Source organism: Balaenoptera ricei, chromosome 18 (genome assembly GCF_028023285.1).
Source record: "Balaenoptera ricei isolate mBalRic1 chromosome 18, mBalRic1.hap2, whole genome shotgun sequence".
In the NCBI taxonomy this organism is placed as follows: domain Eukaryota; kingdom Metazoa; phylum Chordata; class Mammalia; order Artiodactyla; family Balaenopteridae; genus Balaenoptera; species Balaenoptera ricei.
Window position 1 is genome coordinate 118,534 of NC_082656.1, and position 203,826 is coordinate 322,359.

The window sequence follows — 203,826 nt, forward strand, 5'->3', positions numbered from 1 at the left end:
CACCAGGGAGCTCTGAGCAGACGCCCCGCGGTGCGCCCTGCACCCCACTCCTCGCTGCCCCCCGGACCCCACAGAGGCACTTCCAAACAAGCTCATGTCGTGTTAATCGAATATGTCCCACGATAGTTCTAATATACGTAAATCCAGAAGAAAATTTTTAGCACTTAGAATCGTACAGTCACAGGAAAAACATACTTTCAATTTGTATATATACAGACTGTATATATATATTTATGTGTATATATGTATCTTCCTCAAAGAAATATGATAGGATGATTGATATACTACAACTCTTTAAACCTAAAAATGAAAAAGTTTACACGTCATCTGAAATGGGAAAGCCGGTACATAGTTTTACAGAATTCTGTCAGGGGGTACGTGAGCTCAGAAGTCTAGAAAACCTTCCCCTGGGGGAAGGGTCCAGGCATGCGTGTCCTTTCCCTGGTCCTGCCTCTCATTCGCTGTGGGACTCTTGGGCCGGGAGCTGAACCAACCCAGACAGGCAGCACCAGACCAAGACAAAGGGAGCAGGGACCCCATTTTTCCAAAGGAAGCCATACAAGTGCGCACAGCAAAAGTGCTCTATGCACGGTGCACCTACAGCGGAAACATACAGTATTCTTCACATCAAACTTGGGATTTGTCAGTATTTCAGTCGTCCTGAGTCTATCTTCCATCAACAAACTGAGCGAAACCCCTCTTGCCTTCTAATTTGTATTGTAGACAGATTTTCGCCAGCCTGGAAACAGCCACCTCTCCAGTTATGAAGGGGAATAATAAGAATGATGCTTTTGTTTGCTGCACTCTGATCCCTCCTGCAAACAGGCAGTTGGTTAAGGACATGTGTAATGTACGTGCAAAAGCCCAGGAGCAGCTATAAACTCCACAAGAGGGAGACAGGCTTTTCCCTGAACGGAGCAAGGGCGATCTCAGCACGATGTCCTGGCCTTACTTGGCAGACACATTAGAGCCCAGGGACCGGGCACAAGTCTGGAGAACCAAGAAAAGGCCAGGCCCTGATGGTGGCATCGGATCCGGCTCCTCCTGGGCTGCCCTTCCCTGTGCTGTTTGTACTTATTCACGCCGGCCCACCTGTGCTTCTGTGCAGCTCAGTTGAGCATGCGTCCTGCTAGAGAAGAAGACCAGCACAGAGCCAACTCCATTCTCCTGGGGGCTGCAAAGGAAGACAAACTTGGGCAAAAGCATTTGTTTAGTTGGTAACGATGCCATAGCACGATTTAGAATAAACACACGCAGACCTGCTGACAGCCTAAAAGATGCACAAACGCTATCAATCCCTCATTACCTACATGTGGCTTGTCTGCTTTATTAATTTTTACCTAATGTTTTCAACTTTAAAATTGTATAGAAATTTTATTGTATAATACTGTCTACCTAAACTTCTTTACACAGAATTAAATTTCATAATTTCAAAGAGCTCACGGGACTTCCCTAGTGGTCCACTGGTTAAGAATCCTCACTTCCAATGCAGGGGACGCAGGTTCAATCCCTGGTCGAGGAACTAAGATCCCGCATGCTGTATGGTGCGGCCAAAGAAACAAAGAGGTCACCGTTCACATCTTGTGTTGTCTCCTCCGGGGCCATGCATAGGTACTAAAAATTGTGATCAGCATTTTCATATCTTGAGTTCTGCTTTTTTATACTTATTTTATCTGTAATACTCTTTTCCTATATCTGAACAGGACAATGTCAGGGTTCACTTCGATTTTTTACCTATGTGGTATTGGAGCAATGTACCATAATTTGTTGAGCCATTCTCCTATTACTCTCTGTTTACTTCTCTAGTTTTCTACTTGTGAATAGTGCTATGATGAATATCTTTACAAAGATTAGATTTTTTTTCTTCTCAGTTATTGTATTGTAATATGTTTTTTTGAGGTGACATTATTCGGTCAAAGGGTTTGAGTGGTTTTTTGAGTTTTAGCTATATTATCAGGTTGCCTTATTATGTCTGATCCTTGAACCTAGATGGGCCCCCAACCCCGAGACAGAACACAGCTGAGATGATGCTCCAAAGAGACCACGGTGCCTGAACACCTCGCCAGCCAGGCCCTCTCCCCTCTGTGAATAACCTCCGCACTGGTCGTCAGACACTCAGCATGAGCTTGTTCTATTCTGTTTCTCTGTGTGTATCTTCTCAACCTAGCTCTTTGATGAAAGAAGGAAAATAAAATTGATTAAGTGTCTATAAGGCTCAAGGCGGTGTTTCATACTCACAAAACCCTACAAGGAAGTCATTCTTGGCCCCATTTCTGAAGATGAAAACACTGGGGAATTCCCTGGCGGTCCAGTGGTTAGGACTTCACGCTCTCACTGCCGAGGGCCCGGGTTCATTCCCTGGTCAGGGAACTAAGATCCTGCAAGCCACAGGGCGCGGCCAGAAAGAAAACAAAAATGAAGATGAAAACACTGAGCTTCATGGAGATTTAATAAGTTGCCCCAGCCCCAGAGGCAGCAGAGGACTGTGTGGAAACAGGCCTTCCGCACCCATGCCAACACCCCGTCACCCCACAAAGCTCTGAAAAGAACAATGCTGGTGCTGGAGATGACGACAGGAGGGACACGCAGTGGTGTCGGTGGTGTCAGGCACCCTTAGCTGCAGGGGCAGCGGGAGGCGTGCCTCCCAGTTGTGAATCGCTGGCGGTAGCACTGGCCAGGAAGAAGAAGGTGGAGGTCTGGCTTGTCTGGCCTCGTGGCTCCCTGGATGTGGGGACGGCAACACTTGACCGCATTCCCAGCACGGTCTCTTCCCTTTCTTCCACACTGATCGCTCCAGAGAGATCGTCCTCCCTTTTCAGACTCCTCTGGGCTGAGGACAGGGTGACTGTCACCCTTCCACAGAGTTGCTGCCCGTCTCTGGCCAAAACAGAACCAGCAAAGGTGCTGCCGCAATTCAGCTGATTCTGGAGCCAAGGCTTCTTTCTTGTGGAAGGAAATAAATATATAGCTCTTAGGGCTCAGGGACCGTCCCCGCCGTACAGGCAGTGGGAAAAGAGGCTCCAACCCGGCTCCAGCCCTAATTAGCTGTGTGACCCAGGACAAGACACTGGCCCTCCTCGCCTCCAAGACATGGGCAGTGATGGGACCTACCTCTAGGGCTGGGTTAAGGACTCCTTGAGACACGCAAAGCCTTCAGAACAGTGCGTGGCTTGCAGAAAGTGCCGACAGATGTTAAGTGTTACTATTTTACTTGGTCCATAGGAAGAATTCAATTGGGTAAGCGTTTTTATTGAGAACCTGCTGTATATAAGGTATTCTTCTAGGCAGTGGTCCTGCCCTCTGTAGACCACGAGGCTGACACGAATGTAGTAATTAGAACACTCAGCAGGTTTTAGCTTTTTTTTTTTATAAGTTACAGGAAAGGGCCGGGGAAATACAGGGAGGGGGAGTCCAGGAAGGATCTGGAAAACCTTTGTGGACAAGTTGACACTTAAGCTGGGCCTTGAAGCTGGGATTCTGCCGTCAGAGGTGGTGGAAGGAGATGGAATTTTCTAGGCAGAGGGAGGGCAAGAGCCAAGGTCTGGAAGCTGGGAAGGGAGCATGACCCAGAATCGTGGCTGGTGTAGGTACAACACAATCCCTGGACAGACTCGGCGGGACGCCCAGAGGTGTGCTGACAGAGCCGGACCGTGTCCGAGGGGCTGGTTTGAGAGTGGGTTTTGCTATTTCCTGGGAGATCTTTGGTGAGTTAGCTAACATCTGACCTTCTGACCCCTCAGATGTAAGGGGGTGACGTTAACACCCTCACCTCACCAGCTTATCGCAAAGACTGGTTGTTCACTGTGCTTGAGAAGAGCTGTGTACACTGCAGAGCATTAGGCGAATACCAGCAGTCTCCCTGCTGCGGGCCTCCCCGGAGTGTGAGACGACGGGCCGGGGGGCCTTCTGGGCGTCCCTGGAACATGGCGGAGAGGCGTGCGTCCGCCTCCGTGGACGTTCCCTGCTGCTGGGTCGCCCTGCTTCACTGTCCTCCGAGCCGCGGGACCACATTCATCCAGTTTCCAGGCTGGTTTGGAGTTCTCCAGCTCCAAACCAGCGCACATTCGTGTAGAAGAGCGCAAAACCCTGCAAGACACTTGGGTCAGGTGCTTTGCAGACAAATGGATTTTGTTTCTTCTCATCCTTGGAACATATTTATTTTTTTCATACTCGTCTGTAGCAAAAGACATTACTCTAGAGAAGCAAAAGCCTTTCTCTTACAACTGCTCTGCGTGTCTGATTTGATTTGCACAGGTGGGTTGGCAAAGGGAAGACTGAGGCTCCAAAATAGATTCAGAATTGAAACCTGGCTCTATCAAATAACTTTCTTTCCCAACCCCTTGGCTCCCACTTGCCAGGGTTCCAGTATTAGGGGTTTTTAATAGAAAATCAATAAAGTACATAAAATAATAGAAAAAAAAGCATAGGATTTGAAGGCAGAAGACTTGCATTCAGAGCTTGTTCTTTCCACTCCCTGACCTGCAATTATAACCCTCTAATCTGTAGGAAGCCCCAGTTTGGCACCGAGCATCTGAAAGTGTGTTTGCGGTAACATATGTGAATGCACAATAAATAAAACGTTTGGTCAATGATGGATACTAAACAAACTTTAGCAGCAGCCATCATATTTTAAATAAGTAACCAGCAAGTCTATCTATCGTTAGGTGCTCTGGGGATACAGTGGAGAAACCACTCTCCCCAGCTCTGGCTGAAGTAGAGTCCTGGCATTCCGTCAGAAAGACGCCAACACGGGCAAAGAATGAATCCTCCCGATTCTTCCCTGGGTCTGGACCTTCTGCCTTCAGCCTGCAGTTACTCGCCTCCACAGCCAGATGGCGGCCGAGGGTGAATAGGACGCCGCGTGCACCCCGGCTCTTTTCAGAAGGGGAAGGGGAGCACCCTTGGAGCAGAGGGGTCCCCTCGGGTTCCGAGGCAAGGCAGCGACTGATGAAAGTGCATCTGGGGACAACAGTCGAGGCCTGAACCAATATCCTTTAGGCTCCAGCCTGGCTGGGGGTTGGGAGGGGGGAGGGGGATGATGACGATATCGATCCCGCGTCAGCCTGAACTTTCAGACCGGCTCCTATAGGAACGGCCCCTGTAGTGCAGGTGTTCGTGCCAGAGCAGGAGAGGAAGGGTGGGGACGTGTGCGGGGAGGGGAGGGGTGAGGAGGGACGGCGGGGCCGGTGAGGCGAGCGGGGAGGGGCGGAGGGATGGCGGGGCCGCGGGAGTCCTCACCGCCGCCCACGCCCACCCTGGAGGCAGCCCCCGCGGGGTCGCGTCCCCTGCAGAATGAAGGGCAGCTGCTGGGAAGCGTCCGCCCAGCCAGGGGCTTCGTTTCCCAGGCCCCTTGCGCAGGGTGAAGCGTGTGCGTCTGGGCCACCAAGAGTGGGCCGGGTGGCTGGTCCGTGGCCGCCCCCGGAGGGGTCCCTCGCTCTCTCCCTCCTTCCCCTGCTGGGTGTGGACACGCGGGCAAGGCAGAGCTTCCCGCCGCCTGGCTCCCGGACTCTGAGGAAATACCCCCGCCACCCTGCCGCTTGCCTCCCCTCCAGACCTCGTGCGAGAAATAAACTTCACTTGTGCTAAAACACTGAAAAACTCTGGGGTTTATCGCATACAGTAGCAAGGGTTTGAGCAATCTGTTGAATTGATGTGAATTTAACTGAATTTTTTATGCCCAGCAGTTGTACATATCCTAGGTCTAGCTGGAAGGAGGGGCTGAAGCATCACCCCTGAGAGCATCTCAATGAAAGGAGCACTTGGAAGGGTCCCAGCTACCACCAGGGGATCACCCCGCATGAGAGGGTTTGGCCCCTTCAAGGAATTTCTTGTAATTGTATTAAAGTCTGGTCTCTAAGCCTTTTTACAAAACTTCAGGCAGATAAATCATGTGGGAGGAGATTTTGAACTGCCAATGGCCTGCAAAGCGTTTACAGGCCAAGGGCAAAGTCTTCTCAGATCCTTCTCTACCCAGTATTCTTCTGGAGGGAACAGGTCACCCACAAATCCTAACCCTGAATTCAGCATTAAAAGTAATCATTGAGCAAGACATTCCCACACAGCACAGAGGTTCCCGGGAAGTCATAGAAAGAAGCAAAAAAGATTTTTTTATCCCTTTTCACAAAAAAGAATCAAGGTTTCATGACCTCGGTCCCCAAGTGGTCCAGATTAATAAGTCAGAGAACCATGTCCAGCCCTTTACAGGGGAATCATCCCTACTCATTCTTTTTAAGCCAGTCTTTCTACCCGGACTTCTTTCTGCAGCTCTTTACCAAAACATCAACACAGCAGGGTATTCTTGCAGGGTGCCACCCGAAGTAAATTATTCTAGCTTGAGTGGCGGGGAGCAGGTGAGAAGAATGCATTCTAGATGCGGAGGAGTAGAAAGACCCCGAATCATAGAAATGATAAAGAGTTTGTAAATACCAGGACTCCCTCTAAAGGACGGTAGTATCACACCTAATGAAAACCAGGAACTTTAGCTAACAGCACCCAGCACAACTCTGGCACAAACTCAGCTCTTTGTAAGTGTTAGTCCCTTTCCTCACCTTTCTGTCTTCTGATTCATGGGGCTTTCAGGTGAGGGTTTATGGGGTGAAGAGACACAGGAGGTGGCCTGGCAGAAATCTGAGTTCTCCTAAAATTTGGGTCAGGAGAATCATAGAAGCTGGAGCTGGAAGGTGCCCTAGAGTTCATCCAACCCTTCGCTTTACAGATGAAGAAGCCAAGCTCCCAGGTGGAAGTGACTTCCCTGAGTTTACACAGCTTGTGAGTCAAGGGGAAGAGGAGGCCCTGGACCACAGGTCCCCACTGGACTTTCCAGGCTGACAAGGAGCAGGACGCAGTGAACCGGGAGCCGTGTGAGACGAGGGACAAAGCCACCTCCGGAGCCGAGGCCTCCCGCACGTTGCTGTCTCCTCCTCCTGGCCGAATCCCTTGGATCCTCTGGCCCTCAGCTTCCCATCTGTAAACATGTGTATGCTAATACGTGTGGGGTGGAGAAGTTGGGAGGATGAGAGGGGCCGCAGGCTGCCACAGCTCGTGCACAGAGGCTGTCACGAGGGAGAGGAGAGGACGGTGGCCAGTAGACGGAGGCAGACTTGGCGAAGCTGGGGGTCTGAGCAACCAACTGTTGTGGCTCCAAACCCACATCCAAGTGAGTCTGTCCTGACTTAACGCGACTGCTTCCTCTACTGCCCAAGGGAAACTCTTGAGCCCTTGAGAAGGAAGAATTGCTTTCATCTGTGATAATTCTCCAGTACCTTCCCTCCTATTGAAGTGGAAATGTCAAGTTCAAGATTCTTACGTAAAGTAGAAAGAGAATTACGTCAGTCTTTCAAGGTCTCCACACCCTTTGCCAGCTCCTCAGAACTTTTCCATCTTCAGCCCAGTGACTCAGCTTCCTTCTGGGCCTCTCCACCCACCGCGGGGCGGGCCTGAGTCAGGGCTTCAGCGTGACTGACAGGTCACTGGTGCCGGCTTCTCCTGGGACAGGGGAAAGATAAAGAAGATGGAAACAATGTCCCCATTCCTGTGGCCACACACAAAATCAGTTCCTGCAGACTTTGCCACTGTCTCCTACTGCCCTGTGTCTCATTTCTCCTTCCTGGTTTCATCCCTGGTTCCATCCATTCAGCCCGGTGTTCACCAGACTGGGGTGGCACCGGAAGGTGTGAAGGGTCCCGGGCTCTGTTGCCGAGGGCGTGCAGTCCTGTGCTTGGCCCAGACTTGGCAGAGAACCGTGCGGGCCCCTCCACACGCGTCCTGCAGAGTCACCCCGAAAGCAAGAGGCTCCGTCCCCAGGGTGCAGCGAAGGAAGGCGAGGCCTGGGGAGGCTGTCCCGTACCACAGCCGGCACGCAGCCGAGCAAGGCTCTGAACCTAAAGCCTGTGACCTCCTCATCGCCCACACTTACCTTGCATGACTCGGAAGACAGATAAAGCAGAGGAGAGTCAGAAAGTTGGACTATAAAACTGAGACATTATTGAGCTTAGAGACGGTTTTATCACCGGTCTTAGTCTCAAGGGAGGAGAGGGGATAATGGCAAGAATACTTACCATTTATTGGTGGCAGTTACTATATCCAGGCACCATATATCCTTTTTTTTTATTGAAGTAAAGTTGATTTACAATGTTGTGTTAATTACTGCTTTACAGCAAAGTGATTCAGTTATACATATAGATACATTCTTTTTTTTTATATTCTTTTCCACTTTGGTTTATAGGATATGGAATATAGTTCCCTGTGCTATACAGTAGGACCTTGTTGTTTATCCATTCTCTATATAAAAGCTCACATCTGCTCACCCCAACCTCCCAATCCACCCCTCCTCCAACCCCTCCCCCTCGGCAACCACCAGTCTGTTCTCTATGTCCATGATTCTGTTTCTGTTTCATAGATAGGTTCATGTGTGTCATATTTTAGATTCCACATATAAGTGATATCCTGTTGTAACAGGGAAGAGCTAAATCGGACTCCATGTTCTATCTGTTTCTTTGACTTTAACCTTTGCTTTTTGTTGCTTTTGTTATTATAATCATACAAAATGGCCTGCCTCAGGGAACCCTGGCCACCTGTGAATGGCTGCAAGAAAAAAGAAACTAACACATCCCCTCACAGAGGCTGGTCATTCCAGGAGATGTTTTGCAAGACTGATGGCCCTTTTACTTTACTTCCTCATCACCTCTCCCTCTCTGAGTCTATAAAAGAAAATGGCATCCAGACCCCAATAAGGTGGTTTTTCAGAGACACTAGTCTGCCATCTCCTCGGTCAGCCGGCTTTCCGAACAAAGTCGTCTTCCTTGCCTCAGCACCTTGTCTCCGACTCATTGGCCTGTCGTGTGGCGAGCAGAGCGGGTAACAATATAGTATTTGTCTTTCTCTTTCTGACTTCACTTAGTATGATAATCTCTAGTTCCATCCATGTTGCTGCAGATGGCATTATTTTGATCTTTTCTATGGCTGAGTAGTATTTCATTGACCACATCTTCTTTATCCATTCATCTGTCAATGGACAACTAGGTTATTTCCATGTCTTGGCTCTTGTGAATAGTGCTGCTATGAACATAGGGGGTGCATGTATTTTTTGAATTATAGTTTTGTCCAGTTATATGCCCAGGAGTGGGATTGCTGGATCATATGGTAGTTCTATTTTTAGTTTTCTGAGGAAGCTCCATACTGTTTTTCACAGTGGCTGCACCAGCTTACATTCCCAACAACAGTGCAGGAGGGTTCCTTTTTCTCCACACCCTCTCCAGCGTTTGTTATTTGTAGGCTTTTTGATGATGGCCATGCTGACCTGTGTGAAGGCACCATGTGTTCTAAGCACTTTATACGCAGGATCGCATTTCATCCTCACCATGACCAGGTGAGGCAGGTGTTATTGTCCCAATTTCATATCTGGGAAGACCAAAGTTCAGAAAACAGTCAGCCCACAATCTCAAGCAAGATTAGTGACAGACCTGGGGCTGAGACCCGGAGGTGAGGAACACCAGCACCTCTGCTCTGAGCTGCTGTGGCACCCGGCCACCTCCCCAGGGCACGGCAGGAGCACAGGGGAGGGCGTCCTCACACTTCCTGAAAGCTGGCTTGTGTATCAGCATCTCGACCCGAATAGATACAGACGTGCAGCATTTATAGCGTAGAATGATGCAAAACATGATTTTAAAACACCGGCAGCTCAATCCAATCACCTGGATTGGCCCGTCAATCCGATCACCCCTGATAAGCAGAAACAGCCATAATACATACACTTTATCCAACTTTATTGGTGAGGTTTCTATGTCTGGCGATACAGCTGACTTAAATTGCCTAAAATTCTTAGGACTGCTAAAAATAGAGCAACCTTTAAGCAAGGCTGATCTTGAAACAGGGAAGTGCGGGGCAGGGTGGGGCAGGGTAATTCCCAGGTGCCATAAACTAGGAAGGAACTGAGAACTGGAGCAGGCAGTGTGTGAACTGAGCTGTGGCCACCCTCAGGGCAGCGTGGTCCCAGTCCCCTCAGAGCTGGAACAGAAAACAAGATTTAAATTCTCACGAGGAGGGATCCCCTGGTGGCGCAGTGGTTGAGAATCTGCCTGCCAATGCAGGGGACACGGGTTCGAGCCCTGGTCCGGGAAGATCCCACATGCCGCGGAGCATCTAAGCCCGTGAGCCACAACTACTGAGCCTGCGCTCTAGAGCCCGCGAGCCACAACTACTGAAGCCTGTCCACCTGGAGCCCGTGCTCCGCAACAAGAGAAGCCACCGCAATGAGAAGCCCGCACACTACAGCAAAGAGTAGCCCCCGCTCGCCGCAACTAGAGAAAGCCCGCGTGCAGCAACGAAGACCCAACGCAGCCAAAAATAAATTAAAAAAAAAAAATTCTCGCAAGAAAGGTAACTGGAGCTGAGAACACAGCCTATACAATACTTAGTTCCAAAACCCCTCCTCACATCAGAGGAAAAACTCACGTGCTTAGGAACAGGCTGCTGGAAAGAAGTGTATCTGCTCTAGGCACTGGGTGAAAGAAATGTTTCCCTGAGAATTCAGGACCCCAGGCCTTCTCCTCAAAAAGAGGTGGAACTTGAATGTATGTTACCCTGGGATCCCCAAGCCATGATATTATCATAAAACTGGTTGCAAAACTGGTCTGGGAGGACTTTCACAACAAAGCTTCAAGGGATTTTCATGGTGGAAACAAGCCCCACTAAAACAAGCTCATGACCAAAAATGAAAAGACACACGAGGAAACAGCCGATGTGAGTGACAGCACACAAAATGAACAGCAAGATTAGGGCAGTAAATATTGGAGGTAATAGAATGGCAGTAAATACTGGAGGTAATAGAATGGCAGCGTGGAAGAGAATGTAAAAATGTGTTGAACCATTAAAAATCAAGTTTCTAAAAAAGAGTAAGGTCCTATTTAAAAATAAGGGGGGAGGGGGACTTGAAAAAATACCAAATAGAACTTTCAGAAATGAAAAACATAGGGTCAAATAACAGAATATACACAGCTGAAGAGAGATTTGGTAGAACTGATAGGTGCCTTTAGGGAAACTGCAGCAGAGAAAAGCAAAGAGATCAAAAATCTGCAAGTGATGGGACAGACGTGGGAACCAGAGTGAGAAAGCCCGTCACACTCACAGGTACCTCCCTGGAGAACAGGGAAGGGGCCACGTACAAAGAGACAGTAGCAGACAAGTTTCTTAAATCTTCAGATTCAAGAACTTCAAGTCCAAAACAGTATAAATAAGTAGAAATCCTAACTGACGAAGTGAAGAAAAAAGGAAGCACACTTCAAAACTGCAGTCCTGCTGTTGATCAGGTGTATCTCTGTTCACTGAGGATGAATTTCCGTTTTGTCATCAGCAGGACAGACCTTGAGAGCAGAACTGGGAGGGAGAAGGGAATTGGAGTAAAAGGAGCTTCAGGAAGGCAACCAGGTGGAAGAAGGGAGGAAGCAAAGGAAGGTGGGAAAGGGGTCAGGAAAGGAAAGGAGTGGAGGAGGGGCTTTCTCTGCAGGAGCCGCTGAGTCTGGGTGTCAGGAAAGAATAAAGCAATGTGCACGGGAGAAGAGGCTGGGAAAAGTAGCATGGCTTAATGAAAATAACATTTTCATTAGCATTTACCAAATCTTTATTACTGGGAAGGTGGTTCTCCTCTTTGCCATACTCGCTGGGCTCCTACTGTGATTATTTATTTTTTTTTTTTTTTAAAGTTTTTTTTGATGAAACTAAGCCCATTTGTTTTTTTTTTAATTTATTTATTTATTTATTTATTTATGGCTGTGTTGGGTCTTCGTTTCTGCTTGAGGGCTTTCTCCAGTTGTGGCAAGTGGGGGCCACTCTTCATCGCAGTGCGCGGGCCTCTCACTATCGCGGCCTCTCTTGTTGCGGAGCACAGGCTCCAGACGCGCAGGCTCAGCAGCTGTGGCTCACGGGCCCAGTCGCTCCGTGGCATGTGGGATCTTCCGGGACCAGGGCTCGAACCCGTGTCCCCTGCATTGGCAGGCGGATTCTCAACCACTGTGCCACCAGGGAAGCCCCCTCCTACTGTGATTATTAATGGTCTTTATTCCTGCAAGTCTGGACACATTGCTGCTGACAGGTTTTTAGGGTTTTTTTGTTTGTTTTTGTTTTTGTTTTTGTTGTGTCTGTGTCCAGTCTTAGTTGCGGCATGTGGATCTTTGTTGCAGCGGGAGGGCTCTTCATTGCAGCACGTGAACTTCTCTCTAGTTGTGGCGCACAGAGAAGCCACAACTTCTCCAAACAGGAGAAATTATGTAACGATGACAAATAATTGTGCCTACAAGCCCTTTCTGTGGGAAAATGCACTGGTTACTTTTATTAATAAAAAAGCTTGAGTGAAAACGGCTACACTTTCTCTACTATGAAGTGGGGGTCAGACACGGATTCGAGCCCTGGTCTGGGAAGATCCCACATGCCACAGAGCAACTAGGCCTATGCACTACAACTACTGAGCCCACGCGCCACAACTACTGAAGCCTGTGTGCCTAGAGCCCATGCTCTGCAGCAAGAGAAGCCACCACAAGGAGAAGCCCACGCACCGCAACAAAGAGTAGCCCCCGCTCGCCGCAACGAAGACCCAACGCAGCCAAAAATAAATAAATAAAATAAATAAATTTTTTTAAAAACTAGACTATAAATATGTAATTGTCCCCAAACTGGCCTCTAAAGAGTGCTTTAGTCATGTTTAAATGACTGCACATAAATGTGTTTCCATTTATATGACTAGGATTCCAGTAAGAGAAAGCATTTCTTTCTGAAGTCAATTAACAAACTGATAAGATCACTATCATATATAAAGTAACTGCTGCCATTTAACACACAAATCTTCTGAGATGGACATATTCCCAGTGATACCTCTTTTGTATCAGATATTGGAGTATGTTTAACAGAGGTTACTAGTCTAGAAAGGACACAATAATAGCTACATTGACGAGCGCTCACTACCTCCCAGACCGTGTGCTGACACATTCCAGGGAGGTGAGTACGTTGGCCCCTGTGCAGGTGAGGACGTTAGGTTGTGAAAGAGCCGTCTCCGCTGGGCACGGCACACGACCATCTGGGGCTGGAAAGAATGTATACACGGCAAAACACAAAGACTCCAGAAAACGCTTGATTCCCATCTCACTCGGGCTAGATGAGCATCTCAGCTCATCTAGTGAGCCATCTCAGCCCACAGCCCCAGGGACTGTGGGCTTCTCCCTCATCCGCCCGAGTCTTCAAGGGTCAGAGGACTGAGTGGGAGGGGGTGATGTCCAGCCTCGCAGAACTGTCTGCATCAGGGAGAACGGCCCGCAGGAAGGCAATGCTGCAGATCAGAGGTCGCTGTTGCCTAAATGAAGCCTGAAGCAGGTGGGCCAGGAAGCACTGCCATTCCTGCGCGATCGTCCGCTGGTTCTACTCTGTTCAGTCAACAGTGCGTCACGACACAGTCACGAAGCCGACCTAGAGGGTGGGCAGCCCAGCACCGTCCGTCTACACAGCTCCCCCGCCAGGAGCGCAGACCGGACCAACTCAGACAGCAGGACAGGCTGAAGCATAAATCAGCTTCTATTCGCTGGCCATTCCTCGGGTTTGAAGCTATTTTTATAAAAACTGAGGGTAGAGCAGTTAAATCTGCTGTGGATTTAACTGGGTGAGAACTGGAGAGGAAAAACACTGCCGGTAAATAATTATTTGTGAACATTACGCAAATGTTTAATCTCTTGAGCCCTGAAGTGGGTGGACAGGGAAGCGAAGGGAGGTGAGGTGCCTGGAGGCCTGTCCGTGGCACGAGGAGGCCCCGGACCGGTTTGCGCTGGCCTGTGTCCCCGGGTGGGTGTGGGTGTTTGCTCGTGTGGACTCTCCCCATGCCTGAAACAGCCAGCTCTCAGAGAGCGGCTTTTTTCACTTCGGGGGTCACCACTGAGCACTTACAGCACGCACCCTCAGTCTCTCTGCAAACCCACGACTTTGGCCGCCGGAGAGCTGGGGAGGGGAGAGTGGAGGCTGGGTCCCAGGACTGGCGTGGCGCACCGGTGCGCCACGGGGGCGTTGGTTGCCACCCCTTCTGTTCTGCTCCGTATCTTACTATCAACCCTGAAGCAGGCGACCCCATCGTCCCACACCAGCACCATCCGCCAAGTGACAGAGGCTCGCCACCCGCTGGGGTGCAGGGGTCCTGCCCCGTTTCCCTCCGCCTCCGCACAGAGCACCCCTGGAGGCCCTGCCTAGCCGCTGCTCAGCCCTCACCTCCCCACGCCCCGTCCTGAGAACCGCCCGCACCTGCCCGCGCTGCAGGGTCCCCCTCAGCCTGGTCCTGGTGCCCCCAGGCTCCTTTGGGGACAAGCAGTGCGGACGTCCTTCGAGCACCATCACAGCCGCAGGTTCAAATCCACCGAGGCTGTCATTGTGCCGGCTTGCCGTCCTCCTCCTGGCGCATAACGGGGCCTGTTCCAGATTCTCCAACTCAATCAAGGAGAGACCCGGGTTTATTCTGAGGCCACTTTCCACTTGCTCTTTGGGCCCACTAGCCTGGTTTCCACATTCTCAAGAAAAAACAGGACACAATTTACAGATAACTTTAATAATGTGTTCTAGCACATTCCCTTCTAATGTTTGACAGTGGAAGTTTTAAAATTTGTATAGACAAATCTATTGATGTTTTCTTTTTGTGGTCTCTTCCATTGCTTATCCCATCCTTCCCTACCCCAAGGTTAGTCCTATTGTCTATTTTTTTGTTTCTTTGTTCGTGTAAGGTATGAGGTAGGAATCTAATTTCATTTTTTTACATGTAATATTATTCCTCTACTTTTAACACCTTCCCTATCTTACATCAAGTTCTTATATAAACACATATGTTTTCTATTCCATTGATCTCTTTTTGATCTCTTGTCTTTCATTTGCCTACTTTGATTCAATACCACTGTGTTTTAAAAACTGTAGCTTAATGATAATTTCTTACATCCAATAATTCAAGCTGTTCCTCTTAATTCTTCTTTTTTTTTTTTCAGAAACATTTTAGCTATTCTTAGATATTTTACTCTTTCATTGGTGACATTCCACCAAAAATTTGTTGGAATTTTTGTTGGAATTGCATTGGATCCACAGATCAATTTCTGTAGAATCTACATTTCTCGGATATTGATCTCTACATTCATGAAACCTGGCCTATTTCTCTATTTATTTGGATCTTCCATGTCTTTCAATAATATTTAATAATTGATTCCATAAAGTTTTTGCACATTTTTGTTTGTTTTAATTTGAAGTACCTTGTAGTTTGTTGCTATTGTCTTTTTTTTTTTTTTTTTTACTATATTTTCTATTTGGTTATTGCATTAAGGTGTTATTAATTTTTTAAAACCAACTTCATTAAAGTATAATTTACACAAAATAAAATGCACACACTTTAAGTGTACAGTTAGATGAGTTTTGACAAACATACACACTCATGTAATCGATATCTCAATCATGATACAGAATGTTTCCATCACCTCATAATGGTTCCCAATCTTTACCCATAACCCGGAGCACCACAGATTCACTGATCTGCTTTGTAGCACTACAGATCAGATTTGTCTTTGCTAGAATTCTACACAAATGAAATAATACAGCATATACCTTTTGTCTCTGGCTTCCTTTGCTCAGCATAATGGGTTTTTTTGTTTGTTTTTTGGGGTTGTTTTGGCTGCATTGGATCTTCATTGCTGCACGTGGGCTTTCTCTACCTGTGGCGAGCGGGGGCTACTCTTTGTTGCAGGGCGCAGGCTTCTCATTGCGGTGGCTTTTCTTGTTGCGGAGCACAGGCTTTAGGCGCACGGGCTTCAGTAGTTGTGGCAATTGAGCTCTAGAGCGCAAGCTCAGTAGTTGTGGCGCATGGGCTTAGTTGCTCCGCGGCATGTGGGATCTTCCCCCACCAGGGCTCAAACCCGTTTTCCCCGCATTGGCAGGTGGATTCTTAACCACTGCGCCACCAGGGAAGTCCCAACATAATGTTTTTAAAAGCCATCCAGATTGTGTGTATCAGTAGTTAATTCCTTTACATTGCTTCTGCTGTGTAGATGTACTGTAAATTGTGTATCCACTTACCTATTGAGGGACTTTTGGGTTGTTTCCATTTTTAGGCTATTTTAAATAAAGCTGCCTTGAACATTCATGTACAAGTCTTTTTGTATAAGCAAACATTTTCATTTCTCCTGACTAAATATCTAGAAGTGGAATTGCTAGGCAATATGCTTAACTTACAAAAAGTTGCCAAACTGTTTTCCAAAACAGTTGTCGTATCTTACATTCCACCTGTAATGCCATTTAGCTGCTCCACATCTTTGCTAACAGTTGGCAATTTGAATCTTTAGTGATTTGATTTGAATCTTTCAGGAAATTTATCCACTGCATTTAAGTTTTCAAAAGTATTAAATTTTAATATCTATCATCCTTTTCTTTTTTCTTAACCAGTCTAGCTAGATTTACCCATTTTTATCAATTAAAAACAGCTTTATGTTTTATTTTCTGTATTGCTTGTCTGTTTTGTATTTCAGATTTCTATTCCTGTCTTCACTTTTCCCTTCCTACTTACTTTGGGTTTAACTTATTCTCCTAGCACCTCAAATTGGAAGGTTAGAGAGTGACTTTACACCTTTTTTTTCTTTTCTAATATAAACATTTAAAGCTAAAAATTTTCTGCTTTTATGCTGCACCCCATAAATGATACCTTGTGATTTTAATTTTCATTTTTATTCATTTCAAAGTATTTTCCTAATTTCCCTTGTGACTTTATTTACCCATGGGTCATTTAGAAGCTTGTTGCTTGGGGGGGGGGGGGTGGTGGTGGGATGAATTGGGAGATTGGACTGACATACATACAATATGTATAAAATAGATATCTAATAAGAACCTGCTGTATAAAAATAAAATAAAATAAAATTCAAAAAAGAAGGAAGTATGTTGCTTAATTTCAAAATATTTGGGGGATTTTCCAAATATCTTTCTGTTATTCAATTCATAAAATATCTATCCAACAAATTGTTGAACTCACTTATTAGTAGCCATGGTTCATAACCAGATTTTCTTAGATTTTCCCTATGGGTAAGTATTTCATATGACAGTACAAATTTTACACTGGCCAGATCCTCCAGTGTCATGTTAAATTGCAGAGGCGATAAAAGGGGTGTCACGTCTCTGATTTTTCTGAGACTCTTCTAAGATTTCACCATTCAGTATGATGTTTGCTATAGGTTTAGAGGCATTACTGTTTAACAGATTATTTATATGAGCAAAAATTGGATATTTGAGTGCATTTTCTACATCCTCTGATATAACACTATGGTTTTTTTTTTCTCTTTTAATTTGCCAAAGTGATGACTTACACTGAAGATTTTCTGACATTGTATCACTTTTGTAACTTTATTGCTCATTTTTAAAAATACAATTCTGAGTTCATTTTTGCTTGCTTTTTGTTATTGCATTTTGATAGTGATTTTAATATACCTGAAATGTATTTGGGCATATAGTGTGAGGTGAAAACCAAAATATAGTTTGTTTGTTTGTTTATTTATTTTAATATAAAGCTTTTATGGTGACTTAAGGAAGCACAGAGTGAGCCTGTGGCCTTCGCTTCACGCGTCCTCGGCTCCCTGGTTCGGGGCCTCTGTCCTCAGGTCCAGCGGTTCCCACGTGGATGCGGCCTTCCAGCTGACCGCGGGCCCGCGCGTCCAGCGGGGGCGCCCAGCCGGGGTCTCCCCGCGACCAGAGCGGACCGCCGGACCTTCGGCCGGAACCGGACCGGCTCCTCGGCCCCGCTGTGCAGGGCGGCCGGGCGGCCCGCCCTGAACCAGCCGCCGCTCAGCGGAGGGATCCCCGCCGCCTCCAGGCACCGCTCCGAGTAGGACGGGACGCGCCGGACACGGGGGCTCCTGGGGCACCGGCTCTTGGGCCCCTGCGGCCCTCTGCTCCCGGGGTCCCCGTCCCCCGATCCCCCCAGCTCGGCCTCGCCGAGCCGCCGCTGCCTCCAGGGCGGCGGGGGCGAGGGCCGCCCCGAGCAGGACCTTCGTCGTGAGGCAGTTCTCAGTGACGTGGACACTTTTCCTTCTTCGTCTTTCGCGTGCAAGTGTCCAGAAGGTAGGAAACAATTCCCGCACCGCCGGCGCCGATGGAAGGGCTCGCCCTGGCTGGGCGGAAAAGCTAAACGCATCCCAGCTGGGTGGGTACCAGCCGCCTCGAAACACCGCACCGGAAGTGGTGGAACCTTCCGTTCCCCGAGGAGGGGCCCGAGCAGCTCCGGGGGCTCTGCTGCTCCGCGGGGCGGTCGCGGGCGTCGTCGGGGGCCCCTGGGCTCCGGCCGGACCGGGCCGGGCCGCCCCACCCGCTTGGCCACCTGTCGCCTCTGGGCCGCAGATGGACCTGGACGTGGCCTCTCGCTGTGAGTAAGCGCGCCCACTAGCAAGTGTTCCTCCATTAGAGCGGTGACCCGGGAATGTTTCCAGTCACCCTTGGGTACACGCGGGAGGGAGACCCTTCAAGGCTGCCGTGTCTGGTTTAGAATCATCCTCATGAAGACCATCCAGAGAAGCGGGTCATATGCACACCTCACTGGCTTTTTTTTTTTTTTTAGTAAATTTATTTATTTATTTGTTTGTTTATTTTTGGCTTCATTGGGTCTTCGTTGCTGCGCGCAGGCTTCTCATTGTGATGGCTTGCTTCGGAGCACAGGCTCTAGGCGCGCGGGCTTCAGTAGTTGTGGCTCACGGGCTCAGTAGTTGTGGCTCGTGGGCTCAGTAGTTGTGTCTCGTGGGCTCAGTAGTTGTGGCTCGTGGGCTCTAGAGCACAGGCTCAGTAGTTGTGGCGCACAGGCTTAGTTGCTCCGCGGCATATGGGATCTTCCCCCACCAGGGCTTGAACCCGTGTCCCCTGCAACGGCAGGCGGATTCTTAATCACTGCACCACCAGGGAAGCCCCTCGTTGGCTCTTTGGTTACTTCATCACCCATGTCTGTAACTCCCATCACGGTGATGAGGTTGCCCAAAACCCTGGTGAGGATCCTCTGAATCAAATCCAATCCAGCACACGAGCAGGTACGGTCCAGGTGTGTGTGCTCCAGACTGCTGGTCCACGGCTGCACCGGTGGGCAGCGTCATGCTGCCCTCCGTCCGAGGGTCTTCCCTCTGGGCGAGGCTGTCGTGCACCAGGAAGCCTGTGTCACAGCCCGCAGGCTGCAGCAGCCGGGCCGGCGCCCCCAGCCCCCGGCCCGAGGAGCCAGGAGTCCCGGCTGGCCGCCAGCCCCACTGAGCAAAATATAGTTTATCCTATAGCTAATTTTTCCTGTATCATCTATTGAATAATTCGTGTGTTTCCCATTGGTGTGTGATCTAAATATTTTTTGTCTTTCTTTTAAAATATTTTAATTATCCTGTGGTTTTAATTAATGTATTTTAATGTTATTGTCCACTTCAGATTTTTCTTGAAAATCGGTTATAAACAAGATATCAAAGATTTTCTCATATAGGAAAACAAAACTATCACTCTCATAAGAGTGTTTCTTGACCAGAAATACTTTTCCTCAGTATAAAGGTAATTTTAGGTAAAAGGGAGCTCTGCGTATCTCTCTCTGCAAGAATATTTACTGCCTCCTATTACCATAAATGCATTTTAATTGACGGGAAGGAAAGCAAGTCCAGTCTGGTCCACCTAAATGATAACACCGGTTGAAATCCAGCTTGAGCTGGGTCTGGGTAAGTGATCTCGTTAGGAAAAACTCTTGCAAGGACAAGGCTCTGACCCTCCAGAGCAGGCAGGATTTTGGCCAGTCCCAGGCCTTTGCCAGGACGTGACCACTGTTCTCAGTTTGTGTGTATCCTTCCAGAACCAGGATGCATTCGCTTACATCTGTGTGTGTTGATCACACATACCTTCAAGAGTACAGAGGAGTGCTGCGGGGACGGGCATGGCCCACTTTACACAGTGGCGTTACTTATTCTTTTTTTGTTTGTAAAGCATTCCCTTTATTTTATTTTATTTATTTATTTATTTTTAAATTTGGTCGTGCCGGGTCTTAATTGCAGCATGTGGGATCTTCGTTGCTGCATGCAGGATCTTTAGTTGTGGCCTGTGAACTCTTAGCTGCGGCACGCGTGCGGGATCTAGTTCCCCAACCAGGGATCAAACCCAGGCCCCCTGCATTGGGAACGCGGAGTCTCACCCACTGGACCACCAGGGAAGTCCCTGGCGTTACTTACTCCGGATGGTTTTACTCAACAATGCCTTGGAGATCTTTCCATGTGAGCTCACCTAGGTCCAAGTCAATCTGCACAGCTGAGGAATGGTGTGCCATCGATGGCCAGCATCCTAACTTATTTAACCACCCCTGATTGACAGCCGTCTGGGTTGTCGCCAGTTCTTCACTGTGACACTGAAAGAGCAATCTCTCAAGATAAAGTTGAAAGGTATCCCATGGCATTTGAGGTTCTCTACCATGTGTCCTCCATCTGTCTCTGAAGTCTCACCTCCCAGTCATGCAGCATTCCCGGAATAGTACACTCCAAACTAGTCTAACACGATTTTCTGGCCTCACAAGTTTTGTGCACATCAATCCTTCCCCCAGAAGGCCCACTCTCTTCTCCCCTTCTTTCTAAATTCGGCCTATGTTATGAAACCGTCTCACATCCCCACTCTTTGTGAAGTCTTCCCTCTTCCTGGCCTCCCAGCCTACAATAATCTCTCCTTTTACAAATATCTGCTACATTCTGTACCACTCAGTCAATATTTGCACAGTCGCTTGAATTGTATTTCATGAGGTTAATAATCCTGGTTAATCCTGATGTCTCCAACTAGAAGTACTTGAAGTCAGAGAAATCCTCTCCCCTTTAACTGACCTGCCTGGCTCTATTTCCTTTCCTCTCCAGGAATCCTTTTCTCTAAATCCAGACAAATCTGTCCCCGTTATTCCTCTGCTCACAAACTGACAATGATGCTGTCATTCTCCTAAGGGACATTCCCAGCCTTCCTCAGATTAAGTGTCACAACAAGGTGACCTGACTTGGGCCCACAGAAGCCCTTGCCGTTTCCATTTCTCCACCCCCAGTAGATCCCACGCCCCATCGTCTGTGCACCCGAATCATCGATCTGGACAAGCTCTACCACGTGGAAACAACGAGTTCCCAGCTAGCACCACAAAGGGTTTTCCACGTCATGCCACGCCAGGTGTGGGTCCGGCGGCCTCTTCGGCAGCTCCTCCAGCGCCTCTGCTGCCCCAGGTCCTCACATGCAGCCACTCAGATGAAAGAAGGAGCGTGCTGAAGGCTCACACTTGCTCCTAACTGCTCTACCCAGCGGCCCCCGGCCTCCACGCAGCCCAGCAGCACTGCCTGTCACATGGGCAACGTGACTGGAAAGAGACTGGGGGCACGGGGCACAGGTAGGATGTGGGAAGGGTACCGGCCGCCTCTCAAGGCAAAAGAGCCTCAAGAAATTGCTCGGGAGACAGTCTCCCGTGTAAGCCTGGGGTGGGACCTCTGACCCAAAATATCTCCCCCACCCGATGGGAGAACCTTGACCACGTCCGTCACTCTGCCCAAGATCCTACCAATGACAGAGGCGTTTGGCTTAACGAATTTTCTTCTTGTAATCTGCAGCAACTTTGAGGAATCTAAGTGGTTGCGTTCTCTCTCTCTCGGAATTAATTCAAATAAGGTTTTCCCCACAAGCCCTAAGTGCGGTCAGTGAGAGAAGAGGCACTTTGTTGGGAAACATGAAGAGGTCATTTTGGAGAGGGATTATGAGAAAGCAGGCACTGCTGGGCAAGGCGCCAGCGGCCCAGAGGCCTGTAGGGAAACGGGAGGGAAGAGCCCGCAATGGGAAACAGCAGGACCCAGATTTCCACGTTTCCACTCCTGCTGCTTCTCCTTCAGTCACTCACTTCCCACTTCTACCTCGTCCTCCTTCTCCTGGAGCAGATTTCAGGCCGCTCCATAGGGAGACGGAAATCCCTTTGAGAAACATGGCAGAGCTAATAACTAGATTAGCCTTATATTCTCAATTACTTTGTAGATTATATAGAATTTTATGGTCTTGCCTGGGGATCCAAACAGCAATTTTAACTGTTTCTAGAGAAAAAAATAATAACGATCTAAGTTCCAAACACCTGGATTACTTTTTTTTATTTCTTAATTCTTTTACAGTTTTATTGCAATATAATTGATACACAGCACTGTGTAAGTTTAAGGTGCACAACATAATGATGTGACTTAACAAACATCATGACATGATGACCACAATAAGTTCAGGGCACATCCATTATCTCATATAGATACATATAGATATGTCTCATATAGATACAAAATAAAAGAAATAAAGAAAAAACATGTTTTCCTTGTGTGGATTACATTTTTTAACTGAGATGTCTTGCTTGTTTTCTGATTAAAAAGTAATACATGTAATAATAAACTGAAAATATAGGAAAATATAAAGAAGCTAATTTAAATCATCCATAGTTTCACTTTAGAAACACAACCCATGGGGGACTTCCCTGGCGGCCCAGTGATTGCGACTCTGCACTTCCACTGCAGGGGGCACGGGTTCAATCCATGGTCGGGGAACTAGGATCCCGCATGCGCAGTGCAGGCAAATAAATAAGTAAATAAATAAATAACATGTCATATCATTAAAAAAAAAGAGCAAAACAAATGTGCAAAAGCTCTTTCATCTAAAAGAAATCAATAAAAGTGTAAAACACAACATTGTAAATCAACTGTAGCTCAATTAAAAAATTAAAATTTAAATTAAAAAAAAAAAAGAAAGAAAAACAACCCATGCTTTCACTGGGGCAGCACACACTGCCAGCCGCCAGCCAAAAGTCATGGTTTTTGCCTCCCGGGCCACACAGCTGGAACTCATTTCATCTGTTGCTGTCAAATGTGGCCACGTAACTAAATTCTAGCCGACGAGCATAAAACTACACGTGCCACCTCTGGGCCTGGCCTGCACATCAGTGTGCCCTTCCTGTCCAGCTGGCTGGAATGGACACGGTCTCCGCGGCAGCCTTGGATGCCACACGTTCAGGGTAGAAGTACCCCTATCAGCCTCAGTCCTCTGAGAGCTTTATAGAGGAGGGGCCCATGCCAACCTGCACATCCACCCACTAGCGCTAAGTAAGAAAACGTAATCTCCCGTAGTACAGTCTTCATACTTTCCTACAGCTCACCGGCCCTAGTAATATACCTGAAGATTGCCTGGATCTCTCTAGTAACCTGTAAACTCTCTACCACAGGCCTAGCGTATATAATAGGCCCTCAGCAAAACTTCTTGTTTGATTACTGATCAACTGGTCGACTGGGCATAGATTCTCAATGAAACGATTCCTATAGGATCCCTTTCTTTCTACAGCTGCAAATTTTTAAATACGAGAGTTGAGGCCTTGCTATCCAAGAGCCCCATTGCCAGCCTGGCTGGGAAGCCTTTGGTGGACTATGCAGTTCTCCAGTTCTTCATTTCCTCCACTGAGAAACATGACCGTAAACCTTTCAAAACACAGTGAGCTCTAACAAGGAAAGAGTTTAATACTTATTTTACAAATCTGGAGTGTCCAGGGGGAATGTCATATCATCACATCTAAATTCTAACAAGTATCTCCCAGTAGCAGTTTCGTACAACATGCATGGATTGATGGATCGATCTGGATACAATTTTCCCTGCTAAAGCACATGTCTGTTCCAAGCATGCAGACAGGTGGCTTTTTTTTTTTTTTTTCTGGTTGCGCTGGGTCTTAATTGCGGCAGGCGGGCTGCTTAGTTGCAGCTCACAGGATCCTTAGTTGTGGCTTGCCTGCTCCTTAGTTGCAGCTTGTGGGCTCCTTTGTTGTGGCATGAGAGCTCTTAGTTGCAGCTCCCCTGCATTGGGAGCTCAGAGTCTTAACCACTACGCCACGAGGGAAGTCCCGACAGGTGCCTTTGAGAATACAGACAATAAGCAAATGTACCCCACAAGTAAAGGAAAAAACAATGGGGGGACTTCCCTGGAGGTCCAATGGTTAAGACTCCACGCTTCCACTGCAGGGGACACGGGTTCGATCCCTGGTCGCGGAACTAAGATTCCACATGCCGCGTGGTGTGGCCAAAAAAAAAAAAAAGGGAAAATGAAATTAGAGGACTGAAAATGAGGAGCAAGAAAATGTAAGAAAGAAAATGCTGAAACTGAAAAAATAAAGATAAAAATGAACAAATGTATATTAAAAAAGAATTAAAAGATGGGACAAAAAAAAGAAAGCCAAAGATCCAGGTAAAAGTCCTGAGATTTTCCATCTTCCCAGTGACCACCGGCTGGGCGAGGCTGGATGGAGCCTGGTTCAGGTCAGCAGGGGCGGGTCTTTCCACAGTTGCTAGATTTAATGGGCATCCCAAGACCTTTCACCCGCTTTCTCCTCCATAAACATACCTCAGTGTGGAATTATGCTAACTATTCTGGAATTGCCTCTCCAGACCAGTTTAACAGTTTGTTTAAGTCAGAGAGATGCAGGACTGAGATTCATGGAAACAGGAAGTGGTCCAGGATCACCACTCCTGCGGTGTTACCCCCTCTGCCACTGAACAAACATGAAGGGCATCTTCCAAGACAACTCATGGCAACCCTACGCTGCCACTATATGCGTTTGTACCAGCAGCTTGGCATTCCAAGGTCTTTCCAGAAGCCCACATCACGGCAAGGGTGAGTCTCATGCCTGCCACACCACGAGTCTTTGAGCACAGAAGCGGGCTTGCTCCTGCCCTGATCCCAACTCTGTGTGTCTCAGTGCTGTTTTGTGTGGACATAGTGGGAAGTACCTTACATCAGCAGTCCCCAACCTTTTTGGCACCAGGGGCCAGTTTCGTGGAAGACAATTTTTCCACAGAGCGGGGGTGGGGGGATGGTTTTGGGATGATTCAAGCGCATTACATTTATTGTGCACTTTATTTCTATTATTATTACATTGTAACATATAATGAAATAATTGTACAACTCACCATAATGCAGAATCAGTGGGAGCCCTGAGCTTGTTTTCACTTGCCACTCACTGATAGGGTTTTGATATGAGTCTGCAAGCAACTGATTTATTATGGGCTCTGTGCAGTCAAACCTCTCTGCCAGTGATAATCTGTGTTTGCAGCTGCTCCGCAGTGCTAAGCCTCACCGCCTCAGCTCCACCTCAGATCATCAGGCATTAGACTCTCACGTGGAGCGCACAACCTAGATCCCTCACATGCACAGTTCACAGTAGGGTTCGCGCTCCTATGAGAATCTAATGCCGCTGCTGATCTGACAGGAGACAGAGCTCAGGCGGTAATGCGAGCAATGGGGAGCGGCTGTAAATACAGATGGAGCTTCGCTCGCTCGCCTGCCGTGCGGCCTGGTTCCTAACAGGCCATGGACCAGTACTGGTCCGTGACCCAGGGATGGGGGACCCCTGCCTAACATGATACAAACTAAGACCAGGACCAGCCTTCAACAAAATTGGGAAGCAAGCAAAGTTTATCTTGCCCGTTCTCCCCACTTCTGTGCCCCATGACCCCACCTTCACCCTTCCTGTCACGGTCTTGTCTTCAGCTGACTGGCGTCCCTCTAAAATGACCAGCTGATAAACGCTGAAGGATATGTATGTTTCAAATAAGGCTCTAAGAAATCAAAAAGCCTTCAAGGTCCATGAAGAGGAAACTATAATGATAGGATTTCAAGCCCTTCACAGATATTGGAGAGGAATGGAGAGCTGCAGAGCCTTCCCAAACCACACCCCGTGGGTACTAATAACTCAGTAAATGTTTTAGACCATTTGTGCCCCAGGACACGAGTCCCTAGAGCCAGCCTTTTCCTGACCCCAGATCATCTGGCCAGTCTCGCTGTGGAAGTGGTGGCCATGCAGTAGCCCTAGGAGTGCAAGCTGTTGGCTCCTTCTCCTCCCAGCTGACAAGAGAGGGCATGTGTAACACAACTGACTCTGAATGCTCCATGCAAAGAGTTGCTTGGTGAAACCGTAAGGTGACTGAGCTCAAAGAAAATGCGAGCAATTTTTATTATGGCTTCCACTCCCTCTTCCCCCTGGTCAGCCACTCCCAGAGTTATCCCAGCAGAGCACCGTGAACAGGCCCTTCCAGGTCTCGAGCCTTGCTACACTCTACAGGAGACTCACAACAGGAGAGTGACAATCAAAGAGGAAAAGCAGGAGGAGAAGCCAAGGGCTGGTGATAGATGTGTGCGCAGCCAGCCTTGAGGACCACGGATCCACCCACCAGGTACAAGCTCTTGCAGAACACAAAGCATTCCATCCTTGTCTCATCTGATCCTCAGGCAATCCTGTGAACTAGGCAAGGCAGGTATTATTCCAGAAGGAAACGGGGTGAGTCACACAGCTACTAACTGACAGAAGAACGCAGGTTTCCCAGTTTCTTATCCAGTGTTCTTTTCTCTATATTAAACTACCCCTTGGGCAAATATGTTTGACTCTGGACAACTATTTTCCCAAATGAACTATAAAGATGCCTGTTGAGAGGGTGATTCCTAGCCCCAGCTCTAGCCAGAAAAAGGCCATGGACCCAAAGGCCAGGTGGGAAGGAGCCATCATCCCACCTCTTCCTCCTCGTTGCCTGTTTCTTGGGAAAGATGTATCCATCAGCACAGTTCCCGCGTGTCTGAGTCTGCAGTGATTCAGGACAGGGTGCAGTTCCAAAGTAAGAAGGTAGATGTAAGTAGCCAAAATAAGTTGGACAAAATAAAATGGACTAGAGGACTTCCGTGGTGGTCCAGTGGTTAAGACTCCACGCTTCCACTGTGGCGGGTACAGGTTTGATCCCTGGAAGGGGAACTGGGATCCCGCATGCCGTGCAGCGTGGCCAAAAAATAAAAATAAAGTAAAATGAATAAAATGGGCTAAACTCACCTATAAAAATCAAACACTATCAGTCTGTGTTGTTTTTTAAACCCACCTATGTATCACTTACGAGGCAAAACTTAAAAGAGATTGACAATGATTGAAAATAAATTAATGGAAAAAGATCTACCAAATACCAACCAAAAGAAAAAGTGTGTCACAATATTAATACCAGAAAAATAGAATATAAGGCAAAAATTATTAATAAAGATAGAAGATGCCTACCTAATGATGAGAGGGAAAATTCATTGGGAAGATATAATAGCGCTATTGAGACTCTAAGCCATATAGCAAAAACTGGCATAAATTACTAGAAGCATAAACAAATCCACAATCATAATGGGAGATTTTAAGACACCTCTAAATCAGAAACTGAGAGATCAAACATGTAAAAATAATAATAAAATTATAGAATGACTGAGCAACACAATTAATGAGCCTAATCCCAAGGTTCCCAAACTCTACACCAAGGCACCCCAGGGTTTGAGAACTCATGCAGGCCCAACAGGCAGCTGCATCCCATTCCTAAGCTACATGGTGATTGAAGTTAAAAAAATTTTTTTTTCTTTCAATTATATGTATTATTTTTTCCAACAGCTACATGTTGTTAGAACACAAATACTTATTAAGTCATTTGGATCTAACTACTTAAACAGACCTAGTAGGCATTTCTTTTGGTCTAGGGGTGCTGCAAGGAAATTACCAAGACACCAGGTGCTGAGAAGTTTCGGAAGTCTCTGGCCTAATCTAGTAATATATGTAGAAACCTATACCCCAACGTCAGGAATACGGGAATATACATTCTTTTCAAGCGTACAAGAAATGTTTTAGAAAATCTGATTCTGTGTTAGGTCACAAAGGAAGTCTGCAGCTAGTTTAAAAAATTTTTGATACTCCACAAACCATATGTCTGATCATAATATCTTTAAATTAGAAATCAATAATAAAAATGGTTTTAAAAAGCACCTATATCTAGAAATTGTAAAGCACACTTCTAAATATCATTGGCTCAACAGAAAAACACAATGAAAGTTTTGAAATATTTCTAACTTAAAAAAGCCTGCATTTTAAGAACCTGTGGATAATACCTAAGGCAAGCTATAGAGAGAATTTAAACTTTATATGCATTTATGTGAAAACATGAAAAACTGAAAACAAACACAGTGAACTGGGGAAAGAACAACAATGTAAAGAAAGTAGTAGGAAGAAAATAAATAATACAGATAAGAGTAAAAAGTAATGAAATTTAAAAATACAAAAATAATAGAGGAAATCAACAAAACCAAAGCTGGTCCTTCACAATGAGTATTAAAATATACAAACCCTTTGCAAGATTACAGATCTCACAAATTTAGAATGAAAAGGGTGACACACTTACATATTCAGTAGAGTTTTAAAAATCATAAATGAATACTACAAATGACTTTTATGTCAATAAATCTAGAAACTTCAATGAAATAAAAAATTCCTAATAAAGTATAACTTACCAAAACTAACCAAAAAATGAATAGAAAGAAAAATAAAAGAATAGAAAGAAATTGATTCAGTACTGAAAATATTGAAAAAAAAAAAAAAGATACCAGGAAATAAATGAATAAATGGGGGAAATAGACAAATCTCTCATGCAGAAGAATCCCAAATCATTTATTTAGCTACTCCACCATCAGGGAAGTGAATTATAACTCCCCACTCCTCTCGTGTGTGCTGCACACAATGATTTCCTTTTAAAGAGTACAGAATGGATGGCAGGGGTGGGAGAGTAACCTTACAGTGGAGAAACCTGAAAGCACGACCTCAGCCATGTGGTCAAGGTCAATATCATCAGTGATAAACCATATTGACAGTGTGTACTTTTGATATGATGTGATGAGGATGGCACTTCACCTTTATGGTCTTCTCCCCCCAGACCCATACTCCCAATCTAATAATAAGAAAAAGCATCAAAGGGAACCCTTGTGCACTGTTGGTGAGAATATAAATTAGCGCAGCAACTATGGAAAAAAGTATAGAGGTTCCTCCAAAAATTTTTGGAAGAACTACCATATGATCCAGCAATTCCACTTCTGGGTATTTATCTGAAGGAAACATAAACACTAACTTGAAAAGAGATCTACACAACCTGGGTTTATAGCAGCATTTACAATAGCCAAGCCATGGAAACAACCTAAGTGTCCAACAGCAGAGGAATGGATAAAGAAGGTGTAGTCTGTATTCACAATGGAATGTTACTCAGCCATAAAAAACAAGGAAATCCTGCCATTTGCAACAACATGGATGGACTTCGAAGGCATTATGCTAAGTGAAATACGTCAGAGAAAGACAAATACTGTGTGATCTCACTTATATGTGGAAGCTTAAACAACTGAACTCATAGAAACAGAAAACAGATGGGTGGGTGCCAGAGTCAGAGGGGGGTGAGGATGAGGGAAAGGGATGAAGAGGGTCAAAAGGTACAAACTTCCAGTTATAAGATAAATAAGTCATGGGGCTGTAATGTACAGCACAGTGACTATAGTTAATAATACTGTATTGTATATTTGAGAATTGCTTAAAAAGTAGATCTTAAAAGTTCTCATCACACACACACAAAAATGTGTAACTATGTTTGGTGATGAATGTTAACTAGACTTGTCATGGTGATCATTTCACAATATATACAAATATCAAATCAGAATGTTATACATCTGAAACTAATATAATGCTATATGTCAACTATATCACAATTCATTTTTTTAAATGAATAATTTTTAAAAAAGAAAGGAAAAACTTCAGATAAATTCCAACTGAGGGATAGTCTACAAAATACCTGACTACTGCACCTCAAAACTGCCAAGGTCATCAAAAACAAGGGAAGTCTGAGGAACTGTCACAGCCAGAGGAGCCGACAAAGACCTGACAGGTAAGTATAGTGTGGTGGCCTGGAAGGGATCCTGGAACAGTAAAAGGACATTGAGAAAAAACTAAGGAAATTCAAGTGCAGTATGAACTTCAGTGAATAACGATGTATCAATATTGGTTCATTAATTGTAACAAATGTACCACACTAATGTGAGATGTTAATAATAGGGCAAAATGTATGTGTGGGGTAGAGGGTAAAGGGAATTTTCTGTACTGTACTACCTGCTCAATTTCTCTGTAAATCCTTAATCTCCAAAATACAAACAGCTCGTGCAGCTCAATATCACAAAAACAAACAACCCAATCCAAAAATGGGCAGGAGGCCTAAACAGACATTTCTCCAAAGAAGACATACAGCTGGCCAACAAATACATGAAAAGATGCTCAACGTCACTAATCATTAGAGAAATGCAAATCAAAACCACAATGAGGTATCACCTCACACCCGTCAGAATGGCCATCATCAAAAAATCTACAAACAATAAATGCTGGAGAGGGTGTGGAGAAAAGGGCACCCTCTTGCACTGTTGGTGGGAATGTAAATTGATACAGCCACTATGGAGAAGAGTATGGAGGTTCCTTAAAAAACTAAAAATAGAACTACCATATGACCCAGCAATCCCACTACTGGGCATATACCCTGAGAAAACCATAATTCAAAAAGAGTCATGTACCACAATGTTCATTGCAGCTCTATTTACAATAGCCAGGACATGGAAGCAACCTAAATGTCCATCGACAGATGAATGGATAAAGAAGATATGGCACATATATACAATGGAATATTACTCAGCCATAAAAAGGAATGAAATTGAGTTATTTGTAGTGAGGTGGATGGACCTAGAGTCTGTCATACAGAGTGAAGTAAGTCAGAAAGAGGAAAACAAATACCGTATGCTAACGCATATATGTGGAATTTTTAAAAGCGGTACTGATGAACCTAGTGGCAGGGCAGGAATAAAGACACAGACATAGAGAAGGGACTTGAGGGCATGGCTGGGGCAGAGGGGAAGAGTAAGCTGGGACGAAGTGAGAGAATGGCCTGGACATATATACACTACCAAATGTAAAATAGATAGCTAGTGGGAAGCAGCTGCATAGCACAGGGAGATCAGCTCGGTGCTTTGTGACCACCTAGAGGGGTGGAATAGGGAGGGTGGGAAGGAGGCTCAAGAGGGAGGGGTTATGGGGATATATGTATACATATAGCTGATTCACTTTGTTATAAAGCAGAAACTAACACCGTTGTAAAGCAATTATACTCCAATAAAGATGTGGGGAAAAAAAATTTCTCTGTAAATCTAAAACTATTCTAAAAAGTAGCATAGTCACAAAAAGCCACATAAATAATCAAAATTCAACAATTATTCATTATTTGTTAGATAGTACTTTCTATTTACTGAACTATTGCTGAATAAATAAATGAATTATTTTTATTAAAGCTCTTGGCAAATATGGAATAAAAAAGAATTTCTTTAACCCGATTAAGGACATGTGCTAAACACATCAAACCTAACTGTGAACATTAGAAGTAGTGCATTTAGGGCAGCGGTCCCCAGCCTTTTTGGCACCAGAGACAGATTTCGTGGAAGACAATTTTTCCACGGATGGCGGGGTGAGGGGGGAATGGTTCAGGCGGTGAGGTAAGGGGAGCGATGGGGTGCTGCAGCTGAAGCTCCGCTCTCTCACCCGCTGCTCACCTCCTGCTGTGTAGCCCGGTTCCTAACAGCCCAAGGACCGGTACCGGTCCGGTCCGTGGCCTGGAGGTTGGGGCCTCTGATTTAGGGAATTCCCTGGCGGTCCAGTGGTTAGGACTCAGCGCTTTCACTGCCTGGGCCTGGGTTCAGTCCATGGTCAGGGAACTAAGATCCCACGAGTCACATGGCACAGCCAAAAAAAAAAAAAAGAAAGAAAGAAAGAAAGACAGAGAAGCAAAAGCTATTAGGATCAGAGGTTTACATCTCCTTCCACCATGAGACCATCAAGGTCACGACTCCAGGACCATCCAGGCCAGGAGAGCAGTTGTGCGGCAGCCTCATGTCCCCAGGTGCCTCCCCACCAAGCCCGTAACCCTAACGATTCAAACTCAGGGCTTCCCGTCTCCCACCTCAAGCAACAGCAGGTGTCCCTCTAGGAGGACCGAAAACTCCAGGAACAGAACCTGGAGCTACACAGACCCAACACCAGGGATAGTTGGGATAACCCCATCATAACAAAACTGACTTTCCACCACCTGGCAAATGGATCTTGAAAGAGAAATTATACCTTAGTTATAGAAAATAAAGTTCTTTTTCTCACATGCCCAAGTTTGTGATCTGAGTCTCATTCCCACCACCTGAACACTATTGGTGCTCAATGAGTATTCAGGGGTCACGAGCCTTACCCTCAGTCACAGACGCCGCAGCTTGGGTGATCTCCATGAGTGGCAGAAATCTGTGGCCTCTTGAAACTGTCTTCCCCAGCGATGTCAAGGTGATGATTTCTGAGAACAAGGATGGAGGGGGGTGGCACTTTATACAGTGCTATGTTACTTTTGTAATTTAAAATTTTTGATTAAAAAAGAGCTTTATGTCAATTATACCTCAATTCAAAAAATTTTAATAAAGTTATATTTATAGTATACCTATCGCATAAGAGCACTCACTAAATGATAGCTACCAGTGGAAAGATCAATGTGAAGCAATGATTCTTACAAGACAGGAAATTATGTCCTTTCCAATGAAGATTCGCTTTTATTATTATTGTTGTTTATTCTGCCCAATCTTTAGAGTATTGTGACTCACCAATCATGTATTTCATCAATTAATTAATGTAAATATTAACAACTTCTAAACAACAGAACATAATACATAAATTCAAATAAAATCTGATACTTAAGTGGGTGCTTCCAAAGATTACAAGTGTATCTCTTTTTTTATTTTGAGAACATTTTTTAAAATATTTTATTTATTTATTTATTTATTTATTTATCTATTTGGTTGCGCAAGTCTTATTTGAGGCAGGTGGACTCCTTAGTTGAGGTGGGCAAGCTCCTTAGTGTGGCATGCATGTGGGATCTAGCTCCCTGACCAGAGATCGAACCCGGGCCCCCTGCATTGGGAGCGTGGAGTCTAAACCACTGCGCCATCAGGGAAATCCCTATGTATCTTACTTTATGGAAGAATGAATTTTTTTAATAAAGTGATTCCTAAAATTATTTTCTTACTAATTTCCCATAGTTTTCTATCGTAAATGGCAAGGAGTAGGAGAAATAATATGCTAGTCTGAAAATTTTTTGTCTAAGGCTATTAACATGCTTGTCATGGAAATCAAACAACTGAACACTAACCAATGATTCCAGTCGCCTCTTCACAGTTAGAGTTTCCCACAAACATCTTTGTCCCGAGCATCTTTGTTCGCTCTCAGCTACCTGTTTTCCTTCTTGAACCACAGAATTTCCCACGATCCCCAACTTTACACCCACTGCTTCCATCTTTGTGGCTTTGCCCTCCTTCATTACCTAACAAGGCTGCGTAGTGCTCTCACACCTTACAGTCTAACACATGGCATTTTAATTTTCAGGGTGGAGAATACATAAATTATTTCCCTGCTTTATTAAGCATAGAGTATTGTATGTTGTGTTTACTTAAAAAGAGAATTACTCATATTACATATAACATGCAAAAATGTTGTACAAAGGCCAAGCTTTCCTTATACAGTCAGGGCCATCATAAAATTCATTTCTATCTTTCCATCTTTCCTGGTTCTTTGCTCCCCAAGTGAGAGGATTACTAGAGGAAACTGAATCTTCCTTGCAAATCATACATCTGGCCTTGAAGATATAATTTTCCAACCTATGTTAGAATCCATATTTACACAGACTTTACGAGAATACAGATGGAAATTCTATTTTAAGGATACGATGAACTCATAAGGAAACTACAAAGTTTAATCCTAAGTATGTATACTTGGGGCGTCCTCTCCCTTCTTACTCACGCCCAGGGTTTTTACCTGGTTTGAGAGGAACTATATCCCTCTGATGTGGAAGGATAAATTTAGTGCCTCATTACATACAAACTCATTTTTCCTGGAGGGAATTTTCCAAGACTTTCCAATCTATCTCCCTGCCTCTAGAGTTAATGAGCTTTCCGGGTTTCTGAGAACAGAATGCTGCGTGTTGCCTGTGAGAACACGGCTTCCACTCCTCTCTGCCTTGTTCTTCCACCACCTGCAATCCAGTCAAGTCTGGGGACTGTGGGCGCTGACTTTCCCGTGTGGCTACAAGGCGGGAAGCGAGCTTTCGCAGCTGTAACCGCCAGCCCCCCTTGGAATCCCTCTTTGCCACCTTTCCCTGGGACGCTGCCTGTCCGGTCCTGGGACCCCGCGGTGTGGCTTCCTGCCTTCACCAAGGTGAGCAGCAGTGAAACGGGTCCCTCGAGAGCCTGTGCTCTTCTCCGAGCGTGGAGCAGGGAGGGTGCTGGACACATAGTTTCTAGCATTTCAAAGGCAGTTCTATCAGCTCTCATAAAGCTTTCTGTGGAACTTTACAAAGAAGGTTCAACAAGGCCACCCTTCCCTTTTGCGCCAAGTCAGAAAAATGAAGAAGAGGCTGCAGGTCTGGAACGTCCTCACCGTCACTCACGTGCTCTGGGCTCCCCACTGAGTTTCCATTTGCCACCTCTAAAGTGCTTCTAGCAACTTAGTCCAAATTCAACCGCAGGAGTAAAACCAGTAAGAGACAGGTAAGTAAGAGACCTGGCTCGCGACATCGTGCGGGCTGGAAGGGCAAGCCTGAAGGCCGTCAGGGCGCAGGCTGGGGGCCACGAGAGCTGCTCTCAAGGCCTTCGCTCTGCTTGGACGGGACCCACCCAGATAACCCAGGACCACCTCCCTAAAGTCAACTGACTCTCGACGTCAGTCCCTGCTTCCAAATGCCTCACAACAGCACCGACAAGGGCGTTAGATTGAATAACCCGAGACTGCAGTTTTGCCAATTGGACACATCAAGCTGACCCCGGCGTGAACGTCTGTCCTTGCCCAGCCCCAGGTACGTGAAATGACGGCCCCCACTTCACATACTTGGGAGGCTTTCCACTTGCTCTCTTTTAGAAACTTGAGTAGTTGGGTAAAAAAAGCCCAATGAATATTGCATTCCAAACCAGCAACCTCATTCAAATTCTCTCATGTTTGCTAACATACATACATATAATTCCACATAACGGTAATCATTGTACACATAACCTATTTTCTGCTATTTTCACCTAACTTTATTTCATTTAAGCATGTCCTCATATTGATGTTTTCTACATGATAGCCATATTTTCCAATTAATTCATAACATTCATTCATGTTACTATGCTATAATTTTAAGTCATAGCCCCTTTTTTGACATTTGAATAGTTCCAAATGTTTGCCACTTAAAAATCACAACTGTGGGGCTTCCCTGGTGGCGCAGTGGTTAAGAATCCGCCTGCCAATGCAGGGGACACGGGTTCGAGCCCTGGTCTGGGAAGATCCCACATGCCGCGGAGCAACTAGGCCCGTGAGCCACAACTACTGAGCCTGCGCGTCTGGAGCCTGTGCTCCGCAACAGGAGAGGCCGCGATAGTGAGAGGCCCGCGCACCGCGATGAAGAGTGACCCCCACTTGCCGCAACGAGAGAAAGCCCTCACACAGAAACGAAGACCCAACACAGCCATAAATAAATAAATAAATAAATAAATAAATAAATAAAATGGAGATTTCTTTAAAAAAAAAAAAACCAGCTTAAAGTAAGTAATACGCCCAAGAGACATATTGGGGAGGCAAATTCTGCTCCCCTACACTATGAAAGCATTCGCCCCTTGGAGAAGGTGGCGGGTGAGGTGGGCTGCTCCTCAGAGAATGCCTCAGGGAAGAAGCAAGTCTTGGAAGGTTGAATGTGATGTTTCCAAATCCCATCCAGCCGTAGGAGTAGGGAAACCATGACAGTTTGCTTTTTCTGGTAACGGTGTAGTTCACTGTTTCTTTGTGGTAATTATCACTGGAGTTTTATTGTTGCTTCTTTTCTTTTACTGGTGTTCTTTTTTTAATGGTTCGTTTGGGACTTGTCTTTTACCAAGTTGTCCTTTGCTCCATCAGAAATGAAGTATTTGGCACGAAGTAGCCAAGCCTGCGAGTGTTCTGTAAATTCTTGGTGCCTGAGCGACTGCAGGTGGCCTGGTGGTAGGTGATGAGCTCACCAGGGATGCCGAGACCAGGTGTGGTGGTGGGATGTGCGCCCTCTGCTGGTCGCTTCTAGAATTGACAGTTGGTCTTGAGACGGCACCGAATTCCCTCAGTTCCAAGAATGTGACCCCTGCACAGTGGTAAGAATTTTCTGGCTAAAGAGATAGGTGATTAAAGAAAAAAAAAAAAAAAAACTTACTTCCACACCTATTCTAGTTGACCATCTTAAGACGAATCCAGGACTGGCACGACAAAAAGAGAAAGTCTGAATGTTTTTATTTTTTATTTTCCTATCTGGTGGAGAAACGGAAGACAGGAGAGCTTGGACCAGGGTCCCCGTTGTGCCTGTTGATGAGCAGTAAGGGGCCTCACGGCATCCAGAGGGAGCCAGTTGTCAACGTTTGCAAACAACATCTGATTATATTTGCACTTTAGCTCACCAATGAATAATTGTAGTATAAGTATGTCGTATGTGATATTTGAGACATACTAAAAAAGTATTCACTGTTTATCTGAAAGGCAACACTAACAGGTGCCTGCGTTTTATCTGGCAACCCTAAGAGGGAGGAGAGAGAGACTAAGATGAGGAGAAAGGTCAGTCCAGAGTCTCAGAAGGCTGGAAGCTGGTGAAGGCTGAGCCATCAGACCCGAGGAGGTTCCCCCGCCGTCACGCTGGTCGCAGGTTCATTCACACAAGCTGTGCGTCGGCAGCCGGTGGCCTCCTTTCTTCAGGGGACACTTTGGCAGCAGCAGTAGGACGTCCTTAAACGTGCTCCTGTTCCTCCTGGCTTTCCACCTCTCCCCGGGGCCCAGCGGCACGTTACCCAGCAGGTCCGACCCCTTCCCGCGTGACGGCAGACACAACTTCAGAACCTCAGTTGCCCACTCGCCGCTTCGGGGACCTTCCCAGTAGGACATGCAGCCAAGCAGCTGCCCGTTTCCTCACGCTTGTCCCTGGAAAGCAGTTTCTCAGTTCCTTCACTTGCTTTCCTTTCCTCAGGCTTGTGTACGAAACGCCCAGCCTAGCCACGTTGCGGAGTCTGTGCCACATTGTGGACGGCCCATTCCTGTGCACCTTTCTGCATCAGCAAGGGCTAAGTCGGGCCCTGGTGTGAATGAAGCCGGGCATTTGGGCTGTCTTCCTTCTCTTTTATTCCCGTTTGCTTCTAGAGTAAACTTTTGGAATTTTGAAGCGCTGATCCCAGGAGAGATGCGTTCATAGAGCTAGGCCAGCTTACTTCAGGCTGACTTAAGGTGCTGGGTTATCACAGACAGTTATTTAAAGTATATCAGAGAGGACGAGAGGTAACCAAGACGAGGAAGCGACTGTCCTCTGTGCCTGGCTTACGTGGAACCCTGACCCCATAAGGGTCAGGTCGTTCTTCCCACCCCAAAACCGAGCCTGGCATCTCACAGGGACAGATCAGGCATGAAAACTGGGGGAGATGAACACAGTTCTGTTAACATCCCTGGGGAAAGGTCACACTCTTTTTTAATTAACTGAGATCTTTGTAAAGGATGACAGCCCCTCATCACTGTTATGAGGTTGGAGCTGATCTCTGTGGATGAGACAGAGCATGCCTCTTATGATATTCTTTACTCCCATAGCTCCCCTCCCCCCAGACCTTAGAACAGCTCAGTTCACCCTGGAAACACAGGATACATGTACATTTATGGGGGGTACCCAGAGGGGAGAGCCTAGAAACTCCTCTAACTTAGATTGGGTGACCATCGTTTGCCCTTCCTTCCCTTGTTTCATTTCAAAGACTCTTGACAGAACAAACAAATTATATCTGAAATAACGGTTGCTTAGGGCCTAGACGTGTTCAGGGCGTCAGGGTGCCAACACTCAAACCTCGCTGACGCTCTGCTGGCTGACGGGAGCCTACGATGGGGGCAGCTGGGCTCAGGTCTCATGTCGTCGGGGCAGCTGCAAGCCCGGCCCTCCGCTTTTGCTGCAGAACCTCTCATCTTCCCAAAACGTCGTTTCCTTTATGCCATCTCATCGTCAAGCGTTCCCCAAGGCACACGGATGGAGCCCACCCTGACAGCCGGGCCTCCTGCTACTCCCTGAAACGCTCTCAGTCATGTCTGTGCAGGAGCCAGTGCCCTCCCCTGCCCCCCTTGAGTCAGGTGGCCCAGCCTTCAAAATGCACTGGCCCTCAACCCACTTCAGGAAGTGCCCATCATTCCACTGCACAGTTCACTCCTTCCTCGGCTGTTCTGGAGTCTGGCTTCTGCCCACCGACTCAGTGCTGGACCTCGTCAGGCCTTTGACTGTCATGTGTGAATATTCTACCTGGGGTGATGTAGCTTGCCTCCCCAACCAGGTGGAAAGCTCTTTCCCAGGAAGGACCTGGTGTGATGCGACATACATATCACAAACCTCCAGCAAATATTCCAGGAATAAATAAATATCAAGTGTCTGCGTTTGGTTCCCTAACTCTGAAGAATGCGGGAGCTGGTGGCCAAGAGAGCATCACCTCACTCATCAGAAGAGGCAAATTCCTGCAAAGTTAGCCCAACATATTTGTATGAATGATATCCTCCATATCATACATATTATGCGTCTTATATGTTACATATGTATATATGTTATAACTTCCTTGACAAAGATGAAGATGGTTCAAGTGGGGAAAATCTGTGTTCCCCCTAAGATTAAAAAACAAAAATCAAAGACTTCAGAATGCAATCAGTATTTTTCAACCACTTATTAAAAGGAAAATGGTAATTTTCTGAAAAAGGCTCTTATTACTCAAAATTAGTCACAGAAAACGAATGCTGTAGTGCCCTAACATTTGGGGGAGCGTATCCACGAGGAGAAAGGTGAGTGTGGCTGACCCCAGCCCGCCTGAGCCCCCGCAGGAGGTTTAAGGAGCATCTTGCCCACCTGGCCCTGGGCTTCGCAGGCAGGGCGATAACCACAGCACAGGTGCTGATTTCTGGAAGCCAGTTTCCTTTCTGCAGGATGTTCATACGCCCATATAAATGAAGAAATGAGGAAACAGTGCAGAAGCCTGCTTGACGGAAGGTTTGTTTGTTTTTGTTTTTTCATTCTGACTGCAACTCCAGGAGGCCCTCACAGGTGGAGAAATGCTGTCCAGTCATAACCTGGCAGGGCGGGTGGACACAGGTGTGTGGGGCTGCCGTGTGCATGGGAGACGAGGGTGGTGGGTGTGAGGCCGGAAGGGAATCTTCCTCGTCCCATTGTCGCCTGGATCCTCTTCCTCCACCTCGGGAGCCAGAGGGTGACGTCCATCCCCCAGGACTGCAGCAGGAGGATCCTCTCAGGGACCAGGAGTAACTGACACACACAGGCCCACCTGCCTCTCTCCCACCTCTCATGGAGGCTGCTAAGGGAGAGAAAAAATCTGGATAACTAATTCTAAGTAATGAGATCTTCCCATCTTTAAACGCCTAAAGCACTTAGAACCTATACCATTTAGTGCTAAATTCCGTTCTTTCTGGGATCACTTACAGTCGTTTATTTGTTAAGTTTGGGTCTTCAACTCAAGTGTAACTTTCTCCAGGGCAGAGAATAACACAATTTTAGGACCATTTCTCCCAACCACCCCCTATGTCTAGTGCAATTTCAAATACATTAAGCTCATTAATTGATTAAAATGAGCTAGGAATAGTTACATATATTATGACAGCCTGTCCCAATATGTAATATCTGTCACTCAGAAAAGTCCTAGAAGAGACCCAGCGTGGATATGCTTCTTTTCAAAGACAGGAGAACCCAGCTTCAGTAGAAGCTGCTACCGCAGGCTCGGGCTGAGAAGGTGTTCCAGGCTGTACCTTGGCCTTTCCGGCCAGCCCAGGAGAGGTCACCAGACTGGGTGGAGGTCAGGGTCGCTAGGCCCTGGGGCCTGAGAGAGGTGAGTCTGCGTCTCTCTCAGGTGAGGACTACTCCAGGTGCCTGCATCACACACAGCCGGAGGCCATTTCCTCGCGGGACTCTGGGGCAAGGTGACTGGCAACGGCAAAGCAGTACCTCTGGAGTCAGGGTGGGTGTGGGGCAGTGGCAAAGGTCACACCCAGGACACCTGACGGCATCAGAGGCTGCCACAGGGGCCACAGCAGCAGTGGCTGAGACAGACACCTGGCGGAAGCCGGGATCTCTGCGGGACCATAGAGTGTAGGACAGGGTTCTCTGCCGTGCAGCTGGTGGGAACTGAGATCTTCTCCAAACTTGACACCAACAAGGTTAACAGCAGTCTTCTCCGAGGGGGTTGCTTCCACTTATTATTTATTTATTTATTTGTTTGCTTATTTGGCTGCGCGGGGTCTTCGTTGCCGCGAGCGAGATCTTCATCGCAGCATGCGGGATCTTTTTAGTTGCGGCATGCGGGCTCTTAGCTGCAGCGTGCATGTGGGATCTAGTTCCCTGACCAGGGATGGAACCCGGCCTGCCTGCACTGGGAGTGCGGAGTCTTAACCACTGGACCACCGGGGAAGTCCTCAACTTACTCATTTTTAAACCTGCGCCACCTCCTCTCCCCACCTCCCTCTCTCCTGGCCCCCTCATCAAGTCAGTGTGAATCGGGTTTGCTCTAGGAGCGTGCACTCCACTGGAGCCCAGGGGCCTCTCTCTAGGCGTCCTCTACTCTGCGTGTCCCAGAACATAGAGCAGGAGCAGCCCCTGTGTGCCTGCGGGACCCCTTCTCCCGGGTTCCCAGCAAAGTGGGAACAAGTTTCATACCAAGTTTGCATCTCCTTACACGGACCTCCCCAGCAGTACACTGCTGCTTGAGGTGCGACGCTGGAGAACCTGTGATGTGTATCTGTAACCAGATGTCGCCGGAGTCTTCCCGTCCCTTAGGACTCAGTGACTCACTGCTGTTGCCCTGCTGCACGGGGGCGGGGGGAGTGGGAGGCTGAGGGGGTGGGATTTGAGTTCAAACTCTGCCCTTTCGGTTAGAAGGGAAGGGGGTTGATGGCGACTGTGGGGCAGCCCTTGCGGAGGACGGGAGGCTCCGTCCCCACGGGGCGCCTCGTCCGGAGCCCTCGGGCCTCACAGCGCCTCCATCCCCGTCTGGACCCTGCAGAGGAACGGGGCTGCCCCTCGGAGGGTCTCCAGGTTATCCCCCGGTTCGCTCTGACCCCATACCGCCCCCTGAAGCCGATTCTCCGATCGTCCGGGGCTTCTTACTGCCGGGACACCGGGAGCTGCAATCCCCACCTGCGAGCAATTAGGTCTCAGAGAGACGGGCGGGCGGGGGCTCTCCCCGGGGCGGGGCGCACGGCAGGTCGGGGCGCGGAACCGCACTGCCCACCGGGCCCACGCTCGCCGGGCGCGCAGCCCGCTGGAGGGGCGGGGCGGGCCGGGCCGCACATTTAAGGCCGCACCGCCGCCCGAGCCAGACAGGCAGGCGCTCGGCTGCCGCAGGAGCGAGGAGCGCGCCGCCGGCCTCGGCCCCCGCCCCCGCCCCCGCCCCCGCCCCCGGGGCCCCCGCCCGCGCCATGAGGCCGGTGCGCGCAGCCGGGGCGCGAACGCGCGGGGCGGGAGGAGAGGGCGGGCGGGCTCCGCGCGGCTCCCTCCGCTGCGCGGAGACCCAGGGCTGCCGGCGTGAAGACGCGACGCCAGACGCGGGGCAGGGGCCGCGGGGGTCCTGATGCGCAGGCGGCGCGGGGCTGGGGACTCCGCCGGGGCGCTGTGGCCCGGAAGCCGCCCCGGCCTCTGAGGCCCAGGAGTTCAGTGGGCGCCCCCGCCGAGGAACGGCGCGCTGGCGTGTCCCGTGGGGACCAGGCACGAGGGAGGCCCTGCCCTCCTGCGGGAAATAACTTGCCCAGCCCTGCGCACCGCAGCAGAGGCGGGAGGCGGCGCGGGGGGCGCTGCTCGCGGGGCGGGGAGGGAGCAGCTCCCGGGAGGAGCGGCCGGAGGGAGGGCGGCGCGTGTTCCCTGCAGGTCCCGCCGGGGAGGCCTCAGCTCCGCTTCGGAGACCCCACCTCGGGCCAGCACCGCACCTCTGCTTCTCTTTCAGAAAACAGAAATTTACTCTGTGGAGCTCAGTGGAACCGGAGACATTGGGAAAACGGAGAAGGGGGACGGCGAGAAGTACGGGGGCCTGAAAAAGAACTGCTTGGAACGCAAAAAGCATCAGCCGAAAGAGGAGCTTAAGAAAGAACTCGATCTGGTCAGTTGAGCCAAACGGGTGCCCCTGGGCACTGCCCTCCCCGCTGAGAGCTCGCCCCTATAACCCACCTCCCACAGAAGAAAATTCAGTCTCAAGAATTTGAAAAGCCCTGAGACTTGTTTCCTTGTTTTTAAAAAAAATGGTGTGATAATATCTGCCCGGGGGTCAGGCCTCTGAAAGCTCCGTGCTTTCAGGCTGTAGGCGCGCCCAGGTGGGACTCTCAGAGCGGAGTCTCTGATTCCAGTCTCCACCGGCATGGATGGCCCAGACCGCTCTTCTTCCCGGCGGCTTCGCTGAGATGATTTAAGCAGCCAGCTGCCACATTCTAGCTGATAAGATTGAACTATGTGAGGCAGAACCACCCAGGAGGAAAACCAAAGGCCCTGCGCTTGCTAGGTTTCTGGGTATGTTTGCCTCACGAGGAAGAATTTCAGCGGTAAGAGAGTTGGGCTTGGCTTCAGACACCCTGAGGCTCAGCTGAGGTCCAGTTCTCCGTGGCTGGTCTGTGACTCGGAGCAAACTTCTCCGCTTCGCTGACGCTCCATTTTCTTTACGTAAAGTGGGAAATAAACAATTTTTGTGGGTCTGTCGGAGAAAAAGTGAGATAAGAATGAGAGTGTTCTTAATGCAAGTGTTTTGTGGACGTGCAACCCTGTTTCTAGTAAAGCTGGCTGCCCTGGAAAAGAGCTGCCCTGGAACTGAAATGTGACACTGCATCTCAGGACTGCCAAAGGGGAAACTTCTACCCTGAGTTTGAGATTATGCTAGGTTGTCCCTGCGCTTCACTGCAGACCTTAAAGCTGTGAGTCTTTGAGCAGCTGGTAGTAGTGTGTGCTCATGTGTGCTCTTGAGCCAGTTGTTAAACACTCAGGAATTCGGCAAGCTGACTGATACTGTATTAGTAGCCTGAAGCGTGACTGGGGTGAGAAATCAGTAAATGCTACAAATCGGAGCTCTTTATTGATTTTTCCTGGAGAGCTCATTAAACAGCACACACCACTAGGCATTTGTCCATGTATCTTCTGAAGACACTTAAGACCACAGCCCTGGAACTGGACTGACCTGAATAGAAATCCCAGTTTGACTGAAATTCAGTTCCCTGTTTTGAAAAATTGGAATTAAAAATGGTACCTACCTCTTGGAGTTGTTAAGAGGGTTACAGAGAAAGCAGGAGAAAGACTGAGATAGTCATTCTTATTTCCCACGTATCTCTAGCAGTTAGGGGTGAAGACATAACTAGTCTTACTTGAAATTGCTAATCATAACGTGAATATATATCCATTGTATCATATGCCTGTAAATTACAATGATAACCTCCCTTGAGATTGGAGCATTTTGTGGAGATGTATAATACAGAAAAATAATTTCCATAGTATTGGCCAAAGTGCTCCCTTGCTTCCTTGCTGAGATACGTCTTTCTTTCCCTCTTTTTTCACAACCTTCTCACAAGAATCCTATGATTTGTGACTGCATACTTGGACGCCCTTGCATCCCGACCCCTCCAGCAAGTTAGAACCTTGATGAGAACTATAGCATCCCTGGCTTCTGAAGGCCCAGGCGGATAGTGACTCAGGCCTGAGCCACCTGTTCCAGCAGAGTTCACTCCCGCACCCTGCCCTGCTCTCATCCCCAGAGCCGGGCTAGCAGGAGAGGATAGTGCAGTACAGCCCCTTAAATAAAGTCTGAGGTCCATCCATGGAACCAATGGCTCTAATCATCCTTTAACTTTTCTCTGCCCAGGACTTGGTGTACTGTGCACAGAACTGTGTCTTAATCCTTTGACTCCCCAGCAATGTCATATTCAGTTGATATTGGTACAATGAATGAATGAGCAAGGCAGATCTGGCTGAGGAGAGAGCAAAAAGTCTCTTTTGTAACATGAAACTTTTTTGCATATACTTGAGAAAAGAGATGGTTCTGGTACCAGTCACAGTATAAATTTTTGTTTCAGACAATCAGAGTTTTAGAATCCTGAATGTTGGGTTTTCTAGGTGGGGTGAGGAAGACTTAGCCCTGGGTTTTCCGCCACAGGAAGAGGCTTCTAGTCCTTTAGCCCAGAGATTCTCAAAGGGAGAGGAGAGGGGGACTTTGCTCCCCAGGGAACATTCAGCAATGTCTGGAGACATTTATGGTTATCACTTCTTAAGGGAGGGCGCTAGTGGCTAGAAGCCTCTACAACAGAGTTATTGGCCCAAAATGTCAATAATGCCAAGGTTGAGAAACTCTGCTTTAGCCTAATGATTCTGTGACAAAATTAGCAAGTGTGGGCCACCCCCCCGGCCCCGGTATTTTATTTGGCAGGTTTTTATTTTTTATTTTTTTAAATTTATTTATTATTTATTTATTATTTATTTTTGGCTGTGTTGGGTCTTCGTTTCTATGCAAGGGCTTTCGGCAAGTGGGGGCCACTCTTCATCGCAATGCATGGGCCTTTTCACTACCGCGGCCTCTCTTGTTGCGGAGCACAGGCTCCAGATGCGCAGGCTCAGTAGTTGTGGCTCACGGGCCCAGTTGCTCCGCGGCATGTGGGATCTTCCCAGACCAGGGCTCGAACCCGTGTCCCCTGCATTGGCAGGCAGATTCTCAACCACTGCGCCACTGGGGAAGCCCCTTGGCAGGTTTTTAATCTGAGGGCTTCTCTGACAGTGAACTGAGTCTCAAGTACTGGAATAAGGAAAGGCATGCGTCTCTCTACCAGACCGCCTGCCCAGTGAGGGCTGCGTGGGTAACAGCTGTCAGGACATGAAGTGGTTTGGCACTGCTCATAGCCCTCCACTGATCCCACAGTTCAGGTCTGAGTTAAGTGTCCAGATCACTGGTGCCTGGACAACAGGTGTGCTAGGATTTGCATGTGCTGGAGACCAGACTAAGGTGAAATGCATTGCTTTGCTCAGAAAAACTAAGGACAGCTACTTTGTGGTAAATGGCAAGCTAAGTCTGAACTATTCAGGGGTGGCCCGAAAATCCCCTGGCCAGTGACCGCTCCTGCAGTGAGGTTCTCTTCTCTCACTGCAGTAGCCCCTGGGACAAAGGTTCCTTCTTTTCATCCCACACTCCCTGGCCCCTCTGCCTTCCTCAGTGCTACTCCCAGCTTTCATGGGCTTGTCAAGGCTTAGGGTTTGAGTCTCGGAATTATCTAATTCACTCTGTTCTTCTTTTCATGGGCTTCAGGATGACCACAAACTCAGCAATGAGGAATTGGAAACAAAATATGGTACAAACATCATTACGGTAAGTCATCAGAGAACCAGTGACAGGGGAGAGAATCCCGGGACTGTGCTCAAGGTTTGTGGAGAAGAATGAGTGACCTAAAGCTGCAACTTTGAGAATGCCAGCCCCCCACATGCCCACCATGTGAGACAGGGCTGGTTCCCCTCAGGAGCTGGCCCGTCTGAACCATAGCCCTGGCCAAGCCCTCCGCTGAGCTGTGCGCTTGGTCACAGACAGTTCTTTGACTGTGACCGCAGTGAAGCTGTGGTGACCCCAGGAAGGTTTGGATGCTTCCTCGTTGTCATGGTCAGGGGTTGCTTTTAAACCCTGTGCCCAGGATGTATTAGGGTCTTATCAAGGCCTCCTTCCGGAAAGGGACAAGGCTGCAGGACACACCATGTGCCTCATAAAATCTCCCACCGCAGAAGTAGGGCTTCCTTCTGTGAATTCAAATCTCAGATCTCAAAAGTTTTGGTGTCTTAACATCAGGAGATTTGGGTACACCTGTTCAAGTCAACAAGAACACCTGCAGTGTGAGGAGCAGGCGATGCCTGGGTTTCAGGAGTTCGCAGTGGGCGGGGGAGGCAGACGTGTAGGAAAGCACGCAGCAGCCACGCTGCTCCCCGAGGCAGCATGTGAGAGGCCGAAGGGCACGCTGAGGGAACGGCGGAGTCTGACAAGCGAGGCTCCCTGGGTGGCGCAGTGATTGAGCTGGGACATAGTAACCCTTACCCACCCTCTGCAGAAATGTGACATCCAACCCAAGGGGGGGGAAACGTCTGATTTCCGTTTCTTTTGGCTCTGCTTTCTCAGGGTCTCTCCAGCACCCGGGCTGCTGAGCTCCTGGCTCGGGATGGGCCCAACACCCTGACCCCCCCGAAGGAAACCCCGGAGATTATCAAGTTCCTCAAGCAGATGGTGGGGGGGTTCTCCATCCTCCTGTGGATAGGAGCCATCCTGTGCTGGATCGCATATGGGATTCAGTACTCCAACGATAAGTCCTCCTCCCTGGACAGCGTAAGGCCCTGGGGCTCCTCCTGGGTTTGCTGGTAACGGGGCGGGGGGCGGTGAGGGGTCAGCACCGTAACACAAGGGCAGAGCATTGGGCTGGGGTCAGGGGTCCACCACTGATCAGTCACCACATGAGTTTGAGAAAGTCAGTCATTTTCCCAAGTGTAAAACAGAAATTATATCTGACTTTCTGGTGTCTCAGAGGCAGTATGAGCATGAATTTTTCAGAGAGAGAGAAACACAAAAGTTCCTACGTGGAAAAAAAAAATCGATATCCACGTGAAGTGTTTTTGGGCTTTCTCTCCTCAAAGCTAATTCTCTCCCTTTACTGTGGAGAGTTTCTGTGCCTGCTGATAACGGAGGACTGAAACACAAAACTGTATTGGCCGACATGATGCTGAGAGAAGGAAGCCAGATGCGAAAGGCCGCATACTGTACGATTCCATTGATGCAAAATGTTCAGAGCAGACCCGCCCTGGATTCAGAAAGCAGATCAGTCAGTGGCTGCCAGGGCTGGGCTGGAGTGGGGAATGATGGCCAGTGGGCTCAAGGGGACTTATGGGATGATGGATTGTGGTGATTGTCGCACAACTGTGTACATTATTAACGATCACTTAATTATATACTTCAAATGGGTAAATTGTGTGGCCTGCGCATCACACCAGGACACTACTGCCATCTCTCTCACTGGTGTGGAGCACCCTGGCCCTAGGATCTGGCCCATTCCTGATGCTTGTTTTTCTGATTGACGCCTGTCCTCCTCACCCAGGTGTACCTGGGCTCCGTGCTTGCCCTGGTCGTTATTTTAACCGGGGTCTTTGCCTATTACCAAGAGGCGAAAAGCACCAACATCATGGCCAGCTTCCACCAGATGATTCCACAGGTGGGTGTGGCACCCTCCGTGGTGTCTTCGAGACTCGAGATAAGCGAGCATCAGGCTGGGGGAGTGGAGGAGCTTGGAGGCCTGGGCCCCCTCCCTGCTGTCTGCAAAGTCTTGGGCAAGTGACCTAATCTCTGTGGAGCCCCTGTTTCCTCCCAGGGTTTTGAGATGATCAGTGAGATAAGATAGAGAAAAGTGCTTAGTCGAGAGCAAAGCGGGGCAGGAACATGAGTCGTTGCACAGCCTCTCCTGTGACTGCGCCTCAGCGCTGGTGAACTGTTTAGACAAAAGCAGTTCAGGTGGTTCTGAGCGTGAACCGAGGAGGCCGACCTATGATTCTTTAAGTGTCACCCTCTTTGCTCCCATTTCTGAGCCTCCCCGCGTGTTGCCCCAAAGTGCCCTCAGTATGGGAGGCCCCCCATCCCTCCGCCCACAGGAACCCGGGAGGGGTCCCCTGGGGAGACTGCACACTGCTGTCGGCACGGCGGGAAAACCGCAGCCTCGCTGGTCTGCAGGGCTGCTGGACAGAGGGGACTCCGGGTGGGATCCTTTGTGCTCGGAAGTGGAGACCCTTCTCTCACTCACTCCATTAAAGTTTTCCCGACCTGAGCAAGATGATTAAACCCTTTGGCTCAACCTTCAGGAGTCTTCCTGGACCTCCCAGCAGGATCGTTCATCCTTAATGGTCTCCCTTTCCGCCAGGCCCAGGGCTGTCGCTCTGCTGGGCCCTCCCATGGCAGAATTTTCTGGGTCGAAGAATATCTCCATGAGCTCCTACTCAAGAAAAAATAGTCTTAGGGTCTTCAGGCCCCAAGTAAAAGTCTTCGTTTCATTTTCTGCTCTTCTGACAGCTGTGGATCCTAGCGCCTCCCTTCCTGAGGTTTGGGGAGGGTGCAGGAGGGCCAGCATCATTCCAGGAGGCAATCTGAGGCCTGGGTCGTGATTTTCTTTCACAGCAAGCGCTTGTCATTCGAGATTCAGAGAAGAAGACAGTTCCTGCAGACCAGCTGGTGGTGGGGGATATAGTGGAGATTAAAGGAGGAGACCGGATCCCTGCGGACATCAGGTTGCTGTCTGCTCAGGGGTGTAAGGTGAGTGTCACAGGCGCCCAGAGGATCGTGCTCGTGACCAGCTGGCTTGCTGTGGTCTTTCCAGGTCTCGGTGTAACTGGGGAAGGGACAAGGTGCCTGATCCTGAGCTTGTTTCAAAACTTCTAGGTAGATAACTCATCTCTCACTGGGGAGTCTGAGCCCCAGCCCCGCTCCTGTGAGTTTACCCATGACAACCCCCTGGAGACAAAGAATATCAGCTTCTTCTCCACAACCTGTCTGGAAGGTAAGTCCAGCTGCTTGCGGGGCCGCATGTTCCACTCATAGCACTTCTCCGTCTTCAGGCTTTGTTTTTCTCTCTTTACCATCACTTGCTGCAAAGGCTTCTGCAAGAGAAAACGAGGAATTGAAGAACCCAGAGAGCTGGTGTTCGGCCTTAGTCATGTCATGTGCTGACTGGCCACGTAAGCCACCAAAGAGAGGTCCGTGAGGCTGTGGTCCCTCCTAGCTGAGGACCCCTGGAATAAAATGTCTGCTCCACCTGTAGGCACAGCGACGGGCATGGTCATCACCACGGGCGACCGCACCATCATGGGGCAGATCGCCTCGCTGGCTTCGGGGGTCCAGAACGCGAAGACGCCCATTGGCATCGAGATCGAGCACTTCGTTCACATCGTGGCAGGAGTGGCGGTCTCCATCGGCGTCCTTTTCTTCATCATCGCGGTGTCCATGAAGTATTATGTCCTGGACTCCATCATCTTCCTCATCGGCATCATCGTGGCCAATGTGCCTGAGGGTCTCCTGGCCACTGTCACTGTGAGTCCGCGCTACTAGTGGTCGCACCCTGACCCTGCTAACGTGCCATTCTGCTGTGCTGGGTGGGCGCCCGCCACGGCTGAGTCTGCTCCGTCAGGGGCGACCGTGGTACATTCTGAACAGACTGTTTCTTAGAGGGACAAAAAGCATTGTGGTTTGTTAATATTTGAATGCATTGTCCTTGAAAACTTATATTTTCATTTTCAGGAGATCTGTCTGCAAATCCCTTAAGATCTAGATAAGACAGTCTTGAACCACGATTTACGGATTTTCTAGAAGCCGGATACCTTCCCCCACATTTCCACTGTTCTTAAAAGGAAAACAAACAAACAAACAAACTCCTTTGGCAGTTTCTACAGCTGAGGGACTTGAGCACACTTTTTACCTCGCTTCTCTTCCCTCTCAGATTCCACGGACACACGCAAATGCCTTCCGTGTGTTCCTGCAGAGCAGTTCAGCCCTTTCCTGTGCTTACGTCCAGGTTCAGCTTTGGTTCTCCCTGCTTAGCTCACCCTTGAACAAGGCCCTTCTCTGCGGTGCAGGCCCTACAGGCGGGGAAGAGGGCTTCGTATCTTCAGTCCTGTGTGAGGGTGGCCTGGCGCCATCCTGAGCAAAGACAGAAGTTTTTGATTCCAGGTCTCCTCTGACTCCAGCAGAGAGTAATTTGACAGAATTGGAGGCAAACAGAACCCTTTGAGATCTGCAGGGTTCAGAGAGAGCAAAGAATGTTTACATATGGAGCTCTTAAAGTGAAACAAATGCTTCTTGATTCCCCAAAGCAACAAGGTAGCCCTTTGGGACAAGCCCATTGGCAAATAGCGGCCGAAGTCCGTCTCACGCGTTCTTGCTTGTGAATGACAGCCAAGGCCCCCTTTGTAATTACACGTGACTTGCCTGGCTCTGCGACCTGTGGGTGCTTTAGGATCATTTTCCTCAAGGGGCAAAGGGACATAAGAGTGTTCCACATTTAATAGAAGAAAGGACTGTGGCATATCCATGTATAGGGCTTTGTATGCTTTCTCAGTCACTGGGGCTGATGCAGCTTTACTGCATCTGTAACCATACCTGACACTAGTCCAGCTCTACCTGTTTCTACGTTATTGAACCCGAGTTCAAAAGGGTGGTTTTTCTCCCAGCTTCTCCCTCTCTCCTCCGTCTAGGTGGCTCTGTCACTGACGGCAAAACGAATGGCCAAGAAGAACTGCCTGGTGAAGGGCCTCGAGGCAGTGGAGACCCTTGGCTCCACCTCCATCATCTGCTCAGACAAGACGGGGACCCTGACCCAGAACAGGATGACCGTGGCCCATCTGTGGTTCGACAACCAGGTCTTCGTGGCGGACACTAGTGAAGACCACTCAAGTGAGTCTTCGGGCGCATCCAGCCGGGCCCTGTGTTGCGGACTCAGCAGCGGGGCTGGTCTGCAGCCTTGGGGTGAATAGTGCTGTTCGGGGTGCGAGCCCAGCACCCTTGACATCCACTGTTCTTCTTTCCAGATCAAGTCTTTGATCAAAGCTCTGCAACCTGGGCCTCCCTGTCAAAGATCATCACGCTGTGTAACCGCGCTGAGTTCAGACCAGGACAGGAGAGCGTCCCCATCATGAAGGTGAAGGCCCTGCGCACGGTCTCAGTTGCAGCCAGAGCCAAGGCACTTTCTCTCTTCTGATTTGGTGCTTGACTTAATCTCTCCAGCTGAGTAGGGTTTATACTGTAAGAGCAAGTCTAATCACAAGACCTGTAGAAAATTTTTTTCGCTGTAACTAGCTTCGAGAAATCTAAAAGTTCTCAGAATATTCACGTGGGCCTTTTGAAAATTCTGTCTCTTTCCAGAAAATGAATGTGCCTTTAAGTTACTCTCCTAACTTCTTTACCAGCTAAGAAGATATAATCAAAGGTTCCTTATTACATAAATGCCATTCACTGATGGTTAAAATGTAATCGGCTAGAAATAGAAGGAGGGGTCTTAGAGCGTATTCCTCTGGGCTGCGTGGAGCTCTTGTATAATTGCAATATACGAAACTTCTCTTTCTCCTCCCCTCCTTTCCTCCCTCTCCCTCTCAGGAGTCACTGAATCTGTGTTCTCCTGGCTTTTCTGTTTGCCATCTGTTTCCTTCATTGACTCTTACTTATATTTTTTGTTCGCTTTTCTTTATCAGCCAGCTCATTAATAGGCCAATCACTTCTCTGTATCTTTCAAGTCCTTATCTCCAGTTCTAATTTCTCACCCAAACTCCATGCATCTCCAGCTAGCTGTGTGTTTCCACTTAGAGGTTTTGCATGCTAGACACTCAACAAATTATGTTTTTCACCTTCCACCTGTACCCAAACTTGCTCCAAATTAATATCCCAAATTTTCTATTTTTCTATGCCATAACCATTTTACTTGTCATCCTTTTGGAAGTCATCTTTAACTTTCTCCTTCCCAAATATCTAGTGAGTCACCAAGGCCTATTACTCTTGTTTCAGAATATCTAACTTTACATTTCTGTTATCACTAATACCTTGCATTGGAACAATTGTACCAACCTCTTAATTGGCCTCCATGATTCTGGTTTATCCCTCCCCTGTCTTTCTTGCATGCCACTAATTTTCCTTAGATACTTCATTAGTTAGATGGACTACTTCATCTAACTTTGCTCAAGAACTTTCCATGCGTCTCTATTTTCTGCTTCTCGAGTGTAGGTCTCCGCTTGCCTTTTGGGGTTCTTTACATCTGCCACATCCTCCATGTCCACCTGTGTTTCAGCACTCACGATAGAGTTTCCCCAACACGTGCCTTCCTTCATGGCTTTCTGGTTTCTAGAAGGCTTTCTTCTGCTTCTCTCTCTGTAGGTAACCCACCTGTCTTTCTTTCTCTTTTTTTTTTTTTTTTTTTTTGTGGCTTGCGGGATCTTAGTTCCCCGACCAGGGATTGAACCCGGGCCCTGGCAGTGAAAGCGCTGAGTCCTAACCACTGGACCGCCAGGGAAGTCTCCCCGCCTGTCTTTCAAGATCTAGTTCATAAGTGCTTTTTTCATGGAAACTTCCTGCTCTCAGAGCTCTCACTTTTCTGAACTCCCCTAATGCCAGCAGGTGGCGCCCTGCAGTTAACAGTCCTAAGTCAGTCACCAATTGTGGGGTAACTTTTCTCTCTCCAGTAGACAGGAAGCTTAGGTTACGTGTTGGTTTGTTGCAAATGATCAGAGAAGAACCAGATTATGTGCTGCAACTATTTATCTCTTGATTCGCAGAAAGCTGTGGTTGGAGACGCCTCAGAAACTGCTCTTTTGAAATTCTCAGAGGTCATCTTGGGTAACGTGATGGAAATTAGGAAAAGAAACCGCAAAGTAGCTGAAATACCTTTTAACTCGACCAACAAATTTCAGGTGAGTGTTTCGTCACAACTGAATCTTTATCATCACTAGAATGGCATTTCCACCTGTGTAAGTATCCTTTGGTTAATATGTATTGTGAATGACACTTGACTTCAAAAATAGTCCTCAGAGATGCAGGGCCTGGACGTCTGGTAAACCCAGAACAGGTTTCCCTGAAGTAAGTACAGAAAAAGAACGGTGAAGGTCCTGCCGTTCCCACGCGTGATCCGTCTGTGTGACGTGCACACTCACATGCGCACAGACGCACCAGCACCCGCGCTGGGTAATTTCGGCCAAGGAGGGGCAGCGGCCACATCCCAAAGGACGAGAGAAGGGTGGGGCGTGGGGAGAAGCGGCGCTGCCCCTTGTCTGTGTCAGGCACTTTACGTGCTTTGTCTCATTTAATCCTCATGATAAGCCTGTGAGGTGGGACCAAGTAACCCCAACTGAAGGGTGAGGAAACAGGCCTTAGAAAGCGCTGAGGTGACAGAGTCACACAAGCATCTAAGTGGCGCAAGCAGTTTTCACACCTCTGACTCCTGAGTCTATGCCTTTTCTACCACAACACAGAGTGTGGGCAGTTCAGTTCAGGCCATGTTGGTAAGCCTTGCCCTTCGTGAAGACCCCTGAGCACCCGCCACACTGCTTTCCCCTTCTGCCCCACGGGCAGTGCATAGGCATCTCCTCTCCCCCGTGGCTCAGGAAGAGAAGGGCGATCCTTGCCTAGTTGTCACCCCTCATGCCAGGGGTGCCCAGCACTCAGGTTAGGACAAAGGACAGTTTCTAGCCCAACGTGCTGGCACAGGTGGGATTCCCTGTAGACTCCAAAGCTGAGAGTGGGGCATCGTGACTTGGTCTTTGCATAACAGTAAATTATATAAATAGGATAACCATGTTTGTGTACAAGTTTCTGGTGATTACCCACACATTTTCTTTTTTTTTTTTTAATTAATTTATTTATTTTTGGCTGCGTTGGGTCTTTGTTGCTGCTCGCGAGCTTTCTGTACTTGCAGCAAGTGGGGGCCACTCTTTGTTGCAGTGCACGGGCTTCTCATTGCGGTGGCTTCTTTCATTGCGGAGCATAGGCTCTAGGCGCGCGGGCTTCAGTAGTTGTGGCTCGCGGGCTCAGTAGTTGTGGCTCGCGGGCTCTAGAGTGCAGGCTCAGTAGTTGTGGCCCACGGGCTTAATTGCTCCGCAGCATGTGGGATCTCCCCGGACCAGGGCTCGAACCCGTGTCCCCTGCATTGGCAGGTGGATTCTTAACCACTGAGCCACCAGGGAAGTCCCACTCACCCACACATTTTCTTTGGAAGGAATTTAGGACTGGAAAATAACTGTGGAGCAAACATCTTTGTGGATGATTGACCAGTAAAAAATCATGGTTAGCAAAACAGACAACTAACAAAATGTATGATGTAAAATGTAGAGGAAATTCGATCTCTGTTCAAAACATAGTGAAAATAGAATGAGTAGCAATTCTAAAATAATAATTGTAACAATACCTATCATGTGCTAATTTCCACACTTCTCACAACAATTCCGTTAGGCAGTAGAGAAGGAGGAAACAGGACACAGCCAGCAAGGGCCAGAGCCAGGACTCAGGCAGACCCAGGGGACCATGCTCTTAGGACTAGGCAGGATGGCCTTCCAACCATGACCGAGACTCAGAGTCGCCCCGGGGCTCCGTCTCCTGCAGGGAAGGCTTCCTCGTCGTGTGAGATGTGAGGAAAAGCGGGTTCTGTGAGGCCTCGTGTGCAGAATGATGAGGGAGAAGTGGGCTCCCAGAGTTGGTCTAGAAAGGAGAGGGTCCTTCAGAAGCGGCCAAAGAGCCTCTGGGATGCTATTAGTGCCATTTTATATCCACACATGAGCAACACTCAGCACTAAGCAAGGTGGTTGGGGGTCATGACCTTGGAGGGTCTCTGGGGCATCGTTCAACCCAAGGAAACAAAGTGGACAGTCTTAGAATAGCAGTTCCCCAAACTGAGACTGGTCCATTAAAATATTTTCCATAGTTTATGGCAAATTGGAAAATTAGGACAATATTTTATAAAATTTTATATGGAGATGAAAGTATTGAATTTAGAAGATTATCCTTTATGTCCTGCACGGTTAGGGCAGGGACTCTGGGGCCTGCTGGCCAGAATTCAGGTCCCAGCTCAGCCCCCTGCTAGCGGTCACTGAACTCTCTACACCTCAGATTCCTCCCTTGTAAAAGGCAGTGATCATGGTACCCACGGCCATAGTTTTGAGGGCAGTTTTGAGAATTAAATGAGTCCATTTAATTTCTGGGCACTCAGAACAGTATACACAGTAAAAGTATTTATTATTCCTACTTTAAATGTTAAAATGCCCTACCTTTCAGAAAATGATAGTGACAATAGATGGAGGTTTTTGGTTTGGTTGGTTAGTTGGTTTTTTTAATGTCGCTACTTGGCCATGTGAAAAAAGCTGCAACCTTACGTTTGCCCTCTATGGTTTGTTTGTTTTTTTTTTTTAACTCATCTCTGATATCCGAAAGTCTATAAACGACTGGTTTAGAATCAACTGGTAGACCCAAAATGATAGAATTTTTCTTTGTAACTTACTCATTCTCTCCCAAACACTACAGCTTCCTAAAATTTTTTCCAGGGCTTAGAAGGGTACCTGGTATAAAATAAGGTCTAGACTTAGCCACTTTATTATTGTCTATAAATTTTTTCACATTTTTCCCAATTATCTTATTAGGGTGCATCTAGAAGTAGAATTGTGAGGTCAAAGGGTAACGATGATAAAGTTGTGATTCCTTTTACTTAGTTGTCCCCCCCGGAGGCCCGTGCATGAGAGGCCGTCCTCACAGCCCTCGCGTCCTCTGTCACATCCAGGCAGTGACACTGCCCACGTGCCTGCCTGAGTGCAGGACGGCTCGGGTCTGCAGGGAGGGCAGTCAAGGCAGGAGGTGAGACAAGGCAGCTCCCAGCCCTCTGACCCCACGGTCGCCCCAGGAGATCGTGTTCAAGGCAGAAGGTTTCACAGGATGACAGCACATCTGGCCTCCCTAAAGCAGCCAGTTTCTGTTTGAGAGACAGACTGAGTTTCCCCCTGCGAGACACCCTGATTCAAATTCAGGGGGTCCCCCTGGGCTGGGACAGAGTCTAGCTCTCTGCATATTGCTTGCGTACAAAGTAGAAAGGACAGAATGTGCCTGCAGAGAACACTCGTTCTTTATATATCAAGGACCACTAGCCAACAGAGAAAGGGGTGTTTTTAATCTTGTCGTGTTGCTCATTTAAAGATCTGTCCAGTTCAGGCCCTCAGTAGTAAAGACGGTGTCATTGCCCGACGCCACACTGAACATGCTCGACCCCTTTCCCCCGCAGCTCTCCATACACGAGACAGACGACCCCAGTGACAAGCGTTTCCTCGTGGTGATGAAAGGGGCCCCCGAGCGGGTCCTGGAGAAGTGCAGCACCATCATGGTCAACGGCCAGGAGCAGCCTCTGGACAGGAGCACGGCCAAGGCCTTCCACACGGCGTACATGGAGCTGGGCGGCCTGGGGGAGCGCGTGCTGGGTGAGCAGAACCCTGATCCCGCCCGTGAGGCCCGCGGCTCTCTGCCGGCCCCCGGCACACGAGGAGACAGGCCTGTGATGTAGCGGAGTAGCTCTGGCGTCCACTTGAGTCATAAAGGAGAAATGGTCAACGTACAAGAGACACTGTGTGATGGATAGTGTGCGGGGCGGTCCCTTCCAGGTCAGGGAGATCTGGGAAGTTACCGTGGGAGGGGTTGCATTTCATTCTGGACCTTGAGTGAGGGAACTTGGAGGGAGGTAGGGAGCGCACTCACGCAGAGGGAACCTCGCGGGCCAGAGCACAGCGGTGGGAACGGATGGAGTGGCGCGCGCCTTGTCGAGGCTGCAGGTGGACGAGGTACCACGGTCCTGGGAAACAGGGCTAGAAGGGTCGTGTGGAGGTCGGCTTGCAGCGCCCTTCTTGGCGGGGACAGGAGCGGAGTGGGTCTCAGCAGGAGGTGCTGCCCTCACTCAGGCGAAAAGCGATTTGATCCCAGACAATGGGAACATGAAGGTCACACACAGAGACTTTGTGGAGGCAGAATTGGTAAGACTTAGCAGCTAATTAGAGGGGAAAAGTAAGTTTAAAAAAAATGTTGACGTTTCCCACTGAGCAGTTAGGGGGAAAGTACTGCCAGTAACTGAGAGAAGGGGGCGTTAGAGGTGGAAGGAACCTTAGAAGCACAGCCACCGTGGCAGAAGCCTGTCAGTGGCAACGTAAGGGGTATCACAGGACATGTTCTGCTGGGAGAATCGGGGGCCGACGAAACAGCAGCTCTGAACTACAGGGTTATGGATGGGCTCAAGGCAGCAGAAGTTCACACTGACGATAAGGCTCATTAAACATCGTGAAAGCTCTTGCCAGTAGAGATGGAATCTGTGGAATGTGTGTTTCTACAGGACATTTGAGTCTGTAAAGCAAATAAAATACATAAATGAGTTGATAATGCTTGAAGAGTGCCCCACAGCACCAGGTAGTCTTTCAAGGCGGGATTGCTGCCCGTCTGAGTTGCTCTAGGACCGTCACGTTTGACCTCTCCCTCACACCTGACTGAAGGCTGAACACCATGCCCTTCCCCTGATGCCCCAGTTCCTTCCCTGGTTTGTGCAGGAGCACACGCTGTTTTCTCTGCCGAAAAGGGCCTTCCCACCGCCCGTCCCCCGTTCCTTCCCCGGAAAACAGCCGGCTCCTTGCTCAAGAGTGAGCTCACATGACCTCCTTGGCGCAGTCTTTCCTGTTCTCGGGTGGTTGAGTGTAGCCCTGCTCTGTGATGCTTGCCGCGCTCCGGGCTCTTCATCTCTTTATGTCTGTCCCCCACTAAACTGCAACCTCTTGAGAAGTAAAGGCTGTCCGCTTCTGGGCTTTCTGTTTCCAGAACATAACAGAGAACCTGATGCGCACAGAGTAAATTATTTGGGGATGAAACATGTCTTTCCTAAAAACAACATGTGTTATGGAACTGAAGGAATTAAACAGTTCTGGTTAAACTCTAAAGTATTGGTAAAATACAAGGACTGAGGACTGAGGACAAAGGACTGAGAGTGTATGAAAATGTTCCTTCTTTCTTTCTTTTTTTTTTTTTGTTCCTTCTTTCTTGTGTCATTTCTTATCCTAGTTTCATTGACTCCCAAATTTATACCCATTTCAGGTTTCTGTCATCTCTACCTGCCAGCAGACGAGTTTCCAGCAACCTATTCATTTGATGTAGACACAATGAACTTTCCCACTTCCAACTTCTGTTTTGTGGGCCTCTTATCGATGATCGATCCGCCTCGGTCCACGGTCCCTGATGCGGTCACCAAGTGCCGGAGTGCAGGGATCAAGGTGGGACTTACACATTCCTGAATTAACAAGTCCTCCATTGATGTTGGATCCCTTTCTAGGAACATTTGTCATGGGAGAGTCAGTATTTAGGTCTCTTCAACTAAATGTCATAATTCCCCTTTTTTTAGTCTCCACTTTCACTGTACTAAGATTTCAGTAACTGTCCCATAAAAGCAAGGTGATTGTGTCTGTGTGGCATAAACCACAAGAGTAACTGCAGTGAGCAGAAAGATGTGTCCCTGTGCCATGAGGTGGTCACATCTTGCCCTAGACTGTGATAGACAGTAATAGGTTTTATTACTTAATCTCGAGGTCCAGCTTCCATACTCCATTTCCCTCATGATATAAAAGCCAAAATATGAATTCCATTACCGTGTGAATTCCAGGGCTGTGGAGCGTCGTGAAGCTGCCCAAGGAGACATCCTGTCAGCCCTTTCACAGATAAAGTTATGTCCAAAGGAAAGGCTGGATGTCAGAGGAGGAAACGTAAGAAGCTTAGGAGCAAGGGCAGATCTAGTGGGATCAGTGTGCCCTTCAAAGACAGCTGTTTCTTTGACCTAAAGATCAAGGACGGCTCATTAGGGCAAACCATAGTCACCCCTAGCCGTGCTGCACGGGGCCGTGGTGGAGCAGGCGATAGCGAGCTGTCCCTGCTCGGGTACCTGAGTCCCTCACCGTCCACATGCCCTTCTCGTTGTTTGTGTCCTAGATCATCATGGTTACAGGCGATCATCCAATCACAGCCAAAGCTATTGCCAAGAGTGTAGGTATCATTTCCGCCAACAGTGAGACAGTGGAAGACATTGCAAAACGCCTCAACGTTGCTGTGGAGCAGGTTAACAGGCGGTGAGCTCGGAACCACCCCCCAGCAGAACTCGGGTTCTTAGCCACGGGGCCCTGTTGCCTCTAAAGAGCTGTGCTGTGGGTGCAAAACCCCCTTCCTGCCAGACATCCTCTCAGGGTTATGCGAGGCTGCTTTACTCTCTAATGTATGCATCCATTCCTTCCTCAAAATTTGATTGAGCACCGAACACGTGCCAGGCATGGTACTGATACCCCGAGGGTAACCTGGATGCATGTCTTGTGTGAAATTTCAACCCAATGAAGTAGATCTGAAAACTTCAGTGCCTAACTTAACGTGAAGAAACTGGAGCAAAGACTTTACAGGAAACTACCAGCCACTGATGCAGTTGTATAATCAGGGATATTGAGAACCCTTTGCGTTCCATGTGCCCTCCTAGTCTGCATCTTGCGTATTTATTCCTTTGGCTTCATAATGTGTAGCTATGGAAACATACTTCTCTTTGCTTTTTTACTTGGTAGTAAATAGAATGGAAGCTTCGTAAGGAAAGACTGTTCTTCTTGTGTCTCCTAATTCTTTAAATCATGTTCATCCTTTAGTCCAGTCATCTGTCCATTTATTCTGTATTCTTTCAACAAATGATTGTTGAGTGCCTAGCGTGTACCAGGCACTGTGCCAGACACTGGAGCTATAGCAGAAACAGACCAGACACTCTCCCCACACTTGGGGAGCTTTCCATTGAGCCAGAGGGGAAGAAAAATAAATTAATTGTGATGTGGTAAGTTCAGTGAAGGACGCACAGGGACAAAGGAGCTGGCAGTGGGAGCCTGGACTGTTGATCATTTAAATGAGTCCAAGGCTCCAAAGTCTTAGTTTGAAAATTAGTGTCATTGGCTTTATTATACTTTCATGCATGTGGGGAAAAAAGGGAAAAACCAAAGAACCTCTTCTAGTTTACCCAAGCATTTATGCCTTTTAGGAACACAGAGCTGTCAGGTAGTGAGTTACTACCAGGGCAACAAATTCCCAGTTAAGACAACCAAACAGTTGAACAGCCTCTGGGCACAGCAGCAATATCTGAAGTCTAAGGGTCTTCCACTGCTCCTTTGTGTAAATAGCATTCATCTATGAAGACAGGTTTGGAGCTTTTGTTTATCTGTTTGGATTTTTTAAATAGTAGGATTATACTTTTTCCTACAAGTTACCACACAGGAGAGAGGGGTGGATGCTTTGTGAATGTTTTCAATTGTCCACTTTATCAACTCCAGCTTCATGATCATAGAATAACTCTTTTTGCAGCTCTGGGGGGAAAGGAAACACCCTTTGTTTCTTAACTTACTTTTATTTATATATATATATTTTTTTTAATAAATTTATTTATTTACTTATTTATTTATTTATTTTTGGCTGCATCAGGTCTTCATTGCTGTGCGCGGGCTTTCTCTAGTTGTGGCGAGCAGGGGCTACTCTTTGTCGCGGTGCATGGGCTTCTCATTGCGGTGGCTTCTCTTGTTGCAGAGCACGGGCTCTAGCGGTGCGGGCTTCAGTAGTTGTGGCACACGAGCTCAGTAGTTGTGGCTTGCAGGCTCTAGAGCGCAGGCTCAGTAATTGTGGCTCGCGGGCTTAGTTGCTCCGCGGCATGTGGGATCTTCCCGTACCAGGGCTTGAACCTGTGTCCCCTGCACTGGCAGGCGGATTCTTAACCACTGTGCCACCAGGGAAGCCCCATATATATACGTTTTCTTACCAGAATATAGGAAGACCTGTGGTTTGAGTCAAGTGCCAGAATTCCAATATTTAGCACCGATAGGAAAGAACAGACCTAAAAAAAAAGAAGAAAAGCTCAGAACTTTAAGAATGAAAAAGGCATGCAGTGTTTTGTACTTAAGGATGTTTAAGCTGAGATTAGAAGGCTGAAATGTGGAGTGTTCGCCAAGGGAAGGGAAGTCGATGTAGCAGGACATGTGAGGCCTTTGCATGGAGAGTCGGGGGGCTCAGAACTGAGAAGCCCAGTGGGCTGCGGGCAAGAGTCAGAGGGGACAGACAGCACGGGCTGCACCCAGCCCTGCAGACCGAGTAGGGATTCCAGGGTCTGCTCAAAGCACAGCGGAAGCCTCGGGAGAGTGTTCACAGGGGACAGCACAGTCAGATCTGCACACTCAATAGTTTCTAGAACCTCACTTTTATAGTCAGCAGATAAAAGCTTTCCTCAGAGAAGACCTCAATAAACTTTTCTCCCTGCATAGCTCATGGCATAGCAGACACTATAAATAGGAAATAAACAACAATAAAGAATTGTTACCCATGTGTTTAGGCATACGCTGGATTCTAGGACCCAAAACGTACAAACAGGCAGTTTTTTTTTACCCTCCTTTTACTTGTTGAGTAAAGCATTGCCCCAGGAAGTACCACCTCTCACACATTCCTGGAAGGAAATGGCTAATTGGCTTTTTCCTACTGTTGAGTGGCGCAAGGAAATGCCTTATTTGTCAGCCTTAGTTCACTGTCTTGAAATGAGACCAAAGTATCCCCAGTACCCACACGCCCGGTTATCCCACCAGAGGACTGGGTGTCAGGACTTTGGGTTCCAGGTGAAATCAAAGAGGTTCAGCCCACCTCCCGCCCAGAACAGTGTTTCAACCTTGGGCCTCAGCCGGTTCCTGCTGCCTTTCTAGGGACGCTAAGGCCGCTGTGGTGACCGGCATGGAGCTGAAGGACATGAGCCCGGCGCAGCTGGACGAGCTCTTAGCCAACCACTCGGAGATCGTCTTTGCCCGGACGTCCCCCCAGCAGAAGCTGATCATCGTGGAGGGCTGTCAGAGGCAGGTGGGTGGACGCAGCGCCGGGGGAACCTTCCAGGTCTGTCACCGTCCCGCGGGGGGCATGCAGCGCTGAGCACTGGGCCCCCATCCTCACCACCCCACATCTCCACCCGTCGGGGCTGGCTGGCTGCTCACTTTGGGGCCTTGCTGCAGGCTCCCCAAGGGCCTTGCGACAGGGAAGTTTGGAGCTATGGGGGATGTGAGTGGACGCAGGACAGAAAGCTCAAAGCCGTAAGACAGGGTGCCCACTGTCGCCTGCACACACACTGGGTTGTTTCCTTCCAGTTTTGTCGAGATCTAATCGACACACAGCACTGTATAAGTTTAAGGGGTGCAGCATAGTGATCTGACTTGCGTATGTCATGAAATGATTATCACAGTAAGTTTAATGAACAGCCGTCTCATATAGATACAAAATTAAAAAGAAAAAAAAAATTTTTCCTGTGATGGGGACTCTTAGGATGAATTCTCAACAGCTTTCCTGTAATGTTGTTATGTTACATCCCCAGCACTCCTTGTAACTGGGAGTTCGTACCTTTGACCCCCCTTCCTCCAGTTCCACCTCCCCTCACCCCCCCACCTCTGGTAACCACAAATCTGATCTCTTTTTTTATGTGTTTGTTTGTTTGTTTTTATGTATAATTGACCTACAACACTGTTAGTTCCTGGTGTGCAACATAATGATTTGATATTTCTTTACAATTCAAAATGATCACAACAATTTATTCGATTACCACCTGTCACCTTACAAAGATGTTACATATTGACTGTGTCTCCCATGATGTACATTTCACCCCTGCGACTCATTTATTTTGTAACTGAAAGTGTGTCTTCATCCCGCATGCTTGTTTCACTCAACCCCCCCACCCTCCCCTCTGGCAACCACCTGTTCTCTGTATCTATGACTGTTTCTGTTTTGTCATGTTTGTTCATTTGTTTTGTTTTGTAGATTCCGAATATAAGTAAAATCATACGCTATCTGTCTTTCTCTGACTTATGTCACTGAGCATAACACCCTCTAGGTCCATCCACGTTGTTGCAACTGACAAGATTTCATTCCTTTTTTTTATGGCCAGCATATTTACACACCACATCCTCTTTATCCATTCACCTGTTCATGGGCATTTGGGTTCCTTCCATATCTTGACTATTGTAAATAATACTGCAATGAGCATTGGGGTGCATGTATCTTATCTAATTGGTGCTTCTGTTTTCTTCAGAAAAATACCCAGAAGTGGAATTGCTGGATCCACTGGTAGTTCTATCTTTAAATTTCTGAGGAACCTCCATACTGGTTTCCACAGTGTCTGCACCAATTTACAGTCCCATCAACAGTGCACAAGGGTTCCCTTTCTTCCATATCCTCGCCAACACTTGCTATTGGTTGTCTTTTTTTTTTTTTTAAGTCTTTATTGAATTTGTTACAATATTGCTTCTGTTTTATGTTTTGGTTTTTTGGCCACGAGACACGTGGGCTCTTACTTCCCCAACCAGGGATCGAACCCGCACCCCGTGCACTGGAAGGCGAAGTCTTAACCACTGGACCGCCAGGGACGTCCCTGGTTGTCATTTTGATAATAGCCATTCTCACAGGTGTGAGATGGTACATCACTGTGGCTTTGATTTGCATTTTCCTTATGGTTAGTGGTATGTAGCATCTTTTCATGTGCCTGTTGCCCACCTGTATGTCTTCTTTGGAGAAATGTCTATTCAGGTTCTCTGTCCATTTTTTAATTGGATTATTTATTTTTTTAATGTCAGGTTGTATGAGCTCTTTGTATAGTTTGGATATTAACCCCTTGTTGGATATATCATTTGCAAATATCTTCTCCCATTCAGTAGGTTGCCTTTTTGTTTTGCCGATAATTGCCTTTGCTGTGCAAAAGCTTTCTAGTTTGATATAGTCACACTTGTTCACTTTTGCTCTTGTTTCCCCTGCCTGAGAAGAGAGATCCAAAAAAATATTGCTAAGACTGATGTCAAAGGTGTACTGCCTATGTATCCTTCTAGGAGTTTTACGGTTTCATATCTTATATTTACATTTAAGTCTTTAATCCATTTTGAGTTTATTTTTGTATATGGTGTGAGAAAGTGGTCCAGTTTCATTCTTCTGCATGTAGCTGTCCAGTTTTCCCAACATCATATATTAAAGAGGCTGTCTTTCCTCCATTGTATATTCTTGCCTCATTTGTTGTAGATTAATTGCCCACATTAGTGTGGGTTTGTTTCTGGGCTCTCTGTTCTGTTCCGTTGATCCATGTGTCTGTTTTTTGTGCCAGTACCATACTGTTTTGATTACTGTAGCTTTGTGGTATAGTTTGAAATCAGGCCGTGTGATACCTCCAGCTTTGGTGTTTTTTCTCAAGATGGTTTTGCCTATTTGGGGTCTTCTGTGGTTCCATACAAATTTTATAATTACTTATTCTACTTCTGTGAAAAATGCCATTGATATTTTGATAGAGATGGCATTGAGTCTGTAGATTGCCTTGGGTAGTATGGTCATCTTAACAATATTATTCCAGTCCAGGAACACAGTATATCTTTTTATCTGTTTGTGTCATCTTCAGTATCTTTCATCAGTGTCTTATAGTTTTCCGAGTACAGGTCTTTTACCTCCTCAGTTAAATTTATTCCTAGGTATTTTATTCTTTTTGATGCAATTGTAAGTGGGATTGTTTTCTTCGTTTCTCCTGAGAGCTCGTTGTTAGTGTATAGAAATGCAACAGATTTCTATTTACTAATTTTGTATTTATTAGTTCTAATAGTTTTCTGGTGGAGTCTAGGATTTTCTTTGCTTAGTCTCAGGTCATCTGCAAACAGTGACAGTTTCACTTCTTCCTTTACAATTTGGATTCACATTGGTTTTAATTATTCACACACATCTTGTTTGGAGCTTGTTGCTCTTGCTTCTGGGATTTCCTGCCTTAATCTTTCCCCCCAAACCTAATGCGGGCCTTCATTTTGGCTCTGGCTGACCTCTCAGCCTCAAGACAAAGGGAGTGGGTGGCCCCTGCCCAGGCTGCTCACTCACTTCCTCTTGGTGTCCCCACAGGATGCTATTGTCGCTGTGACAGGGGACGGAGTTAACGACTCCCCGGCTCTAAAGAAGGCAGACATCGGGATCGCCATGGGGATAACGGGTTCTGATGCAGCCAAAAGTGCAGCCGACATGGTCTTGCTGGATGACAACTTCGCGTCCATCGTCACAGGGGTGGAGGAAGGTGAGTGGGGTCTCAAGGGGTCTTAGCGAGGGCTGGGGCCACCTGCGAAATCAGAAGCGAGTCCTATAAGGAGAAACGTAACGTCTTTGCCTAGGTCGCCTGATCTTTGACAACCTAAAGAAGACTATTGCGTACACCCTGACCAAGAACATCGCTGAGCTCTGCCCCTTTCTGATCTACATCATTGCTGGGCTTCCCCTGCCCATTGGCACCATTACTATCTTGTTCATCAACTTGGGCACAGACATAGTAAGTAGCCCTAAAGGGAACAGCATCTGATAACTTCCCCAGGTGATGGAAACTTCAGAGTCATTACCTTCAAGAGCAAGAGATGCTCTAAATCCATGCTTCTCAAACCTCGACGTGATGGGGCCTGAAGTTCTGCCTTTCTGACAAGCTCTTAAGTGATGCCGAGTCTGCAAGTCCACCAACCACACTTCAAAGCAAAGGACTAGAGAGATCTGTCATATGTTTGAACGTTAAAACCACTGCACTCCATATGAGAACTTTTCAAGACATAAGTTCTTCGCCATTCCAAAAAAGCATGCCATTGGTCAGTTTCGGCTCACATGCCTCCCTTTTCTTTTGAGAAGATGCAGATGTCACCAAAGTAGTCCCTGTACTGCTGGGGGGCCCAGTGACTGAAGTGATAACCCACAGCCGCCCCTTGTTAAGTAAAGGAATCTGTGACCTGGAAGCCCCTCACCAAACACAGTAAGAAGTAGCCATGATTAACACTCTGTAAAGCTGCACACTGACCTACAGTCATGTCACCTAAACCCTCTCCCCTTCTAGGACGAATCCCTTTAAGAAAGCTTTGTGGCGGTTATTCCCGTGGCTCTGGCTTACACAGGGAACAGGCCGCGAGCAGAACTCATAGCCCTGCAAGTTGCCGCCCCTCCCTCGTCTCATAGGACACCAGCAGGGCACCTCCACGCTGCAGGGGGCTGGGGGTATCTTTACCTTAGTGGGGAGCTGAGGCCCCAGAGCCTGCAGTCAGATCACTTTCCAGGCCGTTGAACTTTGCTCATTTTCTCCACTCTAGTGGTTCTTCCAGACATCACCGGGGAACTGGTTAGAAATGCAGATTCTCTGCCCTCCAGGGGGGAGGACCTGTGAGAGAACCGCTGGTCAGTGGCGGGGCGAAGCGGGAGAGGACAGAAGCAGAGGAAAGTGCTTTATAACTAGCATTGTTTAGAGCTGGAAGCGCAAGGCGATGGTCAGAAGCAGACTGATTCTGAAATTCTCTACGGACGCCGCACCCCGTGGCCTGCACCCTGGAGAGACCAGTTCCCTAACCCCACTGCCACGCCCCGGCCCCTGGCTGTGCTGCCCACGTTCCCTTCTGTCATAGTGTTTCAGGGCCGGGCCTCATGGGGTCTCTCTCCCTCTAGATTCCCTCCATCGCCCTGGCTTATGAGAAAGCTGAAAGTGACATTATGAACAGGAAGCCTCGCCACAAGAAGAAGGACAGACTGGTGAACAAGCCACTTGCCGTGTACTCCTACCTGCACATTGGTGCGAGGAGGGGCCTCCCAGAGAATTCTTTTTGCCTTGTGGGGCGGGGTTGGGACGTGAGGAGGAACCCAGAGGAGAATGAGGTCGGGGCAATTCTGCAGTCATTACAGAACCTCTTCTGTTCTTTCAGGCCTCATGCAGGCCCTGGGAGCTTTTGTTGTATATTTCACCGTGTACGCACAGGAGGGCTTTCGACCCAGCACTCTCCTTAACCTCCGGGTGGAGTGGGAAAAGGGCTACGTCAACGACTTGGAAGACAGCTACGGACAAGAGTGGGTAAGGGCGGGGCCTCCAGCAGTGTCCTCCCGGGAAGGCCGGAAGGGGACAGAGCAGGTGACAGCTTTCTCGGTTGACAGGGCTTGCGGGCCCCTTGGTCACAGCGGTTTGCCTCTTTCGGGGCTCAGCTCATCTCTCGAGTTAGGTGCCTAGAGCTCACCTTTTCACATTAGCTTTGCGATAGGTGTGTAAGAGTGACCAGCCGACAGTGCCACAGTTGGGCCAAATCCATTAAGTTAGCGTCTTTTCCTACCCACCAGGTTAAAGGAAAGAAGGGTTTCTTTCCAAACACAAGGAGGTGATCCTCCCTCAGTCTTGGTGAGGGGGGAAAGAGAGTAGAGGCTTACAGAAATGGGCTGATGCCTCCCTGAAGTTTCCATCTGGGGCCTCCTGGTCTTCTCTTTCTCTGGCCGTTGACAGACAAGCTACCAGAGGAGATACCTAGAGTGGACGGGCTACACTGCATTCTTTGTTGGCATCATGATCCAGCAAATAGCAGATCTGATCATCAGGAAAACCCGGAGGAATTCCATCTTCCAGCAGGGTCTCTTCAGGTACCGCCGGCATCCACCCTCGTGGTTCAGCCCGGGCCTCTGCTGCCGGCATGGCGAGGCGTTGACTGCGCTGGGTGCATGGGGCTGAGCCTGGGAGTTCAGAATCTGTTCGCCTTTGTGTCTTACAGAAATAAAGTCATCTGGGTGGGGATTGCCTCGCAGGTTATCATCGCGTTAATCCTCTCCTACGGCCTCGGGAGTATCGTGGCCCTGAACTTCACGACGCTCCGGTGAGGTTCCCTTCAACAGTGGGGAGGGAGGAGCGAGCCCCGACCTGCTGTCACGGCCTAAATAATCACTAGGGTTCCAGAGGCTCTTTCCCCTCAAGTCTTTCGAAGGAGGTAAAATGGAACCGGTTTTATATTCAGTCTGAGTCTTTGACCTGCTAGTTTTTTCCAGAAGAGGAGGTGGGTTTTCCATCCCTCACCATCCCATCTCTACCCTCGTCCGGCGGATCACTTCCCAGGCAGGCGTTGTTTCTAGTGGCCGCAGTCCAGTGCGGTTTCACGTTGTGTGACACAGTGGAGTCGTTCTCCCCAGTGAGGCAGGGAAGTGAACGGGCAGCTCGGCCGCCTGTGGGGCGGGCCCCCCTCTGGGTGCGTGGGTCTCACCTCCCTCCCTCTGCCCCCTCCCAGGCCTCAGTACTGGTTCGTGGCTGTACCACACGCTGTTCTGATCTGGGTGTATGACGAGGTGCGGAAACTTGCCATCAGACTCTACCCTGGAAGTAAGTAGTAGTATGATTTGGGGGACTCTGCCTAGTGCAACAGAATCCCCTCCGTTTCTAGCTTACTGTTTTCTACCTCTACAGGCTGGTGGGATAAGAACATGTACTATTAAGACCACCTTACTTCCCGAGCCCCCAGCTGCACGTCAGAATGTTCTTCATCTTCCGGCCTCCAGCTGGGCGATTGCAGCCGTGGGGACATCGTCAGAACGCGTTTAAGAAATGACAGAACTGTAGGAAAGATACTCACTAATGTTTTGTAATTTAAAGCAGAGATTTAACTGTTTATACATGATTTTAATTTATATATCTGTCTCCTTATTTTAAAATATGTGAATTTCAAGGTAACGGTGTAGGGAAGCATGGCGTGTTTATATGTATGTAAAGGTCAGTCGTGTTAGATAATCTCGGGTAATCCAGACATCTGCTGGGGTCTCGCTGTCCCTTAATTCTAGACAGGACTGCTCAAACCTCCATTCCACACTCTATTAGAAGTCCAGCGACCTCCCTAAGATTCCTGTGAATTCCCAGGGAATTTATTACTTCACAGTCACCTTGCTCAGAAAAGGCTAATTCAGCTAGAGGTTTGCAAGGGATGAAGTGATGGCACGTTTACATCACAGCAACTTGGACGACCTCAGTTTGACCCTGAGGCATGCTGAAAGGTCCGCATCCCACCTCTCAGCTCCTGGCGGTCCTTTGATGCCCTCCCTCCTCCCGAGCTGACCACCCTGACCACCAGCTCCAAAAGGGAGCTCCCGGGGCATTGGCATAGGCTAGTTCCAGGGGCTCCCCTGGCCCAAAGGGGTTTTCATTTACCAGGACTCATCCTCGGTGGAGGACCATGGTGACTTAACACGTAATATTTATTTCTTGTAAGACAGTCGCAAAGCACTCTGCAGCACTAATTTTATGTTTCATGCTTTAATTTAGGTTTATTCATGTGTAACATGTGTGCTCACACCCATATTGACACCCCAGAGAGGCCTCGTTTTTAAGTAAAAGATGTTTTATAAAACTAGGCCTGAGAGTGGTGTTCTAATTAATTTGAGTTTGTCTAAAATGCACAGCATAGGACAGAAAAAAATGAGATGTGATTTCAATTTTCTTTTTTTTTTACTTCTTCTGGTCATTTTACTTTTCCATGGAAGGTCTGAATTCCCTCACCAACATCGCTGCTTTGTCCCCTCTCTGATGTGCGCACACTTTTAAGGCAGAATTTCTGTGGAAGGGTCTGTCTATCAGCAGCAGCGCGCGAGAGAAAGCTGTTTTCACAGCCTTTCTGTCATCAGCTGCACGCCCAGCACAAACTGATTTGACAGGATGACACTTGGTAAGCTTTTCCCATTCAGTAGCTGCCCCTCCACCTCTTCTCCATCATTCACGCAGGCAAGGACATTCCGCTGCTCACGGCGCTAGGTGGTGTCTCTGGAGCAGGAAAAGGGAGTCTGGGAGCCATGGTTCTCTGCCGTGTTCTCAGGGCCATCATTGTGACTTCATGTAAATAGATTATAATGTACTGTGTCACTGTGTATATTTAAGTTAAAATAATGTATTTAATCTCGAGGGTTTTAATCTCTGTCTTCAGTCACAATTATCACTAGACTAACCTGACGTTAGTCATTCAGTGAACCGGAACCCTTTCCAGGCAGCGTCATGACGGCCTTCTCTTTCCAGTCCTGGCAGGGCAGTAATGCTTCCTAAACTTCAACTAAGAATAATCTGTCCTCACTCTTTTCCCTGCCAGGCTGTCCAAGTGCCCCTAGCTGTGATGGCTGGCAGCTCATGGTCCTGCCAGAGCCAGTGGGAGAAGGCTGTAAATAGAGCACAAAGCTGTAAGGGGTTTATGGTGGGTTGGATTACACTTGAAAGGAGTTAAATTTGAAGTAGAAGTCTCTTCACAGCAGGAACCCTGTCTGTAATAACTTTCATATTGTACGTACCTACCCTCACAAAAAGCTGACACTCAAATGTTTGTAAAATGAATAAATAACAAATTTAAGGAATCACAGAAATTATATCAAGTAGCTTGATTAAGTTTTAGACAGAAAAGAGGCAATAAAATCTCATATCAGAGGGTTTTTGTTTTGTGTTGTTTTAGAGAGACTGCTTCATTGACCCACTAAGGCCTAGACACTTTTTAGAAAAAATAACAGTTAATTTAAATCTAATTGGTGTGGCAGAGTAACTCAGAGATATAGAGATGAGGCTGGATTTATAGAGCATTTTTTAAAACAATCTGTTTTATTCTGATTATAAAATTGTAACTCATTTTAGAAAATTTGGAATATCCAAGAGTAAAAAGAAAATTAAAACCACCGAGAATCTCACTACCTAGTTATATACCTAAACAAGAGTAGTTATTTCTTTAGGGTTTTTCTATATATATATTTATTTTTAGGCAGAATTGAAATATAAAGTTTTCCATTCTGCCTTTTTATTTAACATGGAGGGGCTATGGTTCTAATGACTACACATTATTCCATGTTGAGAGTGCTTTTACCATATCCCCACTGTAGGATGGCTCATCTATTTCCTACTGGTCATCCTTTTCTTTTTTTTTTTTAAGGTTGCATCTTGTCACTAAATCGTATACCACATCTCTCTTTTTCTTTTCCATAAATTTATTTATTTTTGTTTATGATTTTTGGCTGTGTTGGGTCCTCGTTGCTGCGCACAGGCTTCTCTAGTTGTGGCGAGCAGGGGCTGCTCTTCATTTGCTGTGTGCGGGCTTCTCATTGTGGTGGCTTCTCTTGTCGCGGAGCACGGGCTCTAGAGCACACGGGCTTCAGTAGATGCGGTGCGTGGGCTCAGTAGTTGTGGCTCACAGGCTCTAGAGCGCAGACTCAGTAGTTGTGGCGCACGGGCTTCTCATTGTGGTGGCTTCTCGTCGCGGAGCATGGGCTCTGGAGCGCACAGGCTTCAGTAGATGCGGCACGTGAGCTCAGTAGTTGTGGCTCACAGGCTCTTGAACGCAGGCTCAGTAGTTGTGGTGCACGGGCTTAGTTGCTCCGCCGCATGTGTGATCTTCCCGGACCAGGGCTCAAACCCGTGTCCCCTGCATTGGCAGGCGGATTCTTAACCACTGCGCCACCAGGGAAGCCCTATACCACATCTCTTATTATTTTATAATAGATTCCTCGAAATGGAATTAAGGGGTTAAGAGTATTTTTAAGGCTCTTGATAAATAGTGCCAAATTTATTTTCAGATAAGCTGTAGCAATTTATATTCCTGCCAGCAATAATGAAGTGAATATCTTGCCTGTCAGTAGGATATGAAAGATCTGTCAACTATAAGAGATTTTTATTCATTCAGTGTCTGCCGTGCAGTCTGAGGAAACAGCAGGGACAAGACAGACTCATGGAACTGGTGCTCCAGGGGAGGGGCAGAAAAAGTATCATAACTTGCGATCAGGGTTTTAATAGGTGGAAAGAGGCTTAGACAGTTATCGGATGGGGCAGTGGGTGAGCCCCCTTTAAAGGGGTGGTCAGGAAAGTCCTTTCCAAGGTGAATGAGCACAGAGCAGAATTCCAGGAGGTGTGGCAGGAACAGGGATGCAGCAGGAAGACTGGTTCACCAGGCAGCTGGAGAAGCAGGCGGGAATCTTAGAGCACAGGGTCTCCCAGGGTTTCGTTGCAAACACAACACCAGGCTGCTGAAGATTATTAACAAAGGCAGGGACTTGCTCCAGTTCACATGTTCAGGTCACTTTGGCTTCTGTGAGGAGGGTGGGAGCATGTCCAGGCAAGAATGGACACGAGCAGGTGAGTTAGGAGCAAGGGAAACGATGATTAGACTGCACAGGTGTGACAGGTGTGAGGCCCACACGTGAAGCCCTGGGCCCGTGTGTGTGTGTGTGTGTGTGTGTGTGAGATTGTGTGTGAGATGTCTCCTAACAGGACAGTGTCAGCAGCTGGTAGTTATCAGATACCTATTATGCCCCGGGTGCTGTGATAACCTAAAAGCACCGTCTCCTTAATGCTCACAACAACCCCATCAGTTAGTAGTGCCAACCTTGCACGACTGTCCAGCACTGTCAGTTTCCCTCCACTAAAGCAGATCAGCTTTAGAATCTGTGAGGTCATGTCAGGAGAATCTGTGCTTGGACAGAAAACTGCACACTGCACAAAGCACACCCTTCAGGCACGCTTTGCAGATCCGAGGTTATGGAGAACTGATAGCAGCTCAGAATAGTCCGTGTCTGTGATATGCAAACACAAGGGACAGCCCTCCTTCCTCTGGAAAAGCCAGTTTTGCTGCACTTGCACAATCCTCTGGCATCTTCGACTCCAGATGAACGTGCGCCTCTCTGCTCCCTTGAACCACTTCTAGCAACTGCCTAGTTCCCACATGCGACTATGAGCGGAATAAATTTAACACTTGTTCATTTTATACCTGGATGGGAGCCATGATTTTACCTTTTCTTTGAAAATTATCCTTTCACACTGAAAAGAGAGGCAGAAAACCAGTATTTACTCCTTTCAGGGGCGCTGCGCCTCGACACAGACACCTGCCCGCTCCAGCTGCTGTGCAGGATCGGGGCTCCGCCGGCCGGCACCCGCGCGGGCTCCGGGGCCGGCTCTGTCCTGCACTTTCGCTTCAGTGGTGCTGCTTGTTCCGCTTCAGACCAGATCTCTGGGCGGGCCCCCTCTCCTCTGTCCCCATTCCTGGGTCCCGGCCCTCCCCGCGACATACCAGAACCCAACTCAGGGGATTTTATCTTTTTGGTCCAGAGGTTCTAAGATAAAGTGTAATGGAAATTCAAGGCAAAAGCCTGATTCATTTTAAAGGGATAGAAACTCCCTTCTACGGACTTGTGAAGATAAACTGAGATACTGTGGAGAAAAGTATTTTGTAAGCCCGAAAGTACTAGAATTTATTAGTTGGTGTTTTTGCCTACATTTTATATTTGCAACGTGGGATTTCTTCCTCTTGCTTTCACTTCTCGACAAAGGAAGCACCTGCAGGACAGGGCACGAAGCTGCAGGGTGCGAGCGGCGCTGAGGATGAGCAACGTGGTGCCGCCTCGGAGGAGGAACGGTGAGCCGGGAAAGGCAGACTGTAAATAAACTGGAGACGACTGGAGGCCACAGCAGAGGCACGGAGGGTTGTGGAGTTCAGGGGCCACACTCAGGGGCCCAGCTCAGGTTTTACGAGGTGGGATTTCAGCGGCAGAGATGAGGGAGAGCCTCACAGGCACCGGGAAGGGAAGGGGCAGGGACCAGAGGTGCACACACGGGGGGCTGTGGTCACTGGCCCTGGAAGCTGGCGCCCTCGGGGCAGCTTCAAGCTCCGGGGGGAAGTGACGGTAGGGTGGAGACAGCTCCGCCCTCAGAGCCCCCGTGAGCCTGGGCCCATTACTGCCCCCTGTCGTCCCTGGGGGGCTGCGGTATCTGTGACCCAAACCCCTGAGAGGCAGAAATGAGCTTCCCTGTGCGGTTAACACCCTAACCCACGCACCCAGAGCCGGAGCAGGGATGGTAGAGCGTCCCCATAAATCGGGAGGCTGATGGCAAAGCCTGTCGGTCAGAAAGTGGCCATCCTCAGTGGCCTCCAGCCCTGCGGTGAGCCTCTGACCCCTCCTGACCTGTCCACACAGGCCCTGGTCGCCCAGCTCGGGGGCCTTGAGCTGGCTGCTTGCTCCACTGAGACGCCTTCTCCCAGACGCCCCCCGACCCCCGGCTCCTTCCCCTCCCACCCCTCCCGGGTCTCCTGACCAGCACGCCTTCTCCCCGACACTCCCCTCCCCTTCCCGTCTTCCCTTTTCTCCATAGCAGATCCCAGCATCTGTCCTCACATGTTACAGCTGATCTGCTTTTAGCCTGGAGTGTAAGCTCCAGGAGGGCAGGGCCCGCTCAGAAGAGGGCCTGCCTGGCACACAGTACAAGCTCAGGGAATGTCTGGTGAATGAATGGCTGGGAGAGCAAGGGACAGACCGTCAACAAGAGAAAGAGGCAAGGGACTTCCCTGGTGGTCCAGTGGGTAAGGCTCTGCGCTTCCACCCAAGGGGGCTCGGGTTCGATCCCTGGTCAGGGAACTGGATCCTGCATGCCGCACGGTGCAGCCAGAAAAGAAAAAGAGAATGAGGCATGAAAAGAGGCTGAGAAACAGAAACAGGTAAAGACCTACACTCAGAAGGCAAAGGAAAGAGGGGGCGGACTGATCCCACAATTTGCGAGCAATTTTTCACAGAGTAAAGTGTCCTGGGCACTGGCGCCAGATAGAGCTGGTTTGAACACTCTTTGTCACGTATGTAGTTCTGACGCTCTCCTTGGAGTGTTGTCAGCTCCAGGAGAGGGATAATAATACCTGCCTCATGGGGCAGTTGAGGGAATTAACCGTGAACACAATACCTACTCGGCACCCCACCCAGTATCTGTCCTCTGCTCCTCCTTTTTTCACTCTAAGTCATCAGATATAGATTTATTTTTTCATTAATGCTCATATACACATATAACTTTAATAAATGGGGTCATGTTATACTACGCATATTATACTTTTTATATATGATCTTCTTCTCTTTTTTGCTTTCCTCTCCCTGCCGCTCCTCCCCAAGTAACCTATATTAACAAATTTGTGTGCAATCTTCCTCACTTTCCTTCATGCTCGTATAATCACAAAGAAATAAAATTCCAAGAGTAGTAGTAACACAGCATTAACTTGAAAGCACTCAGAATGGAGTAAAACTTAACTTAGCAAATATGTAGAAAGTAGCAAATACAGGTAATGCCCTAACTTCCTCATTCACCCAACTCCGGACTTTGAGGAAAATCTACTCTAGGCCATCCCAGGGGTGGCAGCCTGTGCATGCTTTCCTTCAAGGGGATAGAGAACAGATTTATTCAACTACTTGACTAGCAGGCATAGTGCCTTCAGGGAGTTCCCTTGTGGTCTAGTGGTTAGGATTTGGCACTGTCACACTGTCACTGCTGGAGGCCCGCGTTCAATTCCTGGTGGGGGAACTGAGATCCCCCAAGAGGTGCGGCCAAAAGAAAAGAAAAAAGGAATAGTGGGTTTAGTTCTTTCACCATCCTCATGTAGCTCAGCCTACTTTTAGACAAATAATAGGCTCTCAATAGTCATCAAGAGAAAGTGAACAAATCAGAAAGTACACTGAGCCCAGACTGGGGGTGACAACAGGAAGGGTGTCAGCATTACATTGCAGGGGATAACGTATATGCTGGCTATCTTTAGGAAAATGCAGTTTGCCTCAAAAAGCAAGGCTAATCATGTGAAACAAAGACCAGAAAAAAAGAGAGTAATTGAACGCTAAAATGGATGGTGCAGAAAAAGAGATTTGAAAAGAGTGTTTGGTGCTGCTGGGAATACATCACCCGGGTTCGGCCCTGGTGGGGAAGGTTTGTGTGCAAAAGGAAGCGGCTTTATGTATAAAAACCATGCTGAAATATGACATTTAATATACTGTTTTCACTAAAATGAGATGGGCCAGTGAATATAGGAATGAGTGTACTGGTTTCCAGAAAATTCCTGTCAATTCAGATGTGAGTTTTATTTGCCATTCAGATAAAAGGTGAGGAGGTGGGAGAAGGTAAGAGGAGAGCGTCTGAGACAGGCTGAGAATTAAATTTCCCTGGTGAGCCTCCATTCCTCGTAGCTCTCAAATCCCCCTTCACCACAGCGAGCTTAATTAAACACACCTCCATTGTTTGTTCATCTTCTCCCAGAAGCCATCATCCAAATGGAGGCCATCCCGTTAGAATCATAACCAGAGTTTGTGAACCGCATTTAATGGCATATCTGACTAGAGTGTGGGGAGTAAGGGTGCATTTACAACCAAAAGTGGCAGCTAGAAAATACCATGGCGGGACCACATCCGCCTGAAGAGGTGACTGTACTTCTCGAGCTTTGCGTGAAGGGTTTTTATTCCATCGAGAGCCTCTGCCCGTGAGAAAAGGGCAGGTCAGAGTTCGGAAAGGTCGAGGGCACCCCTCTGGCCAGGTGCCTTATGACTAACAGCACAGCAGTGCCCTCAGGGACTGTTAGAGCCTGAAACAAGGGGCTGTCGACCCCAGCGCACTCCCCTTGGCCTGCCTCACCACTGAGGGATCGCAGAGCCTGGGCTTGTTGCTGACTCTGCCCCCTGGGGATTTCCTAATCATAATTCCTTGCCTCAACGCAAGTGAGCTAAATCTCTGAAAATATGAGTGTTGTTTCTTCCTTGGTGTCTACAGCTTTACGTTTCCAAAAGAAGAAAATCTGATAGCAGTGAATGTATGTCTTGGAATGGGAGTCACTAGAGAAGTGCACATGGGCCACAGAGGAGTCAGGAGAGACCTCAAGAGTGTAAGGCGAGGCGAGTGAGAAAATGTCGCTGCCACGTCAGGAAACCAAGCGTGCTGCAGCCATCAGGCCGTCACAGTACAGCGGCCCAGCGGTGAACCCTGAGGGAACCAGGATGGGCCACTGCGGCCCTCCCACACAGCGAACCATGAGGAGTTTCCAGATGGGAAAACATAGGGTACTGGCCCCAGGTAGCCGAGGAATGATTTCAGGGAGCCCAGACTTCTGCATCTTCCCATACATAGAAAAGCACCAAATTCATTACCTTGAGGTGTCTGGTTTTCTTCAACTCATAGTTATCGTTTGATGTTCCACCTACCTAGTCTTTGTGGCAAAAACGCCCCGACCCCTTCAGGGCTGCCTGACACCTGCCTCCCCCCAGGCTGAAGCCCTCAGGTTTGTTTTTTGTATTTTTGAATTAATAATCTAATCTATTATACATTTTAGAAGAACTCATAAGGCTTGTATTGTACTTTATAGTTTACAAGTCCGTTCATCTATTATCTTGTTTAATCGTCACAGTACCGATATCGGCCCCATTTAGCAGCGAAGGAAGCTGACTCTCAAAGATGCGGAAATCTTCCTCCAGGTTGCACTGAGAAGGGAGGATTTGAATACAGCCCCCAGCCCTCAGGTGCCAGGGTTGTGACCAACTGATGAGGTCTCTTGATAAATTTTTTGCATATCTGGGAGCTTTGTTTTAAAAAAATGAAAAAAATATCTTCTTATCTTTATTTAGCAAGTGCCCTGCATTGGTCTGAATGGTTTTTGTACTCTAGTCTCATTAGAGTTGGGTGATTTAGTTTCTTTTGCTGACCCTTGATATAGTCCTTTAGGGAATTAATTTCTCTGGCATTGTGAACTTGAAGCCCTCAGTTTTGTCCACCGAATAGAACATAACTCTCAACTTTTAGGTTGTGCTTTTTTTTTTTCCCGTCGACAGCAATCTGTCTCTCAGTGTGGGACTCGGTCCAATTACAGCCAGCCGCAGGACGGCTATTAGATAGCACAGGCCTGGGCTTCACCCTGACCTTCTGAGTCAGAACCTCTAGGTCCTAGGCCTCTGCATTCTCATAACCTCTCAAGGAATTCCTAAGCGCACCAAAGTCTGGGACCCACAAGTCAAGCTCTGCTGGTTAAGTTGAGGCCAGAAGTGTCTTGAGCTCTGCAACTGAGGGCCCACACGCAACTCACCCAGGCAGGCGGCCACCTGCCCTGACGGTGACGAATGCAGGTGGAGACCGCTCCCAATTAACAGACTCCTGAAGACAGCAGGGGAGGCGCTCTGGGGGCCGCTAACACCTTGCTGCCCTATAGGGAGGCTCACGGGGGTACATTTCCTCAACTTTTAGGGCCCCAGAGCTCTCCTTGGGACTGTTTTTCAAGAAAGGACACTGCAGACCCCATCCTGTCCCCTGACTCTTCATAGCAGCAAGGTTGAAGCTTGCTCATCCCTACAAGGGCCCCCAAATCTGGCCTGGAGCAGCACAGGTCATCTGTCCATTGGTCTAAAATTTCATGTCTATGCAGTGCATCTCTGTTATAATTCCCAAAGTAGAGTTTTCTGAAGGTGGACATGGGAATTGGTGTAGTAAAATCCAGGAGCGTGGTCCAAAAATCAAAACACTGGAACTCTAGCTCTATCCAGGAAGGTCAGAGCCTTGGCTTCCCCGTCCTCAATGAGGATGTGGGATTCAGTGATCGCTAAAGGTCCTTCCTGCCCCATTGCCCTGTAATTTCTCGGGACAAAGCCAGAGTCACTTCCTGAAAGAGGGGTATTCTGCCCCCTCCAGAATATGCATGGAAGACAGCTTATACCTTCTCACTGCACACCTCTGCTAGCAGTGACTCAGAACGGAAAGGTCAGAGGCAAAGTAGCAGAAGACCTGAAAACCACCTCCAAAGGTAAGAAAGGCACCAAACTGCAAACGCTGTTTGTCATGGGCCTGACGCCATCTGGTGCACTTGGAGACCGTGTCACGCTGGCTGGCGTGTCCTCCCTACTGCCGGGTTTTGACACCAAGTGAGCATTCACAACTACATTTCTACTGGGTGCATACCGTGTACCAGCCTCTGTGAATGTTGTATAATCAGTTATTTTCATGACAACCTGATACTTTTAGTGAATCTAGAAGGAAAATGGTAAACCCAAGGTTTTATCGAAACAAAAGCAGAATCGAAGTTAAAATATACTTGATCCTTTTTTAAAAATCATAATAAAATGCCATCGTGGAATATCTGTCTCTATGTTCTGAGGTGGCACGACACCAACAGTGTACAGGAAAAGGGTAAATCAAGGTTCATGACCCTGCCTATCCAAATTACTGGGTTCCATCGCACCCCACTTCCTCCCACTCCTATGCATATACCACCACCAACAAAACTGAATTTTAAAGTAGAAGGGAAGGTAATACAGCTCATGGAAGATAATGAATCATATGAATGTTTAGCTTGGGGAAAGACTTCTTAAACAATATGCAAATATTGAAAGTCAATGAAAATACCATAGTGAAATAAAACACCTTGGGACAACAAGAGATATCAAAGTGAAAGAACAAGTCACAACCTGAAAAGGATGTTTGCAATGGAATCCAGAATAAATAAGGAATTGCTACAAATCAATAAGAAATAGACAAACATGTCCCCCCACCAAACAAATATGAAAGCCTGAGTGACCAATAAATATGACATGATGCCAGCCTTATCAGTCTTTAGAGAAATGCAAATTAAAGCCACAAGGAGATATCAAAGTACAGCCATGAATTAGCAAAAAATAAAACCGATGCTAATCCAAGCATTTGCTAGAAGGTTCATACACTGCTGGTGGGCGTGAACAAGTTGGCTAAAAGCCAAAGAAGTTTGTCTATCTTGTATATTTTTGGGTGGGGAAAATACCTCCCCAGGTAATCTAGAATACACACCTGCCTTCAGGAGGGCTTGGGATTCAAAATATGCTATTGGAGTAGTCTAGGAAAACACAAGCCAAGAAATTAAAGTGGTCCTAGATTCATAGTTCTTTGGGAACTATGTTCTACAAGAAGCAAAAACATAATCTGGAGAAATATATCCTTAATGCTGGCTTCAAAGGGTTCCCTGGGAATTCCCTGGCAGTCCAGTGGTTAGGGCTCCGAACTCTCACTGCCAAGCGCCTGGGTACAATTCCTGGTCAGAGACCTAAAATCCCACAAGCTGCACGGTGTGGCCAAAAAAAAAAAAAAAAAAAAAGGATTCCCACAGATAAACACTCCCAAACGTGAGTTTAAAATCCAAAATTACCAAACACATGAGGAAACAAATCACCATGAATGAAAATCAGTAGAAATAATAAATTGCAGAATTAGACCCCTCAAAAATGTCAGAGAAAGAAATTTGGAGGTACATAATGAAATAAGTGTTTAAAATACTAAATTAATAAAAGATAGAATCAAAAACATGAGAAAGGTACACAATACTATCCAAAAAGATCAGGCAAATTTGGAAATTTAGAAAAAAAGAACGTCTAGAATTAGATTAGTCGTTGAAAATTTAACTCAATGGTCAGATTAAATGCAGATTAAATCCAGGTGAAGAGAGAACTGATTAACTGGGAGATGCATCTGGAAAAAACTATGCAGAATGCAGCACAGAGAGATAAAGAGTGGAAAATATGAAAGAGAGGTTAAGAGAAATAAAGGATAGAAAGAGAAGGTCCTGTTATTGTCTAAAAGGAGTTCCAGAAGAAAACAATAAGGAAGAGGTAGTATTCAAAAAGACAAATGGGGCTTCCCTGGTGGCGCAGTGGTTAAGAGTCCACCTGCCAATGCAGGGGACACGGGTTCGAGCCCTGGTCTGGGAAGATCCCACATGCCGTGGAGCAACTAAGCCCGTGCGCCACAACTACTGAGGCTGTGCTCTAGAGCCCGCGAGCCACAACGACTGAAGCCTGTGTGCCTAGAGCCCATGCTCCACAACAAGAGAAGCCACCTCAGTGAGAAGCCCACGCACCACAACAAAGAGTAGCCCCCGCTCGCCACAAGTAGAGGAAGCCCGCGCGCAGCAACAAAGACCCAATGCAGCCAAAAATAAACAAATAAATTAATTAATTAAAAACAACAACAGCTGTCACTTGAAAAACCTTCTAAAAAAAAAAATGACAAATGACTGAGAATTTTCCAGACCAGTATGATAGGAATGAATTCCTCAGATTGAAGAATTGCAATCAATCTCAGGGAGGGCAAATAAATATCCACACCTTGATATTATAACGAATATATAGAACACCAAAGAAAAACAACAACTTACCTATAAAGAATGACAATTGGGGGCTTCCCTGGTGGCGCAGTGGTTGAGAATCTGCCTGCTAATGCAGGGGACACGGGTTCGAGCCCTGGCCTGGGAAGATCCCACATGCCACGGAGCAGCTGGGCCCGTGAGCCACAACTACTGAGCCTGCGCGTCTGGAGCCTGTGCCCCGCGACGGGAGGGGCCGCGATAGTGAAAGGCCCGCGCACCGCGATGAAGAGCGGTCCCTGCACCGCGATGAAGAGTGGCCCCCACTTGCCTCAACTAGAGAAAGCCCTCGCATGAACCGAAGACCCAACACAGCCAAAAATAAAATAAAATAAATAAATAAAGTAGCTATAAAAAAAAAAAAAAGAAAAGTGCTTTAAAAAAAAAAAAAAAAAGGAAAAAAAAAAAAAAAAAAAGAATGACAATTGGATTTACAGTAAACTTCTCAATAGCAAAAATAAAGGTCAGAGATCAGTATGATGCTATCTCCAAAGTCTGAAAAAAAAAAAACTGTCAATTTAGAATGTTATGTTACTAAATGATCATTCAAGAATGAAGATGAAATCAAAGTATCTTCATTCAAATAAAAGCTGAGAGCATTCACCGTTAAGATACTTCCACTAAAGACATTTCTTCAGGGTGTCCTTGAAGGAGAAAAATTATCCTAAAAGGAAGGTATGAGACACAGGAGGAATAAAGAATTGGCCAGTATGTGAGTAAATGGCCAGACATTATAAAACTAGATTACCTGAATAAAATTAGATTATTTCTTAAGCTAGTTGGAGCATACACGATCATTCATAATTTTATTTTTTATTTATTTATTTTTTTGGCCGTGCCACTCGGCTTGCAATATCTCAGTTCCCCCACAAGGGATCGAACCTGGACCATGGCAGTGAAAGCACCAAATCCTAACCACTAGACCACCAGGGAACTCCCCATAATTTTATTTATTCTTATTGTGGGGCTAAAATATTTTATAATAATTTTTTTTAATAGTGCAGGGGAGGGAATTCCAGGCAGAGGCCCTAAGGTTGGAAAGAGCTTGACCTCCTTACAGAAGTGAAAAAGGCCAGCGTATCTGGAACATAGTGAGGAGTAGTGGGGAAAATGAAGCTAGAGAGGAAAGCAGAGGCCAAATCATAAAACCTTTGAAGGCCGTTTCAAGGATTTGTCCCAGTCAGTGGGAAACCATCAAAGGATTCCAAACAAAGGATTTAAACAATCTAAATTAAATATTAAGATAATTCTGGCTGCTCCATTTGAAAGGTCCAGGAGGTACTAAGACCTATTATATGAGGTCTAAACATGTCATTGTATTTCTCACTGACCCCGATTTACCCAGAATTTATTCAGCTGGGATTACCAAGGCATAATTCCCTCCATTCGGCCTGGTGATAATCAGAGTTAATTCCTTTGTACTGCACCACATTCAATTCACCTTATGGCGCAAGAAAAACCCCTCTGCAATGAGATTGTCATTCAGATTACAGTGGAAAAGGAGATGTGGCTAATTGCTACAATGTTGAGTGCAGGGAGAAATCTGAAGGTTTCGAGGAGGGGTAGGTGGCTCTAAAGCTGACCCATGAAGGATGAGGAGAATATGAATTGATGAAGAGGAAAGAGTGGGCATTCCAGATGAGGGGAACAGGTAATACCACTCACAAAACTGTAGAAAAATTAGCAGGCTACGTGGGAATACTGGCTTGATTGGTACTCAAAATTCTGTTACGGATTAGTAATAGAAACTATTGGTTGGGTAGCGTGGAGATAGGTTAAGGAATCAGTACTTTTTCCTGAGGGCAACAAAGTATAAGGATTTTTGAGTACAGGTGAGCTTTTTTTAAAATTGAAATATAGTTGATATACAATGTTGTGGTAGTCTCAAGTGTACAGCATGGTGATTCAGCTTTTGTTCTTTGTGGGGTTTTTTTGCAAATTATATTCCATTGTAGGTTATTACGAGATATGGGGTGTAATTCCCTGTGCTATGCAGTATATCTTTGTTGACTTTCTACTTTATGTATAGTAATTTGTGTCTGTTAATCTCATAGTCCTAATTTGTCCCTCCCACCCCGTCCCATTTGATAACTGTAAGTTTGTTTTCTATGTCTGTGAGTCTGTTTCTGTTTTATATATAGATTCATTTGTATAATTTTTTAGATTCCACATATAAGTGATATCATATGATATTTGTCTTTCTTTGACTTATTTTACTAAGCATAATATTCTCTAGGTCCATCCACGTTGCTGGAAATGACAATATTTCATTCTTTTTTGTGTTTGATTAATAGTCCATTGTATATATAGACCACACCATCTTAAGCCAATCGTCTGTTGATGAGCATGGGGGTTGCTGCCATGTCTTGGCTATTGTAAATAGTGCTGCTATGAACATTGGGGTGCATGTAACTTTTTGAACTAGAGTTTTCATTTTTTCCAGATATATACCCAGCAGTGGAATAGCTGGACCATATGGTAGTTCTTTTTTTAGTTTTTTAAGGAATCTCCATGCTGCTTTCCATAGTGGCTGCACCAATTTACAGTCCCACCCACAGTGCAGGAGGGTTCCCTTTTCTCCACACCCTCTCCAGCGTTTATTATTTGTAGACTTTTCGATGGTGGCCATTCTGACTGGTGCGAGACAATTCCTCATTGTGGTTTTTATTTGCATTTCTCTAATAATTAGCAATGTTGGGCATCTTTTCATGTGTTTGTGAGCCATCTGTATGTCTGCTTTGGAAATGTCTATTTAGGTCTTCTGCCCATTTTTTTAAATTCAGTTGTTTGTTTTTTGATATTGAGATGTATGAGCTGTTTGCATATTTTGGAATATTAACCAGGAGTGAGCTTTTGAACAGAATACTTGTTTCTATTTCCAAAAAAACATAGAGGGAAAAAGAGAAAATGAAGCCTATGTGCTGGTTTTTATTCTTAGCAGCTGAAGGCACCCTGCCATCCCCAGGTGCTTCATCCACAATATAGTTGCGAAATTGCTACCAGATTACTTCATCCCTTGCTCACTCAATTTCCCCAGGACGCTACTGCTTAAAGGGTAAGTCCAAACTCCTTAGCCCAACATTCAAGACTCTTTAAAAGTCGACCCCAATATACCTCTCCAAAAAAGCTCACTTTAAGGAAATTAAAACTCTGGCCAAATGGTCTATAAATTCCGAATAGGCCACAGCATCTCCCACCTACTTTCCCTTGCTTACGCGGTTCTTTCTCCCTGCAATGCCTCATTTCTTCTGTTTACCTCTGTAAGTTCTACCCAGGTTTTAAGGTCTAGTGCAAACCCCATATTCGCTAGGAAGGCTTTTCATACAACGCAGACAATTCTTATTTTCTCTAACTTTCCTCTGGCATTTAATACAAGCTGCCTTAGTAGAAGTTACCCTTTTAGTAGAGGGCTACATACCTCTCAAGCAGGAACCTGTTGGTTTATAAATTCTTAGCAGCCCCAAATTTTCTCAGCAGAAGGCCTTGTATATATACCATTAGTGTCGACAGCTGTTAGTAATAATGACCACCCCTTTGGTTTGAAATTGTTAACCAAATCTCCCCACCGATGGGTAGCTAGATTGGCTTCTCCACTAAGACCGCTACGATCCACTAGGGAAGGAAGACAACTTCAACATAAAGGATCATTCGCTACTTGCGACGTGAAAAGCAATATAATGAGTAATGCGTGGTGGTGATGCTTTCGACACTGGTTGGGCATGAAACGCTTCCTGAGGACCATGCGGCCTTGTGCGGACCCCTCAGGGTCCAGGGGGTAAAACAAAGAACAGCTTCGGGCAGCCGGCCGCCCCGGGCTGACTGGGGGGAGGGCTGGAGCTTCCTCGCCGCCGATTGGCTCCCTGGAGCCGCCGCCTCCGGTGATTGGCCACTGCCGCGAGGGACGCCGGGACGGCACGCGGCCCGGGCCTCACATCCGAGGCGGCGACGATGGAGGCCGCGGCGTTGAGGGCTTCGTGCGTCGCGTCCTCTGGCAGGCAGGTGGAGCGCAAGGGCCAGGCCTGGGGAGCCGCCGAGGCCCTGTGCAGCCGGTGTGGAAGAAGGTCGTCCGGAGCTCCGGGTGAGGGGCTGGCTGTCAGCCCTTGGCCCGCCGGCTGGCGGGGGAGCCGAGGGACAGGCGGGTGGGCAGTGGCCGCGGCGGCGAGAGAGAGCGGGGAAGCCTAGGCCCCTAGCCCGAGTCCGCAGGCCGCCTGCGAGGTCGGGACGCAGAGGCCTGGAGGGCGGCCCTCACCCCTCCCGAACCCCCCCTTCACCCTCCCCCTCACCGCCCGCCCCCACTCCCCACCCCTCCACCCCTCCCCCTCCCCCCCCCACTCAACCCTCACCCCCCAACTCCCCACCCCTCGCCCCGCCCCCACTCCACCCCACCCCCTCCTCCCCCCACCCCTTGCGCCGCCCCCTTCCTCACCGACCGGTTCGAAGGTTCGGGAAAGGGGGGATGTGGGAATTTGGCCGTCATGCTGTGGTGAAGCAGCAACGACCCGTGATTTTCTTGTGTGGCTCTTTTTGTGGTAACGAAATGTTCCTGAAATTAACAGACGGGGCGGGGGCGGGGGGGCGTGTTGCTCCGTTTGGCTTCAGGCGTTGTTTGGAAAGCAGCCCGTCACTTTTGTGCGTCTTGTGTTCTTCTGCCCTGGGCCGTCAGGGGCACCGTGCGCTCTTGACCCGCCCACCGAGACTCTCCTCCGCTGAAAACAGGTTCAGGTTGCTTGAACGGCATCTAACGGCACCTCTGCCGGGGTGAGTTGTTGACTGTCAGCGCCTGGAGCTGCCAGAGTCTTACCGTCGCCCTGTGTGACTGTCACATCTTTGTACTTGCAGAGCAAAAGTCAGTTTTCTCAGTCTCTCCGGGACGGACTCCGCTTGGGAGACCTGGGAGCGTAGAGAAAGTTGGTGTGTTTTCCGGGGGAAGAGGCAAGTTTCTCCTGCCCGGATTTCGGTCGCTGCTGTTACGTAGAACATCTCCATTATTTGAATGATGTAGTACTGCAGAATAGAGTTTTAGAACGTGACATTTTTAAAATCACCGGTTCTTTCACACATTTGTATTGTGCTGAGAAGTACTCAGCTGGAAAGATGGTGCCTCTGCATGTAGAATTGTCAAAGTGCTTTGTAAGCTGTAATGCAGCACACGTTATCTCGACTTGTACAGTATCAGAAATCTTATAAACGTAAAAGCGTTTTGATTTCCTTAGGAACATTATCTCTGGAATTTAAATAGAGCTTTAAAATTTAGCTTGGTTGTGAGAAAGTTTAAGATGTTTCCTTGGCTTAAAAACTAAAGCTCTTTTTTATCAAAAGAATGCAATTATTATAATATAAATCAGCAGGAACACTAATTTTATAGTAAATGATGACTAATTTTATTTAGCTACGTTTCCCTTTTTCTTGCGAAGTCTTTTAAAATGACAACCGTTTGAAGTGACATAGCTATAATAATTGTTTATTATGATAAAGTTCTGCTTAGAGTATTAAAATCTTGGCATTAGATTTTTAATCAAGATTATGGTATTTCCCTTCATACATGCTAAGTTTGTGAAAATGATCTTTATGTGGGTCGTGTGTGTGACAGTGGTGGCATCTGACTTTTGCCCTGGCTTCTGTCTTTGCCAATGTCTTAGATCATTAAGGGGGGGGGGGGTGTCTTTTTTTTTTTTTGGAGTATATTTGATTTACAATGTTGTGTTAGTTTCAGTTGTAGGGCAAAATGAATCAGTTAAACATATACACATATCCGCTCTTTTTTTAAGATTCTTTTCCCATATAGGTCATTACAGAGTATTGAGTAGAGTTCCCTGTGCTATACAGCAGGTTCTTATTAGTTATCTATTTTATATATAGTAGTGTGTATATGTCAATCACAATCTCCCAATTTATCCCTCCCCCCCATCCCTCGGTAACCTTAAGATTGTTTTCTACATCCATGACTCTACTTCTGTTTTGCAAATAAGTTCATATGTACCCTTTTTTTAAATTTATTTTTATTATTTATTTATTTTTATAAATCTGTTTATTTATTTATTTTTGCCTGCGTTGAGTCTTCGTTGCGCGCGGGCTTTCTCTAGTTGCAGTGAGCAGGGGCTACTCTTCGTTGCGGTGCGCGGGCTTCTCATTGCGGTGGCTTCTTTTGTTGCGGAGCACGGGCTCTAGGCACGCGGGTTTCAGTAGTTGTGGCTCGCGAGCTCTAGAGCGCAGGCTCAGTAGTTATGGCTCACGGGCTTAGTTGCTCTGCGGCATGTGGGATCTTCCCGGACCAGGGCTCGAATCCGTGTCTCCTGCATTGGCAGGTGGATTCTTAACCAGTGTGCTACCAGGGAAGTCCCTATACCCGTTTTTTTAGATTCCACATGTAAGCAATATCATATGATATTTGTCTTTCTGTGTCTGACTTAACTTCACTCAGTATGACAATCTATAGGTCCATCCATGTTGCTGCAAATGGCATTATTTTGTTCAAGAGCGGGGTTTTGCCAGTTTCTCATGTCGGCTCTCACTGTCCCCTTCACAGGATGGGAAATATAAATTAGCAGAGGGAAGTGTGATCAAGTAGAAAGAACATTAGACTTGGAAACAGAACTAGGTCGGAGTCTGGATTATGCCATTTACAGATCACCAAAATGTTTATCCATCTCTAGGTCGAATAAATATTCCCAGCCTACTTAGCTCTGATATTTACAATGACCAAATGAAGTACGTCAGAGCACTTTATATGATTATAAGAGATGGCAGATTCAAAGTATTATAGGTACCAAATAACTATATAAACAAAGGCAAACAATATTACATAGCTCTGCCTGTTTTTTCTTCTGATTTTTCTCCCTCCTTCTGAGTTGTATTGTTTCTCCTGAATTTTGTTTAATCATCCATTTCTAACTAAGCTAGATATCTTTTCCTATACAAGAGAATTCCCTTTAATTTTCTCCTCTGATTATACTGTATATTCAATGTTGACAAACTGAAAAGTTTAATTCACAATAGAATTTCATCAGTAGGTCACCACCATGAACTTCAATGTGGACATGCTTTTTGTGAACTGTGCTTGTTACTAACTGAAGAATACAGCACAATTACATGCCCTGATTGTGAGGTAAGTTTTATTGTCTTTCATACTGAATGCATTACAACCTAATGTTAAAGGTAAAAATGTTAGAGAAATAAAACATACTTCTAGTTAGGAACTAGAAACTTGCATTTTTGCTGCTGAGTCTTTTAAGTAAAGAAACCTAGCAAAAGGTAAAGCTTTTCACATCCATTTTATAATTGTTCAAAGAGATCAAGAAGAATGCAAGGTTAAGGTCATACACTTATTAGCCTACATATTTTGACTCTGGAGATTTCTGTGGAATATTTCCTTTTTTAATTTATTTTTATTTTAATGTAGTATATTCCTTTCAAATCTCTACACCCCCCGCCCTTATTTTTTGGCCGCGCAGCGAGCGGGATCTTAGTTCCCTGACCAGGGATCAAACCTGAGACCCCTGCAGTGGAAGTGCGGAGTATTAACCACTGGACGGCCAGGGAAGTCCCCAAATCTCTACTCCCCTTTTCCACACCAATACCATGCAAGCAAATTTTGAATTTCCCCCTGACCCTCAACCTTTGTGTATCATCTAATTTACATTTGTGGAGATGTGTAAAAAGCCAAAACAAAACAGGAGGCAAACAACGGCCTAAAGTTAATGTTAACTTCAGAAGCGCTAAAAATAGTACAGTTGCACTAAAATCTGTGTGCCCGTAATAATGAGAACAAATTAAGGATTTAAAATAAAATTTACTGAACATTCTTTGCATTTACTACAAATATAAATGTTGCTCAGTTTATATAGTATGTTCCTGGAAAGTTGTCTTAATCTCTAAATTCATAATGTTCCACTTGAGAGATCAGAGTTTGGGGATTTGTATCCATTGTTTTCTATGGCAAACAATTAACATAGAGGCAGAAGACCTGGAATGCAGTCCTAGTTCTGTCACCCTAAGGCTGAGTTTCCTCATTTGTGAGATGGAAATAATACCTGCTTTTTTTATCTCATAGGATTGTAAGAGTCAAATCTGAATTATGTGAAAGTTCTCTACAAGCTTTAAAATAAGTGTGATAGTCGACCCTTGATTATTTAGGTGTGGATTAACTGGTTTGCAGGTTAAACGTGATAAAAATATATATAATAATATGTATATAAACATATAAATGTATAATTTGTGAAAGTTTCAATTATAGCATAAACATTTACATATAAGAAAACATCTGTTTTGGAATTACATACTTTACAAATCATGGCCTTTATTGTGGTAAATTCCTGTCCCCTTTCCCTTTTTTTTTTTTTTTGACAGTCGGTTCCTCGGATGTGGCTAGCTACATAGTTAAGACAAAGGGGAACCTAGCTCCTGTGGTTGAAATGGAATATCCCTGACACATTGAGTCTTGTGGTGGGTAAAGAGTGAAGGGAAAAGGAAGAGGCAGAACTGTCTCTGCTCATATCCATCCTGTTCTGATATTCAAAAAACAGCAAGTTTATTAGAACGGTAACCTCTTGCCTTTTGTGGCAAATGACTTTGTGTTTAATGGTCTCTTAAATCACTATACTTGTATTATTTTTAGTGATTTGGGTAACATCTAATGAAGTGTTTATAGTATATTTACAAATATTGGTTTTTGATTTTAGGGTTGTAACAAATCTATTTTGTATCATTTGACTAGTTCTGACTCTTACTTTGGGGGATATGTGATCTGTCCCATCCTTCCCTCCTTTTCCCCTTTCCCCCTGTGCTGAGTCCTTCAAGAAACCGTCCTGAAATTGTTACCACTCTTTTATTAGTTTTTAAAGTTTAGATTTTTCCTGATATCTTATATTTGGAATAAGAGATAATGGAAGAATCACATCTAAATTAGTGAAAAGTCTGAATTTATAGACTATTTCAGGATTGAAGTTTATTACTTTTAAATAATGTATATTGCTCTAAAAAGTAAGATTTAGGTACCTATATTCACATTAGACATATTTATAATTTAATCTTTAATGTTGAAGGCCTAGGTAGTGCAGATTATTTCAAGCTTAAGCCTAAAATGATTCCATTCAGGGTTAATGGGTATACTTGTGTTCTTATTTCTGAGTTTGGGTGAATATGAATTTATCTATCAGTCTTTATCTTTTATAGTTGTATGGGTTTTTTTATAACATCCCTTCTCTGCTTTTGATTGATATTAATAGTTAATAATAACCATTCTATAATTATATACAGCAATATGGCAGGTTTTGTTCAAGGATAGGATCATACTTAGGTACCATTCCAAAAATACTGGCATTTTATTGATAATTTAGACCTGAGTCCAAAAGTATATTGGGCCATGAGGAAATGATAATTTATCCAATCAATAGGTAATTAATATATATTAAAATCCCATGTGGATTGGAAATGTTAATAACATGCAAATTGAAAATGTAGAATAGAAGAGACTATAGATAATTGTGTGATCTTGGATGGGGAAGCCTTGTTAAATATATCACTGAAGTCAGAAACCATAGAAGAAATGCCGGTTAAATTTGACCGCATTTTTTCATTTACAAGTAGAAAAAAACAACCAAGCAAAAACACCACCATACATAAAACTTAAGTGACAAGCTGTGCTGGGGGGACGGGGAGAAAATCTTTATTATATATATTAGAAGTTAAGACTCTTTACACAACTTTAACTGAAATATTTTAAGTCAGTTGTATTTAATATTTTCTTAAATTTCCTGGGAGAAATGTCCTGTATCAAATGTACTGGTAGTAACATTGACTTCTTACTATGAAATGACAAGCCAAAGGGGCATAAGTGAGAAGGTGGATAGAAATTAAGGTTTTAGCCCCCAATTTTGGGGGGGTGCTCTTAAAAATAACATTTGATCCAATGTGATTTTTTTAAAGTAACGCTTTTCTCCTAATTATCTAATAATAGATAACTGTCTTTGGTACATTATACTTGAAACTTGCTAGGACATCCTCTTCCCACCAAAGACACATATGGGAGACTATAACATTTAGTAGTCTGCTTTATTTCTCTCAGCATTAACCTATCCTCATGAGAGTCTCCTACGTTACTTTTAACGGCTGCATAATAAACCCTGGTACATAAGTGCTGTAATATAATCTCTTTATGAAAAACACTTAGGTGGTTTTCAAATTCTTTCACTATACTTTTGCATAATTCCTCAAACCCACTCCCACCAAAAAAAAAATCCCATCAGCAGGTTCTGTTAATTTCTATGTCTCAAAAAAAAAATAGGTGTTTGTATTTGTCACATTTTAAAAAAATGTTTGGCAATTTAATGGGCAAAAAAATGGGCATCTGCTTGTTTTAAATTGCAAATCCCTGATTACTAGTGAAATTGAGCAATTTTTCATATGTTGACTTCTCAGCTCTTCTGGGAGGATCTTTAACAGATCCTTCCAGGTCCTTGCCATATTTTCCTTTTGAATTGTCTTTTTTCCTAACTTGTAAGAATACTTCATGTGATAGAAATATTAACACTTCGTTCTGTGTATTTTAATTATTGATATTTTCTCCCAATTTTTCATTTTTAATTTTATTACATTTAACCATTCAGAAATGTTTCCTTTTTCAGTTGTTTTTTTCCCCCTCCTTCATGGCTTCTAAGTTTTCTTTGATTAGGCAGACTTTTCATCTCAGAGTTATACATATTTATTTTTTTAATACTTATATACGTATTTTAAAAAGGTGCATATTAAATCTCTTTCTGTTCTATATGATGTAAGGTGAGTACGTAACTTTCTTCTTCAGAATGATTAGCTGGCTTTCCCACACGATTTATTGAATAATCCTTCGTCTGTTTAATGAAAATGCCATTTATAGTCTGTATGGAGTTCCCGTATATATGAGGATCTGTTTCAGGGCTTTGTTCTGTTCATTTACAGTTGACCCTTAGACAACTCAGGTTTGAACTGTGTAGGTCCATTTATACGTGGTTATTTTTCAGTAGTAAATACTACAGGACTACAGGGTCTGTGGTTGGTTGAATCTGAGGATGCAGAGGAACTGCAGATATGGAGGGCCAACTGTAAATTATATGCAGATTAACCCCGCATTGTTCAAGGGTCAACTTGTATTGTGCCACTACCCTAGTGTTTTAATACAGTAGCTTTATTATCTGGTGGGATAAATCTCCACTGAATGGTATGTTAAAATTTTTGTAATTCTTGCACATTATATTTTCCATATGAACTTTAGGTTTATATTAATTTTATATTAGATGTGTTTTAGGGTATTAAATCTTTGTCTTCAGGAACCTAACATAATTTTCCATTTATTCAGTTTTTGTTTTATGATCCCCAATAAGTTTTTTTGGTTTTCTTTTCTTAGGGCTTATATTTTTCTTATTAAAGTTATCCCCAAGTATTTTAGAGTTTTGAACATACCTTAAGATAGCACTGTAAAATTTTTACAGTAAATTTTTAAAGTAATGTTCCAAGTATTTCCTTTATAAGTGTGGTAAATATTTTAATGTTCTGTTTAATTAATAGCTGCCAAATTAACTGATTCCCTCAAAAATTAAAATAGGATAAAAATATCACATAGGTACAATTTTTCTTTGATTTAAAGAGGATTTAAGGATCTTTTCATTTATCTATGAATGGCTCACTAGTTTTTTGAATTCTGGATAAACAGAATTTATTGAATGACTTTCTGTTTTTTTGTTTTTAATCTTTTGTCCTAAGGTTGCTTCAACTATAAACACAAAACAAGAATACTGCCCAATAGGTGGATGTATTAAAGAAGATTCTTTTATGGAAAAACTTCAGCCTAAAAAGTATGTTCCATGTGCACTTACCTTAGTATTTAAAGTTCAGTATGTTTCTGAAAGAGTTATTTTAGAATTATTGATTAAAGGTCATTCTTAGTGTTTCTAACCCATTGTTTACAGAGAGCTCTTTAAGTTTATAATTTGAGCTGTTAATGAAATGGAGAATCCAGCTCCTAAAGAAGCAGCATTAGTTTGTCCTTATTTAAAGTGAGGCAAAAAAAGAATGCAAGATTACCATTTCTACACCCTATTTAATTGTTTTAGTCTCTTTTACCTACCTTTAGCTCTTCCAGACTCTTTCCTGTTCTGTGGTTCTTCATTGCCTGTCCAAATAAAATCCAAAATCCTTTAGGCTAACAGTCATGACTTTTCACATTACTGCTGCAGTTTCTCTGTCCAGATTTAAATGGGTGCTTAGAAACCAACAGAAGAGTTATTTCTTTGGGTACTAAAACCACTTGGCTGAATTCTGGCACCTGGTTATTGATAGAACCAGAGGTAGCGCTCAGGCTCATTGAATGCAGGTACTGCTCCCAGCTCCTCTCTTTGTATTCCATCAGTCACTTCCTCCATAAGCTCTGAGTGGAGTGATTAGAATAGATCGTTAGGAATCTTTGTGGCTCTGTGTGAGTCATAACATATAGGAGCACCTACATATCTAGCAGATGACTTACTGTGTGAGGGAGACCGACTTTAAAAGGGCAGTAAAGATTGTGCACCCGCTCCAGAGGAGGGAGCCCCTGCTCAGCTCCAGCCGGTCACTGGAGCCGTGTGTTGAGACCATCCCAGTGGTCCCAGATTATCCTTTTCTTTTCCAAGACAAAATAGAAATCTGGACTTCTACGTGAAACTTCCTTACTTTTTAAACATCATGCAAGTCAAGTCTGATTGTACTTGTCTAGATATGCGTAATGTCAAATACAGTTGCAAAGTAAAATTTTACTTTCAGAAGTAGATGAATCTGTTTTAGGTACCCCAATTTTTTTCCAAATTGCCATTTTTTAATTAGTTCTCCATGTCGAGTGTACTTACGTTAGAAACTCCTATTTCCTAATTTCGGTAGAGTTTGGTTTAAATAGTCATATATTTTAAAATAGAAGTATTCCTTGATACATGATATATTTCCTTCCTGATTTGTCTTTAATATTTTGAAACAGGAATTGAATGATGGACTCCTTATGGCTAATGCATTCACATATGTTTTCAAGAACATAAATGTCCACTTTTTAAAGTAATTGAATGTTTAAAAATTACCTAGTGTATTATTTCTTTCTGTGAGAGTAACATTTAATCATAGTAAACTATCATAGGCTTATGATTAACTTATTCAACAAACACTGAGTGCTTACTGTGTGCCAGCCAACATAGGGATATAAAGATAAAAATAGGCCGAAACTCTAGCATCTGTAGACAAGAAATGCAGCTTACTCTTCGGTTGAAATTAACTTGCCTAGTAAATTCATTACCTTTATGTACATTAGGCAGGCCTATAAGTACATTTTTTAATAGCTGGTATTTGTGTGTATAACTACTTTAATTGAGCTTAGGACAGTTCAATGATTATCAACATCTCTACCAAAAAATATCCGGGAAGGAGAGATGATTAGGAAATTAAAGCACAATTTATACTGTAAGCTGTTATTTTTAGAAATTTGTTAAGAAGTTGACTTCTTGATTAAAATTGTTTTATGTGAAAGCGTATTTAGTCATGGTTTTCCTCTCTTTGCATATCATAGATGATTGAGAACCCACTGTAAGTGTTCTTATAAGTCATCATAAGAATTATTTTTGATAGAGGGTAAAAATCAGAATAGAAGATTTAAATCATTATATAAATGTTGATACTTAAAATAATGTACTTGACATTTTTCCAGGATGAAGAATTGTTCTCAAGACTTCAAAAAGACTGCTGATCTACTAACTGTTGGTTTAAAACACTCAACCTCCACACACAGGACTGTTTTGAAACCATCAACTGTAATAGAGGTATGAAAAATGTAATTCATGAAGTGAGATGAGGCCAAACATTTTTACTTTTCTCTGGTAGCTTAACTTTCCTCTCCTCTCAAGGGTCCTATAATTATAGATTGTTTTGGAAGCGTAAAGGTAACAGAGGTAAACCTACACTCCTTGCATGAATCTCTTGTTTTATTCTAAACTATGTCTCAACAGTTCTCTTTTCTTCCCAAGGCAGCCCATTTTACCTTTGACCAACTCTGTTAGTGCTCTTGATATTTACCTGTATGTAGCTGCTTCCCTTTGAACCTAGTTACTGAATTCAGATTCTGTGAAACTTGTATAAAGTACAAGTTTCTAAATTCGTTTCTTTTTTAAGATTTTTTTTTTTTGATGTGGACCATTTTTAAAGTCTTTATTGAATTTGTTACAATATTGCTTCTGCTTTATGTTTTGGTTTTTTGGCCGCAAGACATGTGAGATCTTAGCTCCCCGACCAGGGATCGAACCCACACCCCCTGCACTAGAAGGCGGAGCCTTAACCACTGGACCGCCAGGGAAGTCCCACAAGTTTCTAAATTCTAAGTGTGATTTTCCAGTTGTTTTAATGGCAACTAAAAGGCCTAATGGCACTCGTTGATGATGATGTAATTGTTGTTGGAAGATTTAAATTTTACCAGTTACTACTTTTGATGACTTTAAATAATGTATTCTTTTAATTGAAGGTTAGAAACAGCATAGACTCCAAAATGCAGTTGAATGGAGTATTAAGTTTTTTTGTTAAGGAGATCATTAGTGGGCTGGGAGAGGAGAGAGAGAGCACTGTCTTCCGTGTTTAAATCTTAACGTAGCCTAATCATAATCTTGTTTTCTTAAAAACTATTACTTTTTACATGTATATATTTATGGCCGCGATAAAATTTTCAGGTAGTTTTAAGTTGCAAAATGTTTATAGGACATAATCCCATTTATTCAAAAAGATAGCTAAAAAAAGAAATCTGGAATGCTATCACCAAAACTCTAAAATGTTCACTGTTGCTTGTTTTCAGATTTCTGTAATGGGTCTATGTTGCTTTTGTAACCAAAACGGTAGCTTGATGTTTCTGCAACTAATACAGTATATCTAAGCATCTATTTTTATATTTTGTATTTGTATGTGGTCCTCCTCCCCCTTCTTAGGAGACTGAAACTGGGGAAGAAATTGATGAAGCATTGAAGGTGGCAGCCCAAAATTTTGAACAATTAAGTATTGCTGTAAAAGTAAGCATTCTGAATGATTAAATTCTATCATAAATTAAGGCATGTTCTCCTTAAATGTGTATATTTAGATGTAACATCACTGAAGGTAGAGCTTAGCACTGAATTATTAAGTATGATAATCTAATGAGAGAAACGTACAAAAGAATGGAAAACTGTAATGGCCTGCTAGGATTAGTCTCCTAGCATTGTTGTGCTAGCAACCTACTGAAATTGGAGCTCTATTAAGGAACTCTCATTTCTGCTTGTTGTGAGCTGCATTTTGTCTTGGAAGCATTGCAGATCACCCTTCTAACATTGCTCATTATTTGGCTGTATACTGTTACACTGAGTCTTATGCTCTTTTCTTTCTTACCTCATCACCCAAGAGAGAGACTCCCTCATTTATTGACAAACAGCAAGCTCCTTGAACCTAGCAATGGCAAATTTAACAACCAAGGCATTCAAAAGGTTATAGCTTATATGAAATTTAAGACTTCAACAGATGAATTTGGGGGGGGGGGTAAAAATTCAACCCATAAAAGGTTCATGTCCTTCTCACATGCAAAATACATTCAGCACATCTCACACCCCCAAAATTCTTAACCTATTTCAGCATCAACTCTAAGTCCAAAATCTCATCTGAGTATCTTCTAAATCAGGTATGGGTGAGACTCAGGGTATGACTCATGCTGGGGCAAAATTCCTCTCCAATCTGAATGTGTGAAACTAATAAGTTATCTCCTTCTAAAATACGTTGGTTGGTTGAGCAAGCATAGGATAGACATTCCCATTCCAAAAAAGGAAAAATTGAAAGGAAAAAAAGAAAGATCTCAAGCAATGATTCTTTGTTTAAAAATATAAAGAAGTATGTAGAAGAGTCAACATTTTAATTCAAGTATTTTTAAAATATTTTATATAGGTATAAAGTTTTTTTTTTTGGCCGCGGCATGCAGGATCTTAGTTCCCCGACTAGGGATTGAACACATGCCCCTGTACTGGGACCGCAGAGTCTTAACCAGTGGACTGCCAGGGAATTCCCTAATATTATATTTTAAGTTTTTATGAATTTAAGGAATCCTGCCAGAGAGAAACTCAGCTATCCAAAATGATCCATTTCCTGTACTGATTAAAAGTGATAAGAAGTTTAGAAAACTTAGTGGATTTTCTAGGCCTTTTTGCTAATTTATCAGTACAGAGTGCTAACAAAGATGTGATCTTGTTGACAAGTACCAGGATTTAAAGTTTAACCTTGTGACTTATTTTTATTATCTGATCTCTTGTGTTGTTATTTTGAAAGGTCCAAAAAGTACCTTTTACTTTCAAAATTATGTTCAATAGTACAGTTCCTACAAAATAAAAATACCAAATTAGGTGGTCTTTGTATTATGTTCTTCCCAGATGCTCGAACACATATACAATCAAACAAAAGAGGAGACAGTCAGTCTTATAGAGGTTCTGGAGAAACAGTTTGATCAGCTTTTCACTTCTCTTGATTCCAGGTAATAAGTTAAAAATATAGACTCAATGCAACTGAAGCTTTTAACATTAACTTGTCATTTTATTCCTTTGTACAGACTGAAGAAATGAGTAAATTTTAAACGAGTTTGGAAGGTAATGGGTGGTCCCTACAGGCTGATGTTTACAGCTTCAAAATGAAGAACTATTTATTTATTTATTTAGGCTATTTGTCTTCTGATCCCAAAGCTGTTAAAATAAACAATTTCTTTCTTAAAGCAGTTAGCACAGAAAAGTACTTTCTAATTCTGAATCCTGTTGTAGAATTCAGCATACTTGGGAAAATGCAAACATACATTTTCATGTGGATAGTTCCATCATTTTTTTCAGGTATTTGCATCAGAGCAAATAATACTCTAGTGATTTTTCTAAACAAATACCATACTGTTACATATCCATTCTTTTTAAAAACGTTGATGTATATGATCTCAAATAATCTTTAATCACACTTTGCATTTCAAGAGACAGGCTCATAAAAGTTGTGATAAATATATTTAGAAATGGTACTTGTCTATTTGGCTCTTAGTTCTTTTTTTTAGTCTGATTAGGATGACTAGAACATATGCTCAACACTATGAATGAATCAGTTGATATTCTTTATTCCTCAATGCTGATGGTATCTCACATTTGGTATTTAATTATAACACTTAAGTGATAGGTCATGTGCATGCATTTAAAAAATATTTCTTAAAAGTAGTAAATATACGTAATGAAGTTTACCTTTTTAACCATTTAAAAATACAGTTTAGTGGTGGGGGGAGGGGTAAATCAGGAGCTTGAGATGAACATACACACACTATATAAGATAGATAACCAACAAGGACCTACTGTATAGCACAGGCAACTGTACTAAATATTCTATGGTAACCTTTTTGCGAAAAGAACCTAAAAAAGAAAGAATATATGTATATGTATAACTGAATCACTTTGCTGTATACCTGAAACTAACACAACACTGAGTATCAACTATACACCAATAAAATTAAAATTAAAAAAGTAAGTTTAGTGGCATATGGTAATTTTATGTTTAACTCTTTGAAGACTGCCAAACTGTGTTCTATGGTGGCTACACGTGTTACCTTCCCACCAGCAGTGCACAAAGGTTCCAATTTCTCCACATCCTCACCAACATTTGTTGTTTTTTTTTTTTAAAGATGAGCCATTTTCAGAATGTGAAGTGATGTCTCATTTTTGGATTTGACTTACATTTCCGTAATGGCTGGTATTGTGGAGCACATCTTTTCATGTGCTTATTAATTGACCATTTGTTTATTTTCTCTGGAGAGGTATGTATTCCAGTCCTTTGCCCAATTTTGATTTGGATTATTTATTTTGTTGTGGTTGGAGTAGGAGTTCTTTATACATTGTGGATGTTAGTCCTTTATCAGATACATCATTTTCAGGTATTTTCTCTCTTTCGGTGGCTTACCTTTTGTTTGTGTTTTTTTTTTTTTAATTTTTTTTTTTTATTATTTTTTTTTTCACACACACACACTGTATTTTATTTTTACAAGAGATAAATAGACTGACACCAAGCATTGTCCATGGATGACCACAACAAAAGCAACAATGATTGCAATTACCAAACATGAAACACACTTATACTATGTCATAATATTGACATTCAGTCCAGTAATCCTCCACTGTAACAGCTCCTTTACTTTGCAGTGAAAATTGATTTGTATATTCTTTGCCTGTGAGTCCTTGTGGGATTTTTTTTTTTTTAAATTCAGACAGAAAGTCACAAAAATTATACTCATCCTCATCAGTTCACTCAGTGTTTGTGTTTTTTAAAAAAGTTTTTTATTGGAGTATAGTTGATTTACAATGTTGAGTTAGTTTCAGGTGTACAGCAGAGTGATTCAGTTACACATACATGTATTCTTTTTCAGATTCTTTTCCACTATAGGTTATTACAAGATACTGAATATGGTTCCCTGTGCTGTACAGTAGGTCCTTGTTGTTTATCTACTTTATATAGGGTAGTGTGTATCTGATAATCCCAACCTCCTAATTTATCCCTCCCTCCCTTTCCCCTTTGGTGCCATAAGATTGTTTTCTATGTCTATGAGTCTGTTTCTGTTTTGTAAGTAAGTTCATTTATATTATTTTTTAGATTCCACATAAAGGTGATGTATGATATTTGTCTTTCTCTGACTTCACTAAGTATAATATTCTCTAGGTCCATCCATGTTGCTGCAAATGGTATTATTTCATGCTTCTTTATGGCTGAGTCGTATTCCATCGTATACACATATCACATCTTCTTTATCCATTCATCTGTTGATGGACGCTTAGGTTGCTTCCATGTCTTGACTATTGTAAATAGTGCTGCTATGAATATTGAGGTGCATGTGTCTTTTTGAATTAGAGTTTTCGTCTTTTCCAGATATGTTCCCAGGAGTGGGATTGCTGGATCATATGGTAACTCTATTTTTAGTTTTTTAAGGAACCTCCGTACTGTTCTCCATAGTGGCTGTATCAATTTCCATTCCCACCAGCAGTGTAGGAGGATTCCCTTTTCTCCACACCCTCTCCAGCATTTATTATTTGTAGACTTTTTGATGATGGCCATGCTGACCTATGTGAAGTGATACTTCATTGTAGTTTTGATTTGCATTTTTCTAATAATTAGTGATGTTGAGTATCTTTTCATATGCCTGTTGACCATCTGTATGACTGTCCTCTTTGGAGAAATGTCCATTTAGGTCTTTTGTCTATTTTTTGATTTTTTTTTTTTTTTATATTGAGCTGTATGAGCTGCTTGTATATTTTGGACATTAAGCCTCTGTTGATCACATCGTTTGCAAATATTTTCTCCCAGTCTGTAGGTTGTCTTTTGTTGTTTTGTTTATGGCTTCTTTTGCTGTGCAAAAGCTTGTAAGTTTGATTAGGTCCTATTTGTTTATTTTTGCTTTTATTTCTTTTGCCTTGGGAGACTGACCTAAGAAAACACTGCTTCTGTGGCTTGTCTTTTCACTCTCTTGATAGCATTCTTTGATCCAAAGAAGTTTTTAATTGATAAAGTCCAGTTTATCTGTTTTTTCTTTTGTTGCCTGTGTTTTGATGTCATATCCAAGAAATCATTGCCAAATCTAACATCATGAAGCTTTTCCCCCCTGTGTTTTCTTCTAAGAGTTTTATAGTTTTAGCTCTTACATTTAGGTCTTTGAGTCATTTTAAGCTAATTTTTGTATATAGTGTAAGGGAAGGGTCCAACTTATTCTTTCCCATATGGATATCCAGTTTTCCCAGCACCGTTTGTTGAAAAGACGGTCTTTTCTCCATTGAATGGTCTTGGCACTCTTGTCAAAACTCAGCTGAACCATATATGTGAAGATTTATTTCTGAGCTCTCTATTCTATTCCTTTGGTCCATCTGTCTGTCCTTGTGGCAGTAGCACACTGTTTTAATTACTGTGGCTTTGTAGCAAGTTTTGAAATCAGGATGTGTGAGCTCTCCAACTTTGTTCTTTTTCAAGGTTGTTTTGGAAGTTAAGGGTCCCTTGAGATCTCATGTGACTTTTAGGATGGGCTTTTCTATTCTACATGAAACATCATTGGGATTTTGATAGGGATGGCTTTGAATTGTAGATTGCTTTGGGTATTGACATCTTAACAATATTAAATCTTCTGGTTCATGAACGTGAGAGATCTTTCCATTTATTTTGTCTTCCTTAATTTCAGCAGTGTTGTGTAGTGTACAACAAGTGTACAAGTCTGTTGCATCCTCGGTTATGTTTATTCCTGAGTATATTCTTCTTTTTATTCTGTTGTAAAGTGAATTGTTAATTTCCTTTTCGGACTGTTCATTGTTAGCGTGTAGAAATGCATCTGATTTTTTGTGTGTTCATTTTGCATCCTACATCTTTGCTGAATTTGTTTATTAGACCTACTAGTATTTTTGTGGCATCTTTACCTATAAGATCATCATCTGCAAAAAGAGATCATTTTCCAACTTCTTGTAAATTTGGATGGCTTTTATATCTTTCTTTTTTTTTGCCTATTTACTCTGGCTAGAACTGACAATGATATATTAAATAGCAGTGGCAAAATCTCACATCCTTTTCTTGCTACCGTTCTTAGAAGAAAAGCTGTCAGTCTATCATCTAATGTAATGTTAGCTGTGGGTTTTTCTTATATAGCCTTTATTATGTTGATGTAGTTTCCCTCAATTCCTAATTTGAGTGCTTTTATCCTGAAAGGTGTTGAGAACGTCACATCCTTTTTCTCTATCATTTGAAAGGACCCTATGGGGGGTTTTACTTGTTTCTGTTAATGTGGTGTATAACATTAATTGATATTCATATGTTGAAGCTTCCTTCATTCCAGGGAATAAATCCCACTTGGCATGATGTGGTGTTCTTTCACTATACTGCTGATTCAATTTACTAGTATTTTATTGAGGGTTTTGCATTAATACTTGTAAGAGACGTTGATCTATAGTTTTCTTGTAGTGTTTTCATATGGCTTTGGTATGAGGGCAGTGCTGGTCTCATAGAATAAGTTAGGAGATGTTTTCTCTGGCTCTTCAGTTTTTTGGCAGAGATTGAGGAGGATTGGCGTTAATTCTTCATAAAACTTTTGGTGAAACCATCTAGTCCAGGGCTTCTCTTTCTGGGGAAGCTTTTGATTACTGATTCAATCTTATTACTTTTTTTTGGTCTGCTCAGATTTTCTATTTCTTCATGATTCAGTGTTGGTAGGTGGTGTGTTTCTAGGAATTCGTCCATTTCGTCTAGGTTATCCAGTTTCTTGGCATACAGTTGTTTACAGCACTGTTTTCAAATATTTTTTGTTTCTGTAAAATTGATCATCCTATGCCTACTTTATTTTTGATTTTAGTAAGTTGGCTCTTCTCTTGTTTTCCTAGATAGTGTAGCTGAAAGTGGTCAATTTTGATCTTCTCAAAGAATCACCTTTTGGTTTCTTTGATTTTTCTCTATTTTATCCTATCTATTCACTTACTTCCACTCTAATCTTACTACTCCTTCCTTCTGCTAGCTTTGGGTTTCGTTTTTTCTTTTCTGGTTCCTAAGGTGTAGAGTTAGTGTGTTGGTTTGCCGTGCCTTTTTTGATGTGTTTACAGCTGTGTGTTTCTCTTTTAACTCTGCTTTCACTGCATCCCATAGATTTTGATACTTTGTTTTTCCATTTTCATTTGTCTCAAGATATTCTCCTTGTGTTTTTTTTCTTTGATCCATTTGTGTTTAGTAGTATGTTATTTAATTTCCACATATTTGTGAATTTTCCAGTTTCCTTCTATTATTGATTTCTAGTTTCACTCCCTTGTGATCAGAAAAGATACTTTGTATACTTTCAGTCTTTTAAAATGTATTGAGTTCTTTTTTGCCCTAATATGTGGTCTAACGTGGAGAGCGCTCCATGTATGCTTGAGGAAGATGTGTATTGTCTGTCATTGGGCGGAGTGTTTGTGTGTTAGGTCCAGTTGGTCTACAATGTTGTTTAAGTAGTCTGTTTCCTTACTGATATTCTGTATGGTTTTTCTGTCCACAGTTGGAAGTGTAGGATATTGAAGTCTCCACCTATACTTACAGAGCTCTCTATTTTTCCTTTATTACATCAATGTTTGCATCATATATTTTGGGCCTCTGATGTTTGGTACATATGTATTTATAATTGTTTTATCTTATTGGTGAATTGACCCTTTTATCAGTCTATAATGTCCTTCTTTGTCTTGTAACAGTTTTTGACTTAGTGTCTATTTTGCCTGAAATTAGCATAGCCACCCTAGCTCTCTTTCGGTTACTATTTGCATAGAATATCTCTTTCCATCCATTCACTTTCAACCTATGTTTGTCTTTAGATGTAAAATGAGTCTCTTATAGACCTAACTATATGCTGTCATTAAAAAAAAAACCCAGGCTTCTCTGGTGGTGCAGTGGTTAAGAATCCGCCTGCCAATGCAGGAGACACTGGTTCGAGCCCTAGTCCGGGAAGATCCCACATGGTGTGGAGCAGCTAAGCCCATATACCACAACTACTGAGCCTGTGCTCTAGAGCCCACGAGCCACAACTGCTGAGCCTGCGTGCTGCAACTACTGAAGCCCGGGCCTCTAGAGCCCGTGCTCTGCAACAAGAGAAGCCACGGTTATGAGAAGCCCGTGCACCACAACGAAGAGTAGCCCCCGCTCACCACAACTAGAGAAAGTCCACGTGCAGCAACAAAGACCCAACGCAGACGAAAATAAATTAAAAAAAAAAAAACTCACTTTGCTTCCCTCTGTGCCTTTTTTAAAATTTTTATTTATTTTTACTTTTGGCTGCGTTGGGGCTTCGTTGCTGCACACGGGCTTTCTCTAGTTGCGGTGAGCGGGGCTTATTCTTCTTTGTGGTGTGCGGGCTTCTGTATATGTCTAATAGCTTTTTTTGTCATTCATTTCCTCTATTACTACCTTCTTTTCTGTTTACTTGATTTTTTTTTTGGAGGTGACACATTTTGATTCCCTTCTCATTTCTTTTTTGCATATTCTGTAGTTAGTTTTTTTTGTGGTTATCATGGGCATTACAAATAACATCCTCACATCTATTTCGAATTGAAACCAGCACAACTGAATTGCATACAAAACCTCTACATTTCCACCCCTTCTTTATGTTTTGTTGTCACAGTTGCGTCTTTATACATCGTGTACCCATTGACATAGCTTTATAGTCATTTTATGTATTTGTTCTTTAAATGCTGTGGAAAATATAGAGGAGTCATAAACCAAAATTACAATAATAATACATTTTGTATTTGCCCATGTATTTACCTTCTCCAGAGATGTTGATCTCTTTCATTTTAGCCTGAAGGGTTCCCTTTTGCAAAAAACCCTGAACGATCTGATTTAAAAATGGACAGAGGGACTGAATAGACATTTTTCCAAAGAAGACATACACCTGGCCAGTGGGTACCTGAAAAGGTGCTCAACGTCACTAATCATCAGGAAAATGCAAATGAAAACCACAATGAGATATCATCTCATACCTGTTAGTATGGCTATTCTTGAAAATATAGGAGATAACAAATGGTAGCAAAGATGTGGAGAAATGCAAACCCTTGTGTATTGTTGGTGAGTATGTAAATTGGTGCAGCCACTATGGAAAACGTATGGAGGTGCTTCAAAAAATTAAGAATCCACTAATTCTAATTCTGGGTATTTATTCGAAGAAAATAAACACACTAATTCGAAAAGATATATGCACCCCTGTGATCAATGCAGCATTATTTACAACAGCCAAGATAAGGAAACAACCTAAGAGTCCATCAATGGATGAATGTTTAAAGAAGATGTGGGTGTGTGGGTGTGTGTACGCACACACACGTATAGATGTCTGTGTATGTAATGGAATATCACACAGCCATTAAAAAGAAAGGAATCTTGTCAGGCCCTAGATGCAGAGAACAGATTGGTGACTGCTAGAGGTGGAGATGGGTGGGCGAGGGGGGTGAAAGGAGGCAGGAGGTGCCGCCTCCCAGTTACAAAATAAGTGTGTCGTGAGGGTGCAGTGCAGAGCGTGTGGCCGCAGTTACTACCGTGGTGTCACGTATTTGAGAGCCACTAAGAGAGCAGGTCTTGAACGTCCTTGTCACAAGAGAGAACTCTGTAACTGTGGTGGTGGATGGCAGCTGGACATTTTGCAGTATATGCAATTATCAGTTCATAATGCTGTACACTGAAATAAGCATAATGTCATGTGTCAACATACCTCAGTTTTTTTAAATAAAATTTTTTAAGTTAAAATTAAGTTTTTGAAAAAGAGAATTGGACGTTTGCAAAAACAGCCACCTCTCCCAGTCTTTGCAGACTGTCTGCCTGTGCAGCTGAGTTTTTGGATCAGCCTGGGTGAATGCTTAAGGTACTTTCAGGTCTTCTCCGAACATGTATCTTGCATAAGTGTGGCTTGTTCGACTCCTTTGTATTCTTAGCTGTTTACAATGTCTTAATTTCCTAAAGCATCTCACCCCAGCTTCTCCTTTGAGCCTCAGGCGGGCTGTTGTGTGTCTGTATCTGTGGTCTCTGTTGCCAGAGCACCTGTAGCTGTTAGTCTCTCTGCAGCCTTCCCAGCCCACTTTCTCTTGCTGCCCGAGTTCCGCATTAGGTAAAACAGCTCTTCAGGCAGCCCCCAGACAAATGAGGACGTTGCGAATAAGGTTTGCTGCGGCCCCTTCGGAGGGAAGGCATTGGGAACTGCGCTGCTGTCTCCAGACCAGGACTGCAGCACGCTGAGCAGGGGTCTGGGCGAGGTCAAGAAATGAAATTTCCTACGGATTTGACTGTGGGTTTCTCTCAGTTGCACATTTGCTTCATTGCTGTATACCTTTGTCCACTTCCCAGAGTCCTATAAGATTGTTTTAACCAATTTTTGGCTCTCATTTGAAATCTCCATTGGGGAACGAGGGCTTAGAGTTTCCTAGTCTGCCATTTTGCTGACATCACTCCCTAGGCATGATTTTTTTAGGAATCATCTGGAACTTATCAAAATGACCACTTATCCCCTAAAGAAATGATTTTCATAAAGTATATATATAATTGCTAAAAGTTTTTTGGAATACTTCTTCACCTTCAGAGCCTTGTCACATTCTTACTGCTCTTCAGTGTGGCAAACTCTCCTTTTTTGAGGCCAGATTTGATTTTGAGGAAATCGTTTTATTTATTTGATGAATAAAATAAGCAAGTTAGACACTATAATTTTTGGTCAAAATATCTTAATTTCCATAATAATTCCACTGTAGGCACAGAAAATTTTTTGAGAAATGCACAAATAATGAAGGAATAACTCTGTAAGCTTCGTAAGTGATTACTTTGAAGATTATACTTACTCGCTACCTAAGTTTTGGTTTGGTGAAGTCTATTTTAAAGTCTCATTTTATTATTTTTTATATAAATTTATTTATTTTTAATTTTTGGCTGTGTTGGGTCTTCATTGTTGCGCGTGGATGTTCTCCAGTTGTGGCGAGCAGGGACTACTCTTCGTTTCGGCGCACGGGCTTCTCATTGCGGTGGCTTCTCTTGTTGTGGAGCACGGGCTCTAGGTGCACAGGCTCAGTAGTTGTGGTGCACGGGCTTAGTTGCTCTGTGGCATGTGGGATCTTCCCGGACCAGGGATTGAAACCATGTCCCCTGCGTTGGCAGGCGTATTCATAACCACTGTGCCACCAGGGAAGTCCTGAAGTCTCATTTTAAATTCATGTAATATGTATCTGCTTATGAAATTCTAAAATGTGCGGTAGGTCATTGTGAGAAAGGAGTACAGATATGTCTTTGTTATGGCACAAGTGACTGCAAGATAGCCAGGATTTCTCTCTTACTTTTAAAAGTGATAGAATCGTCTAGGGTCTGTCATACCTCTGCAGTTCTGTGACAGCTGTATCTGTGACATGATAACTATATCCTTCTACAAAATTTACCTTTTTTCTAGTTATACGTACGTAGCTTTCAATTATAATAGATTTCAGGGCTTCCCTGGTGGCACAGTGGTTAAAAATCCGCCTGCCAATGCAGGGGACACGGGTTCGAGCCCTGGTCCAGGAAGATCTCACATGCCGTGGAGCAACTAAGCCCATGCGCCACAACTACCGAGGCTGCGCTCTAGAGCCCATGAGCCACAACTACTGAAGCCCGTCCACCTAGAGCCTGTGCTCCACAACAAGAGAAGCCACCACAATGGGAAGCCCGTGTGCTGCAACGAAGAGTAGCCCCCGCTCACCACAACTAGAGAAAGCCCGCGCACAGCAACGAAGACCCAACGCAGCCAAAAATTAATTAATTAAAAAAAAAAAATGTAATTGATTTCAGTTCAATTGAATGCCTCATTAACCATGTTATATTATTTAAGTTCGTAAAGTAGTGAATTTACCTTTTCAATACTGTTGAGTTACTTTAAATTTACTTTCATAAAAATGTTTATGAAATACTGAAAAATAACTTTATCTTAAATGAAGGAAAAAGAACCTGTGTGAAGAGGTAGTAAGAAATACGGATGATTACTTATCAAATATAATAACGGCTAAAAGATACATTGAAGTGAAAAAAAATGATTTGGATGCAGCTATGAAGATAGCAAGAGAATTAAAATCCACACCTTCTCTAAGAATATACTGTGACCTGAATCAGGTAGTTTTAACAGTTCATAATGTGAATTATTTCTGTGATGGCTTATATTACCTACTTTGGAATATAATATTTAAGACTTAACAAGAAGAATTTGTTTTTCAGTTTATCCTAATTTGTATTGGCATCAATTTAGAATTCTTAGGTGTTGGAATTCTAAGATAAACATTAATAAACTTGTTTGACCTTTTATTATTTTTTACCACTTAGAGAAATGGTGCAGTAAAGTCTTTATAACACACAGTCTGAGAACAAGTAGGATGACATTGAGTCGAAAGTTGTTTCTAGGACAGTTGGATAAAAAATGAGACAAGTAAGAGTAGCAAAGTAAATAGGAATATTTTCTTTTTATAAACAGTTAGGTTTGACTGTCAACTCTTGACTTAGAAACTTATCAAGATGCCATTTAGGTTTTTCTCCCAACCCCCAGCTGTGCACCTCAGGAGACAAGGTGATTCTACTCTGCCCTGTCATCTAATCATGTGCCTAGAATTAGGCAGCAATAGAAACATGTTTCTTATGAGATGGTTTGGCAGGATGGCGTTATCCATCAATCCTCTTTGCTAATTTCTGTCTTGCTCCCTTGGGGTGTAGATCCTACTCTGTTGTCTTTGAATCTTCAGGGCCTCATGACCCATAGATGATCAGATATTTGGATTGAACTGAAGTATAAAATAGAAGCCATTGGTTTACCTGCCTCCAGAGTCTTGAACTTTGAAGGAGAAGAGTTTGCCATCATCTTACTTGACCAGGCCTCCCTCCAGCTGTAGTTCTAAGAACAGTAATAGTTCCTGTGTATTACATGTGAGGCATTAGGAGGTGAAAAAAAGTAAAATTTGGTCTTTACCCTAGTTAGCTGCATTGGGAAGATGGGGAAAAAAAAAAAAAAAAAGAAACGTTTGCGAACAGCAGTGCAGGTGCAAAATGAATCTGACCAGAATTTTCCCTGATCATGTAGCTGTATCCCATTTATTAACTAGTGTCTTTTGTTATCTGTTAATACATATCTTCAAAAGATTTTAAATTTCTTTTGGGGAAAAATTCATAAATTCTTATTTGCATCCCTCCCTTTGCTTGCCTAAAATCAAACACTGAGCACATTAATTAGTGAAATACCTAAAGGGTATAGTTTTCTTTCTAAAATCTTACTCTGTTTCAACGGTATTTATAACAAAGCAAAATGCACGTATGAGTGATACTTCTCTTTTGATTTTAGATTATCTGGACTTTGAAATTAACATTTGAGAGTGAATTGTCACAAGTCAGCTCTCTAAAACTAAGGAACTCTCCCAAGTAAGTAAGTTATAATTCAGGAGAGCGTGGTAATTAAATATAAAAATGTATTAGAGGCTAGATTTATTAAAATAACAAGCAGTTATAAATTGAAAATTTGGGTCAAAAAATGTTTCCCAAATTAGCAACCAAATTAAAATAAGTGTAATTTGTGATAAATTAGAAAGTTATTTAAATGTTCTGTCTTTCAGAGTTTTTAATGTTAGCAACTAATTTTTATTAGGGAAAGTAATAAACTTGTATTAGAACATTTTTTATGCTAAGTATTTAATTTTAGGTTGAATATGAATTGCAGTGAGATCATCTGTATGTTCAACAATATGGGAAAGATTGAATTTGAGGATTCAACAAAGTAAGTATGAGAATGGCAATATGCTATTAGTGTCAGACATGGCGTAAGGGACAGAAGTATTATTTGAGACAGAGAAATTGATGTTCAGTGTAATATTTATGATTCGAAAGCTGAAAAATAATATAAAGGGCAAAATGGTTTCTATCAGTTAAATTCCACATAAAATATTTAAGAATGAAAAGACCTAGAAGGGGTCAGTATTCAATGATATATGTCGGAGTCATCTTTTTTTTTTTATTTATGTATGTATGGATGGATGGATGGATGGATGGATGGATGGATGGCTGCGTTGGGTCTTCGTTGCTGCATGCGGGCTTTCTCTAGTTGCGGCGAGCCGGGGCTACTCTTTGTTGCGGTGCGCGGGCTTCTCACTGCAGTGACTTCTCTTGTCACGGAGCACAGGCTCTAGGCACACGGGCTTCAGTAGTTGCAGCATGTGGGCTCAGTAGTTGTGGCTCGTGGTCTCTAGAGTGCAGGCTCAGTAGTTGTGGTGCACAGGCTTAGTTGCTCCGCGGCATGTGGGATCTTCCCGGACCAGGGGTCGAACCTGTGTCCCCTGCATTGGCAGGCAGATTCTTAACCACTGCGCCACCAGGGAAGTCCTCCGAGTCATCTTTGAGATTCATTCATTCAGCTAGCATTGAACACTGATGTTGTGCTAGGCACTAACACCCTAGATACTGAGATTTATGCAGAGAAGTTAAACTAAGTAGAGAATGATACACATAAATAGTAAAGTGCGTAATTGCTATGATAGTAGTTTGTGCAGAATTTAATGGAGATGCAAAGGAAGGGAATGATCAGTTCTTTGAGATGTAACAGGGGTCTTGGAAAGAGGAGATTTTATTTTCCCTCATCCATGAAAAATGAGTAGCAGTTGGAAAGGAGGACAAAAGGGAGGCAGGCATCTTTGCAGAAATAACTGTATGGGTAGTGAGATCACATACTACATTCAGGGACCTGCATGTATAATTCCATACAGCAGAGGATACATAGAGGCTGAATCCTAAAGACTTTGTCTGTTGTGTGGTGGTATTTGGACTTTATTTCTTAGACCTGTGCTATCCAGTATGGTAGCTGCTAACCACGTGTGGTCATTTAAATTTAAGCGTAAATTAATTAGAACTAAATAAAGTGAAAAATTCAGTTCTTTGGTTGCAGTAGCCACATTTCAGGTGCTCAGTAGCCATATTTGGTTAGGGGCTATCGGATAGTGCAGCACAATTTCATTATTGCAGAAGGTTCTGTTGGACAGCACAGCTGTAAATAATAGAAAGCCACTAAAAGATTTTTAGCATGAAAGTAAAAATAATTAGGTTACATTTGTAGAAGATAACTCTAGTGACCATAGAGGGTTCTTTGGAAGAATATGAGACCGAAGGCTGAAGGATGGGTTAGGCTGTTATATAAATAGTCTCAGCAAATGATGAGAAACCAAATGTAGGTAGTAGCACTGGAGAGGAACAGATAATGACAAATGCTGAATAGGGAAAAGTGGTGTAACTTAGTAACTGTTTGGGTGTGGGGAATGAGGAAAAGGGAAGCATCCTCAGTGATTTATAGGTCTATATTTAGTGATGAATTGTGATATTATTCACCAAGTTTGGAAATACAGGAAGAAAAGAAGTTGGGGGGGGGAAGATAGTGGGATATGTTGAGTTACTGTTGTTTACTAGGTATCTCGGGAGAAATGTCCAGAGGGAAGTGAGTGTATGTGCTGAAACTTAACAGGAGGTTCTGGATTTCATTCTTGGTTTAGGAGTAGTCAGAATGTAAATGGTTTAGAAACCCCCAAAAGAAAATAAGTTTATTCAGTTGTAGGTGGTATGACCCCTAAGGAAATCGTCCCCCAACAAGCATCACGTTCATTACTCTGAAGAAATAATGAGGGTCCAGCCCCCAGCCTTACAAGTTGAGAAACAGACATGAGCAGATCTTACTGTAAGCCAAGTTCACAAAACTGACATATAGTCAGAATGCCAGTTTATTAACTTAAGGGGCAAATATAATTGCCACAGGTACTAGAATACTTATGTTGGCATTCTTTTCCAATATCCAGACAGACACAAGAAGCCAAATCATCAGAAGTTGCTTTGTTTGAGGTGTTTTTTGAATAAAGGGAATAAGGTTTATCGAATAGCTGAACAGTGTTGGTCCTGGACAGCCCGCTACATTCCTTTCCCCCCAGGGGAGACCTTGCCAGAGGCCTCGAGTACCAGTCCTTTGGCTCAGCTCATCTTCCCCACATGTGGAGCCCTGGCCTCTGTTTGCCTCTGTGACTTGACTTCTTGCACTTTCGTGGATGATCATGCTTTCCAGTCAGTACGTTCTTCTAGGTATTTTCATAACTTGAATATGGTTACTCTCAAATATTTTTAGTACCAAAGGGTAGTGTCTCTTTAAGAGTCTGTATTGATCTTGCCTTGGTTTTAAATTTAACTCAGAAGTCTTTTAAATTTCTTCCTAGTTTTTAGGGAAAGTATCACTGTAGCCTGCCTCTACTGATGATGGATGGTAATTAAAGAATGGGTTTGCCCAGTGAGAGCAAGTATTGCAGTGGGTCAAGGACAGTGCCCTGGAAAAAATATGAAATTTTAAGACAGGGAAAGGGTAATCTGCAAAAAAACAAAACAAAACCAAGAAGGGGTAGGAGAGAGTGGTGTTCTACAAGTAAGAGGAGAGGTCTGTGAGACAGGTTGATTGACGGCGTTAAATGTCTCAGTAAAGCCAGACAAGAGTTACTGTAGAAAGAAATGTTTTAGATTACAGAGTTGTCAACCTATATGAATCCTCAGAAGGTGTTTGGACCTTTAGTCAATGTGTATTAAGAGACAGGTAAGATAGGTCTGCTGAATCCAGTTGGCTTTTTAGGTTCTTATTTCTGATTTCATTTGGCTTCTTTTTGTTTTTAATTTATTATTTATTTATGTTTGGCTGCGTTGGGTCTTCATTGCTGCACCTGGGCTTTCTCTAGTTGCAGCGAGCGGGGTGTTACTCTTCACTCTTCGTTGCAGTGTGCGGGCTTCTCATTGCGGTGGCTTCTCTTGTTGTGGAGCATGGGCTCTAGGCGTGAGGACTTCAGTAGTTGTGGCTCGTGGGCTTAGTTGCTCCTTGGCTGTGGGATCTTCCCGGACCAGGGGTCGAACCTGTCTCCCCTGCATTGGCAGGCAGATTCTTAACCACTGCGCCATCAGGGACGTCCTCACTTGGCTTCTTAAATGGTGATCTGTGAAGAAGCTAAATGTGTCATGGGTTAACGAAAATTAAAGCTTTTGAGAATCTCATTTTTTTGATAGAATATCTATACTTGTAGATTTGATAGCCCATATCTGTGTGGATTTATGAAGAAGATAGAAAAATTTGTAGATTAGTGGCTGTTGAATAATCATACCCAAAGGATTCAGACTGATGGTGATTTTTAGCCTAGATGGAGATTTCTAGTAATTTTCTCAGGATTGTACCTCTCACTGCTTCCTACACTTTATTTTTAAGCCAGTGAATTAAAAGAAGAAATAATCTTAGCATAGTTTAAAATCAAACACCTAAGCCAAATCAAAATTTGGATAATTGAAACTGAAAACCTATATCCACTGTTCTTTTAGGATCAGATCATTGTGACATGACTGTATATCAAGTTCTTTCTTCAGCTTCTCATTGATTTTACCTCTTGTTGACCTTTTAAAACCCTTGGGCTTGCTTGGGAATGGGCAGAAGTTTCGGGATAATGGAAATGTTCTAAAATTAGATTGTGGTGATGGTTACCCAACTCTAAATTTAGTAAAAATTAATTGGATTTTATAGTGTGTAAATTATATCAATACAGCTGTTTAAAAAAATACCTGTGGGACACCTATACAACTTTAACTCTTTGTATGTGTCACAATACTGTCATGCGGAAAGGGAATGGTTTTAAGGTGGTTATAAAAAAATTATGAAATGATTTAAAGTAGCCTCTATTTTTAAACAGATTTGATCCTCAAGAAAGTGAAATGGGACAGAATGTTCAAAAGAAATATAATCATAAAAAGGAATTTTCTTGTAGTGGTACCTACCCATCACTAGAAAAGAAAAAGGTTGACATTTCTATCCTAACTAGTGAAGCTCCCCCACCAACTCCTTTGCAACGGGAAAACAGTGATACGCATTTAGAAGCAAAACACTTCCCACCACAGAACGAGGTTGTTGCAATAACCCCCTGTGAAACCGTTGCTGCTTTGCCTCAGGCGGGACCGAGCCCTGATGTGATCATCGAAGAAGTCATCGAAGAAGACCTGGAAAGTGAGTGAAAATAGAAAAGCAAGGAAACAATATATTGTGTCTGGAATTAGAAACGAAGTTAGTTCCTTTTTGTCACTGTACTTAACAAACATATTGCTGTTGTCTTACACCTCATTCTGAGTTAATCTGTTGATTGCATGCCCCTACTTTCACATTTTCCAAAATTAGGATAATTTTTAATGCAATAATATAGCTAAACTCTAATATTTGGTTTAATTAGGGCGTTTGACTTTTTAATGTTCCACATACAAACCTCTATAAAAGATGAAAATACTATAAATAAATGACAACCATAGTAGTAGAAGCAGTCTGATGACTTTGTCCTTAAATTTAAGAACAGCATATCTTAAATCTTTGTTCTGAGATACAGTCCTTTATAAAAGGAACTATCATGAATGTAGTAGCATCTGTTAATAATGTTTGTTAACATTTAAATGTGTCATAATTGTTTGATTAGATTTCCAGTGTTGGTGTTCTCCCCATCAACATCAGGGTGGGATACTACTGTGTGTAGTTACATTGTCAGTCTTCTTTAGGACCATTTTCAAGATCTTTGGTTTTCTCCTCCCCCCTGCTCCCAGTCTATTTCATTGATTGAGTTTCCGGAATGGTATTTTGAATACAAAAAAAAGGACATGCTGTTTTCTCTCATTTCCACAATGTTATTATTATCACTGATTATCTCAGTGAGTTAAGAGAACTATCTGGACTTTGCCTGCTGATACAAGGGGGTCTTGCCCTTCCAGTATTTTGCCCATTCAAGTACAGCTTTTTAAACAGTATGTTAAGTATGCCACTGTCAACGTAATAAAACTAATAACAGTTGCCTTTATTTTCTCTTTGACGAAGCATGCTTCACAGATTATCTTGTGGAGACACCTAGATATCCAAAAGAGCCTCTTCAGAAAAAATCGTCTGTTCCTTTTGGATCAAAAGCAGGTATGTTAACAACTCTGAACTTGATGCAGCAAAGTTGATACATAGTAACTCTTATGGAGAGGGAGGCAGTGAGTAAAATGAATTTTACTAATAACTAAAACTTATTTATTTATTTATTTTTGCCACGCCGCACGGCTTGTGGGATCTTAGTTCGCCGACCAGGGATCAAACCCAGGCCCACAGCTGTGGAAGCGTCGAGTCCTAACCACTGGCCCTCCAGGGAATTCCTAAAACTTCTTCCTTTTTAATGTTAAAAGTTCTGGCTGTTACTGGCAAAAATATTTCTGAAATTTATAACACTGCTCTCAGCTGTCTCCCCAGTTACACATACTTATCTCTTTATCTCATCCTCAGTATGGGTATTATTCTGTGTGATCTGTATTGGATAGGTAAAATGATCTATTTGTTCAATTTTTATCATCTATCTATCCTTCAGTTCCTCCTAGTCTTTGTTTTTTAAACATTTTTACTAGATATACTAGCACACCTACATTATTCAAAAATTAAATATATATATATATTAAAATACCCTGTGAACCTTTTCCCTTAACCTATTCCCATTCCATTTGTCTCTTCCTCCCTTCCAGTTTCTTTATTCATATTTGAACAAATACACATATATTATTTTTCTAATTCTCATTTTTGGTTGTTTTTGTACACAAAACACAGCATGCCATATACACTGCAGTGTTTTTTTAATTCCTTCCTTTTTTCCTTTTTTTTTTTTTTTTTTTTGTCTTTTTTTTTGGCCACGTCACATGGCATGCGGGATCTTAATTCCCCGGTCAGGGATCGAACCTGTGCCCCCTGCAGTGGAAGCGTGGAGTCTTAACCACTAGACGGCCAGGGAAGCCCCTTAATTCTTTCCTTAACATTATATTCTGGAGATCTTTTCATATCAGTAGAAACACTTGGCTTAATTACTGCTGTATACAAAAAGTTTCTCACTGTCTTTTATTCTGCCCCACCCTTAACTTCCACCAAAACACACATATCTCCCCCTAAATGCTGCTCAGTATGTTGGCTTTCCCAGACTTTTTTTCGTACTTCTCCAGCCTGATAAGATTTAAGATTCAAAGTGTCTATGAGCTAATTATTAGTTCTTTCAGTTTAGTATAGTTTAAACAGGATTTTGGGGGCTATATTAGAAACATCGTTATCAATGGGGTTCTGAGTTTCAATTATGTCTATAAATAAATTCTGAAGTTTTGTTGTAATACAGTAGAGTTACAGCATATACTCTGACTTTAGAACCTAACTAACTACTTGAACTTCAATTCCACTTATTTAACATATTTTGCAAATAAAATAAAATGTTTGCAGTTCAGGTTGCTAAAGAAATCATTGTGGAAGTGGGATGTGTTTGTTTTATCAGTCTAGTTACTGTTTGGGGTTTGGGTTACCTTTTGTGGGCCTAGGTATTCTAGAGTTTGCAGTGCTACAAGACACATTCTTTCAAAGGATACTGCATTCAGTTTCTGTGAATTCTTTCCTGACTTTTGGCTTATTAATGTGGTTTAAATATTCTCATCCAGGTTCTCCAGAGCTAGTTTTTGTAAGCCATGTAATACATCCTTGCCACTTCTACATTCGGAAGTATTCACAGATAAAAGATGCAACAGTATTGGAAAAGAAGGTGAATCAGTTTTGCAGTAAGAGTGTATACCTTGATCCTTCAGACATTTTGGAGCTAGGTAATGAAATATTACTCTAAGTTAAAATATGAAGCTTATTTAAATATTGTAATATTGGCCAACCCCTATAGACTTTTTGTAATACAGATTTGTGCAAGCATAAAGGTTTTGGAATTATTTAACATAGGTTAAATTTTATTTAGGTAACTTAGCTAAGTATTAAAATCGACTGTTTTTTTTTTGTTCTGCTCAGAGATACCTAGTAGTAATATTATTACAGTATACAGTATACATAATTCCAGTATTTTTAATGTCATTTTAAAATGATTTTTAAATATTTTTAGTATCATTTGCCAAGTTTAACTGGAGTCATAGTAATTTGGAACTTGCTTTCTTTTTTTTAATGTTGTTTTCCATTATGGTTTATCGCTGAATATAGTTCCCTGTGCTATCCAGTAGGACCTTGTTGTTTATCCATTGTATTTGTAATAGCTTGCATCTACCAACCACAAACTCCCACTTCATCAAATACCAAATATGGTATTTGTCTTTCTCTTTCTGACTTCACTTAGTATGATAATCTCTAGTTCCATCCATGTTGTTGCAGATGGCATTATTTTGATCTTTTATATGGCTGAGTAGTATTTCATTGACCACATCTTCTTTATCCATTCATCTGTCAATGGACATAAAATTGACTGTTGAGTGAGATATACACAAAAACTCCATTAGGGAGTAAGGTGAGATATTTTTTAAATTACAAAACCCATGATGGGTTATATAACTTGTCCCCTCATCTCCAGAGGAAAGTATTCCTCTGAGTGTCCCGTGTAGTACGACCACCATCCCTTGCCGTCTGCGTGTGAACGTTGAAGATGTCACTGAGCACCTGAGTGAGATGGAGGCCGGGCAGTGGCACCCTTGTCCTAGGGCCACACAGAGGGTAACTAACTGGTACATTTAGTCAGGCCATCTTAGTTCTAAGGCTGTGTGTGATTCGCTGTAATTTAGGCTTCCATTACAGACGTTTTCCTTGTAACACTTGATTAAATTTGATTGTACTCTGTAATAAGATGAAGCTATGATTTGTTTGATTTATTAATAGAGCATTTTTCTCATTCTGTTACTATCAATGCCTATATATAACTAATACCAAAAACTACTATATTGTCCGTTCAGCTTTATATATTAGGTTTTTTTAAAAAAATTTTTAATTTTTTGGCTACGTCGGGTCTTGGTTGCGGCACGTGGGACCTTTCATTGCAGTGCGTGGGCTTCTCTAGTTGCAGTGCACGGACTTCTCTCTAGTTGTGGCATGTGGGTTTTTCTCTCTCTAGTTGTGACGCTTGGGCTCTGTTGCTTGTGGCACTCGGGCTCTCTAGTTGAGGCACGTGGGCTTAGTTGCCCTGTGGCATGTGTTATCTTAGTTCCCCGACCAGGGATTGAACCCACATCCCTTGCATTGGAAGGCGGATTCTTTACCACTGGACCACTGGGGAAGTCCCTATAGTAGTTCTTTAAAAGTGTTACTAACTCTCAGCTCATCTTTGTAGCTTATCGGAATATCAAGACTAGAATCATCATATACTTCTGATAAAAATGAATAATAATTTTTAAACTTAAAAAATAGTGTTTAGGGACTTCCCTGGTGGCACAGTGGTTAAGAATCCTCCTGCCAGTGCAGGGGATACGGGTTCGAGCCTTGGTCCAGGAAGATCCCACATGCCGCGGAGCAACTAAACCCGTGCACCACAGCTACCGAGCCTGCGCTCTAGAGCCTGCGAGCCACAACTGCTGAAGCCCATGTGCCTCGAGCCCGTGCTCTGCAACAAGAGAAGCCACCACGGGACTTCCCTGGTGGCGCAATGGTTAAGAATCCACCTGCCAATGCAGGGGACATGGGTTCAATCCCTGGTCTGGGAAGATCCCACTTGCCACGGAGCAACAGCCTGTGTGCCACAACTACTGAGCCCGCATGCCACAACTACTGAAGCCCGCGTGCCTAGAGCCCTGCTCTGCAACAAGAGAAGCCACCACAATGAGAAGCCCGTGCACTGCCATGAAGAGTAGCCCCCACTCGCCACAACTAGAGAAAGCCCTCATGCAGCAACGAAGACCCAAAACAGCCAAAAATAAATTAAAAAAAGAAAGAGAAGCCACCACAATGAGAAGTACATGCACCTCAACGACGAGTAGCCCCCACTCGCAGCAACTAGAAAAAGCCCGTGTGCAGCAACAAAGACCCAGCGCAGCCAAAAATAAATAAATAGAATAAATTAATTTAAAAAATAGTGTTTAAATTCTGAATATCTAAGGAGGGAAGAGTGTAGAGTTAAAGTTAATTTTTACGGCTGCAAATAATTCTCTAAATTTAATATATGCACAAAAGAGCTCAGTTTAGATTTAGAAAATGTTCTAAGAAAGCCAAAAAGTCATCCTTTAAGTTGTCAAGGATAATTATTATTTCAAGGTAGATATACATGATTTAAATACTCATCTATCTTTTTTCTTTTTCATTCAATTTTTTTATTTTTGGCTGCGTTGGGTCTTCGTTGCCGCACATGGGCTTTCCCTAGTTGCGGCAAGCAAGAGCTGCTCTTCATTGCGGTGCACGGGCTTCTCATTGTGGTGGCTTCTTTTGTTGCAGAGCACGGGCTCTAGGCGCGTGGGCTTCAGTAGTTGTGGCTCACAGGCTCAGTAGTTGTGGCACACGGGCTTAGTTGCTCCAGGGCATGTGGGATCTTCCCAGACCAGGGTTCGAACCTGTGCCCCCTGCATTACCCTGGATTCTTAACCACTGTGCCACCAGGGAAGCCCTCATTTATCTTTTGAGAAATTAATGGTAAGGGAAGAAATGTAATATAATGCTTTAGCAGAGTATCCTCTTGTTCGCTTTTCCTACCTGTGTTCTTCATTATAAAGAACAACAGATGACTTCAATAGACTTTTATCTCATCTGTTGCAAGAAAGAATAGTTTAATAGCATATAGTTTAAAACTAAGCATATTGGTTATATGGTATATCAGCATAAGAGAAGGGTTGATGACAATCTCAAGGCCAAAACACATGTTTTGGTAGAACTTAAAAGGTTGCCCTGATGTGCCTCTCAACTATCCTGTTTTTATTAGCCTGTATAGAGGGGATTATACAGCATCTCTCTGTATATAATCAGTGATCAAGTCTTACCAAGTATATCTCTGATGCTAGCTGAGTTTTTAAGAGGATGGGCTCTAAGACTACCTGGGTTCTCTTCCTACCTCTTCTAAATAGCCATGTGGCTTGGGCTGGGTTTTCAGCCTCTTTTTGCCTAGTTTCCTCACCTATAGGATGGAAGCACCATCTCCATGGGGTTGTTGTGGGGAGGAGGTGAATTAAAACACAAAATACTGAGAACATTGCTGAGCCTATAGTAAAAATAAAAATTCTTTCTGACTTGATCTTTTTTTCTGGTTATTAATTTGTAATTCATCTGATCCCTCTATAAGGGAAGACCATAAGGTCTTCCTCTGCTGCTTGGTCCTTGGTTCATCTTCCCCTTCTCTGAACTCCACTGTGTATTAATTTCTTAATTTTGGCCTTTACACTCTGCCTTTCTTGGTTTCTTTACTTACACTCCCCTTTTACCAAGAGAATGTCATTGCTGCTTCCTTTATGCTACTAAAGTATTTTATAGATTTCGGTATATATATATCTGCACTTGCATGTGTGTACATGCACAAAGACAGGTCTTTATTGTTATAAGTACAGTGTATTACAGTCACTTACTTGCCTGTCTCCTTTCCTTTCTTGAGCTTCTTGATGGCAGGACGGTCTTACTCATCTTTGTTATAGTTTATAAAACACAGGTCCTCAGTAAAGGACTGCTGGCTTTGTTTTCTTTGTTTTTACCTCCCCGTCTAGGTCATAAGTTTCTGTATAACAGAAACTGCCAAAATACACTACCTTTTAATCCCTCTCATAGCACTTGACACAGTACTGTATCATCAGTTAATAAATGAATTAAGACTTCTTAGTGGTGGAACTAATGTACATGTTTGTAAATTAGAGCTAATTAGATATTTTTCTTCATAAACATTGATAATGATTTGTCTCCATTATTTAGGTGCAAGAATATTTGTCAACAGTATTGAAAATGGAATGTGGTGTCGAGGAACTATTACTGAATTAATTCCAATAGGAAGTGAAAGTATTAGAAAACCTTGTATTCCAACCAAGTTCTCAGTCCACAAAGTTGCACTAATACAAATATTCATGGTAGATTTTGGAAATTCTGAAGTCCTAATTGTTGCAGGGTATGTTATTTTATAATTACTATGTGTTCGTGGTCTGCTTAGAAACACTTGTGATGGGGGAGGAGGGGAGATAGTAAAGAATAAAGAAAAGTAGGAAGAGGTAGAGAGGAATAAGTTATCCTTCTTCACTTCCAAGGCATATACCTTTTATTTTGCTCTGTAATTTGCCTTACTAATTACTAAATTAGTAAAGTATTAGTTATCAGTGTTACTAGATGGGGAGCTTGGAAAAAGAACTTTTTGATGTTTCAAACTTAAATGCTCTTCTATATAGCCTCAAAGCAGGAAATGAGGCACAAAAATGGTTCTTTTAAATGAAGTGTTACAGTTAGTTGCCAGATGATTGAGTAAAATTTTTAATCATATTTCTGTAATTTCATTATTGTATGTTAAAGTGGCATAGTGTCTAACTCTAGGTGTTCAAAACTGTTTCCCTCAGTCTTCTAGGAAAATAAAACAAACTGAAAATGTTCTTCTAGTAAGGACCAGTATTAACTCTTGCATGGTCACTTTATTAAATGGTCATAGCTTTATAAATATATTTCTACTTGGGGGTGTCATTATGCCTTTTAAATTTAAACCAAATAGGTATATGAAAGACAATCCAGATGAAGGCAGTTGAGATTTATTTCTATAGGTAGAAACAGTGTCTGTGTTTATAAAAGCTAGATTAAATCTATATAGTGAGATAGTGTGAATCAGAATATAACTTTCTAAGAGAAAAATACCATATATTAACACATTTATATGGAATCTAGAAAAATGGTACTGATGAACCCAGTGGCAGGGCAGGAATAGAGATGCAGACGTAGAGAATGGACTTGAGGACACAGTGGGGGAAGGGTAAGCTGGGACAAAGTGAGAGAGTAGCATTGACATATATACACTACCATGTGTAAAATAGATAGCTAGTGGGAAGCAGCTGCATAGCACAGGGAGATCAGCTTGGTGCTTTGTGACCACCTAGAGGGGAGGGATAGGGAGGGTGGGAGGGAGACGCAAGAGGGAGGAGATATGGGGATGTATGTATATGTATAGCTGATTTACTTTGTTATACAGCAGCAACTAACACACCATTGTAAAGCAGTTATAATCCAATAAAGATGTAAAAATAAATAAATAAATTTTTAAAAGAGTGTAACTTCCTAGAAGATTTAACTTAAAGAGAGTATCCTTAGAAATGCATACCTTTTGTGGGGTAAGGCAAGTTTGGGCTTGAAGCATTATTTTCAGTAAATATTGCTTGAATTCTTCCCAGAGTTGGTGATACTCATATGAGATCAGAACACATTGCTAAGCAGCATGTCACACTAAATGACTTGTGTCTGGCTCTGAGGAAGTCTGAGCCATATATTGAAGGGCTGCTGAAAGACATCCAGCCATTAGCACAGCCGTGCTCATTGAAAGATATTGTTCCACAGAATTCAGTAAGTGAGACTTAAATTATTTCTTATTCAGGGGCCAGATAGTCCAGTTTTAGCTATGCATTGCTGACCAGGTTACTGAATGTAGGTTCAGTTCTCTTGTTAAATACATTTTGTATAATAAACTATTGGTGCCAATAAAAAAGGAAATGAACTTCAGTTTCTACAATTAGAACCGTTCTTAATGGGATATTGAGTTGAATATGCATATATGAACATAATGATGGGTGAAATATCCAAGTAAACCATAAAATTTTGGAGTCAAATAAATATGGAGAGAAAAATAAATTTTAAATGTTATGTGGTATGTGTTTCCATTCATTTCTTCACTATTTCCATGGCCCTTTGCTCACTACTTATAGCCTATATTGTATTCTGCTTTGTATTATTAATGAATATTTATTCCCCAGAAAGATTTAAAACTCCTACGAGACAGAAATTGTGTGTAAAAATACTTGTTAAGCAATTATATTATTATAAAGTCTGTGAAAGCAGGAGTCTGCACCTTTGCTCATCTTTGCATTCCAGCACTTAGCAAATCACTGAGCACGTAGTAGGCATTCAGCAAATATTTGAAAGAATGAACAAATGAATAAAAAAGTAAAAGGAAACACATAAACATATTAGCCCTGGTATTTTCCTCAAAATGGGAAAATTATTTTGGCTTTAATTTTATCTTTTTTTTTTTTTTTTGCCTTTTCTATTCTGAGTGGGCTTTACTTTTATACTCACAAAATCTTTAGAAGATGTTTTATTTTTAAGGAATGTGTAGTTTTGGCCTGTGAAATTTACTTTAAGTATGAGTACTTAAAGTTTCAAAGTTCAGTGAGACTTCTTTTTTTCAATGGGTGAGTATTTTTCCTTATTGTTTAAGTAGCATTTACCTCATATATTGCTAGTAATGGAAACTAAGTTACCTGGTAATGATTGTAAATATCTTTAATGTATTACACGGCTTCCATCATGCTTTCAAAATTACCTTTTGGATTTCATCGTTTAAGTGGAAAATTCGTATATAATACTTGTTTTATTTTTAAATTTTTATTTATTATCTTGATATTAATATTCAGAAGTAAAACTAAGTCCTGAAGTGCAACAGCTTATGGTCACCTTGAGACCATGTTTATAAAACCTAAGTGTGATCCGTACATTGTGCATACATAAAGACTGTCCTTGGGTTTGTGGGCCCAGCTGCTTCTAAATATCTATGGTTGGTTCAGTGCCTTTGTTCGAATTTGCAGACTTTGGCTGTTACAAAGCTAAATCTACAACGTTGTACCATTAGAGCTAATTATTATTACTGAATACATTGGAATTTTACTTTTTCCACAGACTGAAGGCTGGGGAGAAGAAGCTAAAATAGAATTTTTGAAAATGGTAAATAAGAAGGCTGTTTTAATGAAAGTTTTTAAAGAAGAAGATGGTGTGCTAATTGTAGATCTACAGAAGCCACCAACAAATAAAATAAGCAGTGATATGCCTGTGTCTCTTAGAGATGCATTAGTTTTTATGGAACTAGCAAGGTAGGTAACTTACTAAAATGTAAATATTTTCAAGGTTATAGCTGTAAATTGGAACAGCAGATTTTACCTTTAAAAGATATGGGCTCTAAAGTGAACTGTAACATACACTAAGAGGGAGCACCAAATCCTAACCACTAGACCACCAGGGACATCCTAACATACTCGAAGAGGTTAAAAATACTGCTGTCAGAGTTTTCTAAGTACGGTTGTCTGTGAAAATTGCATTCAGATAATTTGATTTAAGGAAATAGAAAAAATTCAAAATAGAAACGATTGGTAGATATGGAACATTTCTTTAGACTCTTGCTAACTTTTACAAGTAGCTCCACTAGGGTTTCAAGAATTACAGTTTAAAAAAAAAAAAAAAAAAAAAAAAAAGAATTACAGTTTAACAGTTCTTGACTTACATTTTCTAACCTTTGGAATAAGATCATGATCACCACTCTATATTTAATGTATGAATCTAGAGTAGATACTTAAATTTCTTTCCTTTCTCATCTCTGATGAACAAAGTAAGATGACTAAGTAACCACAGAGATAATGGAAGATACTACTTTCTGTCCTGAGCAACTACACGACTCTGGAAGTGACCCAAGTAGATTCCATTCTGGAAAAATAAAACTTAAGTAGAGTATTGGAGGTGAAAGGGGTCACAGAAACCGCTCAGCTGGCCTTTCTGATTGCTACCATAGATGCTGGGTATTGTCAACCAAAAGAGTAGAAACTTTGAGTAGAACATACAGCCCCAACTCAAAAATGTTCCAGCACAAACTTGAAGGTTAATTATTGAGTTTTGAGACTTGACCTCTTATTTATCCTGGTTTGATAATTGGAGACAATACTAAGAAATGTTGTAAGTTAGAAGAGACAAATTGGAAAAATACTCTTGGTAGATAAATCAGTATGTGTGTAAGTCCTTTTTCTTCAGATCAATTCACTGAGAGAAGAGAGACTTAATGGCTCTTGCTTATGCTTTTAATTAGGTTTAGGTCTCAATCACCAAGAAGTCACTCTGAAAAAAATACGACGTTACACTATCATCCACCTGTTCTGCCTAAAGGAATGACAGATGTTTCAGTTATGGTTTGTCATATAAATAGTCCTACTGATTTCTATCTTCAGTTGGTAAGTATATAGTGGTCCTTTGAGACAAAGTATTTTTTCAAATTTTAAGTAGAAATTTATAATGGAAATGAGGACCCAGTATGAATTTAGAGCAAACCACTATCAACCTTCTGTAAATTTGTTTCTTAGTAGCTTAGTAGTTTCTTGTTTTTAAACAAGAAATTCACGTGATTCATAGTAAATTGAAGGAAATCTTTATCATGCAAGTTAGTGAAGTATGGAGGGGAAGGAAAATGAAGGATCCCTAATGTGTAAATGTTTCTTGCTACCTTCTGCAATCTAGAAACCAGGAGAGCACATAGAGCTGGCAAATCAAAATAAAATGATAACACCTGCTTCTGATGATGTATGAGAATTTACTTATTGTTCCTAGATAATTTTCGAATACCAAAATAGATTCAGATTAGAGGCATTCATAGAAAATTTTGTATATATGACTGATGGGTTTGTTTTAGATAGCTACCAGCATTAAGGTTCATCTTTATTGATCTCTTTGTGTTCATGCTTTATGTGTCATACAAAGCATTATGGCCCTTAGAATGAGTTAATTCCAGTCCATTGCCCATTTTAGAATTGGATTATTTATTTTGCTGTTGTTGGGTTATAGGAGATCTTTATACATTATGGATATTAATCTTTTATCAGATATATCATTTTCAGATGTTTTTTCTTATTCTGTGGCTTACCTTATCACTCTCTTGATAGCATTCTTTCAAAAAGTTTTTAATTGATAAAGTCCAGTTTATCTACTTTTTCTTTTGTTGCCAGTATTTTGATGTCATATCCAAGAAATCATTGTCAGTCTAACATCGTGAAGCTTTTCCCCCCTGTGTTTTCTTCTATGAGTTTTATAGTTTTAACTCTTACATTTAGGTCTTTGAGTTATTTTGAGCTAATTTTTATATATGGTGTAAGGGAAAGGTCCAACTTCATTCTTTCCCATTGGATATCCAGTTTACCCAGCACCATTTGTTGAAAAGATGGTCTTTTCTCTATTGAATGGTCTTGGCACTCTTGTCAAAACTCAGTTGACCATATACGTGAATGTTTATTTCTGGGCTCTCTATTCTATTCCATTGGTCCATCTGTCTGTCCTTATGGCAGTAGCACACTGGTTTTTTTGGTTGTTTTTTTTTTTTGATTGAAGTATAGTTGATTCACAGTGTGCCAATCTCTGCTGCACTGCAAAGTGACTCAGTTATATACATACATACATTCTCTTTTAATATTCTTTTCCATTATGGTTTATCCCAGGAGATTGAATATCGTTCCCCGTGCTGTACAGTAGGACCTTGTTGTTTATCCATTGTAAATGTAATAGTTTGCATCTGCCGACCCCAGACTCACAGTCCATCTCTCTGCCTCTCACCCTCCCCCTTGGCAACCACAAGTCTGTTCTCTGTGTCTGTGAGTCTGTTTCTGTTTTGTAGATAGGTTCATTTTTGCCATATTTTAGATTCTGCATGTAAGTGATATACGGTATTTGTCTTTCTCTTTCTGAATTACTTCACTTAGCATGATAATCTCTAGTTGCATCCATGTTGCTGCAAATAGCATTATTTTGTTCTTTTCTATGGCTGAATAGTATTCCATTGTATATATATACCACATTTTCTTTATCCTTTCATCTTTCGATGGACATTTAGGTTGCTTCCATGTCATGGCTATTGTGAATGGTGTTGCTATGAACATAGGGGTGCATGTATCTTTTTTTTTTTTTTTTAATTTATTTATTTATGGCTGTGTTGGGTCTTTGTTTCTGTGCGAGGGCTTTCTCTAGTTGCGGCAAGTGGGGGCCACTCTTCATCGCGGTGCGCGGGCCTCTCACTGTCGCGGCCTCTCTTGTTGCGGAGCACAGGCTCCAGACGTGCAGGCTCAGCAATTGTGGCTCACGGGCCTAGTCGCTCCGCGGCATGTGGGATCTTCCCAGACCAGGGCTTGAACCCGTGTCCCCTGCATTGGCAGGCAGATTCTCAACCACTGCGCCACCAGGGAAGCCCCTCTTTTTGAATTATAGTTTTGTCTGGATATATGCCCAGGAGTGGAATTGCTGGATTATATGGTATATCTCTATTTTTAGTTTTCTGAGGAACCTCCATACTGTTCTCCATAGTGGCTGCACCAATGTACATTCCCACCAACAGTGTAGGAGGGTTCCCTTTTCTCCACAGCCTCTCCAGCGTTTGTTATTTGTAAACTTTTAATGTATTTATTTTTAATTTTTTTGTTTTTATTTACTTTTTTGGTCACACCACACGGCATGCAGGATCTTAGTTCCCCAGCCAGGGATCAAACCCGTGCCCCCTGCAGTGGAAGCACGGAGTCTTCATCACTGGACCATCAGGGAAGTCCCTATAGACTTTTTTTTTTTTTTAATGGCTGTATTCGGTCTTCGTTGCTGCATGCGGACTTTCTCTAGTTGTGTCGAGTGGGGGCTACTCTTCGTTGTGGTGCGCAGCCTTCTCATTGCAGTGGCTTCTCTTGTTTCAGAGCACAAGCTCTAGGCATGCGCGCTTCAGTAGTTGTGGCACACGGGCTCAGTAGTTGTGGCACACGGGCTCAGTAGTTGTGGCACACAGACTGTAGAGCGCAGGCTCAGTAGTTGTGGTGCGTGGGCTTAGTTGCTCCGTGGCATGTGGGATCTTCCTGGACCAGGGCTCGAACCAGTGTCCCCTGCATTGGCAGGTGGATTCTTAACCACTGCGCCACCAGTGAAATCCCCCTATAGACTTTTTAATGGTGGCCATTCTGACCAGTGTGAGGTGGTACCTCATTGTAGTTTTGATTTGCATTTCTCTAATAATTAGTCATGTGGAACATCTTTTCATGTGCCTACTGACCATCTGTATGTCTTCTTTGGAGAAATGTCTATTAAGGTCTCCTGCCCATTTTTCAGTTGGGTTTTTTTTGTTGTTGTTGTTGAGTTGTATAAGCTGTTTATATATTTTGGAGATTAAGCCCTTGTCGGTTGCATCATTTGCAAATATTTTCTCCCATACCATAGGTTGTCTTTTCGTTTTGTTTATGGTTTTCTTTGCTGTGAAAAAGCTTGTGAGTTTCATTAGGTCCTGTTTGTTTATTTTTGTTTTTATTTCTATTGCCTTGGGAGACTGACCTAAGAAAACATTGGTACAGTTTATGTCAGAGAATGTTTTGCCTATGCTCTCTTCTAGGAGTTTTATGGTGTTATGTCTTATAAAAGTCTTCAAGCCATTTTGAGTTTATTTTTGTGCATGGCGTGAGGGTGTGTTCTAACTTCATTGATTTACATGCAGCTGTCCGACTTTCCCAGCACCACTGCTAAAGAGACTTTTTCCCATTTTATATTCTTGCCTCCTTTTTGAAGATTAATTGATCGTAGGTGTGTGGATTTATTTCTGGGCTCTCTGTTCTGTTTCATTGATCCATATGTCTGTTTTTGTACCAATACTACACTGGTTTGATTACTGTAGCTTTGTAGTATTGTCTGAAATCTGGGAGAATTATGCCTCCTGCTTTGTTTTTTTTTCCTCAGGATTGCTTTGACAATTCTGGGTCTTTTATGTTTCCATGTAAGTTTTTGGATTATTGTTGTAGTTCTCTGAAAACTGTCATGGGTAATTTGATAGGGATCACATTAAATCTGTAGATTGCTTTGGGTAGTATTGCCATTTTAACAGTATTAATTCTTCCAATCCAAGAGTGTGGGATAGCTTTCCATTTCTTTGATTCCTCTATAATTTCCTTTATTAATGTTTTATAGTTCTCAGCATATAAGTCTTTCAGCTCCTTGGTCAGGTTTATTCCTAGGTGGGTTTTTTTGGTGCAATTTTAAAAAGTTTTTTTTTTTTACATTCTCTTTCTGATATTATTTTATTGTTAGTGTAAAGAAATGCAACTGATTTCTGAATGTTAATCTTGTATCCTGCTACTTTGCTGAATTCATTTATTAGATCTAGTAGAGCTTTTTTTTTTTTTAAATATTTAGTTATTTATTTAGGCTGCACCAGGTCTCAGTTGCAGCATGCAGATTCTTAGTTGCGGCATGCAGACTCTTAGTTGCAGCACGCATGTGGGATCTAGTTTCCCGACCAGGGATTGAACCCAGGCCCCCTGCATTGGGAGTGTGGAGTCTTACCCACTGGACCATCAGGGAGGTCCCGGATCTAGTAGTTTTTGTGTGGCATCCTTAGGGTTTTCTATGTATAGTATCATGTCATCTGCATATAGTGACAATTTTACCTCTTCCCTTCCAATTTGGATACCTTTTATTCCTTGTCTGAGTAGCACACTGTTTTAATTACTGTGGCTTTGTAGCAAGTTTTGAAATCCGGATGTGTGAGCTCTCCAACTTTGTTCTTTTTCAAGTTTGTTTTGGAAGTTTGGGGTCCCTTGAGATCCCATATGACTTTTCAGATGGGTTTTTCTGTTCTACCTTAAACATCGTTGGGATTTTGATAGGGATGACTTTGAATTATAGATTGCTTTGGGTACTGACATCTTAACAATATTAAATCTTTCAGTTCATGAACATGGGAGATCTTTGCATCTTTATTTTGTCTTCATTAATTTCAGCAGTGTTGTGTAGTGTACAAGTGTACAAGTCTGTAGCATCCTCGGTTATGTTTATTCCTGAGTATATTCTTTTTATTCTATTGTAAAATGAATTGTTTTCTTGATTGCCTTTTCAGACTGTTCATTGTTATTGTGTAGAAATGCATCTGATTTTTTTGTGTGTTCATTTTGTATCCTACATCTTTGCCAAATTCATTTATTAGACCTACTAGTATTTTTGTGGCATCTTAGGGTTTTCTACCTATAAGATCATGTCATCTGCAAAAAAGAGATCATTTTCCTACTTTTTGTCAATTTGGTTGGCTTTTCTATCTTTTTTTTGCCTAATTACTCTGGCTAGAACTTAAAATAGTATATTAAATAGCAGTGGCAAAAGCATGCATCCTATCCTGTTACTGTTCTTAGAAGAAAAGCTGTCAGTCCTTCACATACAAAATTTGCCCTCCAATTTAAGATGTACATTCAGTAGTGTTCACTATATTCACGTTGTTGTACAACAGATCTCTAGAATCTGTTCATCTTGCAAAACTGAAACTCAGTACCCCTTGAACGATAACTCCGTATTTCATTCTACCCTCAACCACTGACAACTACAATTCTACTTTCTTTTTCTATGAATGTGGCTATTTAGATACTTCATGTAAGTGGAATCATACAGCACAGCTTTACCCTGCTTTTCGAAAGTTCACTTTACACCAACTTTGCTTTTCTGAAAGACCTGTATTAGTATCTGTTTTTACTAACTGAAAGAAATCTGAAGAGAATTTTTGGTCTTAGCAAAAAAAGTGAGCTTATTTGCTTTACTACCTTTTGGCTTACGAAAGATTTCATAGGAACACTCTACTTTCAGATAGCAGGGATACCTGTATTTGTCCTTTTGGCACTGGCTTTTTTCACTTAGCATAATGCCCTCATGTTTCATCCATGTTGTAGCATGTGACAGGACTTAACTTCTTTAAGGCTGGCTAATATTCCATTGTATGTATATACCACATTTTATTAATTCATTCATCCATTGATGGACATTTGGTTTGCTTCTACCTCTTGACTATTGTGAATGATGCTGCAATGAACATGGGTGTGGAAATACTGTAGTGTCATGTTTTGATTCCCTTCTTATTTCCTTTTGTGTATCTATATATTTATCTATTGTTACTATGGGGATTACATATAACATCCTAAAGTTATAGAAATCTAATACGAATTGATACCAACTTTAATTGAACAAAACCGTACTCCTGTATAACTCCATTCTCCTTTTATATTATTGATCTCAGAAATGAATCTTTGTACATTGTGTGCTCAATAATGTAGATTTATAATTATTTTTATGCATTTGTCTTTTAAATCCTGTAGAAAATAAAAGTGGAGTTACAAACTAAAGTTAATAATATTGGCTGTCATATTTGTCCATGTATTTATGTTAACCACAGATCTTTACACTTTTTTTTTTTTTTTTTAAATTTTTTATTTATTTATGGCTGTGTTGGGTCTTCATTTCTGTGCGAGGGCTTTCTCCAGTTGTGGCAAGTGGGGTGCCACCCTTCATCGCGGTGCGCTGGCCTCTCACTATCGCGGCCTCTCGTTGCGGAGCACAGGCTCCAGACGCGCAGGCTCAGTAATTGTGGCTCACGGGCTAGTTGCTCCGCGGCATGTGGGATCTTCCCAGACCAGGGCTCGAACCCGTGTTCCCTGCATTAGCAGGCAGACTCTCAACCACTGCGCCACCAGGGAAGCCCCAGATCTTTACACTTTAATGTGGCTCTAAGTTACACTCTAACACCTTTCATTTCCTCCTGAAGGACTCCCTTTAGCATTGTTCATAAGACAGGTCTAGTGTTAATGAACTTCCTCACTTCTTGTTTATCTGTGAATAGCTTATTTCTCCCTCTCTTTTGAAGGATAGTTTTGCTGGATCTATAATTCTCAGTTGATGCTTTTTTCTTTCAGCAGTTTAAATGTTATCTTCTGACCTCCAGGGTTTCTGATGAGAAGTCAGCTGATAATCTTATTGATGATCCCTTATATATGACAAGTCACTTCTCTCGCTGCTTTCACAACTCTCACTTTGTCTTTGGCTGTTGACAGTTTGTTTATCATGCATCTAGTGTGTCTCTCTTTGAATTTATCCTACTTTGCGTTTTTTGAGTATAGTAACTTTCTAAGGCTGCTATAATGAAGTGCCACAGGGAATTGCCTGGCGGTACAGTGGTTAGGACTCTGCGCTTTCACTGCCAGGGGCCAGTTTCAATCTGTGGTCAGGGAACTAAGATCCCACAAGCTTTGTGGCATGCCCACTCCCACCCCCCCGTGCAAAAAGTGCCATATACTAGGTAGTTTAAAAAAACAGAAATTTATTTTCTCACAGTTCTGGAGTCTGCAAGTTTAAGATCAAGGTGTTGGCAGAGTTGGTTCCTTCTGCGGTCTGGGAGGGAATATCTGTTCCTTGTCTCTCCCCTAGATTTGGTGGTTTGCTGGCAGTCTTTAGCGCTCATTGGCTTCTGCTGCATCATCCCAGTCTCTGCTTCCTTCACATGGCACTCTCTGTGTACTTGTCTGTCTCAATTTTTTAATACAGACAACAGTCATGTTGAATTAGGTCCCGCCTAAGACTTTAATTTAACTTGATAATATCTATCAAGGTAAAACCCTATCTCCAAATAAGGACACATGCTGAGGTACTGGGGGGTTAGAACTTCAACATATTTTGGGGGGAGGACACAATTCAACCCATAAGCAGTCCACTTTCTGCTGTATCAAAAATTTCCTCCCCACATGCAATAACCCCATCCCAGCATTCCAAAAAACTTAACCATTCTAGCATCAAATCTAAATCCAAAATCTCATATAAAATCACTAAATCCCTGATTATCTGAATCAGGTATAGGTAAGAATTGTTTAACTCAAGCTGAGGCAGAACTCCTCTCTGTCTCTGAATCTGTGAGACCAGACAGTAAGTCTAAAACCTAGCAGAGGGGCTTCCCTGGTGGCGCAGTGGTTGAGAGTCTGCCTGCCAATGCAGGGGACACGGGTTCGAGCCCCGGTCTGGGAAGATCCCATATGCCGCGGAGCAACTGGGCCCGTGAGCCACAACTACTGAGCCTGCGCGTCTGGAGCCTGTTCTCCACAACAAGAGAGGCCGCGATAGTGAGAGGTCCGCGCACCGCGATGAAGAGTGGCCCCCGCTTGCCGCAATTAGAGAAAGCCCTCGCACAGCAATGAAGACCCAACACAGCCAAAAATAAATAAATAAATAAAACCTAGCAGGGAAAATTCCATTAGATTCTTATGGCTTGAGAATAACCCTCATTGTCTGGATGCTCTGTCCTCCAGTCCCACTAGGGTGGTGGCCGTACCCCTTCAGTCATGGCAGCAACCTCACCCATTGGAGTTGAGGATTTATCCTAACCCTCTGGAACCCAGGAGGAGGCCCCATCCCTGGAACAGAGGAGGAACCAGCCCTGCCTCTCAGGTCTGTGCCCTCTGGGCCTGAGTAGCAGTTGCAGATACACTAGCCTCTGAATCTCCTTCAGGATCAGTCTTCCCTTTTCTTGAAACATATGTTCATAACCGAATAGCTCTGTCAGCTCACTTCCTGCCTATAGAATCCCACAAGCCCACCGGCCCCCCTTCATTTCCTCTCACCTCTGTCCCCTTCAGTTCACGCTGGCATTGTTTCTGCTGAGATGAATGATTAGATCCACAAGTCATACACCCATAATCTCTTGAGCGGACACTGCCCAGCCATGCCCTTGGTGTTCTCTCCAGAGCTTGCTTTCTCATTTTTTGAAATACAGATAGGCTGAGAATTTTCTAAATCTTCAGATTCTGCTTCCTTTATGTTTAACAATTTATTCTTCAATTTATGTCTGTCCTCTCACATCTTATTATAAGCAGCAAGGAGAAACCTGGCTGGCACTTTGACACTTTGCTTAGCAGTCTCCTCAGCTAAATATCCAAGTTCAACTTTTCACCCAATAGAACATAATTCAGCCAAGTTCTCTACCACTGTGTAACAAGGATTGCCTTTCCTCCAGTTTTCAGTATCATATTCCTCATTTCTGTCTGAAATCTCACCAGAAATACCTTTAACATCCATATTTCTGCCAGTAATCTTTCCAAAGCAATCTGTTTATTTTCATTCAAGTACCGCATAATTCTTCCTCTTCTTTCTATTCATTACCCAATTTAAAAGTTTCTCCCATATGTTAGGTATTTATTACAACAGCACCCTACTTTCCCATTCCAAAATCTGTATTCATTTCCTAGGGGTGCCATAAGAAAGTTCCACAAGTTAAGTGTCTTAACATAAATTTATTGTCTCACAATTCTGGAGTCTGGAAGTGTGAGATCAAGTTGTTAGTAGTGTTGGTTCCTTCTGAAGGTTGTTAGTGAGAAACTATTCCATGCCTTTTTCCCTAGCTTCTGGTGGTTAGCTGGAAAATTTGGTGTTCAGTGGCTTCTGCCTTACTCCAGTTTCTGCCTTCATCTTTACATGCATTCTCCTGTGTATGTGTCTTTGTGCCCAAATTTACCCCTTTTAATAAGGACACCAATCACATTGGATTAAGGCCCACTTTAACGACCTCATTTTAACTTGATAAATACCCTATCTCCAAATAAGGTCATGTTTTGAGGTTCTGGGGGTTACAACTCCAACATATCTTTTTGGGGGAGACATAAATCAACCCATAACATTGAACTGCTTGGATTTGTAGATTTGTGTACTTCATCAAATTTGGGAAGTTTTTGGTCATTATTTCTTCAAATACTCTTTCTGCTCCTTTCTTTCTCTCTTCTCTTTCTGGGGCTCCCATAATGCATATTAATGATATCTCACAATGATAATGTGAGATTAATGATATCTCACAAATACCTTGGTCTCTGTTCACTTAATTCTTTTTTATTTCTGCTCCTCACTATTTCAGTTGTCCTATATTCAAGTTCACTGACTCTTATGCCTGCTCAAATCTGCTATTGAACCCCTCCAGAGTATTTTTTGTTTCAGTTATTGTACTTTTCAGCTCCAGAATTTGATTCCTTTTTATAATTACTGTCTCTTTGTTGATACTTTCATTTTGATCCTTTATTGTTTTCCTGGTTTTCTCTAGTTCATTGTCCATGTTTTCCTTTAGCTCTTTGAGCATATTTAAGACAGTTGTTCTAAAGTTTTTATCTAGTAAATCCACTATCTGGGCTTCCTAAGGGCTGATTTCTGTCTGTTTATTTTGTTCCTTGGAATGAGCCATGTTTTCCTGTTTCTTTGTATGCCTTCTGATTTCTTGTTGAAAATAGGGCATTGACTATTATATAACTCTGAAAATCAGATCACCCCCCACACACATACTGGATTTTTTAAAATTGTTGAAGACTAGTAGTTGATTTATTTTAAGACTTTTTCAAACTATTCTTACAAATACTATTCCTAGTATGTGATCACTGAAGTCTCTCTGTTCTTTTAGCTTGTGTTCAGCAAATGTTTATGTTGATTTCCTTGAATGTTGAAAGCTTGATTGGGTGTTTGCTTGGGTGCTGTAAGCCTTTAACTGTTTCCCAGAGCTCTAACAGAGTTGGTTCAGATGGTTTCTCATTTTTTCAGTGTTTCTGTGGGGGAACAAGAGCTTGGAGCTTCAGAGTCTGCTGTTTTGCTGATGTCATTTCTCTATTGAATTTTCCAATGTTCCATTTGGATAATCTGTTAATGGAAGAATATGAATAATATCTACTTAGAAATAAAGGTTTACAGTCTGTGCATCCAGACCTCCGTCCATTTCCTCCATCACATATAGTAGTCCCCCCTTGTCTGCAGGGGATACTAGACTCCCAGTGGACGCCTGAAACTGTGGACAGTACTGAACCCTGTATATATGATGTTTTTTTCCTATACATGTATACCTAAGATACAGTTTAATTTATAAATTAGGCACAGCAAGAGATTAACAACAATAACCAACAATAAAATAGAACAATTACAACAATGTACTGGGGGGGGGAAAAGAAAGGTTTAAAAGGTTTAAAGTGTTGTGAAAATAATTTATATGAAATAACAAAAGATTCAGAAAATTTCCACTTGCATTATTATACCCACAAAAGCGAAAAACTTCATTTTTTGACCATTTGAGATGGATTTTAAAATATTTTTCATCTTAAGAATTGGTATTTGGAAAAATAAACATTTATCCTTGGTTTTGGTTTAGGAGCTGTGTTTTAAGTAGTATAAGAACTTCAGGAACTATGTTTTAAAGTAACCAAATAGTCCCATTTAATAAGGTAAAGCTCTATTCAATTATGCAGTCATTTCACAAACTCTACTGAAATGATTGATTTAAAGAAGATTTATCAATTCACATTAAAACCATTAGATGGATGGCTGATGGGAAATTGGACATTCATACAATGCCAAAGTAGTACTACATGAATTACTTGGTGACCACAAGGGAAAAACGTAACTGTATAATGAAGGGATGAGAATCACCAGCCCTTTCCGTAGGTGAATCTTAGCATATCATTAGTGAGTCAGTAATATTATGTCTTGATGTGTTGCAACTTGACGTATTCTAGCCAAAAGGTTTGGCTTGAATCCATCAAACTTGTAGATATAACTCTCAGTTCGGGGGAAATTCCAGGGATAGGCCCTACTCAGTGGAGGAACAAGATAAATAACAGGATGAAAACATAACCACATAAATCCAGAAGATGGGGCATTCTGCAGAAAAATAGCACACTGTCTTTAACAAGACAGGGTCATTTTAAAACACTACAGTAAATTATAAGACTTACTGAGATAACCAAATATAACATGTAGTCTTAGATTGGATACTGGGTTTGGTCAGTTAGGGAAATCTAATATGTTCTAGAAGTACTAGTAGGAACACTTACTGAAGCAGAAAAAGTGAGAATTGATAGAAGAAAATGCAGATTATCGAATTATATGTATGGTATGGTCTCATTTTTGGTACATACAAAAGTATGGAAAGTGTGCTTAGAAAAAGATCTAGGAGCGGGAGTTCCCTGGTGGTCCAGTGATTAGGATTCAGCGCTTTCACTGCTGTGGGCCTGGGTTCAGTCCCTGATCGGGGAACTAAGATCCCGCAAGCTGCACAGCGCAGCCAAAAAACTAAAAAGAAAAAGACCTAGAAGCATGTACATTTTAGATATCTGGAAGAATATGATTTTTTAAAAATTTTGTTATGTTTATATATGCTAATTTTATATACTACTTCTGTAACAAAATATTTCAAATATAAATTACATGACAGTTTATATCTAATTCAATTCTAATATTTCATAATTTTATGAGCAGTGCCTATAAACATGCAACACTTAAATTTTAAGTTTCTATGAAACTACAGTGCTTTAATCCCTGCTTTAACTCTGTTTCTTAGATAGAGAGCCTGGATTTTTTATTTCTATTAAAGACAATTGAGGAATTCTATAAAAATGAAGATGGAGAAAATCTGGAAATCCTCTGTCCAGTTCAAGATCAAGCCTGTGTAGCTAAATTCGAAGATGGAGTTTGGTACCGAGCAAAAGTTATTGGTAGGAAATTGCACACTTTCCTCAGTGAAATGTTATGCTTAAAAATTGATACCATTTGAGTCAGTACAAATTAAATCATGGGAAGTGATTATTATTTGATCTTACAGTTTTGCTCTTTAGAAAGCTAGCAATAGTGTTGATAGATGAACCTCTGGCTCCTTAGATTTCATTCAATTTGACTAGGACTTAACCATTTTTTTTTGTTTTCTAACGTTTGCCTTATTTAAAAAGTTAAATAGTGCTAAATGACTTACACATACTCCACTCTCCTCCAAAAAGGCAAATACTTTTTGTCGTTTATCTGTGTTGTTTTTTCTAAATAATATGTTATACTTTGTAGGTACTTCAGTCTTAGGTATTAATTATGTTAGACGAATTTTAGATCTCTTGTAGCTCTTTTGTCCCTTCTCTCCTCCCACATAGTTATTGATGTATCACAATTTTTAGTTATATTCTTATTCTATGCAAGTATTTTCAGTGCTACTCCCTAAAGTATACTGTAATTCTGAGTTAATAATTGCATCAATTTTTCACTTTATTTTCTTTTATTGGGTTGGCCAAAAGGTTCGTTTTTCCCATAAGATGGCTCTCATAGCACTTAGTTGTCTTTAACTTCATTCGAAACAATTTTGTTAGATTGTATTGTGACAGCTGTCATATCAGCGTGCATTTTAAAAAAAACTTATCAAAATTGGTGAAATTTGTGTAGCTATTTTAGTTTTGAAGATGGAAGAGAAAACAACATTTTCGGCATATTATGCTTTATTATTTCAAGAAGGGTAAAAACGCAACTGAAATGCAAAAAAAGATTTGTACAGTGTATGGAGAAGGTGCAGTGACTGATAGAACGTGTCAAAAGTGGTTTGCAAAGTTTCATGCTGGAGATTTCTCGCTGGACGATGCTCCACTGTCAGGTAGACAGTTGAAGTTGATAGCAATCAAATAGAGACGTTAATTGAGAACAGTCAACGTCATACCATGCTGGAGATGCTTTTGAGTAGCTAACATACTCAAAACATACAAATCAAGGATTGAAAATCATTTGCACCAGCTTGGTTATGTTCATCGCTTTGATGTTTGGGTTCCACATAAGTTAAGCGAAAAAAACCTTCTTGACTGTATTTCCACATGCAATTCTCCACTGAAACGTAACAAAAACATTCCATTTATAAAACAAATTGTGACGGAGGATGAAAAGTGGATACTGTACAATAATGTGGAACGGAAGAGATTGTGGGGCAAGCGAAATGAACCACCGCCAACCACACCAAAGGCCAGTCTTCATCCAAAGAAGGTGATGTCGTGTATATGGTGGGATTGGAAGGGAATCCTCTATCATGAGCTCCTTCCGGAAAACCAAACGATTAATTCCAACAAGTACTGCTCCCAATTAGACCAACTGAAAGCAGCACTTGACGAAAAGCGTCTAGAATTAGTCAACAGAAAACGCATACTCTTCCATCAGGATAGCACAAGACCGCATGTTTCTTTGATGACCAGGCAAAAACTGTTACAGCTTGGCTGGGAAGTTCTGATTCATCCGCTGTATTCACCAGACATTGCACCTTCGGATTTCCATTTATTTCGGTCTTCACAAAATTCTCTTAATGGAAAAAATTTCCATTTCCTGGAAGACTGTAAAAGGCACCTGGAACAGTTCTTTGCTCAAAAAGATAAAAAGTTTTGGGAAGATCAAATTATGAAGTTGCCTGAAAAATGGCAGAAGGTAGTGGAACAAAAAGGGTGAATATGTTGTTCAATGAAGTCCTTGGTGAAAATGAAAAATGTGTCTTTTATTTTTGGTTAAAAAACCGAAAGAACTTTTTGGCCAACCCAGTAATCTATGGCTACATTTTCCTAGTAGTTTAAAACAATTTTCCACATGATTAGGCTTTTCAGATAATGCTGGTTTGATTTTTTTTTTTTTGTAACAGTGAAAACATCCTTCTGTTATCTGCTCCAATTAGACTGCTTGTCCCCTAGGCTTGTTATTCTGGGAGTTTATTTCACTTGTTTTCCTGAATTGGATTGCTTGTTTTCTGGATCCCATTTACCTTTTCGGTTTACTTCCATATTTTGGTGGAGCATTTTCCTCAGAGAGAATAAATGGAAGGGAAATTTTGAGACCTTCCATGTCTCCTGATTCTACTCACACATGATTGATAATTTGGGGAAAACTGTTCTTTAAATCCCATTCCATATCCATTTGTTTGTTTTTGTTTAAAACCGCATCTGCATTCAGGGACTTGAGGAATGGTAAGAATCTAATGGTGTCGTTACACTTGAGATTTTCTTTCTTGCATGAGGATTCCACTGGAAACAGGGCAAGGTCCCCTCACCTCTTTACCTTACTCTTAGGGTACACACATCTTCTCAGGTACCTGAGCTGCTTGAGTGCCATGTCGAGCGGTGCCAGTGTTGTTCCATCTGCTTTCACTTCTACCAAGGGGCAGAGAATGCCCAAACTTTTTCCATTTTGAAATTATATGTACTGTATTAGTTTTTAAATTTGAAAGTAATGGCAACAAGTTTGGTAGCATTGTACATACGTGTGCTTAGGGGACTAAAGTCAGTCATATTCTGAGTATTTACAAAAAGGTCAGTTTATGATAGATCTTTATTCAAACTTCGGTGTGTTCAAACCTTCCAGAGGTTTCTTTGGTATCCTTTAAAATATGAAAACTAGTTTCACATAGAGGTCTGTTTCTGCTCATTTTTCACAATATCCCCAGATAATTTTTTTAAATTTCACAGTTAGATATTATTATACGAATGAACCTGTGTCTTGATCATTAAGTCTTTTGCCTTGTTTGATTACCTATGTTGACTAACAAACATTAAGTGCTTATTTTGTGCTTGGTTCTTTACAGAGTATTTTAAATAGGTGAGTCCTCAAAAAGAGTCTTAATAAGATTTGATTCTATTGGTACACCCACTTTACAGGTGAAATAATGAGGCCTGCAGAGAAAAAGTAACTTGCTCAGGGTAGTATCTTAGAGATATATATTAGCTTTCTCAGAGTCACATGTCATTTAAGTGTCTAACTCCAAACCTAATTCTTAACTTTCAGGCCGTAACACCTAGCATTTGATGGCTATTTTGTTATCCTGATTTTGGTTGTCCTTTAGCTATCTTTAAATTGTTAGTTTCTCATTCACCAAGTCTGAACAGGTATGCATTATGGTTGATTTTGTGAAGTTCACATATTAGAAATATTTTTTACATTAAAAAAAATTAAGTTTGTATGTTGAACATAAAGGCGTTCGAATCTAGTTGATTGTAGATCAGCCTAAATTTTGCTAGATAATTCTTTTTTTTTCCAAGTTTGTGATTTCCAATTTCATAATTTTTGAAGGATTGCCTGGACATCGTGAAGTTGAAGTTAAATATGTGGACTTTGGCAATACAGCAAAAATAACACTTAAAGAAATGCGTAAAATAAAGGATGAGTTTCTGAATCCTGCAGAGAAGGTAATCTACTTATTATAAATCATAGGGTTAGAATATTAGCACAAATATGAAAGTATTTTTAGAAGTTATTTTCACCGTAGAAATGTTCTTTTAACTTCACTTTTTCTGTAAGTAATTTCTGATTCATGGGCTATAGAAAAGAGTCTCTATAGTTACTGTTTAAAAAATAATATGTATCTTAGCAAATAAGCATTAATTATAAACATGTATATATTTGTGTCTTTATAAGTACTTACTGGTCTGCAGCTTTTAGTGTTATTTTGAAATATCTGTATAAGGTAGTAAGAATATGATATGTGAAAAAAACTGATTACAGAAATGATTTTACTGTGATCCCATTTATGTTTAAGTATATATAACGTGTGCCAGAGAAAGAGAGAAGTCTGGAAGAATAAGTATCAATAAAAAACTTATCCTTCTCTTGGAATCCTACTACCCAGAGATAAGTTTAAGGAGGTTTTTTTCCTAATTCATATACTCCTAGTATTTGAATTGTTATTAAGCAGTATTTTTCATTTAAAAATGGGTAAAATGATACAGGAAAAATTTGAAAATACAGATGAGTAAAATGAGGGGGGAATCACTCAGAATTATTCAATATTTTTGATATATATACTTCTAAGATACATCATCTGTGTTTTTAAGAATTATGGGATTAGACTATATATAGTCCCATAACCTGATTTTTCATTTAACAATGTGTCATAATTCTTTCAATGGATGCTTATTATTCCAGTATCTGAGTATACAATAATTCATTCAACAAAATTAATTAATTTTCAACAGATTAATTAATCTGTTTTTTGGTTTGTTTCATTTTTGGTTTGGATTTTTTTTAATAGGTTATTGGGGATTTTATTTTTTTAATTGATGTACAGTATTATATAAGTTGCAAGTGTACAATATAGTGATTCATGATTTTTTAAAGTTATACTCCATTTATAGTTATTGTAAAATATTGACTATATTCCCTGTGCTGTATAATATATCCTTGTAGCTTATTTTATACATAATAGTTTGTACTTCTTAATCCCATACTCCGTTGATTCCAACAGTTTGCATTTATAAAAGTACTGTTAGAGACATCTTTGGACATTTATTTGTTTTCTAAATATGTATTAAATTCAAATTCAAATATGTATTAAAATTCAAATATGTATTAAATTCAAAGTTTAGTTTTGTACACATTTAACACTTTATTTTAATTCTAAAATAACTGTAAATTAAGTTTACTTTCTTAATGGTGCAATTTTGTTTGACACAGGCAATTAAATGTAAGCTGGCCTATGTTGAACCATGTAAAGGGACACTGCAGTGGTCAAAAAAAGCTAAAGAAAAATTTCAAGAAAAGACTCAAGATAAGTTTATGACATGTTCAGTCATTAGTAAGCTATTTCCATTTTTATTTGTTGCTATATGATCATAATTTTAAATAAGACTAACATGATATAACATTTGTCAGATCTTATAATAAATTCAGTGTGTCATCAGTATGAGTAGTGAGAGAGAACGTTTATTGAGAACTGGGGACAATGGAATAATATCTTCTGCAGGCTCTAGAGCCTAAAATCAGCACATGAGGCAAAAATTTCCATTGAAGATCAAGTCACCCTCAGCGTGGCCTTTTGAAAGCCCTAAAGCCAGGAGTTAGCTTCTCTTGTTTCTCTTTGTTTTTGTCCTGGGTCTCTGTCCCTCATCTTGGAGTGATGGATACTAAGGTATAATTTGCAGGAAAGTGAGGGGAGATGGGACATGACTGGTAAATAGTTTTTTTTGTTTTTGTTTCATTCTACTTGAGGGAATTTAAGTATAGGCTCTCGGCATATTTTGAAAAAAAGTTGCTTCTTTTTTGGAACAGTTTGGGTCTGGGATACACAGGCTGAGCGCTAGCCCACAGTTTGGTAACCCAGCAAGTTTAATGGCAAAATCTGATCTGAATTTACATGAAGATACAATGCTATATGTTGTAGTGATCTCCTTTACAGTGAGATATATTCCACTTCAGGATAGTCATGTTCGCTTCTGAGCTGCTGCCTCAGAATCACTGTGGGTATTACAAAATAAGCAATATATGTTCTATATAGCTTTTCTCATTTTGAAGAATTCTGAAACATGTCTGGCCCCAAGGGATTTGGATAGGGGACTTGAAAGCTGTTATTATCTGGGATTTTGATCTTTTCCAAAGCTGTGACCAACGTGGGCTGTGTTGGTCTTAACAAGTACTAGTGCAGGATACACACGAGCATGGCTACTTAGGGTTGACTTAAGGGACTTCCAAAGGTACTTTTCACTGTATCCATTTTTTTCATTTTCATCATACTCCGATCTAGTAAACCCAAAATATCATGAGATTATTAGCCTGTTTTACGAGGGAATTGAAGCTTGAAGATCATTGCTCAAGGCCACATAACCTAGAAATGATTGCATATTTGTGTTAATTTATTCACTTTAACATAAGACATTGTTCTGACGTAGTAGTTCTGTTGAAGAGGAATATGATGATAGAAATTGTACCCTTAGTCTATAGAATTTTTATGTCTGGATTCTCTGATATAAACAGTAAATTAAGGGCCTCTTAGTCTTGAGTAATCTCCACTGATTTTGAGCTGACTTCAACGTGCTTTAATTCTGCTTCTCAGCTTTCCTTTTGGTATTTTATTCTGTTGGTTTTTAGCTCTCCCTTTAACATCTCCTCCCGAGGTTAACCCATGAAGACTTGACTCCTGGGTTTCTCTCTTGACTCCCCCCTTTTTCATTCTCAATTACTTGTTATACCAGTAATATCTAAACACAAGTTGTAGTGTATCTTAACCTAGAAAATTTGATTTAAGGAATGCCAGAAGGCCCCACCGACCTAAAACATCTTTCCCCATTAACCTGCACAGTGATGAGATTAGTATACATTTTTACCTTACAAAGCAAGAGACATTTAAATTTTAATTAGGAGCAGAGCAGGGAAGATGGTGAAGGTACAGCACCGTGGGAAGCTGGCCCTGTGGAATAAAGAACTTGTGCACGGGCAGTATGAAATCAAAGCACTAAAGGGAACACAAGAGATGGAAAGTGAGGAGATTAGAGTTTACTGAGGCTCAGAGTTGCTTAGCTTTTTGTTTCTAGATAATTTATCTGGTCCATTAAAAAAGTAGTCAGGAATCATTTTTAAGCTCTTGAAAAAAAGCTTTCTAACATGTATTCTTATAACTGGGTAATACAGGATGTTACTGCTGGTAATGACTTATCTTTTTATTTGGAATCATCATTCTCTTAGCACCTGCCAGCTACTGTTGTATAGAAGTATAGGCATAAACCGATCTCAGTGCATAGAACTGTGTGTTTCCTAAAGAAATTCCTCTGTCATTTATTCAAATGCATATTGAGCAGGCCCTCTATGCTATGTACTATAAATAAGTAAATAGGCACACGAGGTGTAACTTCACCCTCAGCTAACTCCCAGTTTAGATTAAGAAATAGACCTAATGGTTTGTCCTAAAAACAGAAGGACGGGGAAAAATTCCACTTAATGCTCTGGGTTGAGTTTTTGTTGTTTTAAACTTTGTGCTGTTTTTTTTGTTGTTGTTTTTTGGTGCCATTCTTATAAAAGCTGTAAAACTTCGCAAATAAGCACTGTCCTGAATTAACTTTCATTCATTTCTTTTGTCCTCTGGAACTTGGCAGAATCCAATAAAACAGTTTAAAAACACAACAGAATGCTGCTTCAATAAATGTATGTCACTATGTTTTTTCTGAATCTAAAAGCTTTAAGCTGCTTTTGGTTCATTGTGGAACAGTGCACAGTAACCTAAAATGAAAATTTTATTAACATTGGCAGTTCTTTTATGTGTGAATAATGCTACTTTTACCCCAGAGAGAGACTGAAATTATTGAGCAGGAAACCTCATGGATGCAAAATGAAGGAAATTAAGTTCTCAGGTTTTTAAAAATTGCTTTTTAGTATATTTTGGGACATATTTATTTCTTTCCCCAAACTAGTCTTAATGGTTTTACAGAAATTCTGGAAGACAATGTGCTCTTAGTTGAGCTTTTCGATTTTCTTGGTGCTCCTGGAATGACTCCTACCAGTATTAATGACCAGCTAGTCAAAGAGGGCCTAGCATCTTATGAAGTAGGGTAAGTGGACCTGTAAACTTTTATTTTTAGTTCATATGTAACACTTCACAAGAAGGGAAACTGGCATATCATTCCCCATTGATTATCTGCTTAGGCTATAGACTTGGGAGCTTTTCCCTGTTAATGGGTCAGTAAAAAGAGAAGGAAAAATAATTGGAGTCTTTAGCCTAGTGGGAATAGAGTGGCTTTTTCCTTCATCTATAAAGGATTCTACAACAACAAGAATGGCTCCTGGAGATGGAGGGTGCTTCTAAGAAAAGGAGACTGGCATCTTATTCTAGGTGGGATGTCTGCTTAGGTGGCCTCCTGAACCTTTTGTGAAGAGGATCAGGAAGAGAAACGGCAGGGTAGAGCGTGAGCATAGTAGTAGAGAAGCCCATGTTCTCATCTGGAGAAATGTGAATTTTTCCTGGGTTCAAGTAGATACTTTCAAAGAGACCCAGGCTTGAGCCATTGTGCTAATAGGCCAGGCCAGTGGTTGAGGCGACCCCAGAATCAGAAGAGCAGAGTGGTGCTAGGGAGGGTGGGAGGGTTTGAAGTCAAGACACAGCAGTTCTTCCACAATAGTGACTTGTGCAGTGAGGTTGGCCCCTGAGGGGTCTTCTGAAGAACTCTCTCTCACAGCCATTAAGAAAAAGCCAATATTTGATAACACCCACACGTGATGCCTGCCAGGGTAAGCCAGAGAAGCAGTGACATGACACCCAGCAGAGGCCTGCAGTGACATGCTCAGCATGTGGTCTGGCTCTCCCCCCCCCCGCCTCCACCCTAACAAGGGAGGAATGGAGCTAGTAGCAGAAGAGAGGGCCTGCCCTTCTTCCACTGTAGGTCCTAAGCGAGGGAGGGAAAGAAAGGACGGGAAACATTTCAATGTATTGGACTGAGTTTTCTTTTTTTTTTTTTTTAAAGTAGGGTTATTGAGATATATAACATATACAATAAGAAATTCACCCTTTTTAGGTACAGTTATGAGTTTTGATAAATACATATAGTCATGCAACCATCATCACAGTCAAGATGCAGACTATTTCCTCACCCCTCAGAGTTCCCTCTTGTGCCTTTACGTAGTCAGTCTCCTTCTGCCACACCCGCTCCTTGGCAGCTACTGATCTAATCTCTGTCTCCATAATTCTGACTCTTCCACAACTTCATATAAATGGAGTCATACAATATTTTGCCTTTTTGTGTCTGGCTTTTCCATTTAGCACAATGCTTTTGAGATTCAATCATGTTGTTGCCTATATCAGTAGTTTTTATTGCTCTGCTCATTTCATTGTATGGATGCACCACAATATTATATATTCACCAATTGATGGACATTTGGGCTATTTCCAGTTTGGGGAGATTTTATGAATAGAATTTGCATACAGGTGTTTGTGTAGACATATGTATGTTTTCTTTTCTCTTGAGTAAATACCTAGGGAGATTGCTGCTTGTAAGGTAAGTTTATTTCTAACTTTATGAGAACCTGCCAGATGTTTGTGTATGAGAGTTCTATTCTCCATTCTTGCCAGCACTTGAATTTATCATTTTGTGTTTATATTAGCCCTTCTGATAGGAGTATTGTGGTATTTCATAGTGGTTTTCATTTTAATTTCCTTAATGACATTAAGGATCTTAACAAGTGCTTATTTGCTGTCTGTATCCGTTCTTTGGTGAAGTATCTTTTCAGATGTTTTGCTCTTTTAAAACATTGTTGCTTATTGTTATTGAAATATGAAAGTTGTTTATACATTCTAGATACAAGTCTTTCATTAGCCATATGTTTTGCAAATATTTTCTTCCAATCTGACTTCCTGAAGTGTCTTTCAAAAAGCAGAAGGGAGGACTTCCCTGGTGGCGCAGTGGTTAAGGATCTGCCTGCCAATGCAGGGGACACGGGTTCGATCCCTAGTCCGGGAAGATCCCACATGCTCCGGAGCAACAAAGGCCGTGCGCCACAACTACTGAGCCTGTGCTCTAGAGCCCGCGAGCCACAACTACTGAGCCCACGTGCCTAGAGCCCGTGCTCCGCAACAAGAGAAGCCACCGCAATGAGAAGCCTGCGCACCGCAACTAAGAGTAGCCCCCGCTCGCCGCAACTAGAGAAAGCGCACACGCAGCAATGGAGACCCAACGCAGCCAAAAATAAATAAATAAATAAATTTATTAAAAAAAAAAAAAAAAAGCAGAAGGTTCTGGTTTTGAAGTTCAGTTTGACAATTTTTTTTCTTTTATAAATTCAGGCACTTGTGTTTAGGTAAGAAATCTTTGCCTAACCCCAGTTCATAAAGGTTTTCTCCTGTGTATTCTTCTGAAGTTTTATAGTTTTTTGTTTCATATTCAGGTCTGTCACCCTCTTTATTCTGTTAGATAGGCTTTGTTTTCTGGGGCAGCATTGGGTTCAGAACGTGGAGCGGCGGGCACAGCCTCCCTGCCGTCATCAGCCACCAAGGGGTTGTGTGCGCTGCTCGCAGTGAGGCTGTACTGACGTGTCAGAATCATCAAAGTCCATGGTTTATATCAGTGTATGTTCTGTGGGTTTTAACATATGTAATGACTTGAATCCACCATTGTAGTATCATGCAGAGTATTTTCACTGTCCTAAAACTCTGTGAGAGCCTATTCATCTTTCCCTCCTCTCTAGCTTCTGGCAAGCACTGATCTTTTTACTGTCTCCGTAGTTTTTTCTCTTCCACATTGGAATCATACAGTCTGTAGCCTTCTCAGATTGGCTTCTTTCACTTAGTAATATGCACTTAGGGTTCCTCTGTGTCTTTTTCTGGCTTGACAGCTCGTTGCTTTTTAGCACTGAATAATATTCCATTGTCTAGTTGCACCACAGTTTATTTATCCATTCACCTACCGAAGGACATCTTGGTTGCTTCTAAGTTTTGGCAATTATTAATAAAGCTGCTATAGACGTTGCGTGCAGGTTTTTGTGTGGACATAAGTTTTCAACTCCTTTGGGTAAATACCAATTAGCACAGTTGCTGGATCCTATGATAAGAGTATGTTTACTTTTATAAGAAACCGCCAAACTGTCTTCCACAGTGGCTGTTCCAGTTTGCGTTCCCACCAGCAGTGAGTGAGGGTTCCTGTTGCTCCACATCCTCGCCAGCATTTGGTGCTGTCGGTGTTCCAGATTCTGGTGGCTTAGTAGATGTGTAGTGGTGTCTCATATTTGTTTCAATTTGCATTTGCATAATTCTTACCTCACACTATACAAAAAGGCTAGCTAGCTCAAATGGATTATACTCTTAAAATTAAGAGCTAAAAGTAAACTTCCAGAAGAAAAAAGGAGGAAATCTTCAGTACAGTGGATTGAGCAAAGATATCTAAGACACCAAAAGCACAGTCCATAAAAGAAAAGAAATGATAAGTTTGTCCTCATCGTATTTAAAACATGTACATTTCAAAAGACACTATTAAGTAAGTGAAAGACAAACAACAGACTGGGAGAAAATACCTGCAGAACGTATCCTATAAAGGACTTGTATTTGGAATTCCTAGAACTCTTAAAACTCAATAAGAAGACAGTCCAACCAAAGAAAATGGATAAAATATATGAACAGACATTTACCAGAGAAGATACACAATTGGCTAATCGGTACATGAAAGATGCTCAATGTCATTAATCATCAGGGAAATGCAGATTAAAGCCATAATGAGGTACCATTTCTCCCCCACTAGAACAGCTGTTATATATAAGAGAGGCAATTACAGATGCTGGTGAGGACGTGGAGTAGCCCTCATTACTGGGGGGCGTAGAATGGTGTGTAGCTCTTTGGAAAATGGCTTGTGGATGTCTCAAAATTTAAACATAAAAGTACCATAAAACCTAGTAATTCCTCTCCTAGGTATCTACCCAGGAGAAATGAAAACATATGTCCATACACAAACTTGCAAGCAGTTGTTCGTAGCAGCACTATTCATATTCTAGCCAAAAATTGGAAACAATGTAAATATCCAGTGACTGGTGAATAGACAAAACACAGTATATTCCTGCAGTGGGATATTGTTCGGCCATAAAAAGAAACAAACTGACACGTCTACTTCATGGATAAACCTCGGAAATTTCTTTTTAAATATTTCTTTATTTATTTGGCTGTGCTGGGTCTTAGTTGCAGCACGTGGGATCTTCGTTGCGGCATGTGGCATCTAGTTCCCTGACTAGGGATCAAACCCAGCCCCTGGGAATTGGGAGCACAGAATCTTAACCACTGGACCACCAGGGAAGTCCCTAAACCTCAGAAATTTTAATCTAGGTAAAAGAAGCCAGAAACACGAGATTACTAATTGTATGATATGTCCAGAAAAGGCAAACTAATAGATACAGAAAGTAGATCAGGGGTTGCCTGGGGCTAGAAGTGGGCACAAGGATTAAGGGTAAATGGACGTGGGGTGTCTTATGGGGGTGTATGTGTGAAAATGTTCTAAAACTGATTGATGCTGATGGTTATACCATTTGGTAAAGTTACTGTCATACACTTGAAATGGGTGAACTTTTTGACATCTAAGATACACCTCAATAAACTTGTTTTTTTAAAAAAAAATAGCCCATTAGCTAATAGTCCTTCTTATTGTTCAGTTATATAAGCGAGAAATATTTACAGACTGACTTGTTATCTGTACTCAGTGGTGAGTAAGGTTGGTTTGTAGTAGGAAAGGAGATGGTCAGTCTGACCTTTCAGTGCCATAAGGGCTGTGCAAAGGGTAATTACAGTGCTGTGGGAATCCTGGAGGGCTCACCAGTGGAGCTCTCACTTAAGCTGAATTCTTTACTACAACCAGGAGTGAAGGCCTGCATTCAGGAAAAATAGGTGTGTTTATGTATTGTTAGTTCAGTCACACAGCTAACGGACAGGAAAAAAGGTAGTAGTGGCTGGTATGGCGGGAGAAACGCAGAGACTATATAATTGAGGAACCTCAGTCACTGAGAAGTAGATTACAGTCCTTTTCAAACGCTTGAATGTGTTTGCACGGTATCCCTTGAAGAAAGGGGAGCTACTGAAGGATTTTAAACAGAGGACTGAGAGATTTGCATTTTAGAAAGCTGTCTCTGATGGCAAGTTTTCGAAAAACACCTGGAGATGGAAAATGGCTAGATGATGAAACATAAAGGAGGTGAGCATCACAAGACCCTGCTGCTCATTGTAGGTGAGGAAGAGGAGGGAGTTGAGGTTGACTCTGAGGATCACTGGCCTGACCACCAGTGACTGGTGACACTGTTCCCTGAGAACAGAGCACAGGTTTGCGGGGAGAGTGAAGGCAACACCCGCTCTGGGTGTATTGTGTGAGGTCCTGTGGCTATTAAAGCAGAGGGAGAATCTCCAAGCAGCAAAAGCATTGTGCAGTGGTCGGGAGCCGTGGGTCACGCCCTCGGCCGTGGGACCGCAGGGGTCACGTGATGAGAGGGAGGAGCAGGCATTGCAGTGGCTAAGGAAGGTGGGTGAGGGGAGCGGCAGGCATGTTCACTCACCCTCAGTGCTCAGGCTTGTACTCAGCAAGGGCAAATCCAGGTCTCCTGGGTCAGCCTGAAATTTGTACCATTTGGGAGACCCCATTTTAAGAAAAAGAATACAAAATTGTAACTATAGAATTAAAAAAACAAAAGTAATATTCATGTAGACTGGCAAAAGAAATCAACGAATTACAGATTTTCAAAAGTTGACAAATACCACAAATGTTAGAAAATTCAGACTCATCTGTAAAATACTTTCTTTTTTAGCTGTATACTGATTACCACATGAAATGTCAGATTTTGTGATATCCCTGTGGAGAGAACAGAAAAGTAATCCAGTCTTTTCTCTAGTGTGGCTGATTGAAATTTGTTTATTGGTAATTTTTTTTTAAGTTTTTTTTTTTTTAGAGCCATAGCTCAATTATTGGTAATGTCATGTAAATTTCTAAAAATCAGAGTTAATTTTAGGAGAATCTATTATTTGTTTCATGGATTATACATATATCATATATATACATAATATTCAAGACACTTCAAGTTTTATTATAATGAATCTTTAATACAATTTGATTTGACATTCATTAATGTATTGATTTATGATTTAATTTGTTTATTACCAGGGTAACCCTATTTCTCATCCAAACTGGGACATGTTTAAGAATGAAAGAGAAGCACTGTTATGCCAGAAAAACAAGTGTACAGTGGCTCAGTTACTCATTACACATAGTGGTGCATTAGCTTTGTATTGAACCTTGTTTTCATGTGTGACACTAAGGTTATGGGAGCATTTCTGGAACCCACTGCTGCACCAAGATGGCTAGCAATAGAGTAACTCCACAGGACGTGTCGTGAGCCACAAAACTGTATCCCACTAAATCCAAACTAAATGTGTCTCCAGCTCAGCTTCCCCTTAGCCAACCCAGAATGCTTTGGCCAACACCCAAGATGAGAAAAAATAGGACAGAGGAAAAGTGGGAGTGGAAAGAGCCCGTGATCTTAACTAATTGCAGTTACAATATTTACTTTTGAAAATTTTATAGAAGCACATTGCTTTGCCCCTCCCAAGGTACCAGTTTTCATAAACCACCTCTGCTGCTCTGGCAGCCCAGCCGGTCTCCTTGCCCTTCCACACCCGGACTGCCGATTCCTGAGGACTGCAGCCAGTCCCACTGTCTTCATAGAATCTACTGCCTGTCCTCAGAGTAGCACATGAGCTTCCCTGGGTCAGTGCGTGCCCTGAGCGCCTGAGGCCTAAGAGGAAAAGAGCTGTGAAGTCCCACAGTCTAGTCTGTTGGGCTCAACTATAGCATGTACGCACACCATCCTTTATAAAATAAAACATGATGCTTCCCAAATATTCTGGCCCCTGTCTACCTTAAGGTTCATGCTGTGTCCTACTGCTTTACTATGTCAAAGCTACGTGTTTTCTTTTGGTTTCTGGAATGCCTCACTAACTTCTGCTTGTCCTTTTAAAATCTCAATTGAAATGTCATTTAATCAAGAGACACCTTCTCCAACTCACAGACTGGGTTAGATTTCGCTGGCCTATGCCCTTGTTCTGTATAATTTTTTTTGTGTGTAATTATGTGATCTCTCAGTATCACAATAGCATAAGCTCCAGGAGGACCGGAACCCTGCTTATTTTGTCCACTGCCATATCTCTGGGATCTAGCATTCTCGGCTCACAGTATGTACCCAGGAAATATTAGTTGAATGAAAGAAATGAGTACCTGGGTCTGGAAGGTACTCTCTTCTGGAAGAAGAGAGACCTGGTTAGGTGATTCAGATGGCGAGTTAACATATACATAATAAATGAGTCCATCACTTTCATCAATCATCCCAGTCTTCCTAGGTGAAGATGCAAGTCGGAGCATTATCACTTACAGGAGAGAGAAGTTAAAAAAAAAAAAAAAAAAATACATCGGGAACCTGAAACTAAAGAAAAACCAGGAACCAAAGAAAGAGAACATTTCAAGGAGGAAAGAGCTAGTTTAGGCTCAGAGTTGATGTTGAGTAAGGACTGAAAACTGTCCATTAGATTTGGAAGGAAAAACTGTTAGTCTCCTTGGTTAGCAAAATCTCAAGCTTATTGTGAAAGAACTTAAGTTTTTTCCTTTAAAGAATTTTGACATTAATTATTTGTGATTAGAATCTGAACTAATCTGATTCATTAAACATTCTAAACACTTCATTAATTTTGCTTATTAAGATATTTTAAAATAGCAGTTGTTTTCCACTTACATTCTCAAATGGATTGATACTTTTTAGTCAAGGAGAAATATTCAAGTTACCAAAAAAAAAACAAAACACTGAATAATTCTGTTCCTTTGTGAGTACAAAATATCAGTGGGAAATTGTGTAATTGTGAGCACACTTGGTATTTTAAACTGTTTTTAAAATAGAAAGTTTGGCTTTTACATTTTTTTTTCCTCTTTGTCCTTTGTTAATCATTAAGAACTCTTTTTTTAAAAAAGACTAAAATTTCTGTTAGTATCAAAACTGCAAAGCAGTGAATCATATCTAAAAATTATTCATCTCTAGATCTAAGCAAATACAAACATAAATATTTTGAAAACTACTCTTTTTGCTAATGGGTTTTGTTATTTTTCAGATATACCCTCAAAGATAATTCCAAAAAGCATACTGAAGTATGGGATCCTTCTCCAGAAGAAATTATTTCAAATGAAGTAAACAACTTAAATCCTGTATTTGCAAAATCTCTATCTAATGAGGATCTGCAGTCACTTTATTATAAGGAACTGCCTGTGTACATCTGCAGTGTAGTGTCTCCTGAGAAGATTTATGTTCAGTGGTTATTAACAGAAAACTTACTTCATAGGTATAACATTCAAAGAAAACATTGTGCATATAGCTTTATTCTTTTTTCTATATTTCGTGTCAAAGATCTAGAAGTCATAAATGCAGAATTTTGAAAGTACAAAATTATTTCAGCTAAATATTCACTAAAAAACCAGTTAAAAGTATACAAATAGTATTTTTACTGGTTATTTTCACTGTATTAGGGTTTATAAATTCCACAAATGCTTACTGAGTGCCTATTATTTGACAGCCAGTATTATAGGTGTTGGGGGATACAGTGGTAAAAACATGGACAAGCTTGTGCTGTCATGGAGCTTAAATTCTAGTAGAGGGAGTGACAGTGAACAAAGTATTCAGTGCAGCAGATGATGATGAAGACGCGAAAAATCAAGCAGTGGGGGAGGAGGACCTCACAGAGTCAGTGACTCTTGAAATGGACCCTGAAGGCAGGGAGGGAGGGAGCCACGAAGATGCCTGGGAGAAGCTCACGTCAGGCAGAGGGAAGAACTAGTTCCAGACCCTGCAGTGGAAATGTGGTTGGGTGTCCAAGGAAGAACAAGGTAGCCGGTTTGTTTGGAATAGAATGAGGGAGGGAGGACAGTAGAAGACAGGGAGTCAGGGAATTGTACGTTACAAGAAAAGGTTCCGAGAGTTAAAATTTTTTTTCTTTACATAGTTTAGGGGAAAAGATGGTCGCTGCTTATGAAAACTCAAAATGGAAACCTGTTAAATGGAAGAATGATATGCACTGTGCTGTTAAGATCCCAAATGAAAATCAGTGGCAAAGGGGCCAGATCATCAGAATGGTTACAGACACATTGGTAGAGGTAAATGCAGCGTTAAAAATATAATCGTGAAAGTGAATGCATTTTGTATGTTCATCCAATTTTTATTATGCTTTTCAGTTTGCAAAAAAAAATGTTTTAAGCACTGTCTTTCCATAGACTTAAAGTTATTGTTTTCATAGGTCTTGCTGTATGACGTGGGTGTTGAACTAGTAGTGAATATTAACTGTTTAAGAGAACTTGAAGAAAACCTAAAGACAATGAGAAGATTATCTTTGGAATGCTCTCTTGTTGATATAAGGTAGTTTTTAGCTGAGTAAATTTTCTCATTATTGAATATGACTTTATGTTTCTTTTTGGGTGGATTCTTATCAGTTTTGATTTTTCTGACATATTCTGAAATTTTCATAAGATCTAGTTGATTTATCTAGTTAATTTTAAGGTTTTAAGAAGCAGGAAAGAGCAACTTCCCTGGCGGTCCAGTGGTTTAGACTCTGCACCTCCACTGCAGGGGGCGTGGGTTCAATACGTGGTCAAGGAACTAAGATCCCACATGCCACATGGTGTGGCCAAAAAATTAAAAAACAAAAACAGGAAAGATAAAAATATGAAGCACATAAACTTTGGTGATACCTAGAAAGAATTCAAACTGTTAAAACAAAAAAACCTTGAGGCACACAAGCAGGTAGAAATAAAATGTATTTCATAAGCTTAGAATTGCATGGAAAGCTAAAAATGTGTAAATTACCAGAAAGAGTGAATTAGGATTCTGGGAAATGGCAAGGCATAATTGTAGAGTCCGCTAGAATCCTACCATAAACACATAAACATGGATGCAAATCTGCAGACTGCATGGTCAACATCTACAACGAAAGTAGGCAACACAAGCAGGGGGGTTGCTCCACAAACCAGACCCTGTGGTGTCACACTTGTGGGGGAGGATGGAGAGGGAAAGCTGCCTGGGGTACTCACAGGTCTGAAAATAGGAATTGGCAACAGCATTTCACTGGAGCACGCAGGCCAACTTGAGAACAGCAACCAAAACTGAGATGCAGGTTGCTCTTTGTAGTTGAATGCGAGAGCTCTGTGACAGGCCGGTGTTTCATGGTACTGAAGCCTTCTTAGCCATACAAGCTCTCTTCCAGGAACCCCAGACAGAGGAGAATCTGCTGGGAAGAGAGCCTGATTTGAGCAAGGCAGACAGTGGGGCAAAGGAAAGAAAAGATGCAGATAAAAGTAGAGAGCAAGGTATGAAGCCATGTTGTCTGTCACTTTGGGAGAATGACACAAGTCAGAGTTCCAGAGCCATGAAGCTCCAAAAGCAGTTGTGATCCCCACCTTCTCCTGAAGTACAGGAAATTTTGCTTCACTTAAAACATTAGTGAAAGAAAGGATTACAGTCAAACTCCTTACAAATTATTATGAGAAAAGAATTAGGAGCCAAATAATATCCCTAGAGGCAGTGGAATCCATGAAAAAGACAGGCTTACAAAACAGTGATATTTCAAAGTAAACTAAAAAATTTAGTAAATGATAGACACTATGAAGAACAGCATAAAATAGAATTAGAAAAACTCAAATAAGATTGATTACAGAAAAAGGAAGATTTGAAAACAGATGATAGCACTCAGGAAGGAAAAGAAAATCATATCAGAATGTAGACTAAACTAGAAAAAACACAAAGCAAATAAGTAATAGAAAATGTCTTAAAGAGAAATACAAGGGACTTCCCTGGTGGCACAGTGGTTAAGAATCCACCTGCCAATGCAGGGGACACGGGTTCGATCCCTGGTCCGGGAAGATCCCACATGCTGCAGAGCAACTAAGCCTGTGCGCCACAACTACTGAGCCTGGATTCTAGAGCCCGCAAACCGCGACTACTGAGTCCACGTGCCACAACTACTGAAGCCTGCGTGCCTAGAGCCTGTGCTCTGCAACAAGAGAAGCCACCGCAATGAGAAGCCTGCACACCGCAACAGAGTAGCCCTTGCTCACTGCAAGTAGAGAAAGCCTGCGCACAGCAACGAAGACCCAACGCAGCCAAAAATAAATAAGTAAATAAATTAATTTAAATAAATAAATAAATGTTTAAAAAAAGAAATACAAGATCAAAAGGAGGGCAGATCTTTTTAATTAAAAAATTAAAAATCAAAGGATTTAAAAGAAAACAAAAGATACATAAAGTAGAGACCTAATATACATGTAATAGGAATGTCAAAGAACAAGACTAAAAGAAATAGATCAAAACAAATACTAAAAACCCAATTTAAAAAAGTGTCCCTAAAATAAAAGACTATTTTAAAAAATACATTGAAAAGGCACACTGCCTATCTTGGAAAATCGGTTCAGGAATGCCAACACTGAGAGATTATCTAGTAAAATCACTGATTCGCGAGAGAAATAAAATAACATTGTCATCACCAACACTTTATGCCAGAAGGTAAGAGAGTAACATTCTAAAAATACTCAAAAGAAAATGGCAAGCTGTGGGTTTTATATCCAGCCAACTGACTTTCAGGTATTGATATAAAGACCACCGAATACTGATTTCATCACTCAGGGAATATTGTTTCCAGGAACGGTCCCTGTGAGAGAACAAGTTTTAGGTAACCAACAAGAGAGATTTTGACATAAGGACTGTGGTGAGCATTACATTTATTTTACCAAAAGAACCAAAATTAAATGATCGTTATTAGGGAAACAGTATAGAATGCAAAGTAGATCAGCCACAATTTCAAAGAATGGAGGGAGAAAAGAGAGTATATGTGAGTAGTTGAATCAACTTCCTGTTGTCACATTGGTATTAACTAGGAGTAAGTACTTCAAATAAGTTAGGGAAAAGAGAAGAGGTTACTAACAATATCGATTTAACGTTAGAACAACGTTAATATTTCATGCAGACAAATCAGTAAAAATAGTAAGTAAAATGAAATTAACTGTATGTAGTGGTGGTATAGCCTCTCCCAGAGGAACTTTTTCAAGTGACTTTAAAACACAGTAAGTTGACTGTACATGCTTACCAAAATATATCCTAAGGACAAGAAATAACTGCCCCCCCAAGTCAGCTGTTTTTATTAATCCCAGAGTTGGTTGTAGTGTTACTGAAGCTGTTGGGTGTGTGTTGTGGGATAATTCAAAGTAGTAATTATGTACATATCATTAAGAACAGGTGTGGTTGTTAGATGGTAAAAATGTAAGATTAAGGTTGATTTACCTTGTACTCCTGATTTTGAATTCAAAGTATCAGTAGAAACTGATAAGGTATTTTAATTATAAAAAATCCATATTATTTAGCCTTGTAACATGAAGAACCCAGTAGCAATGAGCCATGCTGGTGCACAAATTGTGGTCTCCAAATACCATTTCCCACTAAAAGAATTTAGTGCTCTTTGGGAAACTGTCTGATTCCAGGTCTTGGGCAGGAAATACACAGTGTGAGCCTAGAATATCTTGACCTAGCAAAAAGCAAGAAAGCTATAAATAAATAGATAGATGGATGGATTATGACAAAAGGACTCAGTAGCCAACCTGAGTAAACTTCCACTGACCAAAGATGGGACAGTTTGAACAACAGTAGGATGGTTATTATGTTGTATCAAAGCATTTGATATGTTTAAGTCTCTAAATTCATAAAGTGATTTAAAAAAAAAACTTACTGATCACTTTTAGAGGATTCTAGGGAACTAGTTCATTATTCTGAAAATTGGTAAATAAGGGAAATGAGCACTTGTTTTTCCTGTACAATCTATATCTCGAGATAATCAATTAGGTGATAAGGGAAAGTTGTTCTTTGTAAGCATTCCTGCTAACAAAGGAGGAATGATAGCATTGGAATACCACCATTTTACAATCCTTATATACTAAGGGATCTAGACATAACTGTTGGTGGCTGCTAACATCACAAAAAGAGAATCAGACATTATGTACCTCCTGTGGGAAGTACACAGCACCATCTCTGAATAGTATTGCTGAAAAAAGAAATATGCGAACCTGAATCTGACCAAGACTCTAGACCTAACTATGAATTTAAAGGAAATACAAGAGACAGATGAACATGTTAAACACCATGAGAATGCAATCAGCTAAATTCAGACCATTGAAACTGCAAACCAACTCTGTTTATTCAACAGAAAATTACAAGGGAAAGAGATGGAAGGGGCACTAAAGATACATATTGCCCATGCATGATGTATGGATTTTGTTTACTTTACCAATTCAGACTGTTTTGAAACATCAGGAAGAAAATGAACACCATCTGAATAGTTGATCTTAAGAAATTATTAATTTTTAATGTGACAACAGTACTGTGGTTGTTTAAAAACATTTAGTTTTGGAAATGCAAACTAAAATCTTTTCAAATGAAATAATGTTAAATCTGGGACTTAAAAATAATCAGGGGCTTCCCTGGTGGCACAGTGGTTAAGAATCCGCCTGCCAATGCAAGGGACATGGGTTCGATTCCTGGTCCGGGAAGATCCCACATGCTGCGGAGCAACTAAGCCCGTGTACCACAACTACTGAGCCTGTGCTCTAGAGCCCGTGAGCCACAACTGCTGAGCCCACGTGCAACAACTACCCGTGCTCCGCAACAAGAGAAGTCATCGCAGTGAGAAGCCCGTGCACCGCAACAAAGAGTAGCCCCCACTCGCTGCAACTAGAGAAAGCCCGCGTGCAGCAACAAAGACCCAACTCAGACATACATACATACATACATACATACATACATAAATATTTAAAAAAATAAATAATTGGATGGGAGTGAATACATGGGAATATGATGAAATAGAATTGGTCATGTATTGACAATTGTCAAAGCTGAATGACAGATGAGATTTATTATATTCTCTCTGCTTTTGAATATGTTTGAAAACTATAATTGAAAAACAAATTGAAAAATTTTAAAGGTGAATTCAGCAGATTTTTTTTATTATATAAATTTCAGGTGTACAGCATTATAATTTGACTTTTGTATTCACTGCAAAGTGATCACACCACAAGCCTAGTTACCATCCATCACTGTTATAATTGACACCCTTCACCCTTTGCACCCATCTCCCAACTCCCTTCCCCTCTGGTAAGCACTAATATGATTTCTGTATGTATGAGTTTGTTTTTCTTTTGTTTGTTGGTTGGTTTTTTAGATTCCACATATGAATGAAATCATGTGGTATTGTCTTTCTCAGTCTGACTTATTTCATTTAGCATAATACCTTCAGGGTTCATCCATGTTGTCAGAAATGTCAAGATTGCATTCTTTTTTATGGCTGAGTAGTATTCAATTGTGCATATATCACATCTCCTTTATCCATTATTCCATTTTATGGACCCTTAGGTTGCTTCCATATCTTGGCTGTTGAAAATAGTGCTGCAGTCCACATAGGGGTGCAGATATCTTTTTGAATTAGTGTTTTCAGGTTCTTCTGGTGAATACCCAAAAGTGGAATAGCTGGGTTATATAGTAGTTATTTTTTTGAGGAACCTCCATACTGTTTTCCGATAGTGCTGTACCAATTTACATTCCCACCAACAGTGCAGGAAAGTTCCCTTTTCTCCACATCTTTGCCCACACTTTTTATTGGTTGTCTTTTTGATAATAAGCATTCTAACAGGTGTGAGGTGATAACCTTCTTGTGGTTTTGATTTGCATTTTCTTAATAATTACTGATGTTGAACATCTTTTCATATATTTGTTGGCCATCTGTATGTCTTCTTTGGAAAGATGTCTATTCAAATCCTCTGCCCTTTTTTAAATCAGGCTGTTTGGGGGTTTTTGTTGTTGAGTTGTATAAGTTCTTTATAATTTTGGATATTAACACCTTATTGGATACCTGATTTGCAGAATATCTTCTCTCATTCAGTAGGTTGCCTTTTCATTTTGATGGTGGTTTCCTTTGCTGTGCAGAAGCTTTTTAGTTTGATGCAGTCCCATTTGTTGATTTAGTTTCCCTTGCCTTTGGAGTCAGATCCACAGAAATATTGCTAAGCCTGAGGTTAGTGAGGATACTGCCTGTTTTCTTCTAGGAATTTTATGGTTCAGTTCTTACATTCAAGTCTTTAATTCTTTTGGGGTTAATTTTTGTGCTTAACATAGTGGTCTAGTGGTCTTTTTCATGTGGCTGTTCAGTCTTCCCAGCACCATTTATTGAAGAGACTATCCTTTCTCCATTGTATGCTCTTTGCTCCCTTGTTATAAAATAATTTTCCATATATGTGTGGGTTTATTACTGAACTCTCTATTATGTTCATTGATTTATGTGTCTGCTCGTGTGCCAGTACCATACTGTTTTGATTACTGTAGCTTTGTAGTATAGTTTGAAACCAGAGAGCGTGATACCTCCAGCTTTATTCTTCTTTCTCTAGATTGTTTTCGACATTTGGGATCTTTTGTGGTTCCATACAAATTTTAGAATTACTTGTTCTAAGACTTCCAATACTATGTTGAATGAAAGTGATGAGTGGGCATCCTTGTCTTGTTCCTAATCTTAGAGGAAAAGCTTTCAGCTTTTCACCATTGAGTATGATGTTAGTTATGGGTTTGTCATATATGGCCTTTATTATGTTGAAATACACTCTCTCTATACCCACTTTGTTGAGAGTTTTTATCATAAATGGGTGTTAAATTTTGTCAAATGCTTTTTCTGCATCTGTTGAGATGGATTATATGGTTTTATCCTTCATTCTGTTAATGTATGTACCACGTTGATTAATTTGTGGATGCTGGGCCATCCTTACACTGCTGGAATAAATCCACTTGATTGTGATATATGACCCTTTTAATGTATTGTTTGCTAATATTTTGTTGACAATCTTTGCATCTATGTTCATCAGAAATATTGACCTGCAATTTTCTTGTCTTGTGGTGTCCTTGTATGGTTTTGGTGTCAGGGAAATACTGGCTTCATAAAATGTATTTGGAAGGTTTCTCTCCTCTTCAGTTTTTTGGAAGAGTTTGAGAATTCTTCAAAACATTTTTCTTTGAATGTTTGGTAGAATTCACCAGTGAAGTTGTCTACTCCTGGGCTTTTGTTAGTTGGGAGATTTTTTTTTTTAATTACTGTTTCAATTCCCTTGCTAGTAATGAGTCTATTCACATTTTCTATTTCTTCATGATTCAGTTGCTAAGATTGTGTGGTTCCAGAAATTTATCCTTTTCTCCTAGGTTGTCCATTTTGTTGGCATATAATTGTTAATAGTCTCCTATGATCCTTTGTATTTCTGTGGTATCAGTTGTTAACATCCCCTCTTTCATTTCTGATTTTATTTATTTGAGTCTTCTCTCTTTTTTTTTCTTGGTGAGTCTAGCTAAAGTTTTGTTGATTTTGCTTATCTTTTCAAAGAGGCAGTTCTTAGTTTTGTTGGCCATTTCTATTGGGGGTTTTTTTGGGAGGGGGTCTCTATTTCATTTATTTCTGCTCTGATCTTTATTATTTCCCCCCTGCTACTAATTTTGGGTTTTGTTTATTCTTCTTTTTCTAGTTCCTTTAGGTGTAAAGTTGGTTTATTTGAGATTTTTCTTGTTTCTTGAGGTAGGCCTAATTGCTATGAACTTCCCTCTTGGAGCTGCTTTTGCTGTGTTTTGTAGATTTTTGGTATGTTGTATTTCTGTTTTCATTTGTCACTAGGTATTTGATTTCTCCAGTGACCTATTGGGTGTGCAGTAGCATGTTGTTTAATCTCCACGTTTTTGTGGTTTTTCCCATTTTTTCCCCTTGTGATTGATTTATAGTTTCATACCATTGTGGTTGGAGAAGATGCTTGATACAGTTTTATTTTCTTGAATTTATTGAGACTTGTTTTGTAAACTAACATGTCATCTACCCTGGAGAATGTTACATGTGCACTTGAGAAGAATGTGTATTCTGCTGCTTTTGGATGGAATGTTCTACATATATCTCTTAAGTCCATGTGGTCTAACGTGTTATTTAAATCTGCTGTTTCCTTACTGTTTTTGGTCTGGATGATCTATCCATTGATGCAAGTGGGGTGTTAATGTCCCTTACCTTTATAGTATTGCTTTCAATTTCTCCCTTTAAGTCCATCAGTGTTTGCTTTATATATTTTGATGCTCCTCTGTTGGGTGCATATACATTTATAAATGTTACATCTTCTTGCTGGATTGACTCCTTTATCATTATGTAATGCTCTTCTTTGTCTTTTATTACAATCTTTGTTTTAAAGTCTCTTTTGTCTGAGTATAGCTACTCCAGCTTTCTTTTTATTTCCATTTGCATGGAATATCTTTTTTTATAACTTCACTCTCAGTCTGTGTGTGTCCTTTCTTCTGATTAATTTTACTACTTTTATCTTTTAACCTTCATGCTAGCTTTATAAATGATTGATCCACTACTTTTATTATACCATCTTCAGTGAGATTTTTACTTTTGTATGTTTTCTTATTATTAATTAGTGCCATTTCTTTTCAGCTTAAAGAAATCCCTTTAACATTTCTTGTAGGGCTGGTTTAGTGATGATGAACTCCTTTAACTTTTGCTTATCTGGGAAACTCTTAATCTCTCCTTCAATTCTGAATGAAAACATTGCTGGGTAGAGAATTCTTAGTTGGAAGTTTTTTTCTTTCAGCACTTTGAATAGTCATGCCACTCCCTTCTGGCCTTTAAAGTTGCTGCTGAAAAATCTGCTCATTGCCTCACGGGGATTCCCGTGTACATAACAAGTTGTTTTTCTCTTGCTGCTTTTAGGATTTTCTCTTTATCCTTAACTTTTACCATTTTAATTATAGTGTGTCTTGATGTGATCCTTTGGGTTCATCTTATTAGAACTCTCTTGGGCTTCCTGGACCTGGGTGTCTGTTTCCTTCCTCAGATTAGGGAAGTTTTAGCCGCTATTTCTTCAAATAATTTTTCTGGTCCTTTCTTTCTCTCTTTGTTGTCTTCATCTTCTAGGACTCCTATAATGCAAATGTTTATTCCACTTGTTGTCTCCAAAGTTTTGTGAGTTATCTTCACTTCTTTTTTCCTGCATTTTGCTGCTCTGTCTGGGTGAGCTCCACTGCTTTGTCTTCTGCTTGCTGATTCGCTCTTTGTCCTCATCCTGTCTGCTGTTGAACCCCTCTAGTGCATTTTTCATTCAGTTACAACTTCTGTTTGGTTCTTTCTTATATTTTCCGTCTCTTTGTTGAAGTTCTCATGGTGTTCATCCATTCTTCTCCTGCGTTTGGTGAGCATCTTTATGATGATTACTTTTCAGTCTTTACCAGGTCCATTGCTTATCTCTGTTTTGTTTAGTTCTTTTTCTGAGGTTTTAATCTGTTTTTTTGGTTGGAACATATTCCTGTGTCTCCTCTTTTTGCCTAATTCTCTGTTTGTTCGTATGTATTAGATAAATCAGCTATCTCTTCCAGTCTTGAAAGAGTGGCCTTATTTAGGAGATGCTCAGTGGGACTCAGGGGTACAGTCCTGCCTGGCCACCGCAGCCTGGCACTCAACGGGTGTCCCCTCTGTGGGCTCTGTGTGCCCTCCTATTGTGGCAGGGCAGCGGCTGCTGTGGCGTGCTGGTGGGCAGAGCTGTTGCTCGCGTGGCTGTGAGGCCCAGCTGAGGCTCAGGTGGGCAGGGCTCTCAGCAGGGCAGACCCGTTAGTGCTAACAGGTTAGAGGGAGAATTTCAGTGCTAGTGATAGCAAGGTAGCCTGAGATCACAAAAAAGGCTGCTGCTAGTGTCTCAGTCCTTAGGGGGCATCCCAGCTGGTTTCTCCCTCTCCAGTAGACGCTTTAAGATTTAGTAAGTGGGTCCTCTTCATGTGTGGCCCATGCCCTTTTCAATCTGGTGTTTTTGCACTTGTTTTTAGGTTGAGTGAGTTTGGGCACAGGCCCTTTAAGAGCAGGTTTTTCTGTTTAATACCAAGCAGGGCCCTATGGGGCTCCCGGGCACAAAGACTTTCTGTGTCCCCCATTTCTTTGATTACAGGAAATAGCTTTCATTCAGCCTCCATGACCTGAGTTCCAACGGGCAGATTCAAGCAGTTGTTAATTAGGGAAGGGAGGGGATGCGAGACCAGGGAAAAACAGTCAAGAGAAACAGTAGTGCAGCCTTGGGGCAAGGTCCTGGTTCCCCATCAGTGGATAAACAACAATATCTTTGAGCTGTTTTGGAGATACTGAAACTCCCTCCAGGTGGGAGAAGTTAACGATTAATGATGGTAATGCTGCCCACAAGCCTGTAGACCCCAGACCAGTTGGAACCTGAAGGTTGATGATGCTGATGCTGACTTATGTCACTACCAACCCATCAGAAGAATGTCCATGAGCTGGTCATGCCCTCTTTGAACGATTGTTTTTTTTTTTTTTGGCTGCGTTGGGTCTTTGTTGCTGCATGTCGGCTTTTCTCTAGTTGAAGCGAGCAGGGGCTACTCTTCGTTGCAGCGCATGGACTTCTCATTGTGGCTTCTCTTGTTGCGGAGCACGGGCTCTAGGTGTGTGGGCTGCAGTAGTTGTGGCACACAGGCTCAGTAGGTGTGGCTCACAGGCTCTAGAGCGCAGGCTCAGTAGTTGTGGTGCATGGGCTTAGTTGCTCCACTGCATGTGGGATCTTCCTGGACCAGGGCTCGAACCTGTGTCCCCTGCATTGGCAGGTGGATTCTTAACCACTGCACCATCAGGAAAGCCCTGAACCATTACTATAAAACCTCTCACTATCCTCTCCAAGTTGGAACACATAGTTTTTCGAGGCAGTAGCCCTCTGTTTCCCCCTTTGCTTGGCAAAGTGATAAAGCTATCCTTTTCTACTTCACCAAAAACTCTGTCTCCAAGATTCAGTTCAGCACCAGTGTACAGAAAAGCTGAGCTTTCAGCATCATGTTCTCTGCAGTTCTGTAGTTTTCCTGGTCATTTTCCCTGTTGGTTTTCAAAGCCAGGTGTTCTGGGGACTCTGTCCTGTACAGGATTTAGAGGTCGTGATGCCAAGTGAAGGGTAGTTCCTATAATCAAAAAAATGGGGAACACAAAGTTTTTGTGCCCAGGCACCCTACAGGACCCTGCTCAGTATCAGTTGGCATGCCTCATGTAGAGCTCAGATCCCTACCTCCTTTGTGGTCCCTCCTGATTCTGGATCACTGCAGCTGGGGCGTGGGTCTTTCCTTGGCGAGAATGTGTCTCTGTCTCTCCTCCCTATCTTGATGCTGTCCTTTTACCCTTTGTTGTGGAGACTCTGTTCATTGATAGAACAGAATTCTATCAGTCCCTTAATTGTACCCAATATTGTAGAGCAGCAGTCTCCAACCTTTTTGGCACCAGGGACCGGTTTCATGGAAGACAGTTTTTCCATGGACAGGGTGGGGGGTATATTTCAGGTGGTGATGCGAGCGATGGTTCAGGTGGTAACACGAGCGATGGGAAGCGGCAGATGACACTTTGCTTGCTCGCCCACCACTCACCTCCTGCTGTGCGGCCCGGTTCCTAACAGACCGCGGACCAGTCCGCACCCTGGAGGCTGGGGACCCCTCTTGTAGAGAATGCATTCCTATTGACACCTTGAATTATGTCTTATGGACTGTAATGGAATACCACCGTTTCAAGAGTCTAATAATAGCTAACCTTAAGCATGTCTAGACCCTGTATTAATTGCCTTAACAGGCATTATTTTACTTAATCATCACAGCAGACCTTTAAGCTATATAGATAAAAAGTATTATTTAAAGATAAGGAAATTGAGTCTTTAAGAGGTTAAATATTTTATAATCCAGAGTAATACACCAAACTGTTGAACTAGGATTATAAAAGTTCTGATTCTGGAACCGGAGTTCTAACCACTATGGTTTACTACTCTTCTGAGAAATCTTTTTTATAGATTTCTTTTTATAGTGGTAAAATATACATTAACATAAAATTTATCATTTTTAAGTGTACAGTTCCATGGCTTTAAGTAATGGAACCTTTACCACTGTCCATCTCCAGAACTTTTTTATCTTTCTCAACTGAAAACATACAGTTTCATGGATACATGCCATAGATTTTTTGAAATGTTGTAAATACTTTCAGATGTTCAAAAGTTAATATTTTAAAATGTGTATTCTTAATAAATCATAGGAAAACCTTGATGTGTGTATGCTGATATTATCTGTATACCATCATAAATAAAAAATGATAACTAATTCAAGACATCACTGATAACATAAGCTTCTTATTAGCTCATAAGAACACTGTCTGGGCTTCTTAATAAATAGTTTTACTAAATCCTGTTTGGTCAAACTACATACACAGTTGATTTCTTTAGTTCACTCACATAAACCATTTAATGTGAAAAGATTGGCCACATTGGTCATTTACTCAGAGGATGGGGCAGCTCTAATGAAACTCCAGATCTAGAAGCCATTTCTAGAGAGCCTTCAGAGCCTGCAGTAGTTACCTGTAATCTCTTTAGTGGTGCTAGTTCTTTATTCTTGGGGGGTGGATTTGATGGTTAGAAACATCTAAAGTCACTCAGTTTCAACTTTGCAAACTAAAATAGATGATGAAGTTGATACTCTGCTCTTCATTGATCTGTCAAATATTTATTGAACACTTTTTACCATGAATATTAAAAATAAATTTTCTAAAAATAATTGAGGCTAATATTCATGGGTAGTAATTCATATTAGCTTTAAATTCCAGAAAAAATCTTCCAAAAATATTTGGGCAGAGAAATCATCATTACAAAGGGACTGTTCTATTTGTATTTCCATTAAATATTTTTGGCGTGCCTTCTGTGAGCTGGGCACTATCCTAGGCATTGGAGATGTGATGGACATAACAAATACAACACATAATATACAGATGACCCTTCACTCAGGTCTGAACTGCACAGGTCCTCTTATACGTAAATGGTAAATACATACTATGGCACTACATGTCCGTGGTTGGTTGTATCTGGATGCAGAACTACAGATATGCAGGGCCGATCGTGAAGTTACACACAGGTTTCTGACTGCACGGGGGGTCAGCACCCCTGACCCCCACATTGTTCAAGAATCAAATGTGTGTACACATAACACACAATACATTATCCCTGCTCTCTGAGTTTATAGTGTAGTTAGCATATATTAAAAGTGTATATAATAGCTTTAAAAAACTTAAAACACATCTACTTTTTTAAGAGTTCTCAGTGTAGCTTCAGAACAGATGTACATAAATAACTTAGCATGTAACTTGGGCCGTAGCTAGAATAGAGGGATGAATAAAAGGCTATGAAAATGGGGAAGAAAATTGTGAGAATAATACAAAGCCATGTTTAAATTGACTTCTCACTACATATGTAGTTGGTTCAAATATATTTGTATATGATGGTTCTTTTATGTTTCTATATCTTATGCTATATTTGTTATAAAACAAGTTGTCATTTTTTGTTTTAGACCAGCTGGTGGGAGTGACAAGTGGACAGCGACAGCCTGTGACTGTCTCTCACTGTACCTCACTGGAGCCGTAGCAACCATCATCATACAGGTGTGTGAACAGGTGCAGTAGATGTGTACTGGTTATTTCATTGACATTTTCTACAAGACCATTTATTTTGTTGAGAAAATAATAGTAAGCTGTTTGGATTTTTTTTTTTGGCTGTGTGGCATGTGGGATCTTAGTTCCCCGACCAGGGATCGAACCTGTGCCCCCTGCAGTGGAAGCGTGGAGTCCTAACCACTGGACCGTCAGGGAATTCCCTATTTGGATATTTTTTTGCAACCTTTTTTTGGTCTTCAAGTTATCACGCCTGTTTGGGAATTTGCTGGCAGTCCAGTGGTTAGGACTCCATGCTTTCACTGCCAAGGGCCCAGGTTCTATCCTTGGTCAGGGAACTAAGATCCTGCAAGCCGCACGACCTGGCCAATAAAAAACACTGTAACTCCTGTTTCATAATAGATACGTACTGTAAATGATTATATGAGTGAATCAAAACTTTTCTAAACTAATATTCTTGAGTTTATAATTTGCATATTAAAAACCAGAAGGTATGTATGCTAGAGTGCAGTTCTGAAGCCTTTGATATTCTTTACAAATTGGTAGTTAGGCTTCTAGTGAAATCATATTAACTGTACCTCATAAAAGGTGTTTGTATGAGTGCCGATTTGAGAAGAGGATACATATATAGCACATGTCCTTTCAGAACACTAAGAAATATTCCTTGTCTCCTTAACTTTTTTCTAATTTGATACATTTTATTGCATTAATGATTAGAATTTTCTTGTAAGTAATTCTTTCCATGTTAATTTTTTCTTTGTGTACTTCCCCCATTTTTATAATTCCATATAAAACAGAATATACATTTTGTAGTTCTTTCTTTGGCTTTTCACAGGAGAAAAAAGGCACCCCTGTGAAAATATATTTTAGTTCTATAATTACAAAGAATTCAGGAGAGTAGAGAACTTGTAATTGAGGATGCTTTCCTCCCTCCCCAATCTGGGATGGAAAACAAAGTTTTCAGTCGTCCTTTTTTCTCCTCCACTTGGTATTTTTCACCTGGACAGTGAAGTCTTCCTGATAGACTTCACAAAACAACTGTCTCTCTCTGTTGACTATCTTCCATGCTGTTTTCTCTCTGATATGTTCCGATATCAAAATTACTTGGTTGGGAATTTTTCTTTCTGGCATGGAGAAATGTGGAGGGAATACCTGTGAAAAGTGTAATGTTTATACGAAGTTGCGTTTTTGTGTCTCATATTTACTCTGCTCTTAAATCACTGCAGGAAAACAACACAACATGGCCATTACCTGTGAAAATTTTCTGCAGAGATGACAAAGGAGAGCGTGTTGATGTTTCCAAATATTTGATTAAAAAGGGTTTGGCTTTGAGAGAAACAAGGTATAGACTATTTTTTTAAAACATCATTTTGTGATGGAGGCTTCTTATTTGCCTGCGTAAATCTTCGTATCTGTGTGTGCTCAGACCTGAATTGCCTCTTGTTTGCTCTTAAAAATGATTTATAACCTAATCCTGAGGAGCCAGCTTAGAAGTAAATTCATTCAGAATTGCTAAATGTTTAAATCCCTAGACATTTTTGCCTTTATACTTTCCCCTTTGCTCTGGCATTTATCAATACACTTTAAACCAAAGGAAAAGAGAATTACACAGTGGGTACCAGATCTGAACCCTTTGGCCTCATTTGCTTAGGCAGAAATGTTTAAGCTTTATGTTGGAAATTCTGGTAGGTATATACCAAAATATATTTGTGTGATATAGGTAGCAAATGAGTAGCAAAAAAAGTAATTGAACAATACTTACATGTAAAGATCCTTTCTGATACTAAATTTGGGGTTTAAATACCTTTGGTCCAAGGGGAGAAGGATCAGGATATAACTGTAGCCCTGGTTTCCTCTTTTTATCTTTTTCCTTCTAGAGGTAGAGGTATATTAGAATCGCAGATACATGTTCCAAGTGGTCACCTTCTACCATACATGGCCAGATCTCTTCTTTTATCTTAGATTATTATACCTTACCTTACTTGGATCAGGACCCCAATCTTGATGAAGTGGAAGGAGAATGAGAGATCAGAAATAACACGGAACCCGAGGTAGTTGGCCAGGTGTGGTAGATGCTGACGTCACCGCCCGGGCCTTGGCAGGCAGCCGGGCTCTGCATCTAGGCCTGCATTCACTGGCTTGAGGCTAACACAGTTCTCCGCTGAAAGAAATGTTAAAGTGACAAATGCTGGGCAAGTTTATGTTAACTAACAATATCTGCCGCTAATTTAATGTTGTTTTCTACTTTTCTGGCACTAAAACTACTACATCAAGGCTGGGGGTGATGAGGGAGCAGTGTCAGTTGAGGAATTATGCAGCTGTTATCTTATCAGTGCTCATTTCCTTTTGAAAGAAAATACAGGAAAGTGGAAGAAACAAAAATCTGCCATAATTTTTCTAACATAAACAATGTTAATATTTCCTTCTAGGGTTTTTTATAGGCATGTTTTTTAATTGGAAGGGAATAACAGGAAGTAAAGCAATTATGAATGAATATAGCATGTTACCACTAACACTTAATATCTGAATAGTATGGAAAAACCACATTTTTTAAGGAACTCATTATCTTTGTATTACTTTATGAATGTTGATAACTTGCCACATGTGTGATCTGTCTTTGGGCTAAATTAGAATCAACTTGAAGCTGTTGTATTTCCCAATAACATCTAGTTAATGGTATGATACTTGGGATATACTTAATAGAAGATTTTAAGAGAGACTAGCATGTAAATATGGGATAGTAATTTAATGCATTTAAGTGAAATTATATTGCTTTATTATCATCAAGCTCATGCATAATTTAACATAATTTTCATTATAACTTAAAGTATGCTCATTTTTATGTAACAAATTAGACTAGGATATCCTAGACTAATTAGACTAGACTAATCCTTCAAGTATATTTGAAGGATTCTTTTTATATTGTTTTCCCAGAATTTTTTTATTTGCTCATGGTTAGATATATTCTTTTTTTTTGCATGTTACAGACCTAATAAATTAGGTAACAGCCATTCATTATCCCAGAAGTCTCTGGAAATCCCACTGGTACAAGGAGAGTCAGTGGTTACTAAGTGTATTAAAATGAACGCTGACCCTGACAAAAAAGCTGCTGATATTCTCAGTGAACACAAGGTGTCTGAATTTAAGGAGAAAATTCTAGAACCAAGAACCACTGGATGCTATAAACCACCAGCTATTCCTAACGAGAAAGTATTTGAGGCAGTAGTCAGCTGCATCGGTGATGATGGAACTATATTTGTGGTACCTAAATTATCAGGTAAGATCTTTCACATTATGCAGTATTCTGTAAAAGTGGTCGCTTTTACTACTGGAGAATTTTAATTGCAAGGGAATATCTCTAGTAAAATACACATGGATTGAAATTCCTTGGGCAGATATTTAACCTTCTGAACCTCTTTTTCACTGAGTTGTTGTGAGGTTTAAATGAAATAATGCATGAAAAGTGCTTTGCACAATGCCTAGCACATGAAAATCATTTATTGAGACATTGGGAATGGATAAACATTGGGCCTAAGATAAGCATGGGGGGACAGGTTCCAGTTTTACAAGTTTGGAGGCTCTCTAAGAAAAAAGAATACAAACGTTTATATTCGTTTAAAAGTGAGAAAAGAAGTCACAACAAATGACTGGAGAGTCAGGGCCATTTGAGATTCAGGTCCTTCCTGAGATCTCTTTAGCTTATGTACTAACGGTTCCTTTCTACAACCTGAGTGTGTCCAGGACACTTGATGACTCACAGCAGCTCTAGCTTTCACGGGACTTAAGCTCCGTTAGCTTCATAGTAAGTCCACCTACGGATAGGGGTATGGGGGCTACGAATTTGTTGAAATTTTTGTCTCATGTGTTGATCCGCTAAATACTGTTTTTTAATTTGAAAACCAGACTAAATCTGTGTAATTGGCTATTCTAGAAGTGAGTAGTGTTTCAGACCTCTAGCAACAGTACTTAATCCAGAAACTTTGCTTGACGTGTGTAAATAATCATAGCTAGAACTGGTTGCCAGATGCCTTACTTCCAATCCCCTGCAATACTGATAATGTGGGCTAGCACTATTACACCCAGTTTACAGAGGAACAGACTGAGGCTTATGCCCAGGAGCTCGCAACTAAAGTAGTAGAACTGTTATAGGAACTGACACCAGAGCTTGCCCTCTCTGGCATCAGTTACGGGCATATAAATTTACTGTGGAAATAATGAGCCAATTAGCAGGAAGTAGCAATATTAGAGTTTTAATATTATACCCGCAGCACGATGCTGTATCTAAGCATCAAATAACAAAGAGCTTTTAATGATTCTTGCACTTCCAAAATAATGCTTGTGTCTGTAACCATAGATCAGAATAATAATTTACATGTTGTTAGTCAGTAGTATGTTTCGAAACATAATGAAGCTATTGACTAAATTAGATTTTTATTAAAGCTCTATTATGTGGGGACTGATTTTTAATTCCTTTTAATGTTATCTAAGTGATGAAGTTACTAAAGTTTGATGATGACTTCATTTGAAAATGGTAGGGAATTTTTCCTAAATGCTTTCTATTTTTAATAATTTCTTCAGAATTTGAACTAATAAAAATGATGAATGAAATTCAGAGTAATTTAAAATGCCTTGGTCTTTTGGAGCCTTATTTCTGGAGAAAGGGAGAAGCTTGTGCAGTAAGGGGATCAGATACTTTGTGGTATCGAGGCAAAGTAATGGAAGTCATTGGCGGCACTATCAGGGTGAGTCTGAAATTCTTTTGTGACTATCTTAAGGCTAAGTGCTATAACATTAAGAGGTCTTTCAAGTTCAAATACATGAAATTTTGATTAAAACATCTTTTAATGAGTTCATTCATGTAGGAGAATCACTTAGATGCATTATATGTTTATTTGTAATTAGAATTCCTCTTTATTTTCAAGTATATTTATTAACCTGAATAACAAAGAAATATTTCCAGACAGGGATTTTTACCACTGAAACTTTAATGGTGCCACTTATTTGTAATTGGCAGCCTTATTTGTGTGCATGATGCTAAGTAAAACAACTTATTTTCCAGTATATTCTATATCTCCTTAGTAAATTTGTTTATGGGACCCCTTAATTTAACCTTTCACATTAAGGTTAATTTACCCTTTCCAGAATACTAAGAATAATAGTACTTGAGTTTCATCTAAAATCTTCAGAAAGAGCTGCATACAGTTGACCCTTGAACAGCACTAGGGCTGGGGAGCCGACACTCTGTGTAGCCGACCTGAGTATAATTTATATCATTCTTCCATGTCCACGGTTCTGTGTCGCGGATTCAATCAGCTGTCGATCGTGTAGTGCTGTAGTAGGTTTTTACTGAAAAAATCCATGTGTAAGTGGACCCTCATAGTTTAAACCTGTGTTGTTCAAGGGTCAACTGTACTTTGAAAATATGTGTATATAAAAATATAGATGGAAAATGCCTCCATTTACATTGTACTTTAAGTATAGCAATGAAATCAAGAGACATTCAGCCTGTGAAGATTTTGGTTTTAGGAGGGGTGGAAAAATTACGAAGAAAAGTCTTTTGTTAATACTTGCACAGGAGATTATTATCTATTTGATGATGATATCTGACAATAACGTAGCACTTCAGGTTTCTAAGCTTTTTTCACATATGCCCGTTCGTATTTTCTTATTTGTTTCCAACTATCATAGATGTAGATTACTATTCCCATTTTACCAGTAAAAAAATTGAAACTCATGTTCAGTGATGTCCCCGAGGTCAACATGTCAGTGGGTGGTGGTACTGGAATTCATATCTAAGCATCTGATTCCAAAATTTCTGATCTAAGCCTTGTGCTTTTTGTGCTGGAATACAGACTTTACAAGGTGGTTTTTTTTTTTCCTGGAAGGTAGCTTTTATTTTTATTTTTAAAATTTTTTATTGCAGTATAGTTGATTTACAATGTTGTGTTAGCTTCAGGTGTACAGCAAAGTGATTTAGTTATACATATACATTTATTTATTTTCATAGGTTTTTAAAAAAATTTTATTTATTTAATTTATTTATTTTTGGCTGTGTTGGGTCTTTGCTGCTGCACACGGGGTTTCTCTAGTTGCCGCGAGTGGGGACTACTCTTTGTTGAGGTGTGCGGGCTTCTTACTGTGGTGGCTTCTTACTGTGGTGGCTTCTCTTGAGTTGCAGAACACAGGCTCTAGGCGTGTGGGCTTCAGTAATTGCAGCACGCGGGCTCAGTAGTTGTGGCTCGTGGGCTCTGGAGCACAGGCTCAGTAGTTGTAGTGCACGGGGCTTAGTTGCTCTGCAGCATGTGGGATCTTCCCAGACCGGGGATTGAACCCATGTCCCCTGCGTTGGCAGGCGGATTCTCAACCACTGTGCCACCAGGGAAGCCCTTCATAGGTTTTTAATAGAAGTAAGATGGTTTCAAATTTTGGGTTAGTATTTAGGTATATGGATACTCAACAGATTCATGTGTTTATATGCAAATGAGTATTTTCACATACATTTGAATTGTTCAGATAACTTTTTTAATATAAAAGTAAATTGAAATTCAATTTTCATTAAGTTATTATAATTCATAATCTTTACATATATAGGATCCAAATAAGATAGTGGTGAAGTATATTTTTTTCATACTTTCTAATATCTCTGTTTTTTAAATTTGAGAGTATTTTGATATTTTAATCATCATTTTTTATTTTTTTCCTGTGCATTTCAAGTATACACAATAAATTTTTCATTCCTTAACCTGATATCTTTCAAGGTTATCCTATGATCCACATTAAGAAATAGACATTACGTGTAATTGTACTTACCCTAACTACCTGTAATGTACTCAGATATTTTTTATTCAATTCTATTTCATTTTTTTAATGCTGACTGCCAAGACAGCCCAATTAAACAGTGATATGTTAATTTCATTAAATTGGGGTAACAGAAGTAACTTATTGACATTCCTTATTCTTGAAACAATTTAGAAACTGAATTATCAAAATTAAAGCATTTTAAAAAATGGACTGTTGAGGACTTCTAGTTTCTGGATCCACATTTAAGAAGCTTTGAAGTTGCCACACCATCCTAACAGCAAGTAAAAAGCTGAACAAACTGAAAAATCTGTTATTCTTCTTGTATTGGTAAGAGAGGGAGTACAAAGGGCAAACCACTGCCCCAACAGTTAGAGAGTCAGGTGAATATAGGGAGTCACAGCTTATGGGAGCAGAGACTGACGACCAGAACTTTTTTTTTTTTTTTTTTCCGACCAGAACTTTAATGGAAGAATTGCTGGATTTTTTTTTTTTTTTTCCACACCACATGGCTTGTGGGATCTTATTAGTTCCCCAACCGGGGGTTGAACCCGGGCCCTCGGCAGTGAGAGCCTGGAGTCTTAACCACTGGACTGCCAGGGAATTCCCAAGAATTGCTGGAATTTAGTGTGGACAACTCTGAGAGGCAAAAACTCCAGGGAACCCAGTCATCAGAAGGTTCCACACAGTTCTACGAGATTTATCTCCAAGAGCTTGACCAGGATCTCACATAAATATCAGAGATGCTTCCAGCAGGGGAAGGAGAAAAGGAACCATTTTGAAATATGCTGGAGCATTCTGTTTTTCTTAATAAAGCCTGCACTCAGGAGACAGTAGTTAAGCAGGGCCTAAGCATCTGGGGTATTATCAGAGCCTAATCAACCTGGGGGAAAGGAAATTACCCAATTCCAGTTAACTCTAGCTTTCTACATTGGAAAAAGACCCAACTCCAGCTCACTATATCATCCTTTCCCACTTTAGGGAGTAGAGCAAAAAACTGAGAAACACTTGTGAAGTTCACAGTCTGAAAGCATAGTCTCAATGAAAGACGGAGACGTAATCATAAGACTGTAGAACGTTTCCCCTCCCGCCACACCTTCCTACCACATTACTGAAGGCCCATTTATAGCAGTTCCTTTTACACAGTACATGTCTGGCTATCAAGAAAAAATTACAAAAGAGTATGATATTGGCATAAAAAAAAAGATGCATAGATCAATGGAATAGAATAGACAGCCTAGAAATAAACCTACGCACATGTGAACAATTAATTTATGACAAAGCCAAGAATATACAGTAGGGATAGGACAGTCTCTTCAATAAATGGTGTTGGGAAAACTGGACAGCCACATGCAAAAGAATGAAAGTAGACCACTGTCTTAAACAGTACACAAAAATTAACTCAAAATAGATTATAAAGACTTGAACATAAGACCTGAAGCCATAAAACTCCTAGAAGAAAACATAGCCAATAAGTTCCTTGATATACATAGGTATTGGTGATAATTTTTTGGATGTGACACCAAAAGCAAAGGCAACAAAAATGAAAATTAACAAGGTGGACTACATTGAACTAAAAAGCTTCTGCACAGCAAAGGAAACCAACAAAATGAAAAAGCAACGTACTGAATGGAAGAAAATATTTCTAAATCATATATCTGACAAGGGGTTGATATCCAAAATATATAAAGAACTCATGAAACTCAAGCCCAGAAATAAACCCAATTAAGGTCAATCTGTGACAAAGGAGGCAAAAATATACATTGGAGAAAAGACAGTCTCTTCTGTAAGTGGTGCTGGGAAAACTGGAGAGCTACGTGTAAAAGAATGAAATTAAAAACATTCCCTAACACCGTGTACAAAAATAAAGTCACAGTGGATTATAGACCTAAATGTAAGACTGGATACTATAAAACTCCTAGAGGAAAACATAGGCAGAACACTATGATGTAAATTGCAGCAATATATTTTGGATCTGTCTCCTAAAACAAAGGGAAATAAAAGCAAAAATAGGGGCTACCCTGGTGGCACAGTGGTTAAGAATCTGCCTGCCAATGCAGGGTACACGGGTTCAAGCCCTGGTCTGGGAAGATCCCACGTGCCGTGGAGCAACTAAGCCCATGCGCCACAACTACTGAGCCTGTGCTCTAGAGCCTGCGAGCCACAACTGCTGAGCCTGCAAGCCACAACTACTGAAGCCCACTTACCTAGAACCCGTGCTCCGCAACAAGAGAAGCCACCGCAATGAGAAGCCTGCGCACCGCAATGAAGAGTAGACCCCCCACCCTGCTTTTGCACAGAGAAGGAAACCATTGACAAAACAATCTACTGAATGGGAGAAAATATTTGCAAATAATCTGACTGATAAGGGATTAATATTCAACAGCTCATACAATATAAATAATATAAACAGCTGTTTATAATATAAACAGCTCATACGACTCAACATCAAAAAAAAACCTGAAACTAACACAACATTGTAAATCACCTATACCCCAATAAAAATTAAACAACCTGATTTTAAAATGGGCAGAAGAACTGAATAGACGTTTTTCCAAAGAGGAAATGCAAATGGCCAGCAGGCACACGCAGAGATGCTCAACATCACTAATCATCAGGGAAATGCAAATCAAAATCACAGTGAGATATCACCTCATACCTGTTAGACGGCTGTTATCAAAAAGACAACCAGTAACAAGCGTTGGTGAGGATGTGGAGCGTAGAGAACTCTCATATGCTGTTGATACGGTGAATTGATGCAGCCACTGTGGAAAACATTATGGAAGATCCTCAGAAAATTAAAAATAGAACTACTGTATGACCAAGTTATTCCACATCTGGGTGTTTATCTAAAGAAAACAAGAACACTAACTTGAAAAGATAATATGCTCCCCCATGTTCATTGCAGCATTATTTACAATAGCCAAAATACGGAAGCAACCTAAGTGTCCATTAATGGATGAATGGATAAAGAAATTGTGTGTGTGTGTGTGTGTGTGTGTGTGTGTGTGTATATAATGGAATGTTATTCAGTCATAAAAAAGGAAATCTTGTGATTTGTGAAAACATGGATGGCACAGACCTTGAAGGCATTATGCTAAGTGAAATAAGTCAGACAGAGAAAGACAAATACCTAATGATCTCCCTTTGTGTGGGATCTAAAAAATAAACAACAAAAATTGAGATATAGAGAACAGATTGGTGATTGTCAGAGGCAGGATGGGAAAAATGGGTGAAGGGCGTTAAAAAGTACAAAGTTCCAACTCTAAAATAAATAATTCATGGAGATATGCTGTGCAGCATGGCAACTATAATTAATAATCATGTACATGTGAGAGGTGCTAAAAGAGTAGATGTTAAACGTTCTCATCACATGAAAAAAAAAAATTTTTTTTAATCAGTCATCAATTTATTACACATCAGTGTATACACGTCAATCCCAATCGCCCAATTCAGCACACCACCATCCCCACCCCACCGCGGTATTCCCCCCTTGGTGTCCATACATTTGTTCTCTACATCTGTGTCTCAACTTCTGCCCTGCAAACCGGTTCATCTGTACCATTTTTCTAGGTTCCACATACATGCGTTAATATACGATATTTGTTTTTCTCTTTCTGACTTACTTCACTCTGTATGACAGTCTCTAGATCCATCCACATCTCAACAAATGACTCAATTTCGTTTCTTTTTATGGCTGAGTAATATTCCATTGTATATATGTACCACATCTTCTTTATCCATTCGTCTGTCGATGGGCATTTAGGTTGCTTCCATGACCTGGCTATTGTAAATAGTGCTGCAATGAACATTGGGGTGCATGTGTCTTTTTGAATTACGGTTTTCTCTGGGTATATGCCCAGTAGTGGGATTGCTGGGTCATATGGTAGTTCTATTTTTAGTTTTTTAAGGAACCTCCATATTGTTCTCCATAGTGGCTGTATCAATTTACATTCCCACCAACAGTGCAAGAGGGTTCCCTTTTCTCCACACCCTCTCCAGCATTTGTTGTTTGTAGATTTTCTGATGATGCCCATTCTAACTGGTGTGAGGTGATACCTCATTGTAGTTTTGATTTGCATTTCTTTAATAATTAGTGATGTTGAGCATCTTTTCATGTGCTTCTTGGCCATCTGTATGTCTTCCTTGGAGAAATGTCTATTTAGGTCTTCTGCCCATTTTTGGGTTGGGTTGTTTGTTTCCTTAATACTGAGCTGCATGAGCTGTTTATATATTTTGGAGATTAATCCTTTGTCCGTTGATTCGTTTGCAAATATTTTCTCCCATTCTGAGGGTTGTCTTTTCGTCTTGTTTATGGTTTCCTTTGCTGTGCAAAAAGCTTTGAAGTTTCATTAGGTCTCATTTGTTTATTTTTGTTTTTATTTCCATTACTCTAGGAGGTGGATCAAAAAAGATCTTGCTGTGACTTATGTCAAAGAGTGTTCTTCCTATGTTTTCCTCTAAGAGTTTTATAGTGTCCGGTCTTACATTTAGGTCTCAAATCCATTTTGAGTTTATTTTTGTGTATGGTGTTAAGGAGTATTCTAATTTCATTGTTTTACATGTAGCTGTCCAGTTTTCCCAGCACCACTTATTGAAGAGACTGTCTTTTCTTCATTGTATATCTTTGCCTCCTTTGTCATAGATTAGTTGACCATAGGTGCGTGGGTTAATCTCTGGGCTTTCTATCTTGTTCCATTGATCTATGTTTCTGTTTTTGTGCCAGTACCATATTGTCTTGATTACTGTAGCTTTGTAGTATAGTCTGAAGTCAGGGAGTCTGATTCCTCCAGCTCCATTTTTTTCCCTCAAGACTGCTTTGGCTACTCGGGGTCTTTTGTGTCTCCATACAAATTTTGAGATGATTTGTTCTAGTTCCGTAAAAAATGCCATTGGTAATTTGATAGGGATTGCATTGAATCTGTAGATTGCTTTGGGTAGTATAGTCATTTTCACAATATTGATTCTTCCAATCCAAGAACATGGTATATCTCTCCATCTGTTGGTATCATCTTTAATTTCTTTCATCAGTGTCTTACAGTTTTCTGCATACAGGTCTTTTGTCTCCCTAGGTAGGTTTATTCCTAGGTATTTTATTCTTTTTGTTGCAGCGGTAAATGGGAGTGTTTCCATAATTTCTCTTTCAGATTTTTCATCATTAGTGTATAGGAATGCAAGAGATTTCTGTGCATTAATTTTGTATCCTGCAACTTTACCAAATTCATTGATTAGCTCTAGCAGTTTTCTGGTGGCATTTTTAGGATTCTCTGTGTATAGTATCATGTCATCTGCAAACAGTGACAGTTTTACTTCTTCTTTTCCCATTTGTATTCCTCTTATCTCTTTTTCTTCTCTGATTGCCGTGGCTAGGACTTCCAAAACTATGTTGAATAATAGCCGTGAGAGTGGACATCCTTGTCTCCTTCCTGATCTTAGAGGAAATGCTTTCAGTTTTTCACCATTGAGAATGATGTTTGCTGTGGGTTTGTAACATATGGCCTTTATTATGTTGAGGTAGGTTCCCTCTATGCCCACTTTCTGGAGAGTTTTTATCATAAATGGGTGTTGAATTTTGTCAAAAGCTTTTTCTGCATCTACTGAGATGATCATATGGTTTTTCTTCTTCAGTTTGTTAATATGGTGTATCACATTGATTGATTTGCGTATATTGAAGAATCCTTGCATCCCTGGATAAATCCCACTTGATCGTGGTTTATGATCCTTTTAATGTGTTGTTGGATTCTGTTTGCTAGTATTTCGTTGAGGATTTTTGCGTCTATATTCATCAGTGATATTGGTCTGTAATTTTCTTTTTTGGTAGTATCTTTGTCTGGTTTTGGTATCAGGGTGATGGTGGCCTCATAGAATGAGTTTGGGAGTGTTCCTGCCTCTGCAACTTTTTGGAAGAGTTTGAGAAGGATGGGTGTTAGCTCTTCTCTAACTGTTTGATAGAATTCACCTGTGAAGCCATCTGGTCCTGGACTTTTGTTTGTTGGAAGATTTTTAATCACAGTTTCAATTTCATTACTTGTGATTGGTCTGTTCATGTTTTCTGTTTCTTCCTGGTTCAGTCTTGGAAGGTTTTACCTTTCCAAGAATTTGTCCATTTCTTCCAGGTTGTCCATTTTATTGGCATAGAGTTGCTTGTAGTAGTCTCTTAGGATGCTTTGTATTTCTGCAGTGTCTGTTGTAACTTCTCCTTTTTCATTTCTTATTTTATTGATTTGAGTCCTCTCCCTCTTTTTCTTGATGAGTCTGGCTAATGGCTTATCAATTTTGTTTATCTTCTCAAAGAACCAGCTTTTAGTTTTATTGATCTTTGCTATTGTTTTCTTTGTTTCTATTTCATTTATTTCTGCTCTGATATTTATGATTTCTTTCCTTGTGCTAACTTTGGGTTTTGTTTGTTCTTCTTCCTCTAGTTCCTTTAGGTGTAAGGTTAGATTGTTTACTTGAGATTTTTCTTGTTTCTTTAGGTAGGCTTGTATAGCTATAAACTTCCCTCTTAGAACTGCTTTTGCTGCATCCCATAGGTTTTGGATCGTCGTGTTTTCATTGTCATTTGTCTCTAGGTATTTTTTGATTTCCTCTTTGATTTCTTCAGTGATCTCTTGGTTATTTAGTAATGTATTGTTTAGCCTCCATGTGTGTGTGTTTTTTACATTTTTTTTCCCTGTAATTCATTTCTAATCTCATAGCGTTGTAGTCAGAAAAGATACTTGATATGCTTTCAATTTTCTTAAATTTACTGAGGCTTGATTTGTGACCCAAGATGTGATCTATCCTGGAGAACGTTCCATGCGCACTTGAGAAGAAAGTGTAATCTGCTGTTTTTGGATGGAATGTCCTATAAATATCAATTAAATCTATCTGGTCTATTGTGTCATTTAAAGCTTCTGGTTCCTTACTTATTTTCATTTTGGATGATCTGTCCATTGGTGTAAGTGAGGTGTTAAAGTCCCCCACTGTTATTGTGTTACTGTCAATTTCCTCTTTTATAGCTGTTAGCAGTTGCCTTATGTATTGAGGTGCTCCTATGTTGGGTGCATATATATTTATAATTGTTATATCTTCTTGGATTGAGCCCTTGATCATTATGTAGTGTCCTTCCTTGTCTCTTGTAACATTCTTTATTTTAAAGTCTATTTTATCTGATATGAGAATAGCTACTCCAGCTTTCTTTTGATTTCCATTTGCATGGAATATCTTTTTCCATCCCCTCGCTTTTAGTCTGTATGTATCCCTAGGTCTGAAGTGGGTCTCTTGTAGACAGCATATATATGGGTCTTGTTTTTGTATCCATTCAGCAAGCCTGTGTCTTTTGGTTGGAGCATTTAATCCATTCATGTTTAAGGTAATTATCGATATGTATGTTCCTATGACCATTTTCTTAATTGTTTTGGGTTTCTTTTTCTAGGTCCTTTTCTTCTCTTGTGTTTCCCACTTAGAGAAGTTCCTTTAGCATTTGTTGTAGAGCTGGTTTGGTGGTGCTGAATTCTCTTAGATTTTGCTTGTCTGTAAAGCTTTTGATTTCTCCATCAAATCTAAATGAGATCCTTGCCAGATAGAGTAATCTTGGTTGTAAGTTCTTCCCTTTCATCACTTTAAGTATATCATGCCACTCCCTTCTGGCTTGTAGAGTTTCTGCTGAGAAATCAGCTGTTAACCTTATGGGAGTTCCCTTGTATGTTATTTGTCATTTTTCCCTTGCTGCTTTCAGTAATTTTTCTTTGTCTTTAATTTTTGCCTATTTGATTACTATGTGTCTTGGTGTGTTTCTCCTTGGTTTATCCCGTATGGGACTCTCTGCGTTTCCTGAACTTGGGTGGCTATTTCCTTTCCCATGTTAGGGAAGTTTTCGACTATAATCTCGTCAAATATTTCCTCTGGTCCTTTCTCTCTCTCTTCTCCTTCTGGGACCCGTATAATGTGAATGTTGTTGCGTTTAATGTTGTCCCAGAGGTCTCTTAGGCTGTCTTCATTTCTTTTCATTCTTTTTTCTTTATTCTGTTCTGCAGCAGTGAATTCGACCATTCTGTCTTCCAAGTCACTTATCTGTTCTTCTGCCTCAGTTATTCTGCTATTGATTCCTTCTAGTGTAGTTTTCATTTCAGTTATTGTATTGTTCATCTCTGTTTGTTTGTTCTTTACTTCTTCTAAGTCTTTGTTAAACATTTCTTGCATCCTCTCGATCTTTGCCTCCATTCTTATTCCGAGGTCCTGGATCATCTTCACTATCATTATTCTGAATTCTTTTTCTGGAAGGTTGCCTATCTCCACTTCATTTAGTTGTTTTTCTGGGGTTTTATCTTGTTCCTTCATCTGGTATATAGCCCTCTGCCTTTTCATCTTGTCTGTCTTTCTGTGAATGTGGTTTTTGTTCCACAGGCTGAAGGATTGTAGTTCTTCTTGCTTCTGCTGTCTGCCCTCTGGTGGTTGAGGCTATCTAAGAGGCTTGATGGGAGGCTCTGGTGGTGGGTAGAGCTGACTCGAAAAAAATGTTTTGTGACTCTGTGTGGTGACGGATATTAACTAGACTTATCGTGATCATTTTGCAATATATGCAAATGTCAAATCATTACATTGTATACCTGAAACTAATATTATGTTATAGGTCATATCTAAATTTAAAGTATTAGGCATACTGAAAGGCAGAAACACAGTTTGGAAAGACACAACAAGCATCAGAACCAGACATGGCAGGGATGTTAGAGTTATCAGAACAGAAACTTAAAACAGCTATGGTTAATATGCTAAGGGCTCTAATGGATAAAGTAGACAACATGAAAGAACAGATGGGCAATGTAAGCAGAGAGATGGAAATACCAAGGAAGATCCTTTGATTTGCTTGTTAGTAGACTGTCCACAGCTGAGGAAAAAATCTCTGCACTAGAGGATATATATAGATAGAAACCTCTAAAACTGAAAAGTAAAGAGAAAAACTGAAAAAAAAACAGAACCAAATTCCCAAGAACTGTGGGATGGCTACAAGGGTATAACATACAGATAATGGAAATACCAGAAAGTGAAGAGAGAAGAAAAATTATTACTGAGAATTTCCCCAAATTAATGTCAAACAGCAAACCATAGATCCTGGAGCTCAGAGAACACCAAGCAGAATAAATGCAAAAGAAACCGTCTGTCATTTCAAATGACAGAAAGTTAAAATTACAGAAAAAATCCTGAAAGAAGCCAGAGGAATAAACCACCTAACTTACAGAGGAGCAAAGATAAGAATTACATCCAGCTTCTCCTCAGAAACTATGCAAGAAGCAAGAAGAGAGTGGGTTGACTCATAAGCCAGGAATTTGAGAGGCAAGTGTCAGTAGAAAGGAGAGGTGCTTTAATCAGAAAAGCCAGCAATCTGAGGAGAAGGTGGACTTGTGTCCAGAAACCAACTCCTAAGATTCTGCTCAGCCAGGACACTTTTTAAAGGGGAAAATGGGCATGTGGGGAACAATCTCAGTGAATCATCGAGGCAGGAGGCTGGGTTCTACATCATTCTGCATTGCATACAGGCTGGCTGCCTCTCTCTTCAGATGTTATATTGCCCGAGTGATCTGCCTGCAGGATTGCTTAGGGAGGCTGTTGGTGGTAGGGGGGAGCTAGCCATATTTTTAACTGCTTAATTCTTCATTCTTCTTTTCATCTAGAAGAAGAATCACAGGATTAGACAGGGCATGGTATGCATTCAGAAGAGCACATGTCAGGAGTTAGGTTAAATTGCCTAGTGATCTCATTCCTGTAATTAGGTTCTTTTAAGGTTAGAGGGGAACAGAAATGTGCAAATGGGAAAGGGGCAAAAGAGCTGCTTTCAGTCTTTTCTTTCAAGTGCTGTTTGCCAACGTTAGTCAAGTTTACCTAAAACCTTTGACATAATAATTAACTGTTTATTGAAAAGTAAGTTGAGCAGCTGAAGCCACTGATATAGGAAGAATGTTTTCCCCACCTCTTTCAGCTAAGAGAACAATGCAAATTGGGTAGAAATCACAGTGTAAGTTTAGCACTTTGGTTCACCCAGAATAGCCCCTCATTTCATACTAATTGAATAAAGAAATAAATGAATCAACTAAAAAAAAAAGAGTGGGTTGAAATATTTTAAATCTTGAGAGGGAGAAAAACCCATCAGCCTAGAATTCTGTACCCTGCAAAATTATCCTTCAAAACTGAAGGAAAAATGAAGACTTTAACAGAGAAGCAAAAACTGAGAGAATTTGTTGCCAGTAGATGTGCCTTGCAAAAAATGTTAAAAGAAAATTTTTAGAGAGAAGGAAAATAATATAGGTTAGAAACTCAGATCTACATAAAGAAAATAATTGAAAAAGGAATAAGTGAAGTTAAAACTTTTATTTTTCTTATTTTTAATTGCTCTAACAGGTGATAGTTTGTTCAGAGTAATAATAGCAGTAAATAATTAAGTTACATGTGCTTTCAGTTATATATATGCTTATGTATGCTTATATATAAGTGAAATGAATGACAATAATACAGGGGATGAGAAGGAGGAGTTAGGATTATTTTCTTACTCTAAGGTACTAATACTGTCTATAAAGTGGTATAGTGTTATTTGAAAGTGGACTTGGATTAGTTGTAAGTGATTATTGCAAACTGTAGGGCAACTACTAAAAAAATTTTTAACTATACTGATTCACTAAGAAAGAGAAAATGGAATCATATAAAATCCCTCCCCCAAAAAAAACAGCAAGAGGAAGAAAAACAGTGAAAGACAAAAATAAGAATGAAGAACAAGAGCAGGTAGAAAACAGTAACAAATTTGTTAGATATTAATCTAGCTATGTCAATAATCACTTTGAAGGTCAGTGGTCTAAATGCACCAGTTAAAAGACCCATATTATTGGAGTGGATCAAAAAACAACACCCAACTATATATTGTCTGTAAGAAACCCACGTTAGATATAAGATAAAAATAGATTAAAAATAAATGGACTTAGAAAAATATTCCATGCTAACACTAATCAAAAGAAAGAAAGAGTAGCTATAATGATTTCAGAACAGACTCAAAGCAAGGAAGGTTATCAAGGAAGAAGGCCATTACATAATGAAAAAGGGTCAGTTTTCCAAGAAGACATAAAATTCTGAATGTCTTAATAAATTCTTAATATGCCCCTAAGAACAGAGAGTCAAACTACATGAGGCAAAAACTAGTAGAACTGCAAGGAGAAATAGGTGTATCCACTATCATAGTTGGAGACTCCAACACCCCCCCCTCCCCAATCAGAAATGGACAGATCCAACTGGCAGAAAATCAGTAAGGACATAACTGAATTCAACAACATCATCATCAACTGGATATAATTAGCATCTATAGAATTCTTCCCCCAACAACAGCAAGATACACATTGTTAAGCTCACATGGAATATTCACCAAGATAGACCACATTCTGGGCCATAAAACACACCTTAAATTTAAAAGAATAGGAATCAGTGTTTGCTCTCAGACCACAATAGAGTTAAACTAGAAATCAGTAAGAGAAAGACAACTGGAAAATCCCAAAATGCATGGAGATTTAACAGCAAACTTCTAAATAACACATGGGTCAAAGAAGAAATCTCAAGAGAAATATTAAAATATTTTGAACTAAATGAAAATGAAAACAACTTACAAAATTTATGAGAGGCAGCTAAAGCAGTGCTGAGAGGGAAATTCATTGCATTGAATGCATATATTATAAAAGAAGGAAAGTCTAAAATCAATTATCTATGTTTCTACCTTAGGAAATTAGAAAAAGAAAAAAGCCAAAGTAAGCAGAAGAAAAGAAATAATAATAATTAGAGCTGAAATCTGTGAATCCCTGAAAATAGGAATTCAAGAAAAAAAATTAATGAGATTTAAAGCTGGTTCATTGAAAAGTTTGATAAAATTGATAACCCTCTAGCCTGGCTAGCCAAGAAAAAAAAAAAAAGACACAAATTACTAATATCAGAAATAAAAGCAGAGATTTAATGAACATTGAAAGATAAAGGAATACTGTGAACAACTATGCCCACACATTGGATAACCTAGATGGACTAGACCAGTTTCTTAAATGACAAAAAATGCCAACACTCACACAAGAAGAAATAAACAGTCTCGGCCTATGTCTTTTAAAGAAATTGAGTCAATAATTGACAGCCTTCCAAAACAAAAACCACCAGGCCCAGATAGGTTCACTGGTGAATTCTGCCAAACATTTAAGGAAGATATTTTACCATTTCTCTACAGTATCTTTCAGAGGAAAGAAGCAGAGGGCATACTTCATAACTCATTTTATGAAGCAAGCATTACCCTAATTCAAAAACAAAGACATCACAAGAAAAGAAAACTACAGACCAGTATCTCTCAGGAACATAGATGCAAAAACCCTCAGCAAAATATTAGCAAGTTAGAGCCAACACAGTATGTAATGTTTAAAAAAAATTACATACTATGACCAAATAGTGTTTATCCCAGGTATACAAGGCTGATTAACCATTTGAAAATCAATTATAGTAATCCATCACATCAACAGTGTAAAAATGAAAAATCACATGAATATGTCCGTAGATGCAGAAAAAGCATTTGAGAAGATCCAGGACTCATTTCATGATAAAAACTCAGTAAACTAGAAGTATAAGGGAACTTCTACAGGTATCATAATACTTAATGGTGAGAAACTTGAGGCTTTTACACCAAGATCAGGTACAAGGCAAGGATACCCACTCACCAATCCTTTTCAGTATTGTACTGGAAGTGTTAGCTAATGCAACAAGACAAGAAAAGGAAATAAAGGGTAATCAGATTGGAAAGGAAGAAATAAAACTGTGTATGTTTGCAGATGACATGTTCACCTACATTAAAAAAAAATGCAAGAGACTCATCAAAAAACTCCTGGAACTAGTAAGCAGTTATAGGAAGATTGCAGAATATAAGGTTAATATACATAACTCAATTTCTTTCTCATATACTAGCAGTGAACAGATGGAATTTGAAATAAAAAATACAATACCATTTTACGTTAGCACCCCCAAAACAAAATACTTAGGTATAAATCTAACAAAGTATATACAAAGATACATATGAGGAAAACTGCAGAACTCTGATGAACAAAATCAAAGAACAAAATTAATGGAGCAACACTCTGTTCTTGGATAGGAAGACTCAATGATGGCAAGATGTCAGGTCTTTTCAACTGTATTTATGGATTCAGTGCAATCCTAGTCAAAATTCCAGCAAGTTATTTTGTGGATATCAACAAACTTTATTCTTAAGTTTATATGGAGAGACAAAAGACTCAGGATAGACAACACAATATTGAAGGAGAAGAACAAAGTTAAAGGACTGACAGACTAGGCTTCAAGACTTAGTATAAAGTTAATCGAGACAGTGTGGTATTGGCAAAGCAAAATACAAATAGATCAATGGAATAGACTAGAGAACACAGAAATAGACCCACATAAATATAGTCAATGATCTTTGACAAAGGAGCAACGGCAATACAACTGAGCAAAGATAGTCTTCTCAGCAAATGGTGCTGGAACAATGGAACATCCACATGCAAAAAAATCTAGACACAGATTTTATAAAAATTATAAAATCTTCCATAAAAATTATCTCTAAATGGACTACAGACCTAAATGTAAAACATAAAACTGTAAGACTCCTAGAAAGACAACATAGAAACATAGATGACCTTTAATATGGCAATGACCTTTTAGATACAGCACCAAAGACATGACCCATGAAAGAAATAAGGTACAAGCTGGACTTCATTAAAATTAAAAACTTCTCCTCTGCAAAAGACAATATCAGGATAATGAGAAAACAAGCTAAACACTGGGAGAAAATACTTGCAAGATATACATCTGATAAAGGACTGTTATCCAAAATATACAAAGAACTCTTAAAATTTAACAGTAAGAAAACAACCCAATTTAAAAAACGGACCACAGACCTTAACAGATACCTCACCAAAGGAGACATACAGATGGCAAATAAAGATACGAAAAGAAGTTCCATATCATATGTCACCAGGGAAATGCAAGTTAATACAGGATAGCACTACACATATATTAGAATGGCCAAGATCTGGAACACTGACAACACCAAAGGCTGGTGAGGACATGGAGCAACTGAAACCCTCCACTGCTGATGGGAATGCAGAGTGGTACATCCACTTTGGCAGACAGTTCGGCAGTTTCTCAACAACTGAATCTACTCTTAACATGTGATCCAGCAGTCGCACTCCTTGGTATTGTTGACCTGAAATAAACAGACTGCCAGATACTTCTCCAGCAAAGTTGGATTTATTCAGGATCAGCAGAGAATTACAATTCAGGGTCTGCAACCATGGTAAGTCACGTGCAAGTTCCTGCAAAGCAAGGAAAGGAGAACACGTTTATAGAGAAGAAAAAGAACTGGGTATGGCTCTAGTAAACAAAGAGTCCGTGGCTTTTCATTGGCTGAGTCCTTCCCAGGAAAGAAGAGTCTGTATTCCTCCTTTTGGGCTCTGCTATCATCAAAGGACATGGAGCTCCCCTTTCTGATCTCCCAACTCTGTTTAATTGAGGTTTCTGTTTATTAAATTTTTACAGTATTTACCCCAAGGAGTTGAAAACATGTCCACACAAAAACCTGTTTATAGGAGCTTTATTCGTAATTGCCAAACTTGGAGGCACCCAGGATGTCCTTCAGTAGGTGAATGGATAAATAAACTGTAGTGCATTCATACAATGGAATATTATTCGGTGCTAAAAAGAAATGAGCTATCAAGCCATGAAAAGCCATGGACGAACCTTAAATGCATATCGCTAAGTGAAAGCAAGTCTGAAAAGGCTACATATACTGTATGACTCCAACTATATGACCTTCTGGAAAATGCAAAACATGGAGATAGTAAGAAGATGAGTGTTTGCCAGGGGTCGCGGGGAGGGAGGACAGAGGATTTTTAGGGCAATGAAAACACCCTTTGTTTTCACAGAACGTCTTTATACATTTGTCAGTCCCATAGGGTGTACACATCACCAAGTGAACCCTAACGTAATCTATATGGACCTTGATTTTGACATATCTGTGTAGGTTCATGATTATAACAAATTACCACTGTGGTGCAGGATGTTACAGTGAGGGAGGCTGGGGTGTGAGGGAAATCTCTGTACCTTTCTCTAAATTTTGCTGTGAACCCAAAATTCTTTAAAAAATGAAGTCTTTAGAAAGTTATTTTACAAAATTTGAACACTGGATGACTTAAAAACAAGTTTCTTTCTCATAGGACTTCTCAGAACCTTTATTATGCAATGTGATTCTCCAGGAAGGAAACATTACATTCAGAGTTTCCCAAACTGTGAAACTGAGGAATACTGAGAATTTGAGAAATGTTCTTTTATTAAATGGAAATCAGGACTTCTAAAATACTTGGAAAAACAAAAGAAAAATTTTAAACATCCTCCAAAAAATTGATTATTCTCAAGAAAAAAAGCTTTTGTTCATGTGTAAGAAAACCTTTTGACAGTGAGGTTTGATACACTATGGGATGAGGAAATACAGTGTTACTTTTTTTCTAGAGATTTTTTAAATCCAGACTTATATCTCCTTCTAGGATGTCTTTTTTTTTTTTTATTCTCTTTAATACCAGGGAGTCCTTTCTGTCCCCTAGTTTTTAGTAGTAAGTTTTAATTATGAACTTTGTCCTGTTTCAGGTACAATATTTAGATCACGGATTCACTGAGAAGATTCCACAGTGTCATCTTTACCCTATTTTGCTGTATCCTGATACACCCCAACTTTGTATTCCTTGTCATCTCTATAATACCATACCTGTGAGTAAACGGATTTATAGGATGATTAATTTTAAAATACTGTCTTTTTATTAACAATAGTTTTCTAGAAATTAGAATGTAAAATGAAATCCCTTTCAGTGCAACAAAAAATATATTTAGAAATAAGCTTACAAATATAGACAAAGGGCCTTTATGAAGAAAACGACAGAATTATACTGAAGGATATAAAAATATCTGAATAAATTGAGAGAGATAATGTCTTCATAGATGGGAATTTTGTTTGGAATTGTTAATTTTTAGTTACGGTTCAAATAAAATTTCAAGAAATTTGAAGCTGGATCAGAGAAAGGAATGGTATATTAATTATCTCTTGCTATATAACAAATTAAGCTTAAAATTTAGTGGTCTAAATCAACAATAAGCTTTTTAAAAATTTCATACAGTTTCTGTGGCTCAGGCATTGGGAACAGCTTGGCTGGGTGTTTTGGCTCAGGGTCCCTGATGACTCTGCAGCCAAGATGTGCACCAGAAATGCAATAACCCAAAGGAATGACTGGGCTGAAGAACCCACTTCCAGATGCTCACTCACAGGGCGCTGGCGGGAAGCTGGGGCTCCTCATGGGCTTTTGGCAGGAGGCCCCAATTCCTGGCCAAGTGAACCTCTTAACACATAAGACGTAATAGTCACTGCTCCTTAATAAATATACATTGTAGTCAGTATACAAGCACTGCTTTGGCATATTGGCCTTTTTTTAAAGTTTTATGATGCTTTGTTTTTAGTGTAGGTTTATATTTTTAAAGCATAAAATGCTTTAAGAGAGTAACATGGGGGGAAGCTGAGATAAATTGTTTCTTAAGATCATTTTTATCATATACCCATGATATTCTCTGAAAACTGCCTATATATTTTGTCCTTCTCTCTAGTGTTATCTGTTTATGGCTACTTTTGTGTATCTTCATTTACTTCCTGCTCTTATTTTGTGAAAAAATCTGAGTTTATTAATCCCAAATAGGTCGGGAGTGTCTGGCAACCAGATGCAGTAGAACTCCTTCAGGAACTGCTTTCAAAGAGAGAGGTGGAAGTTCACACTATGGTAATTCGTATTTAAAGTGTATATCATTGGGACTGCCCTGGGAGTCCAGGAGTTGAGACTTCGCCTTCCGATGCAGGGGCTGTGGGTTTGATCCCTGGTCGGGGAGCCTAGGATCCCACATGCCTCTCGGCCAAGGGACCAAAAAACAGAAGCAATGTTGTAACAAATTCAATAAAGACTTTAAAAATGGTTCACATCAAAGAATCTTAAAAAAACCAACTTCAAAAAAAAATTAAAAATAAAGCATATATCATTGATTTAGTTTATTTGCCATAAAGTGTTACAGGTAATATAATTTGAGGGATTTTTTTATGAAGAACTATGTTCCTATGTGATTATCAATTACTCGTTAACATAAAAGAAGTTGCCACTTTGGTTCCTAGGCTCATTTTAAATAAACCTAATTTTGAGCAAGTTCCTGAGAACTTCCATAAGCAAGTAATTTGGAAGATTCCTTATTAACAACTTATTTTGACACGAGGAGAGTACTAAGGAAATAGAGATGTTTATAAACACACATGGTAGTTTTCAGGATGGTGCTGTGTGTGTAGCACTGTGTTAGGTGCAGGTAATTCCCGTCCTCAAGGGCCCTGTCTAGTTAGTGAAACAGTGAGACACAAGACAAAACCCTAAAGACTTTACACCACAACTTGCTGAGAGCCAGGCGGCCGGTAAAAAGAGCGAGTGTAATAGGAATGTAGAAATGGGAGTTGATGAAGTGCTCCTGACAAGGTAGGTGCGGAGACAGAAATGGGAAATGCATTTGCTAGAACAGTAGGAGTTTTGGGAGGAACAGCAGTGTGAATAGGGTTTAAGAGAAGTAGACGTCAGGCAGGAGGCCCCATTGGGGGTTCTTGAGCAGTGAGGCAGTGAGAAGATTCTCCTGGAGCTGTGTTGGAGGGTTCGGGCAGAAAGATAGAAGAACTTTAAGGAAGTATTTCTGTATGAAAGGTGTGATGGTAGGCTGATAAAGACCTAAAAAGAGCCGCAGATGCACTTAAATAAGAAAGTGGAGAAGCCTCTCTGGTTATTCACAGCCTCTGTGGACAGTCACGGAAGTCCTGCAGAGATGGGAACTGTTCAGGTTATCCAGGTGGCTTTCTTTGCTGCTTAGCTTAGCCTAGGAAAACAGTGTGTCGTATACCAAGGTACTCGATTTCTCAGAAACCATGCCTGTGCCTGCCCTTGCAGCCCTGCTGCCGTAGCAGACCTTCCCCAGAAGTGCTCCTCCTACCTTACATGCTCATGGCACGGACCCGGTGCCTCTTGACATGCTGGGCTCTGTCCTAGGCCTGCAGGTGCAGCAAGAGCCAAATAGAAACTCCTGCCTCCGTTGAGCTTCCATTTTAGTGATGGGAAATAAAACGAAAAAAAAAATATATATATATATAAGGTATGTTAAATAGTAGTGCTGGCCAGAAAAATGAATTAGGAAAGGCTGATAGGGAGGAGATAACATTTTAAATACAGTGGTCAGAGAAGACATCCCTAAAAAGATAAAATTTGATTGAGACTTCTGAGTGGTGAGAGGACACGCCACGCAGTTACCAGATCAGTGCAGAGAGCCGCAGGGCAGGAGACGCCTGGAGTGTCCAAGGAGCAGACGGACGGACGGAGGTGGGAGGCCACCTGTGAGAGGTGCAGTTGTCGCTGCGCGGAGGTGGATGTGATCTGACCTCACAATCTACTGTTTTCACTTTGCACTGGTGAAAACTGGACGGTAGAAAAAGGTAGAAGCAGGAGATCAGCTGGAAGGTGATTACACTAACTCAGCAGAGACATGAGTTTGGACTAAGGTGGTACCGAGTGGAAATAGCGAGGAACCATCAGCTTATCAGTCATGTGCATTTTGGTACCTAATGTTTGTAAACGGACCCACAGGTTTTAAAGCCACTATATGACTCCTAGACTGTTGTTAATTTCTTCTGATTCCTGCCATTTTTGGATTTTTAACTAAACTTCATTTCTTTACCCCGAGCATACTTTTTCTTTCTCCTTCTACTTAGTATAAATTATTAGTATTATCTAAAGATGATGTATAGTAAATTGTTTTCTTTACATAACTAGAAAACTCTCTACCTTATGGACATGTAAATATATTTTATAAAAACCAGAGTAGTAGCATTATTGCCTCGTTATCTGCCAAAATACCAGGAAGAAAATTTTACAGGACAAATCACTAGTCAAACTAGTAATACTGTGATTGTCAGAAATCTAATTTCATTTTTGCCGACTGTAAAATTTTAATCTTCAAACAGACTTTATTTTTATAGTAATAATCTCCTTTATTGAACTTAAATAGGAATTACCAGAAAATCCATGGGAGAAATTATCTATTCGTCTCTATTTTGATGGAATGTCACTTTCTCATTTTATGGCACACCATAAGTATTGTACTTTTGAACATTCTGAGGAAATACTGAAGGAAGTAAGTGAACTATTTTTCTATAAAAATCTAAACTATAGAAAAAGAAATTGTGGTTAAAATGTCATATTTTGTCTTATGCCTCAAGCCTTCCATATAGTTCTACATGCCTGATATGTTTAGAGGGTCTAGAGGATTTGTAAATTCTTTATTGAGAAAGCAATACCCTATATCATGCTTTATAAAGTCCTAGAAAAGACTTCAATTGCATTAAGAGTCACTTAGTGTTTCTATATCTTCAAACCTAATGAGAAGCCCATATGTTCTCTAACGTTGTTTGAATATAGATGTAAATTATAAAATCATAATGGAATTCACTGCCAGAAAACGACTCTCTCCCAAGATAAAATGGTTTTGCCTTATATTCAGTATTATAACATTTCCCCCATTTTGCCTTCTTACAGGGAACTCAGAGCCAGATTTTAAGCTTAGCTTCAGTAAATAGCCCATTCCAGTTGCCTGGTGCTTCTGTTTTTAATATTTTAAAAAACATAATTAGTCTGTTACAGATAGGATTTCACATGGCAAGCTGCCACAAATACTTTATAGAAATAGGGTACTCATCATAAATAAGAACGTGAACATTTTATATAGCAAGATATTTTTAGACTTACAGTTCACTTGTTAAGTTTTTGAATATTCATTTCGGCGATAGTACACAACCAAACAGTGGGTGTGCAGTTCAATATAGGAAACTACTTTCTTCTCTCAAATAGGAAACTATGACATAACTTTGTACATGTAATGCTCACAGCCAGTTGTTTCTTTTGAGCATAGAGGTGTGTGTGTGTGTGTGCGTGCGTGCCCCCGTGTGTTTGTGTAAAGGGTGTTTCATCTGTTAAACAGGTTTTATAAAGATTACTTAGTCTCTCTGGCAGGTGTACTCTTCAGTGTGAACATTTAAAAGGAAAGGTAAGAGCTCCCACTCTTATTATAAACTAATGACAATTGACATGCTTTTAGCATAATTTTGAGGATTCTTCTTGTTGCAATATTAAGATCACTCAGAACACTAAATTTTCCCATAGTTAAGCTGAAATGAATGCCAACAAGGTCATGCACACGGTTTTTGTGGGATGAAATATGAAAGTGCCTTAAAACAATAGTACATAGTTAAAGATAGTTTTATTCATTAATAATACTATATTATTTCAGAAACCAACAGATTACAATAAAAAGTATGAGGAAGAGAGATGGGAAATAAGGTTTGAGGTAAGTTTCAATCCAAATATTTTGAAAATTTGGACACTTCATCAATACAAAGAATCTGATACAAGATCAGGAAGGTAAGCATAACAGCTTTATTGAGATAATTTACATACCATAAAATTCAACTTTTTAAAGTGTACAACTCAGTGGTTTTTAATATATTCATAGAGTTGTGCAATCATCACAACTATCTAATTCCACAACATTTCATCTCAAAAAGAAGCTCCATACCAGCAGCAGTCACTTTCCATTTCCCCTTCCCCAGTTTCCTGGAAACTGTTTCTGTGGGTTTGTCTATTCTGGACGTTTCATATAAAGGGAATCATAGCCCTTTGTTACTGGCTTCTTTCATTCAGCATAATGTTTGCAGGGTTGAATCATGTTGTAGTATGTGTCCTTTTTATTGCTGAATAATATTCCATTATACAGATACACACATTTTGTTTATCCATTCATCTCTTGATGGATACTTGGGTTGTTCTTACCTTTACAGATAGTGAATTAAAGCTACTATGAACGTTTGTGTACAAATTTTTAAGTGGATGTCAGTTTTCAGTTCTCTTGAGTATGGACCTAGGAGTGGAATTACTAAGTCATATGGTGACTGTGTTTACCATTTTAAGGAACTGTGAAACTGTTTTCCAAACCAGCGGCATCATTTTACTTTGGTACTAGGATTGTACAAGGGTTCCATTTTTTCCATATCCTCACCAACACTTACCTGACTTTTTTCCTAGCCATCTTGGGATAGGTGTGAAGATACAAGTCCCTTATCAGATATGATTTGCAAATATTTTCTCCCATTCTGTGGGTTGTCTTTTCACTTTCTTGATGGTATCCTTTGAAACACCAGAGTTTTAAATTTTGATGAAATCTAGTTTATCCTTTTTATCTTATTTTTTCTTTTGTCACTTTTGCTTTTTGGTGCAAGAAGTGTTTTCATAAGTAAAATTTTATCATTTAAAATTTTAAGTAGAATTTAATTCCTATAATTATAAAAATGACATATGCTTGTTGTAAAGTGTTTTGTAACAAATCAGTAAAATTCAACAGTAGGTAGTCACTTCTTGCTGAAATCTTAGTGGTTCAAATATGTTTTGTTTTGCCACCAGTTTGGAAATGTTAAATAGTAATAAGTGAGTCTACAAATTTGAATATGATTGTTTTACTCTTTATGTTAATCACCATATTCAAGATTTTTTTTAACTTACTAAAAGAAAAATCCCCTATATTTTTATATGTATATTTCTTTTAACAACTGCTAACTGCCTTGATCCTCTTTGGAATCATATAACTTTTAATTACTCCTTATGCTTTTATAGAGCTTAAGAGAGAGCACACTTTTTTCATGATTTTTAACTTAAATCTTCCTTTGTCATTTCATATTTTAGTTTTTATTATAAAATACTCTAAAAATAAATGAAATACTACAGAAATGTGAAAAGAAAGAAGTTGTCCCAGTTCTAGATCTTGAACACCCCAGTCCGTCCCACTAAGCAGCCGCAATTTGTTAATCATTCTTCTAGAATTTTATGTGTTATATGTAAATATTATATATAAGTAAATATTCCTGTGGGGTTTTTTTAATACAAAATCTTTTTTTTGGCAGGGGACAAAAGACTGCTAAAGATCTTTTGATTACTTATCACATTTTGGTCCCACTACAACAAAATTATTTTGTGATTTTCAGTGTCTCAGCTAGATTTTTGCTAAATGAAAGTAAATTGGCACTGTAATAAGCTTTAATAATGTGGTGGGTTTCTGTAATAGTCATTCTGAAATTGGAATTTATTTTTGGTGTTTTAGGAATTGCTTTTGCCTGAAACAGAGACGCCTATTTTACCGCCATATTTGTCTTCACCTCTTCCTCCCCCTGGAGAGCTCTACGCTGTTCAAGTTAAGCACGTTGTCTCACCCAGCGAAGTACGTGATTCCAGTAATGCTGGTGGTTAAAAACATGACAGGCAGTCTCGGTCTTTAACTCTAGGGTTGATTCTCCACATTTCCATCTTCCTGATTTTCATAGCTGACAGCGGGTGGCCGCTAGGTTGCCTGCCCTATAATGTCCTCTTCAGACACTTGTTTGTACTTAATGAGGCAAGTGTTCCTTAATCACTGTTGGGTTTTCCCAGTATTGTGTAGCTTTTTCATTCAAATATTTAGATTGTTAAGTTGGAACTTATTTCCACCTGTGAAATCTTATTAAACATCTCATTCCCCTGTCCTCGTCCTACATTGAACTTAAGTGCTCTTTATTCGCTGTTTTTCCATACCACTTACCACCTTGTAACACACTGTGCCACTTCCTTATTTTGTCTGCTTCTTCCCACTAGAATGTAATTCCATGAAGACAGGGATTTTTGTCTGTTTTGGTCAGAGGTGTGTCCCTAGAACCTAGAATACTGCCTGATACATAGTAGGCACTCAGTAAATATTGACTGAATGAGTAAGTACACTCAAGAAAATTCAATTATATATGCTTGGCTAACGAGAGAAAGAAATGACAAATTAAGTGGCCAGGCAGTCTCTCAGCCATTTTTACACAGTAAACCATTCTTTTCACCTACAAGAAGAATTTGCTCCATAATTTCATCAGAGAACATAGTAGCGCAAACTATTGTTGGTTTTTATGATTTTTAATTAGTTATTAGTCACCACGTAAATTACCCCAAATTGAGCAGCATAAAACAACACACGTGAAAGTCAGAAATCCAGGATCTCGGGGTTGCAGTTGGGGTGTGTGTGGGGGGTGTGCAGGATCCACTTCCAGAGCCCGAGGGCTGGGCCCCGGCCCCGCGGGCCTCTGCTGGGCCTGCTGGCGCGCGTCTGCACGCTTCCCTGTTGGGCTGAGCGCCACCAAGGCAGAGACCACGCCTTTGACAACCTGGGCTCAGTGGTCACATACCGCCGCCGCTCTCATGCTTTCCAGTCGCAAAGAGCAAGTCTGGTTTGCTGTGGGGACTTGACTCTGAGGGCTGTGAGGTCATTGCTGGGGACTGGCGTGCAGTAGTTCTGTCCACATCATGAATACTAAAAATTACAGCATTTGAACTTTTTCCCTTCCCTTCCCCCCACTTAGGTGTATATTTGCCTTGACTCTGTAGAAAACTGTAATCTGGTGAAGCAGCATGATGACACAGTTGACGGTGGAGTCAGCTGGGAACCTGAGGCTGAGAGCCTTGAGGAAGCGCTGGGGAGGTTCAATAAGGATGTGGAGACGTTCCTGCCTCTGACGGACTTCCGAACAGGTACTAACCTTTCAGAGTAAAATGGGATTCCCAGTGAAGCCGCTGTTTTGTTTCAGTGCTGATGAGACTGGGTTGTTTCTAAGGTTAACTGGTATTTCTATCACCCTCACTTGATATGCATGGTCTCTTGCCTTGGGGCGCTTTTGTTTTTCAAAGCTCAGGCCACACTGTAACATTGACTGCATGAAGGTGGCTTTTCTGAGCTTGCAGTTTTGCCAGTAGCTCAGATTGTGAGCTGTTACTTGGACCTGAACAGCACTAATTTTAATTACAAGCCACCTAAGCTGCTAATTGTTGTGTGGGGCAGCAGAACTCAGATTGTGTCGAGTCCTGCCAGCATGGGTGAAATCCTGCTTTTTTCCCTTTCTAATCTACTTCCCTATCTTTATTAAATATATGGCATTCTCCTATGAGGAAAATGCATCTAGTTACTGGTGTTGACGGTTCCTGAATACCAGGAGTGGTGTCTACACATTTTATCAGTATGTGATGTATAGGGATGTATTCATCCTTGGTATTTTGTTCATATCAGAGGATACTTTAGCAAAGGAAAACATCAGCCTGACGTCCTATCTGATTTTACTTAATGAGATTTTAATCATTTGTGACCCATGTTTGGCTGATAAACACCACTTGCTGTTCCCTCTGCCTGGAAAGTTCTGGGGTGTGTAGCAGGGTCTCTGCTCAGCTATCCCCGCATGGCAGCTCTTCCCTGATGCATCCCACCCCACCCCCTCCTCCCGTCCTGTAAGGCAGCACCACAGCAGGGACTCTGTGCTGCAGCGTCATCAGCGCTTAAGGAGGGCACCTGGCACAAGTAGGTGCTCATAAGTATTTGTTGAATGAGTGAAAAAATAAACTCAGTCACTTTTTCTTTTTGTAAAAACTAATTTATAATCTGGAAGAAACAATCCCTTCCTCACGGTGCTCTTCTCTCAGGGAGGCTGCACAAACAGTCTGTGCGTAATGTGATCATTCATGGAGCTACACATACATGTGTGCATTTTTCTATGGTTATTCTTCAATTAATTATGCATATGTACAAGTTGATTCATAGACAAGTGCTTATTAAATATGTACGGAATCTATATTGAAGGAGTTGAATAAGGAATCTATTTAGGTAACACGTTGAGGATATGTGGTTGAAGTGGGTTGGGAGTATATTGTGAAGAACCCTGTAAATTGCAGTCTAAGGACTTGGTACTGCAGACAGTTAAGATGCCATTGAAATTTTTTAAACTACAGAGCAATGGAATTGGATTGGAGGAGAAGGAAATTAAAAGTAGGAATAACAGAAACCATTTTACTATCATTTGCAGAAGACAACTGCCCAAAGGAAAAAAAATCGGGGGCGTATAAGAAGTGGGAACAATGGAAGGATGGTTTAAGCCTTGGGTGGTGGAAGAACTAGGACTCTGAGAATGGAGAGGTGTCTTTCTTCCAGCCTTTTCCTAACTTAGGAATTAGGAAAAACAAGGTTTATAAAGTATAAACAGAAAAAAGAGCACAAGCCAACATGTGGCTAACTGTTGAGTGTTTAATTCTGAATAATGGGTAATTGGTGATTATATTTTCTTTGTACTTTACTGTATTTTTTTAAAAAAACGTTTTTAAGAAAATAAAAGGCAATGTTGATTTCCCCCTTTTTGTCTTTTCAGAAATGCCTTGCCTTGCAGAATATGATGATGGCGTATGGTACAGAGCAAAGATTGTTTCCATTAAAGAATTTAATCCTCTGGCTGTCCTGGTACAATTTGTTGATTATGGATCAACTGAAAAGCTGACAATAAACAGGTTAAAAAACAAAAAAGTAAACTTAGTTGAATTAGGATTCTTAGTTTTCTATTCTTTTTTTTTTTTTTTAATGAAAAGATTTTGCCTCTTTTTAAAAGAAAAAAATCTATTTTAAAGCTACTTATATATTGGGAGTATTTTTTATCTAAAAGTTATTTTTTATTGTAAAATATACATACCATAAAATCTACCGTGTTAAAAAATAAATTTTAAAAAATTCTTAAAGAGAAAAAATTTACCACATTAGCCATTTTTAAGTATACAATTAATTGGCATTAAGTATTCAGTGTTGTGCGACCATTGCTACTGTCCATTTTCAGGACTTTTTCATAACCCCAAACAGAAACTCTGCCCCTCAATAACATTCCATTCCCTTTCCCTCAGCTCCCAGTAACCCCTCTTCTACTCTCTGTATGAATTTGCTTATTTTAGGTTCTTCATCAAGTGTAATCATAAGTATTTGTCTTTTTATGTCTGGCTTATTTTACTTAGAATGATGTTTTCAGAGTTCGTCCAATTGAAGCATGTGTCAGAATTCCATTACTTTTATGACTAAATAATATTTCATTGTACGTATATACCACATTTTGTTTATCTGTTCATCTGTTGATGGGCACTTGGTCTGTGAATAATGCTGCTATGAACAATGACATACAAAGAGCCATTTTGAGTTCCTGCTTTCAGCTGTTTGGGGGTATTATATACCTCAAAATGGAATTGCGGGACCATATGGTAATTGTGTGTTTAACTTTTTCAGGAAATGCCAAACTTTTCCATAGCAGCTATACTATTTATATTTCCACCAGCAACGCACAGGAGTTCCATTTTCTCCACATCCTTGCCGACACTGTTATTTTCCAAGTTTTGTTATTGTTGTTTGTGATACTTTTTTAATAGTGGTAAAATACACATATCATAAAATCTACCATCTTAACCATTTTTAGAAGTATAGTTAAGTAGTATTAACTTTCCTTACATTGTTAGTGCAACCAATCTCCAGAACTCTCTTCATTTTGGAAAACTGAAACTAACCCTGTGCCCATTAAACGATCCCTCATTCCCTCTTCATCCAGCCCATCAACCACTGTTCCATCTCTATGAATTTGATTATTGTAGGTATCTCATATGTCTTTTTGTAACTGGCTTATTTCACTTAGCATGATGTCAAGGTTCAACCATGTCATAGCATATGTTAGAATTTTCTTTTTTAAGGCTGAATAATATTCCATCACATGTATATAACACATTTATCCATGCACCCATCAGTGGATACTTGGTTATTGTGAATTATGCTATGAACATGGGTGTACAAATATTTCTTCATGACCCTGCTTTCAATATACTCAGAAGTGGAGTTGCTGGATAATATGCTTATTCTTAGTATTTGGAGGAACCACCAAACTTCCCCACAATAGCATTTTACATTCCCACCAAATGTCCAAGGGTTCCAGTTTTTCTCTGTATCCTCACCAACACTTGTTATCTTCCATTTTTGTTTGTTTTAAATAGTAGCCATCCTAATGGGTATGAGGTGATATCACATTGTGGTTTTGATATGCATTTCCCTGATGATTAGTGATGTTGAGCACCTTTTCATTTGCTTGTTGCCCATTTATATCTCTTCCTTGGAGAAATGTCTTTTTTAATGTATATTTTCTCTCATTCTGTAGGTTGCCTTTTCACTCTGTTGACTGTGCCCTTTGCACAGTTTTAAATTTTGATATAATCAAAATTTTTTCTTCTGTTGCCTGTGCTTTTGGTGTCATATCCAAGAATCACTGCCAAATCCAACACCTTTAACTTTTTCTCTAATTGTGACATTCTTAACATTTTAATTTAAGGATTTCTTTTGTGACAGACTTTGTCAAATTCCTGTTCATCTTATGCAGTATCCAGCCCGAGCCATAAAGGTTCTCTTGGCAGGGTTTAAACCTCCCTTAAGAGATGTAGGAAAGGCAAGAATACCGTACTGTCCCAAGTGGAGCATGGAAGCATTGTGGGCTATGATAGACTGTCTTCAAGGAAAACAACTTTATGCTTCTTCCATGGTAAATATCTGCCTTAATTAGCCAAAATACTTTGAAAGCTATTTCAAGGATCCCTGTTAACTTTCTAAAGTGCTTTTTATCTCTGCAGCTCTAGATGCAAAAATGCTTTAAAGCATTTGATGTTGTAAATACTATAGGATTAATTTTAAGGCTTGTTCAAATGTCTTAGTTTGTATTTTACAAACTTTTGATTAGCCCTGCAATGATATAAAATATCAGTGATGTAATGACTAAGATAAAAAAATGATCAAGATGAGTATCCTATAATCAAAGAACTGATAATGAGGAAAACATGTAAACTACTAATACAAGGTAGAATGAAATAAATGCTATAAAAAAGGTATAGGTATCTTTGGGGTGTGTGTGTGGGGAGAGAAGCAGGAGCGATGAGTTCTGTCTGGAGAGATCAGGGTAGGGTGTTTGAGCCCCTGCTTAGTAGGCACTCGAGTGCTTATTCAGTAAGTATGACCGGGAGAAAGTGTCATTCGAGCTGCATCCTAAAAGTAGAAAAGACCAGAAGGGGGATTCTGGTCAGAGTCAGAGAAAGGTTCAAATGGTGCTCATATCATAACTGTACTGACTTTGAATTGTTTAATGCAGTAGAAGCTACATCAAAAGGTCCAAAAAAGAAAATCCAGATCATGCTTGGTATAAATATGCTTTCTACTTGAGGCTTAGTCACAAAGGGGTGGCTCGAAGGCCGTATCTGGCTTGTAACCATGTTTGATTTAGTGCACAGCTGTTTTAAAACTGGAAAATTATACACAAAGTCTTATTTCTAAGTACTATAAAATCTTCTGAAGTGACAGCACCAGTGGTGCAACAACAGTCCCTCTAGGTGGGGACATGCTCTTCGGTTCACCCTAGTCCTCACCACTGTTGTTTCAGCCCAGCTCGCCCTGATCTGGGGACCCGAGATTTGGGGGATTTCTGATATATTGGCTGTGACAAGAATGAGCTCTTAATGAAGCAGTGCTGTTACTAGACAGTGCTTTTTGAAAACCTCTGTACATACCATGTTCCTGTGTATGCAGTGGTGTAAATAGCTTATGCAGGGTTTCTCTCAAGAAGCCAGTGAAAATAACAAATGTTCTTATAAATACATGTGTATTCACCTCTATGAGTAACACTCAAAATTTGGTGACTGTATGCATAAAGGTATGCTTTATGTGTAGAATGTAAATGAATTTTAACAGGAATGGTAGTATTAAAGCCCACTGGCTCAATCCAGGAAAACTTTGGGGAGAGTTACATTTTAAATAAAGTAAAAGATGGAAAGAATGGGACTTAGCAAGAAACCATCAAGATACCTTTTGAAAGTAACAGTGTATAAATTATAAATAAACTTAGAGAATGCCTTGTCCCTCCTGCCAGTTGTAGGAGGAACAGGCAGCAAAGACATGATGGTGTTTTCTTGACATGTATGTGTTAATTTTAGGCTCAGGTACCAGAACAAATAGTGACATTATATGAAGATGAAGGGTATCCAGTTCATATGTCATTAGTAGAAATGGGGCTTGCAGACCAAGACGAGTGATGTAAGTACCACGACTTCTTGTTCACCCTTACAGTCAGCACGATGTAGCAGAGATTCATACTAAATTGCCCTGAAAAGCACCTTTGGCCTTTCCTTGATTTGTCAAAGGAATGACGACAAAGCTCAACCAGAGTCTCTCTTGTAGATCTCTCCTTCATAGGCCCTTCTTACCTATTGAGTACCAGTAACAAAGAGGTTCCATAGCTATAAAAACGCTTGGAACGGCTATCCTGACCATTCATGGTGCCAGATGGTTATGGGGGCAAGGAGGAGAGCAGCGGAAAGCGGGCACTATAAGTAATTTAAGCACAGAATGCTGTGCTACACATGCAGCACTACTGGACAGCCAGTGCCCTGATAACAAGGTTATTAAAGTCCTTCGGTAAACAGCTCACTCTTTATCCATTCACATAAACGTAACATGTGATTCAGTAACTGTATTTGAACCTTAAGCAAAGGTTTAAAATAACACACCTTTTATTTTTCAGGTTTACAGTACAGAGCATCTATAGCAGCCCAGAAGAAAGTTTTCTGTTATAGGTAGACCATTTCAGGCTTATTTTTCTTGACTTGTTCTGCAATAGTGCTGGCCTTTTTTTTCTTTTCTTTACATGTTGAACTGTTAGGAATTGTTCCAAAAAAGTTAATAAATATTTGCTTTCAAGTATTTACTTATTTTACTGTAATTTTTAAATGAAATATTTTAGGCATGTTAGAAAAAACATATTTAGTTCATTTTATAACTAATGTACATTCAGCTGAAGAAACAAGACATCATCAGCACAGTTGTAGGCCCCTGTTCTACCCTTCCCCAGTCATTCTGTTTCTTACAGAGGAGGTGAATACTGTGAATTTGGTGTTTATCGTTCTTATATAGCTCTTTATAATTTTATTGTATATGCATGCATCCATAAACAAGACATAGTGTTGCTCTGTATATTTTTAAGTGTGTGCAGTATCACAGAATTACCTTTTTTCCCTTACTTTATTTCCACTATATAATGCATATTGGTATGCATAGCTCTATTTTATTCACTTTCACCGTTACATCCATCTGTGCATATAATTTACTCTGTTGTTAGATATTTAGGTTGTTAACAGTTTTTTCTCAGTTACAGATACTCTACTGTACAACCCCTTATGCACCTGTGAGGGGTTTTCTAGTAAACATACTTTAGTGGAATTTAGTACTAGGTCATGCGGCAATTGCTTTCCAAAAAAGTGATTTTACCAGCTAATTCTACCATCAGTAGTCCAAGTTCCTTGCCAACATGTGGTGTGGCCAGACCATTGTTTGCCAGTTTATGACAGTAACGTAAAAAGGTACCTCATTGTTGAAATATGCATTTACTGGTTTTAGTCAGTTTATTGCTTATTAATATCCTTTGTTTGTAATTACCTATTTTAACTAATAGGGATTCTTTATATATTCTGGTTACTAATCCTTTGTCAGATATGTGTTTCTTTTCCTAGGCTGTGACTTTTCTCTCTTTTGTGGTATCTTTGGACAAACAAACTTTTGACTCATCAACCTTTTAAGGTTTGTGCTGTGTCTCATTTAAAAATCTTTCTCTAGGGAGCTCCCTGATGGTCTAGGGCTGAGGATTTGGCACTTTCACTGCTGTGGCCTGGGTTCAGTCCCTGGTCTGGGAACTGAGATCCCCCAAGAGGTGCGGCACAACCAAAAATAATAATAATAAAATTTAAAAATCTTTCTCTATTCCTGAGGTAATACATATAATTATTTTCTTTGAAAAGTTTTCAACTTTTTTGTTATTCAGTTTTAAATCACCTGGAATTAATACATGTGGCTTTTTTTAAAAAACTGAGTTACTGCCAGCACTACTGTCAGACTGCACTAAGTGACTAGACCAAACTTACTATGTAAATCTACTTGTAGGTGACTTGGCCCCCCCTTCAAGGACATCTTGCTTCTGTCGGCCCCGTCTTACA

At 41.5% G+C, this 203,826-nt stretch overlaps 2 protein-coding genes across 16 annotated transcripts; both read left to right on the forward strand.

The window, feature by feature from the left end:
• The first annotated feature begins 40,886 nt into the window (after positions 1–40,886).
• Positions 40,887–69,784, forward strand: ATP12A (ATPase H+/K+ transporting non-gastric alpha2 subunit). 3 transcript variants are annotated; one of them, XM_059903466.1, is made up of 23 exons: positions 40,887–41,039; positions 41,944–42,096; positions 45,268–45,327; positions 46,120–46,323; positions 47,087–47,200; positions 48,154–48,288; positions 48,415–48,532; positions 48,794–49,062; positions 50,223–50,421; positions 50,556–50,665; positions 52,290–52,424; positions 55,772–55,964; positions 57,613–57,788; positions 58,498–58,634; positions 61,266–61,416; positions 64,465–64,633; positions 64,728–64,882; positions 66,028–66,151; positions 66,282–66,427; positions 66,848–66,981; positions 67,110–67,211; positions 67,617–67,708; positions 67,793–69,784. In XM_059903466.1, the coding sequence occupies exons 1-23, from the start codon at positions 40,896–40,898 to the stop codon at positions 67,819–67,821; spliced, it is 3,249 nt and encodes a 1,082-aa protein (XP_059759449.1). In that variant the 5' UTR covers positions 40,887–40,895; the 3' UTR covers positions 67,822–69,784. The 3 variants fall into 3 exon arrangements, with proteins under 3 accessions (XP_059759449.1, XP_059759450.1, XP_059759451.1); XM_059903467.1 differs by lacking the exon at positions 40,887–41,039 and adding an exon at positions 41,370–41,431; XM_059903468.1 differs by lacking the exon at positions 40,887–41,039 and adding an exon at positions 41,480–41,708.
• A 2,893-nt stretch (positions 69,785–72,677) lies between these two features.
• RNF17 (ring finger protein 17) lies at positions 72,678–202,540 on the forward strand. 13 transcript variants are annotated; one of them, XM_059903438.1, is made up of 38 exons: positions 84,079–84,357; positions 85,119–85,211; positions 87,290–87,384; positions 92,013–92,104; positions 93,973–94,084; positions 95,234–95,314; positions 96,692–96,792; positions 106,754–106,925; positions 108,139–108,215; positions 108,493–108,567; positions 112,535–112,845; positions 113,695–113,784; positions 115,320–115,478; positions 119,521–119,710; positions 120,969–121,137; positions 122,467–122,657; positions 123,641–123,782; positions 135,722–135,875; positions 139,231–139,346; positions 140,575–140,731; positions 143,354–143,474; positions 151,529–151,756; positions 152,414–152,564; positions 152,705–152,823; positions 165,865–165,955; positions 167,191–167,306; positions 168,952–169,241; positions 170,543–170,706; positions 188,438–188,557; positions 189,532–189,612; positions 191,915–192,040; positions 193,193–193,249; positions 195,053–195,169; positions 196,326–196,494; positions 198,153–198,288; positions 200,147–200,336; positions 201,775–201,874; positions 202,362–202,540. In XM_059903438.1, exons 1-37 carry the CDS (start codon positions 84,228–84,230, stop codon positions 201,871–201,873), a joined length of 5,082 nt encoding a protein of 1,693 aa, XP_059759421.1. In that variant the 5' UTR covers positions 84,079–84,227; the 3' UTR covers position 201,874; positions 202,362–202,540. The 13 variants fall into 13 exon arrangements, with proteins under 13 accessions (XP_059759426.1, XP_059759430.1, XP_059759427.1 ...); XM_059903439.1 differs by having other exon boundaries at positions 84,080–84,357; positions 140,611–140,731; XM_059903443.1 differs by lacking the exons at positions 84,079–84,357; positions 85,119–85,211 and adding an exon at positions 72,678–72,749.
• Positions 202,541–203,826: the final 1,286 nt, after the last annotated feature.

Coding starts and splice junctions, on each gene's coding strand:
- RNF17 (XM_059903438.1), top strand. CDS start 84,228: ATGGAGGCCGCGGCGTTGAGGGCTTCGTGCGTCGCGTCCTCTGGCAGG. Junction 106,926..108,138: donor TATACTGTGACCTGAATCAG/GTAGTTTTAACA, acceptor TTTTGATTTTAG/ATTATCTGGACTTTGAAATT. Junction 195,170..196,325: donor ACGTTGTCTCACCCAGCGAA/GTACGTGATTCC, acceptor CCCCCCACTTAG/GTGTATATTTGCCTTGACTC.
- ATP12A (XM_059903466.1), top strand. CDS start 40,896: ATGGCGACTGTGGGGCAGCCCTTGCGGAGGACGGGAGGCTCCGTCCCC. Junction 64,634..64,727: donor CGTCACAGGGGTGGAGGAAG/GTGAGTGGGGTC, acceptor GTCTTTGCCTAG/GTCGCCTGATCTTTGACAAC. Junction 66,982..67,109: donor TTCCAGCAGGGTCTCTTCAG/GTACCGCCGGCA, acceptor TGTGTCTTACAG/AAATAAAGTCATCTGGGTGG.